Source organism: Choloepus didactylus, chromosome 7 (genome assembly GCF_015220235.1).
Source record: "Choloepus didactylus isolate mChoDid1 chromosome 7, mChoDid1.pri, whole genome shotgun sequence".
Taxonomy (NCBI): Eukaryota; Metazoa; Chordata; class Mammalia; order Pilosa; family Megalonychidae; genus Choloepus; species Choloepus didactylus.
The window spans coordinates 39,100,298-39,345,894 of record NC_051313.1 but is presented as its reverse complement, the minus strand read 5'-3'; the positions used below and the strand labels follow the sequence as shown (position 1 = coordinate 39,345,894).

The window sequence follows — 245,597 nt, the reverse complement described above, 5'->3', positions numbered from 1 at the left end:
TTAGGTTCTTTGATAATAAGTCCCTGGCAAAGAAGCTCTTTTGTATAAATGCAAGCCAATCATGTTGTAAAAGCACAAACATAACATAAACCGTAGTTTATGAAGTAGAACTGTTTTTTTCCATTCTGTATCAAGGAGCTCCTCCTTCTGTGTATGCCTTTGTGTATGCGAGTTGGCTCAGCTATAGGTCAGCAGTGCTGACAGGAAGCAAAAGCTAGAGTCTCAACTTCACCTTTAGTATCCTTTGCTTTCTCTTGCGACCCATTCCTGAAACCCCTTCCTCCTCCCCTTTCCAGATTGCTGATACCCACTTCTCCCCATAAAAATGAGGAAGTTGCTATAAATCATTTATACTTATTGCTTGATTATACATTTAACCAAAGACCACACAGTTGTCTGAAGTAGGCATTTGCATTTTAATTTGGGTGATAACATTGAAGGGGGGGGAAGGGCTGGATTTCCTGCCGTCTGCAAGAAGATGAACAATAACTGGGGAGAAAGGCAGCTGTGAAAGGGCCACCAGGATGGATGCATCCCCCTTCCCCGCCTGCACCCTGACTGCTTTGGCTAATGGCAGTGGAGATTGTGATTCAGGAGGCAAAGCAACTTAGGGGAACTGCCATGCCTTGACTTCCTCTTCAGAAAACTTATTCCACGTAACTATCTGCATGGTAACTTCAACCAACCTTAACTTAAAGTGGGCCAGGTTTTCTGCAGTAGGGGCATTGTCTGCAGGAGGTTTTTGTTTTAATCAGTAACCCATTTGCTTGAGATTTGGTAATGCATCCCTCTGCTTCTTACGTCATTTTTATCTCTGATAATAGAGTGTCTAATGACGATTTGGAATGTATCCTCTGCACTATATAGTATTACTGAAACTTAACTAAAAGACTGTTGAAGTCTTTGTTGTAGTTGTTGAACCAGCTGAAACCCTTAATCACCATTTAAACTATCACTGGTTTTGTGAGAAATGCATTCTAATCTCCACTGTCCTTGAACTTTAGAACACAACATATATAAATTGGAGACGACGTATTAATTTCAATGGAGGTGGTAAATTATCTAAGTTTGCATGAAATATCTTTTTCCAACCTTTCACTTTCAGTCTGTGTTTGTCCTTGTGTCTAAAGTGAGTTTCTTGTAGACAGCATATAGATGGGTCCTGTTTTTTAATCCATTCTGCCAGTCTGTGTCTTTTTATTGGGGAGTTTAATCCATTTACATTTAGTGTTATTACTGTAAGGGCAGTACTTTCTACTACCATTTTGTTTTTTGGAATTTATATGTCATATCTTATTTTTTCTTCTCCTTTTACCTTTCCTGATAATCTTCATTTCTGCACTCTTCTCCAACTCTCTCTCTCTTGTCTTTTCCTATCAGCCTGTAGCACTCCCTTTAGTATTTCTTGTAGTGCCGGTCTCTTATTCACAAACTCTCTCAGTGTCTGTTTGTCTGAAAATGTTTTAATCTCTCCCTCATTTTTGAAGGAAAGCTTTGCTGGATATAGAATTCTTGGTTGGCAGTTTTTCTCTTTCAGTATCTTAAATATATCATGCCACTGTCTTCTTGCCTCCATGGTTTCTGCAGAGAAATCTGTACATAGTCTTATTGACTTTCCCTTGTACGTGATGGATTGCTTTTCTCTTGCTGCTTTCAGAATCCTCTCTTTGTCTTTGACAGTGGACAATCTGACCAGTAAGTGTCTTGGAGTAGGTCTGTTGGGATCTATTCTATTTGGGGTACGTTGTACTTCTCGAATCTCTAATTTTCTGTCTTTTATAAGAGTTGGGAAATTTTCAGTGAATATGTCTTCTATTACTCTTTCTGCCCCTTTTCCCCTCTCTTCTCCTTCTGGGATACCCATAACACGTATATTTGTGCGTTTCATGTTGTCACTCAGCTCCCTAAGACCCTGCTCATATTTTTCCATTTTTTTCACCATCTGTTCTTTTGTGTGTATGAATTCGAATGACCTGTCTTCCAGTTCACTGATCCTTTCTTCTGCCTGTTCAAATCTACTGTTGTGTCCCTCCATTGTGTTTTTCATCTCCTCCATTGTGGCCTTCATTCCCATGAGTTCTGCCATTTGTTTTTTTAAGTTTATGAATTCTTCTTTATGGTCAGCCAGTGTCTTCTTTATATCCTTCAGCTCTTTTGCTATATCTTCCTTCATTTCATCAAATTTATTTAGCATTAGTTGCCTCCACTCCTGTGTCTCAGCTGAGCTATGAGTTTGTTCCTTTGGCTGGTCCATGTTTTCGTGTTTCTTGGTATGGCTTGTTATCTTAAGTTGTCTAGGCATCTGATTCTCTTGATTAGTTTATTTTGGAGCTTGTTTTCTGTCTTTTACTTAGTGGTTTTCTTGTTGGTTGGCTTTGTTTTCTGGCCTCTGTTATTCAGTTCAACTTATTCTAGACCTCTAACTTAGGTTCTATTTAGTTGATCGGAATTTTTCCCCTCTTGTTTTTTCTGTTTCTTGCTCTGCCTCTATGTAACCTTTTTGTGAGTGGGTCTCCTCAGATATGGTCGACCCTAGTCAGATTTTCCCAGTCTAGTGAGGCCCAGGTCTCATTGGGAGGGTATGGAGTTTTCCTGAGAATGAGACCCTCCTATGAGGCCTTTAGAATTGGTGCTTTTCCTCTCCTGTCCAGCAGGTGGCGCTGGCCAGCCCGCAGCTCCCCCACCAGTGTAAGGCGGTATGGAGCCTTTTGTTCTCCTGATGACTCTGATCCTGTCAGGGGCGTGGCTGACTGAAGCTGGAATCTGAGTTCCAGCCCCTGGGGTATGAATTCCCAGAAGGAGGACTGCCAGTTGAGCTGGGCCTCCCTCCACTCTCCCAATCCTCAGAATTCCAGTTGTCTCTCAGGGGCACTATTCCCTTCTCCTCTCTCCTCTTTGGGGCCTCTCCAGGTAGATTCCTTGGTCAGCAATGTTCGCTGCGATCTCAGCTTTTCCTCCAATTCCAAACTTGTGTCCAATGTGTGACTGGTTACTGGAGACCCCGAAAACACTGTTTCATATAGTTCTTGGGTAATTGCCAGCTGCTCTAGGGGAGAGACGAAATTCTGCTCCTCACCACTCTGCCATCTTGTGTGGTAGGACAATGAGAGTCTGCGTCTGGTTTTCAGAAACTTCAAGTACAACTGTGGGTATGCATGAGTCCAAATTCTGTAGGGCAGTCAGCAAACTGTCAACTCCAAGGAAGATGTCCGATGAACTCCTCAGGAAATGGACTGGCAACTTTGACGAACTCCTCAGGAAATGAACTGGGATCTTCAACGAATGTTTTTGATGAACTCCTCAGGAAATGAACTGGCAACTTCGACGAACTCCTCAGGAAATGCTTCGCTGGGCAGCCGAAGAAGTCAAATTATCTAAGTTTTATTTAACTTTTGATTTTGGTAGATGAGGAAAGCAGGTAAATTTTTTTTAATACCAAACTTGTGGTTTTTTCTAGGATGTTAATAGCAAAATAGATAGCTTTTCTCTGTCCGTCTCTCAATTATTATTTTTTACTTCTGGAAACAGTATGTGTTATTTATTTACTGTGGATTCATCAGGATATTATGTGGTTATTGAATGCATCCTAATTATTCTTCATACCTTAAATGCTGATATTTGTTTTCTGGGTTTTGAGCATAATCCAAAGTACAGTTATTACCCTGTTCAGGAAAGGAAAACAACTTATCCCAAGCCAGTTCTGCTGCTTCTTTTAAACAACTCAGAACTCCCATGCCCATACCCTGGGCATAAGAAAGTAGGTTCCAAATACAGGGAGCAAGGACTGGTACTGGGCAGACCTCTGCTGAGCAGGGCTGGGTCCTGTATGAAAGAAGGCAGGTAAGGGGGAGATGGCAAAGCTTCCAGAACTCAGCACTTAGGTCTGTTTGCTAAGCAAAGATCAGAGCCCCTGAGTGTTAAGTACTTTACTAGATTGGGACTGATTCTTCAAGCTCACTAGAAGCCCAGTGGCAGATGTTGGCTTTGTAAGGCATACCCTCCCCACCCGACCCGAGCCCAGCACTGCAGAAAACACCAGCTGAAGACATCAAATCATTAAGAAAGAAAAGGGATCTGCAACTAGATATGGGTCGAGCTAAAGCTGAGGTTTGTGTTCAGGTAACTCACTCTATCCCTCTCTTGAACACTGCAGGTCAGCCCAGAAAGAGGTTCTGGAGGACCAGGCACAACCTATTTAACCGCTACATTTGAAATGGACTTTGGAGATTCACATTCACCAATGTGAGTGAACAGTTTATTTCCCCAATCTCTTAGCTGGTTCCCCTAGAGTCACTTCCCTGACAAAGCAAATGGCAAGATGGCCTGACTCAGCAGAGATACCACTTTAGATGACAGTACCTGTCACAGCATCTGGCTCAGCCTTGCAGAGGCAGTTCTGGAGTTCATAGCACTGGAGGAAGATCAGGAGAAGTTGTTGCTGTCCCCAATAGGCCCCATTTCCATCCATTTAGCTTGTCACATAAAGCTAGTCTGCCACAAATGTGTCTGAGGTTTCACCCCAACACCTTACTCCATTCAGGAAAATCCTAAGATTGAAAAATTGATAAACAAATAAACCTCACATAGTGGTATGGGAACTCCTCAAAAGCAAAATTTGGCCATGGAATCACAATAGGGCTCAGGGAGTATGTGGGAAGAGAGGTACAATGGGCAGTGCAGGGTTGGGAAAAGCAAGTTGCACACCCTCTCCTGATGCTTTCTGATGGCTCAGCTGAGATGTAAAGGACCCAAACTAAAGACTGAGAACGCAAAACCATGGGTGAGATGTGTTACAGAAGGCATCTTGCTGACGGAATGACTTGAAGCCCCCTGTCCTAGACAAGCATAGTCATTTCTTAATCTTCAAGGATTTGTGGGGAAGTAGAGTGAGACAGAGAACTGGGGACAGGTATATCTCTTCTAGATTTGATGCTGGCTTGTGAGGTCTTACACAGAAATGGTACTGATTGCTAGAAGCCAGCACAGGTTCACTGGGAGCTAAGAGTGTCAACTGATCCCGTTTCCTCCACTTCCCTGGCTGGTGTATCAGGGGAATAACCACCCCACATTTATCAAGCATTACTATATTTTAGGCACTGTACTAGAAGAATGATGTCATATTTGTATATGTTTTACAATTTACAAAGCATTTTCTTTAAAAAGCAAGTTTGTTTTTTTTCTGATAAGTGTTAGATGATAATCAAAGAGAAAGTTGCAAAGAGGATAAAAGTCACCTATAATCTCACCAGCCAGAGATACCATTATTAATACTTTGCTGTATTTCCTGCCTCCTTTAAAAAGACAGATTTAAAAGTAAGAGTATGATCTTATTATATTATTTGGAGTCCTGTATTTTGTAAGTAAATTTTTATTCAACTAAAACCCACATACAGAGAAATTTTCATCTGAGTAAAGTGTAATGAATTCATTACAAAGTGAACACCCTTGTGTAACCATCATTCAGATCAAGGAAGAGAATATTGCCAAGACTCCCAGAAGCCCCCTTGTCTCCCTTCAGTCATTAGCCCCTCCTCAAGGTGCTGATTAGATTGGAATCCTTTGAGTGTTTCCATTGAGATGTGAACCACCCAACTGTAGGTGATAACTCTGATGAGATATTTCCATGGATGCATGGCCCCACCCATTCAGGGTGGGCCTTTATCAGTGGAGCCATATAAATGAGCTGATGGACGGAGGGAACTCATTGCCACTGTGAGCAATGTTTTGAAGAGGAGCTACAGCCAAGAGGGACACTTTGAAGAAAGCACAGGAGCTGCAGATGAGAGACAGTTTGAAGACAGCCATTGGAAGCAGACTCTTGCCCTGGAGAAACTGAGAGGACAAATATCCCAAGTGCAACTAAGAGTGACATTTTTGAGGAACTGCAGCCTAGAGAGGAACGTCCTGGGAGAAAGCCATTTTGAAACCAGAATTTTGGAGCAGACGCCAGCCACGTGCCTTTCCAGCTAACCGAGGTTTTCCAGACACCATTGGCTATCCTCCAGTGAAGGTACCCGATTGCTGATGTGTTACCTTGGACAATTTATGGCCTTAAGACTGTAACTGTGTAACCAAATAAACCCCCTTTTATAAAAGCCCATCCATTTCTGGTGTTTTGCATTCCAGCAGCATTAGCAAACTAGAACATATCTCAATAAAATTGACTAAAAAATCAGTTATCCAAAACGAGCCGAGAGATCACTCTGGTGGGCACTCTTACGTACACTTTAGACAACCTTTTTTAGGTTCTAAAGAATTGGGGTAGCTGGTGGTGGATACCTGAAACTATTAAACTACAACCCAGAACCCATGAATCTCGAAGACAGTTGTATAAAAATGTAGCTTATGAGGGGTGACAGTGGGATTGGGAATGCCATAAGGACCAAACTCCACTTTGTCTAGTTTATGGATCGATGTGTAGAAAAGTAGGGGAAGCAAACAAACAGACAAAGGTACCTAGTGTTCTTTTTTACTTCAATTGCTCTTTTTCACTCTAATTATTATTCTTGTTATTTTTGTGTGTGTGCTAATGAAGGTGTCAGGGATTGATTTAGGTGATGAATGTACAACTATGTAATGGTACTGTAAACAATCGAAAGTACAATTTGTTTTGTATGACTGCGTGGTATGTGAATGTATCTCAATAAAATGATGATTAAAAAAAAAAAAAAGAAATGTATGAAAACTAAAAAAAAAAAAAAAAAAAAAAGAAAGTAGATTAGTGGTTGTTTAGGGCTGGTGATGGGTTGGGGTAATGGGAAATATTGGGGAATGATAGCTAAAGGATATGGAATTTATCTTTTAGAGTGATGAAAATGTTCTAAAATTGGATAGTGGTGATGATTGCACAACTCGATGATGTTACTGTGAACTGATTGTACACTTTGGAATATTGTATCTGCTGTTTTGTGTTAGGCTGAAGTTAGTAACTTTGTCATTTCTGGGTGAAAAATTATACCTCCTTGTTTCAGAGTGACTTCTTAATTGTAAAGCTGAACATTTTTCTATACATTTAGTGACCATTGCCAATAAATAAGCATGTAAGAACCCAAAAAAAAAAAAAAAAAAAAAATCAGTTAGAAAATTCCAAGGAAAATGATCACTTTTTAGTATAAAATATTATATATAGCTTTATACTATTAAATTCTAAAATTTTGTGAAAATTACCTGAAATGGACAATTTTCTAGGAAAATATCATTGGGCCAAAATTGACCCAAGAAGAAAAAAGCTTACACAAAGGACATAGAAAAAAATGGTTAAAGAATTACTTCCACAAAGGATGCCTAAAAAAAAAAATCAGTTGGTCATAAATATGAGGGTTGATTTCTGAACTGTCAATTCTATTCCATTGGTCTATGTGTGTGTCCTTGTGCCAGTACCATACTGTTTTGATTACTGTAGATTTGTAATAAGTTTTAAGACTGGGAAGTGTGAGTCCTCCAACTTCATTCTTCTCTTTCAAGATGGCTTTAGCTATGCAGGCCCTCACCTTTCCATGTAAATTTGATGATTGGCTTTTCCATTCTGCAAATAAGGCTGTTGGCACTTGGATTGGGATTGCTTTGTATCTATAAATTGCTATTGGTAGTGCTGACATCTTAATGATATTTAGTCTTCCAATCCATGAGCACAGACTATCTTTCCATTTATTAGGTCTTCTTTAATTTCTTTTAGCAAAGTTTTGCAGTTTTCTGTATACAAGTTTTTTACATCCTTGTTTAGAGGTATTCTTAGACATTTGATTCTTTTAGTTGCTATTGTGAATGGAGTTATTTTCTTGGTTTCTTCTTCTGATTGTTCATAGCTTGTGTATAGAAACACTACTGAATTTTGGGTGTTGATCCTGTACCCTGCCACTTCGCTGAATTCATTTATTAGTTCTAGGTGCTTTGTTGTGGATTTTTCAGGATTTTCTGTATATAGGTTCATATCATCTGCAAATAGGGAAAGTTTTACTTCTTCCTTCCCAATTTGGATGCCTTTTATTTCTTTTTCTTGCCTAATTGCTCTGGCAAGAACTTCCAGTACAATGTTGAATAACAGTGGTGACAGTAGTCATCCTTGTCTTGTTCCTGATTAGAGGGAAAACTTTCAGTCTTTCACCATTAAATAGGATGTTAGCTATGGACTTTTTATATATACCTTTTATCGTGTTGAGGAAGTTTCTTTATATTCCTAGTGTTTTACATAATTTTATCAAGAAAGTGTGCTGTGTTTTGTCAAATGCCTTTTCTGCATCAATTGAAATGATCATGTGGGGTTTTTTGATTACAAATTGCATTATATATTTTTTTTCCATCTTTCACTGCCAACCTACTTGTATCTTTGATTTATTTTAAGGCAAGTCTCTTTCAGACAGCACATAGCTGGGTCATACTTATTATCCATTCTGCCAATCTCTGCATTTGACTGGAGAGTTTAATTCATTTACAGTTAAAGTCACTACTGATAATACAGGTCTTTCTTCTGCCATTTTGCTATTTAGGCTTTGTAAGTGATACCTTTTTTGGTCTCTCACTTCCAAAAAAGCCAATTTTTATATTTATTTGCTTTCTAGTGTTGTACCATATGGAGCACCTTCTCATTTCTATCTGGATATATTTTTCATCTGTTTTCCTTGTATAGGGTTAAAATTTAACCTGCTAAATATATAACAATTATATTTGGTTTGACACCAACTTAACTTCAAACTGTCCACCCACCATGTTTTTTTACTTGTTACCACTTATATCTTTGTACGTTTTATGTCCCAAACCTAGATTTATCAAAACTTTCTATGCATTTGCATTTTAGCACTTGTAGGAAGTAAGCAGTGGAGTTAGAAACCAAACAATACACTACAATAATACTGGCATTTAGAATTACCCAAAAGGTTGCCTTTATCACAGGTCTTTATTTCTTTATGCTGTTTTGAACCACTGTCTAGCATCCTTTTGTTTCATTCTGAAGCACTCCCTTTAGCATTTCTTTTAGGGCAGATGTGGTGGTGATGTACTCCCTCAGCTTTTTTTTTTTTTTAATCTGAGAATATCTTAATCTCTTCCTCATTTTTGAAAGGGCCTCCCCAGATATAAAATTCATTGTTGGCAGTAGTTTTCCTTCAACACATTAAATATTTCAACCCACTGCTTTCTTGCCTCCATGGTTTCTGATAAGAAATCAGCACCTCAATCTAATTGAGACTCCCTTGTATGTAACACGTAGCTTTTCTCTTGCAGCTTTCAGAGCTCTCTCCTTGTACTTTGCATTAAATAGTGCTATCAGTATATGATGGGGTATATTTTTCTTCATATTTATCCTCTTCTCTGGGCTTCTTGAATGTGCATATTCACATCTTTTGCTAAGTTTGGGAAGTTCTATGTCATTATTTCTTTGACTCTTCCTTCTGCCACTTTCTCGTTTTCTTCTCCTTCTGGGACTCCCATAATGAGTTATTGATGCACTTGATGGTGTTCCAGAGGTGCCTTAGGCTACTTTCACTTTTAATATTTCTTTTTCTTTCTCAGCCTGACTCATTTCAAATGTTTTGTCTTCAAGTTCACTGATTCTTTCTTCTGTCACCTCCAATCTGCTCTTCAAACATTTCTGGACATTTTTCATTTCAGTTATTGTGGTCTTCAATTCCAGTAGTTCTGTTGGGTTCCTTTTAAAAATTTCCGTTCCTTTACTAAGACTCTCATATTGCTCATTCATTGTTTTCCTGATATCCTTTATTTCTCTGTATTTTCGTTCATCTCCTTGAGCATTTTTAAGGTCAATTTTTAAAAAGGATTTGTTCAGTATGTTCATATTTTTATCTTCTTCACTGGTATTTTCTGGATTTTTATCCACTTCTTTTGGATGGGCCATCATTTCCTGTTTCTTTGTCTTCTACCCTTTTGTTGCACACTGTACATTTTAATATACATTTACAATGTTAAATCTTACTGCAACATTTAATATATTTTACTAAAACATTTAAAATATTAACTCTGGGATTTACTCCCTGGGATATCTCTTTCCTGGTTTTGTAACCAGCTGGTGATAAGACAGAGATCTTCTTGAGCTTCAGCCTTCCTATCAGGAAGGTCTACCCAAGGCAAATCCACTGTGCAGGATTTTCCTTTTCATACTTGGCCTCTATCTTGTTCTGGGCTTTTGCTTGTTAGTTGTTTTAGAGTTCTGCTGTTTACAAGAGTTTGGTTGTCCCCTTTGTTTCCCAGAGGACAAACCTCCCTCTCCTGGCTATCTGGGAAGCCAGGTCCTTGTCCCAGACTGTCTGCCTCTATAGTATTTTTTTTTAATTCAGTTTTATTGAGATATATTCACATACCATACAATCATCCATGGTGTACAATCAGCGTTCACAGCACCGTCATATAGTTGCGCATTCATCACCCCAATCTATTTTTGAACATTTTCCTTACACCAGAAAGAATCAGAATAAGAATAGAAAATAAAAATAAAAAAGAACACCCCCATCCCACCCTATTTTTCATTTAGGTTTTGTCCCCATTTTTCTACTCATCCATCCATACACTGGATGAAGGGAGTGTGATACACAGGGTTTTCACAATCACACTGTCACCCCTTGTAAGCTACATTGTTATACAATCATCTTCAAGAGTCAAGGCTAGAGGCGGGGCAAGATGGCGGACTGGTGAGCTGTATGTTTTAGTTACTCCTCCAGAAAAGTAGGTAGAAAGCCAGGAACTGCGTGGACTGGACACCACAGAGCAATCTGACTTTGGGCATACTTCATACAACACTCATGAAAACGTCGAACTACTGAGATCAGCGAAATCTGTAAGTTTTTGTGGCCAGGGGACCCGCACCCCTCCCTGCCAGGCTCAGTCCCGTGGGAGGAGGGGCTGTGAGCTCCGGGAAGGGAAGGGAGAACTGCAGTGGCAGCCCTTATCGGAAACTCATTCTACTGATCCAAACTCCAACCATAGATAGACTGAGACAAGACACCAGAGAAGCTGAGAGCAGCCAGCCCAGCAGAGAGGAGATAGGCATAGAAAAAAACAACACGAAAAACTCCAAAATAAAAGCGGAGGATTTTTGGAGTTCTGGTGAACATAGAAAGAGGAAGGGCAGAGCTCAGGCCCTGAGGCTCATATGCAAATCCCGAAGAAAAGCTGATCTCTCTGCCCTGTGCACCTTTCCTTAATGGCCCTAATTGCTTTTTCTCTTAGCATTTCAATAACCCATTAGATCTCTGAAGAGGGCCCTTTTTTTTTTTTTAATCCTTTTTTCTTTTTTTAAAACAATTACTCTAAGAAGCCTGTGCCGGTCTGAATGTATTGTGTCCCCCAAATGCCATTATCTTTGTGGTCTTGTGGGACAGACGTTTTGGTGCTGGTTAGATTTGTTTGGAATGTGCCCCACCCAGCTGTGGGTGGTGACTTTGGTGGGATACTCCCATGGAGGCGTGACCCCACCCATTCAGGGTGGGCCTTGATCAGTGGAGCCATATAAAACATGCTGACTCAAAGAGACTGAACGGAGTGCAGCTGTGAGTGATGTTTTGAAGAAGAGCAAGCTTGCTAGAGAGGAATGTCCTGGGAGAAAGCCATTTTGAAACCAGAACTTTGGAGCAGACACCAACCACGTGCTTTCCCAGCTAACAGAGGTTTTCCGGACACCATTTGCCATCCTCCAGTGAAGGTACTTGATTACTGATGTGTTACCTTGGACACTTTATGGCCTTAAGACTGTAACTGTGTAGCCAAATAAACCCCCATTTTATAAAAGCCAGTCCATCTCTGGTTTTTTGCATTCTGCAGCATTAGCAAACTAGAACAAAGCCCAATACAGAAAGCTCCAAAGACTTGCAATTTGGGCAGGTCAAGACAAGAGCAGAACTAAGAGAGCTCTGAGACAAAAGGCAATAATCCAGTGGCTGAGAAAATTCACTGAACACCACAACTTCCCAAGAAAAGGGGGGTGTCTGTTCACAGCCATCATCCTGATGGACAGGAAACACTCCTGCCCATCGCCAGCCCCATAGCCCAGAGCTGCCCCAGACAACCCATGTGACGGAAGTGCTTCAAATAACAGGCACACACCACAAAACTGGGCGTGGACATTAGCCTTCCCTGCAACCTCAGCTGATTGTCCCGGAGTTGGGAAGGTGGAGCAGTGTGAATTAACAAAGCCCCATTCAGCCATCATTTCAGCAGACTGGGAGCCTCCCTACACAGCCCAGCAGCCCAGAACCGCCCTGGGGGGACGGCACTCACCTGTGACATAGCACAGTCATCCCTCAACAGAGGACCAGGGGGTGCACAGCCCGGAAGAGGGGCCCACTTGCAAGTCTCAGGAGCCATATGCCAATACCAAGGACTTGTGGGTCAGTGGCAGAGACAAACTGTGGCAGGACTGAACTGAAGGATTAGACTATTGCAGCAGCTTTAAAACTCTAGGATCACCAGGGAGATTTGATTGTTAGAGCCACCCCCCCTCCCTGACTGCCCAGAAACACGCCCCATATACAGGGCGGGCAACACCAACTACACATGCAAGCTTGTTACACCAGTTGGACCCCACAAGGCTCACTCCCCCACTCACCACAAAGGCTAAGCAGGGGACAACTGGCTTGTGGAGAACAGGTGGCTCGTGGACGCCACCTGCTGGTTAGTTAGAGAAAGTGTACTCCACGAAGCAGTAGATCTGATAAATTAGAGATAAGGACTTCAGTTGGTCTACAAATCCTAAAAGAACCCTATCAAGTTCAGCAAATGCCAAGAGGCCAAAAACAACAGAAAATTATAAAGCATATGAAAAAACCAGACGATATGGATAACCCAAGCCCAAGCACCCAAATCAAAAGATCAGAAGAGACACAGCACCTAGAGGAGCTACTCAAAGAACTAAAGATGAACAATGAGACCATAGTATGGGATACAAAGGATATCAAGAAGACCCTAGAAGAACATGAAGCAGACATTGCAAAACTAAATAAAAAAATAGATGATCTTATGGAAATTAAAGAAACTGTTGACCAAATTAAAAAGATTCTGGACACTCATAGTACAAGACTAGAGGAAGTTGAACAACGAATCAGTGACCTGGAAGATGACAGAATGGAAAATGAAAGCATAAAAGAAAGAATGGGGAAAAAAATTGAAAAAATCGAAACGGACCTCAGGGATATGATAGATAATATAAAATGTCCAAATATAAGACTCATTGGTGTTCCAGAAGGGAAAGAAAAGGGTAAAGGTCCAGGAAGAGTATTCAAAGAAATTGTTGGGGAAAACTTCCCAAATCTTCTAAACACCATAAATACAGAAATCATAAATGCTCAGCGAACTCCAAATAGAATAAATCCAAATAAACCCACTCCAAGACATGTTCTGATCACACTGTCAAACAAGGAAGAGAAGGAGCAAGTTCTGGAAGCAGCAAGAGAAAAGCAATTCACCACATGCAAAGGAAACAGCATAACACTAAGTAGTGACTACTCAGCAGCCACCATGGAGGCAAGAAGGCAGTGGCACGATATATTTAAAATTCTGAGTGAGAAAAATTTCCAACCAAGAATACTTTATCCAGCAAAGCTCTCCTTCAAATTTGAGGGAGAGCTTAAATATTTCACAGACAAACAAATGCTGAGAGAATTTGCTAACAAGAGACCTGCCCTACTGGAGATACTAAAGGGAGCCCTACCAACAGAGAAACAAAGAATGGACAGAGAGACTTGGAGAAAGGTTCACTACTAAAGAGATTCGGTATGGGTACAATAAAGGATATTAATAGAGAGAGGGGAAAAATACGACAAACATAAACCAAAGGATAAGATGGCTGATTCAAGAAATGCCTTCACAGTTATAACGTTGAATGTAAATGGATTAAACTCCCCAATTAAAAGATATAGATTCGCAGAATGGATCAAAAAAAATGAACCATCAATATGTTGCATACAAGAGACTCATCTTAGACACAGGGACACAAAGAAACTGAAAGTGAAAGGTTGGAAAAAAATATTTCATGCAAGCTACAGCCAAAAGAAAGCAGGTGTAGCAATATTAATCTCAGATAAAATAGACTTTAAATGCAGGGATGTTTTGAGAGAGAAAGAAGGCCACTACATACTAATAAAAGGGGCAATTCAACAAGAAGAAATAACAATCATAAATGTCTATGCACCCAATCAAGGTGCCACAAAATACATGAGAGAAACACTGGCAAAACTAAAGGAAGCAATTGATGTTTCCACAATAATTGTGGGAGACTTCAACACATCACTCTCTCTTATATGTAGATCAACCAGACAGAAGACCAATAAGGAAATTGAAAACCTAAACAATCTGATAAATGAATTAGATTTAACACACATATACAGGACATTACATCCCAAATCACCAGGATACACATACTTTTCTAGTGCTCACGGAACGTTCTCCAGAATAGATCATATGCTGGGACATAAAACAAGCCTCAATAAATTTAAAAAAATTGAAATTATTCAAAGCACATTCTCTGACCACAATGGAATACAATTAGAAGTCAATAACCATCAGAGACTTAGAAAATTCACAAATACCTGGAGGTTAAACAACACACTCCTAAACAATCAGTGGGTTAAAGAAGAAATAGCAAGAGAAATTGCTAAATATATAGAGATGAATGAAAATGAGGACACAACATACCAAAACCTATGGGATGCAGCAAAAGCAGTGCTAGGGGGGAAATTTATAGCACTAAACGCATATATTAAAAAGGAAGAAAGAGCCAAAATCAAAGAACTAATGGATCAACTGAAGAAACTAGAAAATGAACAGCAAACCAATCCTAAACCAAGTAGAAGAAAAGAAATAACAAGGATTAAAGCAGAAATAAATGACATAGAGAACAAGAAAACAATAGAGAGGATAAATATCACCAAAAGTTGGTTCTTTGAGAAGATCAACAAGATTGACAAGCCCCTAGCTAGACTGACAAAATCAAAAAGAGAGAAGACCCATATAAACAAAATAATGAATGAAAAAGGTGACATAACTGCAGATCCTGAAGAAATTAAAAAAATTATAAGAGGATACTATGAACAACTGTATGGAAACGAACTGGATAATGTAGAGGAAATGGACAATTTCCTGGAAACATATGAACAACCTAGACTGACCAGAGAAGAAACAGAAGACCTCGACCAACCCATCACAAGCAAAGAGATCCAATCAGTCATCAAAAATCTTCCCACAAATAAATGCCCAGGGCCAGATGGCTTCACAGGGGAATTCTACCAAACTTTCCAGAAAGAACTGACACCAATCTTACTCAAACTCTTTCAAAACATTGAAGAAAATGGAACACTACCTAACTCATTTTATGAAGCTAACATCAATCTAATACCAAAACCAGGCAAAGATGCTACAAAAAAGGAAAACTACCGGCCAATCTCCCTAATGAATATAGATGCAAAAATCCTCAACAAAATACTTGCAAATCGAATCCAAAGACACATTAAAAAAATCATACACCATGACCAAGTGGGGTTCATTCCAGGCATGCAAGGATGGTTCAACATAAGAAAATCAATCAATGTATTACAACACATTAACAAGTCAAAAGGGAAAAATCAATTGATCATCTCAATAGATGCTGAAAAAGCATTTGACAAAATCCAACATCCCTTTTTGATAAAAACACTTCAAAAGGTAGGAATTGAAGGAAACTTCCTCAACATGATAAAGAGCATATATGAAAAACCCACAGCCACCATGGTACTCAATGGTGAGAGACTGAAAGCCTTCCCTCTAAGATCAGGAACAAGACAAGGATGCCCGCTGTCACCACTGTTATTCAACATTGTGCTGGAAGTGCTAGCCAGGGCAATCCGGCAAGACAAAGAAATAAAAGGCATCCAAATTGGAAAAGAAGAAGTAAAACTGTCATTGATTGCAGATGATATGATCTTATATCTAGAAAACCCTGAGAAATCGTCAATACAGCTACTAGAGCTAATAAACAAATTTAACAATGTAGCGGGATACAAGATTAATGCACATAAGTCAGTAATGTTTCTATATGCTAGAAATGAACAAACTGAAGAGACACTCAAGAAAAAGATACCATTTTCAATAGCAACTAAAAAAATCAAGTACCTAGGAATAAACTTAACCAAAGATGTAAAAGACCTATACAAAGAAAAGTACATAACTCTAATAAAAGAAATAGAAGGGGACCTTAAAAGAGGGAAAAATATTCCATGTTCATGGATAGGAAGGCTAAATGTCATTAAGATGTCAATTCTACCCAAACTCCTCTACAGATTCAATGCAATCCCAATCAAAATTCCAACAACCTACTTTGCAGACTTGGAAAAGCTAGTTATCAAATTTATTTGGAAAGGGAAGATGCCTCGAATTGCTAAAGACACTCTAAAAAAGAAAAACGAAGTGGGAGGACTTACACTCCCTGACTTTGAAGCTTATTATAAAGCCACAGTTGCCAAAACAGCATGGTACTGGCACAAAGATAGACATATAGATCAATGGAATCGAATTGAGAATTCGGAGACAGACCCTCAGATCTATGGCCGACTGATCTTTGATAAGGCCCCCAAAGTCACTGAACTGAGTCATAATGGTCTTTTCAACAAATGGGGCTGGGAGAGTTGGATATCCATATCCAAAAGAACGAAAGAGGACCCCTACCTCACCCCCTACACAAAAATTAACTCAAAATGGACCAAAGATCTCAATATAAAAGAAAGTACCATAAAACTCCTAGAAGATAATGTAGGAAAACATCTTCAAGACCTTGTATTAGGCGGCCACTTCCTAGACTTTACACCCAAAGCACAAGCAACAAAAGAGAAAATAGATAAATGGGAACTCCTCAAGCTTAGAAGTTTCTGCACCTCAAAGGAATTTCTCAAAAAAGTAAAGAGGCAGCCAACTCAATGGGAAAAAATTTTTGGAAACCATGTATCTGACAAAAGACTGATATCTTGCATATATAAAGAAATCCTACAACTCAATGACAATAGTACAGTCGGCCCAATTATAAAATGGGCAAAAGATATGAAAAGACAGTTCTCTGAAGAGGAAATACAGATGGCCAAGAAACACATGAAAAAATGTTCAGCTTCACTAGGTATTAGGGAGATGCAAATTAAGACCACAATGAGATAGCATCTCACACCGATTAGAATGGCTGCCATGAAACAAACAGGAAACTACAAATGCTGGAGGGGATGTGGAGAAATTGGGACTCTCATTCATTGTTGGTGGGACTGTATAATGGTTCAGCCACTCTGGAAGTCAGTCTGGCAGTTCCTTAGAAAACTAGATACAGAGTTACCATTCGATCCAGCGATTGCACTTCTCGGTATATACCGGGAAGATCGGAAAGCAGTGACGCGAACAGATATCTGCACGCCAATGTTCATAGCAGCATTATTCACAATTGCCAAGAGATGGAAACAACCCAAATGTCCTTCAACAGATGAGTGGATAAATAAAATGTGGTATATACACACGATGGAATACTACACGGCAGTAAGAAGGAATGATCTTGTGAAACATATGACAACATGGATGAACCTTGAAGACATAATGCTGAGCGAAATAAGCCAGGCACAAAAAGAGAAATATTATATGCTACCACTAATGTGAACTTTGAAAAATGTAAAACAAATGGTTTATAATGTAGAATGTAGGGGAACTAGCAACAGAGAGCAATTAAGGAAGGGGGAACAATAATCCAAGAAGAACAGATAAGCTATTTAACATTCTGGGTATGCCCAGGAATGACTATGGTCTGTTAATTTCTGATGGGTATAGTAGGAACAAGTTCACAGAAATGTTGCTATATTAGGTAACTTTCTTGGGGTAAAGTAGGAACAGTTTGGAAGTTAAGTATTTATCTTAGGTTAGTTGTCTTTTTCTTGCTCCCTTGTTATGGTCTCTTTGAAATGTTCTTTTATTGTATGTTTGTTTTCTTTTTAACTTTTTTTTTCATACAGTTGATTTAAAAAAGAAAGGAAAATTAAAAAAAAAAAAAAGAAAAACAAGGAAAAAAATATGTAGTGCCCCCTTGAGGAGCCGGTGGAGAATGCAGGAGTATTGGCCTACCCCACTTCGATGGTTGCTAACATGACCACATACATAGGGGACTGGTGGTTTGATGGGTTGAGCCCTCTACCATAGGTTTTACCGTTGGGAAGATGGTTGCTGCAAAGGAGAGGCTAGGCCTCCCTATAATTGTGCCTAAGAGCCTCCTCCCGAATGCCTCTTTGTTGGTCAGATGTGGCCCTCTCTCCCTCTCGCTAAGCCAACTTGAAAGGTGAAATCACTGCACTCCCCCCTACCTGGGATCAGACACCCAGGGGAGTGAATCTCCCTGGCTACGTGGAATATGACTCCCGGAGAGGAATGTAGACCTGGCATCGTGGGACGGAGAACATCTTCTTTACCAAAAGGGGGATGTGAAAGGAAATGAAATAAGCTTCAGTGGCAGAGAGATTCCAAAAGGAGCCGAGAGGTCACTCTGGTGGGCACTCTTACGCACACTTTAGACAACCCTTTTTAGGTTCTAAAGAATTGGGGTAGCTGGTGGTGGATACCTGAAACTATCAAACTACAACCCAGAACCCATGAATCTTGAAGACAATTGTATAAAAATGTAGCTTATGAGGGGTGACAATGGGATTGGGAAAGCCATAAGAACCACACTCTACTTTGTCTAGTTTATGGATGGATGAGTTAGGTGATGAATGTACAACTATGTAATGGTACTGTGAACAATCGAATGTACGATTTGTTTTGTAAAAAAAAAAAAAAAAAAAAAAATAGCCGAATCATTTGATTACAACAGATTATCCTAGCTTGTATATAAATTTTTTTAATAAATTTAAAAATAAATAAATAAATAAATAAATGATTAAATAAATAAGAGAGTCAAGGCTAGTGGGTTGGAGTTTGATAATTAGGTATTTACTTCTAACTATTCCAATACATTAAAACCTATAAAGAATTATCTATAAAGTGTGTAAGAATGTCCACCAGAGTGACCTCTCGACTCCATTTGAAGTCCCTCAGCCTCTGAAACTTTATTTCATTTCATTTCACATCCCCCTTTTGGTCAAGAATGCTTTCTCAATCCCATGAAGCCAGGTCCAAGCTCATCCCTGGGAGTGATGTCCCACATTGCCAGGGAGATTTACACCCCTGGGAGTCAGGTCCCTCGTAGCGGGAAGGGCAGTGCGTTCACCTCCTGAGTTGGGTTAGCTGGAGAGAGAAGGCCACATCTGAGCAACAAAGAGGCACTCAGGGGGAGACCCTTAGGCACAATTATAAGCAGGTTTAGCCTCTCCTTTGCAGTAACGAGCTTCATAAGGGCAGGTCCCATGATACAGGGCTCGACACATCAAACCACCATTCCTAAATATTTGTGAGAACATCAGCAACAATCCAGGTGAGGAAGCCCAACACCTCTGCATCTTCCCCCAGCTCCTCAGGGGGGCCCTGCATATATATTTTTATTCTCTACCCAAATTATTTTGGGATGTGGGGAAAGTATTTTTTCATCCCATTCTGTCAGTAGCAGCTGGCCAGGGACTGGGGCTCCAGTGGCCTGCAGTGACAGTGGGGGATGGGTGCCAGGACCCTCCACATGGAGAGAGCAGTTCACAGTTCTTTACCACAATTTATCAGCCTCTTACTCCTGCTCTTCCCTGGATGCTGTACAGTGGCCTTCTGGCCTCTGGAGTTTCAAAGTAGTAGTTTCAGACAATTCCTGCATGTTTAATAGTTGTTTTGGTGGGAGGACTGAGTCCTGGATCTCCCTATCCACCATTTTCCCCCCTTGACTTTTGTCCCTCTTGACCTTTGTCTTAAACAATTTTATCTTCCACTTGAGTGAAGACAAAGAAGACACATTTATTAAATTCATGGCTGACATAAAGCAGTGAGAGTATTAGATGACAGTATTAGACTTTAAAAGATACAAAACATCTTGGCAGGCTAGAGAAGATGAACTGAAGCCAAAGAAGAAAATTAGTGAGATAAATGAAAAGTTCAGTACCTGAGAAGACAAATACGCACATAGCTAGGATAAAGGAGATTTGTTCTACAGTTGGGAAACAGTCCCGGGAAGTAACCCAATGTCAGTCATCTGTGTGTGCAGACTTCCAGAAAGGTCCATGGAAATCTGAACTGCCCTGACAGAAGTAGAACATTCAGGCTGATAGAAATAGTTATACATGAGATGAGAGAAAGTCAGGAAGCAGCAAAACCTGATAGAAATAAGCAGTGATGATAACAGCAGAGATAAAAGAGACCCAGTGTGGTCTAATCAGCTCAAACCACAGCTCCAGTATTGGTCCCAGTTCTGGGACCACCCTTGGAGGAACCTGAACTACCTGGAGCATGTTCAGAAGACAGTGATGCCGCTGATGAAGGGTCTCTGTCTCTTTGCCAAGGCTGCTACCACAGAATGAACTGGCTTAAACAATAGGAATTTATTGCCTCACAGTTTTGGAGGCTGGAATCCAACATCAAGCTGTCTGCAGGTGTGCTTTCTGTGAAGTCTGTTGCACTCAGGGGCTGGCCCAATCTCTGCCCCCGCCACCTGGCAATTGGTCTCTGTCTCCTCCTCCGCTTTCTTCTCCTCCTGCTCAGTCGTCTCCTTATCAGAATTCCAGTCACCGTGGGTTAGGCGTGCTCTCACCCAGTCTGACCTCTGCTTAACAAACATCTTCAAAGGTGCTTTTTACAAATGAGCTCACACCCACAGGACTGCGGGTTAGGACTTGAAAATGTCTTTTGTGGGGGACGATTCGATCCCCAACAATCTCCAAACCTTGCCAGATGAGGGAGGGATGCCTTATTGGAGGGAAAAAAAAATACATTCACTGAACAAAATTTGTCTTTATCAACTTAATCGGAGTATAATTTAAATGCATCAAGTTAAACTGCATGATTTGATGAGTTTTGACATTTGTATATACCCATGAAACCACAGCCACCATTGAGATGCAGGACATTTCCCTCTCCCCCAAAAGATTCTTCATGCCTCTTTTTTTTTTTTTTTAAATCTTCATTTTATTGAGATATATTCACATACCATGCAGTCATACAAAACAAATCGTACTTTCGATTGTTCACAGTACCATTACATAGTTGTACATTCATCGCCTAAATCAATCCCTGACACCTTCATTAGCACACACACAAAAAAAACAAGAATAATAAAGTGAAAAAGAGCAATTGAAGTAAAAAAGAACACTGGGTACCTTTGTCTGTTTGTTTGTTTCCTTCCCCTATTTTTCTAGTCATCCATCCATAAACTAGACAAAATGGAGTGTGGTCCTTATGGCTTTCCCAATCCCATTGTCACCCCTCATAAGCTACATTATTATACAATTGTCTTCGAGATTCATGGGTTCTGGGTTGTAGTTTGATAGTTTCAGGTATCCACCACCAGCTACCCCAATTCTTTAGAACCTAAAAAGGGTTGTCTAAATTGTGCGTAAGAGTGCCCACCAGAGTGACCTCTCGGCTCCTTTCAGAATCTCTCTGCCACTGAAGCTTATTTCATTTCCTTTCACATCCCCCTTTTGGTCAAGAAGATGTTCTCCGTCCCACGATGCCAGGTCTACATTCCTCCCCGGGAGTCATATTCCACGTTGCCAGGGAGATTCACTCCCCTGGGTGTCTGATCCCAGGTAGGGGGGAGTGCAGTGATTTCACATTTCAAGTTGGCTTAGTGAGAGAGAGAGAGGGCCACATCTGACCAACAAAGAGGCATTCGGGAGGAGGCTCTTAGGCACAATTATAGGGAGGCCTAGCCTCTCCTTTGCAGCAACCGTCTTCCCAAGGGTAAAACCTATGGTAGAGGGCTCAACCCATCAAACCACCAGTCCCCTATGTCTGTGGTCATGTTAGCAACCATCGAAGTGGGGTAGGCCAATACCCCTGCATTCTCCACAGGCTCCTCAAGGGGGCACTACATATTTTTTTCCTTGTTTTTTTTAACTTTTTTTTCTTTTATAAATGAACTGTATGAAAAAAAAAGTTTAAAAAAAATACAGTAAAAGAGCATTTCAAAGAGACCATAACAAGGGAGTAAGAAAAAGACAACTAGCCTAAGATAACTGCTTTACTTCCAACCTGTTCCTACTTTACCCCAAGAAAGTTACCTAATATACTTCATGCCTCTTTAAAGTCCATTTTCCCTCCACCCCACATCTCAGGCAACCGCTGATTTGATTCCTGTCACTGCAGATTAATTTATATTTTCTGGAATTATATAAAAATGGAATGGAAGAGCAGAGCTCTTTGTGACTGGCTTTTTTCACTCAGAATGAAGATTTTTATTTTATTATTTTTTTGCCACAAGCATTGTTACAGTTTACTGCACATTAGCTAAAATGTGTACATTGAGTGTTCATGATAACTGCAGTTATGACCTTGTTAGACTTTTGGCATTCTTTAAGAAAGCATATTAAGCTTTAATATGGAAATATTTAGGCTACACTTAACTGGTGCTCAAGTAATAATAAAACATTTGTTCTTCTTTGATCTCAGACATTCTCTCCTCGGGTATGGCCCATCTGCTCTACGCTTGGAGCAACCCTTGGATGTGAGGCTGGCCTTGTTATTTCACTGCTCTGGATATACTGGAATAGAAACCAACTTACATACAAGAACAGTTAGTAGGAGCAGAGGAAGAAGATATTTCTTTGTGCTTAAATGGTCAGAGTCGAGCAGTTCCATTTACAAGACTTTTTTTTTTTTATGTAGTTACAAAATGATGTGATTGTTGTTTTTGAAACTATGAAACCCCTGAGAGACTACCTTCTAGTTGAAAAAAAGTGTAATAGATTGTGGTTTCAGGTGCTATTTGCTCCTTTAAGAAATATTCTTATAGAATTCTGAAGCCATTTTTATTTTTTAACAATTTATAAACTGCTTTGTTATCCAGAAGAGGACTGGATCTAACTGTAGCATTTCATATGCTTTCTGAGAGAAATAGAGTTTCCTTGGCCACTGAAGATGTTTCTCAAATAATCAAACAACAGTTTATACATCTTAATCCTGTTCTTTTTCTTTTCTTCTTTTTTTTTTTTTTTTTTTTTTTTTTTTACACTGTGTATTTCTTTGGAGTTAAAGTGGCTATGATAGCCTCATCAAAAACAGTCTTCAGTCCTTCTGGATTAAAGCTGAGCATTCCACATAGCAACTTGCTCACTCCTATCTCTTGCTAGTCTCTGTCCTTGTTCTACACATACAGGTTTTTCTTTCCTATTTTTCAGTCTTGCTAAGGTTTGGGTGTCATCTTGGAGATCAATCTGAGTTCTTGTTAATGAAAAGGTACATTTGGTGCTTAATCCTTAAAATTCTGGTACCCACTCCTCTTTCACATTTTGAAATGAGGCTGGATTTACCACAGAGACATCAGTCACGGGGTAAGATAAAGGCCTCAGACAAGCACAGCCTTCCTGTCTGGCTGAATCACAGAGTCCCAGGAAGTACTGCTTACCCCCATGGTGATGCTAACTTTGTAGTAGTCCAAGATGTTGAGGACCTGCACCTCAGGGAAGGCATCGTTGGCATAGCTCATGACTAGGCACGTCTTGCCAACTGTCCCCACTATGCACTTGCACATTAGAATGCCAGCCCGAGAGCCATACTGCAGCCAGACGGCCTCCTGGCATGGAGTCTTGGCCTGCCCCAGGCTCAGCCCCAGGTGCCTGGGGTTCTGCCTTTGCCACTCTGAGAAGCAGCGACTTGGGGCTGGAGGGGTGGGCGCAGTGGCTGGGGCACTGCCCCTGTGTTGGTCACTGCCTGAGTCCCCTTCCCAGCTGGGCCTCCCACCAGCATGAAGATTTTGAGCTTCATGCATGTTGGTGGGTGTGTGGTCAATTTCATGTCAACTTGGCTAGATTATGGTGTCCAGTTGTTTAGTGGAGTAAGCCCTGGCCTGATTATTACTGTGAGGGTATTTAGTAGATGGATTTGCATCTACAATCAGTTGTTTGCATCTACAGCCAACAAAGGAGATTGCCCTCAGCAATGTGAGGAGTGTCTTCATCCAATCAGTGGAGGTTTTAAAAGCCAGAGCTTGAAGATATCAGAATCAGAAAGGAGAATTTCTGCCCTGCCTTCAGTTAGCCAGCTTTCTCTGGGTAAAACAGACTTGCCAGACTGCAGAACCACCTTTATAGGAGTTTGTAGTTTGCAGCCAACCCCATTGTGGCTGAGCCAGTTCTTCATAATAAATCTCATGGATATATATGTTTCTTCTCAGTTCTGTTGCTCTAAAGAATCCTGACTAATAAATATTAGCATGTATCAGTAGTACTTGTTATTGCTGAGTAGTATTCCATTGTTTGGATCTACTACTTTGTTAGTCTATTTATCTGTTGATGGACATGTGGGTTGTTTCCAGTTTGGGGCTATTATGTATGAATAAAGCTGCTATGAACACACATGTTACAAGTCTTGTATGGTTATATGTTTTTATTTCTTTTGAACAGATACCTCAGAGTGGAAGAGCTGGGCAATACCTAGTAGAACTGAATTTACAAGAGAGATAGGTTCCCAGTCCTCAGGAGGCTCACATTCTACTGGAGGGAAAGAGGCAGCAAAATGTAAATAGATAAGTTCAGAAAGTGATAAATGATGAGAGGACAATAAAACAGAGTAGATGGAGAATGACTAAAGAAAGCCTACTTCAGCCAGAATGACAAGGGAAGCGCTGCCTGGGAAAGGGACATAGCAGCTGAGCAGAGCCAAGAATGTTGGGAAGGAGGCAGCTAGTTAAGATTCGGAGGAGCACATTTCAGGAAGAGGGACTGCCAGTGCCTGGTGTTTGAGAAAGAAGGAGTTGTACCAAGAAGGACATCATAATTGTCTCCAGATTTTGAAGGAAAATTAGGTAGAAAATGGACTACACTTTTTCGATGAAACTTCAGTGACATAAATATGACCAGTGCTTGGAAGGTAGATAGAGAAATGTTTGGGTTCAAGCTAACCTGGGGAAGTAGTGAGAGTCCCATGATGTAGTCAAGAAAAGATGTTATAGAGAAGATGATGGCCGAGGGCAAGGGATTGGACCAGATGCCCTCCCAGCTGAGATTCTGTGATTCAGTGGAACATTTGGAGATAAGAAAATAACGGTTTAAGTTATTTTTGTTGTTGTCGAGGCTTTGTTTTCTTCTTTCTTTTTTGATTTCTTTTGTCTTTCTTTCTTCCCTCTCTGCTGTGACAAAGGTGCACAATGGAAAGGGGTAAGATAAAACTCCCTAAGCAGAGCTTGTCAAGCCATGGGCCCAGCTGGCTCCGGGGAAGGTGGTTTGGCGTGCTCTTCTGGACCTTGTCTGCCTTGGGATCCTCAATTTGCTCAAGAAGACAGCTGATTATTAAAGCATGTGGCTCTGCATTTACCAGCGGGAGAGATCAGCTGTTCATGAACTTGTCAGGGAGTATAATCTTTTTTCTTCATATCAGGATATAATTCACATACCATAAAATTCACTCTTTTTAAAGTGTAAAATTCATTGCATTTTAGTATATTCACAGAGATGTACAAGCATTCACCACTACCTAATTCCAGACCATTTTCACCACCTTGGAAAAAAAAAAACTGTATCCATTAGAGCCCTAGGCAACCATTAATCTACTTCCTTTGTCTCTATGAATTTGCCTACTCTGAACATTTCATATAAATGGAATTGCACCATATATGGTCTTTGTGATTGGGTTCTTTCTCTTAGCATAATGTTTTCAAGGTTCATTCAAGTGTAGCATGTATCAGTACTTCACTTCTTTTTGTTGCCAAATAATATTCCATTGTATGGATATAACACATTTTATTTCTCCCTTTATCAGTTGATGGACATTGGGGTTGTTTATACATTTGGCTGTCATGAATAATGCTGCTATAAATATTCATGTGCAAGTTTTTGTAAAGAATATGTCATCCTATTGTCTTCCGGTCACCACTGTTTCTGATGAGAAGTCAGTTGTTAATCTTATTGGGCTTCCCTTGTATGTGATGAGTTGTTCTTCTCTTGTTGCTTTCAAGATTCTCTCTTTGTCTTCATCTTTCAGAATTCTTACTGTGATGTGTTACTTGAGTTTCTGGGATGTGTAGATTATATTTTTTCAGCATATTTGCAAAGTTTTCAGCCATTATTTCTTTGAATAGTTTTTCTTCTTTCTCTTTCTTCCCTTTTTCTGCAATGCCATTTTGCATATGTTGGTGCACTTAAAGTTGTCCTACATTTCTCTGAGGCTCTGTTTATTATTATTTTTCATTCTATTTTCTCTGTGTTCCATCAATTGCATAATATATATCACTCTTTCTTCAAGTTTGGTGATTCTTTCTTTTGCCTGTTCAAATTTACTGTTGAGCCCTTCTAATGAATATTTCATTTGGTCATTATAATTTTTAATTCCAGAATTTCCATTTGTTTCTTTTCCATAGTTTCTGTCTGTTGATATCCTCTATATGGCAAGACATTAACTTTTTAAGCATAGTTTGCTTTAGTTGTTTCAACATATATATATATAATGGCACCTTTGAATTCTTTGTTAAATCTGACATCTGGTCCCTTTCAGAGGCAATTTCTATTGCCTACATTTTCCTGTGTATGGGTCACACTTTCTTGTTTCTTTGCATGCCTCATAATATGTTAGGTAATATATTTTAGCAACTCTGGATCCTGATTCCCTTCCCCCTCCCCAGGGCTGGTTTTTGTTGTTGTGAGCCTGCTTACTTTCGGGAAGCCTATTTCTCCCTCTGTGTGGAGCCTTAGGTGTTGCTCCCCAGAGGGCACTGGCTTGGGAGTGCAGTCACCCTGGGAGGATGGTGGTTTGGGCTCTTTGTCTCTTTCCCTGCTCTCTCTGTTAAACTCTCTGCCTCATTTGGTATTATATTCATCCTGCTAATTACCTGCTGATTCCTCTATTGTTTTTGACAATGCTCTGGGGCATAAATTGCTCAGTGGTCTGACCCAATAAATGTCAAGCAGGGGTAGCTTTTGAGGCCAGACTGAGTTTTGTTCTAATCCCAGGAAGGCTCTTCTTAGCTATCTCTTTCTCTGGTTCTCTCTAGTAGACTAGGTGGTCAATGTCTGGTGTAGCTTTTTGTGCCTAATTAAGGGGAGCTATTGCTTTTGAGAACACCTTTGCACGTGAACTTTCTTGAATTCTGTTTCAGTTCCTGTGAGGAGAGATTTCGAGCTCTCTTTTCTTATGGACACTCCCCATCCCACTCCGTATCTCTGAGCCAATACTCTGGGTGCTTGGGGGGTCTTGGTCTTCATTGTCAGCTTTCCTCTCCCAGTGTGGAACCTCTGCCCACAAGCAAGTTGGGGCAAGATCAACGGGGATCCCAATATTCTTGGCCTGCCACACCTGAGGCAGACCCTCTGTTTTATGGGTAGGAGCTGGATGGTGGAAGGGAGCCTTGGCCTCTTGGCCATACTCAAAGGAATTTATCCTCTTCAACTCAACCTGGGTGAAAACTGCTGGTGGCCTGCAATAATCCTCGAGGTACAGTAACACTGACTGGGAGTTGAGGGAGCGTGTGCCCTTTCTTCTTGGACACACCCCCTTAGGGTGAGTCTTCTATCAGGCTGAGCTGTGGGGAGGGAGCAGGTCATGACTCAAATGCCATATACTCTTTCTGTTCTTACGAAGGTTTAGTAGATTTTCTTGAATATTTTTTCTTTTGTTGTATGCCCTTAAGACAACTTCCAGAGACTTAAAATGTTTTTTGTTGTTCTTTTTTAAAATAGCTATCACCAGCTTTTCTTCTTTCTCTGGAGAGTGGGTTTGAGGAACTTCTCGTGTTACCATTCCTGAAGTCAGAACCAGTTTGCTTTTATCTTATGGATATTGTGAATCACATAAAATGAATTCCTCTTGGCACTGGCTGCTAGAAACCTCAGGACCAAATGTGTGCTTCCCTCAAACAAGAACAGACAGCAAAGGTTCATATTTGTGTGTGTTGGTTCTTAACTTGCCTCTGGCTTCTTATTTATTTCCATATTTTTCCTTGCTTGCTTATTTTAATTTCATTTAATCTTATTTTACTGTATGTATCTTGGAAGCCACCCTGTTTGAACACAGAGGGATTAACATAAATGAATAATTATGAGCAGACTCATATGTATGATTTGATGTCACTGAAAAGACTTCCTTGTCTGGGAAAATTTCCCCTAAGATTTGTCATACTTCTTAGACTTCCCATTAAAAAAATAAAGTAGAACATGTACAGAGTTTACAAATTCAAATGATACTGAAAAACGGCAGTTCCTTCAAAACCCCTTTCCTCTCCTGAGCCCACTCACCAGAGAAAACCACTGTCAACTCCCTTAACAATTTCTTCTGATGTTTAGCTCCATGTTTCCAGATACCATGTGTATACTTCTACATCTTGCTTTATGAATTTTAGGCATTATAAGTTGACTTTCTTTTACAATAGATGAGAATATAGCCAGGACTCCATCCCTCCACTCCCCCCTCCTTCCATTCTTCCAATAGAGTTAAATTACAGTGTTGGTTAAATCGGTACACAGGACTTGCTTTATTATGACCAGGTAAGATTTATCTGCTCCTGAGATTAGTAGTATGCATTCCCTTACTTGTAACATTTTTTGCTTTTTTCTCAGCTAACTATTGTACTTATTTTCTCCATCAGAACTGGGAAACCCTTCTGAACACTATTTTCCACATGGTCAAATACATCAGATGAATCGGTTCCCCCTCCCCTGGGCCCTGGATCATCCATCCTTTTTTAGTTCTCTGGGTTGGTTGCTCTCTAGGTGTGTTGCATTGTGCTTATCCCTTCTTTCCTTCTCTCCAGGATTGAATTCTGTTTCCTGGGTCAGGTGGCATACTTGATTTTGGTTCTTTCCCTTCCTTTGGTGGAACACATCTTATAGTAGCTTCAGAGATAAGATGCATGGGAGCCAGTTGTTGAGACCTTGTATTCCTGAGAATAGCTTCATTCTATCATTATATTTCATTGATAATTTGGGTATAGAATTGAAAGTTTAAAATATCTTCTCTGAGAATTTTGAAGATATTGCTCATTATCTTGTAGTGCTAGTATTGCTTTGGAGACATTCAATGCCCTTCTTTTTCCAAATGCCTTGGGATCTGATTTTTCCTCTCTGAGAGATTTTAGCATCATTTTATCCCCAGTGTTACGAAATTTCACAATGATGTGCTTCGGTGTGGATTTTTTCTTTTTCATTGTGCTGGGTGCTTAATGACCCTTTCAATGTGGAAACTCATGTTTTTCAGTTCTGGCAAATTTCATCGTATTATTTAGTTTATAATATTCATCCTTTTCCTTCTCCACACTCTTTTTTAGAACTCCCTTTATTCCAATGTTAGTACTCCTGGGTTGATCACCTAATTTTCTTACACTTTCTCTCCTATTTTCCACTTCTTTGACTTTTATTCTACTTCCAAAGATTATTCTCAACATCATCTTTCTATATTTCTGTGGAAATTTTTATTTCAACTATCTTGTTTTTAATTTTCAAGAGTTCTTTCTTGTTCTCCAATTTTTCCCCTTTTTTGAAAAAAATAGAATTCTGTTTGTATTTTGTGGATACACTATCTCATCTCTCTGAAATACATTTTACTGAGGATTTCTTTTCCTCCATGCATTGTGTTTTTGTTTCTTCAAGATGCCTTTTTTGTTTGTTTTGGTCTTTGTCTTTCATGTGAAATATTTTCCTCAAATGACTAGCAACCCTTGATTATGTGTTCATATTGGAATGGAGGCACTAAAAAGCTGATTAATAGCTCTATGTGCCTGGAAGGAGCTTTTCAACTTGTGGGTTTCACTGCATGGTAATTGGGTGGAGTCCCAGTTGTTTTGTTTGCCAGTTTCTGCAGGTCTTGTCTCTGAGGACATTCAGTTTTTCAGAGGAGAGTCTTCCAATATGGTGGGCATGTAAGTAGGGACTTGTTCCAGTTACTAATGTTGCATAACGTATTTCCCCAAAACCTGACTTAAAACAGAAACAACATTTACTTTGCAATTTGGGCAGGGCTTGGCATCTCTGCTCCATTCATTGTCAGCTGGGGTGCAGGAAGGCTAGAGATTAGAATCATCTGAAGACTTGCTTACTTACAAATGATCCTGGGAAGGCTCAAACAGTTGGAGGTTGGAAGAGCTGGGGCTCCTTGTGCACCTCTCTCTCTCCATGTGGCCTCTTTATGTGGTCTCTCCGTGGGGTGACTTCAGAAGAGTTGTGCTTATGTACTCGGGGCTTGCAAGGCACATGTCCCAAGATGGAGAGAGGCAGGTGGAAGCTGTATTGCCTTTTATGACCTAGACTCAGAATTCAAATAGCATCACTTCCACCATACTCTATGGATCAAGACAGTAAAAAGGGAAGAAACATAAAAAAATCTCATCTCTTGATGAAGAGTATCAACATCACATTATAAGAAGAGCATATATTGGAGCAGCCATCTTTGGAAGCTAGAATCTGCCACAAGGGTTGGGGGTGGAGTGGCAGAATGAGGTTGGGTGGAGGTAAGGGATGGGGTTGATTTCCATATACTTGGGCTGCCAGCCTTCTTAGAGCCAAGTGGGTTCTAGAGAGCTACATGTTTCTTGCCATTCACTATGCAGATTTTACTTAATCCCAATTTTAGTTATAGAACTTTCCCCATGCCTTCAGTTGTGCCAGGTGTTCCTGAGTTTGGAGATTCTCCAGAGTAACCTCTCCACAGAATAGAAACCTCCTGCTGAGGTGTGGGATGAGGAGAGGGGACTTGAGGCTCTTGAATTGCTGCTTCTACAGACTTTCAACCCACCCTCCAGTTTTCAGCCTTTTTCTCATCCCTGCCTTCTTCAGTGCTTGGAACCTCCAACTCTGAGCTTTTCTAGGACTGTGAAGCACAATGTGACTTGCTTCTAGGTATGTGTGTCCCTCTGTAGATACTTGGTATTCAGGTATCTAAGCTCTGCTAACTCTTCCATTTGTTTTCCATTTTCTAAAATTGTGTTGACATTTCTTGTTTTCTATTGTCTTCTTTCTTATTGTCTTTGTCCTTTTTGCCTTATGCCTTTTATCTTCTGTCATTGGAGTGGAGCTTGGGGAAAGAGCAGAGATAAATACATGTAAAATGGAAGTCCTTTCTAGAATCCACTGACAAAGGAATTGTTCCTTGGAGCTAAAACATTGCTGCTTCTGAGTGACCTTTTTAAAAATGAAATACTCTCAGCAGAAATAACGTAGAAAATTGTCACCAGTGTTTGCGCATTAGTGTGAATTATTTCCTCGGATGCTTTTGTTAAAGCCTAATGTGGTAGTTAAAGGAAAGGCTGCCTGGTAGAAATGGGAAATTTGAAGGGAGGAGGAAGGGAAGGGTAACGTTCATGTTTGGGCAGAGCAGGAGGGTTAGGATTGGGTGCCAAACTTAGAGTATTTATCCATTTGACATGTGGAGACCTGTGGAATAGGGGGAGGGAAGAAGGCTTAAGAAGGAAAATGAGGAAACTAAAAAGGAAGAGGGCCGTAATTCCATTTTCAGAGTTTTTGCCACATTATTACTTCTTCAGCAACCCTAAGTTAAGACATTTCCATTCCACTGATTTAATATCCTTTAGGATTTTATATCATGCCATTTCTATTTTGTCAGCTACCTACTATTCTAATAGAAGAACTTCCAGAATCTTCAAAACAAACAAATCTGAGTCCCTAATGTCTTTTACAGAGATAGAAAACTTAGAAAGCAAATATTTTCATTACAAACCGATTTATGAATATTGTAAACAAAATTCAGCTTGAGGAACCCAAAAATATTTGGTGCCTTTAGGTTTTAGATGATTCCATTTCCAAAAATATTGTTAGCATACAATCTTCCAGGAGCATGTGGTCTGTTAAAATAAGGCACACCTCTGGTTATGAAATGAGAAAAATGTGAAAGCTAATATTTGGATTTCTTGTAGAGGCAAAAACCCTCATCTAATTCTTGAGACTGTTAGCCACCTCCATCCATATTTTATTCATTTAGCAGAAACACAAAAACATGCGATTTGTGCTCCTCTTAAACATGTTTAGAGGGCCAGAAATCTTTGGGGCAGAAATGACGAATATCTTTTGAAATAGATTTTATTAATGGAACTCCAGCAACTCTTGTTATTTTCTGATTTTTGATTAGTTGGTCTGTGTGTCTTTGCATAAACTTAGATGCCTTGAAATAATATTGCATCATTCTGACAACCTGGCAAGCATGGGTTTTTCAGACCAGGAGTCGTTTATGGCCCGCCAAGGCAAGGCAATCACTGCTCTGAATCTCAAGGTTTCTTTCATGTTAGGCATAGGGATTATAAGAGACTCTTTTTACTCCTGGCTCCATGTTAGAGACTTGGAGCAGATTCCAATTTCCATTTGGAAGTCCTTTTGTTGAACATTCGGCCTTTGTGATATGTGATGGTTGGGTTAATCCTCCGTTTCTGGGGATTGCTTTATCTGTTCAGTTGGAGTGTTCCAAAGGGAACACACAATGGTTGAATGCATTTAGATGACTTAATTTAGTGAACTAGATGGAGTTTGCAGCAGTTTCAAGAGGATCCACACTAGCCTACTGAGGTGACTAAATTCTGACCAATTTTAAGTCACACAATTGTTTCCAAACCTCCTCCTTCACAAAACTGGTACTAGAACCAGTAAGAAGCAAGCTCCTCAGATGATCATCTTTATTTCATGCCAGTGAGGGCAGTAAAAAGTGGTAAGTGGCTTAAAGGAAGCAGGAGGGTGTCATCCCTGGGCCCCAGGGGCAGGGATTACTATTGGGGCATATTTGTGGGCCGTGATTATATCCGCTGTTCCTCCTCCCCTTGCAGAAAAGGCCAGCCCTGCTCTTCCTCCTCTCAGTCAACACATAGTTAAAAATAAATTTAATCAACAGAAAATATCAGATAACAGATTTCATTCATTCTTTCAGACATTATTTATTGAAAGCCTATGGTGTGCTAGGCTATAGAGGACAGAGCTGTGAACCAGACAGACATGTTCCTGCCCTGGTAGAGCTTAAGGGCTGCTACTGGGAAAAGCAAACAAAACCCCAGTGACAAAGGTAAACAAACACCAAGCATCCATCAGCAGATAAGTGAATAAACAAAATGTGGTCTGTACATACAATGGAATGCTATTCAGCTCTAAAAAGGAATAAAGCTCTGTTACATGCAACAACACAGATGAACCTTGAAGCCATCATGTTGAGTGGAATAAGCCAGACGCAAAAGGACAAATCTTGTATGACCTCACTTACATGAAATAATTAGAATATGCAAATTCACAGAGACAGAAAGAAGACTACAGGGAGTCAGGGGTAGAGGTGGTGGTGGGGACTGGGGAGTTAATGTTTAATGGGTGCAGAGTTCCTGTCTGCTGTGATGGAAAAGTTTTGGTAATGGATGACGGTGATGGTAGCACAGCGTTGTGAATGTAATTAACACCACTGAATTGTATCCTTGAAAGTGGTCAGTATGGGAAATTTTATGTCATACATGTTACCACAATAAAATTTTAAAAATTAATTAAACAACCAACATCATTACAAATCACGCTAGGGTCTAGAAAGAAACACACCACAGCCTGGGATGGAGAATATCAGAGAGCCACCTCCTTTCTATGGGATGCTCAGGGAGGCACCTCTGAGGGATGATTTGTGAGCTGAGACCTGAAAGACAAGGAGCCAGTCACTTAGGAAGCAGGGGAATCAGAGTTTTAGGCAAAAGGAATAGTGCTGGGCTATGCCAGCACCTGACAGCCTGGTGTGACCGGAGGGCTGTGAGCAAGATTTTGACACCAAGACAAGCCCACAGTTAGGAGGGACTCAGATCATGCCTCACTCTTTTAAGCAATTTTAAGTTTTCAGATTTGCTCTTAAGAGCAGTGGGGGACCACTAAAGGGTTTGAAGCAGAAGCTATGTTGGAGGGATGTGGCAGTGTAGTTACATGGATATTTTAAAACATTTTTATTCTTTTCCCATAAATACAATCTAGCATTTCCCCTTTTAATGATATAAAGATATATATATATTTCAGTGCTGTTAACTGTGTTCATAATGTTGTGCTGCCATCACCACCATCCATTACCTAAACATTTTCATCATTCTGAATAGGAAACCTATACATTTTAAGCCTTAACTTCTCTCTTCCTATCCCCACCCTGTCTTCTGGTAACCTGTATTCTAGATTCTGACCCTATGAGATTGCTTATTATTATTATAAATCTTATTATTATTATTTCAAATCATTGCAGTCATACAATAGTTGTCCTTTTGTGTCTGGCTTATTTCACTCAATGTGATGTCTTCAAGGTTCACCCATGTTTTTGCATGTATCAGGAATTCATTCCTTTTTACGGCTGAATAATATTCCATTGTATGTGTGTACCACATTTTGCTTATCCATTCATCGGTTAATGGACATTTGTGTTGTTTCTATCTTTTGGCAATCGTGAATAATGCTTCTGTGAACATTGGTGTGCAGATATCTGTGAGTATATTCCTAGAAGTGGGATTGCCAGGTTATATGGTAGCTCTTTACTCAACTTTCTGAGGAACTGCCAAACTGTCCTCCACAGTGGGTGCACCATTTTACATTTGGCATTCATTCTTTATGACCCAGTGATATCTCTTGCCTTGGTATTTGACTTTTCCTGTTAATGTACTGTCACAGCATCTGGACCATGAACTCCTGTCTCATTCATCTTTTATTCGTCTTGTTCAGCTTTGTCCCTAGCATCTAGCATGGTGCCTGGCATATTGTGGATTTCATGCTCCTCAAGACCAAGAGCTGCACAGCATGGGTCCCCTCAACACTATAAATAAGGGAAACCCACCCTTCTCATCTGCAGGGGAGAGGGGAGAGGCAAAGAGGAAAATCCTGCTCCCGATAAATGCTTCAGGCTATTGTCCACATTTCTGTCCAATAATCTCTCCATTTTTAGGACTCTTCATATTGCTTGAGTGTGGTTAATATTATTATTATATCAACCTTAGGTGCCTTCTGAATGTTCAAAGCACGATACCCTAAAATGCTAGTAGGATAGATTGAGGGTGGAGGACTATTTCTCTAACTAGGAAATTTCAAGGAAACTGAGAGAAAAAGCTCAGAGCAAGTAGATGGGGAAATGTTTGTGGGCCAGTGGCCTTTTGCCCCTTGTCACATCATCCTTGGAGCAGCCCATCTGCATTTGCCCCTTGGAGAGACTGAAGTGGTGGTGGTGGGGTGCTGGTGGAGGGCATCTGTTAGTGGGGGGAGGTGGGGCGGTTTCCTGGAGCATATGGGCTTGTACAAGCCAGTGAATGTGAGACGGAAAAACAGCCTTATTCCTGAAGCACATATCACTCTTCCAGTCTCATTTTCTCTGGACATGCTGCCTCCACTTATTAAAACCTTCTGGCCTTCTGGGCTCCTGAGTTCCTTGACCTGTGGGCTGTGGGCAGGAGACAGAAATCTCAGACTTGGCGTTGCTGGCCCACTTGGGCAGACCTGGTAGGCAGGCCACTTGCTTCCTGTTGCTTTGGCTCAAGGGAAGTTCTGGCTGCAAACCACCGTTTGTTCCCTGCTAAGAAATTGTTTTTCCAATTTAAAAAAAAAAAGAAAGAGAGAGAGGCTGCTTTAATTTGGTAATCTGGAACAGGCTCCAAAATCTAAGTGTTAAATGGGAAAACAGGGTACAGACAGTGTTTATTGTATGCTACCATCAGGCAAGGGAAGAAGGAAGAACATTTATTTGTAAATGCATGTTTGAATAAATACAGACTAGCTCCAGAACATACAACAGACTGGAACTGGTATTATGGTTGAGAACTGAGTGGCTGGGAGACAGGGCTGGGGACAGATTTACTTTTCATGTGTACCTCTTTTGCATTTCAAATTTTTTTTACCATGACATATTATAACCTACTTAAAGAAAATAATATTTTCAATAAAAACAACATAAGCAGCCCCTAAAAGTGATATTTATGAAACATCTGTGCAAACATTTATCATTTTAAGTGTTATGTATGTGTGTCAAACAAACAAAAGTAATAATAAGCAAAACCTCTATAGATACAAGAAAAAGACTGGAAAGGAATATATTGCAAGGTTAACTGTGGTTCCTGAAACTCTAGGTAGTTTATTTTGTTCTTCCCTTTCCTTGTCATTGTTTTCCAAGTTTTCTTTTATTTTCATATTTTTTATTTCATAATAGTGAAAAATTAAATGAAGAAAATAAAGTTTTTCTTTGCAGGTTGCAGCAACTGAGCTGTTCAGAAGAGGGCTAACTTGTCCACGTGGTTTTGACTCTCTTTGTGGCTAGAATGGTTGGGTTTGGAGTAGAGATGAAGTGGTGAGGCAGTAGACAGAGTCAAAAAAGAACAAAATCCAGGAAGGATTTTAGTTGCCTTCCACCTCAGGGATTTTCTCCCTCACAACCAATGTTTGTCGAGTGTGGGAGAGGAAGTGTTCCTGGTTATATACTTGTTCCTTAAATCTTTCTCTGTTTACTGTTCTCCCATGTCTTGAATCTCTTCCTCCTCTAAGTTCCTTCTAGCCTTTAGCTCATGATTTCACACCTAACTCCTATAAAATCTGGTAGTGTCCATTTTGATTTCCCCCCATATATGTTGCCTACCTCAAGGCCAGAACCTGGGCTAAAAGTCCTTAGCTTCTACCTCCTGCTCTACAGTCTCCTATTGTCAACTGCCCCCTGGATCTCTTCTCCAGGAGAGCATGCAGGTACATGAAACAGGTTTGGAGTGAACAAATGGCTCACGGGGCTGCCTACTTTGTCCTCCCCATCTTGTCACTAGCACTCTGGCCCAGTCGCCCAGCCAGGGGTCTTGGAGTTCATCTTAATCCTCTGCTCTCCCTCACAGCCTCTCTTGCCCTCTGTCCTGCCAGTTCTCTTCTCCTCTCCATACCCTCTGCCTATCATCCCTTATCTGGAGGCAATTGCCTTCTAAACAGTCTCCAGACTTTCATACAACCTATTATTTTAAAATGGAAATCTGACCAAGTAGCTCTCCTACTTAATGAGCTCTAACCACATGATAAAATCCAAGTGTTTTATTATTCAGCTGTAAGGAGGAATAAATGTTGCTACAAGCTACATGGGTGAACCTTGAAGACATCATCTTGAGTGAAATAAGCCAGACATAAAAGGACAAATATTGTGTGTTCTCACTTACATGAAATAACTAGAATATGCAAATTCATAGAGACAGAAAGAAAATTACATGTTACCAGGGGCAGGGCTGGGGGCAGGGAATGGGGAATTAATGCTTAATGGATAGAGAATTTCTGTTGGGCGTGATGGAGAAGTTTTGGTAGTAGATGGTGGTGATGGTAGCACAACATTGTGAATGTGATTAACACCACTGAATCATGTACTTGAAAGTGGTTAAAATGGGAAATGTTATGTTGTATATATATTATCACAATTAAAAAATTTTTTAAAACTCCAAATGTCATGCTTGGTAGAAAAGGTTCTTTGTAGCCTGCCTTTTAGCCCCATCTACTAACAATGTCTAAATTACCCCAGCCTTCAGCTTCTTAACGTGCTCTGAACCAAATATGTTCTTTGTAACTCTACTGTCATACATGCTATTCTTTTTACTTAGCAAACCTCTACTCACCCAGAGTGGCCTGAATTATCACCTCCTCCCTGATGCCTTCCCAACTTTCCCAGGCAGTGTTTGTCACTCTCTTCTCTGTGTGCTTTGTGTGTGCCTTAATCCCTCATCCTCGCCACTTCCCAAGAGCAGGGATTGTGTTTTATTCTTTATATCCCCAGAGCCTTCCTTGAACAAGGTCTGGCACACAGTTGGTGCTCAATACATTGAAGGAAGGAAGGAAGGAAAGGCTGGCATTTATTTTGTCCCCCACCAGCTAGTACTGGCTCTCAAATGGTATCAAATCACTGGGTGTAACAGAGGGGTGGACTAGAAGGGCCCTTAGCAAAGAAACCTTCCCTTCCAGCAGTTTCCCTGCTTCTTCTTGCCCAGGCCTTTCTCCCCTCTCTCTCAATCAGCAGGCCTGGGCTGATGGGCGGCAGTACACAAGATAAAGCACCTAAGACCTTGATTTGTGTCTACTTTCAATTTTCATCCCACTCAATTCTATTCTTTGTAAAGGTTTAATGAGTAAGCATGAATTCTCTCTTGGCATCAGGCTGCAAATGGAGCAAGAAGATTATATTCTGGTGAAGAATCATCTGAACAAACCAGGGAGAAGTTGCTTCAAAACTCTGCTAGAAGAAAAGTGCTTCTCAGGCTCTTGGAAGCGAGTTGCCCACCTGGATCCTCTGGCTTTGATCTCCAGGGCTCCATTAGGACGAGGCATTACTTTTAACCAGCTCCTTGTTTCTGTGCCAGGAATGTAGGGGAAGGACCCATGCTTAGAAACAAAAAAGAATAACAAAAACAAATTTTTCTCAGAGTCAGACATAACACAACACTAGGAGATGGGTCCTTACCCAGCAGGAACAGGTGGTAGGAGCAACCTTTGCCATCCATGATCTAGAAATAGAGGAGAGAGAAAGTACACCTCTTACCACAGTTAACCTTCCCCTAGAGCTGCAGCCCCTGCTGGCTGCAGGAGACCCAGGTCCAGGCCATCCTAAGGGCAGCCAGCGTTGCCATCACACCTCCAGGGGATGATCATCACATGGGCAGAGTGGGGTCAGGTGGGGGTGGGAGCCACTATCCGGGAAATTGGCAACTCAGCAAACTGAAGGGCTTTGTTGGGTTGGGATGAGATGCCCAGTCTATGAGTGTTCAGTCCTCCATCTCCCCAAAACACACACACACACACACACACACACACACACACACACACACACACACACTCCCTTCAAGCCTCCCTCCAATTCTATTTCACGGTTTGTGGCAGACTCAGAATTATGCTGGAGAGATGGGGTTCGGCTTAATGTAACCAGAGTGAAAGAGAAAGAACGAGAATAATATTCTTTTTTTCGGAGCCCAAGGTAAGTCTTTAGCAGCCAGCCCATGGTGACATCCAAAGAACACGCCTCCTTCAAGCCTGGCAATCACCAGAGCCACCTGACCTGTAGCCTTATCAACCTCTTCTATTTCCTTCCCAAACTTCTGAAGATCTCATCTCTGCTGACCACCTCCATTTCCTCACCACAAATTCACTCATCACTTTGCAGTGCGGCTTCCACCTCCATTCCTTTCCTGAGAAGATACCAAGACTCCTTAATCCGCCCCACCTCTAATGAGTTGCCAAGTCCCATGTGTCCACCTCCATGGGGCCGCTCTCAAAATTACCAACCCTCTTCATTCTTTCTGCCATGACAGATCACAAAAGTGGGACTGAGGGCACTGCCAGCCTGGCAACCTGGCAACCCCAACTCTCTTCCCAGCTATCACATCCTCACTCCTCTAAATTTTCTCTTTCCCCTTGTGGGGACCTCTAGTCTCACTGTCTCCCCCACTTTGTCCAAGTTTGTCAGTCCTCTCTCTCCCTTTTTATTGTAGTAACATACATAGAATTTGCCATTTAAACTATTTTTAAGTGTACATTTAGTGGCATTAATTACTTTTACAATGTTGTGCTACCATCAACACCATCCATTCCCAAAACTTTTTCATGACCTGAAAAAGAAATTCTGTACCTATTAAGCAATAACTTCACCTTCACCCTTCCCTTAGCCCCTGATAACCTCTAATCTACCTTCCGACTCTATGAATCTGCTTATTCTAGATATTTCATATAAGTGGAATCATACGCTATTTGTCCTTTTGTGTCCTTTAATGTCTTAGCATAATGTTTTCAAGTTTCATCCATTTTGCAGCATAAATCAGAACTTCATTCTTTTTCATGGCTGAATAATATTCCATTATGTGGATATACCACATTTTGTTTATCCATTCCTCTGTTGATGAACACTTGGGTTGCTTCCACTATTTAGCTAATGTGAATAATGCTGCTGTGAACATCACTGTACAAGTATCGGAGTACCTGCTTTCAGTTCTGTTGGGTATATCTCCAGGAGTGGAATTGCCATGTCATATGATAATTCTATATTTAACTTATTCAGAAACAGTCCTCTCTTAATCTCAGACTTTTCTATCCAGCCTTGACCACACAGCTGATTACCTGAATTTACCACCCCTCCCCCAACTTTCCATTGCTCACTCTACAGCCCATCTCCCTCCCTGGGGACACACAGGCTTCTGCCTTTTACTAAAGAAAACCACACCCCTGTGAGGACTAGACCACCACAGAACTTCCATCTCCAACCGCAGCTGGGCCTTGTGTGCTGTCCACAGTCTTCAGTGAATTCCTGCAAAGCTTCCCCACTGACCCTCCTTCACTCCCAGGAGTTGACTCTCTAGTTCATCAAGAAAATGGAGGCACAAAACTACAAGTCCCTGAACTCCCTGGCTCCCTCTTCGTTTTACCTCCATTTACAACCAACCTCACCTCCTCTTTCCCACCTCTGAGACTGAGCTGCCTCTTTGCTTGGGCCTGACCAACCCTCTCCTGGCCGCTATTCGCACTTTCACTGTTTCTCTTATAATTTTTAAACTTGGAGACAAATCTGTTTAAAAAAGGAAAAAAGAAAAGAGCTCTCCCCTTCAGCCATCCTGCTCTCTCCCTCAGCCTACACACATGCTCAAGCGCTCCTGTCTTAAGAACAAGCCCTCCTCTGCTCCTCTTTCCTTCTAGCAAATGCCTTTTTTCTCTCCATTTTTGTTACCAAACTGCTTGAGAAATGGTCTCTGCAGTCTTCACACCTGCCCTTTCCATTGAATCAGAGGCCGCCTGCTTCACTGGCACTGACCCTGGGCCCCTCCCTCCTCTAAACAGGGTTCGGTTTGTCCCTCGCACGGCACGCACTTGTCCGTTTGCTGCCGTCTTATCTTCTGTGCCAGCTCCACAGCAGGGTGAGGGCAGGGCTCCTGACCTTGCATGTTGCAGATACTTGATAACTTACTGTGACAATTGAGTGTACCTCCAGGCCCAGGTTAGGGGTCCGTTTTCCCCAGTGCGACTGGTTGAATGACATGGGCAATGTGGGCTGAGAGAGGACAGCCACTTTGTGGTATGAGTCAACAGAACCTATCTTCTGCTTGGCTGCTGTCAGCAAGCAGCAGCTGGTGGCAATTTGGGCAGGGGAAGGAGAAAGGGGACCCAGAGGATGGTTGTCCCAATGGTGCCAATCCCTCCATTTCCCCCTGACCTGAAGGCTTACGTAGGTACAAGACGGCATATGAAGCTGTGAATTTTACTTCTTACATGGCTTTGTAGGACTAATTGTTTCCAGCCCCTACCCTCTCCTACTTACACCTCCAAGGCCAAGTGTGATCACCTCTCCTCCCCTCCATTCCCAGGTCCTTTATTATTCCTGGGGGCAATAATAGCCACAGAATCACAAAATACAGGAGGCACTTAAGTGGAGAAGGAAACAAAGAGGTGACAGATACAAGCTCTTACTAGATTCTGTCCAACTTAGCTAAGGACACGGATTAGGCTATGTTCTATCCATTTGCATATCTCTAGTGCCAGTAAATATGTACTGAGTGAAGGAATTCACTTAACTCCTGATCAAAATCTGAAAGCACATTTATTTGTGTTGGTGGGGAAAGATGTTGTGCAAACAGTGGGTACAGAGCAGACTGTCATCTCCAAGAGGCATAAGCAACCAAGTAGATGCATGGAGATAGGGAGGTCTTTGAAGTCTGTTGTCGAAAGAATTGCAGGTGTTTTTGACAACCTGCATAAAGCTTTCATGAAGAGTTAGAATGATGATGTAAACCCTGGCACAACCTGTATTAAAAGTGAAATGTTGAATAAAGTAATAAAAATATTTATATTTGGCATGGCTAATCCTCTAACATGGTATTCAAAGAAATGAGGCAGAGGATGGTCCTCTGGGTTGGGGATAACTTTTGTTCTATTTAGCCCATTTTGCTTTAATATTATTCTCGCTACTTTATCTGGCACAGATAAAAGCACATAAGATCTTGTCACTCCACTCCTACGGTTCTCCATTGCATTCAGAAATTAAATAAAATTAAAAATTCAACCCTCATTCTCATGAGCCACATTTCAAATGCCCAAAAGCCACATGTGGCTGGTGGCTGTGTTATTGGACAGCACGATATGGAACATCGCTACCATCATGGAAAGTTCTATTGGACAACGCTGATCTCATGAGCAAGGTCATAGCTCCTACTACTTTGGTGGATTCAGTTAGCCCTGGGTGTCACTCTTCAAAGGAAGTGAAGACAAACAAACAAACAAATTCAGAGGAGGTTAGCCACAAAGCTAGAAGACGTCACTTGAGAAATAGTTAAAAGAACTAAGGCTATTTACTCTGGAGGAAAGGAAGTGGGGATGTGAGGATTATCTTCAAATATTGAAGGTCTGTCATATGGATGAGAAATTCGTATTGTTCCACATGACATAAGGGAAGAATTAAACTCGTGGGCCCATGTGTCAGAGTTAGAGGGAAAAAGGTTATTAGCTTAGTAGAAGGAAGAACTTCCCTGTTAGAGCTGTCCAGAGGTAGGATGGACTGCCTCATAAAGAAATGAGCTCCCCATCCTGGGGATAGATCAAGCAAAGTCTGAGCATGCACCTCACACATATGTATAAAAAATACAACTTATGCTGTTCCCTCTGCCTGGAAATCAGCCTCCCTTCCCCACCATTCCTGGTCAGCACAGGGCAGCTGTGCCAGTTTGAATGTATTGTGTCCCCCAAATGCCATTATCTTTGTGGTCTTGTGTAGGGCAGACGTTTTTGGTGCTGGTTGGATTTGCTTGGAATGTGCCCCACCCAGCTGTGGGAGATGATTCTGATGAGATGTTCCCATGGAGGCATGGCCCCACCCATTCAGGGTGGGCCTTGATAAGTGGGGCTATATAAATGAGCTGACTCAAGGAGAGGGAAGGGAGTGCAGCTGGGAGTGATGTTTTGAAGAGGAGCAAGCTTGCTAGAGAGGAATGTCCTGGGAGAAAGCCGTTTTGAGGCCAGAGCTTTGGAGCAGACGCCAGCTGCCTTCCTAGCTAGCAGAGGTTTTCCGGACGTCATTGGCCATCCTCTGGTGAAGGTACCTATTCTAGTTTGCTCATGCTGCAGAATGCAAAACACCAGAGATGGATTGGCTTTTATAAAACGGGGGTTTATTTCACTACACAGTTACAGTCTTAAGGCCACAAAGCGTCCAAGACAACACATCAGCAATCGGGCACCTTCACCGGAGGATGGCCAATGACGTCCAGAAAACCTCTGCTAGCTAGGAAGGCAGCTGGCGTCTGCTCCAAAGCTCCGGCCTCAAAACGGCTTTCTCCCAGGACATTCCTCTCTAGCAAGCTTGCTCCTCTTCAAAACATCACTCCCAGCTGCACTCCCTTCCCTCTCTTTGAGTCAGCTCATTTATATAGCTCCACTGATCAAGGCCCACCCTGAATGGGCGGGGCCACGCCTCCATGGGAACATCTCATCAGAATCATCTCCCACAGCTGGGTGGGGCACATTCCAAGCAAATCCAACCAGCACCAAAAACGTCTGCCCTACACAAGACCACAAAGATAATGGCATTTGGGGGACACAATACATTCAAACCGGCACAGTACCCGATTGCTCAGGTGTTACCTTGGACACTTTGTGGCCTTAAGACTGTAACTGCGTAGTGAAATAAACCCCCGTTTTATAAAAGCCTATCCATCTCTGGTGTTTTGCATTCTGCAGCATGAGCAAACTAGAACAGCAGCCCACTTCTTATCCTTCAGGGCTCAGCTGAAGTGTCAGCTCCTTCTCTGACCTTCCTCTCCAAGTACCTTCCCAGCAGGATCCTTGTCTGAAAACTTTTTGTTTGTACTACTCTATCCCTGAAAGTGCCTGACAAGTGCATGATCAATAATCAGTTGAACAGTACGTGAGGGAACTGGGCTATCACCACTTTAGGCAAGAAAGGTGGGTCTTGTTTCCTTGAAGTCTTATCTGTGCTCAGAGCTGTTTTCAATGTTTTAAACATTTTGAGTGATCTGGAAGATACTGATAACCCTAAAAAAAAAAAAAGGAAAAAAACACAAAAAGGCATTTCTGTTTGTGAGGCTAGTAGGGAGCTCAGCTTGAAATAGTTTCAGCCTTTGCTGATGCCATCCATTTCCTGACTCTGCCTGTTGCTCTCACCCTGAGCATTAACTAAGTGCATACCACTTTAGCTTATTGCTCTTTTCCGGATGTCTTGGCTTGTGCTGTCTTGGATTCTATTCTAACAAGGAAAGCCTAGATACATGTATTCATAGTTACTCTACAGACAGTAGTAGGAGTAATGAAATTTCATAATGGTCCAATTCCTAAACTTTCCATAAAGAATGGGTTGCAGAGGCCAGGATGGGGTGTGTCACAGCTTTGCCTCACCTGGAAACCATTAGCAATGAAAGACAAGGGCCTCAACAAAGGAATGAGGCAGCAGGTTTAGGGACTTCTGGGGAGCCAGAGTGGTGCCTCTGGATGTCATCAGTAAGTGTTGCTCTACAGGAGAGAAAGAAATGAGTAGGTATCAGAAAATTTTTCCTAGGAAAAAAAGAGTTAAGGCAAAAAGTAAATGTTTGACAAGCCTATGAAAACAAAACAAAAATAATAGCACAGATCAGGGATATGAGGCTTTATATATCCACTCACTCCTTTATTCTTTCCTGCATTTATTCATCCATTCAACAAACGTGCATTGAGCAGGTCCCAAAGTAAGTCCCAGGTGATGCAGGGATGAATGTGACTCGGTTCTTAACTTTGAGTAGCTCACATTACATGGCCAAATGACACGATGTTTGTAAAAGTGGCTTAGAAATGGCACAATACTACAATGTATTGGTTATTCTTCCAACACCTATTACAGTGTCTGGCCTGGAATAGGTGCTTGAAAATGGCTGTTGAATGAATGAATAAGGAGTGGGAAGTGATAGGCACTGAAGCAACAAGCTGTAACACGTGAGAACCAGAAACCATCAGGCTGAAAACTACAAGGTGGTCTGTGTGAGTCAGTAACATGCCAGACACGGCCCCTTAGTTATTTTAGAGACCAGGAACTCAATGTCCTAAACATTGTTCCCATAACCATGTCACCTTGGGTGACTTCCTCTCTCTGTGGTTGAGTGAAGAGATGCAATCGCATCACTAGAAGACCACCTTGGATACAATTTTTTCATGAGTTGGGCTCTGTCTTGAAATTTGTTAAAGTAGATGGCTGGACTTAGAACATACATTCCTGCCTCCCAGTTGTAAATCTCCAGAAATTATGTCAAGGAAGAAAACAGAAAACTGTTGAACAAATATTTCCTTTTCTGTGCAGCGGTGTGGTCATCTCCAGTGGGAAGACTGGTTAAATTATAACCTTACGCTGGTGCTTACTTTAGCTTCTGCTTCCTCCTGTTGTCTTCAGGAAGCTCCAAGGACAGTTTAGTATCTCATTTGAAGATTAATTAGCTGATCATGTTTTGGAACCTATAAGTTTTGAGAGCTTTATAATAATGGTGACAAATGAACTCCCTCAAGTTTTTATGTTATAAACTGACCATCTGTGGATATATTTATCATTAAATAGTAAGCTTTCAAAGGCTGTTTGACCATTTGTGCTCACATCACTCTTAATGTGTGCCAGATCAGGGAAGAAATTCCAAACTGAAACGTGGCTGGAAACCACAGTGCAGTGAAGTTTAACAGTCCTCCCCAAGTCCCAGAATGGGTCAAAGAGGAGACAAAATTTAATCTCACAATCTCACAAATGTTTAATGAGCACAATTATTCCTCCAAGCTATCTGATGGTATCGATATGCCCGACTATTGTGGAAGTAAAGTAGTAAGTCTAAGTTGTCCAACAAAGAGATTTCTTTGAAGTTAAATTCACTGTAACTGATAAGGGTCTATTTTTCCATTAAAATATTTTGATATATTTAATTATATGAGCAATAAATGTTTTCATGTTCCTGTACTAGAAGCAGCAACACCTAGAAAGGAATGGAGGTAGAAACTGACACTTGTGTAAGTTATAGACACAAAAAGGAAACTAAAAATTACAAAAAAAAAAACTACTTATAAGGCATGTTTCATATGTTGCCTTATATTACATTTGTATGGTATTACTTGAGGTCAGAGAACTTGAACTCCTTAACTCAGTCCTTCTCAGCATTTATTCAGTTGTTTGCTGATTGGTAATGTTCAAGTATTCCACTTAATCTATTAAGTGTGGTCTTTAGTCTTTATTGTACTCAGGAACCAAGTTTTCTTGGAATCAACCTAACATAGTACTTTGTGCATAATAGGTATTCAACGAATGTTTGTGGAATAAATGAATATATGCATTTAAATCATTGTCTCATATATTACTTGAGAGAAAAAGCCTAGAATGTTGCACTCACATAGAGTCCACAAGCCTAATCTTTAACAAACCTCAGAACATTGTTTTCTTAAGGCACTTGATTTACATGGACGGAGTACAGACTGACACCATTTCAGAGACTTTATCATGTGCTACATAAAGTGCCCCAGTGTTTGTTTGGAAGTCTGGACCATTTGGCTACTCAGAGAAAAATTTATTTTATAGCTACAGCAAATGAACTGCTAACTTTTAGGAAAGATTTGTGCCCTTTATCACAAGGAAAAAAGAACAGGCCAAGAATGTGGATCCAATTCCTCAGCAGAGAATGAGAGTATTTCACAGGCAAGGAAATTCCAGAGAGGGGGAGTATATTAGTCAGGGAAACAGAACTGACAGAAGATATCTGTACATATTATGAAATTTTTATAAGAATTGTCTCACAGGACTGTGGGGATGCACAATTCCAAAATACCATAGGGCAGGCTGCAAACTGGAAACTCCGATGGAGGTTTTCAATGAATTCCCCAGGAGATGCTGGCTGGCTGAAGTAGAGATGGAAATTCTCTCTTCTGACTGCTGAAATCATCACTCCTCCTTTTAAAGCCTTCAACTGATTGGATGAGATGTCTCTGATTGTTGAAGGCCATCTCCTCAGTTGATTGTGGATGTAATCAGCCATAGATGCAATCGACTTATGGATGATTTAAGTTGACGAAATGTCCTCTCAGTTACAATTAGGCTAGTGTGTGCTTGACCAAACAACTGGGGACCATACCCAGGCCAAGTTGGCAGATGAATCTCACAATCACTAGGAATGACTTGCCCAGGTCCCCTGAATCCTGGTTTATAGATTTTTTTTTTTTAAACCACTATTCTCCCTTAGAGCAATTGTCCTAATCTACAAATGTTGGGTCAGTCGCCTTAGTTTTGAATATTTTCCACCATATTTTTAACCATGGAAAAGAAATGCTTACCATCCTTGTGGCAGGCAGAATAAATGTTCCCCAATGATGTCCACATCCTAATCCCTAGGACCTGTGAATATATAAAAGGGACTTTGCAGATGTGATTAGGCTAAGTATTTTGGGATGAGATTTTCCTGGTTTATCCATGTGGGCCCAATGTAATTGCAAAGAGGGCCCAGGGCCCAGGGCCCTGCCCTCTCCTCCATTACTGAGATACATGCAGCTGCCTACATGACCACGCAACAGGCCCCTACCCCTAGGGGGGAAAACATTACAGCTTCCTTGTTGTAACCAAATCTTGTGAGAAACTCTGTTGTCACAAACCTTTATAATCACCCCCCCCCCCCCCACACACACACACACAGCACTCCTCTCACTCTGCAAAATCATGGAATGCTGACTTCACTCTCCCGACCCACCACCATCAGGAAAAATCATCTCCTGTTTTGTAAGTCCCTAATTAAACTCATGGCTAACTCCGTACCAGGTATGTTCTTTGGTCTTGGGGCTAATCTGGGTTGGAACATTTGGCTTGCTGGCCAGGAGACCAAGGAACCACCAGCTATAATAGGCATGATGAGTCCGGGGAGGAATCCCAGGATGGCCTGAAACGTCCATGTGGAGAGGGGTGGCAGCCCTGCTGGATGAGTGGGTGTCGCCAAGGGATTGCTGGTTCCCTTGCAGCAGACCACAGGAAGGTTAGGATTTCATGAGATAAGGGAGAGCCGTCAGGCTGCCGCGGCTGTTGCATGGACCCTATTAGGTGCTGTGTGCTCAGCCGCAGAAGAGGCTCTGACAGTCAAAGCTGAGGTTCACCGCCTAGAAGGGGAACTTAAGTTAGAAAGAGACATGTGGATGGCCTAAGCAGATTTGAAGGATGCATTAAATGAGAGGCTGCACTGTGTAGATAAGAGTTCAGAGAAATCAGCATGCCAGTATGCTATAGCGAGAGGGCACAAGCTGCCCAAAGGGCGAGTTAGGCATATCGTGACTTCTGACTGGGATCCCAAAGTGTGGAATCCCGTTGATTTTTCTTCAGATGAGGATAAGCCCCCATCTGACTGGGAACCTGAAATTGAGGAAAGTAAGCATCTTTGTCTGCTGGTCCAACAAAAGATCAAAACGGAGCAAATACAACATCCAGTGCTGGTTACAATGCAGGATTATACTGCCACTGAGTTATGGGAAATAAAGAATCGATACAGACAAAAACCTAAAGAAATTTTACCAAATTGGCTGCTGCACATATATTGAATGTTATGTTGACAGGTAACTCTCTTGCAGAATTGGAAACCACTGCTAAGACTATTTCCTCTGCTACTATTAATAAAGTACAAAGTTACCCACTCCACATACTCCTAAACAGCTCATGACTTTCCTTGGTTTGTTGGGTAATTGGATACCATTTATACCCCATTTAGTGCAGATTCTAAAACTTTTGTATGTCCTACTTAGGAAAGGGAAAACATGGGAATGGGATGCTCCACAGCAGGCTGCTTTTGAAAAAGCCAAACGGGCTACTGCACAGGCTCAGGCTTTATGGGGGGCGGGGGGAGGGGTGGACCCGGAGGTGTCTTGTGAATTAGATATGGTCAGTACCAATATTGGCTTTGGATGGGGCTTGTGGCAAAGGCAACAGGCAAAGCGATATCCCACTGGCTTTTGGTCTCAGCTCTGGAAAGAGCTGCACTGCGGTATAGCCCCTTAGAAAAACAACTGTGTGCTGCCTATAATGCCCTGCTGCAAGTTGAAAGACTAACCCAAAAATGCCCTGTGTCATTGTGCACTGCCATCCCCATACAGGGGTGGACAGAAAACACAGTGTGATGGTTAGGTTCATGTGTCAACTTGGCCGGGTGATAGTATCCAGCTATCTGGTCAAGCAAACACTGGCCTAACAATTGCTGTGAGGATGTTTGTGGCTGGTTAATAAACCAACAGGCTGGTTTATTAAATCATCAGTCAATTGACTGCAGCTGTGACTGATGACTCATCAAAGGGTGGGTCTTCCACAATGAGAGAATGCAATTGGCTGGATTTAATCCAATTAATCAGTTGAAGACTTATAAGCAAGACAGAGGATCTTCACTTTTTCTTCAGCTGCCCAGTGAAGAATTTCCTGAGGAGTTCATTGAAGTTGCCAGTTCATTTCCTGAGGAGTTCATCGAACACGTTCGTTGAAGATCCCAGTTCATTTCCTGAGGAGTTCGTCAAAGTTGCCAGTTCGTTTCCTAAGGAATTCATCAGATATCTTCATTGGCATTGACAGTTTGCTGACTGCCCTACAGAATTTGGACTCATGCATACCACAGTTGCATGAGTCACTTTTATCTTATATTCATAGATACCTCTCATTGATTGTGCTTCCCTAGAGAACCTTAACTAATACACACAGCAAATAAACTGCATTCAGGAGCACTCAGCTGAGCACTCGGATGAAATGGAAAGCCTATCTGCTGCAATGCAGTGTCTTTAACAACAGCCCCTTAAGTGCAGAAATACCTGATATTCTAGGACCAGCTTCCTATGCAGAAGAACAATGCTTGCCCCTCCCTGCTGATCCTCCTGAGGTGGCTGTTCCTGTGCCCACCGTTGACAGATATGGCAGTGTACCGGAGTCTGCCTGGTATACTGATGGATCAGCACATGGACAGCCTGTCACCTGGGCGGCAATAGCTGTAATGGACACTATACGGTGGGAAACTGGGACTATACAAAGCAGCCACTGGGCTGAATTAAGGGCTCATTGGATGGTCGTTGTTCACAAACCAGGCAATGCACTACATGTACTGACTCTACCTGGCAATATTGAAGCAGATGCTTTAGCAAAAATTTGTAGCCTGGAGCCAACATCACGCAAGGCTGCTGAAGGGCTACATACAAAAACAGGACACTGAGGAAACCAGACTCTGTGGAGGCTGGTGCAGCAATTCCAGTTGTCCATCCTGAGGCAACAGCTGAAAGACGTTGCGTATGCCTGCCCCTCCTGCTCGCTGCAACAACCACGAATGCTTCCTCACCAACTCAGTCACATCAGCCGCGAGCAGATCCCAGTCACCAGATGGCAAGTAGACTACATTGGGCCCCTTCCCTTATCTGAGGGTGCAAAATGTGCCTTTACAGCTGTAGACACGACTACTGGGCTGTTACTGGCGTTTCCAGTAGGAAATGCCAACCAGAGGGCTGCAAAACATAGGCTAAAGAAATTAAGTGCTTTCTTTGGGGTCCCCACACATGTGGACAGTGATAGAGGGACCCCTTTTACTGGACAATTAACCCAAGCCTGGGCTACTGAACATGACATCTTATGGTCATTTCATTTGCCATATAATCCCACAGTACTGGGTTAATTGAAAGAATGAATGGGCTTTTAAAGGAGGAGCTAACAGGTGACAAACAATCCCTGCAGGAGTGGACCCATCAATTATATCCAGCCCTCACCAGCCTCAATTCATGACCTTGGTGTAAGAAAGGAATAAGTTTCGTTTTCACATAGAGACAGCATGGAATAAGGGAAATGGAGGCAAAACCAGTTTAAACAAGCCCCAGACAAAGAGAAGAGAGAATCTGCCTGATGTAAAGAGATATGAGGTAGTATCAGAGGCGGGAACTCACAGCAAAAAAAAAAAAAAAAATAAATAAATAAATAAAATAAAATTTGGGGGGGATAGGCTGATCAGTTCAAAATCTCAATAATGAGCTAGTTGGCTCTCTGGGATTGGCTGTACAAAATTAAAATCTCAAAAGATGATTAGTTAGTGTTCTCGGATAGGCTGTAACCTCTGTAGTACCCAGTCAATGGGGAAACAGGGGAGGGACTTGCGAATTAGGAGTAGGAGATTTAAAGACCGCCATTCTCTTCCTCTGGCACGCCAGCCTTTCGCGTGTTTGGCTGGACGCCCCATCTTGCAAGATCGTAAATAAATTCTTTTCTCCTCCAGAACCGAGAGAGCGTTTATTCCCTTACAGGTACCGCTTTTTTTCCGACAACTTGGGGGCTCGTCCGGGATCCAAAGCTTCGGAGGGGGACCCCCGAGGTGGACAAAGGGAAGGCACGCCCCGCTGATTGAGCGGTCTCGGACTCCGCCATTGGGGGCCCATCTCTGGCAGCTAAAGGGCCCGAGACCAGAGCTTGGATCTGCCGGTTGTGGATGAGAAAAGGGGGAAAAGGCTTGCCTCTGTTTGACCAGGCAACTCCGTGCACGGACCAAGGTAAGGAAAGTAATATATTGCCTTGGTGGTCGGGAATTCCTGATGAGTCTGGAGCTGCTTGTGTGTGACTGAGACGTGCGACATACTGCACGAAGCGAGTGCGGAGTCTCAATCTGCGGTTCCCTTCTCCCGCAAGGGAAAGGGCCAGAGACAGACGAAGTGAAAGGAACTGAGAGAAAGAAGCCCAGACAAGACTCAGGATGGGAAATAGAGGCAGTTGGCTGGACCGGGAAGAAGAAAAGGGGGCACCTATAAAGTCCCTCGGGGACATCCCTCCAGATAGCCCACTAGGTAGGATGTTAAAATATTGGACTGATAGCGATCGGACCAAGGGAAGGGACAAAAAGAAAATGATTAAATATTGTTGTTACATTTGGACTGAAGAAAGAATTTCACCGCCAGATGTATTCTGGCCAAAGTATGGGACAGAGGAGGACTGGATCTGTGCCAACCTTGTAATTTATGTTAATGAGAAGAAACCCTTTTCTAAGGAGGAGTCTGATTATGCCACGTGCTGGCTAAAGAACAAAAAAACTCCCCTTTACCCTGTGAAAGATAAAAACCCAAACTTGGAAGATGAGTTGGTAGAATCTAAACCCTGGGACCCCTTATTAAGCCTTCCTCCTCCCTACTATTCCCCTCCTCCCCCAGGGCAGAGATTGTTAGAGTCTGAGGACCTAATAAGGTCCACACAGGTTCCAGGGGAATCAGGAGGCCCATCGGCGCCAACTGCCCCACCAGATATGACACATCAATGGTTGAGGAAAGAATTAACACAGTGCAAAAAGGATGTACAGAATTTTCCATTTCCAAAAACTCTTGAAGGAAAGAGAGTAAGGGAACATCACCCCGTTAAATCCCTTTACCCCTTGAGGGAGGTGCCTATGGGGCCAAAGGAAGTCGGGTATGTAAATGCCCCATTAATGAGTGCAGAAGTAAGAAATTTTAAGAAGGAGATGAAATCGCTAATAGAGGACCCAATGGGGCTGGCTGAGCAAATAGATCAGTTCCTAGGCTCTAGCCTATACACGTGGTCTGAACTTATGTCCATATTAAACATCCTCTTTACAAAAGAGGAGAGAGGAATGATAAGAGGGGCTGCTATGAAAGAATGGGAAAGGCAACACCCGCCAGGGCAAGGGGTGATGGCAGCAGAGCAAAAATTTCCAAATACTGACCCTGATTGGGATAATAATGATAAAGAGGATAGGGCACAAATGAAGGATCTCAGAGACCTCATTGTAGAGGGAATAAAATTGGCAGTACCCAAATCTCAAAATTTGGATAAGGCCTTTGAGGTAAATCAAGAGAAAGATGAGTCTCCCTCTGCTTATCTACAAAGATTGAGAGAACAAGTAAGGAAATATTCAGGTATGGATCCTGATGACCCTGTAGCCCAGGGAATGTTAAAGGTCAGCTATGTGAAGGGATCTTGGCCTGATATTCGGAAAAAGATTCAGAAAATAGATGGATGGATGAATAAGCCATTGGAGGAGTTATTAAGGGAAGCACAGAAAGTATTTGTAAGAAGGGAGGACGAAAAACAAAAGCAGCAGGCTAAAGTCATGATAGTCACTGTTGACCACTTGGTCAAGAAAAGATTAGAAACAGGAAATGGGGGATGCAGACAGAGGTGAGATAGGGGAGGGGGCTGGGCTGATTTAAAAAAAGGAGCAAGGAAAATGCAGAACTCTGCAGGGTGTTATCATTGTGAAAAGCCTGGCCATTTCAAAAGGGAGTGCCCAGACTTACAGAAGGAGGGTCGAGTTATACCACTAATGAATTTTGAAGACTAGGAGAGTCAGAGGCTCCTCATCTCAGAAGCCCACCAGGAGCCTTTAGTAAATTTAAAGGTGGGCCCATATCAAGAGGAAATTACATTCTTGGTAGACACTGGAGCAGCTTGCTCCTCTGTAAATCATCTTCCAAAGGGAGCCAGGCTCTCTGGCAGTTCCCTCACCGTCACAGGGGTAAAAGGGGAGGGATTTAAAGTTCCCATTCTTGAACCTACTAACATTTGTTGGGAAAATAATCAAATCATAGCTCCCTTGTTGCACATCCCAGAAGCTGGGAGTAATTTATTAGGAAGAGACCTAATAATATCTATGGGACTGGATTTAGAGGTAAGGAATGGACGGATTGAGGTTTTGGCCCTGCTCACTGAAGAAGATGAAAAAGACATTAAGGAGGAGGTATGGGTAAAAGAAGGAAACAGGGGAGGGTTGCAAATTCCCCCAATTAAAATCAAGTTAAAAAAGGAAGGGGAGGTCGTGTGCCAGAAACAATATCCTATTCCTCTTAAAGGAAGACAGGGACTCCAACCCATCATTGAGGGTCTCCTTCGAGATGGACTCTTGGAAACCTGTATGTCCTCTTTTAATACTCCCATTCTCCCCATTCAGAAACCAGATGGTAGCTGGAGAATGGTGCAGGATCTAAGGGCCATTAATAAAATTTTCCAGGTTCGACACCCTGTAGTTCCTAATCCCTACACTCTCCTGAGTAAAATTCCCTTCCATCATAAGTGGTTTAGTGTAGTAGATTTAAAGGATACCTTCTGGGCCTGTCCCCTTGATCCAGAAAGTAGAGACCTGTTTGCCTTTGAGTGGGAAGATCCCTTCAATGGGCGAAAGCAGCAATACAGATGGACGGTCTTACCTCAGGGTTTCACGGAGTCCCCCAATCTCTTTGGGCAAGAGTTAGAGAGGGTACTGGAAAAATTTCCAGTCCCACCTGAAATCACCCTTCTGCAATATGTAGATGATCTATTAATATCAGGTAAAGAAAGGCAAGTGGTGAGTCAAGCTACGAAAAATCTACTGAACTTTTAGGGGAACAAGGATTAAGTGTATCTAAAAGTAAACTGCAATTTGTAGCAAGGGAAGTTAAGTACCTAGGCCACCTCATAAGTGAAGGAAAAAGAAAAATCTATCCAGAAAGAATCCAGGCCATAGTAGAGTTGCCTCTTCCTCAAACAAAAAGAGAGCTAAGAAAATTCCTGGGATTGGTAGGGTACTGTAGATTGTGGATAGATTCTTTTGCATCTCGAACTAAAGGGCTATACCAAAAATTACTAGAGGAAGAGCCTGACAAGATAGAATGGGAGGAAGTGGAAATAAAGGCATTAAATGAACTCAAGCAGGCACTGGTGCAAGCTCCTGTTCTAGCACTTCCTTCCCTCGAAAAACCCTTTCACCTGTTTGTTACAGTAGATAAGGGAACAGCTTTGGGGGTCCTAACCCAAATCTGGGGAGGCCAAAGAAAGCCGGTGGCTTTCCTTTCAAAGGTTTTGGATCCAGTCTCTAGGCGGTGGCCTGGGTGTGTTCAAGCCATTGCAGCAACTGCCCTTTTAGTAGAAGAAAGCAGGAAATTAACCTTTGGAGGGGCATTAGTAGTTAGTACTCCTTATCAAGTGAGAACTATTCTGTCTCAAAGGGCAGGGAAATGGTTAATTGATTCCCGAATCTTAAAATATGAAGCAATCCTAATGGAAAAAGATGATTTGGTCTTAACAACAGATCATAGCCTAAACCCGGCCTACTTCCTCTGGAAGGGGCCTGAGCAAGTAGAGACCCCTGAGCATGACTGTTTAGACCTAATTGAATACCAAACTCGAGTCCGACCTGACCTAAGGGATCTTCCCCTGCACTCGGGGGAAAGACTGTTCATAGATGGATCCTCCAAAGTCCTAGAAGGAGAAAGGCACAATGGCTATGCAGTTGTAGATGGGATAACTTGTGAAGTAAAAGAAGCTAGCCGAGCTCTGCGGCTCTTTGCTTTAGAGAAGATGGCAGCCCAGCCGCCCAAGTCGGTGCTGTTTGTATGCTTGGGTAACATTTGTCGATCACCCATTGCAGAAGCAGTTTTCAGAAAACTTGTAACTGATCAAAATATTTCAGATAATTGGAGGATAGACAGTGCTGCAACATCCACTTATGAGATAGGAAACCCTCCTGATTATCGAGGGCAAAAATGCATGAAGAAGCATGATATTCCTATGAATCACGTGGCCCGGCAGGTTACCAAAGAAGACTTTGCCACATTTGATTATATACTGTGTATGGATGAAAGCAATCTGAGAGATCTGAATAGAAAAGGTAGTGCAGTTAAAAACCGCAAAGCGAAAATTGAACTACTTGGGAGCTATGATCCACAAAAACAACTTATTATTGAGGATCCCTATTATGGGAATGACTCCGACTTTGAGACTGTTTATCAGCAGTGTGTTAGGTGCTGCAAAGCATTTTTGGAGAAGTCACAGTAAAGCTGTATCCATTCATTGCTGAAGGCCAACAATGATTCACATCTTAAACAGTGATGTTCTAGGTTTTTCAGTCAATCAGTGTGTTAAAAGTGTAGTGCTTCATAGTTCATGGCCACAACTTTTTTTTTCAGTTGACTTACTGTTTTTTATCTTAAAAAATAATTGTAGATGGAAATCAATGTTGTGTTTGGCAGAAGAATTAATAAAAATCTTTGATTCAGACAGTTTATGGGGTACATTAGATGTTCTTAAACAAGTTGGACCACTTATCTTGCCCCAATTACAAAAACAGTGGAACAAGCAAAACAGTAGAACCACAAAATACTATGTTGTGTGTGTGTTTTATAACAATCATTTCTTTCCAGTGTTTAACCTTAAGGTACTAATCCAGTGATGGCTATCATTCTAATATGCTTAATAAGTAATCAAAACATCATTTTCAGGCCCAAGTCAATATCTGAGCCCTATGAGACTTTTAAATAATCTACCTCTTTATTAAGTAGATATGTATAACTTGATGGACAGATGTCCTCTATTCACCTATACTACCTCTCTTTTTTACCCCAGGGTGTCTTACTGAATTAGAAATCCCTAATCATAGGTCTTCATAATCTTGATTGGAAGTATTTTGACTCACACATGCCCAGAGTGCACACTTGAATGTTAGAAGGATAGGAAAGAAAAATGATTTATGGTATGGAATAAATCTTTAGCATTATTCTTAATTTTTGTTTATCTAGTTTATTTCATGAGGAAGTCTTTTTCACTCCCATTTGGACCACCTTGCCTCTGAAAATTTATATCCAGAAAGGACACTGTATGCTGTTTCATCTTATGCTCACTTGACAAATGTGTCTGTTTTATATGCACATATAACCCAAATGTCAAATATTACATATTGGGTTAGATGGGAAAAATAGTTTAAAAAGCTGGAAAAAGGGATTTCTGTTATGTTGAAGCCCTTAAATAATGTGTTAAGTGTTCTTTTATCACTGTTTCATTTATAGGAGAATATAGGTAATTTCTATGTACTTTGAGATAACTGTAATTTCAAATTCATTTGGATATATATATCAGAAGGTAATTTTCAAAATAAACTGGGGAGTATAAAAATATAGTTATAAAAAAAAAAAAAAAAAGAAGCTAGCCGATTGCCCAGTAAGTGGTCAGCTCAAACTTGTGAGTTGTATGCACTAAATCAAGCCCTCAAATTATTAGAAGGAAAGGATGGTACAATATGCACTGACTCTAAGTATGCCTTTGGGGTAGTCCACACCTTTGGAAAGATCTGGGAAGAAAGGGGATTAATCAATAGCAAAGGAAAAGAACTGGTTCATGGGGAAGTGGTGAAACAAGTATTAACCAATCTACTCTTACCTAGAGAAATATCAGTGGTGCATATAAATGGACACCAGAAGGGACCTACTTTTGAGGCAAAAGGCAATAGGTTGGCTGATGAAAAGGCTAAGGAGGCCTCTCTCTACCCCCCTTTAAAAATAATGGTCCTAATACCCTCTATCCCTAAGGAATTTGGGGTCCCTACATTTTCTGCCAAAGAAGTAAAAGAGTTGAAACAGTTAGGAGCAACCTTAAATGATCAGGGGAAATGGTTTCTCCCAGATGGCAGACAAATGTTAAATAAACAAATAATGAGGGAGATATTAGCAGTCCTACACCAGGGGAGTCATTGGGGGGTACAAGCCATGTGTGATGTAGTACTTAGACAATTTGGATGTGTAGGCCTTTATACAGTTGCTAAACAAATCTGTGAGCGGTGCATAATTTGCCAAAAAATTAATAAAAAGATTTTAAGAAAACAGGTACAAGGGGGGAAGAAAGCCGGGCCTGAGACCATTCCAGAGCAGTCAAGTTGATTATACTGAAATTCCACCAATCGGTCGTTTAAAATATATTTTGGTAATTGTCGACCACCTCACTGGATGGGTGGAAGCCTACCCTCTATCCTCAGCTACAGAATTGGGAACTTCTAAAGTTATCCTTGAACAAATCATTCCCCGTTATGAGTTAGTGGAAAATATAGACTCTGATAATGGCAGTCACTTTACCTCCTGTATATTGCAGAATGTCATGAGAAGCCTGAGTGTCACTTGGGACTTCTACACTCCCTGGCATCCACCATCCTCTGGGAGAGTGGAAAGAATGAATCAAACCATAAAGAAACATCTTTCTAAATTAGTTTTGGAAACAAAGTTACCTTGGATCGAGTGCTTACCTATAGCTCTACTAAGAATCAGGACTGCCCCTAGAAAAGAACTGGGAATTTCCCCTTATGAAATGCTTTTTGGTTTGCCTTTCCCCAGGAGGACTGGAGAGCTCCCCTCCCTAGACACAAAGGATCTTTTTCTTAAGAATTATATACTGGCCTTGTCTTCTACTTTATCATCTCTCAGGCACCGTGGACTGCTGGCTCAGACCCCGCCTCTTGAATTTGCTGCCCATCGACATCAGCCTGGCAGCTGGGTTCTGATCCAGTCGTGGAAAGAATCCAAACTTCAACCGATCTGGAAAGGACCCTATCAAGTCTTGCTGACAACTGAGACGGCAGTCCGAAAGGCAGAAAGAGGCTGGACTCATTACACATGAGTGAAGGGACCGGTGCCTGAACCAGACGATAAGTATCCAGCAACTCAACCTGAATCCTGGAAAGTGACTCCTACCTCAGATCCCCTAAGGATCACTTTAAATAGGCAACAGTTGAAGGAACATACTAGAAGGGAGGAAGGGCTGGATTAAACCCTATGTTTGCATTGTGCTCTGTGTATAGCTTAATGATGAAATTGCTTATACTGATCATAATGTTCTATATTCAAGGAGTAACAGGTTCTGCTAAGCTGGTTACAAGTGTAGTCAAATGCTTAAAGTCTCAAACTGTACAATTTAATGTTTGTCAGGTAATGAGCTGTAAAAATCTAAAACATCAGCAACAACTGAGGGAGGAATATAAGCATTTATGTAAGCAGACTGTTCAAGTAGAAAGCAAGATTGTTGAGGGGCGAACATTTGAGAGTATAACTTATGAGACACCTAACCCCTGTTATTCTTGGAACACTGCTTGGTGGACCACACAGTATGAGGGATGGGTCTTACCCAGGTTGGAGGAAAAACCATTAAGGGAAACTTGGCTGGAATTTAACTCTCCAGTTCAAATTGACCCCAAGGTCATTAGAATACTTAAGGCCAAAGACTTAAAGCAAACCACAGAAATAGAGACAGGTTATGGAAATACAAATGCCTGGGTAGAATGGGGCAAACATACCATCCAGAGTCTAAACAGAAGTGACTGTTACGCTTGTACAACCAAACAACCCACTGTTCAGATTATGCCCTTCCCCTTGGGGATGAAAAAACATGAAAGGGAGTTTAAATGTATAACACTCCTCTTTCAAAATGCTACTCCTGGTGAAAGTTGTAGTACGTTGTCCTCCCTTTTCCCTCCAATCCAGAAGGGAAGTGTCAAAGCCATACCAGCGTCTCACCTTGGTCCCGGAAACCACTCTGCCTGTCTCTCCAGATGGGAAGAAGGGCTCCAGGATCTTGGTACCATGGCTCTGTGTACACAGGTGTGGAATGTGAGCAAGGATAGTACTGGCAACTTCTCCAGCCTAACTATACCCCGAGCAGACCTCTGGTGGTACTGTGAGAAGGGCATCCTCTGGCCAACACTACCTGAAAGGTGGGGAGGAACCTGTGCTCTGGTTCAATTGGCTATCTCATTTACCCTGGCATTTGAAAGTAATAAGAAAGTACCAACCCAAGGCAAAGGAGAAAAGAAAAATGTACAAAATGTACCTAGTTCCTTCAATAAAAAAATGTTTGTAGCTAGTATAGGGGTTCCCCAGAAAGTTCCTAATGAGTTTAAAGCTAAAAATCAAGTAGCTGCAGAATTTAAATCGTCCTTATTCTGGTGGGTCACCATCAGTGAAAATGTCAATCATCAGCTAAAATTTATCAACTATACCAGGGATGTCATTAAAGAAATAGCAGAACAGTTAGATGCCACTAGCCGAATGGCATGGGAAAACAGAATGGCCCTAGACATGATGCTAGCTGAAAAAGGAGGCGTCTGTGCTATAGTTGGGGGAAATTGTCGCACATTCATCCCCAATAATACCGCACCTAATGGAACTATCACCAAAGCCCTACAAGGCTTAACAGCCTTATTTCAGAAACTAGAAAAGAATTCTAGCATTAACAACCCACTCACAGAATGGTTGGAAAATTGGTTCGAGAAATGGAAAGGAATTGCAACATCTATTTTAATTTTCCTTATCATTCCAGCCAAAATGTTTATAACAGCTGGGTGCGTCATAATCCCGTGTGCTCAAAGGCTAGTTAAAAAACCCATCAAAACCACTAGAATCAAAAATAAGAAAGATCCCTATGACGAGGAATGTGAAAAAGCCCTTAGCAAATTTGAGAATCTAAAATGTGAAAACTAAAAGTGTTTAAAAAGAAAGAGGAGGGAATCTGTAAGAAAGGAATAAGTTTCGTTTTCACATAGAGACAGCATGGAATAAGGGAAATGGAGGCAAAACCAGTTTAAACAAGCCCCAGACAAAGAGAAGAGAGAATCTGCTTGATGTAAAGAGATATGAGGTAGTATCAGAGGCGGGAACTCACAGCAAAAAATAAATAAATAAATAAAATAAAAATAAAAATAAAAATTTGGGGGGGATAGGCTGATCAGTTCAAAATCTCAATAATGAGCTAGTTGGCTCTCTGGGATTGGCTGTACAAATTAAAATCTCAAAAGATGATTAGTTAGTGTTCTCGGATAGGCTGTAACCTCTGTAGTACCCAGTCAATGGGGAAACAGGGGAGGGACTTGCGAATTAGGAGTAGGAGATTTAAAGACCGCCATTCTCTTCCTCTGGAGCGCCAGCCTTTCGCGTGTTTGGCTGGACGCCCCATCTTGCAAGATCGTAAATAAATTCTTTTCTCCTCCAGAACCGAGAGAGCGTTTATTCCCTTACAGGTACCGCTTTATTTCCGACACTTGGACAGCTGCTCCTGCTCCTGCTGAGTTGGTAACTGCGGGACCGGACCCGTGTGAGCACTGTGAATTCAGGTAAAAGGACTGGCAACGTTACAGCCACAATGAAATAATGAAAATAATTTGCTCTTGCTTGCACCACAAGCATTAGAAATTGGGGGAAATCAGGTCGATTGGCTGTGGTCCTGGCTAATGCAATCATGCTGGTTGGGAATCCTAAGCCCACGGGGTATTGGAGTCACCCAAGGTTATAATCAACCTGGGACCCCCCCCCCCCATACCTCAAGGTATTGTATGTATGACTTTGTGGACACTTGTGCCCAAGCTAACCATAGATTTAACTTGAGAAGTCTCCCTGCAATTGCAGGGGGGAAACGAGTGATATCTAAAACCCCCTCATAGCACCCCATTCCCCAGGAACTCTCCTGTCCACTAATGGAAACTTAGCTTGCATATCAGCAGGAATTACCCCTTATTGTTCCTCATGAATATATTTCATTTTGCCCCTAGCAATCTAGGGGCCACAGAGGACTGCAATTGAACCCGATGTTGGGTTTACACAAACTTGCCACCTTTAGTTCTACTGGCCTTTCTTGGGCTGCAACCCCTGTGAATTGTACCGCATGGAACACCCTGCTGGCCTGGCAGAATTCAGTGCATCAGAAAACAAGCACAGATTGTATCAATTGTCAGTAGCATCTCTTTGTGGGGTTGTTATTTCTGTATGGGGGGGGGGTCCCCTAGTGTTCTATTGTCTCTTATCCTGCAATGTGGAGTGTGGATATCAAGCCAGTATTACTTATGCTTATTCAAAAGTAAAATCTTGAATTTGGAGAGGGTGGTTGGTCTGGCTAGGATTCCAAAAGATCTGGAGAGCTAGAAGGGAGACTTTGTCACTCAGGGTGTCTAATCTGTTTGCCGCGTGGCCGCCCATCCTCAGCTGGTCCTCTCAATTCAGGCACTGCCAGACAATCCCGTCCGCCTAGCCAAAATTTTGGGGGAAATTATAGTTAAAAACAAAATCTGCTCCCAACCCAGAAAATCTGTCTAGAAATGTAGAAGAGAAAGGGGAAAACAATTTATCATTGAATAAGCATGAAAACAGAGAGCAATGCATTGCAGGCAATCCACTAAAGAGACTGCAAAGACAGAAAGAAAGCTCACTCCTTTTATGTATCTAAGTTGCCACCATTCATTGCATACATAGTCTCAACATATTTCTCCCATCTTTTGGACTTGAGGTAGGTTTACAACTTGGAGCCAGGATCCACTCAGAAGTTATGCTCCTAAATTCTCAAGACACTGAAAGATAGGGGTGATATCTTCCTTGATTATGTTTCAAAGGAATGGCTTCCTTCCTTGAAGAAACATGCTTGAGTGGTGAAATTTGCAAGGGGCTTATTTAAACTTTAAAGAAAAGATTTACACTGGTATCAAAGTGTATCTGAGAAATTAAGATTTCACAAACAATTATGATGACTGAATCATTATATAGATGCCCTTTTCTTACTTTTTAGTATATTATAGAACAGTCAAAAGGAAATACCTGAAATTACTGAAAGCCACTGAATTGCAAATTGTAAAAACCTCTTGACTGCCCCCCCACCCCCCCTTGAACTCCCATCTGGCTGTACAACTTCAGGGTCTTATAATCACAAAGAAAACCCCTAATGTTAATGAGGGAACTTGAGTCAGCCCAGAACTAACCCCTGACTACAGTGTTTATACTTATTATTATAATGACTATTTTAGCTTAGTTCTAGCTTTGCTTCATTCCTTTACATTTGTAAATTGTACTTGTTTATACTTGTTATTGTGATGGTAACAACTCCATCTCCCTTTGTTTGAATCCATAAAAACCCTCAACTCCTTAGACTCTGGGGAGACAGATTTTAGGCTGATAGGCCATCTGTTGTCCTTGCTTTGTTTAGCTGTAAACTCTCCTTTTGAAACCCCTGTGTCATAGATTGGCTGTTATGCACATTGGACATAGAACCCTGCATTTGTTCGGTATCAAAAAGGGACAGAGAAAGAACTTACAATTACAAGTTTTCCAAGGTAAATGCTGGGGAAAAAAAAAAAAAAAAGGTGGCGGAAAGATGTCTCTTCCCCATTTTGTACCAGGGAAAATTAATTCTTTTTGGATTTGTATTTATCCTTACATATGAAGCAGGAGATGTTATAGGAAGTCCTGGAGGGAGGTCATGCTCAGAATCAGGAGGCCATGCCTTGCCTGAGTATGTCCATGAATAATTTCATTTTTCCCAGCCTCAGTTTCTTCATTTGTAAGATGGGACTTTGGACTGCATCAGCATTTTTCAAACCTCAAATTGCAATCCAATAGTAAGCCATGAAATCAATTTAGAGTTTTCACCAGCAAGTTTTTTTTTTTTTTAATGAATAAAATAGATCAGGATGTGTTGTCTTTGTAAAAAATTACTTTGTTAACTTTTGTTCCAATTTGTGTCGAGTGTGTATATGTGTGTGTATTCTGGATTATGACATCAAATGTATTTTTAACTGCAAGTCACAGTAAAAAGTGTTTGGAAAACACAGAGATCTAGGATTCCTGAGATTCCTTCACCTTGAAGTTTTAGTCTTCCCTGTGTCTGCAGAAGGCTCTTCTTTGGGATTCACCTCTCTAAGCGGTTTGGGAGAACAAGTTTTCATGAGGTCACCCCACATCCTGGAGGGGTGAGGCAGTCTTTGTTTATATTGAGCCTGTGGCCTGCAGAGCCCCTCAGAAAGTGAGCTGAGGATGGCTGTAGTATCACTGAGCCATGTTGTCAAACAATGCTGATTCCATGACACAATGTGGGCTTTTACAAACACAGACACCATTTCTTGCAGGTTGTATGCCCTTTGGTTTTACTATGGTGCTTTAGAAGAAATTCTTGCATTAAGCAGATTAATAATCAATAAGATCCCTTCTTTAAAGATTACATTGTATGATTCTATGACTATAAAATTTCAAGGAATATTTATAACTGAGTGCGGTCGCAGTTGATTCGTTTGGGGGGGGGTGGCGGCCGGTTGCTAAATCCTAGGCTCCCAGGATTGCTCGGAGGGTACCGGCGGCGGGGGCTCTTTCCCGGAGGCGAGGGCGAGGCGGGGGACTTGGCCAGGTCCCCGGCGGGGTGGCGTGCAAAGTATGGAGGGTGGCGAGAAAGGAACAGGCGGGACACGGTTCTTTTAGGGTGAAGAAGCCAAGAGAGAGAGAGCTTTATTAGGGGAGAGTACAAGCTTATATCGGGCGTTTAGAGGGCGGGGTAGCTGTAGAGGTTAAAGGCTTGGATTGGTTCTGAGAGGGCGCGGAGGTTGATTGAAAAGGGGCGAGAGTTGCTCCGGTAACGGTGTCTGGCAACAATGTATGCGCACTGGTGGTGATGGGAGTTGCACTGGCAACGGGGAGTGTCCGGGCAAGATAAGGGGGTGGGGAAAAGGCGGTTCCCTCCGGCAAGCCTCCCCTAACAGTGGTATTTTGGGTGAGGAAATGGGGCCTGCCTCTGGCCTCACTTTCCCAGGCCCGGGGGGCTGCGGAGGGCGCTGTCGCCCGTGCCCACCACCCTCCCCAGGGGCTGATCAGGTCCCCCAGCCCAGGCCCGCCAAGTTGAAGCACGTAATCAGTGTCCCGCATTTCCCCCTTCTTTTCTAATTAAAGGAAGAAGCTTACCGGAGAGGCCCGCTAAGGGATGAGGGAAGGGGGAGGCCGGGGAGGGGAAAAAGGGGTTGACGGTGGCTCAGCGAGGCTGGAGCTCGGCGTTGGTGTGGCGCCCGGGCGCTCGACAGGGGCCTTGCTGCTTGCGGGATGGACGAGGGTGGGGGGTTTAAAGTTGGAGGTTCAGAGAAGCTGGAGCTAGAGGTTGGTGCGATGTTCAGGCGATCGAGAAGGGCCTCGCGGTCGGCGGGTTGACCGGTGGCGGTGAGGTCGCGGAGGGTTGGTTGTCATCTCGGAGTAGGGAGCGTCAGAGGTGGCGAGTCGCTGGTACTGGACTTGCACGAACGAGGAGAAAATAGCATCCGTTTGTTTTCTTACAAGCTGGACAATTCTGCGGATAATGCAGGGTCCTAAGGTGAGAGCTAGAATAATCATTAGTAGGGGGCCGAGGAGAGGGAGGAGGTAAGGGAGGAGGGGGGTAAAGATGTGGGACCAATAGCTGGTGGCTTCACGGTCTCTTTTGCGTTGTTCCAGTCCCTCTCGGACCTTTTTTAGGCTGTCCTCGGCGAGACCTGTGGAATTGGCATATACACAGCACTCTTCTCCTAGGGCGGCGCAAAGGCCTCCTTCTTTGAGGAGGAGAAGGTCGAGACCTCGGCGGTTTTGGAGCACTACCTCAGAGAGGGAATTGACAGAATTTTTAAGATGGGAAATAGCGTCTTGTAGGTGACGAATGTCCTCGTCAACAGCCGCCCGGAGGTGAGTTAGGGCGGAGCCTTGACTGGCTAATGCAGCGATTCCGGTGCCAGCACCTGCAAGACCTAGGAGGGAGGTAATCGTGAGGACGGTGATGGGCTCTCGCTTTTGCAGTGGGGCAGAAGCTGCAGTTGTTTCCAGGCGGAGGAAGAAGTCTTCCTCGCTATGGTATAGGACCCTAGGGATGAGGACAATTAGGAGGCAAGTTTCATTAGTTGTATTGAGGGTTTGCACGTTAAGGCAGGGGGTAAGCCCTGTAGAGGAGCAGAGCCATTGGGAGGAGTTATGAGGAATGAGAAATTTTGCAGAGCTGCTGGGAGATGAGTAGTCGGCGCAAGCTGTGAGGTTGGGAGAGTTACTTGAGCGAGGGCGGATGCACTTTCCTGTAAAGGAGACTGAATGAAAGGTTAGGGGGATGGCAGAGGTATTCCAATTGCATTCCGAGGGGCTGTCCTCTGTGTTTTCTGAAAAGGAGAGGTTGGAGGCAACTGGCTCATACAGGGGGGAGGAAGTGGAGAGGCAAAGCCAACAAGAGGAGGTAAGATTGGGGTTGGAGGAATTCATTGAGGTGAAGGCCGCTTGGATAAGGCCGAGGAGGGGAGAAGAGTAGCGAGAGGAGTAGCGAGAGGGGGGTAGAGGAGGTCGGGGTGGTGGGGTTGGCGATGCGTTGTTTGCAGCTGAGGTGCGGTTTCCAGATGTGCTGCTTGTAGTTGAGGTGCGGCTGGAGGGCTTTCGAGCGCAGGTTTCTTCGACTCTGGAGACAAAGGTGGCGAAAGGCTTACTCGGCTCCTGGAAGAGCTTGGTGAATTTATTAGGCCGACAGGCAGAGCAGTTGGCAAACGCTCGTAAGGCGATTCCCCAAAGGATAGGTCAAAAGGTGGCAGGTGCATTAATATAGGCAGATGCATTTATAAACGCTCCCGTGCCTAAATAGGCTTCGGGGTGATGATAGACTCCAGTGGCTGCGTCTTGCTCACTTTGCTTAGTTGCTTCCGCCTGGAAGTGAGCACGCCAATCAACAAACTGGCCGGGGTTAAGAATGGAATGGGCAAGCGAGGCCCAGTCTTGGGGGATGCAAAAGTCCATGCCGAAATCCTGCAGTATTTGGGAAGCGTATGGGCTACCTAACCCGTCCTCCTTGACGGCCCTGCGAAGCTGTTTGATAGTATCAGAGTCAATGGGATACCAGTCATACGGTTTCTGTGGTGTGGGGGTAAGGTTAAGAGGAAAGCAGCGAAAGGCACGAGAGAAAGGAGGACGCGCTTGCAGAGGGCTTGGCGCGGGAGTGGGGGTAGGGGGAGCGTTGCCCCAAGGGTTGCCTTGAGGTGTAGAAGGCAGCCAGGGGTTGTTAGTCGGCAGGGTGGGAGGAGCGGCGGCAGCTGCCGGTAGCGGCTCCGAGGGGGAGCTCGCCGGAGGGGGAGGCGGAAGTGGGAGGCCCCAAGCGTCGCAAGACGGCGGCGCGGTGGGAGTGGCTAAGGCATAAGATGGTGGACTAGCTCCGCCCTGTGAAAGGGCGGGGTCTAAGGCATAAGATGGCAGACTAACTCCGCCCTGTGAAAGGGCGGGGCCTAAGGTGTAAGATGGCGGACTAGCTCCGCCCTGTGAAAGGGCGGGGCCTAAGGCGTAAGATGGCGGACTAGCTCCACCCTGTGAAAGGGCGGGGTAAAGCGCATGCGGTTTCCGGCCCGGCTTAGGGCTGACGTCATCGCCGGAGCACTTCCTCCCCTCGATGGAAGAAGAAGGAGGAGGAGGAAGTTCGCCATCTTGGCGAGGCTCAGTGTTATTTTGTTTTTTGGGAGTCACTTCGAGCGCGTTGTTAATCTGCTCGACTAAGGATTCTGTGTCCGAATCGTGGCCTACATTAGTATCGCTGTCTGAATCTGTTGACTGGGTTGATAGGGCCTCCTTGGATTTAATGGGGCCTCGATCAGGGGGGAGGGAGCCTTGAAGGCAGGAGCGGACGGTTATTAAGGTGGGGAGCAAGCCGGGAGGGAAGCGCTTGCTCTCATGTTCCATGGCGTTGGTGACCCGATCAATAAGGCGATCATAAGTAACAGGGTCCCAAAGATGGCAAGTGGTGAGCCATGGGTTAAAGGGCAGCAGGAGGTCCCAGTATACTTGCAGCTGCCGGACAGACACCTTACAGCGATGTGTGTCTAGGAGACCAGCCAGAGCACGAACTTGGGGTGCTTGGCGTGCAGATAGACGATTACCCATAGCAGAGTGAGAAAAGAAAAAAGGGGGGTTGATTATTGAGTAAAGAAAATGAGGTAAACCGTGGTCGCGAGGCCGAAGGAGACGGCGAGAATAGAAGGCAGGAGCCTCTAGTAGCGAGAGCAGTTTGGGGTGGGGGGGTCGCAAAGAGGCACACTGCGCTAAACAAAGAAACAAAGACACAGAGGACCACAGCAAAGTAATGGAGGGGAAGAGGGAAAGCTACTGGAGGAAGAGTGTTAGGAGGAATGGGGGGACATAGGAAGAGAAGACGAAAGGTAGTCGGGGGTAAGAGTTAGGTTAACGCGGGAAAGGAAGAGCGGCCCGGGCGCGGAGCGGCGTGGGAGAGGCGGCTCCGGACGTGGAGCGGCAAGGGAGAGGCGGCTCCGCGGGGCGGCGAGGGAGAGGCGGCCCTTACTTTGCAGGTGAGGAGAAGGGGAGCTGGAGAGGCGTCCGGGCGAGCGGGTGGTTTTACTGGACCGCTGCGTGGAGAGGACTTTTAATTCCAGGTGCCCTACGTTGGGCGCCAGTTGCGGTCGCAGTTGATTCGTTTGGGGGGGGGGGTGGCGGCCGGTTGCTAAATCCTAGGCTCCCAGGATTGCTCGGAGGGTACCGGCGGCGGGGGCTCTTTCCCGGAGGCGAGGGCGAGGCGGGGGACTTGGCCAGGTCCCCGGCGGGGTGGCGTGCAAAGTATGGAGGGCGGCGAGAAAGGAACAGGCGGGACACGGTTCTTTTAGGGTGAAGAAGCCAAGAGAGAGAGAGCTTTATTAGGGGAGAGTACAAGCTTATATTGGGCGTTTAGAGGGCGGGGTAGCTGTAGAGGTTAAAGGCTTGGATTGGTTCTGAGAGGGCGCGGAGGTTGATTGAAAAGGGGCGAGAGTTGCTCCGGTAACGGTGTCTGGCAACAATGTATGCGCACTGGTGGTGATGGGAGTTGCACTGGCAACGGGGAGTGTCCGGGCAAGATAAGGGGGTGGGGAAAAGGCGGTTCCCTCCGGCAAGCCTCCCCTAACAGTGGTATTTTGGGTGAGGAAATGGGGCCTGCCTCTGGCCTCACTTTCCCAGGCCCGGGGGGCTGCGGAGGGCGCTGTCGCCCGTGCCCACCACCCTCCCCAGGGGCTGATCAGGTCCCCCAGCCCAGGCCCGCCAAGTTGAAGCACGTAATCAGTGTCCCGCAACTGAGGACACTCATTTCAGCAACAACAACAATTGACCAGCCCTCCCTGGTCATCTCCTCCACAGCCCTCAGGGCCCTACGCTGCTGGGCAGTTTGTGAGGGGTCGAGCTAGGACTGAACCCCAAATCTCCTTCCTCCAAATCCCTTTTCAATTCCACCCTATCACATGGAAGGGGAATTATTGTTTCTAAGTGTAAATTGTCAAATGAGTTTTTTCTTCCCATGACAGCAAATTTAATCCCATCCAGTACACCGCAATACATGTGAGCAGGGCCTGTGCTGAGGGCTGGGACTGCACTTGACGGCTCTTTGTTGAGCAGCTGAGCTTTGGGGGCACTTGGTATAGATGGGGAAAAGCTTGGGGAGCCACAGGCCACCAAAAAGACACTTTCCTCACATCTGGGATAAGGCGGGGCAATGTTACCCTGTGCAAATGAAGCTGATTCAGTATCGAATCCATAGTTCTGATTCCACAATATTTGCAAAGACAATAGGATTAAAGAATAGTTTTCCCAAATCTCTTTATTGATACTAAAATACATCCAAGATAAACTATAGAAGGATTGAGATAAGGCTGTCACACGGATGGAGTGTGAGATGGACCAATTGGGTGTAGACACCAAGGACTTGTGTATAGGTGTCCAGAACTGACCTGCAGACAGGCCCTATGAAAGCAAGTGACTGGACCAAAGCTGTGCAGATGGTGACATGGCAGAAGCTCATCTTCTGATTCCAAGTGCTCTTGCCATGCTAGCCTGTGTCTTCTGTCGTGGAACAGAGGGGCATTGGGGTAGCATAGCTTGCAGACATTTGCTCCAAAGATTTTTCAACCTTTCAATCTGACCTAGGCTCCCCTAACTAGGCTTTTGATAGTCATTTGTTTTGTCACACACACTTTTCCCCCTGGTAAAATAAGGTACTGAGTAACCCGTAAGAATATTCAAGTTATCCCAACAATCCATGAAATTACATTTAAAAACAATATCCCACTGCTCAATTAGTTTTATTGTGAGTTTGCTTTGACTGACTCATTCCCCAGGATTCCAAAGAAATAATTAGGCTCTGGAACACAAAGATCTGAAAACCAGATGCTGGGCCCACGTCACACCCTCCAGGCTGAAGGTGCCCAGACTCCAGCCTGAGAATGGCCAGCACCTACCTGGCTCGTCTCTGTCTTGTCTTGCAGAAACACATCTGCCCAGAGATGCAAGAGGTTGACGGAACATCCACAACATTAAAACTGATGCACAAACAACAACAGCAACAACAACAACTGATGCACAGTCTTTTGCTTTTAAACATTTAGACAGAAACCAAAATATTTGAGGACAGAAGTTATTGCATCAGAAGTTGTATTAGAAAATGGAAATGTCAAAGTTATTTTCAATTAGAAATGTAAAATGGCTAAATGTGTACATACAGTTAAAATTTATCCACTTCAAATGTAGAATTTGGATTTAATGTAAACTGAAAATAATAAAAAGTTTTCTTTAAGGCTTGTATCAATTATCTTAATCTAGTAGAGCTTGCTTTACTATCAAAGTTACACCAAAGTTAAATTTCCTTTTTTTTTCTTATCATTTAATTATAATTGAAGCACTGTATTTAAATTTCTCCGGATTTCTCAGAAATACCATCCACTAGAGCGGTGGGATCAGATAAATACATAAAAAATTAATTGCTTTTTACTGTGTTAGCATAACCTGTTAGAAGGGGGAAAAATCACTCACAATAGCAGTGACAACTTCAGCAGCAACAAAAATTTAAAAAATGAGATGCCTGAGACTAATTATAATGAGAAACGCATGGGACCTATATGGAGAAACATCAACAAACATCAATAAGAAAAATATCAGTGTACTGGTCAAAAATGTGGTATTGATCATGAAGAGATGCTCTACAAAAAAGGAAATCAGATAGTCCATAAATATGTTCTTTCTCACTGATAAAGATTTGAAACATAAACAATGATATTTCATTTGAAACATAAATTGGCAAAGATTTAATGGCAAGATTTAAAAAATAAACATTCAGAACCCTGGGGTATGATAATATGGGTGTTCTCATATAGTGCTGATGGAATTGTAAACTGATAAACTTACTCTAAAATATAGCAATATGTTTTGGGGTGGAGGGTTTAAGATAGCCATATGTTCTGTACCAGCTATCCCACATCTAGAATTCTCTCTTTAAAAATTATCAGAGATGAAAAGATTTATGTGTAAGGATGTCTATTTCAGTATTATGTATAATAGTATAAAATTTGAAATAATTTATATGTGTAACAATAGGGAAATGATTAAATAAGTTGTGGTACATCTCTAAAGTAGAGTGCTTTACATCACTAAATGTCATGTTTTTTAAAGAGTATTTAATAACATGGGAAATTATTTACGATATATTACGTTAAGTAAAAAATTGCAGGTTACAAAATTGAGCTTTTCTATGATTCTGATTTTGTTTTAAAAATGCATAGGAAAAAATTGACTGGAAGGAAATACAATGGCTGTGGCTTTGTGAGCAAACTTGAAAGTCCATAATATCTTGTAATTGATAGGTAACTTTGTTGATGTACAAATCTGAGTCACATGGATGCTTGAAGCTGACTGGCAGCAGAGCTGGTATTTAGTAAGTGATTCTAGCTCCTTGCTGGTGTTATTATCTCATTGGGCTTCTCTATGCTTCACTCATCATCTTGGATGCAGCAATTTTTATTAAAGGTTGAAAAGAGTAATTTAATTTTTTTGGTGCAATGATACCACATTTTATAGGAAAAATGTGCTACAAAGGTATTTACAAAATGGATTCCATAATTTGATAAATATTTTAACAAATACATTAAAGGAGGTTGAGTCGTGTGATAATAGATGTTTTAAAAATTGTTTATTTATGGTCTTTGCTATAATGAACATGTATTACTTTTGTAACTGAATAGGAAACACATATTATTTTAAAAATTTTGAAAAATTTCCATCTGAAAATATGGTACCAAATTTGATGTCCTCGAGTTCATGCTTTGTGGCTCTTTAAATTATTTTTTAATTCCACTCAATTTAGTTCAAGTATTTGTTGTGCACCTACGCTGTGCTTTGTGCTGTGTTTTAAAGATTCATGAGATAGCATTCGACCTGTCTGAAAATTCCTACTCTAGTTAAGGAGACTGAAAAGTACTCCACTGACTGTGAAAAATGCTATGAATAAAATATGGAAATCTAGAAGGATCAGAAGGATCAGTAAAGGCTTTCCAGAGGTGACTTTCAGTTTCAAGTTGATTCTTGAAGACTGAGATTTCGGTGTTCAAGAAAGAGGAAAGACAGTCATTTCAGAAGTGGGGTCTGCAGAGAGGCATGGAGATGTTTATGACCTATACCTGCAATGAGGAGCAAGCCTTAAGGCTGGAGAATAAGGTTTGAGCAGGTATAGGGTGGAAGATAGGTAGGCTGGAGCAGAGTTTATTGACAGAGACACTAGTTAGGAGGTCATTGCAATGGCCCACGAGAAATGATAAGGAAATAATACGGAACCAGCAGCTGGGGTAGAGAGTAGGGGGTCAGTAGTCAGAAGACCTTCTGGAACTAGAGTTGACTGAATTGTATTTAGGGGAAACAGGGAAGAGGTGTAACAAGGAGGAGCCCCAGGTTTTGAGCTTGCACTGTTGGGAGGATTAGGGGGAGTACTAGAGAAGAAGGAGGTTGAGGGGATTTCTGAAAGAGAGGTAAGGTAGTAAAGGTCAGAGAGTTAATTCAGTCTCATTTCTAAAATGCAGATTTCTGCAACAAATTCCTTAACGTCTATATCATATATACAAGTCAATGTTGAAGAATCTCTGTGCTTACGCCTTTAACCAAATTATTCACAATAAGGTTTCTAAGTTGTGTTTTTTTTAAAAAAAAAAAACACTTTCATTTTATCATAGCAGTTCAGTAATATTCCAGCTTCATATAGAATAATCAGCATTATAGTGAGATTCCTATTTTATGATTTGGAGAGTGGAGACATGGAAAGATTAGGCTTTAATATTTGTCCATAGCCACTAACGCAATAGCAAAGCTTCTGTCAGTCATTAGATTTAAAACATTAATGAAAATGGCAGCAAAGCAGCCTGTATCATGTATTGAATCTACTCATAGTGTTACTGGAAATCCATGTGACCACATATTTAGCACTTTAGCATTTAGTATATTCAATTTAACTTAAATATTTAATGAACACCTATGTTGGACTGGACTAGATGGAGAAAATTTCTTGGAGAATGGAAAAGGGTTAATATTTAGCCAAAAAACACAAGAATGTCCTAAACAGGAAAGGCTGACATTTCTGAATAAAGAGTCAAATAAGGATATTTTAGTTAATAAATAATACTCTTAATATAAACTACCTTATATGAATGGAAGGTACTGTTGTCATTTAAACTTAATGAACAATTATATCTTTTAATATTTTATAAATCCTTTTAATCTGATGATCTCAAAGCCCTTAATAAAAATGAACTCATTAAAGAAAATGCCATCACTCATTAAAGAATATGTTAGACGTAAACAGGTTCATCTTTTCAGATGAAGAAGCCAAGGCAAGAGGTCAGCCCAATAACACAATGTGAGTTAGTATAGACAGAAATAGAATGCAGTTTCTCTCGACACCCAAAACTCCTTCTTTCAGTAGCTTATTGATATTTAGAACTAAATACTCTTTTATAAAATATTCAAACAAGAAAATTTGATTTCAGTTTTTCTAGAATTAATTATCTTTTTTATGGAGCATAGAAACCTAAAGTAATACTTTAATTTTAATGTTTAAGGCACTTTGTAATTGACAAAGTGCTTTCATTCCACATCATATCTTCTTTCCTTTTACCAACTTAGAAATTTGAGTTGGTAGAAGGAAAGAAGGAAAATAGAGGAGATGAAAAGCAAAGCCAATCACTGGACTGGAACTTCAGTTTTTATTGGTAAAACTTCTGCATACACCCATCACTCAGTGTTCTGGAAGAATTACTTTGCTCTGGAGTAACTGAGCAAACCTTGCCAAACAGATCAAGTTAGTAATGAGGAAAGTTTGTATCAGGTTTTGGTAAGTGGTGCCTCTTCCTATTCTTAATTGTGAGTTGTACAAAGAGTGACTGGTGGAAAATTAAAATTTTCTCTTAAGGAATAGACAACAACATAGACAGGGATGTCTATGTCCTCATATTTAGATACTTTTTCATTTTAAGTTCCTGACCTGTGATTTTTATGATTAAATAAAAGTTGCAAATTTTAAAAAGATAAACATTCCCTTGAATTATTTTTATTCCAATAAAATTTTGGTGGTGGTGAATCTTTGGAAATAAACATTGACAACATCAATAATAATTATGATAATGATAATAACCACTAACAGTTAGAAAGAGTTTGCTGTGTGCCAGGCACCTTGCTAAGAAGGGCAATAGCATTTTAATCCTTTAAATCAGAGCTGCTCCTAAATCAACCCTCTTTGAGAAGTGTCAAACTTTAATCTCAAAATTGGATACACTGCATAATGTTTAGAAATAAAGTCGACACATGAATAGGAAAGAATTTTGATAATGAACTGTATATTCAAAAATAACATTACATAGTGTACAAATATATATAATAAAATGAAACTAAAAAATAAACTATCATGTTTATTACACTGTTGTGCATATATATATACATTTTTACAAGGATTGGGTTATGATATACATTTTCTTTTTAAATAAAGTTTATTTTTTAGAAGAGTTTTAGATTTACAGGAAAAATTGTGAAGATAGTACAATAGGCTCCCATAACCCCCACATCCAGGTTCTCCTATTATCAACATCTTACATTAGTTTAGTACAATTAATGAACAAATATTGATACATTATTATTAACTAAAGTCCATACTTTACACAGATTTCCAAAGTTTTTACCTAAAATCCCTTTTCTGTTCCAGGATCCCATCCAGGATACCACATTACATTTAGCTTTCCTGTCTCCTTAGGCTCCTTGTTTTTGAGGATAGTGACAGTTTTGAGGAGTATTGGACAGGTATTTTGCAGAATGTCCGTCAATTGGAATTTGTCTGATATTTTTCTCATGATTGGACTGGGTATATGGGTTTCGGGAGGAAGACCATGGAGGTAAAGTGCTATTTTCATCATGTCACGTCAGGGATACATACCATCAACATAGCTTATCACTGTTCATATTGACTTTGATCACCTGGCTGGGGAAGAGTTTGGCAGTTTTCTGCACTAGACGTTACTCTTTTTTTTCTCCCTTTTCATATTATACTCTTTGTAAGGTAGTCACTCTGTGCAGCCTAAACTTAAAGAGCAGGGAGGGCTCACTTCACCTCCTTGAAGGTGGAGTGTCTACGTAAAATATTTGGTTTCTTCTGCACAGAAGAGTTGTCTTTTCTCCCCCATTTATTTATTTATTCAACCACTTATTTATATCAGTATGGATTTAGGGACATTTATTTTATATTTTGGGTTATAATCCATTTATACTCTTTTTTTAATGTGATTTCTTTGCTCCCCAATATATGGTGCCAACTTTCTAATCAATAAATACAGATACTAAACATCATCATTTTTAGAGGTTGCATAGCATGTATTTCATCAATCCTTTACTGATGCACAATTTTGCTTCCAATTTTTTCCCTGCTTCCAACAATACTGGAATAAAATCCTTGTACATTTACTTTGTGCAACTGTATGACTATTCTTTAGTTAACTATTCTTAGCCTATCCCTGAGGCATATAATCCTTGAGCCATACTCTGCTTGCCTTAGCTTAGCTGTTTTTTCCTACATGGAATGCTTTTCTCCTACCTTTGCCCACTGAAGTCCTAAGTATGACTCAGGATTCAGTTCAAAGGTTCTTTCTAAGAAGCTCTTCTCCAGTGCTTCCAAGAGAATTTAATGGTTCCCTCCCACCTCACTGTTATATCTGAATTACAAAATATCACCTGGGTCACCTCTTATATCCCAGGATTCTGTTTTTCCTACTAGTTTCATTTGTGTAATCCCTGCATTCTCCATGAGTGGCGGGACACAAGGTAACCAGCCTTTTTTTTTTTTTACTTTGATTAAATGAAGAATTTGAGTGATTTAGAAATTAAGATCACTCAATATTGCTTAACTAGTGCACAACTTCTTTCTTTTACATACATTGAAACTCCAAGACAGAGGAGTTGAATATAGGTTTACTTTTTGCTGAAAGTGAAAATAACTGTATTGTAGCTTAAAAATCAAGTTACCTAGCTGCTAGTCAGTAACGTTTGTTAGTTGATGCCTTTGGATATTACAGTCTGTGTCTTCCAAAATGAGCATTTTCAATGTGCCAAGTATTTATAGGAAACTGTATATGAATGCAGAACTGAACTGAAGTAATTAAATAAGTCCTCTGGTCCTTCCGACTTCGTTTTTAAGTAAGCAAGTAGCATAATGTAACATATATGTTATAATTAGTAATAAGTAGTGAATACTGTAAAATAAAACAAAACAAAGACACAACGTTAGATTGGTCTTGACGCTGGGCCAGCGAGCTGAGGTTAAAAAAAAAGATCCCATACTGCTCTTCTGAAGACCAACCCTGCTCGCCCCTTGGAAGAGATGCGCCCTTCTGTTAATACTTTAAGCCTGGGTGACATACACGTTTGTAACTCCCTCTGTATAGGAGGAAGCCCCAAGTCCGCGCGCGCGCAGACACAGACTTAGGGACGCACTAGCCCTCACCTGAATCCGTGCGCCGCGGGGGCGGGGCGCAGGGAGCGCGCGGGCGCAAGGCGGGGGAGCGCTCCAACTGCCTGGGCCCCGCCTCATCTCTCCCGACGCCCAATCAGCTGAAGGATTTGGGGGCACGTCCCGCTGGCGGCCACGCCCCCAGCCTGCCGAATTGGGGGGTGGGGTGGGGTGCCTTTAAGAGCCGGCCGCACTGCTGAGGGCTCCACGGGGGTTGCGGGGCTGTGAGCTGCCGTGGTCAAGTGTTGAGCCCTGAGTCGCTCCGGTACGGCTGTCACCCTCACGTCCGCGCCCTGCGCCATCCGCCCACCCGCCGGGGGCTCCACCGCCCTCGCCTCGGCCTCACTAGCCCGCCCGCCCGGCACTCGGCAGCTATCCCGCGCGTCCACAGTGAACTTGCGTCCCCAGCGCTCCCCCAGCGCCCAAGGGGTCGTCTCGGGCCATGGTGCCCAACCAGGAGGAGCCCGCCGCCGCGCCGCGGACGAGCGAGGGGCAGCCGCTCGGCCCCGCGCCCACGGGGGCCGCTCAGCTGCCCGGCCCGGGACCCTCAGATGGCCCCGAGGCGGCCCCCGAGAAGGTGGAGGTGGAACTGGCGGGGCCGGGGGGCGCTGAGCCGCCTCAGCCCCCCGAGGGCGGCTGGGGCTGGCTGGTGATGCTGGCGGCCATGTGGTGCAACGGGTCGGTGTTCGGCATTCAGAACGCCTGTGGGGTGCTCTTCGTGTCCATGCTGGAGACCTTCGGGTCCAAAGACGATGACAAGATGGTCTTCAAGACAGGTGAGGCTCCGTGTTCGCAGCGGTCAGCGGCCCCCGAGCGCATCCCGCGTGCGGACCGTGTGTCAGCGCCTGCTGTGTGTTTCCGTGCGTGTGAGCGGTGGGTCTGTCCAGCTGGCAACCGGAGTCTGCCGCTCCCGGGGCCTCGGTGTGCTTTTCTTTGTATTGACTCCAGATGCAGGGACTGTATCTGTTTGGAATCAAGTCGCAGAACTTTGCTGAGGTCTTCTTCCTTTCCGCTTTGCAGAGTAGGCGGTGAGTCCGCAGTAGACTTGCCTCTTAATTTTTGAAAACAAACACGAACCTGCCACCCCTTAGCAACATCGCACTGTCATTTTTACCGTCTCTTTCGTGACCGTGACTGTTGAGTTGTTCATCTGCCTCCGGGTTTGCAGGGGGTTTTGCAGAGGGGTGTGCTTTGGGGGTGGGGCTGGGGTAGGGGTGGCGAGATGAAAGAGAGTTACTCCAAGGTCACGGGCAGTGAGGGAATCCTGCTACAGCTACTGTTTGTGTATTTTTGCACTCTGTGCTAAATATAGAAAGCATAGAAGGCAGTTGGATCAGGCACTGGGAAGAAGGTGAGGGATCGCCCCTTCCTGTCGTTGTGTTCTTTGATATTTATTTTATTATATGGTTAACTAAATGTAAAAGGTGCAGACTCAGCCTCACCCTCCCCGCCCCCTTCCCCCTCTCCCCGTGGAGTGTGATTACTAGATCTCTTGATTGATGAGGCAGAAAACAAATCCACACCCTCAGTATAACACTTACATACATTATTTCACTTGATCCTGCCCGGCAGGTGTTGTCAGCCCTATTTACATGAGAAAACTCCAGCTCAGTGAAACCAAGTGTCTTAGTGAGTAAGCAGAACGGAGATGGAACATACATTTTCTGACTTTGAGGACCAAATGATTTCCACTACTACATCAGACTCCTGCCATTTAGGGAACTTCATAGGATTAATAGTGTTTTTTAAACCTTAATTTCTTAATTTTTTTAGGGTGAATATTCCTTAGGTCTTTAGTGTGCATACAAGGATTATGTAGGACTGTAATAACAAATTCTAAGCCAGAGGTAGTGTTGTAGATTTTAAAACCTTATATAAATATTATTATGCTATATGTATCATTCTGCAACTTGCTTTTCTTCTACTCAACCTTGTGGTTTATCCTCATAATACATGTAGCTCGAATTCTTTCCATTTTAACTCTTCTATGCTTTTCCACTGTATGGATGTATTATAATTTATTTATGCATTCTCCTTTTAATGGGCATTTAATATGCTTTCAAACTTATTATAAACAATGCTGCAGTGGATATTCTTGTACACTGTCTTCTTGTACTGTGAATATGGTACCATATTTAACCTGGAATTGCTAATCTTTAAATAGCTATTGGAGCTGTTATGTTGGGCAGGTCAGAGGGCTAGGGAGGGAAAAGCTCAAGAAGGAGGTAGAAGTGACTGAGTTAACATTTTAAGACTAGCTTCTGTAGCATTCTTACCTGGGAAAACCCTGGAGTAATTAAGGTTGTTAATGTAGTCAAAGCAACAACAGTCTTTTGTTTACCACTGTTTTTGCAGACACAGATGGGTAGATCCATAGATATCTGTGGGGTGTTTATTTTTTTCTTCCCTCTTTCTCTCCTTTTTTCTTTTGAGAGGGAGAGAGTGGGCAACTGCGGGAGAGAGACAATAAATAGCTTTGCCAGGGATCAGAGTTTTGCAGTGGTAAAACTTCTACCCAACCCCCACCCTCAAAGTTCCTATTGGCTACAGTAGCTCAATACTGGGGAGTTGAGGGTGAGGGAAGGGAAAGGAATCTGGTTTGTCACTTGAACTCTAAAACTCCCTATTTTCAATTTCAATGAACATCTTTCTCCATGTACTCAGTTAAAGCCCTGACACCTCTTTCAGCCACTTTTGTGTAAGTGCGGGTGTTTATCGTAGAAACAGTATGTGTGGGTGTCAAGCATATACGAAGTTCTACTTCTTTTCTATGTGAGTGCCATGTTTGATTGTACCCATGCATGAGCTCAGGGGTAGGTGGGGACTGAAAAGCAGCCTGTGCTCTGGGTGCCCTTTAAGCCTTTTATCTAATTCCTCCAAAGGGGCCCTATGCACTTGTAATGTCTCTGTGTAACACAAGTTGAAATTGAACCAGTGGCTCTTACTCAGGCACTAGGTAATATAGACACAATTCATAAATTTTAAGGACCGAGGAAGAAACAGATTAAACTGCAGCTGTGAAAAAAAGAATGTTGACAAGATAGTCTTTAAGCTAATTATTGTTGAGAATTATATATAGATGCAACGGTTTCATAAAGTTTATCATCTACAGCAGATACTCAAGTATTCGAGGAAAATACCTGCTTTAAGGTTTGACTGTTCAGGCTTTTTCATTTTGTTATTCCAGTGCTGAGTCATCTGTGATCAAACATGTAATCTTGTTTTTTTTTCCTTTTTTTTTTTCCTTTGTAATTGGTGTATTAAGGAGACATTAATACATTTTAAGAATAGCTTCAATTCTGATATCCACATTTAAACATGTGAATATATGATGATTTTTAAACATACGGTTAAAGCCATTCCTCATAATTTAACAATAAATTTCAGTTACTTTGGAGCATAAATTGAATGATTTAAAATAAGAAGTAAGCCTGTAAGATACCTAAAGAACACCTTCCTATCTCATACATGCAAATTAGTTCTCTTCCATGTAAAGGCCTTTTCACTTTAATTTCCAGCTCCTGAAACCACTACTCTGGGCCAAAGAGAAGGGTAAAAAAATGTAACCAGGACTGATATATATAAAGAATATACAGTCTTCAGATAAACTCCAAAAATATTTGGAATTCATTCATTTAAGGCTTTTATTTTTCAAAGTTTCTTTCCATTTTCTATTACCTCATTCATGATTGATAATCCTGGCATTAGAGGCAAGTAATTCCATCTCCATGTTTTCATTTGCTTTTTCATAGTAAGTGATTAGCCCAAGGATGCACAGGGAGGTGGTGGTGGAATGGGAACCTGGGTTTTCAAATGGTAGTTCACATTTCTTGAGTTCTTTCCATGTGGCAGGCCCAGTGCTAAGCACTTTACATGCATTCCTACATAAACCTTACTGCAACCTCTTGTTAAGGTTTTTTGCTGTCTTTTCAGGTGTATTAAGGCAGGTTTGCAGAGTTTAAGCATTGGAGCCAGGTTTTAACACCAGGCTTATCGTCCAGAGGTTTCTAACCATTGGTCATATTGCATTGGCTAGATAACGTTGTATTAATTCAACATTCTTTATGTTGTTGATTAATTCAAGCGTCAGTGATTGGTTGAGTATTCTACCAGGCAGTAGGGTCCTGGACTTGATCTTATCTTACTGTCAATAAACAATATCCAATTATTAACATCTCATTGAAATTAGAACTTTGAAGTATAGAGATACTGTGTGGAGAAACAAGATAATTTTACATGGTATTCAAACAAAAGTCGGGGGTTTTCTTTGAAGAACCATTTATGATCCAGAGAGTATTCCTTTTAGGCTGATCCATTGCAGAACCACATTTCCAGGCAGAAGTGAAGAGAAGCCTGTCGTAGGCTCACTTTTTAAATTTCAAATGAGATACTACCCTTTAGGATATATACAATGTTGGAATTAAGTTCTTTTGAACCAAGACAAGTGATATTATCAATGTTGAAGTCTCTCCTCACTCTACTCCAACAGCTTTATGTTTATATATATATATATAATTTTAATTTTAAATTTTTTATTTTGAAATACTTTCTAACTTACAGGAAATTTACAAAAAGGATACAAACCCTGTACAGAGAACTCCAACAAATCCCTATCCCCCCAGATACCAAGATCCACCAGTTTTGCCATTTTGCCACATTTGCCTTATCATGTTATCTATCCATCCATCAATCTGTCAGTCCTTCTATCTATCCATCTGTCTCTCTATCAATCCATTTTCTGAGCACTTGAGTGTAGGTTGTATATATCATATTTCTTGAACATTAATACTGCCATGTACATTTCCTAAGTAAAAGGATATTCACTTATGAATCCACCTTAAGTGCAGTTATCAACTTCAACTTCAACAAATTTAAAATCAATATAAAGCTTACAGTCTATTCCAATTTTTTTCACATGTCCAAATAATATTCTTTTGAGCCTTTTCTCTTCCCTTGTTAAATCCTGTCCAGGATCATGTATTGCCTTTGTTATTGTCTCTTTAGTTGCTCTGTTTTTGGTTTTGTTTTTTTTTTTAATTCATTTTATTGAGATATATTCACATACCATGCAGTCATACAAAACAAAGCATACATTCAATTGTTCACAGTACCATGACATAGTTGTGCATTCATCATCAAAATCAATCCCTGACATCTTCATTACCACACACACAAAAATAACAAGAATAAAAATTAAAGTTAAAAAAAAACACTGGGTGCCTTTGTTTGTTTGTTTGTTTTCCTTCCCCCATTTTTCTACTCATCCATCCATAAACTAGACAAAGGGGAGTGTGGTCCATATGGCTTTCCCAGTCACATTGTCACCCTCATAAGCTACATTTTTATACAATCATCTTCAAGATTCATGGGTTCTGGGTTGTAGTTTGATAGTTTCAGGTATCTACCACCAGCTACCCCAATTCATTAGAACCTAAAAAGAGTTGTCTATATTGTGCCTAAGAGTGCCCACCAGAGTGACCTCTCGGCTCCTTTTGGAATCTCTCTGCCACTGAAGCTTATTTCATTTCCTTTCATTTCCCCCTTTTGATCAAGAAGATGTTCTCCATCCCATGATGCCGGGTCTACATTCCTCCCCGGGAGTCATATTCCACGTTGTCAGGGAGATTTACTCCCCTGGGTGTCTGATCCCGTGTAGGGGGGAGGGCAGTGATTTCACCTTTCAAGTTGGCTTAGCTAGAGAGAGAGGGCCACATCTGAGTTGCTCTGTTTTTAAATTTTTTATTGTGGGAAGACATATATACAGCATAAACTTTCCCATCTTAACCACTCCAAACATACCATTCAGTGGGATTAGTTACTTTCACTATGTTGTGATACCCTCACCCCCTTCCATACTAAAACTTTCCTATCTCCCCAAACAGAAACCCTACACTCATTATGCATTAATTCTCCACTCACCCTGTCCCCTGCCACTGGCAACCTGTACTCTATTCTGTCCCTATGAGCTTGCAGAGTCTCTGATATTTTCTTTGTAGTACTATGGGGCTTGAATTTAACAGCTTAAATCTGTAACAATTTTGTATCCTTTGATACTAACTTAACTTCAATAGTAAACACAAACCATGTGCCTGTATCCCTTTATATACCCACTTTTATATAGTTCTTGTCCCTAATTACATGCTTACACATTTTGAGTCTAAAACCACTGATTTATCATTAAATTTTAGGTATTTGCCTTTTAGATCTTGAAGGAAGTAAACAGTGGAGTTATAAACCAAAAATATAGTAATACTGGCATTTATATTTACCCCTATTGTTACCCTTACTGGCGTTCTTTATTTCTTCATGCTGCTTCCATCTACTGTATGTTGTCCTATGAAACTCTCTTTTAGCATCTTTTGTAGGGCTGATCTAGTGGTGACAAACTCCCTCCGCTTTGTTTATCTGGGAATGTCTTACTATCTCCCTTGTTTTTTTCCCTTCCTTTTTTCCCCTAGTTTTTATTTTTTTTATTAGAGAAGTTTTAGGTTTACAGAAAAATTATATTTCCCATCATGCATCCAATTTTCCCTATTATTAGCACTTTACATTAATGTGGTACCTTTGTTACAATTGATGAAGCAATATTATTATAATTATATTATTTACTGTAGTCCAAGTTTACATTAGAATTCATTGTGGTGTACAGTCCTATTTTTTTAAAATTTTATTTTAGTAACATATATACAACCTAAAATTTCTCCTTTAGTGCATTCAAATATATAATTTTTTGGTGTTAGTTACATTCACGATGTTTTGCTACCATCATCACCATTCATTATCAAAATTTTCTGTTGCCACAAACAGAACCTCTATACCAATTAAGAATTAACATCCCATTCTTTACCCTCTCCCCAGCTACTGGTAACCTGTATTCTAGATTCTGACTCCGTGAATTTACTTATTCTAATTATTTGATATCAGTGAGATCATACAGTAATTGTCCTTTTGTGTCTGGTTTATTTCACTCAACATGATGTCGTCAAGGTTGATTCATGTTGTTGCATATATCAGAACTTTATTTCTTTTTATGGCCCAGTAATATAACATTGTATGTATAGATCACATTTTGTTTATTCATCTGTTGATGAGCATTTGTATTGCCTCCATCTCTTGGCAATTGTATATAATGCTGTTATGAGCACAGGTGGGCAAATATTTGTTCAAATTCCTGCTTTCAGTTCTTTTGGGTATATATTATACCTAGACATGTGATTGCAAATCATGAGACAGTTTTACATTTAACATTCTGAGGAACCACCAAAGTGTTTTCCATATGTCTGTACCATTTTACATTTCTACCAACAATGTTCAAGCATTCCTATCCTCTCCAACACTTGTAATCTTCTGTTTTTGTAACAGCAACTGTTCTACTGGATGTGAAATGGTGTCTCATTGTGGTTTTGATTTGCATTACCCTAATTGTGAATCATGTTGAGCATCTTTTCATGTGCTTATTGGTCATTTGTTTATCGTCTTTGGAGAAATTTCTGTTGAAAGTCTTTTGCCTGTTTTATAATTGGGTTGTTTGTCTTCTTGTTGTTGAGTTGCTGGATTACTTTATATATTTCAGATGGTAAACTCTTGGCAGATATGTGGTTTCCAAATATTTTCCCCCATTCTGTAGTTTTTTTTTCTGTTTTTTTTGACTTTTTTTTCATCAAAAAAAAGTTTTTAGTTTTGATGAAGACTATTCTTTTGTTGCTTATACTTTTAGTGTAAAGTAAGAAACCGTTGCTTAATACAAGGTCATGACGACATTCTCTATGTTTTATTCTAGGGGTTTTATCATTTCAATTCTAATATTTAGATCTTTGATGTATTTTGAGTTAATTTTTGTATATGGTAGAAGGTAGAGGCCTACATTCATTCTTTTACATAAGGATATCCAGTTCTCCCAGCATCATTTGGTAAAGAGACTGTTCTTTCTCCTTGAGTGGACTTGGTACCCTTGTCAAAAATAATCTGCCATAGATTTGACAGTATATTTCTGAACTCTCAATTCAATTCCATTTATCTGTATGTCTGTCCTTATGGCATTACCATGCTATTTTAATTACTTATTACTTTGTAATAAGTTCTAAAATTGGGAAGTGTGAGATATCCAACATCATTCTTTTTCAAGATGGTTTTGGCTGTTTGAGGCCTCTTTCCCTTTCATATAATCTTGATGGTTGGCTTTTCCATTTCTGCAAAGAACGCTGTTGGAATTTTGATTAGGATTATGGTGAATATGTAAATTGCCTTGGGTAGAATTGACATGGTAAGGATACTTAGTCTTCCAATCCATGAACATGGAGTGCCCTTCCATTTATTTAGGTTCTTTGATTTCATTTAGCAATGTTTTGTAGTGTTCCACATACAGGCCCTTTACATCCTTGCTTAAATTTATTCCTAGATATTTGATTCTTTTAGCTGCTATTGTAAATGAATTTTTTCTTGATTTCCTCTTTAGATTGTTCATTACTAGTGAATAGAAACACCACTGATTTTTGCATGTTGACAATACCCTGCCACTTTGTTGACTTTGTTTATTAGCTCTAGTAGCTTTCTTATGGATTTTTTCAGTATTTTCTATGTATAGGATAATGTCATCAGCACACTGGGAAAATTGTACTTCTTCTTTCTAATTTGCATGGCTTTTATTTCTTTTTCTTGCCTAACTAGAACTTCCAGTACAATGTTGAATAACAGTCGTGACAGTAGGCATCCTTGTCTTGTTTCTGATCTTAGAGGGAAAACTCTCAGTCTTCTACCATTTCAATCATAGATGAATTTCCTGGTTCAGTCTTTTGGGCTGCTGCCTTGTAGCTAGGCAGCAGCATACAGGCACCCCGGTATTTGCATGGGGGTTACTCTGTTCCTTGCAGAACACTGCCAGGGATCAACAAGGGACTTCAGGTTGACTCCATTCCATGCACGTGTTGGGGTGAGGGAGGTGCAAGCAAGGGCAGCATGGGCTTCTACTGTGTTTAAAGCTGTGTTTTCTTGATTTGGCATTTCCCCAATTACTGCAATCCTTTAACTATTTTCCATAATTTTGAGGAAGATGGCTCTCCTAATTTTTGCTAGTTTTTCAAAGATTTTTTAGGGGAATGGCACCCTTGAGCATCTTGGGTCTCTCTTGTGGTCGACAAGCTGCATCTCCCTCATTTTTGTGACAGTTTGCTGCATAAAGAATTTTTGGTTGGCAGGTTTTTTTGTTTTTTTTGTTTTTTTGTTTTTGCTTTCAACCCTTTAATATGTCAGCCCATTGCCTTCCTGCCTCCATGATCTCTGATGAGAAATTGGCACTTAATCTTATTGAGACTCCCTTATACATGACATGTTGCTTCTCTCTTGTGGCTTTCAGAATTCTCTTATTTTTGACATTCGGCAGTTTCATTATAATATGCCATGGTGTGGGTCTATATGGGTTTATCCTCTATGGAAATTGTTTAGCGTATTGGATGTGTATATTAATGACTTTTGGTAAGTTGGGAAAGCTTTCAGCCATTATTTCTTTGACTATTTCTCTGCCCTTTTCTCATTTTTTTCTTTTCTTTTGGGACTCTCACAATGTGTGTATTGGCATGCTTGATAGTGTCACACAGGTTCTCAGAGTCTGTTCATCTTTTTTTCATTCTTTCTTCCTTCTGATCCTAAGACTGGGTGATTTCAATGGCTTATCTTCAAGTTCACTGATTCTTTCTTCTGCTGTCTCCAATCTGCTGTTGAACCCCTCTAGGAATTTTTAATTTCTGTTGCTGTTGTCTTCAGTTCTCTTTGGTTTCTTTTCATAATTTCCGTCTCTCTCCTCTCTCTTGACATTCTTTTTGTGTCCATTTATTGTTTTCCTGATTTCCTTTAGTTCTTTGTCCATATTTTCCTTTCATTCTTTGGGCATATTTAGGACCATTAAAAAAAAAAAGAAGCCTTGTCTGGCGTGTCCTAGGTCTGGTCCTCCCCACTGATGGTTTCTAAATTTTTAATTTTCTCCTTTGTCTGGGCCATCGTTTCTTGTTTCTTTGTGTGTTTTGTGATCTTCTTTTGAAACCTGGACATTTTGATATTTTAATTTGTTACTGCTGGAATTTAGACTTGAAACATCTCTTTCTTAAGCTTGTATCCAGGCAGTGTTATGACACAGCTATCCTTGAATACCAGGAGCTGAAAAAAAAAAAAAAAAAAAAAGAAGAAGAAGAAGAAGAAGGTAAGAAAGAAAACACCTTTCCCAGTCTTTGTATATTGACCTGTGAAGTGGTCTCCTTTAGGAGATGCATGGGGGCTTCCCTGATATTTTCTGTGCATGCATCTTGTCTTGACTAGGTCATGTGCCTGAAGCCTTAGGAATTCCTGTTTACATGGATACAAATATTCCCTCTTCCCTAGGAAACAGTTTCCTAAGGTCCTACTCACTGCACTGTAGTCCTACAGCCAGCAATGCTTTCCTCCAGGTGGCAGGACTTGACTGCGCTCCCCCAGCATTCTGTAGGAGAGTTCCATGACGTGCTTTCTACATGCAGGGCAAGTTTTGGGATGGTCAGTCTCTCAGGCCACCACCAGACAGATTGGGCCAGGCATACATGCTGCCAGTGTGTGCCCAAGGGTTACTCTGTTCCATCTGGGACCTGGACCAGGGAGCCACACATAGGGAGTCAGGCCAGCTGGTGCCGAACCAGTGAGGGGTTGAGGAGGGGCCAGCCCGGGTGCCTGGAGATCCTCATAAGGGCACTCTTAACTCCTTTTATATAACTGACCATCCACCCACAGTGTTTCAGAGAAGGGCCTGAAGAAACTCATTCACAGTGAGTGATTTTACACGTCTTAATATTAATCCTCATTTATTTAAAAAATATTTACCAAATACCCAACATCCCCTTGCTGGGCTCTGTGCCAAGCATGGGAGATGTGACTGATAAAGAGATGGTCAGCTGCTTCCAGGGAGTTTACAAGCTGCTGTGGGATACAAATAAGTAAATGGACTTCCCTGAGTGTTTGGACACAGTCTTATTATAAGGAAACTACAGCAGCTGGGGCCTATAAAAGGTGTTTGATGGATTTTTTTCTCTGTGGTTATAAATCTCAGTTTCTGAAACTAAGGCTTTGGAAAGAGGAGCTGAATGCCAAGTTTGTAGAACTAGTTGAAAATACTGAGGGTATCACACCCCCATTTGGTGCCATCGACATTGCACTCAGATATGCCTCACATATCTTGCTGTGTCAGTAAAGTGTCAGGAGCAAGCTGAGCTTAAAGTTATCTGCTTTCAGTTCACTTTTTACCTGTTCACATGTGTATGCTCCTTGCCTGGGTGGAGGGGGATCAGATGCTTTTGGGAAAACTAAGACAGATACTATAATTAATTAGAACAATGTTTTTCTTTAGAAATTGCAACTTGTTATAATTCTCCTGGATTTTGAAAGCTCAATTTTAGTTTCTCCAGCAACTGGTGAAGAATCTAGGGTTCTTTTATCTTCTTGACACAGTGCCATGGACAGTGTCTGGGATCTTGCCAGGTTATTAATTTAGTTTACTTACCTTTCTTCCTGGAGACAGAAAAATATTTTAATGGTATATTGACTTAAAAAATATCTATTTAGAATAACAGTGTCTACAGTATCAATTTTAAGGTAGCTAATGATATCTTTTGAAGAAATTGTGTCTTTGTGTCTCAGATGTTTGGTCAAGAAGAACCTTCCCCCTTTCAGTGATTCCCAAAATGTGTTCCTTAATAGCCTTTCTTGAAAGTAGAGGTCTGTGATCAAATAAGTCTGGGAAAAACTGCACATCATACTCCTCTCTTGTAGATTTAAATTGAAAATGAAGATATTAAAATTTTTGTAGTTTAAAAGAAAAGTAGGCTATCAAAAAGGTCCCAGACTTTTTCACAAAGATGACACTGACAATGAATAAGGAAGCCCCTGCCCCTCCCCAAACCGAAACCAAAGCAAAGGCTTTTTTTTTTTTTTTAATTAAATTCAGTTTTATTGAAATATATTCACATACCATATAGTCATCCATGGTGTACAGTCAGCTGTTCACAGTACCATCATATAGTCATGCTTCATTACCCTAATCAGAATCAGAATGAGAATAAAAAATAAAAGTTAAAAAGAACACCCAAATCATCTCCTCCATCCCACCCAATTTTTCATTTAGTTTTTGTCCCCATTTTTCTACTCATCCATCCATACACTAGATAAAGGGAGTGTGATCCGCAAGATTTTCACAGTGTCACCCCTTGTAAGCTACATTGTTATACAGTTGTCTTCAAGAGTCAAGGCTACTGGGTTGGAGTTGGATAGTTTCAGGTATTTACTTCTAGCTATTCCAATACGTTAAAACCTAAAAAGTGTTATCTATATAGTGCGTAAGAGTGTCCACCAGAGTGACCTCTCGACTCCATTTGAAATCTCTTAGCCACTGAAACTTTATTTAATTTCATTTTGCCTCCCCCTTTTGGTCAAGAAGATGTTCTCAATTCCATGATGCTGGGTCCAGATTCATCCCCAGGAGTCATATCCTGTGTTGCCAGGGAGATTTACTCCCCTGGGAGTCAGGTCCCACGTATGGAGGAGGGCAGTATGTCCACCTGCTGAGGTGGTTGAGAGAGAGAGAGAGAGAGAGAGAGAGAGAGAGAGAGAGAGAGAGAGAGAGAGAGAGAGAGGGAGGGAGGAAGGGCGGGCTATATCTGAGGAACAAAGAAAAGAGGTACTTGGGGAGATTCTTAGGCACAATTATAAGCAGGTTTAGCCTCTCCTTTGCAGCAACGAGCTTCATAAGGGCAAGTCCCATGATAGAGGGCTTGGTACATCAAACCACCAGTTCTCAATGTCTGTGACAACATCAGCATCAGTCCAGGTGAGAAAGTCCAGCTCTTCTGCATTTTCCCCCAGTTCCTCAGGAGGGCCCTGCAAATATATTTTTATTCTCTGCCCAAATTACTTTGGGATGTGTCACTGTTTCACTCTAACCTATACAAACCTACTATATCTCACTTCCTATTCAAAATTCCATGTAATTGTAGTGTTTGAACAAACTGTTCTATATTTTCTTTAGAAAATTTAGATCCTGAACCAAATAGATATTCTCTTCTCTCAAAGCAAAGGCTTTTAAAGCCAAGAAGGCAGTTCTGAAAGGCATCCCAGCCCCCAAAAAAGATGTGCACTTCACCCAATTTCTGGTGGCCCAGGATGCTGCCTCCCAGAAGACAGCCCAAATATCTTCAGTAGAACACCCCCAGGAGAAACAAGCTTGACCACTGTGCCATCATCAAGTTCCCCCCAACCACTGAATCAGCCTTGAAGAAGATTGAGGACACCACCACAATTGTCTTCATCGTGGATGTCAAGGCCAGCAAGCACCAGATCAAACAGGCTGTGAAGAAGCTCTATGACACTGACGTGGCCAAGGTCAACACCTTAATCAGGCCTGATGGGGAGAAGAAGGCACATGTTCGACTGGCTCCTGACTATGATACTTGGATGCTTCCAACAAAATTGGGATCATCTAAACTGAGACCAGCCGGCTAATTCTAAATGTATAAGTTTTTTTTTACCATATAAAAAAAAAGGTCCCACAAGGGATGCTCTTTTAGCTAACGTCTTTAATGCAGCCCTGACTTCACTGTATGACGGCAGATTGCTCTTTAGACAGTTATTATCATGAGGATTTTCAATAGCATTTAGGGATGAATGCATCTTTCAGCACTTTTCAATATAGTTTTGCTGGGACCTCCAACACATCAGGTCACTAGTGATTCCTGACTTTTTGTTTTGTTTTGTTGTTTTGTAAGTTTCCTCATTTACGGTTATACTGATGCCTACCCACTGCAGCTGTGTGCTACCACATGAATTTATTGTAAGTTGTTTTGCCTGGCTGTGTCTGGTCTTCTTGCTAAGGGCTTTTTTCTTTTCTTTTCTTTTTAGAGTTGTTTGTGTAACTAACCATTTCTATATCTTAGGAAAGTTTTAGTTCGGTGCTTTGTTGATCTGGCTGCAGTGTGCAAGTAATCTGGTTCATGATCTTATACATCTTACATCTAAGCAAAATATCTGATTATTATTTACACTGAAAGAGAGGTTGAAAAGAAACTAACAGAACTCACTTATGGCAGCCATTATGCCTGAATTTCTTCACTCTCCTCTCTCTTAAACCATTCAACCTTATACTTCCAGAAGACTCATCTAAACTACCTGGTAAAATAATTAATGGACCATCAAAACCATTCCAAGATTTTGGAATAATAAAGAAGTTAATATGGGTGACCATTTCATGTATCGTCTCCAGAATGTTTCTAAATTCAGAGCAATACTGAATAGTGAATGGTATATAATGAATTTTAATTAAATATAACAAGATTAGTGTTCCTATGGTGCTTTATCATGGAATTTTTATCAATAGAATTATTTGCCAAAAGAGCCAAATAAACCAAAAATGAAAGCATAACAGAATTATTTTAGTAGAGGTTTTGAGGGGGTCTTTATCCATAGATTACAGTCTTTTACAATTAATTTTACTCTGGGATCTTGATGGGGTTTGCAATTTCTTTTTATGTGGGACCTTGTTGAACCCATCTTGAACCCTTGAGGCTCTATCTTGGGCCATGTCCTTGCTTCACTTTTCCTGTTTTTCATATGCCCCATTTGGGGGTGTTATTTCTAAATCTCTGTTTTCAAGACCCATATTTACTGTTCCTGGACAGTTACAGATGCATAGGTACCTCATACACCAGCTAAAATGGACTCGTTTTTTTTTTTTTTTTCGCCATCATCTACAGTCTTCCTCCACCACCAAAAACAGCAGCTCACCTGCAAAAAAAAAAAAAAAACAGCAAAAAAAAAAAGGGGGCAAAAAAAAAAAAACAAACAGCCTCTCACCTGCAAAAAAAAAAAAAAGGAGGAACATATTCCCTCCTTCTGAATTCTTTCTCAGTGCATGATACCATTCACTATTCAGTCTTGCTCTGAAACTACAAACATTCTGGAGATGATACATGAAATGGTCACCCATATTCACTTCTTTATTATTCCAAAATCTTGGAAGTGTTTTGATGGTCCATTAATTATTTTACCAGGTAGTTTAGATGAGTTTTCTGGAAATGTGGAATTCATCTTAATTTCTAATTTCTCTTCCTTCCTTATCAGTTGTGTTTAATCACAGTCCTTTTGCATTTATCTTCCTAATGACTCATAAATCAGTTTCCTTTTATTCACTTCTGAGTCTCAGTTCAGGCCTTCATTACTTTCAGCCTCAGTTATTGCCATGACCCTTTAACAGACTCCCTGACTTCAGTTTTACATCGTTAGTCAACTTTCTAAGACATTGGACCAAATAATTTTCCTGTTTAAAAGCTGTATTAGTTAGGGTTCTCTAGAGAAACAGAATCAACAAGAGATATCTACAAATATAGGATTCTATAAAGTATCTCACATACCTGTGGGTATGCACGAATCCAAATTCCGTAGGGCAGGCAGCAAACTGGCAACTCTAATGAAGATGTTCGATGAACTCCTCAGGCAGCGAACTGGGAACTTTGATGAACTCCTCAGGAAACGCTTTGCTGGCTAGCAGAAGAAAAAGTGAAGGTCCTCTATCTGTCTCACTTAAAAGTCTTCAACTGATAAGATTAAATCTAGCTGATTGCATTCTCTCCTTGTGGAAGACATGCCCTTCGTTGATATAATCTGTCACAGCTGCAGCCAGTTGACTGATGATTTAATAAACCAGCCTTCTGGTTTATTAACCAGCCACATATGTCCTTGCAGTAACGGTTAGGTCAGTGCTTGCTTAACCAGACACCTGGGTAACATCACCTGGCCAAGTTGACACATGAACCTAACCATCACAAAAGCCATCAGGGATGCCCCTTACTTTTGTGAAAACATCAAACTCCTTATACCCATGCCTGACCCACCAACCTTGCTTGTCAACTGTCTTTCTTCTTGTTCTTTGTGTTCCAGCAAAGTTGAAGGTTTTGTACTTTCTCAAGCTTGTCTTACTGTCTTTTGCCTCCATACCTTTGTGTGTAGCTCTCCTCTCTTCAGTGTGATTATTATCCCTTTTATGATTCCAATAAAATGGTTGGCCATTTTATTCTTTATTTCACAGTCCTGGAATATAATGATGATTTTATGTAACCGCTGTCACATTTTTGATGCACTTGGAATGATTTGGGTGGTAGCTGAATTTTGGAATTTTCTTTAAAAATGAATTCAAGCCAGTTATGAATTGAGCTTTAAGTGGAAGACAGAGAAACTAATTTCAACCTATTCCAATCTAGCATTCTGTGAAAGACATTTTGAAGATGAGCCGTATTTGTTTAGGTAACAATTTGCAAAGTCATTTTATCATAAAGAAAGGGCTTTCACAAACATTACTTAATTAATTTTTAAAGTAGCCTTGTAGAGGGTCATTACTTCCTTTTATAGATAAGGAAGTTGTGTCTTACAAAGTTTAGGGCTAGGTCACATGACATTAGTTTTTACTTTGATTAAGATGAATTTAAGAGCATCTTTTTAGCTGGGTAAAAATTTGAGCTTATGTTAAAAGTTGTCCCATAAGGCTGAGTCCTGCCCCTTTTCTTCCCTTTGAAACTGTCTTCTGCATAGTTACGTATGCAAACCTCTATAGTGTTTCTGACCTCCTACTTGAGTCATCAGAAATCTTGTGAAATAGTTTTTGGAATGTAATTCCATTTAGAGTTCTCACAACCCAACCAGAAATCTGATCTCATATTCAAATTAAACAAACAAACCCTAACAAAAACAAACTAAACTCCAAAACAACTCAAACAGTAAGCTCACTACAGCTCTGAGCACCTGCCTAGCTGGGTGCCACCCACTCAGACCTTGGGTATTTTTATTGGCAGTGATTCAGAACAGGCAGCTCCAGCAAGCCCGGGGACTGCACCGACCCACCAGCCTGTCGGGCTGGAGTGATGGAGGAAGGCGATGCTTTCAGACATGCAAGGACCAAATGTGATGATCATACCTTCTTTGCTAAAGTACCTTCATTAGCAACAAAAGTAATCCCCGCTCCCCCCGCCCCGCCTTGCATATAGGAATAAAGTTAAGAACAGAAGAGCTGAGGAAATGATTTGCCTAAAGCCAAATTTCCAAGTGAGAAGTATTTTTTCATTTCACTAATTTTTAATTATGGAGACAAATATGAAGTACAGATTTGAAATAATGTGAGTTAAAGCAGTGTTTTTAACTGTCTTTTAACCTTTATTCCTTTTTGATGAACATAAAAATCTCATGGTTCTTGAAAATCTGATACACGCCTACACACCTCCAAGTGTAGTTTATCTTCCTTTTGAGTGAGAATCACTGATACTCAGAAGATAAAGCTATGCTTCTGTATTTATCTACCAGCCAAGACTTTGTCAAACTTTACTTTTTAGGAAAATAATTGGGATTCTTTTTTTGCTTTTTGTTTTTTTGTTTTTTTTTTAAATATAAAATTATAATATTGAGCATGCTTTTTTGAACTGAATATGCCCCATCTGGAACTTCTGATAGGCTCTTCTTGGTGAGAACTGTACCCCTTCCTTTTTCCAGTCCCCCCACTTGAGAATCTCTGAACTAAAGAGTATTAAATTCAGTTCAAGGCATGTTTTTCCATCATCAGATATAAATCTAAATGAAAGGTCAACGTTTAATTGATGGATAAAAGTCAGGGAAAGATGCATTGGTCTGTACTTTAGCCAGTACCCATTTTTTGCTAAAGATTATGTTGCATTAACAATCTTCTACATGTGTTTAGAAAGCCAAAATTTATTCTTGTGACCTGCTAAGACAGCATCCAAAACCCAATTCTGAGTTATGTTTTGTAAAATAGGAAACTGCTAATTAAATGGAAATATTTATTGACTTTTCTGGGTAGATAAGCATTAATGCCAAGTTAAGGGAGTTAGTTTGGTGTGTTTTTAATAGTAAAAACCTTTTCATCTTGCCTAATTACCCATTTTATTGGTTTTGACTTCATGTTGCAGTTTCAAGTGGTGCAGTCTCAAAGGATTCACATTTGTCAATGGTTGTTTAAACAAATACATTCCACAAAGTTAATTGTGCTTTTAGTGGGGCAGAAAGTTGCTGTTGTTGTCCTGTAGTAATGTAACACTCAAATTTTGACAAACACAACCCCCCAGGAAGTTACTCCTGACTCCTGGGTTTTTGGGTTTCTTACTTATTTTGGCTTATCTGCAGCTTCTGATCTTTCTGCTAGAAATATTAACTATGATGACCGTAATACTGAACTTGCCCTAAGAATGAGCTGTTTGGTAGAAATAGATGTGTAGATTTTTTTGCTGTAGGTGTTATGTTTTTGTCTCGGTCTACTTGGAGAAAAATGTTCTTCGTAGAATAGGCTAGAACTGGTAAAGGAACCTAATTTTAAATAAGACCAATTTTTTTAAACTATATTTTGTTTTTGGATGGAAGTGGAGCAATTTACTATCAAATGCATAATTGTTAACAGCTGGATCATGTTGTGCTAATACTAGAGTCCCAGCCAGATACCACATATTAAATGCTCATTGATGTTTCTTTTTTGGGGGTAAAAGGGGAGAGAAGGGTCAGATATGAGATAATAGCCTCATATGTGTGTTTTCATGCATCGTGACACAGGAAACATTAAATCCAGAATTGATAATTTCTAATTGAAAATATCTTATTTTTGTGGTTCTTAAATATTTCTGGTTCACAGGCTACTTGGATGGGGAACAAAGACAAATAGATCATTTTCATCACATTTTATTGCTCATCATCAGGAAAAAAAAAAACTCAGATCTTTGCCTGTGTAAAAAATAGTTACATTAAATGTTCATTTAAACTAAAAGATTTAAAGTAATGCCTTTAAATGACTTAAATTTTAGATACGTCTATTTAAGGACCACCGGGGAGAATATAAATCATGGCTTTATCTATAGACTTGTGCCTGTAGATGATGCCCAGTGGGAAAAAAACAGACCTGTCTCTAGAAATGCTTGAAATCTTCTATAGAAATCTGTTGGAATCTAAGTAAAATGACATTGTAATAAGTTTAGTTTTATTGGTTTGTAATTCTTTGGAGAAGAATTTAGTTTAGCTATAGTTATTTGTCTTTTTTGCATTATAAGGAGTTAGCTTTCCTGAAAGAATATACTTTTTTCAAGTACTTTTTCACAAGGAATATTGAACTGTAATCCTTGCACTTTAAATTCACAACTGATGCATGTATACATACGTTTTTACATATGTATAGATGTTTTCAGTACAGAACCTCAATCTCTTATCTGTAATCCTTGGGGCCTTACAAGTTTTGGAGTCCATACTTTTTTTGGATTTTTAAAAGTAACCTGGTATCTACAACTATGTTTTTTAACACCCTAGAGGAGTCTGAGGCAGCATTATAGTCAAATACATTGACAATTCTGCAGCAAAATGTATGGATAGCGAGAGTCATTTGGATAAAAAGAAACCATAAATTGCTTTATGTCAGGCCAGATCAGATTTTCTTTCCAAATGAGTGTTGATAGCATCTTATAAAACAACTTTGAGTTTGGGATTTCAGAACTGCAAATAAGTAACTGTAGACTTATTTAACATTCTTTTTCAGGTACATTTTTGTGTATCACATAGTGCATCTGTTGAATGTTTTTAGAAAGTATGGTATTCTACCATATTGTTCACCCTAGGTTACTAAATCAGTCCTCCTTTCCTGGTGTTTGAGTTGCAGGCAGTATTATGCAATATAAGTAGCGTATCTGTATGCTTCTCTGAACAAATTGTTTTTTCCCCCTTTTAGATTGCTTCCTTGGGGTATATGTCCAAAAGTGAGATTACTAATTCAAAGGGTATGAAGAATTTTATAACTCTTGTTACACATTGCCAGGTTGTTCTCTGGAAAACTTGAACCAGTTTATGGTGCCGCCAAAAGTATACTGGCTTCCTGAAAGCCCTAACAATGTTGGGTTTTATTTTTGTTAATATTTGCTAGTTTGATAAGTGCCAATGATTTTTTTTAAATTAGTTGTAAATTGTATTTCATTGCTTAGATTGCTGGTTGTTTTCCCAGGTTTTGAGCCCTTTGAGCAGCCAACGACTTGGCGATTATATAGAAATATCTGGAAAAATGAGGACAAATTGCAGTGAATACATCTGGGTAAACCTTCATTACCAAAAGTGGGAATAATAGGCAGGCCTGAGGTTATCCTAGGCCTTAGAGTCTCACCTGACACACCTTGGCAGGTAGGGCACACCCTTGTTCCCTCTCCTTGGCTCTCTCAGCCCAAGTGTTGATCAAGGCCTTTCTTGGGGGTGAGGTGTGGAGATGTAAATTAACCATCTGGAGACTTGTTTGTGGGGACTTGGTGGCTCTTCCAGGAGACATCTCATCCTTCAAGGGTGTGAGTCTGCAAGAGCAGCCTGTCTTGTTCTGTTTATGTGCCGTCTTCTTACCACCATTTGGGTCTTAATCTCCTCTGGACCCAGGCCAATTCTGTTGCAAAGGGCTTTAATTTATTTTTTTAGGAGGATTTAAAAATCATTTAATTAATCAGCACAAATTGTATACTAGAGTTATGCAAGAAACAGAAATGAATTTAACTTGCTCCATGTTTTGAGAGGTTATGAGGGAGACAAAATGATATGTACATAAATAAATCTAGGGGAATAAGCCTTAAATGCTGAATGCAGTCCAAATAAAAGATAGGATTTTAAAAAAAGGCAAAATGACTGAGCTGATCAGGGAAGGCTTCATGGAAGGAGCATTTGTGTTGGCCTTCAAGGATCGGTAGACTTTCCTCAGCAGAGAAGCATAGTCCAGGTGGGGGCCCAAGGCCTGGGCGAGGGCTAGGAGGCAGTTGTTACAATGAGTGTTTCTACTGTGCTTTCCTGAGTTCCTTAAGCTGTGCTATCTTGTTTTATCCAGTAATCCTGTGGGGTAACTGTTATGATCCTCAGCTTTTAGATGGGCACTGAGGTTGGTAAGTTGTGGGCTGGATTTGAACTTGCATCTCTGACTCCAGGACTCAAGTTCTTTCACTTGACTACACACTGGGAGTATTAGGTGAAGTAACTGAAGGTTAGGCTGGAAAAGAATGGTGGAGTTGGAGAATGGAATCTTCGAATGCAGAGTCAAGAAGTTTGGACATTCAGTAGACAGGCAATGGGGACCTACCATGGGGACATACTGAGGGTTTCTGAAGAGGAGGGTCAGATGACTGAGGTAGTAGTTCAGAAAGATGATTGGGTTGGAGAGGGACCAAAATAAGAGGGACAGTGTTTATGAAGTCCCTGGTTGAAAGCCAGGATGAGATTTGAGGGACAGCAGTAGAAATGAGAAGGAAGGGACAGATGTGAAGGATGTCACAGGACAGACTGAGGACTTCTGGCAAATGACTGTGTGTATGTGATGGAGAACATGGAAACAGATGTTGCCTATGTCTGGAGCCTGCTAGTGGGGCAGCTTTGTGGGTATGCACCTGTGTAGTAGCGAAGGGCCCCAAGTTTGGTGTAATGCTCTGCTTCTCTGTCTTGAAATTCTTGAAATTCTTAATAATTTTTGAACAGGGGACCCCACATTTTTATTTTGTGTTGGGCCCCACAAATTATGTAGAGTTGTGTGTAGTGCCATTGGCAGGAGTGGTGGTATACCAGAAGGAGAAGTTGACAGGGGACGCCTGACTCCACTTTTAGTGGATAACTGGAAATCCATCCTGGGGCATAAGAGTGAAACTGCAGCCAGAGGTAGAGCTTTGGGAACAAGCATAAAATCTCTAAGAGTAACATGATGTCGTAACAGAAACAGAGAAGTTCTCTTGAGCAGACCCCGGGGGCTGCCGCTAGGTAGTTCAGTTAGTTTATATTGAAATCATCATGCTTAAGTAATAGAAATGTCATTCCTTAAAAAAACAAACCAACTTACCTTTTTTTGCATTTAGTTTTCTCTAATTAAGATTTGCATCTTTCCAAAGGTCAAAACTGTGTTTTTGACGATCTCTACCTTGAGCCTTTCCAAAGGTTAATCGTAGGACCTGTTTATTTTTTTTCCCTTTAATTTCAACTACCTAAGACTCTTGGCAGTTTACTCTGTTTTTTTCATTCCTAGATGTATTAAAGCCAGATTGGAAGTCTTATTTCAAGATGTTCTAGACCAGGAAACTATGAGAATAGTTTAGCATTATGTCAACTAAGTTATGTATTTCAGATTTAAATCTAAAGTGTTGCTGGTGGTGGAAAACTTGTCAGCTACTTCATTCACATTTCACAATGAAAACATTAAACTCTTAAGTGGAGGCTGAACTCATTTAAAATATCATCTAGGAAAGCCACCAGAAAACTGGAATAAATGAAATGAAGTTCTCCGTTGAATAGGATTACGGTGAAATATTAAGCATCACTTGGGGTTTCATTTTTGTGTTTGTTTTTTTGGACATTCGCATTAGGCTTCTAAGGGTTGGCAGGGAGAGGAAGGGTCATCTCGAGGCTTCCTGGACAGTAATGGGCTCTGTCTTGATTCAAATGTTAAGTGGCTGTCTGGCCACACACATGTGTTTCCTGTCACACAGTGTAGCAGTGAACCTCAAGTAAGATACTAGAATGTAAAAGTGGTTTTAAAAGCACAGTGCACTAGGGCATGTCAGACCCCGCTGCCATGTGAGCGGGCTGGCACGGCCCCTGTCGAGTGCTGCTGCTGACTCACGTGCTGTGCTGTAATCTCAGGATCTGGTCTCAGTTCCTGTCCTGCAATTGAAGCCCAGCTGAAGGTGCTGGAAGTGCAGTGACCCTGGAGGAAAACCAGTAAAAGCAGGGGGTGGCTGAAAGGGAATTGATAGTTGTGCAAGAGGATATCTGCCTGTTTTTGTAAGTCAAGACACCCCTACCCTTCCAGTAACTGCTTTGTCTTTTAATATCATTTGGCTTCATTTACAAGTTCTGTATTAAAAGAGTAATAAGGGTTTAAAGTAATATTTTGAACATGCTGTCTACTACTGTGTTTACTGTGATGGACTGAAGTATTGGTTTGCTGATGAGAAAATTTGATTTCTAAAGAATATGGGCAGGGAAGGAAAAGGAAAGTACAACTAAAGCCCACCCCCCACCCACCCACCCCTTTTTTTTTTGGCTTTCAGAGTTTCAGAAACACAAGCCATATAATCTTTTTTTAAAATTATTTGTAATGCAATTTTATTGAAATATATTCATATACCATACAGTCATCCAGAGAGTACAGTTGTTCACAGTATTATCGTATATTTGTGTATTCATCACCACAATCAATTTTTGAACATTTCATTACTCCAAACAATAAAAATAAAAATAAGAATAAAAATAAAAGTAAAAGTAAAAACAACACCCAAAACATTCATTTACTTTTGTCCCCATTTTTCTATTCATTTGTCCATACAAATGAGGGAGTGTGAGCCATAAGGTTTTCACAATCACATGGTCACACCATATAAGCTATATAGTTATACAATCGTCTTCAAGAATTAAGAATCGTCTTCAAGAATTATTTTCCTTTGTTTTATTTTATTTATTTATTTTTTTTATTTGTTTACTTTTTATTCCCATTTTCTACTCCCATACACTGATAAAGGGAGTGTGAGCCACAAGTTTTTCACAATTACAGAGTCACATTGTGTAAGTTACATAGTTATGCAATCATCTTAAAAAATCAAGGCTACTGGGTTGCAGTTCAACAGTTTCAGGTATTTTCTTCTAGCTATTCTAATCAACTAAAAACTAAAAAGGGTTTCTATATAATACATAAGAGTTACCTCCAGAAAGACCTCTCGCCTTCATTTGAAATCTCTCAGCCACTGAAACTTTATTTTGTTTCATTTCTCTTCCCCCTGTGGTCTAAAAGGCTTTCTCAATCCTATGAAGCCTGGTCCAGGCTTTTCCCTGGGTGTCACATCCCACGTTGCCAGGGAGATTTACACCCCTGGGAGTCATGTCCCATGTAGGGGGGAGGGCAGTGAGTTTACCAGACAAGTGGGCTTAGAGAGAGAGGCCACATCTGAGCAACAAAAGAGTTCTCTGGGGGTGACTCTCAGGCACAATTATAAGTAGGCTTAGCCTCTCCTTTTGCAGTAACAAGTTTCATAAGGGCAAGCCCCAAGTTCGACGGCTCAGCCTACATGTAATCTTTTTTTTTTTTGAATTCGTTTTTATTGAGATATATTCACATACCACGCAGTCATACAAAGCGTACATTCAGTTGTTCACAGTACTATTATATAGTTGTGTGTTCATCACCAAAATTAATTTTTGAACATTTTCATTACCACACACACAAAAATAATAAGAATAAAAATTAAAGTGAAAAGGAACAATTAAAGTAAAAAAGAACACTGGGTACATTTTTTTTTTGCCCCCATTTTTCTACTCATCCATCCATACACTGGACAAAGGGGAGTGTGGTCCATATGGCTTTCCCAATCACATTATCACCCCTCATAAGCTACATTTTTATACAATTGTCTTCAAGATTCATGGGTCATATAATCTTTTAAGCCCCAGGCCAACACACCAGAAAGAAAGAGATTTGATAATCATAAAGGTCAGAAATTACCAAAAAAAAAAAAAGCAATATAAAGTTTTGGTATTTATTTATTTGGTTATTCAAAACATAGTTTTCTGCAATTTAGTTCATTTGCTGTATATTGCTATTATAATTAGTTGTGTGCACCAGGTAGCTGTTGTAACTTTGAGTAGGAAAAAAAATGTAAGCCACTTAAATCAAAAGGCAGCCTCTTTTCTCACCATAGCAGCATTATTCACAGTTGCCAAAAGATGGAAGCTACTCAAGTGTCCATCTACCAATGAATGGATAGATAAAATGTGGTATATACATGTAGTGGAATATTATTCAGTTGTGATCCATGTGGCAACATGGGTGAACCTTCAGGACATCATGTTGAATAAAATAAGCCAGACACAAAGGGACAAATGTTGTGTTATGGAACATTGGAAATAATTAGAATAAAATAAGCAAACTAGAGTCAGAATCTAGAATATAGGTTATCAGGGGACAGGATGGGGATAAGGAATGGGAAGTTAAGGTTTAAAATGTACAGGGTTCCTGTTTGGAGTGAGAATTTTTTTGATGATGGTAGCACAACATTGTGAATATAATTAACAGCACTGAAATATATATCTGAATATGATTAAAAGGGGGAATGTTAGATTGTATATATGATAACAGAATAAAAATTTAAAAAAGAATCCATAGAACTATACTACAAAACAGTGAACCCTAAGGTAAACCATGGAGTGTAATTACTAGTACAATTATAAAAATGTGCTATCATCGATTACAACAAATTTTCCATACTAATGCAAGATGTTAATAATAGGGTGGTGTATGGGAATCTGTATTTTATGCATGATTGTTTTGTAAACCCACAACTTGTCTAATAAAGAAAAAAAAAGCAGACTCTTTCTTTTTTAGAAAAAAAAAATCTGGTAAAAGATTTAATCCGATTAATCTGCCTTCTTCCTTTAATTCATCATGATGACTTCAAGTTATGGTGGCAGCTGAGACTGGGTTATGGAAAAATGGCAAGGCAATGTAATCCCCATTATTTATACTCACTTAAGAGGATAATTTAATCATTGGTCATTAATCTTTGGATAATTACTCCACTGAGCTGGAAATATCCTTAGTTTTTTGGAAAGTGAGTCAGTGAAGTTAGTAGAACTGTCAAAATTGATCAGCTTTTCTAAGTCTAATAATAAGTGAATGGAAATTACTTGTCAACCCCTCTACCCCCACGTCATAGTATGATCATTCTAAAACTCTGGAAAATGTACATGAACAATAGGAAAAATACATTAATACACTATCTTGTGGCATATTTTAAATTAAGCATTAGACAAATTTCAGAGCCCTAACCTTAAATGATGATTATTGAAGCTGCCTTAACACTTAAAGACCACAACCTGTATGTGTTTTTGATTGCTAGATTTAGGCAGGTTAAAATTGTAATTTGGTCTGAATATAGATTAAGAAGTGAGTCTTTTGGCGACAGCAATTCCATTTATTTAAGTAAATATTTTGAAGGAGTTAACTTTGAGTATTGTATTTTTTAGATGCTAGGGATGGGGGTGAGGACAAAGAAAACTATAAATTTTAATCCTAAGTTAATAAAGAAAAGAGGAAGTCCTTGCTCTGTGATTTCCATGCACATACAGTGTCTCAAAGGCAGTGCTCACTGTTTAGAGTTTGAGGACTTCACCCAGGAGGTTGCGAAAGAATCTGTACCTTTGAGAGTACTTGAGATTACTATGCAGGTGGAATCAGACACACTGCTTACATGTCACAGTCGAAACAAGCCATTTTGATATTTAAATGGTGATACCAAAATTCACTTACTTACATTGAATATTGTTGCCTTGATAAAATTTCTGGAAATGAAAAAATTCTGCCAAGTACTGTCTCCAATCAGTAAAGGAGGATTTGTGTCATTACAAGAAATAGATTTTTTTTTAAAATTCAGTTTTATTGAGATATATTCACACACCATACAATCATCCACTTGTACAATCAGCTGTCCACAGTACCATCATATAGTTGTGCGTTTATCATCCCAATGAATTTTTGAACATATTTCTTACACCAGAAAGAATAAACACAAGAAAAACAAAAGTAAAAGAGAACACCCAAATTATCCCTCCCATCCCACCCTATTTTTCATTTAGTTTTTGCCCCCATTTTTCTACTCATCCATCCATACACTGGATAAAGGGAGTGTCTCACTTGATCTTAATCACCATCTTCACTATTTCTGTCAATGCTATATAGAAATCAAGATGCTTTTACTGGGGAGGCCACAGCCTTCCTTGGTGTTCTGTCAGTACCAATCCTAACATACCTTCTCCCAAGAAATAGATACTTGTATATGAGGTTGACTCACATTAGAACTAAAATAGATATTATAGAAAACAAATGTAGGTTTAAGAGTTTTGACCAGGACACATTTTAAAAAGTCTCAAAAATTTTATTTTTAAAAGTCAGCTTTATTGAGGGATAATTTATAGTCAATACACTATACCAATTCTAATTTTACAATTTGAGTTCTGACAAATGTATACAAGCATGTAACCACCATCACAATCATGATATAGAGCATTTCCATCACCTCCCAAAGTTCCATTGTGCTCTTTTGTCATCATTCTTTCCCCACACCCTGGCCCCTGGAAACCACTGATCTGCTTTCTGTCACTATATTACCTTTTATAAAATTGTCTATAAGTGGAACCATACATGTTTTCTTTTGGGTCTGACTACTTTCACTCAGCTTGATCCTTTGAGCTTCCTTCAGGTTGTTGCATGTATCAGTAGTGCATTCCTTTTTATGGAATTCCACTACTACCATATGCCTATACCATAGTTTTTTTTATTCATTCATCTGTTAATGGACATTTGGGTTGCTTCCAGTTTGGGACTATTGTAATAAATTTGCTATGAACATTTGTGTACAAGTTTTTACATGGACAAATGTTTTCATTTCTCTTGAGTAAACTGTTAGCAGTGTGATTACCTGGTTGTATGATAAGTGCATGTTTAACTTTGTAAGAAATTGCCAAACTGTTTGTTCTTAAGTGGGTGTACCATTTTATGCTTACGAGAAGTGTATGAGAGTTTCGGTTGCTTCACATCTGCAGCAGCACTTGATATTGTCCTTTTTTGTTTTGTTTGGTTTTGGTATTGCTTTGTTGTTTGGTTTGATTTTAGCCTTTCTTATGGGTATCTAGTGGTAAGCCATTCTTATGGGTATCTATTGGTATTTTATGTTGTTAATTTGCATTTCCTAATGGAAATGATGTTGAGCACCTTTTCATGTGTTTGTCATCCATATCTTCTCTTTATTGAAATGTCTGTTAAAATCTTTTGCCTGTTTTTTAATATTGGGTTGTTTATCTTATTGAGTTATATGAATTCTGTATATATCCTTCATTTAAGTCATTTATCAGATATATATTTTGCACCTTATTTATTTATTTAATTGAAATATATTTACATACCATATAATCATCCAAAGTATAAAACAGTTGTTCACAATATCATCATATAGTTGTGCATTCATCACCACAATTTTTGAATATTTTCATTATTCCAAAAAATAAAAATAAGAATAAAAATAGAAGTAAAAACAATACCCAAAACATCCTATACCCCTCCTCCCCCATATGATTCATTTACTTTTTGTCCCCATTTTTCTACTCATTTGTCCATACACTGGGTAAAGGGAGTATGAGCCATAAAGTTTTCACAATCACTCGGTCACATCATATAAGCTATATAGTTATACACTAGCGTTCAAGAATCAAGAATACTGGATTGCAGTTCAAAAGTTTCAGATATTTCCTTCTAACTATTCTAGTAAACTAAAAACTAAAAAGGGTTATCCATATAATGCGTAAGAGTTACCTCTAGAGTTATTGTATTAGTTACCTATCACTAATGTGAACTCTGTGAAAAATGTAAAATAAATACTTTATATTGTAGAATGTAGGGGACCTAGAGATAGACAGCAACTAGTGAAGGGGGAACGATAATCTAATAAGAACAGATGAGCTATTGAGGGTAATCTCAATGTTATGGGAATGCTCAGGAATGATAATGGTTTACAGATTTTCTCCGGTGTGGTAGGAACATGTTGGAAGCAATGCAGTTATTTTAGGTTATTTGTTTTTCTTATTTCTTTGTTTATGGTTTGTTTCTTTTCTTTTTCTTTTTCTTTTTTTCCACATAAGGAAGCATTTATTTGAGGTTTATCAGGAAATCATACAAATAGAATTTGTATAAACACAAATCCACACCAAGGCATAACACAGATAGCAAAGAACAAGGTAAAAAACAAAGAAAACTAATTGGCAGCCATATACAGTTGGACAGTAGTGTCTTGTACACTAGAAAGTCTTTTACAAAATAATCATCTTAGATCAACAGAAGACCGATCTCCAACATCGTCCTGCAAGATGGGTTACTTTAACATTTCCTCCTCTTTTCTCCAAGGTCCTCTTTTAGTATGGGTGGTAATTATTTTGGTGATTGCCACCCCCTCGAGATGCCCTGCCATATGTGCTCTGTTGGCCACTGTAGTCTGCATATCCCTGTCCATATCCATAGTTTCCATAGTTATACCCAGTGTAATCATATCCGCCATAGCTACTATAGTTCTGATCACCACCATAGGCACTATTGTAATTTCCATATTCTTATCATAAGAGTTATTAAATCCTTGGTTCCAGTTTTGACCCTGACCCCGTCCTCGACCCCTTGTACCACCCCATCCAGCAGCTGCAGCTCCTCTTCTTCCTCTCTGTTGTTGCTGTGGCTGCCTATATACCTCTTTGGGTTGTGCAACTTTGATTTCACACTTCCCAGAACCAATTTGATGATATCTGCTTTCTGATAATTTCTTTACTGGCTCTTCATCTGTAAATGTGACAAAACAAAATCCTCTTCTTTCATTTGTTTTTGTATCCATGGGAAGTTCAATATTTTCGATCTCTCCAAATGCTCCAAAATATTCTTTTATTTGCTCTTCAGAAGTACCTGGGCTCAGTCCACCCACAAAAACTTTTTTAGGGGGTTCTTTCCCTTTTAAAGCCTTTGCCCTTTTGGGGTCTATCAATTTGCCATCCAGTTTGTGTTCTTTCAGTTCCAAAACCTTATCAACACTAGCAGTGTCTTTGAAAAGCACAAATCCAAGTCCTCTTGATCTTCAGTGACTAGATCTGTTTTAATTGTGCAGTCTACAGCCTCTCCAAATCAAGACAAATACTCAGTCATATCTTTCTTGCTTGTATCCCAGCTCAAGCCTCCAATAAACATTTTACCATCATCCTGCAGATTCTTGCTCACGTTAATCTGGGATCGCTCTGCAAATTCCTCTATGTCGCTGTACTTGTTCATGTCCTCCATGGTGGCAGACTTGTCAGTAGGGGGGTGCTGGCACAGAATGAGTCTGGTAGCAGTGGCAGCGGAGCGTTGTATGGAGCTGGATCTGTTAATTTTCTTGGGAGAAACATGTTGGAAGCAAAGTAGTTATTTTAGGTTATTTGTTTTTCTTAATCCTTTGTTTTGTTTTAAATGTTGTGTTATTTTTGTTGTTTGTTTTTTAATTTTTCGATAAAGTTAAAAAAAAAAGTCACCTCCAGAATGACTTTGCAACTCCATTTGAAATCTCTCAGCCACTGAAACTTTATTTTGTTTCATTTCTCTTCCCCCTTTTGGTACAGAAGGCTTTCTCAATCCCACAATGCCAGGGCTAGGCTCATCCCTGGGAGTTATTTCCCACATTGCCAGGGAGATTTATATCCCTGGGAGTCATGTCCCACATAGGGGTTAGTGCTGTGAGTTTTTCTGCTGAATTGGCTTAGAGGGGGAGACCACATCTAAGCAACAAACGAGGTTCTCTGGGAGTGACTCTTGGGCACAATTGTGAGTAGGCTTAGCCTCTCCTTTGCAGTAACAAGCTTCATAAGGGCAAGTCCCAAGATCAAGGTCTCGACCTACTAAGCTGGTGGTCCCCAATGCTTGCGAGAATATCATGAATTCCCCAGCTGAGGAAGTTTAATATTTCCACATTTTTCCCCAGTCCCTCAAGGGGGCTTTGCAAATACTTTTTATTCTCTACCCAGATTACTCTCAGTTGTATTGTGGCTTCATGCTAACCCATACAAACCAACCAGATCTCACTCCCTAGTTGAGGTTCTATGTAATTATGGTATTTGAGTAAACTGACCATACAAGTTAAATTATATAGCGTGCTACAGAAAATATAGGCTTTGTACCAAATAAACATCTCTTGGTTTGGTCCCACACAGAAGCCAAAGTTTTAAAACACAATTAATATCTTCCTCTACCCTTTAGTCTGTCTGATCTACCCCAATCTCAACCAAGTCCATTTCATTTATATCTTCAATCAAAGTCTGATCTCCTTTTCAGCCTCTTTAACAGCTGATTCATGGGGCAATGCTGATACTCACAGCTGCTGAACTCTGGCTCCATGTCCTAGGCACCACACAGACACCTGAAGCTTCAGGGACCGACCACATCACACACAAACAGCTCAGCATCTCAAAATTTAGAAATAAGTGTTACAACTCATGAATAGATGTGACTGCTGTAAGAGCTTACAATCTAGGAAATTTTACATAAGCCTTCCTCTGTTAACCTATGCCCCCAGAATCAATTATCAGAGTTTGCACATTATTATTAGTTCATATTACTGAGGCATTATAATGTTTGTCTTTTCATTTCTGGCTTTTTTCACTCAACCTACTGTCTTAACAGTCCATTCGCTTAGTTGCATACCACACAACTTCATTCCTTCTTGCCTCTCCCTCATGTAAAAACATTCTTATATTTGTATATTTGCTCACACTCATTGACTACTCTAGTCTTTATCTTCTATCTTTCCTTCTGGTGTCATACACACCCCTAACCTTCCTCTTTCAACCATATTCACAGTCATCTTTTTTTCATTGTACTTACAATATTGTGCTACCACCACAGAATATTGTGCTGTCCATTTTTGGATCTATACAATCAATCCTCTAGACCATTCTATATTCCTTCAACATCAAATGCCCAATCTTTGCCCTCTTTCTATCTCGTGGTACCTTCATTTCTACACTCTTCTCCAAACCTCTCTCTCCTATTTTTCTATTTATCTGTAGCACTCCCTTTAGTATTTCTTGTAGAGCAGGTCACCTATTCACAAAATCTCTCAGTGCCTGTTTATCTGTAAATATTTAAAACTCTTCCTCATTTTTTAAGGACAGATTTGTTCGTTATAGGATTCTTGGTTGGTAGTTTTTCTCTTTCAGTATCTTGAATATATCATACCACTGCCTTCTTGCCTCCATGGTTTGTGCTTAGTCTTACTGAGCTTCCCTTGTATGTGATGGATTGCTTTTCTCTTGCTGCTTTCAGAATTCTTTCTTTGTTTTTGATGTTTGAAAATCTAATTAGTAAGTGTCTTGGAGTAGGTCTATTTGGATCCATTCTGTTTGGGGTACACTGTGCTTCTTGGACCTGTAATTTTATGTCTTTGATATGAGTTGAGAAATTTTCATTGATTATTTCCTCTATTCATTTTGCCTCTTTTACCTTCTCTTCTCCTTCTGGGGCACCTATAACATGTATATTCTTATGCTTTGTGTGCTCATTCAGTTCCCTGAGACCCTGCTTCATATTTTTCCATTCTTTCCCTATGTGCTCCTTTGTGTGCAGGATTTCAGATGTCCTGTCCTCCAGCTCACTGATCTTTTCTTCTGCCTTTCCATGTCTGCTGTTTTATGTCTCCATTGTTTTTTCATCTGTTCTATTGTGATTTTCATTCCCATAAGTTCTGCCATTTGTTTTTTCAAGCTTACAAATTCTTCCTTATGATCACCCAGTGTCATCTTTATATCCTTCATCTCTTTCATCACATTCTCTGTCCTTGACTTGATTTAAAAGAGTTGTTTGAACATCTCTAATTAGTTGTTTCAACTCCTGAATCTCAGTTAAGGTGTTAGTTTGTTACTTTGACTGGGCCATATATTTCCTGATGTGGCTTGTAATTTTTTTGCTGTCTAGGCATCTGATTTTCTTGATTGGTTTATTCTGGAAGTTGTTTTCTTTCTTTTGCCTAAGGTTTTATTGTTGTTTGCCTTTGATGCCATCTTTTCTTTGTTTCCCTTTCTGGTTAGTTGTCAGATTGGCTCTACCCCCAAGTCTTCCTCCCCAAATCAGGTGCCCACCATGGCCTGCCATAGGGATGAGAGGTAGGCACTGGGCACCCCAGAAAGTTCACTTTGTGTGGTAATATAGATCTGTTGGCTTCCAGTGATGCTCTATTTTTCACTGGCTAGCAAGACCTGGGTTTGTTTTGGAGCCCTGCTTTAACAGTTGGGTCTTACTTATTTCTCAGCCAGAACAGGGCTGAGTTTCCATATAGGGCATGTAGAATAGCGCCTGTGCTCCTAAGAAAGGGTCTGAAGCATCTTTTAAAAAGTATTTGACTTCCCTTGAACTTTCCAGCATGTCCAGCAGATGGTGCTGTTCAGTAACTTACTCATCCTCAGAGGCTCCCAGCACAGGCTCTGCCTGACCCAGCATGGCTGAAACTGTGGGATTCCTATGCCCTCACTTTGCCAGCCAAAATCTGGCTCGATGTGGGTCTCCACCTGTGGCAGAGTATTCCCTCAACTACAAGGAAATGGCTGTAGGCTGCTGCTTCCCAGGGTGGGAGAAGGGCTTTCAGACCCAGGGCTGGAAACACAGTCTCTGTCCAGGTTTTCTCAGTTCCTCTTTCCCTCTGCCCACCAGGTCTTCAAACAGTGAGGGTATTTTTCACTGCTGTGAAAGATTTTAAGTTCTGTGTTCCTGGTGGGAGGGGTCCTGTCTGCTGATTTTGTGCCTCCGAGACTGAGGTGGGGGCGGGGAGAGGATCAGCTGGTCTTGGACAAAAGATTCGTACCTGATATTTCTTCTGTTTCTTCAATTCAGCATTTGCAGGGTCTTTTTTCAGTCTATATCCTCCTCCAGAGTTCCAAACAATTCAGAATTGTCTTTTATTTCATTGAATCTCTGGAGAGGAGTTTTCAGTAGCTGTTTACATTGCCATGTTGATACATCTTATTTTTTAAAAACAACTTTAATGAGATATAATTTATACACCATAAATTTTATCCATTTTAAATGTACCATTCAAAGACTTTAGTCAATTTACCGAGTTGTGTAACTATCACTACAATCCAGTGTTGGAACATTTTCATTCTCTAAATAAGATCCTTTGTACCCATTTACAGTTAATCCCCACACCTACCCCCAAGCTCAGATGGCCACAGATCTTCTTTCTGTCACCTTCTGTCCTTTTCTGGACATTTCTTTTAAATAGAATCATGCAACACATGATCTCTTGTGTCTGGCTTATTTCACTTAGCATAAGTTATATTTTTGGTTGGTTTGTTTTGTTTTTTTAGAAAATGTCCTACAATGTGCATTTTATTCCATATCATCATACAACATTTACATAGAGATATAACTCTTAAGAAAATGTTTTTTCCTTACCAATTGTATATAGTGCCTAAATCTTTCACTCTCACATGGAGAACTGAGGAGTGGAAATCCACATAGAATGCTATCCTACAGACTGTAATGAGCTGCAAGAATGCCAGTTTGAAAGAAATTGAAGTCTTAAAAGAGCAGTGTGGCTTACAAACCCCTGGCTTTCGTGAATTCAGGCATACAGGAAGCATATTCTCATTTCTTAGCATATTCTCAAAGTCAAGACAAAATAAACTAGTGTTGGAGAGAAATCTAAATTATACAATATTGAACAAAAGCTCACAGAGGGACCATTTGTTTAAAGTAGCACCAGTCCACACCTGATTGTGTTTCTGACATTAATCTTTCTGTTAAATATATCGTTGGCTCTTTGAGTGGAAATCTTTCTGCTTCAGGGAGGATTCTTAGACTGACTAAGCATACTGTGTTGCTAAACTCACTACAAAGTGTGGCAATGTCAACCTGGGAAATGGCACATTGAAATCATTGTTGCCCTGACCGGCTTGCCTTTTTTTGTGTATTTTCTCCACCCCCCTGACCTGTTTATGTGATGGTGGTAAAGTAAATAAAAAATACATTTAAGGGGTTCCATAGCAAGCAGGTGTTTAAAATCAAAACAGAAAACTAAATAGAAGAATGTGGTCACAGCTAAGGATGTTTTCACGTGTTGTTCATCTGACACACACTAAGGTTTTCTTCTTTGGCATGAGCCACTCTCTCTTCTATGTCATCAATGCTTTTCTCCAATTTAGTTTCTGACCTCTCCGCAAACTCAGCCTGAGTCTCTGCCTCCTTCAGCTGGTTAGAAAGGATCTTGGTCTCTTCCTCATACTTGTCTTCCTTCTGCGAGTACTTATCCTCTGCAGCCATTCATGCTTTCAAGGTCTGATCCATTATTCTTAATTGTTCTTCCAGCTGTTGAACTTGGCCTTCTGAGAGCCCAGCCTGCTCCTCTGCATGTTCCAGGTCACTCTCAGTGATGACCGGCTTACAGGCCACCTCTTCATACTTGCAGTCAGCATCTTCAGCAATGTGCTTGGCCTCTTTTAGTTGGGTCTCCTGAATATCCATTTTTTCCTCATCCTTTGGAGCTCGACTTTCAATGACTTCCATGCCTCTCTTGATCTCATCTGCTGCCTTCTCAGCCTCTTCCAGCTTCTGCAGAGCTGTTGCCAGCCCCTCCTGGGCACAATCCTACTCTTCCTCAACCAGCTGGATGTGTCTCCTCAGAGAAGCTACACTGGCTTCAGCATCAGTAGCCTTTTTCTCCACCAGCTCCACCTTCTCCTGGGCATCTTTGAGAGCCTCGAAGTATTTGTCTAGCTCATCTTCAGTGACCTTGAGTTTCCTTTGCAGTGCCACCAGTTCATCTTCCAGCTGCTTGCTCTGGTCCTCTGTCACCTTCTTATCGGCCTCTGCCTGCTCGGCCTGCTCCAAGGCATTCTCCTTGTCGAGCTTCGGCACCTCATCTTCTTGATGGTGTCCACGGTGGTGGTGTTAAGGGACCCCTAGGCTGCAGCAGGAACCCGGGGGCTGTGCAATGAGGTGAGTGTGCTGTTGGGCAGCCGAACTGGAGTGCCAGCATAAGGTTTTAAGGTTCATCTGTGTTATAGCATATATCATTATTGCATTCCTTCTTGTTGGCAATCAGTTGCCCATTGTATGGGTATACCATTTTGTTTATCCATTCACCGGTTAATGGACATTTGGTTTATTACCCCTTTTTGGCTATTATCAGTAATGCTGCAGCAAACATTCACATGCATCTCTGTGTGGACATATGTTTTCATTTCTCTTGTGCTCCCTATTTTTATTTTACTTTTATTCTATAAGCTTATCTGTTTTTTAAATTTCATAAGAGGCTCATACAGAGTTAATAACAGGTATTAGATAAATCAGGTAACCCTGGTTATCTTTCCCACATGAGGAACTGGCACTGATTCTAGACTAACCTCACGGCGCTCTCTCTCTTTTTCCTTCCCCTCACTACGGTGCTAGTTTAAGCCAGCTTTTCTGCCCAATCTCCATTTTGTCTATTCCATGTGGTCTGTTTTTTCCTTGATGCTTACATTTATTGGGAAATCCAATAACACTTTTACAAATGTGTGTAATTTTTTAAATTAAAAGAAACTAAGACTGAATGAGGAGGTGGAAAAGCGGGAACAGGAGGACTATGGAAGGACTTCCATGTTTTTGCTTAGGTGTTAGGGTGAATCGTGGTGCCGCCAATCAGGAGAGTCAAATACAGCTGAGACTTCCTATTTTTAAAAAAGACTGAAGAGGGTCCATTAAATGAGTAAGTGGTAGATCACTGATGACTTTAGCCAGCAAACTGTCATTGGCCTGGGTGTGCAGGTAGTGGAGCCTGATTACAGTGTGTGGAGCAGAGAATGGGAGTTAGAGATAAGGGTGCAGGCTGAGAAGCAGGGAAGACAGGTAGCTAGAGGAGGATTAGGGTCAAGGAGGTTAATTGCATTTTATTTGTTTAGGATAAGTGACTTAAGGAGAAGGAGCTTGCACAGAGGGAGAAGGTGAAGTTACCAAAGGGCTAATGGATGGAATAAGGTTTATGAACAGGTCAGAGGTAAGGGAATCCAGAGCACAGCTGGCGGTGAGAGGTTTGCCAGGGACGTCACCTGTTCAGGACCTGGAGAGACGGCAAGAAAGGGAGCAAATATCGGTAAGTTTGGTGAAGAGCAGTATGCTATCAGAGGTCATTTTTTTAAGCATGGTGCATGGGGTTGAGTATCAGATTTAAAGGAGTGGCAAAGGTTTGGGAGCTGATTACTGATGAGTAAAAGGACTGATAACAGTTCTGAGAACCCAACCAAGACTGGAAACCAAGAATTTGTGGTGAAACCAGTTTCCAAGATTGTGGCTTTTTCTTCCCCCAGGGCTGAGCTTCACTGCCTATGTGAGTAGGGAAGGTGAACTGTACCATTGATGGAAGGTTTAGAAGAGAATCCAAGAAAGTAATTTCATGTTCTCTGTTTTCACCTCTGCACTATAAGGATTCCTCTTTACCTTTTATACCATCATTCTGAGGTTTGGAAGTACTCATGTGTTTTAAGTTTTGAGGTTGATTAAACATTTAACAACCTAATGCAATTTTAATTTGGGCATGACTTTGTCATTTCTGCACCCTTTGTAATGCTCCTGATCTATAAACTCAGCAAAGTTCATTGTTGGATACAGTATTTGTATTTTTGAAAATGAGGCTTTGATAGCAGAATGTAGTGAGCTTAATTTTGACAAGTGCTGTGTATGGCACACATTATGGTGTTAGTTTTTAGCTATTAAGTTTCGCTTATTTGTTAGTGTCCGTCTTCCTTAATAGACATATAAGGCCCATGAGGCAGGGGCTACATTTGTTTCATTTCTAATTATATCTGTATTGCTCAACACAATGCTTGGCACATAGTGAGCATTCAGGGAAGGTCTTTTTGAACCAATGAAAGTCCTTTACTGAAAGAATTTAGTTTAATAAGTTCTTTCTGAATGCTTCATATGAAGTAGGCAAAACTTGTATTCACACATTAATACAGATTATAGGGCATAGCACATTCCAATGTCTGGTTAATTAGTTGAAATAAAAAAGGGTTTATATTTGCAATTTCACTTTGGAGGGTATTAGAGCAGAATGTGCATTAAACACATGGTTATACAGAATTGGCAGCAATAATCCTAAAGTTTGAAGGCTGCAGGTTAATTAGGATATATCAGCAGGTAACAGGAATGTTAGTTGTAGAATGCTTAAAAAAAAAAAAAAAAACCCTCAGCAGATTTTATGGTTTACAGTAATGCTTTGGAGAAAGAAAAGCCAATAAAATGATTTGGGACTGTTTGGTTCTGTTACCCTAAATAAAATAAAGTAAAATATACTAGCCTTTAAAATATTACCTTTGTAAAAGATAAAAAGATATATTTTACATATTAATAAATTAAATAATTTAGGAATTCTATTTTTTCCTTGATGCTTACATTTATTGGGAAATCCAATAACACTTTTACAAATGTGAGTAAATATGGACATATCTCTGTTAGCTGCTGGTATTAGATAAATGAAGTATACTTTTTTTTTAACTATCTCACGGTTAAATGGAGATAAAGGAGAAACATACAGATAGAATTAATTAGCAGTGTAACACATCCATATAAGAGCAATCACAATATATGTCTGATTCCAAAATGTAAGGACCGTGTGTGTGTGTGTGTGTGTGTGCGCGCTGAAAAGCCCAGTGAGGCCTTTTTTAAAAAATAAATAAAATCTGCCTCCTGTAAGGTGGTGTTTTTTTTTTTAATTAAATTAAATTCAGTTTTATTGAAATATATTCATATACCATACAATCATCCATGGTATACAATCAACTGTTCACAGTACCATCATATAGTTATGTATTCATCACCCCAGTCCTTTTCTGAACATTGTGCTTACATCAGAAAGAATCAGAATAAGAATAAAAAATAAAAGTAAAAAAGAACACCCGAATCACCCCCCCATCCCACCCTATTTTTCATTTAGTTTTTGTCCACATTTTTCTACTCATCCATCCATACACTGGATAAAGGGAGTGTGATCCACAAGGTTTTCACAATCACACTGTCACCCCTTGTAGCTACATTGTTATACAGTCGTCTTCAAGAGTCAAGGTTACTGGGTTGGAGTTTGGTAGTTTCAGGTATTTACTTCTAGCTATTCCAATACACTAAAACCTAAAAGTGTTATCTATATAATGTGTAAGAATGTCCGCCAGAGTGACCTCTTGACTCCATTTGAAACCTCTCAGCCTCTGAAACTTTATTTTGTTTCATTTTGTATCCCTGTTTTGGTCAAGAAGATATTCTCAATCTCACAATGTCCAGCAAAGTGTTTTTGAATCACATGAAAAGAGAAAAGAAAATAATAGCAGGGACTCTATCTAGCTCTATTATTATTTTTTGTGTATGCATGCCCTTTTTAACTCTTGTTGGAAATTAAGTGGTACCTGTAAGGGAATAAACGCTCACTCGGTTCTGGAGGAGAAAAGAATTTATTTATGATCTTGCAAGAATGGGCACACAGCCAGAAACGTGGTAGGTAGGCACACCAAAAAAAGAACATGGCGATAGTTATATCCTACCCCTAATACGCCTGTCCCTCCCCTGTTTCCCCATTGGCTGGATACTCCAGAGGTTACAGCCTATCCAAGAGGGCTCATCCAGTTTAAATTTCCCACTGAGAGTTCCCGCCTTTGACCATATCCCCACATTCTTTTTTTTTTTTTTTTTTTTTTTTTTTCACTATGAACAAGTGGGTTTTATTCCAGGTTTGCAATGGTGATTCAACACAAGAAAATCAATTAATGTAATACATCATATCAACAAATTGAAGGGGAAAACCACATGATCATCTTGATTGATGCAGAAAAGGCATTTGACAATTCACCATTCTTTCTTTTTTTTTTTTTTTTTTTTTTATCATCATTTTATTGAGATATATTCACATACCACGCAGTCATACAAAACAAATTGTACTTTCGATTGTTTACAGTACCATTACATAGTTGTACATTCATCACCCAAATCAATCCCTGACACCTTCATTAGCACACACACAAAAATATCAAGAATAACAACCAGAGTGAAAAAGAGCATTTGAAGCAAAAAAGAACACTGGGTACCTTTGTCTGTTTGTTTGCTTCCCCTACTTTTCTACCCATCCATCCATAAACTAGACAAAGTGGAGTTTGGTCCTTATGGCATTCCCAATCCCACTGTCACCCCTCATAAGCTACATTTTTATACAACTGTCTTCGAGATTCATGGGTTCTGGGTTGTAGTTTAATAGTTTCAGGTATCCACCCCCAGCTACCCCAATTCTTTAGAACCTAAAAAAGGTTGTCTAAAGTGTGCATAAGAGTGCCCACCAGAGTGACCTCTCGGCTCCTTTTGGAATCTCTCTGCCACTGAAGCTTATTTCATTTCCTTTCACATCCCCCTTTTGGTCAAGAAGATGTTCTCCATCCCACGATGCCGGGTCTACATTCCTCCCCGGGAGTCATATTCCACGTTTCCAGGGAGATTCACTTCCCTGGGTGTCTGATCCCACGTAGGGGGGAGGGCAGTGATTTCACCTTTCAAGTTGGCTTAGCCAGAGAGAGAGGGCCACATCTGAGCAACAAAGAGGCATTCAGGAGGAGACTCTTAGGCACAAATACAGGGAGGCCTAGCCTCTCCTTTGCAGCAACCGTCTTCCCAAGGGTAAAACTTATGGTAGAGGGCTCAACCCATCAAACCACCAGTCCCCTATGTCTGTGGTCATGTTAGCAACCATGGAGGTGGGGTAGGCGAATACCCCTGCATTCTCCACAGGCTCCTCAAGGGGGCACTACATCTTTTTTTTTTTTTTCCTTGTTTGTCTTTTTTCTTTTCTTTTTTTTTTTTTTTAACTTTCCCTTCTTTTTTAAATCAACTGTATGAAAAAAAAAGTTAAAAAGAAAACAAACATACAATAAAAGAACATTTCAAAGAGACCATAACAAGGGAGTAAGAAAAAGACAACTAACCTAAGATAACTGCTTAACTTCCAACATGTTCCTACTTTACCCCAAGAAAGTTACATACTATAGCAACATTTCAGTGAACTTGTTCCTACTACATCCATCAGAAATTAACAGACCATAGTCATTTCTGGGCATCCCCAGAACGTTAAATAGCTTATCTGTTCTTCTTGGATTATTGTTCCCCCTTCCTTAATTGCTCTCTACTGCTAGTTCCCCTACATTCTACATTATAAACCATTTGTTTTACATTTTTCAAAGTTCACATTAGTGGTAGCATATAATATTTCTCTTCTTGTGCCTGGCTTATTTCGCTCAGCATTGTGTCTTCAAGGTTCATCCATGTTGTCATATGTTTCACCAGATCGTTCCTTCTTACTGCCGCGTAGTATTCCATCGTGTGTATATACCACATTTTATTTATCCACTCATCTGTTGAAGGACATTTGGGTTGTTTCCATCTCTTGGCAATTGTGAATAATGCTGCTATGAACATTGGCATGCAGATATCTGTTCGTGTCAGTGCTTTCCGATCTTCCGGGTATATACCGAGAAGTGCAATCGCTGGATCGAATGGTAGCTCTATATCTAGTTTTCTAAGGAACTGCCAGACTGACTTCCAGAGTGGCTGAACCATTATACAGTCCCACCAACAATGAATAAGAGTTCCAATTTCTCCACATCCCCTCCAGCATTTGTAGTTTCCTGTTTGTTTAATGGCAGCCATTCTAACCGGTGTTAGATGGTATCTCATTGTGGTCTTAATTTGCATCTCTCTAATAGCTAGTGAAGCTGAACATTTTTTCATGTGTTTCTTGGCCATTTGTATTTCCTCTTCAGAGAACTGTCTTTTCATATCTTTTGCCCATTTTATAATTGGGCTGTCTGTACTGTTGTCATTGAGTTGTAGGATTTCTTTGTATATGCAAGATATCAGTCTTTTGTCAGATACATGGTTTCCAAAAATTTTTTCCCATTGAGTTGGCTGCCTCTTTACCTTTTTGAGAAATTCCTTTGAGGTGCAGAAACTTCTAAGCTTGAGGAGTTCCCATTTATCTATTTTCTCTTTTGTTGCTTGTGCTTTGGGTGTAAAGTCTAGGAAGTGGCCTCCTAATACAAGGTCTTGAAGATGTTTTCCTACATTATCTTCTAGGAGTTTTATGGTACTTTCTTTTATATTGAGATCTTTGGTCCATTTTGAGTTAATTTTTGTGTAGGGGGTGAGGTAGGGGTCCTCTTTCATTCTTTTGGATATGGATATCCAACTCTCCCAGCCCCATTTGTTGAAAAGACCATTATGGCTCAGTTCGGTGACTTTGGGGGCCTTATCAAAGATCAGTCGGCCATAGATCTGAGGGTCTATCTCTGAATTCTCAATTCGATTCCATTGATCTATACGTCTATCTTTGTGCCAGTACCATGCTGTTTTGGCAACTGTGGCTTTATAATAAGCTTCAAAGTCAGGGAGTGTAAGTCCTCCCACTTCGTTTTTCTTTTTTAGAGTGTCTTTAGCAATTCGAGGCATCTTCCCTTTCCAAATAAATTTGATAACTAGCTTTTCCAAGTCTGCAAAGTAGGTTGTTGGAATTTTGATTGGGATTGCATTCAATCTGTAGATGAGTTTGGGTAGAATTGACATCTTAATGACATTTAGCCTTCCTATCCATGAACATGGAATATTTTTCCATCTTTTAAGGTCCCCTTCTATTTCTTTTAGTAGAGTTATGTAGTTTTCTTTGTATAGGTCTTTTACATCTTTGGTTAAGTTTATTCCTAGGTACTTGATTTTTTTAGTTGCTATTGAAAATGGTATCTTTTTCTTGAGTGTCTCTTCAGTTTGTTCATTTCTAGCATATAGAAACATTACTGACTTATGTGCATTAATCTTGTATCCCACTACTTTGCTAAATTTGTTTATTAGCTCTAGTAGGTGTATCGTTGATTTCTCAGGGTTTTCTAGATATAAGATCATATCATCTGCAAACAATGACAGTTTTACTTCTTCTTTTCCAATTTGGATGCCTTTTATTTCTTTGTCTTGCCGGATTGCCCTGGCTAGCACTTCCAGCACAATGTTGAATAACAGTGGTGACAGCGGGCATCCTTGTCTTGTTCCTGATCTTAGAGGGAAGGCTTTCAGTCTCTCACCATTGAGTACTATGCTGGCTGTGGGTTTTTCATATATGCTCTTTATCATGTTGAGGAAGTTTCCTTCAATTCCTACCTTTTGAAGTGTTTTTATCAAAAACGGATGTTGGATTTTGTCAAATGCTTTTTCAGCATCTATTGAGATGATCAATTGATTTTTCCCTTTCGAGTTTTTAATGTGTTGTAATACATTGATTGTTTTTCTTATGTTGAACCATCCTTGCATGCCTGGAATGAACCCCACTTGGTCATGGTGTATGATTTTTTTAATGTGTCTTTGGATTCGATTTGCAAGTATTTTGTTGAGGATTTTTGCATCTATATTCATTAGGGAGATTGGCCGGTAGTTTTCCTTTTTTGTAGCATCTTTGCCTGGTTTTGGTATTAGATTGATGTTAGCTTCATAAAATGAGTTAGGTAGTGTTCCATTTTTTTCAATGTTTTGAAAGAGTTTGAGTAAGATTGGTGTCAGTTCTTTCTGGAAAGTTTGGTAGAATTCCCCTGTGAAGCCATCTGGCCCTGGGCATTTATTTGTGGGAAGATTTTTGATGACTGATTGGATCTCTTTGCTTGTGATGGGTTGGTTGAGGTCTTCTATTTCTTCTCTGGTCAGTCTAGGTTGTTCATATGTTTCCAGGAAATTGTCCATTTCTTCTACATTATCCAGTTTGTTGCCATACAGTTGTTCATAATATCCTCTTATAATTTTTTTAATTTCTTCAGGATCTGCAGTTATGTCACCTTTTTCATTCATTATTTTGTTTATATGGGTCTTCTCTCTTTTTGATTTTGTCAGTCTAGCTAGGGGCTTGTCAATCTTGTTGATCTTCTCAAAGAACCAACTTTTGGTGATATTTATCCTCTCTATTGTTTTTTTGTTCTCTATGTCATTTATTTCTGCTTTAATCCTTGTTATTTCTTTTCTTGTACTTGGTTTAGGATTGGTTTGCTGTTCATTTTCTAGCTTCTTCAGTTGATCCATTAGTTCTTTGATTTTGGCTCTTTCTTCCTTTTTAATATATGCGTTTAGTGCTATAAATTTCCCCCTTAGCACTGCTTTTGCTGCATCCCATAGGTTTTGGTATGTTGTGTTCTCATTTTCATTCGTCTCTATATATTTAGCAATTTCTCTTGCTATTTCTTCTTTAACCCACTGATTGTTTAGGAGTGTGTTGTTTAACCTCCAGGTATTTGTGAATTTTCTAAGTCTCTGATGGTTATTGACTTCTAATTGTATTCCATTGTGGTCAGAGAATGTGCTTTGAATAATTTCAATCTTTTTAAATTTATTGAGGCTTGTTTTATGTCCCAGCATATGATCTATTCTGGAGAAAGTTCCATGAGCACTAGAAAAGTATGTGTAACCTGGTGATTTGGGATGTAATGTCCTGTAGATGTCTGTTAAATCTAATTCATTTATCAGATTGTTTAGGTTTTCAATTTCCTTATTGGTCTTCTGTCTGGTTGATCTATCTATAGGAGAGAGTGATGTGTTGAAGTCTCCCACAATTATTGTGGAAACATCAATTGCTTCCTTTAGTTTTGCCAGTGTTTCTCTCATGTATTTTGTGGCACCTTGATTGGGTGCATAGACATTTACGATTGTTATTTCTTCTGGCTGAATTGCCCCTTTTATTAGTATGTAGTGGCCTTCTTTGTCTCTCAAAACATCCCTGCATTTGAAGTCTATTTTATCTGAGATTAATATTGCTACACCTGCTTTCTTTTGGCTGTAGCTTGCATGAAATATTTTTTTCCATCCTTTCACTTTCAGTTTCTTTGTGTCCCTGTGTCTAAGATGAGTCTCTTGTATGCAACATATTGATGGTTCATTTTTTTTGATCCATTCTGCGAATCTATATCTTTTAATTGGGGAGTTTAATCCATTTACATTCAACGTTAAAACCGTGAAGGCATTTCTTGAATCGGCCATCTTATCCTTTGGTTTATGTTTGCCATATTTTTCCCTCTCTCTATTAATATCCTTTATTGTACCCATACCGAATCTCTTTAGTACTGAACCTTTCTCCAAGTCTCTCTGTCCTGTCTTTGTTTCTCTGTCTGTAGGGCTCCCTTTAGTATCTCCAGTAGGGCAGGTCTCTTGTTAGCAAATTCTCTCAGTATTTCTTTGTCTGTGAAAAATTTAAGCTCTCCCTCAAATTTGAAGGAGAGCTTTGCTGGATAAAGTATTCTTGGCTGGAAATTTTTCTCACTCAGAATTTTAAATATATCGTGCCACTGCCTTCTTGCCTCCATGGTGGCTGCTGAGTAGTCACTACTTAGTCTCATGCTGTTTCCTTTGTATGTGGTGAATTGCTTTTCTCTTGCTGCTTTCAGAACTTGCTCCTTCTCTTCTATGTTTGACCGTGTGATCAGTATATGTCTCGGAGTGGGTTTTTTTGGATTTATTCTATTTGGAGTTCGCTGAGCATTTATGATTTGTGTATTTATGTTGTTTAGAAGATTTGGGAAGTTTTCCCCAACAATTTCTTTGAATACTCTTCCTAGACCTTTACCCTTTTCTTCCCCTTCTGGGACACCAATGAGTCTTATATTTGGACATTTCATATTATCTATCATATCCCTGAGGTCCATTTTGAGTTTTTCAATTTTTTTCCCCATTCTTTCTTTTATGCTTTCATTTTCCATTCTGTCATCTTCCAGGTCACTGATTCGTTGTTCAACTTCCTCTAGTCTTGTACTATGAGTGTCCAGAATCTTTTTAATTTGGTCAACAGTTTCTTTAATTTCCATAAGATCATCCATTTTTTTATTTAGTCTTGCAATGTCTTCTTTATGCTCTTCTAGGGTCTTCTTGATTTCCTTCATATCCCGTACTATGGTCTCATTGTTCACCTTTAGTTCTTTGAGTAGCTGCTCTAGGTGCTGTGTCTCTTCTGGTCTTTTGATTTGGGTGCTTGGGCTTGGGTTATCCATATCGTCTGGTTTTTTCATATGCTTTATAATTTTCTGTTGTTTTTGGCCTCGTGGCATTTGCTGAACTTGATAGGGTTCTTTTAGGGTTTGTAGACCTATTGAAGTCCTTATCTCTAATTTATCAGATCTACAGCTTCGTGGAGTACACTTTCTCTAACTAACCAGCAGGTGGCGTCCACGAGCCACCTGTTCTCCACAAGCCAGTTCTCCCCTGCTTAGCCTTTTTGGTGAGTGGGGGAGTGAGTCTTGTGGGGCCCAATTGGTGTACCAAGCTTGCGTGTGTAGTTGGTGTTGCCTGCCCTGTATGTGGGGCGTGTTTCTGGGCAGTCGGGGAGGGGGGGTGGCCCTAACAATCAAATCTCCCTGATGATCCTAGAGTTTTAAAGCTGCTGCAATAGTCTAATCCTTCAGTTCAGTCCTGCCACAGTTTGTCTCTGCCACTGACCCACAAGTCTTTGGTATTGGCGTATGGCTCCTGAGACTTGCAAGTGGGCCCCTCTTCCAGGCCGTGCACCCCGGGTCCTCTGTTGAGGGATGACTGTGCTATGTCACAGGTGAGTGCCGTCCCCCCAGGGCAGTTCTGGGCTGCTGGGCTGTGTAGGGAGGCTCCCAGTCTGCTCAAATGATGGCTGAATGGGGCTTTGTTAATTCACACTGCTCCACCTTCCCAGCTCTGGGACATTCAGCTGAGGTTGCAGGGAAGGCTAATGTCCACGCCCAGTTTTGTGATGTGTGTCTGTTATTTGAAGCACTTCCGTCACACTGGGTTGTCTGGGGCAGCTCTGGGCTATGGGGCTGGCGATGGGCAGGAGTGTTTCCTGTCCACCAGGATGGTGGCTGTGAGCGGACACCCTCCTTTTCTTGGGAAGTTGTGTTGTTTAGTGAATTTTCTCAGCCACTGGATTATTGCCTTTTGTCTCAGAGCTCTCTTAGTTCTGCTCTTGACTTGACGTGCCCAAATTGCAATTCTTTGAAGCTTTCTGTATTGGGCTTCTTAGAGTAATTGTTTTAGAAAAAGAAAAAAGGATTTAAAAAAAAAACAAAAAACAAAAAAAAACGGCCCTCCTCAGAGATCTAATGGGTTATTGAAATGCTAATAGACAAAGCAACCAGGGCCATTAAGGAAAGGTCCACAGGGCAGAGAGATCAGCTTTGCTTCGGGATTTGCATATGCGCCTCAAGGCCTGAGCTCCGCCCTTCCCCTTTCTGTGTTCACCAGAACTCCAAAAATCCTCTGCTTTTATTTTGGAGTTTTTCGTGTTGTTTTTTTTCTATGCCTGTCTCCTCTCTGCTGGGCTGGCTGCTCTCAGAGTCTCTGGTGTCTGGTCTCAGTCTATCTATGGTTGGAGTTTGAATCAGTAGAATGAGTTTCCGATAAGAGCAGCCACTGCAGTTCTCCCTTCTCCTTCCCGGAGCTGACAGCCCCTCCTCCCCTGGGACTGAGCCTGGCAGGGAGGGGCGCGGGTCCCCTGGCTGCAAAAACTTACAGATTTCGCTGATCTCAGCAGTTCCACGTTTTCATGAGTGTTGTATGAAGTATGCCCAAAGACAGATTGCTCTGTGGTGTCCAGTCCACGCAGTTCCTGGCTTTTTACCTACTTTCCTGGAGGAGTAACTAAAACTTACAGCTCACCAGTCTGCCATCTTGCCCCGCCTCCCCCCACATTCTTTTACATTCTAGTAACCCTGGTTATCTTTCCTGTTGGGGACGCTTGCACCTTCAGTGATGCCGGAAGCACAACATGGCCGCTAGAGCTAAGAATAACCTTGAATAGCGTCAGCCTTCTTTAGGGAAGTAGTAGTTCGCGCCAAGAGTTCGCGCCTAAACAAGTAGCCGCCCATCTACCATCCACCCCAGCAACAGCTACCACCAATCCCAGACCGCCACCTGTCCCTATTAGCCACCCCCTCTCCCTCCAGGGCATATATACCCTGCTTTTTCAATAAAGCTTTGCAGCTTGATCAGAAACCTGTCTTGCTGTCATTCCTCGTGTCTCTTGTCCCATACCATTCCTCCCTCACAGGTATCAGAGTCTCCGTTGATCGTCCCGCGGGCCGGGACAACTGGCGCCCAACGTGGGGCTCGAGCTTTGCGAGGGACAGAACACCGCACTCAAGGAGAGAGCTCTCACACTCACCGCACCCGGGATCGCCACGAAGGAACTCGCTCGCGAGACAGATCCGTTCAGCAGTTGATCAGTTTCGGCGAAGGAAGGAAAAAAGAAAAGAAAAGAAGGAAAACAACAAAAGGTAAGCCCCCACCCCCACCATGGGACAAGCAACTTCCCAACACGAATTAACAATCGCTCAAGGCACAAGGAACTAGAGTTAAAAAAAAAAAGATCTCACAAGAACCTCTAAACGAGGACCCAAACAAAAGTAGACCAAACACCCCTATCAGTCAGGTTTGTCCGTTAGCCAATCAGTGTAAAGTTGAAACAAAGGCTGAAAACTTACTTTCTGTGGAGGATAATTCCCTTCCTCCCTTTCGGCCACCTCCTTATGCGCCTGGCTTTTCAGAGCCATGTTCTCAACCACGTCCTCAGTTTTGTCCAGTAGCATCCCTGCCTCAGTTCCACGCTTTGGGGGGGGGCCGCGGAGGATCTCCGGCTGCACGCCGATAGTTTTGGGGGGGCCCTTGGTCGGGGGCGCCTGCGAGCTGCCAGTTTGCTTGCTGACCTCCGGTCGGCGACTCAGGGTGTTGCAGCCCTTGCGCTCCCAGAGGGTGCCCCCTCTTCGCGTCCCCATTGCACTCACCACACCTGCGCTTTTCCGGTCGCACGTGGTCGAGCCCAGCCCCCATCCGCTGGGTCTCAGGGTGGCGCTGCTGGGTCCCAAAATGAGGGCGAGTCCCAAAATGGCGACTCTAGCAGTGAAAGCGGGGAAGATGATGGGTCGGAGACCCGTAACTCTAGCGGGGAGGGGCAGGAGGAAGCTAGTACCACCTCCATAGCTAAATATAAAAAACTCAGTTTAAAACATTTAGAGAAATTAAAGAAGGCTGTGAATGATTATGGCGCTACCGCCCCCTTCACGCTCGCCTTATTGGAAAGCCTCAGTGAAAAGGAACTTATTCCTAACAATTGGTCACACCTAGCTAAAGCTGCCCTGTCCGGCGGCGATTTCCTATTATGGAAGTCAGACTATGAAGAGCATTGCAAAAAATATGCCATACGCAATGCTCGAAAAACTACTTCTAAAACCTGGACATTAAACAAATTTTTAGGTCAAAGCCCCTATCATCAAAATAATAAGCAAGCTCAATTCCCTCCAGGTCTTCTTGCACAAGTACAAACGGCCGCGCTTAGGGCATGGAAAAAACTTCCGCAAAAGGGCGCCGCCACTTCCTCTCTTGCCAAATTATGGCAGGGGCCCAATGAACCATATAGTGATTTCCTCAGCTGCTTACAAAACACGGCTGAACGCCTATTTGGGGCTAGCGAAAATGAAAGCGATTTTATTAAACACCTGGCCTATGAAAACGCTAACGCTGCCTGTCAAGCAGCAATTCGCCCTTTCCGCAATACCGATCTTAATAATTACATAAAACTCTGTTCTAGCATTGGATCCACTCAAACTTTAGGGATAGCTATCGGTGCCGCCCTTCAAAACCTTACAATGCAACCAGAATCTCCAACATGTTACAACTGTAAGCAACCCGGCCACTTTTCAAAAAATTGTCCCGTGCCACGAACCAACCCCCCTTTGCCCGCTATCAACAGACCCCTGTTACCACCATCTATTTGTCCCCGCTGTAAAAAAGGATTCCATTAGGCTTCTGAATGTCATTCTCGAGCAGACATTAACGGCCAACCCCTAAAACCCAAGCCCAAGGGAGCTCCTCCTGGGGATTCAGCGCAATCCTCCCTTACATCCTCCCTATATTAGGCCCCTTAATAACCATACTCCTTATAGTTTCCTTTGCACCCTGGGCAATCAAAAAGGTTATTCAACTAGTCAAAGACCAAATTGATTCTGCGCTAGGCAGGCCTATTCAAGTGCATTATCATCGGCTTCACCTCGCTGACCAAGGTGTGGATTCAAACCAGGATGTTGCCTCCCCAACTGGGTAAGCAACCCCCTCCTATGGGAGCAGCATATCACTCGAAAGTATGCTTCTAGCTTATGCTATGATTGGTACCGCTGGGTGCGAGGCAAAGCACTGCAAAGGAGGGCCAAAATACAGTCAAAGGCCGTTTTCGAGCTCCTTGAGAAGTACGCCTCACTTGCATAGGGGTTGCTCTGCACAACATCCCCCTTCCCAGAAAAACAGAGCCACAAGCAGCTTGGGAAGTGAGGCCTCTACTTCCCCCAGCAGGTTAATGCCAATGAAATGCTTGATCGGCATTTCTCTCTCCATCCTTTTGTAAAACAAAGGGAGGAGATGTTGGGGACGCTTGCACCTTCAGCGATGCCGGAAGCACAACATGGCCGCTAGAGCTAAGAATAACCTTGAATAGCGTCAGCCTTCTTTACGGAAGCAGTAGTTCGCACCAAGAGTTCGCGCCTAAACAAGTAGCCGCCCATCTACCATCCACCCCAGCAACAGCTACCACCAATCCCAGACCCCCAGCAACAGCTACCGCCAATCCCAGACCGCCACCTGTCCCTATTAGCCACCCCCTCTCCCTCCAGGGCATATATACCCTGCCTTTTCAATAAAGCTTTGCAGCTTGATCAGGATACTTGTCTTGCTGTCATTCTTCGTGTCTCTTGTCCCATACCATTCCTCCCTCACAGGACTTGGAGCTTCCGTTGATCGTCCCGCAGGCTGGGACACTTTCCCACATAAGGAACTGGCGCTGATTCTAGACTTACCTCATGGCGCTCTCTCTCTTTTTCCTTCCCCTCACAATGGGGCTAGTTTAAGCCAGCTCTTCCGCCCAATCTCCATTTTCTCTATTCCACGTAGTCTTTATGTGAAAGCTAAACTTAACCCTTTCTTACACTCTCAATAAGCTAAAACTGGAGTTTGGCTTTAGGAACCAGCAATGAAAATTTTCTTATGTACCATGAGCAAAATCCAGTACTGTGTAGTAACTGTAGCTTTCACTGTGTGATACACCCACACGTGTGTGTGTAGGAGAGCAGACAGACAGATGTAGGTCTTTGAAATCGGCCCAGTGTGCTTAACACCCAATCTGTGACACCAGGGTTTCAAAGGGAGAGTTTATTGCTACATGAAGCAAGGTGAACAGATGACTATCAGCCTAAAATCTGCCTTCTCCCAGTCTAAGGAGTTTAGGGTTTTTATGGATTCAAATCAGGGAAGGTAGAGTTATTAATATTACAATAACAAATACAAACAATTACAGTTTACAAAATGTAAAGGAGTGGAGCAAAGCTAAAGTAACCATTACAATAATAAGTATAAATAACTATTGTACCATGTAAAGGGGTGGAACCAAGTTAGAATAACCATTACAATAACAGGTATAAACAACTGTAGTACACTGTAAAGGGGTGGAACTAGCTAGAACTAAGCTACAATAACCATTACAATAACAAGTCTAACACTGTTTAGGGGTTAGTTCTGGGCTGACTCAGGTTCTTCATTAATAAACATTAGAGGGTTATCTTTGTGATCATAAGACTCAAAGTTGTAAAACAGGATCAGAGGATAGATACAAGGGGGCCAGTCATTAGGTTTTTACAGTGCCATTCAGTGGATTTCAGTAATTTTGGGTATTTCCTTTTAGCTACTCTACAGTATACTAGAAAGGAAGGGAAAGGCATCTATATAATGATTCAGTTATCTGAATTATTTGTTAATTCTTAATTTCTCAGTTACAGATTTCCTTGACTAAAGTCATAGTGACAAAGAGGATAAGTGAGGAGGGAGAGAGGGAAGTGAGAGATGAGGTGAGGACCGGGAGGAGCAGGTTGGAGGAAATGGGGAAGGAGGCTGCAGTCTTGTGTAAATGCCACTTCTCTGGCTCTTCAGCATGGCTTCCCTTGTGTTGATGCTAGTGTTCTGCTGACCTGAGCCAGTCAGAGGAGTCAGCTGTGAAAAGGCAGGGACTGGGCTCTCTGTGCCTTCTTGGCTGCTGTGAGCAGGTTGCATCTGGGGCTGGGCTCTAGAGTAGCGACAGCACAGATGCCCGAGAAACCCAGTTCCTCCTGCCACCATTTTTGCTCCTGAGTCATCAAGTTCACTTATTCAGATGTCTGCCATCCCTAACTACTTAAAATCAAGTAAGCAGGGAATATTTTCTTCTGTTTCTCATCTCTCCTTTTTTTCTTATTTTCACTGTGTTTGTTACCCCCTTTTCTTTCTTTTAGTCAAGTACATTTTGAAGACCAACAAAGTTACCATTTTGAGCAAGCATAGGACTTTCTCCTTACCTAAATGTTTCCTAACCTGGTCTTGTGTCACTATAAATTGAGAGATTTAAAGCTGTTGCATACATGTAGTGACATGGACAAATCTCAAAACATAATACTGAATGAAAATCTGAAGTTGCAGAATGTCTAATATGATGCCATTTATACTTCATTTAAAAAAAATGTTGAACAGTACTACCATAGTTTATAGAACCTAAGACACTATTGCTCGTAAGATGCATCATGATTTTCTGGACACCGAGAAAGGTGATATAATGCTTTTTTATAGATTTCAAGATAAATTCCAGTTGTGGAGATGTTATGATTGAAAAAAATGTGCATCTTAGAATCAAAGAAGTAGTTACATATATTTTATAGAAACATTTATGTAATAAAAATATAAAAACATAGAAATGATAAGCAGCCAATTCAGGATGTGAATATATCTCAATAAAACTGAATTGAAAAAAGAAAAAGACCTGACTCCCTAAAAAATACGCACAAAATTTTTTACAAATGGCGGGGAAAGAAATCCACTCAAAATTCTACCATTTTTCTATTTTTTTCAATTTTCCATAATCCCTCCATCTTTGTTTATATGAATGTACATTTTTTAGAGCCATACAGTCATTTGGTGTATCCTGCTCTTGTCTCATCATCAAGCATCTTCTATGTTGCTACATGGAACCATTATTATTTATAGTTGTAACAAAATCCATAACGTAGGATCATCATCATTTATTTAGTCATTTCTATATTTGGGGACATTTAAATTCACTCCAAAGTGTTATTATTTGCAATAATGATATAGTGAACATCTTCACATATATAGATTTTTCTTTCTTATGAGTCGTTAGGCAAGATCCTAGTTAGTGAGATTCTGAATCAAAGTGGTCTGACTTTATATTTGACATTTTTTGATACATGTTGTCAAATTTTTATTTTTTTAACCTAATAGTAAGGACTATTAACCAGGTTTAAGTTTTATATTGAAATCAAACCCTTCAAGGACATGACGATTTCTTTTCTCTTTACTTTTTGTTTTAAATTTTTGCTTCAACACTGGTTTACGGCAACCATAAAAAGAAAAAAACATCAAGTTCCGTAGTTAACTCACAGTCGAAGCTTGTGAATCTTACTATCATAGGTAGAACTGGAGCTGGTGATGAATGAGGAGAGAACAGAGAGAGACAGACTCAGTAATTTCAGGTCTTTAAAGGCCTTGCTGACCAATTAATCCAACTCTTTTACTTTATAGGTAAGGAAACAAGTTGCAGGGAGTCAGCAATAAACCTGTATCTTACGACTCCAAATCTAGTGCTTTTTCTGTTGTACTGCAAAGAAGAGAGAAAGAAGGAGCAATGCCAAATTATTGACATTTGCGGGTCTAAATTTGGATAATGAGATGATTTATGTCACTTGAACCACGTTTGCACTAAAGTGTTCCAATATGTCTTCACATGTGTCTTTTCCTGCGACTTTCAGCAAAGCAGGTTTGGAGGAAAAAAGAGAATTAGAAAGAACTACAGTTGGTTCCCTAGTGAATAACTTAGAGTAAAACCTGCTTCTCCATTCCTATTACACATTCACCATTGCTCGCGTCTACTTACTTCACTGCTATAGTTCAGATTCTCTCCACACCTGGCATTATTTGTCTGAACTTAATACAATCTTCCTAAGACAAAACAAAACAAAATGTATAAGGACATCTCAGCACGTGGCTGTGTTCAAAGGCCTTGTTCTCTCACACTCCTCTCTCTCTCCTGCCCCAGTGCCCCAATATCAGTCTGAACCCATTTAAGTGCCTCCAATTGGTCAGAGTACCTTGGGGATTCTCTTAACATAAATTTAAAAATTATATTTACCATTTAAATGACCAGATTATGAAATCAGATAGAAAGGTCAATTTTTATCAGTCAATGCTATGTAATTTGTTCTTCCAAACACAGGAAGTCTTTGTTGTTCTGCATCATGACTGAAAGGACTATGGGTCCCAAAGTGCCCCCTTGCTGGGTCCCTGCTGAGCTTCACCCTGGCAAACTCGGGCCATTAAGCCAACCTTGGGCTCCTGTCCAAGGGGATGAGCCAGTCAGTACAACAGACTGAATGCTGTAAAGTCTCAAGAGGATACTACACAATTGGGCTCCATAGGCCTCCAATGACTGTAAACGAGGGTGATTATCATCACACCTGCTCCAATGTAACAAAAAACCCCTGCTGTGGCTCCAGGGTGCCCAAAGAGCTATTGAGTCTGCTGTCAGGACAGATGGAAGCCATCAACAGGAACCCTGAGATACAGCAGGTGTCTGAGTTCACAGTGCTGTGTAACCCTCTGAGTACTTGGCATGATTTGGATGTATTCAAAGGAAATATCCATGTTTATTCTTTCCGAAACTCAAAGGGAAAAAGCCATCTGCTATGTACTTTAATCAAAAGCTGCAGTGACTGGCAGGAAGAATTTAGGGCTGGGGTAGGGTGCGGTGTAAGGCAGGGTGAGTAAGGGGGCTGAAGATGAGGGGCAGGCTTCCTGGCTTCTGCAGCTAATTCAGCTGAATTCAGAGTCACTTTGGGAACATCTTCAGTTAACACACAACTAACTTCATGCCAGTCATTCACATTAAAATGAAAACTTAAAAGAAATGTATGCCATCACTACAGTGCTTTGAATTTGGTTTTGGAGTTTGAATTGTGACATCATTCCCTATTCTGAATTCAATTTGCTTAACCTGAGAGGCAGATTTCCTCGCTTTCTAGATTAGCCCTACGGCATTGGCAGGTTTTCTCTGCAATTTTGACACAACCAGTCTTTACAGTGACTCGATCCAGCATCCCTGGAGAGGGACACTTATGGTGATGAACCAGATGACCAGGAACATCTCCATCCGCCTCTTCCTGGTGGCATGGTGGCATCAGGTCTTATGTGTGGCCCTTCGTGAGTCCAGTGAAACCCTACTCATGGAGTCTAAAAGGGCCCTCCACTACATTTTGCCTTATGAAAAATAGGAAAGTATTGAGAAACCCCAAAATACATATCAGGAGAGTTACACAAGCCTGTAGAGATAGATGTCTTTCAGATGCCAAGGATACAGGGCACTCTGCCTAGAGCCAGTACCTCAAAACTAGTGGAAGGAAACGGAAACCGAGGCCACTGCTCCCAAACTCAGTGACCTGGTGGCTTCTACGGTCCCTAAGTGGGCAAGAAAAAGGTGAACCTTTTAAATTTTTGTTTTTTAAGCATTTTATATTGTTGCTTGGGGTTTGTTGATATCATGAAAGAGGTTTAGAGAATTCCAAGAGTTTGGTTAATAGGAAATACAAATGGAAATGGAACTCAATTCTCCACAGACCGAACCTAGACAGGTGTTACAACTTACTGAATTTGCACCACTTTTATAGCAGTGAAGACACCTGTGGCTTAAATTTCTTAAAACTGTTTTTCCATCCTAGTTACTTTTTCCATGCTCTTCCTCAAACAAGCTGACCCACGGAAGAACTCTTTCCCCCTCCTTACTTCAAATGTTTGCCATTTTCCTTTTGCTCTTGTCTTCCTTTGATTTTCTCACCAAATTGAGACTTTGGGAGGAAATATGCAGCAGCACATGAGGAAATATAGTCCTTTTAAAAACAATCTTAATTTAAAAAAAAATCAAATTTCCTCAACAATTATAAGATGCAGTGATATCTCTTTTCTTCCCCGGAATGGACTTGGCAGTATCACTAGGCTAGACTTTTCTGGGACTGAAATGACATGCAAGGACAGCGTGACCCGGTTTAAGTCAGCGCCGCAGAAGTGCTGAGCCAATCTCCGGCCGGCCTGCTCGAGTCAGCGCTCGTCCTTGAGGTTATCACTGCCCAAGAACTCTGTGGCTTCAAGCTCCACGCTGGACAGACACCACCTCCTCAGCGCCTTATGGCAGTCCTAATCCAGGGTGGTGGCGGAGACTGGTTAGGGGTACTTGGGGTAGACGAGGAAGCATGTGGGTTTGCGTGGGGCTCAAGGCGCACTTCGGCCTTGTAGTTGCGCCGCATGCAGTTGGGGTTGAGGGTGACCTTCTGGCTGCAGGAGGCCACTGCCAGGTCCGGGGACAGGTTGACGCCGTCGATGAAGTGCTGCTCTGAGTCGTACTTGACCGAGGAAGTGTACCTTACTTCCATCGCTAGTCAGGGGTCAAACTCAACTCCTTCACCAAAGGACAGGGGCATAGTCGTGGCAAGCAGCCGGAGGCAGGGCTGGGGAGAGATGCTGGTTTCGGGGCCGCCGGGGTCGCCGCCACGTCGGGCTCCAGCGCTCTGAGTGCTGGCGCTCGCTCCTCGCCGCTGCCACTCCTGGCCGAATCTGGGCTGCCCAGGATGCCGTCGCCCTTCTTTTTGTGTCCACAAGTTCGGACACAACCTGCAGGCTCTGCCGGCCCACCACGGATGTGCGCGTGGCAGCGCCGGGGTACTCGGTGGCCGGTGGGGAGCGACGGGCGCAAAGGGCGCAGACGCAGGCTCTTTAGACCCGCCTGCAGGGTCTGAAGAGCTCGTCAGTTCTCTTTAAGCCTCTGGAGCAGAAATCGGCAAATATTTTCCTGAAGGTCCATATAGTAAATATTTTAGTGCGGGCCATACGGTCTCTGTTGCAATTATTCAGCTCTGCTGCTGTAAAATAGACAATTGTCAGTGAATGGATGTGTTTGCGTTTGGGAAAACTATGGAACACTTACATTTGAATTTTTTATAATTTTCATGTGTTTTAAAATAGCCTTTGGATTCCCACTCCCAACCATTTAAAAATGTAAAAACCATTTTTAGCTCACAGGCTGTACAAAAAGTGGCAGTAGGCCAGATTAGGCCAGGCAGCCATAGTTTGCTGACCCCTGCTCTATAACTGCTCTGTCCAGTAAAATATAATGCAAGCCATGTATGAATCAAGATCTTCTAGTAGCCATGTTTGAAAAGTTAACAGAAACAGGTGAAATTAATTTTATTTATTTTTATTTTTAATTCATTTTTATTGAGATATGTTTACATACCATAAAGTCATACAATGCATACATTCAGTTGATAACAGTACCATTATATAGTTGTGCATTCATCACCAAAATTGATTTTTGAACATTTTCATTACCACACACACAAAAATAATAATAAAAATTAAAGTGAAAAAGAACAATTAAAGTAAAAAGAACACTGGGTACCTTTTTTTTTTTGCCCCCATTTTTCTACTCATCCATCCATAGACTGGGCAAAGGGGAGTGTGATCCATATGGCTTTGCCAATCACATTGTCACCCCTCATAAGCTACATTTTTATACAATCGTCTTCAAGATTCAAGGGTTCTGAGTTGTAGTTTGATAGTTTCAGGTGTTTACTGCTAGCTATTCCAATTCATCAGAACCTAAAAAGGGTTATCTATATTGTGCATAAGAGTGCCCACCAGAGTGACCTCTTGGCTCCTTTTGAATTCTCTTAGCCACTGAAACTTATTTCATTTCCTTTCACATCCTTCTTTTGGTCAAGATGATGTTCTCCATCCCACAATGCTGGGTCTAGATTCCTCCCTGGGTGTCAGATCCCACGTAGGGGGGAGGAAATTAATTTTTTTTTTTAATCAATAACTCTTTTTATTTTATACCAAGAGGACATGAATACTTTTTAAAAAAAAATTGTAATTAAGATTTGCTTTTTGAAAACCTTGAAATTTTTATGATTTGCTTTATTGTTTCAATAGCTTAAAATAGCATTACATTGTTATGCCAATATCTTTGTCATCCACTTTTTTTTTTTTTAAGTTCAGTTTTACTGAAATATATTCACATACCATACAATCATCCATGGTATACAATCAACTGTTCGCAGTATGATCATATAGTTATGCGTTCATCACCACAATCTATTTCTGAATATTTTCCTTACATGAGAAAGAATCAGAATAAGAATAAAAAATAAAAGTGAAAAAAGAATACCCGAACCATCCCCCCCATCCCACCCTATTTGTCATTTAGTTTTTATCCCAATTTTTCTACTCATTCATCCATACACCAGATAAAGGGGGTGTGATCCACAAGGTTTTCACAATCACACTGTCACCCTTTGTAATCTACATTATTATATTATCGTCTTCAGGAGTCCAGACTGCTGGGTTGGAGTTTGGTAGTTTCAGGTATTTACTTCTATTCCAGTACATTAAAACCTAAGAGGTGTTATCTATATAGTGCCTAAGAATGTCCACCAGAGTGACCTCTCCACTCCATTTGAAATCTCTCAGCCACTGAAACTATTTCGTCTCATTTTGCATCCCCCTTTTGGGAGGAAATTAATTTTAATACCATATTTTATTTAACCCACTATATCTCAATCTTAGCATTTCAACATGTAATCACACACACACACACAGAATTCCTAATGAGATATTTTGAAATCATTAAAAGTCTTTGACATTTACAGCATGTCTCAATTCAGATGCTTGATACTTGTATCTAGATTTCATAAATTTATAGTTGAAAAACCTAGAATCACATACACAAATTGTTCCAAACATACTTAAAGTTGTCCACTAACTGACTTGCTTAAATTTATTTTCCAGGTGCTCAGTAATCATCTGTGGCTGGTGGCTAATCTGTTTTGTAGCACAGCTCTATAACATTCTATTATATGGATGTCCCATAATTTATTTAATCAGTCCCTATTGATGGACACATAGGGTGGTTTCCAACCCTTTGCTTTACAGACATTGTTGTAATATTCTAATATGTTGATCAATTTGTAGGTACATTCTTAAAAGTGAAAGTTCTGGGTCAAAGGGTATGAATATTTTGTTCACACTTGTAAAAACTTTTAAATTTAGAAATAAAATTTCAAAAATGAGTATAAAGAATACACATAAACCATTTGCCACCTCTTGTTAATATTTTACCATTTATAATTTGTACTTTCACATATACACACACATGTTCATAGATATGCACACATATATATTTTCTACATGAAAAAATATATTAAAGATATATGAAAAAAATTTTCTGAACCATTTAAGAATAAGTTATATACATTATGGTCCCTTTTTCCTAAATACTCAATTGAGTATTACCTGAAAATAAGGATTTTTTTAATACAACCACAGTAAGTTATCAACTTCAATAAATTGAATATGGATTCAATACATTTATCTAATATACCCTCTATTTTCCAATTTCATCATTTGAACCCTTTATGTTAGCTGTATTTCTAATTTTGATAAAAATTGCCTTACTATCTCCATAGACGTTTTACCACCTTACATTCCCAAGAGTAATGCATGAAAATGCATGATTCGACACCAACAACACAGTGTGTGAATGCTTTTTGACAGTCTGTTAGAGAGAATAGTATTTCATTATAGCTTACATTTCTCTTATTATGGATAAGGGTGAGGATATGCTTGCATGTATAAAGAATTGCTTATTTGTATTTCTTTTTTGTGAACTGTCGGAATACCTTGTTTTTCTACTAGGAAGTTGGCCTATTTAATTGATTCATAAAGTACCTCATTTATTAAGAAACTCAGCTCTTTGCCGTTTATATGAGTTGCAGATATTTTTCCTAGTTTGTCATTTGCTTTTTGACCTTGTCTCTGGTGGTGGTGTTCATTTGCATTTGGGGCATTTTGAAACCATGATATATTGGTAGGACGATTTGTGAATATTTTGTATTTTATTTAGATTTCATAAACAAATCCACAGACGTGCTTAGGGTATCAGTAAAGCAATGTAAGCACAAAAGAGGTAAGTTTTCACCTCTTCGTACAAAAGGGGTAAGTAAACCAAATGAAACAAGACATTTATTTTGGACTTAAATACTTGCTACCAGTCCCACTGTTCCATGGCTCACACAAAAAAAGAACAGTTATGGCAATGGGAAGTTTGGAACCTGAATGACAATGGACGAGAGCCCTGTAACATAACTAGTTTGGTAGCCATGGTACTGGTAGGATTTCTTGTCTTCATTTTTATGACTTTGAATGTCTTCCTTCAAGTATCTTATGTATTCAAACTCATGATTTCTATGATAAAAGAATTTCTTTTGAACATGATTATGTGCAGTTTTTAACTATGAAGTTGGTTTAAACCATTATAGAAATTAATTTAAAATGTTTAATAGAAATGTAAAAAATGTGGTTGTGACCGTATTGCTTGCATCCATTTCTACAAAAACCGATTTGAACGTCTTCACATTGCAGAATGACACAGTTCGTACAAAAATGGGCCCCCAAACCACAGGGCCTTGTTATAGTTAATAAATGGCAGTTTTACCTTCTTGTTACTTACTGTTTTAGAGACTTAATTTAGTTTATGGAGTAGTTTAGATTTCAATAACTCTGTAATGCTTTACAGTTTCAAAATATGCCTCTCTATAGTAAGAAGAGTTTCTACATGACATTAATTTCATACCTCAAGTGGAAGTAAAGTAAAATGCCAGTTGAAATCTGTTATTGTGTCCCAATCTAGAATTACTTTTAAAACAAACAGACATAGAGAATTTGGGTTTGTATTTTATAGTATTAGATTTATCAGACATAAAATCATTCTTTAAAATTGCTATAAACATTTCTAAACACTGACAAATTCTGTAAGTTATCTTATCATGAACTGGTAAGAAATAATTCATAGACCAGCTCCCCTCATGAGCCATTTTTTGAGTTGCATTGGTCTGTTTGACCTATGCTTCATGTAAGAAGCAATTGATTGTGTTATATATTCTAAAACCACCTGGCAATAAACATTCCAAATATACTTTGTATAAATAGATAAATAAATAAAACAGAAATATTTGACAATAACACTTTATATATTTTTTTCCATTAGGGAAATAAATTTCCTACTTGCCTCATATTCACACATGGACATTTTTTTTTTTTTCTATCCATCTATAATTTTTTTTTTTAATTCAGTTTTATTGAAATATATTCACAAACCATACAGTCATCCATGGTATACAATCAACTGTTCACAGTATGATCATATAGTTATGCGTTCATCACCACAATCTATTTCTGAACATTTTCCTTACATCAGAAAGAATCAGAATAAGAATAAAAAATAAAAGTGAAAAGAGAATACCCAAACCATCCCCCCATCCCACCCTATTTGTCATTTAGTTTTTACTCCCATTTTTCTACTGATTTTTTTTCAATTTTTTAACTTTGTTTATCAAAAAATTAAAAACAAACAGGCAAACAACAACCAAAAAAACCCCACAACATTTCAAACAAAGCAATGGATTAAGGAAAACAAATAACCTAAAATAACTACTTTGCTTCCAATACACACATGGACATTTAAAAAAGTATCTCCCACAAAATAAACTCTACTTTGGAGTGGTTCCATTTACACCAAAAGTGCTGAAGAATAAAAATAACTCTGACACCTTAAGATAGATATCTTCAAATCAGTTCTTAAAAAAAAAAAAAAAAAATTACATTAATGCCTTTGCAGTTATTAAGTCAACCCTAATAGTTTTTCAAATAATAATAATCAGCACTTTGACATGATGCTCATCCCCCTTTTAAAAGGCTACCAAATAATCCCCAGTACCCATTGGCATTTGGTGTCAGCATCTTGAAATTCTTAGTAATTTTATCTTTGATCTTTTGTAAGTGTAGTCTGATATGACAGTGGAGCCTGTGTTAGGGCTTGGAGCCTTGGCTACTGCATGGTCTCACCTTCCCACCTCCCCAGGATAGTTCTCAGTAGCCCGTTCCCTGTCCTCTGGCACTCCAGACCTTTCCCTTTTCCTTGCTTCTGCCCCTTCTCCACTGCTGCTTTCCAGTTGGAATGGCAACTGGGTCACTCAGGTGTTGGGGAGAGGCTGTGTTCTGCTGTTGCTCTCCTCCTCCAGCTGGTGCACAAGTCCTGCTGTGTCATGGGGAGTGATGGTGCCCATCCCCATCCCAGGCTGGCAGAACCCTGGCCCATTGGTAGGCAACTGACCAGTGGCTGTGTCTCTGTGGGGCAGTCTCTAGCTCATCTCGTCTCCAGTACCTAGCGTGTCCTTGCACAGAGGTTTAAAGACCCCTGGATATCACTCATTCACCATGGGTTGGGGCTGTGGCCCATAGATGGTGGGCCTGTGGGCAGGGGAGATGGCTGGCTCAACTTCCCCACAGCCTTGGTCTGGTAGATGGCTGGAGGGGGAAACCTGGCAGCAATCAGGCCTGACAATACACTTGGTGGTGGTAGTGGGGCCCAGGCCCATGTGAGGGTCTGCACCTGCCCCAGGAATATTCTTCTGCTCCAAGGAGTACTCTTTGTGCTGTTTCCATACCTGGGAACACCCTGTCTCCTTCTTTCCAACCTTCCTGAGTCTGGCTTGAATTTGTTTTTTCTGCCTGGCTTGAGGCACTCTCTGAGGACCAGCTTTGAAATACAAATTGTATTAATTTTAGTGGTTCTGTGTACAGTTAAATGCTCTTATGTTTGCTTTTAAAACTGGAATTGCACAGCATAAAGATGAATGGTAAAATTCATGCTAATAATTTAACATTTTACTTTTCTTTACCGTGACTCTGAACAGTGTTAGTGGCTTCGGAACTGATCTATTTCATATAGAAGGATGAGCTCTCTTCATAAGTTGGATCATATAAATGTGCATAAAATCTGACGTGTTAAAGTAGACCCATGTATCTCAGTCAGGAGAGTAATCCAACTGAATCCAGTATATTCCTACTTATATATAAGTCTGTATTGCCAGAGGGAGCCCATGGGTTTTTTGATCACGGCTTGCCCTTATTCTTGTTTGTGAGTTCCCCAGTCTTGATAGAGATGACCTTCATTCGTTCATTCATTTGCTCATTCATTCCCCTCACTCATAGCCTCCTGTGTCTTGCTCTTGTGTGCCCTGAGTATTGATTCTAGTTTGCTTCTTGGCATTCCTTGGAAACCCACTTTAGCTTCATAAACAAAGAGGATATGCTTTGTGATTTTTCTTTTCACTTTTTATTTTGAAAAGCTTCCAAACTAACAAGACAGTTACAAAAATAATCCAGATCTCATAGAGAGAACTCCAACATATGCCTATCCCCACAGATAGCCAGATCTACCAATTTTAATATTTTCCCCATTTGCTGTATTCTTCTATCCATTCATTTGTTCATCCACCTGTTGTTTCACCTATCTGTGTGTCTATCAATCCATTTTCTGACCACTTAAATGTAAGTTGTACACATCACTCTCCTTGAACGTGTAATACTGCCATGTACCTTTCCTAAGAATGGGGATATTCACTTAGGTATCCACTTTTAGTACAGTTATTAAGTTCAAGAAATTTAACATTGATAATAGAGTTTGCAGTCCACATTCCAGTTTTATATATCACAATAATGTCCCTACAGCCTTTTCTCCTCCCATGCTGGATCCCATCCAGCATCATGTATTGCATTTAATTGTCATTGTCTCTGTAGTTGCTTTTTCTTTTTTCTTTTCTTTTCTTTTCTTTTCTTTTTTGTTGTGGGAACATATATAGAGCATAAACTTTTCCCATCTCAACCACTCCCAAGCATAATATTCAATAGGCTTAATCACCTTCACAATATTGTGGTATCCTCACCACCTTCCATTACTAAAACGTTTCTCTCTCTAAACAGAAACACTACACCCATTTTACATTAACTCCCCTTTCCCCCTGACCCCCCATCAATAGCAACATGTACTCTAATTTCTGTCTTTATGAACTTGTATGTTCTCTGATATTTTCTTTGTACTTACCATGGGGCTTAAATTTAAGATCCTAAATCTGTAAAAATCTTGTTAGCTTTCATACCAACTTAACTCCAATAGTATACACAAATTATGTTCCTGTACTCCTCTGTCCCCTCACCTTTATGTAGTTCTTGTCACAAATTACATGTTTACACATTATGAATCTACAACCACTGATTGATCAGTATATTTTACGCTTTGCCTTTTAGATTCTGTAGGAAGTAAAATGTGGAGCTACAAACCAAAAATACAATAGTACTGGCATTTATATTTAACTGTGTTGTTACCCTCACTGGAGATCTTTATTTTTTCACGTGGATTTAAACTATTGTTAGTGTCCTTTCCCTTCAACCTGCAGAACTTTCTTTAGCATCTCTTATAGGGCCATTCTAGTGGTGAAGAACTCCCTCAGCTTTTATTTATCTGGGAATGTCTTAATCTCTTCCTCATTTTTGAAAGACAGTTTTTCTGGATGTAGAATTCTTGGTTGGCAGTTTTTTTGCTTTCAGCCCTTTAAATATGCCATTCCACTGCCTTTTTGCCTCCATGGTTTCTGATGAGAAAATCAGTACCTAATCCTATTGAGGCTCCTCAGTACATGAATTGCTTCTTTCTTGTGACTTTCAGAATTCTCTCTTTATCTTTGGCATTTGATAGTTTCATTTTAATATGCTGTGGCATGGGTCTATTTGGGTTTATCCTGTGTGGAGTCCATTGAGCATATTGGATGTGCATATTCATGTCTTTTGTTAAATTGGGGAGGCTTTCAGCCATTATTTCTGTGAATATTCTCTATGTCCCTTTCTCTATTTCTTCTGCTTTGGGGACTCCCACAGTTCATACATTGGTATGCTTGATGGTGTCCCATGGGTTCCTCAGGCTCTGCTCAATTTTCTTCATTCTTTTTTCTTTCTGCTCCTCAGACTGGATGATTACAATGGTTTTATCTTCAGGTTCATTGATTCTTTCTTTTGCCAGCTCCAATCTACTGTTGAACCCTTCTCAGGAATTTTTAATTTCTATTACTCTGGTCTTCAGCTGTTTCGTCCCCTTTCATATCGTGTTCCTGATTTCCTTCAGCTCATTGTTCATGTTTTCCTTCAGCTCTTTAAGCATATTTAGGACTACATTTTTAAAGTCTTATTATGTCCCAGGTCTGGTCCTCCTCACTGATGGTTTCTGATGCTGTAATCCTCTCCTTTGCCTGGGCCATTGCTTCCTGTTTCTTTGTGTGTTTTGTAAAGTTTTGTTGCAGTCTTGGCATTTTGCTGTTTTAATGTGTTATCACTGAAATTTAGACTCTGGGGTGTCTGTCCTTGCTTTCAGCTAGTGTTATAACAGAGCGTTGCCTGAATGTGAGGCGCTAACAATAACAACAAAAAAGAACGAAAAAAAAGACAAACCTTTCGCAGTATTGGCACATTGGCCTGTGTGAATCCTTTCCTTCATGGCTTATCCATACAGTGAGTTTAGAGAATAGCTCCAGGCCAAAGCAGAGGGGCAGCCCTGATGCTTTCTGGGCATACATCTTATCTTAGCTTTGGTATACATGTAGTCCTAGGAATTCCTATGTTTACTGATACAAACATGTTCCCTCTTCCTTAGGAAACAGTTTCCTTGCAGTCCCAGGCACTGCACTGTATATCCGAGAGCCAGAAATCCCTTACTGCAGGCAGCACATCTTGGCTGCTCTCCCACAGCATTCTGTAGGAGAGTTCTATAGCTGCCTTCTACATGCAGGGCAAGTTCTGGGGTGACAAGTCCCTCAGGTCTCCACAAGACGGACTGGCCAGATATGCATGCTCCTAGTACTTGCAAGAGGGTTACTTTGTTCCCTCTGGAACTAGGACCAGGGATCCACACTGGGAGCTAGGGCCAGCTGTGTGCTGAGCTGGGGAGGGGTGGAGGGAGGGGCCAGCCAGGATACCAGGAGATCTTACTGCTTTAAAGTAGCCGTTTTCTTGATTCAGTGCTTACCCTGTTACTGCAGTCCTTTAACTGTTCTCTGTGGTTTCTCTGGTGCTTTGATAAAGATGTTTCTGCCAGTTCTTCCTGGTTGTTCAGAGCTTCTGTGGGGTGATGGAGCCCTGAAGCTTTTCACTTGGACATCTTGATTGGGGCAGGACTCTGCTTTGGGATTTTAAAGATGGATACCAATGTGCCAGTGATCAGAAAGGAGTTCAGATTCTGGCTGGACTAGGTCACTGATTTTCCAGACAAGAGGACCTTCAGTGCTTGTTGGACTGCCTACCCACTGATCAGAACTCTTTTCTCTGTAGTGGGCTGACTACAGAAGAGTCCTGGCCTTTTATAACACTGTGCTTTTTAAAGTTTCCAGGGTCAGAGCTGAGCCCCTTCAGGAGCAGCTCTTTCATCCAGACTTAGCACCTGGTTTAGATAAAGGTTCTTGTTACCACATTGTTATCAAGTTCTTATCAAGCTCAGCACAGCTCCTGCTTCCTGTTTCCCCAGAGGGAGCTGGTGGGCTCTGTTTTAGGTTGTTTTGCATGGTTGGCAGGTTACCCGTCTCCTGGGAGCAGGGATCAGTCCTGGGAGAGGGTTGCCAAGATAATCACTAGACACCTTCTGATTTCTGCTGTTGGTGTTTTATTTGCTACCAATACTTCGTCACTACTGAGAATCAATCCATTTGGAAAATAAACATTGCTTCACATGTTCACAGTGTAATATTTTTACACTTGCCTTTCACTCACATGTTGCATATTAACTTTCCTTCTGAAAGGATCAGCGTGATCTTGGAGTCCAGCGTGGTCTGGATCTTATTACTCCCCACAAATGTTTTTATCATCAGGTGCTTCTTCGGATTCTGGCTCATTCCTCCCACCTGTCACCATCATATCGGGTTGATCTCTCTGCCTGGTGCCACTATAACTCTACTTTTTGAAGTTTTATTTCTTCTCCTCACTTACTCTTGCCTTCCTTGTCAAACACAATTCTTTCATGGGCAACTATGCCTGATAATCCCAATTTAAATGCCATAGACTAAGCTGTTTTCCTACTTGCAGGGATGTCTCTTCAGATTACTACAGGGTAAAAGAATCCTTTCCCTTTCAGCCCCTTACTGTTTACTGGATCAATTATTTATTTACTTGTGTAATTCATGTTCATGCTCAGGTACACACTCTATACTGTGGCTCCCTCTGGAAAAGGGTCTGTGTCTGGTACCGGCCTCTTCCTTAGCAGCATCTAATTAGGACTAAATCAGGGGGAGACCTCCCACTGAGACCCTCTGCTACCTCAGTTATTTGGTTCACTGCTTGATCCCTAGAGCCAGGAGGAGAGAGTAATCTTTGACTGTTGTATTCCAATAGACTAATTACCAGTAACAGTTCCTAAATATTCTCATCTATGTTCTGGGGACAATATGAGACTGAATTTCCTTGACAAAGATGGTTCTCCTGGGGAACTATTTGTTTTGAGTGTTTGTCCTCCTTCATACTAATCTGTGTGTTAGTTGCTCAAAGGGTTTTTCTAACCTAAATGCCTTCCTGAAAGAGGTGCTGATATCCATAAGAAAAAGAGTGGTAGAAAAAAAGGTAACCATCAGGGAGACACTGGCTTAAATTCCTGCTTAAAAAAATCTCCTAGAAGTCCCAGAGTTGGGGGTCAGTACTGGATCAGAAAGAGCAGAAAACCAGCCAGTCAGATGTGGGAAAGGGGCCATGGGTCCTAGTGCACTATCCCAGGGGCTGTTGAGAGGCCACACGAAGAGCAAACCAAACCCTGAGGTCTTAGAGAAGGTTTCTGAGTCAGGAAGATACTGTTATGAGATGTAGGATGGAGGGGTTCTTGATCAGCAGTGGGCTTTTTAGTTGCCAAGAAGTAAGCCTTGGGGGATGGGGTTGGCCATAGAAATACAGAGGACCCTACACTTTAAACTCCTGTGAATTTAGGACCTTTTATCTGCTTATTCAGAATCAAATTATTTGGGGTGGTTTGTGGCCGAGAATTAGAATTAAAAGTTCATTTCCCCAATAGAGTGCTATTCTTTAAAATTTTGTTCTGACTTTGATTATTGAGTGGGAATGGGTGAGAGTAATATTTTTTTTTATAAACGCAGTTTTATTGAAATATATTCACACACCATATAATCCATCCGAAGCATACAATCAGTCACTCACATTATCATCATATAGTTGTGCATTCATCACCACAGTCAATTTTTGGAACATTTTCATTACTCCAAAAAAAAATAAAATAAATTAAAAACAATAAAAAAGAAAAAGGACACCCAAAACATCCCATACCTCTTATCCTCCCCTATTATTTATATATATTTTTTGTGTTTATTTTATTACTCATGTACCCATAACTGGATCCAGGGAGTGTCAGTCACAAGGTTTTCACAATCACACAGTCACACAATAAAAAGCTATGTAGTTATACAATCATCATCAAGAATCAAGGCTACTGGATTTCAGTTCAACATTTTCAGGTATTTCCTTCTAGCTATTCTAATATATAGAAACTTAAAGGAATACCTATATAATGCAAAAAATAACCTCCAGAATGACCTCTCTACTCTATTTGAAATCTCTTAGCTACTGGAACATTTTTTTTTTTTTTTTTCTTTTTTCCCATTTCTTTTCACATTTTTGGTCAAGAAGGCATTGTCAATCCCACACTGCCAGGGCCAGGCTCATCCCTGGGAGTCATGTCTCACGTTGCCAGGGAGACTTACACCCCTGGGAGTCATGTCCCATGTAGAGGGGAAGATGGTGAGTTAATTTGCAGAGTTGGCTGAGAGAGAGAGGCCACATCTGAGCAACAAAAGAGGTTCTCTGGGGGTGATTCTTAGGCATAGTTATAATTAGGCTTATCTTTGCCATTGGAGAGAGTAGTTTCATAAGGGCAAGCCTCTAGATTGAGGGTTTGGCTTATTAAATTCGGATCCCCTATTGCTTAACCGAGTATCAGTAATTCCACAGGTGGGGAAGTTTAATAGTTCCACATTTCTCTCCAGCCTCTCAGGGGACTTTGCAAATACTTTTTTTATTTTCTGCCCAAAATATACTGGGATGTATTGGGGTATTACATTACTCTCTATAGAATAACAAGATTTCACTCCCTATTCTAGGTTCCATGTAATTATGTTGTTTAAATAAACTGACCAGACAAGTTAAATTAGATAGTGTGCTACAGAACATATACATTTTTTAAAATGAAATAATCCTCTCTTTCTTTGGTCTCACACAGAAGTTGAAGTTTTAAAATATAGTCAATATCATCCTTTACCCTGTATTCTAATTCATCTTAGTCCTAACCAAGTCCACTTCATTTATATCTCTAACTGTAGTCTCATCTCTTTTTCAGCTTCTTTAACAGTTGCTGTTTGGAGTAATGCTGACTTTCAGAGCTGCAGTACGTTAACGCTGAGTCTCAGGTGTCACACAGATACCCAGATATCCAGGGAACTACCAGGTTGTACCCAAAGAGCTTGACATCTCAGAATATAGAAATAACAGTTAAAACTCAGGAATAGATAGACTGCTGTAAGAGTTTACAATCTAGGAACCTTTACAGTAAGCCTTATTGAACATTCTTTACTCCTTAATTGTCAATTGCCCAATCTCTGCCCCCGATCTATCCCCTGATGCTATGCTCTCAAATTTAATTTGCAGTGTTTGCTCATTATAGTTACTTTATATTAGTGAAGACTTACAATATTTGTCCTTTCATTTCTGGCTTATTACACTCAACATAATGTCCTCCAGGTTCATTCATCTAGTTGCAAGAGTAATAATTTTTAGTGTTATCTTTATCTGATGTAAAAAAATATATATCTGAAAACATCAATAGAAAATGTTCTTTATAGATTTTCTATAGGAAAGACAAATGTTTATAAACTCTGCTTATCAACTATTTGTTCTTCCTACCTCTGCAATTTCATCCATTAATAACTGTCAGAGTTCAAGTTCAGTTCATTGCACAGCCTTTGGAAATTTTCCTCACTGTTAATTAAGTAAGACTTTGAATCATAAGTGCTGATGACTAAATAGCACAATCTTTGAGGATAGTTATAGTTTAACCATAGTAGTGTTGTAACTCAGGTAAAATATGAATAGAAAAGTATTTTCTTAAAATAAATAATGTTAATTTATTAACAGTTTATTTTTACACTGAATTATTCTTTATTTTTGTTTCTGAATTCCTCAGTTAAATCTAAACAGATCATGAAATCTGCAGAGACTTATTTTAATCCAAGGATCTTTTTCCTTCTATAACTAACCACACTTAGGCTCACATTATCAACTTTAAAAGCAGTATTATCATTAAATTAGATATAATTGATTAGTTCATCTCCAGGGCTAATGGGAGAAGTTTGTGGTAAATCTGGGTAGAAGTGAAGTCTGCATTGGTAAATGTACATGGGCCCAGGGTAGTTATCATTCACCTCCTGTAAAGTTTCTGGAAAAGGATGATCTGGAAAAGCAGGACACATTTTCAGAAAGATGTTATGATTAAGACTCATTGAAAACTCCATCTGACTTGATGAGTCCACCAAAAAATCTATTCTATCCATGTCTCATCAAATGCCATCGTAATCCTTTCCCTTCTATTAGGTTTTTTCTAGACAGTCTGGATAATGGAGTAATTTCTTATTTATTTCTGTGGTTAAATACATATGTCATACAACTCCCTTCATTTCTCATGGTATGTCACATTTGTTTCCTTGAATATCAATAAGAAGTTATATTTATATGGTATATTTGCTATTAATATTGCTGTCATTTGCCATACAAAAATGTAAAGTCTGTTTACTGCTTTACACTTTCTGGTGTATTTTTACATAGATAACACCCTTAATCCTAATGTGGTCAACAGATATGGAAACTGAGGCTCAGATTGACTAGAACAAACAGCAGGTGCCTGAAAGACCTCGGATGTAACCGTCATCTTTGGACTCCAACCTCCATATTTCTTCAATTTCTCTCACAGAATGTTTCTATATACTGATTTATAATATAAAGTCTTAGAGAAGACAGGCGTGGCAGTTAGTAATTTGAATCAGCAGTGGCTTTGTTCAAACCTAGGCACATGCATATTTTATGGTATATGTTCATATGTATGTAATATTTGTCATAAATGTCAGAACTGTGAGCACTATCACTTTACTTTTAGATTTATAGTTGAGAACCTCTTACTATTTTAATGGGAATTATCTTAAAGTCCACGAAGAAGAGAGAGTAAGATTTTGAAGGCTGTTCAAAACAATGTTCCAGATAGGGTACTATCTCTGTTTTTTTCCATGTGATGAATGAGCCACTAGCAGGCTGACCTCTGGTTGTGAAGGTGAAGCTGACTTAATCAGGAGTAGTTTCTTGGTATTTACGGGTCCTCTTTTTGATGCTAATCCTTTGGTTAGTTTCTTCCTGTGCTTCATGTTTATGCAGTTGCATCCGATAGATAGGTGGACAGAACATGCATCTACTTATTTTGAAGTTAAGTCCGGGAGTGTCAGATTCATGCTGCTACTGACAGTTGTGCCAGAGATGAAGTCTGAGATTAAAGAATTTTATTGCTTACCACATTTCTTTTTTGACCTAGTTAGGTTCATGTTAGACAGTCCATGACGATTTTAGGGTGTTGTAATACATCTGCATAGCACTTTGTACATTTCAATCTGTTTTTACATCTTTGCATTCACAGGAAGCTTAAGTCAAGTGAGAAGACATAGTTATTCCCGTATTACAGATGAAGAAATCTGAGTTGGAGGTAGTACAGCACTGTGGTTATATAAGTTCTCAAATCAGACAAAATACTGGCTCTACCAATTCCTAGCTGAGTGACCTTGCAAGCAACTTAACCTCTCTAAGCCTTGGTTTTCTTTTTTCTTTCTTTCATTCAACAAATATTGAGTGCCTATAATGTGTCCTACACTCCATTATGCTCCAGGGATATGCAAATAAACAAAGCAAACAACAAGAAAATATTTATTCTTTCTTGAAGCTCACACACTAGTGAGAGAGAGTACCGACAAGATTCAGGGAAGCTATATGAAATATAGATGATAATTCCAGGTAATGATGAATGCTAGGAAGAAAATAAAGGTCAAATAGTGGCATAGTGACATTGGTGGAAACTGAAGTTGCTTTGGATGCTTTTCAAGAAAGTTCTCTGAGAATGTGGCATTAGAACCGAGTCCAGGAGGATATGAAGGAGCAAGGGCAGGGAAATATAGGCTGAGGGAACCCCAAAGGCAAAGATCTTAAAGCAGGAAAAGGCTTGACACGTCAAATAAAATCTCTAGGGCTGTAGGGCTGGAGAGTGAGGGAATCAGGTAGGTAGGCCAAGTCAAGGCAGGATCAGGAAAAAATAAGAAAACAGGCTAATAGCGACTCAGGATAAGTGAACGGTGTCAAGATTTCCAAACCTTTAATCTGGTATAGAACAGAAAGTTTTGTGTGGTGATTAATAGTTGATGCTAAATAAGCTCAGGAGGGGTGCTAGGACAACAGAGAGTGAAAATTCATCATCCCATTCTAAAAAGACCTCTAGAAGAGGTTTAGGTAGTTAAAATTATTGAGTGATCAGTACAAGCTAGGGGTAGTGTTTGTGGGAAAATTAGAGTACTTTGAGTCTTTCTTGAGAAATTTATAACTGCATGGAAAAAAACAGAATACACTGCTTGAGACGGAATCAAGGACTGATAGAAAACAATGTAATTAAGTGCAGGTTAACATGAGACAAATTATATCTCAAATGCAGAGAAGAAATTCAGAAACAAGTGAGATTACTCAAGAAAAGAGAGACTGAATTTATTTGGAGTTTTCAAGAAAATCTTAGAGGAAAGATTAGCTTGTGGGATGCTTAAAAATGTGAAAAAGCAAGGTATTATGGATGGAGGGAAGGGAGTATGCAAGGTGTGAAAATGATTATTGTTTTGGTTATCTATTGCTCAAAATGTAGTGGTTTAAAAAAATAGCGTAGTCTGTCATGGTTCTTTTTATTGACTGGGTTCTGCCGGGTGGTTTTTGCTTAGGGTCTCATGCAGTGGCTGACCCTCTACTGGGCTGCTCATCCAAAGTGGCGGTTGATACTGGCTGTTGGCCTTAGAGCTCTCAACTAGAGTGCCTTCAGGTGGTCTCTCCATGTGTCTTGGGCTTCTCATAGCAACACTTAGTTTGCAAGAGGGAATGTCTCACAAATGAGCACCTCTTTCAAGACTTCCAATATTCTCATCCCACTATGGCACCAGGCTCAGACTGGAGGCCCAAAATCTTGTCATTTAAATCAGGTCCAGGTACAAATGTGTTGTGGTTTCTCTGGTCCAGCACCCGCAAATGGTGCTCCTATGAATCTGATGACCTGCCCCCAGATATCCTGTAGAGGTCGGCTTCTGGTCTAGTCATAGAAATCTGTTAGTGCATCACCTGCCCTCTACATTTTTAGTCTCACTTCACCTTCCCATCAGATCCCCCATCAGAAGGTTCTCCTACTCTTCAAGCCTTGGGTTTCTAGAATGTAAACGAGGGACCTTGAAGGGTGGTTGGGGAATTCAAATAAGATAATGGGTAGAATGTGTTTAGAACAGTGGAAGGCATATGGTAATATAATAAGCACTCAATAAATATTAGTATTATCATCTTCAGAGGTTATTACTCAATTATTTAATGCAACAAAATTGAGAGCTCCCTCTACCTGCTGGTCTCTATGCAAGGCATCAGGGGCATACTGGTGAACAAGACAGATACGGTTCTTTCTCTAATGGAGTTTACATTTTAGTGGTAGAAATGATGAGTCAGTAAGAATTTTATATAGTGACAAGGACCTTGAAGAAAGTAAAATGAGACGGTGCTAGGAGAGGGACATGGTTAGTTGAGAAGTTCTGCTGGTTGGAAGAAGTGGCATTTGATCTGAGATCCGAGTGACCATAGCCATGTGAAGATCTGGGGGAAGAGCCTTCCAGAAGGAAGAACCGGGGGCACAGAGGCTGAGAGGCAGGATCCAGGGCGGCACGTTTGAAGAAAATAAGGTTGTCATCCAGTGTGGAGAGATGGAGGGGCAGTGTTGTAGAGCCTATGAGCTGTGGTAAAGAGCTTGGGTTGGTTTAAAGTGTGGGGTTTTGAGCAGGGGAGTGATGTGTCCTGTTTTGGACAGGCTTTAAACCCGGCACCATGTAGGAAACAAAGATAGAGAAGATTAAAGAATATAGAAGAAATGTTTCTTTTCCTCCAGTAGTTTAGCATCTTCTGTGTCATACAATCAGCACACGGCAGATCTACAGTTAGAATTAGTCCCTCTGAGTCACTGCAGGGTGTTCCTCCTGGTATACTCGGCTGCCTCCTAATCTGATAATGGCAGCTATTTATCCTCTACCGTCAAAAAGTCATCTCCGAAGTGACATTATAGTCCTTGTTATCTGTTGATGAATATCTGTTTGCTCTAATGGTCTAAAGGGGGATGGGGGTGGAGACAGAGGGGGGGAAAAGGGTAAAGAGGCTGTTTCTGAACCCTGGATACAAAATAGGGATTAGGAAGGAGGGAAAATGAAGGAAAAGCAAGACACTGTTAGGGATGCTCTTTAAACTGTGGCCCTTAATGTGGCATGGGTGAAGCAGCGTGGGCTGGGCCATGCGTTTCTGTGGTTCGCCACCCTGAATCCAAGCAGTGCAACCACAGATGCTGTCACCTTTCCTCTGTAGCCTGAGTCTGTTTGTTAGTAGCTGTTTTTCATCTCTACGTGGACTGAAAGGGACAGTGATGCCCTTGTACTTTCTTCTCAAAATAAGGTTCCAGGCTCTTGGAAGTTTGTTTCTTTAAATCATTTTGTCAGTTTATTGATAATAATTGATCTATTACCATTACAATAAATAATTATATGTAGTTATTATAGTAGCTAACATTTACTGAGTGCTTTTACCTGCATTATTTCACCAATCCTCATAACCCTCCATGGTAGCACTATCCTGTCCATTTTACTGCTGTCCATTTTACTGATGAGGAAAATGAGGCACAGAAAGGTCAATTAATTTGCTTGCAGTCACACAGCAGGTCTTTGAAGTCAGGATTCAAACCTAGGCTTAATTTTAGACTAGAGACTATGGTCTTAATTGCTTCTTCATACTTCTATATGTTTAATAGTTAGTTACTTAGTGGTCTGCTAAGGAGGAATGGGTGGTGCTCTTCTTTCTGAGAAGGGAGACTAGAAGACACTGGTTGGTTTTAAGAAGGATAGAAGGTAATTCCATAGCATCATACTGTAAGCCTTTCTATTCTGAAGAGTTCCACCTGTTTACCACCGAAAGTGAAATGTGTTAAAGAAGGCTATTTCTTTGAGGAGAGAACTAATACTTCTGTTTCTTCAAAAGAGGTTGCGTTGTCCCTTTAGAGAAGGGGACTTACCAGTGACAGATTGTGTTTAGTACCTCTTCAGTGTTTTTATATTGCACAAACAATATTAAAATAAGAATAAAAATTTGTAAGTCAAGAAAAGCTTTTGCCCCAACAAATTGTTTTTATTTTCCACATTTGCTTCCAGTTCTTGTGTTACTGTGTATATAATTTGTATGTAGTTATAATTATAGCATATCTACTCATTTTTCATTTAATGTTATATTTTAATGGGTTTTAGAGTTAAGCAGTAACTCCCTCCAATGAAAAGAAAAAAATTGGAATATGAGCAGGGTACAAGGCCTCAGTGGTTGGTTGGAGTGATGCCTACCAGCCAGCTTCCGTCAGTTTGGGAGCTGGCCTTGGAAGGAGCAGCTGTGTGTTTGGACCTTGGAAAGTCTTCATCTTTCCGGGCAGTCTGTCAGTCTTCCAAGAAAGCCAGGGGGTGGTGGAAATGGAAAAATACAGTGTTTTGGAACTGATGTGAAACTAACAAGCTGGTTGAGTTGAGTGTTAGAAAAGAGGAAATATAATCCCTTCCTGACATGGTACGTTGAGTGAAAGTGCATCATGGTTTATCAGAATGATCAATATTTTGCTCTTTTCAGTAGTTTTTATTTATTAGTTACTTGTTGGTTTTTTTTTTTTTTTTTTTCAAATTGATGTAATTATTTAATGACATGGGAAAATACACATTAAGAAATATGTTGGTTATTACAAAGTAATGGGTAGAGGGTAACTTCAGGTTAAAAAAAAGGTTGAAAGTATCAGTATGCCTAGAAAAAACTGTACAGTTAAATACCCAAATATCAACAGTATTCAGTTCTGTTCAATGATTAAATATTTGCCCTTTTGCTTTTGTATCTTCTTTGAAACATGATTATTTCTGAAATAAACAAACAAAACAAGCCACTGGAGGGAAAGTTATTAAAAGCCAGGACCTGGGAGCCCAGCAGCCCGTGTCTGATCCCCAGGAAGACAGGGCCAGGCCCGGCACCCGTGGTCAAGCCCAGATGCGGCACACTGCTCTCTTCTCTTCCTGTTGGAATGCTATGTGTAAGACTGTGTGCCCTACACCTGTCGCTCTCAGTGTACTTGTTTCATAGGACTCTATGAACGTAACCTGGCATAATAGCAAAATGACGCTAGCAACTTTTGGTTTTGAACTGCTACAAAATAGAACTACCACAGGACATAAAACTCACCAGAAATCAAGTACTCTTACAACAGAAAATCCACCTGACTAAACCACTGACTTTGCTGGTTTTTGCTGACCTTCCTTCATTTTTAACATTCATTGCCAATCTATTTTTGTTTCATGGATTCTGGAAAGAGGTAATTTTTCTCACAAAGACACTACCATGAATGTTTGCAGAGCAATGACTATTTCATGGCTTTGCTACGAGTCTACTGATACGCAATCTTGCTGTTTAAATACTCCACAAAGTCAAAAGTACCATAATCCAAACTAGCTTGAAATTAACAAATTTGAATGTTAATTTCAAATTACTGTTTTTTAAAAAAGGGTCTTGGCAAAGTTACCAAATATAGAACAATACAATACACCTATATTGGTATAAAAGAGGCTCAAAAGGCCATATTTTCTCCCCCGTTGTAAAGACTGCAAGGAGTGCTTTATTCAAATAGCAGCCAGTATATAAAAATGGATACCACCTTTAACCTAAAGTGTTTCCAAGTTATTTCCCAAAGCTCTCTGCCTTTTTATACTGCAGCATTTCCAGAAAGGATCAAGAACTGCTGTGAAAGTCCAAAGAAACAACCAAAACCAAAAAATAAACCAAGACTATCTTCTGCATTACCACCACCTCCCCAGTACACCCTCTCTCACCTACCTTTTCCAGTGAGTTAGTATAGACATCTTTGCATAAAAATTTTTAGGCACCAGGAAAGAAAGGTACAGAAAAAATTCTATTAACAACAATGATGTGAAATTTGGGGAAAAAAAGATTTTAAATTAAAATACTGTATCATTACAACAAAGACTAAAATTTCCCTTGCTTTGCCCTTGGGAAATCAAGAAAAACTGAACTGTTTTCTGCCCAAAAAAAAAGAGATTTGCTGGAAATAAAGAGTGCTCAGTACTTGCAACTGAAGTTAATTAATACTCATATTAGATCAGTACACATCATGGAAGTAAGTTCATTTGCTAGAGCAAGGGAAAATACTCCATTTAAGGACAAAGTTATTCAGGATGAAAGGAAGGTGTGTCTTCAGTGAGAGAACTGCCTTCTGTCAGATGATTTCTTGCTAATGTTTTTGAAGATTTTGGACTTCTCAATTTTCTTGGCTTTCTGGTAGCCGAATCCGCCACCTCCTCCTCTCTTTTTCCGTTTGTCGTCGTTGCTGTTCACATTCAGATCAACAAAAGGAGGCACCTTGAAACCGAAAGACAGAGCAACCTGAGGCAAATTTAAGTTATTGACGTTATAGATTTGTTTCAGAGAATGGGAATCATATGCTCGAATGTATGACTTATATGCTTCCTGGGCTGACTTATGAAGGAAGTAGTTCTTTTCAATCAATTTCTCAAGCTGAGAGTGGATGTCAGAAATTTTGGACCAAGAAAACTCAAACTCACTTAATGGAACCTTGGACTGCTTCAAATAACGAAGGAAACCCAATTCCTCTGGGCGCAAAATGAGCAAGGCATGTCCTCTTCCATTTAGGCCTCTGGCCGTTCTACCCACACGATGAATATATTCCTTAGGGTCATCTGGAGGGTCATACTGAACAATCCAGTCAACTTCAGGAATATCCAGCCCTCGAGCTGCCACATCTGTACACAACAGTGTCCCTGAATCTGCATTGCAAAACTGGAAGAAGGTGGTCGTCCGCTTATTTTGCTTCTGCTTTCCATGAATGGCCAAGACAGGCAAATCGATGTAGTTCAGCAACTCGTAGTGGTATTTCACAGACTTACAGGATGAAAAGAATACCATCATTTTCTTCTTTCGGTTCTTCTTAAGGAATGTAAAGAGCAGAAGGAATCTCTTTTCAGAGGGACAAACAACATATCCCTGCTCAAGCCCATCCACTGTTGCATTAGTTTTATCATCATCAACACCAACATACAATGGCTCCTTTTTCAAAGAAATTCTTGCCAGGTCTTCAACTTTTCGAGTTTGTGTGGCAGAAAAGAGCATGGTCTGTCTGCGTACTGGCAGAAGTTTAATAATTTGCTTTAATTCCTCTTCAAACCCAACATCCAAGATACGATCAGCCTCATCAATAACAAGACACTGTAGGTTTTTATACATAAACCCTGGGGTATTCTGCATATGGTCCAGGAGTCGACCTGGCGTGGCCACGATGATGTTGATCCCATTAACAAGTTTCTGTGCTTCAGCGGATCTGTTACTGCCCCCCATTATCAACCCATATGTGTGGACGTGGTGGGTCATTAGCTCCTTAAGCACACCAAACGTCTGCATGGCCAGCTCCCTAGTAGGTGAGAGAATAAGGACTCCTGTTCCATTCCTGGGCATGAATTTTAACTTAACAATGAGTTCAACAGCAGGGATGAGAAATGCCAGGGTTTTGCCACTGCCTGTCTTCGCAGCTGCTAGAAGATCTCTGCCTTCCAGAAGTGGTCTGACACTTATGTTGAATTTCAGTCATGTTCGTAAAGCCCATTTCTTTTATCGCCCTTAGAGTGTTTTCATTGACGAGGTTAGTTAGGGATGCAAATGAAGTATCCTCAAAAGCTCCTGTCAGTCCCAGGGGCAACGTGGGCACTTCATTGTTATTGTCATCATCATCTGGCTGCTTCACGTTATTTTCTGTTTCTTCAGGAGCTCCAGCACCTTCTTCTTCAGACTCCGCTTTATCTTCGGTTTTTGCTTTTTTTGCATCAGGCCCAGCATTTTCTACAATTTTTCTCTTCTTCTTTTTCTTTTTTGATTCTGAATTGGGTGACTGTGTTGCTGCTTCACCATTGGTTAATACAGTAGACTTCTTTGGGGATTTTTTAACTTTAATGTTTTTTACAGTTTCATTAGCCATGTCTCCATTTTGGGCTTCTGACAAGCCCACATTCATAGACTGTTTTAGGGACTTTTTAACTTTTCCAGCTTCCACAATTTCTTCAGACACATCTCCATTTTGGGTCTCTGATAGGCTCACATCTGAGGCCCCCTGTAGCTTTAGGTTTCGCTGCCGCAACTTTAGGTTCCGTTTGTCGATCTTTCTGCGCAGAAGTTTCATCGGTAGGTGAGACATGATGTCGCTGGGGGGCCTTCACCGCAGCGGTGCAGCAGGATTCCGGCACATTCCACTTGTTGGTTTTTAAAACCAGTTTTATCAGAGTGAAAGAACAAAAGTATTTGACAAATTCTATTTTAGTGATAAGCTGTTATTTTCTATTCTATACTTAAGTCAAAGAAGTTTTCAAGTTTCAAATTTGTAAAAATATAGACTAGCATGTTATATTCAAAGGCCTTCATGATCTAATGCCAGCCACCCTTAGGATGGAATCCCATATTCAGGATTTTACTGAGAGGTTCCCCCACCAACTTGCTGTTTTTCTCTTGAGCCTCTAGATGCAGAAGCAACAGGAAAAAGGAGTAATCCTGTTAAACTTGCTGTATGGAGAAGGTCTGAGACAATTGATATAGGTCAGGGGTCCTTTTTTCTCCTCCATAAAATAAGTAAAATTCAAAGTATTTTTTATTTTGGCTTTGGCTCATTGGATTCTATATGATTGAGGTCATCTTATACAGCAAATCCTTGGGAAAAGAATTTACGTAAACTAGAATTCCAAAATCAGGTTTTATATTAAGTTCAGGCCATCACACTTCTTTAAATTAAGGAAGCCTACTGGAATATTTAATTACAAAACATAGTCGTTATATCAAAACGTGTTTGAATTCTCTAAAACTTTTTTTTTCTATTTTTAGCATAACAAAAATGAGAGACAAATGTAAGCCTTGTGGCATATATAGGTCAAGGGGAATGTGTTCCAAATGAAATGCCACCACAGTGAGATTTCCAGAGAGAAGGTTTTACTGTTAAGTTCACTTATATGCTATCTTCTCTGCTACAGGACTTGTTTTTTTGTCTTCTAGAGACAGTCTTCAGTAAACCTGTTTGCTGACACGTTGCTACTTCCTTTGTGTTTACAAAGCAAGTGCTTAGAGGCCTCTCTCCCCAAGCTGTTCCTTTTTTGGGGAGCCCTGATTGAGTAACATGTTGTTCTCTCCACACTGGACATCCTGTTTTGGTGCATAGAGCTACCTTGTGGCTTGGTAGGCACTACCTCTGCCTTCAGGAGGCAGCAGCGCTAGCCAGTCAGAAAGGCCACTGGCTGTTGGCCCTGATGCTGCTTACTAGATACTCCTGTTCCTGCAGGTGCAGAGCCATGTGGGTGGGTCATATCTCAATTGAAACAACCTAATTAAAAGGTCCAATCTGCAATAGGTCTGTACCCACGGGAATGGATTAAAAGAACATGGCCTTTTTTGGGATACATAACAGCTTCAAACTACCACACCATCCTATTATTAACATCTTGTATTAGTGTTGTATGTTTTCTATAATTTGTACTATTGTACATTCTTACATTTGTGCTATTAACTACAGTCATTGTCCACAACTCAGTTCACTGTGTTCTACAGTCCTATGTTTTATCCGCTAAATTTCCTTCTTGTAATGTATATGACCCAAAACTTCCCTGTTCAACCACATTCACATATATAATTCAGTGCTGTTAATTACATTCACAATGTTGTGCTACCATCACCACCATCCATTTCCAAAACTTTGCAATCCACCTAAATAGAAAATCTATACAAATTAAGCTTTAACTCCCCATTTGCTACACCAACCCAGCCCCTGGTAACCTGTTTTCTAGATCCTAACTCTATAAGTTTGCTTGTTATAATTAGTTCATATAAGTGAGATTATACAATATTTGTTCTTTCATGTCTGCCTCATTTCACTTAACTTAATGTCCTCAAGGCCTATGCATGTTGTCACATGTATCAGGACTTCATTCCTTCTTACTGCTACATAATATTCCATTGTATGTATGTACCACATTTTGTTTATCCACTTATCTGTTGATGCACTCTTGTATTGTTTCCATCTTTTGGCAATTGTGAATAATACTGCTATGAACATCAGTGTTCAAATGTCTGTTGGTGTCCCTGCTTTCAGATCTCCTGGGTATGTACTGAGTAGCGGAATTGCAGGGTTGCAGGGCAACTCAAAATTTAGTTTTCTGAGGAACTGCCGAACTGTCTTCCACAGAGGCTGTACCATTTTACATTCCCACCAATAATGAATAAGTGCTCCTATTTCTCCACATTCTCTCCAACATTGGTAGTTTCCTGTTTGTTTAAGAGTGGCCATTCTTATAGGTGTGAGATGATATCTCATTGTGGTTTTGATTTGCATTTCCCTAATAGCTAATGCAGATGAACACCTTTTAATGTGCTTTTTAGCCATTTGTATTTCCTCTCTGGAAAAATATTCATATCTTTTGCCCATTTTATATAATTGAGTTGTTTATCCTTTTATTGTTGAGTTGTAGGATTTCTTTATATATACAGGATATCAAACCCTTATCAGTTATATGGTTACCTAATATTCTCTCCCACTGAGTTGGCTGCCTCTTCACTTTTTGACAGTCCTTTGAAGCATAGAAGTGTTCAATCTTGAGGAGTTCCCATTTATCCATTTTTTCTTTTATTACTTGCACTTTGGGTGTAAGGTCTAAGAAGCTACCTCCTATCACTAGGATTTTTCCCTATATTTTCTTCTAGGAGTTTTATGATACTGGCTCTTAAATTTAGGTCTTTTATCCATTTTGAGTTGATTTTTATATAGGATGTGAGGTAGGGGTCCTTTTTCATTCTTTTGGATATGATATCCAGTTCTCCCAGCTCCAATTATTGAAGAGACTATGCTGTCCCAGTTCAGTGGATTTGGGAGTCTTGTAAAAAATCAATTGACCCTGAGGGTCGATTTCTGAACTCTCAATTTGATTCTGTTGATTAATATGCCTCTCTTTTTTGCCAATACCATGCTGTTTGACCACTGTGGCTTGATAATATGCTTTAAAAGTCAAGAAGTGTAAGTCCTCTCACTTCGTTTTTTTTTTTTTTTTAGTTATGTAAAAATGTTTTAATGGTATCTAAAGTCAATAAATTACACTCTCACGTATTTTTTTCTTTGCTTACGTATGCAAAGGCTATAAAATTGAGTCTGTAACAAAACTCACAACTTTTTATTTACAGACAAGTGCACATGAAGTATCTTCTTTGACTGGATGTACACAATTGTTGTCCTTGGAAGGAAAAGAATCCGAACTTAAATTTTGAAAGTATTTTCAGACCCAGTGAAGAACTACCTCCCTCTTCTGTTCTCCATCACCTCCTTTCTACGTCCCCTACACACACAAACCTTGTCTTATTATTTTGCCAATCACATTTGGCTTTTTCTTTTAAGCCTAGAACAATAATATACAGTTTATTGTCATTTTATTTATCATTGTTTTGAATGATTTCACTTATTTTAAAAATAAGTCCAAATCTCAAAAGATAAAGTTTGCCACAGTTGTGGAGATATATCTATCTATCTATCTATCTATCTATCTATCTATATATGTATATATATATTCGTTTTATTGAGATATATATTCACATACCATGCAGTCATACAAAACAAAGCGTACATTCAGTTGTTCACAGTATCACCACATAGTTGTGCATGGATATATATTTTTTAAAGCCCAAAAAGTCAAAGTATTTTATAGAATCAGTGGATTCAGGATAAAGTTTCCTAAGATGACATTTTGGGGGGGTGGCTATACTATTATCTGCATGTTTCAATTTATGGTAAAATAGTTGGGAGGTTTTTGATGACTGATTCAGTCTTTTAACCTGTAATTGGTTTGCTGAGATCTTCTATTTCTTCTCAAGTCAGTGTAGGTTGTTTGTGTGTTTCTAGGAATCTGTCCCTTTCATCTTGGTTGTCTAATTTGTTAGACATATAGTTGTTCATGGTATCCTCTTATGATCCTTTTTACTTCTGTGGGATGAGTAGTAATGTCCCCCCTCTCATTTCCGATATTGCATCTTCTCTCTTTCTTTTCTTTGTCAGTCTAGCTAAGAGTTTGTCAATTTTATTGATCCTCTCCAAGAACCAATTTCTGGTTTTGTTAATTTTATTTTTTTCCCCTTATTTCATTTATTTCTGCTCTAATCTTTGTTATTTCTTTCCTTCTGCTTGCTTTGGAATTAGTTTGCTGTTTTTTTCCTAGTTCCTCCAGGTTTGTAGTTAGGTCTTTGATTTTAGCTCCTTCTTCCTTTTTAATATAGGCATTTAGGACTATAGATTTCCCTCTCAGCTCTCTCTTCATTGTATCTTATAAGTTCTGATATACTGTGTTCTGTTTTCATTCATCTTGAGATATTTACTGATTTCTCTTGCACTTTCTTCTTTAACCCACCAATTGTTTAAGAGTATGTTGTTTAGCCTCCATATATTGGTGAATTTTCTAGTCTCCACTTGTTACTGATTTCCAGCCTTATTCCATTAAGGTCAGAGATAGTGTTTTGTATAGCTTCAGTCTTTTAAAATTTATTGAGACCTGTTTTGTGACCCAACATGTGGTCTATTCTGGGGAATGATCCATGGGCACTTGAGAAGAATGTATATTCTGCTGTTTTGGGGTACAGTGTTCTGTCAGGTCTAGTTCATTTATCATATTATTCAAGTTCTCTGATTCTTTATTGATCCTCTGTCTGGATGTTTTATCTATTGATGAAAGTGGTATATTGAAGTCTCCAATTATTATTGTAATGATATCTACTTCTCCCTTCAGTTTTGGCAGTGTTTGCTTCATGTATTTTGTGCACCCTGGTTAGGTGCATAAATATTCATGATTGTTATTTCTTCTTGGTGTATTGCTCCTTTTTTAAATAGTGTCCTTCTTTGTCTCTTGTAGTAGTTTTGCATTTGAAGTCTATTTTGTCCAATATTAGTAGTGGAGTATCTTTCCCCAACCTTTTTCTTTCAACCTATTTGTGTCCTTGGGTCTAAGGAGAGTCTCTTGTAGACAGCATATAGATGGGTCATACTTCTTCTTTTTTATCTATTCCGCCAATCTGTCTTTTGATTGGTGGGTTTAATCCATTAAATAGTATAGTATAGTAATTCAGTGGTATTACTATAAAGGCATTACTCACTTCAGTGATTTTATCTTTTGGTTTTTATGTCCTCTGTGTATGTGTGTGTGTGTGTGTGTGTGTGTGTCTTTACCCTTTTAGTTACCCTTACTGATAATCTGCATTTCTACCCTCTCTTCCAAGCCTCCCTCTCCTTTCTTTTCCTTTCAGTCTGCAGAACTCCCTTTAGTATTTATTGTAGGGCAAGTGTCTTTTTGATGAACTCTCTCAGTTTCTGCTTATCTATGAATATTTTAAACTCATGCATAAAATACATTAATTTTTTTTATTTAATAAAATTTTATAAAGTAGTTTCATGAAGTCAAGCTGTTATGTCATTCAGTGTCTATCAATTCCCAACATAAAGAATCAGCATCACATTTCACTCATGTTGGGCCCACCAACATGTATGTATTTAAGAGTAATGTGATTTGTTTAATATTGCAGAAATGTTTTTCTCCATGCGCAGTGGCTGTGAGTACCATGCTAATTAGTGGTGATAGTGGTGATTCTATTACCTGAATCATAAATTGGAATGGGAAGAAAGGCAAGAAAATTAACATTCAGCAATACTGAGGAAAGAAAGCTTGTGCAAGAATCTATTGCATCCTTTATCTCTAATAGGAAGGGTTTGGTAAGTTAATATATTTTTCTTTTACCTAAGTGCTTCTGCTGCGAAGATCTTCCACATATACCAAAGTGGTGTCAGTCTCTGCATTTCGCAGTGGCACAGCCACAACTTCAGGGCATTTAGCTGCAATCCCCTTTTGTTTTGTGAACATGGGTCAACAGACGCAGATATGTGCTTCTCTGCAACCTGAAACAAGAGCAAATGTTTGGGGTTCTAACCTCGCTATGCCAGTGCTGAGCATCCATATGTTCTTTAGTAAGATCTGTGTGGGGTGTATATGTGTGATATGTAGGACCCTCTCAAGTGTGGGGCAGTAAAGGAGTGCCCATCACATCACTCCCATCCTCAGGCCTTACTTGACCACCAAGCTATCTCTTCACTACTACACATCCAATAGATGTCTGCCATTTACACCAGATTTTCAGATTAAACAGATGGAAGAGATAATTTTGTTTTGACCAAATTAAATCTTGCCTTTTGTGCTATGGTAAGAAGAAAAAGATTTCTGGAACAAACTTAGTAGAACAGAGCAAAGGATGAAAGGCCTTGGTATCCTTTCTTTCTTTTAAGCTCTTTCTTTTCTAGTCTTTCATCATCTCATCCTGCCTTATTAAACTTTTAAATAAGAGATCATCCAGGTCCCATGTCCACTGTCAAGGAAGAATGCGGAAGAGAGGCTTGGTGTGCAACCTAGCCTATATTTACAGTTAATAGCGTATCTTGGCAGTTTAAATGTTCTTATCTGTTAATTTCCTGCTATTCAGTTGTCCCTGGCAGAATTACTTGTAGCTAGGAACACTGTTCTCAACGCATCTTTGTTGGTACTTAGCACAGGAGGTGTTATCTATTTGAGAGGCTAATAATTATGGGCAGCAAGGCATTTTATTCACGGAAATAGAAACCCCCTGTTACGTAGGAACTTGTGTATCTGGGTGGTTACTATGTTAAAATATTAAGACTTGTTTGTGAATGTCAATTTGGGAAGAGGTGGTACTCCAGAGTGTCTCTGAAGGTGTGCTGTAATTCTCCAGAAATTGGACTGTTCCTGGTGGGTAGAGCACAGTGGTTGAGAGCACGGGCTGCAGACGTCGGGGTTCCCTTCCTCCACTTAGTGTGTTTGTGGCATTGGGCAAGTTGTTCGATCCTCTGCCTGTTTTTTTTCATTTGTCCGACAGTAACGAGCATACTTATTTCACTCAGGGTTGTTGTGAGGATTAAAGAGATAATGCATACAAAGCACTTAATGCTTAGCATATAGTAAGCACTTAATGTTACTCAGCACAGAACTCTGTAGAAAATCAATATCAAGTTCTGTGTTTGGCTACAACATAGTGGGGTGATGGTTTGCGATTACCTGGAAATTTTACTTTGGAGTTTGTCGTAGATCTACCTAAATTACTTATCTGAGGATAAACCCCTTTGATGGGAATACAGTTCTTTATTTCTTCTTGAAGGGAATAGGCGTATCAGTTGTCTAGAAAGAGTTCTATGATCCGCTATTACTCTGGGCTCGGTAAGGTATAACATTCCTTTTCTACTTTTAAAAATAACACACGTTGCTATGAAGTATTAAATATCAAGATAAAACGTAATAATTTCAGATCACTTTTAAATTCTCAGAAATCTCAAATAGGGCTTTTTTGAAGTACTTCTCCTCTACTTATGCTGGCCTGATATTCACTTTCCTTGGTAGTATTGATCTTGCTTGGCAAAGCAGCAGTTATTACCTTAACCTTCCATTTCCTACATGCCTCAGATATTCTCATTGCTAAAGTAAGTATGGATGTCTTTATGCCTTAAGGAGTTAGATGTTACAAACTAAATAGTTAGATGTTACAAAACTAGTTATAAATGTAAGTTATCTCTATTTTCTCTTTTTTTTATCTTTTAATTTTTTCTCCCTAGTCAGGAGAGGCTGTGTTCTAACTTGGCTTAAGGTATCTCTGTCTTTGATACCTGACCCACAGATTCAATCTATTCTAGGAATTCTGATCAGAGCTCTCAAATTTTGAGCCAGGTCACACCTCCGTCACAACTCTCCTGTTCCCAGTTGCGTTCTGAACCTAGGCTGTTTGCTGGTTAATGTTATTTCATCATAAAGACATCATATGATTTTTAAGGGCTGGACTTGGTCATATGTTCTAATTAATTCCAACAAAGTTGGTGCTATGTCTATCAAAGTAATACATGTATATAGTTTAAAAGATCAGATTTCTGTAAGGTTTATTTAAAAAGTAACTTTTCTCTTTTCCCACTTCTACTCACCTGGGAACCCTGCTCCAAAGGCAACTGCTTTCAATTCTTTTAGCTGTTTCTTATGGTTATCTTCATATTTCTAAACACTATGCTTATAGCTATATTTTAAATTTTCAAATTTAGATATTATCTATAGTTTTCCTCCTATGGAGAGAAGGAGCTTTCTTATATTTCTTCTCGCTATTTTTGGTTAAATCAGTTCAAAGGCAGTATAGCATTGTGGCTAAGAATGTGTAGGCTCTGGGCTTGAATTCCAGCCTCACCACTCGTGATATTTGTGTGAACTTGAGCAAGTTTTTTAACTTCTGTGCCTCTGTTTCTTCAAGAATAACCTACCTCATAGGATTGTTGTGGATGGTAGATGATGTACCGTGTATGAAACATCTAGAGTATATGGCACATAGTGAGTTTTAAATTCCAGCTATCGTTACTATCAGCAGCAGCAGCACTGTCCATGGCCATGTGATACCTCCCTCTGTATTCGAAGGATGTGTATGGCATGGCAGGGCAGATGGCAGTTCCAGGTGAGCTAGTCAGCTGGACACCCCTCCTGCAGACTTTGCCCTGTAATCGTATGTCATGGATGATCAAAGAATTCTGTCTTCCTGAGGACAGACCACTAAAGAAGAGAGTTTAAGAAGAGGGTAAACTTGGCAGGTGAAATCACTGCCCTCCTCCACTATGTGGGATCTGACATCTCGGGGAGTGAATCTCTCTGGCAACGTGGAATATGACTCCCGGGGAGGAATGTAGACCCGGCATCGTGGGACGGAGAACATCTTCTTGACCAAAAGGGGGATGTGAAAGGAAATGAAATAAGCTTCAGTGGTAGAGAGATTCCAGAAGGAGCTGAGAGGCCACTCTGGTGGGCACTCTTAGGCACAATATAGACAACCCTTTTTAGGTTTTAATGAATTGGGGTAGCTGGCAGTAGCTACCTGAAACTATCAAACTACAACCCAGAACCCATGAATCTTGAAGACGATTGTATAAAAATGTAGCTTATGAGGGGTGACAGTGGGATTGGGAAAGCCATAAGGACCACAGTCCCCTTTGTCTAGTTTATGGATGGATGAGTAGAAAAATGGGGGAAGGAAACAAACAAACAAACAAAGGCACCCAGTGTTCTTTTTTACTTTAATTGCTCTTTTTCACTTTAATTATTATTCTTGTTATTTTTGTGTGTGTGGTAATGAAAGGTGTCAGAGATTGATTTGGTTGGTGATGAATGCACAACTATGTAATGGTACTGTGAACAATTGAATGTTCAATTTGTTTTGTATGACTGTGTATACGGTATATGAATATATCTCAATAAAATGAATATTAAAAAAAAAAAAGAAGAGGCTAACCAAGCATGTTCAGTTCCTTCTTCCAAGGCACCAATCTGAGGGACCCTCTTCCCCAGGATTAGTCACTGAGGAGGTAGAGGCAGGCGCTGAGTTGACTCTACTGGGAAGTCCTGAAGAGACAGAGGCCAGGTAATGAGGGAGATTTCCTGTGGCAAGTTTCTACCTGTACAACAGTAGTACCCTGATTTTTAAAATTTGTCCTGTGGGTGTATATTTGTAATCTCCACAGCATAACTACTTACTCACTCTGTTGCTCTTTGAAATTTGTGACACCCAATCTTGCAATTGCAAGGGTAGACTTTCAGAAACATTATTACATGTGTGTTAAAAGTCTCTGTTGGATTTTGACCAGTTGCATCCATCAGGTGGTCACTAGTAGCATCCAAAACCAGTATTGGCTGAGGTAGTTTCAGGCTTATGTATCTTTCACAAACAACACTTTGTTCAAAATAAAGAAATTGAAGAAAGTGCCCTATGATATGAGAAACTTTTGAAAGAGCATTGAATATAAAGTCACTACTTCTTCTCTGTGGCATAATTTTAGGGAAAGAAACCTTGCTTATATTCAGGCATACTGAGAAAGTTTCTGCTGTTTTCAAACAAAGTCGCCATCTTTTCCTTTCCCCACTCTCCAAACTCTGTTCAGTTTCTTTAGTCTTAGACTCTGCCTCTGTACCCCATCACTTTGTAACACCATCAGATCTCTTAGGAGTCAACCTTATTATCGAGGTGATGATGGTCACACAATATTATGAATGTAATTAATACTATTGAATTGTATACTTGAAAGTGGTTAAAATGGGAAATTTTATGTTATATGTATGTTACCAGAATAAAAATTATGAGGAAAAAAAGAGTCAACCTTATTGTCATCCTTCATCCTTTTACATCTAATGAATCACAAGTTCTGTTGATTCCATCACTCTCATCTCTCCAGTCTGTCCCCTTGGATACCCCACTACTTCTGAGTTCAGACCCTTTTCATTTCTCACTTGCAGCAGCCTTTCAACTGCCTCCCTTCCAATCTTACCCATGAATAATCTACTCTCCATACTGTTGCCAGAGTGAAGTTTCTAAAATGTCATTTGATCATGTAATTCCTAAGTTGAAACCTAATGATACTTCCTAACAGCTAAAGGATAAAGTCTAGATTTCTTGTCACGATAGACAAGGATTTGCTATGATTCTCACTGCATCCTTAGGGACCCACTCGTAGGTATTAATTCTGAACATGCTCTGCTGCTTATGTGGAATGTTCTTCCCTCGGATTGCACAGTCCCTTTCTTGATTAAGGCCTGTTCATCCTTCAAGATAGTTTGGGTGTCACCCTGAAGAGTGTCTGACTACCCCTTCCTTCACACAACTGGATTGGGTCTCTCTCCTAAGTGGTACCATAATACGTAGTACACCATTTGGTCATTTGTTACATTGTGCACTGCTCTAAGGTCCTTGTCTGTCTGTCTTAAATATGAGCTTCTTGAGGTTAGGTACTCAAGAATGCCAGTGCCCAGCAGAGTCTATGACTCAGTAAATGTTCATTGCATGAATAAATCTGTATATTCATTGCATGAATAAATCTGGATTCCCATTCCCATTTGCCAATTTAATTTATCAGACTTTAAATGTAAAATGCTCTATTTTTTTCCTATTAAATTTGATTTTATTGGTTTCAGTCTCGTCTTTATATGGATTTTGAGTCCTCGTTCTGTCAACCATTTTTCTTAGCACTGTGTCTCCCACTAGAATGAAACCTCCCTGAGGACAGAGATTTGTGTCTGTTTTGTTCACCGAAATCTCGTCAGCACCTAGGACAGAGCTTCTATTTACATTATAAGCACTCAATAAATGTTTAACAATTGCATGTGTCCTACAGATTTGATAGGTGGAACTTCAATTTCCTTTCATGTCTTGTTCCATAGCCCTACTCTGTTTCTTATGGGAGATAACTATTTAAACATTCCTTAATTGCTACACGGGACTCAGTTCTGTGACCCTTACAGCAGAACAAGATTACACTGAGAAATTCAAGGAAAATCTTAATGAATCAAAGCTATTTCACTGTGGAAGTAAAGTAATAGAGAAACAATTGATACCATGCTGTAAGTAGTTTTAGTTTTATGTGCAACAACTCTTTTCTGATTCTCAGAGAGCATACTGCTGGATTGAGGGAGAAACTTAATGTGGACAAAGGCAGTTTTCTTTGAGAAAGGTGGAAAGGTCTGTTTACATCTCCAGCAGTAACTTCCCTTTTAAGGATTGAGTATTCTCATTTGTGGTGGTTTAGTACTGTACGTACTCCCAGAAAATCACATTCTTAAAGCTAATCCGTTCCTGTGGATGAGAATCCATTGTGAGTTGAATCTTTTGATGAGACTATTTCAGTTGAGGTGTGACCCACATCATTCAGGATGGGTCTTAATCCTTTTACTAGAATCCTTTATAAATAGAATGAATACAGAGCAGAAAGAGTGAAACACGGAAGAAAGAAGCTAAAAGCAACAAAACCTGGAAGAGATGGGAGAGACCAGCAGATGCTGCCATGTGCCTTGCCATTGGACATTCTCACAACCTCAAGCTGTAAGCTAATAAATTCCCACTGTGTAAACCAACCTATTTCAAGGTATCTGCTTTGAGCAGCCTAGGAAACTAAAACACCACTCGTTCCTTTATTTCATAAGAAGTATCTACTTCCAGTGGCTAAGAGATTTCAAATAGAGTCTGAGAGATCATTCTGGAGGTTATTTTTATGCATTATATAGATATTCCTTTTTAGTTTCTAGTGAATCAGAATAGGTAGAAGGACGTATCTGAAACTGTTGAACGGTAATCCAGTAGACTGCATTCTTGATGATTGTACAACTAGATAGCTTTTATCGTGTGACCATGTGATTTTGAAAACCTTGTGACTGACATTCCCTTTATCCAGTGTATGGGTAGATGAGCAATAAAATAAAGACAATAAATAAATAAATAATGGGGGGGAATAAGAGGTATGGGATGTTTTGGGTGTTCTTTTTAATTTTTTTCTTGGAATAATGAAAATGTTCTAAAATTCATTGTGGTGATGAATGCACAACTATTTGATGATGCTGTGAGCCACTGATTATATACTTTGGATGGATTATATGGTGTGTGATTATATCTCAATAAAATTGCAGTTTTAAATATATACTGTGATATGAAGAATGGAAGATGGAAAAAGCATATAAAAGGCATGGCCTTAGCATTTAAGAAATTTAGACTTGGAGAGATGAGCTATATTACATTTAGAGACAGTACATGGGGTAAATAACCTTGAGACGGTGACAAACAAATAGCACTGACAGTAAGGGCTGGAGAAACTCAAAGAAGGGAGAAAGAGCACTGAGGCAAATATGGTAGAAGAGCATGGTTCTGGTATATTCCATAGAAAGGCATTTTAATTAGTTTTGTGCATATTTACTCTATGAGTGTCATTTGTTCTGGTTTGCTAATGCTGCTGGAAGCAAAATACCAGAAAAGGATTGACTTTTATAAAGGGGGTTTAAGACCAAGTTAAAGTCTTAAAGCCATAAAGTGTCCAGGGTGAGACATCAACAAAGGGTACCTTCACTGGAGAAAGGCCATTGATTGGCATTCAGAAAACGTCTGTTAACTGGGAAGGCATGTGGTTGCTCCCAGGTTGCGTTTCAAAATGGCATTCTCCAAAGTGTTGCTCTTGGGGCATTTTGTCCTTTCTTAACTGCAGCTGCTATCCAAAAATGTCACTCTCAGTTGCTCTAGCAGTGAGCTCCTTCTGTCTGAGCTTTTTGTAGGGCTCCAGTAAACTAATCAAGGCCCACACTGAATGGGCAGGGCCACACCTCCATGGAAATCTAATCAGAGTTATCACCTACAGTTGGGTGGGTCACATCTCCATAGAAACAACCTAATCCAAAGATTCCAACTTAATCAACACTAATACGTCTGCCCCTACAAGATTGCATTAAAGAATATGGCTTTTTCTGCAGGGCATAATATATACAAAACGGCACAGCATTCTTAGAGGGGGTGAGTTTCCAGTTTAGGGGCACTAATAAGAAGTTATAAAAACAGCATGGTTTACAAGGAATGATGGAAAGGATAGAGCAAGCGTTGGGCCAGACAGCCTGAGATATAAGTTTAGAGGCTACCTCTTAACTCGATAGCTGGATGCCCTTAGGCAAATCACATAATCTCTCTGAGCTTTGGCTACCTCACCTGTAACATGAAGATATCACCGAACTCCTGGGATTGCTTCAAAGATTGAACAAAGTGATATATGCAAAGTGTCCCATACTTCATCTACCACCTGGTAGGTGCTCAATAAATATTAGTTTCCTTTTCTCCTTACTAAGACATAATGCTTGCTCTGAATGTGTTTTCAGTGTTCCTGCTGACCATTATTGGTTATGATTTTAACTCTTGGTCTAGCCACCACCCATGTTGTTCTTGCAGTTAAGAAGGGAGGCAAAGGTCCACCATAGGGCAGAGGAAAGCACAGAAATGGGTGTAGAGAAAAGGGATGTTTGCAGGGGGTCTAGCCAGGATTTTTTTTTTTTTTTGATTGCCCAGAATTTAAAATTATGTCATGGGTTCTTATGAGAAAATGATAATATTCAAGTGAAGAACAGTTGTTTGCTCTCTAGTTTGGAGAGTATTTATCAATATTGTAAATAAGAATTTAGTCAAAAAAATTTCTTCTTACTAGGTTTCCAATTATTGACCATTAATTTTTCTAGTAATATATGTACAACCTAAAATTGCCTCTTTTAATCAAATTCAGATATATGATTCAGTGCTATTAATTATATTCCTAATGTTGTGGTACCATCATCACCAGCCATTACCAAAACTTTTCCATCACCCCGAAAAGAAATTCCTTACCAATTAAGCATTAACTCCCCATTCCTTACCTACAACCCAGCCCCTTGTAACCTGAATTCTACTTTCTGACTCTGAATTTGCTTATTCTAATTATTTCATATCAGTAAGATCATATAATATTTAACCTTTTGTATTTAGCTTATTTCATTAAACATGGTGTCTTCAAGGTTCATCCATGTTATCTCATGTATCAGAACTTCATTTCTTTCTATGGCTGAATAATCTGCCGCATTTTGTTTATCCATTCATCTGTTGATGGACACTTGGGTTGCTTCCATCTTTTGACAATTGTGAATAATGCCACTATGAACATCAGTGTGCAAATATCATTTTGAGGCCCTATGTTCAATTCTTTGGGTGTATACCTAGAAGTGGGATTACTGGGTCATATGGTGTTTCTGTACTTCATTCTCTGAGGAACTGCCAAACTGTCTTCCACAGTGACTGCACTATTCTATATTTCCACCAGCAATGAATGAGTGTTCCAATTTCTCCAAATCCTCTCCAACATTTATTTTCCTTTGTTTTATTTTATTTATTTATTTTTTTTATTTGTTTACTTTTTATTCCCATTTTCTACTCCCATACACTGATAAAGGGAGTGTGAGCCACAAGTTTTTCACAATTACAGAGTCACATTGTGTAAGTTACATAGTTATGCAATCATCTTAAAAAATCAAGGCTACTGGGTTGCAGTTCAACAATTTCAGGTATTTCCTTCTAGCTATTCCAATACACTAAAAATTAAAAAGGGATATTTTTATAGCACATAAGGATAACCTCCAGGATGACCTCTTGACTCTGTTTGAACTCTCTCAGCCACTGAAACTTTATCTTGTTTCATTTCTTTTCCCCCTTTCGGTCAAGAATTATTTTTCAATACCATGATAATGGGTCCAGGTTCATCCCAGGGAGTCATGTACCATGTTGCCAGGGAGATTTACACCCTTGGGAGTCATGTCCCATGTAGTGGGGAGGGCAGCGAGTTCACCTGCCAGTTGGCTTAGAGAAAGAGGCCACATCTGAGCAACAAAAGAGTTTCTCTGGGGGTGACTCTTAGGCACAATTATAAGTAGGCTTAGCCTCTCCTTTGCAGGAACAAGCTTCATAAGGCAAGTCCCAAGACTGAGGGCTCAGCCTTCTAAACTGTTAGTACTCAAAGCTTGTGAGAATATCGGTAATTCCCCAGGTGGGGAAGTTTAATATTTCCACATTTTCCACCAGTCCCTCAGAGGGGCTATGCAGATACATTTTTATTCTCAGCCCATACTTTGGGATATATGGAAGTTTCACACTAACGTGTACAAACCAAATAGATTTTACTCCCTATTCAAAGTACCACGTATTTACGGTGTTTAAGTAAACTAACCATAAAAGTTATCTGGCGTGCAACAGAAAATATGGATTTTGCACCAAATAAACATACCTTCCTTTGGTCTCACACAAAATTCAAAGTTTTAAAACACAGTCAATATCATCCTTTACCCTTTAGTCTGACTTTCCTTAGTCCTGTAGCTTCTCTTATGCATTGACTGATGAACTTCTCAGTGGCCTTATCAATGAGCACGCAGCAGGCACAGTTCCTGTGGCAAATAGGCTGCATGTAACCACAGCCCTTCTTGGCATGGCCATTTTTCCTTCTTTTCTTTGGCATCTTGGAAGCGAGCACCTGAGAGAACTTTGTTTTTAATAGTAGCCATTCTAGTGGGTGTGAAATGGTATCTCACTGTGGTTTTGATTTGCATTTCTCTAATAGCTAATAAAACTTTTGGGCCATTTGTATAGCCTTTTTGGAGAAGTATCTATTTAAGTCTCTTGCCCATTTTTAAATTGGGTTGTTTATCTTTTTATTGTCAAATTGTAGGATTTCATTATATTCTGGATATTAAACACTTATTGGTTATGTGGTTTCCAAATATTTCCTCCCATTGACTAGGTTGTCTTTTCACTTTTGTGACAAAGTCCTTTGATACACAAGTTTTTAATTTTGATGAGATTCCATTTATCTTTTTTTCTTGTTGCTTGTGCTTTGGGTGTAAAGTCTAAGAAACCATTGCTTACCACAAGATCTTGAAGATGCTTCTATACATTTTCTTCTAAGATTGTTATAGTTCTGGTTCTTATATTTAGGTCTGGTTGCTTTTGAGTTAAATTTTGTCTGTGGTGTGAGATAGGGGTCTTCCTTCATTCGTTTGGATATGAATATCCAGTTCTCCCATCACCATTCGTTGAAGAGACTGTTCTGACACAGTTGAGTGGACTTGGCAGCCTTGTCAAAAATCTGTTGACCACAGATGCAAGGATCTATTTCTGAACTCTCAGTTTGATTCCGTTGGTCTGTATATCTATCCTTGTGCTAGTACCATGCTGCTTTTTTGTTGTTGTTGTTGTTGTTTTATTTTGAAATAAATTCAAAGTTATATGAACAGTTGCAAAAACAATACTAGCCCCATACACAGAATTCCTTCATAACCTGACCCCCCTACCCCGATAGCTCAGTCCACCAACTTTAACATGTTGTCACATTGCTATTTCTTTCCCTCCCTCCCTCCCTCCCTATTTATCATCCATCATCTATTGCTCTGTCTTCTGAATATATGAGAGTTAGCTGCACACATCCTTGAGCATATGCTATAATTCACGTATACACTTCCCATGAACAAGAACATTCTTTTATGCAATCCCATTAAGCGCAGCTAAGAAGTACAATGGATTCAACAATGATACAAAGCTTACATTCTATATTTCCTTTTCCTTATGTCTCAACTGTGTCCCTTTGAGCCACCTGTCCTCTATCCTCCAGTCCCATCCAAGTTCATCCTTAGCATTCAATTGTCATCTAGTTAGACTGTCTTTTTTTTTTTTTTTCAGTTGTGGAAACATATATATAGCCTAAATCTTCCCATTCCAACCTCTCCCTAGCCTTTCATTAGTGGGATTAATCACGTTTAGAATGTTGTAATGCTTTTTCCCACCATCCATTACTAGAAATTTCCCTTCACCTCAAACAGCAACCCTACACTCATTTCTTAACTCCGCATTGCCCCTTCCCCCATTTCTCTTAACCCATACTCTACTTTTCATCTCCATGGTTATATTCTCTGATAATTTCTTTGTGTTTACTGTGGGGCTTAAAATTAACCTCTTAAATCCATATCAATCTTGTTTTTCTTTGATACCACCTTCACTTCAATAGGACACATAAACTATGTTCCTATACTCCTTTATTCCCCCACCTTTATATAGTTGTCTAAAATTACATATTTTACTTTGAGTTCAAAACCACTGATTTGTCCTTAGAGTTTGTGTATTTTATATGATGTAGGAAGTAACTAGTGGAATTACAGTTCAAAAATTATTGACTTCTATTTGTATTCCATTGTGGTTGGAGAATGTGCTTTGAGTATATTCAATTTTTTTTTTTTTAATTTCTTGAGGCTTGTTTTATGTCCCAGCTTATGGTCCCTTCTGTGATCACTAGAGAAAAGTGAGTGTCCTGGTGATTTGGGATGTAAGGTACTATATATGTCTGTTAAAATTCTCTATATCTCTTTCTCCTTTCCCTCTCTCCGCCAGCAGGGCTCCCCTCAGAATCTGAAGTAGGGCAGTTCTTTCATTGGCAAAGTCTCTCAGCATTTGTTTGTCTGTGAAAAATTTAAGCTCTCCCTCAAATTTGAAGGAGAGCTTTGCTGGATAAAGTATTCTTGGCTGGAAATTTTTCTCTCTCAGAATTTTAAATATGTCATGCCACTGCCTTCTCGCCTCCATGATGGCCACTGAGTAGTCACTACTTAGTCTTATATTGTTTCCTTTGTATGTGGTGAATTGCTTTTCTCTTGCTGCTTTCGGAACTTGCTCCTTCTCTTCAGTATTTGACAGTCTGATCAGAATATGTCTCAGATTGGGTTTATTTGTATTTATTCTATTTGGAGTTCACTGGGCATTTATGCTTTGTGTATTCATATTGTGTAGGTTTGGGAAGTTTTCCCCAACAGTTTCTTTGAATACTCTTTGTAGACCTTTATCCTTCTCTTCCCCTTCTGGGACACCAATGAGTCTTAAGTTTGGATGTTTTATTTTATCTATTATATCCCTGAGATCCATTTTGATTTTTTTGATTTTTTTCTCCAGTCTTTCTTTTGTTCTTTCCTTTTCTGTTCTGTGGGCTTCTAGGACACTGAGATGTTGTTCGGCTTCCTCTAGTCTTGTATTGTGAATATCCAGTGTCTTTTTAATTTGGCCAACAGTTTCTTTTATTTCCATAGGATCTTCTATTTTTTTATTTACTCTTGCAATGTCTTCTTTATGCCCTTCTAGGGTCTTCTTTATGTCACTTATATCCTGGGCCATGGTCCTCTTGATGTCCTTTAAATCCTTTGCCATGTTTTCGTTCCTCGATTGTAGTTCTTTGATTAATTTTGCGAGGTATAGTGTATCTTCCGATATTCTGATTTGTGTGTTTGGAGTTGGATTCTCTATATTTTCTGGTTTTATCATATGCATTAAGATTTTCTGTTGTTTTTGGCCTCTTGGCATTTGTTTTGCTTGATAGGGTTCTTTCAAGTTGTAAAGAAAAAGGGATATCGATCTAATTTTTCAGGAACACAGTTTGGTGACGTTCACTTTCTCTAGCTAACCAGCAGATGGCGTCTGTGAATCACCTATATCCCTCAAGTCAGTTCTCAACCTTGTTTCCGCGTTGTGTGGGGAAATGATTCTTGTGGGGTTCAGTTGGAGAACTCAGTTTGGGTGTGTTGCTGGAGCTGTCCGCCCTGAATGTGGGGCGTGTGTACGGGTGGCCAGGGAGGAAGGGCAGTTCTAATGTTCAAATCCCCCAGGATCCTGGAGATTCAAGGCTGCCGCAAGAGTCTAAGCCTTCATTTCAGTTCAGCCCCAGCCTCTCTCTTTCGCTGATCCATAAACCACCGGACTTGGCATGGTGTCCCTGGGTGTTCCGAGCAGGTCCCCCCTCCTAGCCGCGCTCTTCCAGGAGCTCAGCCGAGGGAATGCTGTGCTACATCACCAGTGCGCGCCGTCCCACAAGGGAAGCCCCAGGCCGCCGGGCCGTGCGGCGGCGCACTCCCCGCCCAAAGCAAAAATGGCCAAATGGGGCATCTCAGCCCCCTCCTCCTCGCACAGTTCCTCCTTCCCAGCTCTGTGACAACTGGCGGGGCTCTGGGCTGTGGGCATGGCCCCAGGCAGGAGTTTATCCAGCCCTCCAGGGGGCCAGCTGCGAGCCGTGGGGTTTCTTTCTGCTTCCGGCTCTCCCCTCCATTCCCCCAAACCCAAGGGTATCTACTGTGGGCTATCTTCCTGGCCAGACACCAAGAGGCTGGCCAGCCCCCTCTTGCTGTGTTTTACTGTGTGGTTCCCACAATTGCTGCTGGAGCCGCTCCTTTTTTTTTAAAAAAGAGCCATTTGGTCTCCAAACACTGAACCCTGGCTTCCCCAGCCTGCTGCACGGCTGCGGGTCTTCCAGCCAGCTTACTCACTCGTTTCAGAATGTCGACTCCTGGTTTCACCAAGTATACAGCCCCTCTGGAGCTAGGAGCCCTCGTCCAGCTGGTGCATTGCTGTAACCAGTATTCTAGGTCACTTTCCGGTTTTTAGCTAGTGTTTTTCATGGAGGTGTTTTTTTCTCCCTGTCTCATCTGGCCACCATCTTAGTTTCTCCAAGTACCATGCTGTTTTGACTTCTGTAGCTTTGTAATATGTTTTAAAGTCAGGAAGTGTGAGTCCTCCAGCTTTGTTCTTCTTTTTCAAGATGATTTTAGCTATTTGGGGCCCCTACCCTTCCAGATAAATTTGATAATTGGCTTTTCTGTTTGCAAAGTAGGCTGTTAGAACTGTGATTGAGATTGCATTGAATCTGTAAATCACGTTGTCAGTTGACATCCTGACAACATTTACTCTTCCAATCCATGAGTGTGGAATGTCCTTCCATTTATTTAGATCTTTGGTTTGTTTCAGCAAAATTTTGTAGTTTTCTGTGTACAAGTCTTTTGCATCCTTGATTAACTTAATTTCTAGATTTTTGATTCTTTTAGTTTCTATTGTAAATGGACTTTTTTTTGTTGTTTTTTTTTTTCTTTCTCATTTTCTTGCTCATTACTAGTGCATAGAAACACTTCTGATTTTTGTGGGTTGATCTTGTACCTTGCCACTTTACTAAATTCATTTATGAGCTCCAGCTTTGTTGTAGATTTTTTCAGAGCTTTCTCTTATTTCTTAGGAACTCTAATCTCCTTTTCCCATCTTTAAAATGAAGATAACTTAGGGTTGCCTGAGGATTTAATGACAATTCTGTGCCACGTCTTTTATTTGTATTAGGAGACACTCTAGAAATGTTAGTTCTCTCCATCTGTTCCCACCACACCCTGATTGGTAATTTAACAGTTTTCCTGGCAGAGCAAACAGTCTTTTGCAATTGTTATTGGGTACAGTGTTCTACAAATGTCAGTTAGATTAAGATAGTTGATAGTGTTGTGCAGACTTCTATATCCTTACTAGTTTTTTGCTCAGAGCTATGCTAAAATATTCAACCATGATTGTGGATTGTCTATTTCTCTCTTTAATTCTGAGTTATTGTTTCATGTTTTTGTGTTTTTTTTTTATTTTTACAAAATCCATTTATTGTTGAAATCTATCATATAAATTCATTTCTTTTTTATTAACATTATTGAGGTATAATTGACATAAAATAACTGCATGTTTAAAGTATATGATTTGATGCCTTTTAACATACATATACACCAATGAAAACATTACTGTAGTCAGGATATGAGCATATCCACCTTCCTGACCAAGTTTCCTTTATCCCCTTTATAATCCTTCCCTCTAACCCCCACCCCCAGCCAACCAGTGTTTTTTGTGCTATTTGTCACTTTAGATTGATTTGCAGTTTAAGAATTTTCTGTAAATGGAATCATGCTGTATGTATTCTTTGTTCTGGCTTCTTCTACTGAGCATAATTATTTTGAAATTCATTCACATTGCATGGATATTCATTCCCATTTATTGCTTAGTAGTGTTCCTTTATGGATATACCATAATTTATTTATTCTGTTATTTCTGGAAACTTGGGTTCTTTCCAGTTTTTGACTATTAAAAATAAAGCAACTATAAACATTTGTCTTTGTGTGGACATATGCTTTCATTTCTCTTAGGTAAATACTTAGGAGTAAAATGTCTGGGTTGTATGGTTAGGTGTATGCTTAACTTTTTAAGAAATGGCTAAACTGCTTTCCAAAATGGTTGTACTGTTTTATATTCCCATTATCAGTATATGAGAGGTCCAGCTGCTTCACTTCCTCACCAACACTTGGTATGATTAGTCCTTTTAGTCTTAGACATACTTATCACTGTGTAGTTTTGCACTGTTTTAGTTTGCATTTCACTCATGACTAATAATGTTGAGCATCTTTCCATGTGCATGTTTGTCATTTGTGTATCTTTTTTACTTAGGTTATTGTTCAGATTTTTTGCCTGTCTTTTTTATTAGGTTGTTTGCTTTTTATTGAGGTTTTTTTTTTAAAAAAAAACAGTATTTTGTTTTTTAAATATTATTAAAAATAAAATAACATAATTTTATTATGATATTTCACAGTCCTGGAGGTTGGCTGGGCTCAGCTAGACGATTCTCTCTTAGGGTCTGTCATATAGTTGTAGTCAGATGATGGCTGGGGCTGATGGGCATTTTAAAAAATTTTTTAATTTTTAATTTTTTGCTTAAAACATCACAAAATTATTATTAACAATTCTAGAGATCAGAAAGCCTGGAGTGGTCTCACCAGGTTAAAATCAAAGTGTCGGCAGGGCTGTGCTCATTTCTGGAGACTCCTAGGGAGAACCCATTTCCCGTTCACTCGGGTTTTTTCACAATTCAGTTCCTAAGGGCTAGGGGACCACAATCTGGATCTTTTTTGCTGGCTGTGAGCTAAGCGCTTCATTGCCTGACTTGTGGTTTCCTTCCTCCCATTTCAAAGCCAGCACACTGAGTCCTTCACAAGTCACGTCTCCTGCCTTAACTCTTCCCCTTTTTAAATAAAATTTTTTAATTATTTTTTTTAATTAGAGAAGTTGTAGGTTTATAGAAAAATCATGTAAAAAGTGCAGCATTCCCATAAACACCCCTCCCCCATTATTAATACCTTGCATTAGTGTGGTACATTTGTTATAGTTCATGAAAGAACGTTTTCATAATTGTACTATTAACTATAGTCCATTGTTTACAGTAGGATTCAACATGCTGTACAGTCCTATGTTTTATCTTTTAATTTTTATTCTAGTAACATATATACAACCTAAACTTCCCCCTTTAAACACATTCACATATATAATTCAGGGCTGTTGATTACACTCACGATGTTGTGCTACCATTACCACCATCTATTTCTAAAACTTTACAATCAAACCTAAATAGAAAATTTGTACAAATTAAACTTTAACTCCCCATTCCCTACCCCAATCCAGCCCCTGGTAACCTATATTCAAGATTCTAACTCTATTAATTGTTTTCTTATTCTAAATATTTCATATCAGTTAGATCACACATACTTGTCCTTTTGTGTCTGCCTTATTTCACTCAACGTACTATTTTCAAGGTTCATCCATCTTGTCACATGAACCAGAGCTTCATTCCTCTTTAATGCTAAATAGTATTCCATCATATGTGTATACCATATTTTGTTTATCCTATGGTTTCTTTCTCCTTAGGATATCCTCCCGCTCCGCCCTGCCATGACCCAGATCAGAAAGGGGTCAGTTCAGAAAGGGGTCAGTTCAGAAAGGGGTCAGTCCAGAAAGGTCTGATTGCATTTAGGTGGTCCAGCAAAGAGAGACTAGATTGAGCGTGTGCACTTCTTGCTAGCAAGTCTGCTGCGGTCTCTTCTCTTTTTCTCAGCGCCCTAGGGGACCTTTCTTATGTGACCCTCCTCAGCCATTCGTGTTGTGCCCTGGGTCTCTGCAGACTCAGGTCCCTGCGCTGGGATATGCCTGGTGTCCCGACTCCCTGCTGTGAGTGGCTCCATAGTCTGCATCCGTGGCAGAAGGGACCCGGCTGTGCTGCCCCGGTGCGACCCCCAGGCTGTGTGGGGACCAAGCAAGGGGGAGGGGTCTGGACTGGCAATTCTGGGATGGAAATCTCCTACCTGATCTTGGAGATTATTTTTTCTTTTTCTGCAATTTAGCATTTGTGGAGTCCTTTTCCAATCTCTGTCATCCTCCAGAGATCCAAGCAAGTGAGATTTGTCCTTTTATTAGTTGATTCTGATGGAAGAGTTTTCCAAGGGATGTCTCATGTCACCATGTTGATGGCGTCCCCCTTCCCCTTATGTTTTATGAGATGCCAACTGTTTATGGTATCACTGTTCCTCTGGATGTGATGTTTCATTTTTCTGTGGCTGCTTTCAGATGTTTCTCTTTAACTTTGGCATTCAGCAATGTGACTACAATACGCTTGGAAATGGTTTTCTTAATGTTTATTGTGCTTTTGAGGTTCTTTAAGCTTCTTGGACCTGTAACCTAATGATTTTCACAGAATTCATGATTTTTTTTGGCAATTATGTCTTCATATATCTTTTCCTGCTCATTTTACTTTCTCTCATCTTTTGGGATTTCAGTTATATGTATGTTGCACTTCTTGAATTTGTGCCACAGTTTTCTTTCTTTTTATAAAATGCAATTTTATTGAGACATGATCACATAACATACAGTCATTCAAAGTGTACAATCAGTTGTTCACAGTATCATCATGAAGTTGTGCTTTCATTACCACAAACTTTGAACATTTTCATTACTCCAAAGAATAAAATAAAAATTAAAAAAAATCTGAAACATTCCATTCCCCTCCTCCCCCCATTATTCATTTACTATTTTTTTAGTAATATTTATTCACACACCATACAATCATCCAAAATATACAGTTGACCACATTACCATCATATAGTTGTTCATTGATCACCCTGATCTATTTTTTTTACATTTTTCTTGTACCAGAAAAAGTGATAAGAATAAAAAAATAATAGTGAAAAAAGAACACCCAAATCATCTCTTCCCCTTCCTGCCCTATTTTTCCTTTAGTTTTTTTGCCCCCATTTTTCTACTCATCCATCCATACACTAGATAAAAGGAGTGCGATCCACAAGGTTTTCACAGTCACCCTGTCACCCCTTGTAAGCTACATTGTCATACAAACATCTTCGAGAATCTAGGCCACTGGGTTGGGGTTTGATAGTTTCAGGTATTTACTTCTAGCCACTCCAATACATCAAAACCTAAAAAATGTTATTTATGTAGTGCATAAGAATGCCCACCAGAGTGACCTCTCGACTCCATTTAAATTCTCTCAGCCACTGAAGCTTTATTTCGTTTCATTTTGCATCCCCCTTTTGGTCAAGAAGATGTTCTCAATCCCATGATGCCAGGTCCAGATTCATCCCCGGGAATCATATCCTTCATTGCCAGGGAGATTTACACCCCTGGGAGTTAGGTCCCACGTAAGGGGGAGGGCAATGAGATCACCTGCCAGGGTGGCTTAGCTAGAGAGAGAGGGCCACATCTGAGCAACAAAGAGGCATTCAGGGGGAGAATCTTAGGCACAATTATAAGCAGGCCTAGCTTCTCCTTTGCAGTAACAGTCTTCCTAAAGGCAAGTCCCGTGATAGAGGGTTTGTGTGCCACAGTTTTCTAAGACTGTTTGTTTTTGTTCAACATTATTTTTCTCTCTTTTCTTTGGATTGGGTAATTTCTATAAACCTATCTTCGACTTCCCAGATTGTTTCTTTTTCTTTTTTTTTTTTTTTTTCATGGTACCACCATCTTTATTTTATTTTTTTTACAATTTCAGACATTTTCATTATTGTAAAATGTAACATACATACAGAAAGGTGTCATCTCTTGATGTACAGCTCAACAAGCAGTCATATACGTCATTTCAAAACTTGTTAAGGGTTACAGTTCCACAGCTTCAGTTCTTTCCTTATTAGGCAACATAAGGAATATACAGAAAGGTGAAGAACTTCAAGGCACAATTCAATGAACAGCTGTAGAGCAAATTCCAAGGGATGCTATAGGCTACAGTTCCACCATGTCTTTACCTCCTTCCAGCCATTCCAACACTGCAGCACCCAAATATATCTATATAATTATATAAAGTTTCAGTATTCATAGACCTTTGTTCAATCTTATCTTGCTTGTTGCTACTCCTTCCTCTCCTTTCTCTCACTTAATATCTATCTTCATCTTCAGGGGTGTCTAAGCAGTGAGCACCCTAAATTGTTCAAAGGGTGTGTCGACAGTGTGGGGAAGAGGGCTGCATCTGATAGTTGGTCTTAAAGAGCCTGTTGCCTCTGGGTTTTAGGACTGTCTTAGGACTTGTTTGGTATAAGGCACCACCATCTTCAACACGTGGCCCTCAGTGTAGCTATGGAGCATGAAGAGAGAGTATGTGGAAGGCGCAGCATTCAACTCTCTGGGTCTGGTCGTGATACACATATCTTCTGCCCATATTCTACTGCTGAGAACTAATTATCTGCCCCACCTAAACACAAGGACTCTGGAAAATTAGTGAAAACTATACCATAGGCGTGGGATAGGGAGTCTGGAGGAAGAGTGGTGAAATGGGGGAGTGCCCAAGGGCTGGCTCTGGGGTACCAGGGCACAGTGTAACAGCAGTGAGTTGCACCCACACCAACAAAACAGAAACACTTCAATTCTCCTCAAGAAATTCTGTTCACTCTCAGGTGTTCTTCAGTGTCCCTTATGTGACTTGATTAGACATGGATTTGAATCTGTATTACCTGGAATTCAGCAAAATCCAATGAATTGTCAAACAAAATTAAGTTTTAAAATCAACAAGTTGGCTCGTTCTAAGTGTTCTTTGAGTGTGAGGACTTAATTTTACTCATTTTCATGTGACTAGAAGCTAAGATGACACTCAACTTATGTTGAACAAGTTAATTAATGAACAATGTTGCTAAAATATTTAAATCCCAATTTTTGAAAATGTGTATCCATCTTAGACTGTCCCTCTGGTACTTCTGTCCTAACTCCCCTCTCAGTTCCAGCTTTAACCACAGGCATTTGGTAGGACTGTGATGAGTGTCATGTTAAATCCCTCATCCTACAAATGACTCTTTCCCACCATGAACAACACTTTTCAACCAGATGAAAGGGGATTTATGTATTGATTATTGGCCCATTGAAGGCTTTCTTGACCTTACAATGAACTAAACCACCTGCTTAGTTTGCCAGGCTGCTTCAACTATGCAGACTAGTTGGCTTAAACAGGAATTTATTGTCTCATGGTTTTGGAGGATAGAAGTCTAAAATCAAGGTATCAGCAGATCATGCTTTCTCTGAAGTCTAGGCTGCTCTGGTGGTGGCTTTTTTTTTTTTAATGCATTTTTTTATTGTGAACTTTAGTATATATACATAACAGTGATAACTTTCAAAGTATGATTTAACAAGTTGTTAGAGAGCAAATTTCAAAGAATGTCCTGGGTCACAGTTCCACAACTTCAGATATTTCCATTATTGTAAAATATAGCATATATACAGAAAGGTGTTAACTTTCGATGTACATCTCAACAAGCAGTTATATAGATAATTTCAAAAATTGTTAGGGGTTACAGTTCCACAGTTTCAGTTCTTTCCTTATTATGCAATATAGGATATATACAGAAAGGTGAAGACCTTCAAATCACAATTCAATGAGTAGCTATAGAGCAAATTTCGAAGGATATTATAGAGTACAGTTCCACTATGTTATTTACCTCCTTCCAGCTATTCCAACACCCCAGCATCTAAATATATATAGATAGTTAGATAGATATTTATATAAAGTTTCATTGTTCATCAACCTTTGTTAAATCTTATCTTGTTTGTTGCTACGTCTTCCTCTCACTTAATCTCTTTCTCAATCTTCAGGGGTGTCTAGGCAGTGAGTGCTCTGGCTTGTTCATATTGAAAGGGGGTGTTGACAGTATGCGGAAGGGGGCTGCATCTGATTGTTGTTCTTAAAGAGGCTGCTGCCTCTGGGTTTTAGGACTTGTCTGGTATAGGAACACTCTGGTGGATTTAAGTTTCTGAGAGATAAAACTTAGTGAGTGAATGTTTTATACAATCTCAGGCTTGATTACAGTCCATCACGCAATCTCTGCCTCTGTCATATGACCATCTCTCTCCTGGTCTATCTCCTACTTCTGTGTCCAAATCTCCTCTGCTTATATGGACACCAGTCATATTGGAAGAATGCCCACCTTGATTCTGTTTGCCCCTACCTTAACTAATAACATCTTCCTTTGAAGGAAGGATGTTCCTTTGAACATCTTCCCATTTACAAATGGGTTCACATCTACAGAACCAGGGATTAGGACTTAAACGTGTCTTTTGGGGGACACGATTCAATCCATACACCCCCCCAATATGAATAATTATGTAAGCTATGAGCACAGACAACTGGCTCAACTTGTTCCCAATTGTGACAACTTGGGCTTTTAAAAATGCATGTGCTTAGTGCTGTGCCATGCATTTCAGATTTCATTATCTTATTTTATTTAATAACCCCAAGAATAAGTAATTTTACAGATGAGGAAACTGAGGCACATAAATGTTAAGTAACTTGCCCAAAATTATAAGCTAAGAAATGGAAGAACTGGAAGTTTAACCCTGTGGTGATAATGTATGATTTTACAAGACCAAAAAGAACAGGGTGAAATTCAAGTTTAGTTGGGCCAAGCATCAATTAGGATTCCAACTTGAAAGGGGTGGGTCAGGATCTGGCATTTAGCTTTCTGAGACAATTAACTTTTATCAAGTAAAAGTACATTTTCAACCAGTAAGCCCCTAGAGGCCGTCTGAAGGGATTGTGCTAAGGTGAATCCAGTTCTAGAGAAGGAACCAGCAACATGCAGGGCTTCCAGGGCTGTGCTCCACCTTCATCCTCAAAGAACTTGAGTATGGCACCGAGGAGGGGCCATAATTTAAGCCTAGTGCAGCCTGATGCCTTCACACCAGCAAGTTCAGCTTATCCTCAGGATAAAAGGCCTGTATACACTTCTAGACCTCCTCTCTGGCTGGGAAGAAGCTTCCTAGCAACCTTCCGGGTTGGGATCTCCTTGACACCCATATACAGCAGGACTGACAGAAACCAGTTTCTTCCACTTTAGCATCCAGGTAATTGGTGCTTCTCCAGAAACATGCCAAAGCCTTCAGTCTCTGAGCCTGAGGCTTACGGTGGTCAAGCAGCCCACGGCATGGACGACGCCCAGGAGGCAGGATGGAGCCTCAATTTTTCTTTTATGGTTCATGCATTTTGCGCCGTGAGAAATTCTCCATAGACAGTTCCCAACATGGCAGCGTCTTGTTCAAGGCCAGCAGGAGAGTGAGCCCCAGATTGTTTCTTATCTTTCATCTCCAATCTGATAGTGAGCCCGCTGAATGAATTTTTAGGTTATGGTCGTTTTCATCTCTAGAACCTCCTGCTGGATTTTTTGCTTATGGTTTCCATTTCTCTGTTGATATTTCCTATCTGTTCCATTCAGTAAGATCATTTTTTTACCTTTAATTCTTAAAAAAAGATTTTCTTTTAGTTTTTCTAACGTATCTATAAAATACATTTTGAAGTCTGCTCAATTCAAGATCTGGGCCCATTCAGAGCCAATTTCTGTTGACTGCTTCCTTTCTATGCCCAGTAATTTTTGATTGAGACCTGGATATTGTAGATAATATTTTGAAACAACCCTGACTCCAATGTGTTCTTCCAAGAATTATTAAGTTATTGTTCCTAGTACGCAGCTAATTGCCTGGACTCAAATTGCAAATTTTGTCTCCACTATAGTGTACAGCAGCTGATATCACTGCTCAGTTCTTATAGCTTTCCAGCACCTGTTTTTTCTTTTCTTTTCTTTTTTTTTAAACTTGGCCCCTTGCCAGTCTCCTGAGCACCTGCATAGTTTGATGATTCTCAAGATAGCCTACAACTTTGCAATGCGTACAAATTCCAGTTGCAGCTTTTCAAGAGTAAATTCTCCTCCAGCTTGTCTGGTTTGGGACATTTTCTAGTGTGTTTAAATATTTTTCTTTTTTTGTCTTTATTTTATAATTGTTATCTGCCCTAAGGTTTACATGACTACTTTACTCTGATGCCATTAACAGAAGTTGATTAACAAATACTTTATAAACTACTCCTAAGTGAAACATAACTATCAAATAACCTAAAGTGGGGCAATAAAATGGTCAAGGCAAGTCCAGTCTGCTCATTTCTCAATTGTTGTATAGTTGCCAAACAGCTCCATGCCTCAGGAGTTAATGGGGCTTTGTAAATAGTGTTTTGCATTTTAATCTGTTTTATATACTATTGTTTCATTTCATTTAAGGCTATAAGACTTACTGTTGAGGTATTGTATCACAAAGATATCTTGAAAGAGGCCAAGATCAAGTGGAAATAAGGGTTGGAGATAGCAAAAAGGGCAAAAGAGTATTTATCAACTTTGAATAAACTACAGTGAATCTTTTCTTTGGGTGTTTTGCCTTCACAATCATTTATATCTTCTTTTTTTTTCCTTTATTAGAGAAGCTTGAGTTTACAGAACAATCTGTGTCCTCTTAATTACAAAACCCTTGATTTACTCAGTATGCAGGAAAATTTTTTTAAAATATTAGATCTAACCACTTCCTTTGAGTTGTTTGCATTGTCTTTTAGCCATAAACTGAGAGCAGGATATTTGTTCTCAGTGTGGCTTAGGAAATAGGAGGTGAGTTGATTCTAAGAGGGTAAGAATGGGGAACTTGGAAGGCTTTCTGGTATATTCTAAGAAAGGTTACCCAGCACGGCTTTCTTTGATGTGCATTTCTGTACAATATTAAACAGACACATACTCAAATAACAGTATATAATAGTCATATTCTAAAGCCTTTCCTTATTGTATATTTTTTTGTATCTGTGTCTCTTAAGATATTAACATATTTACCTTGTTTTCTGGTTAGGCCTCTATTTACATCTTCCTTACTAGACTGAAAATTTTTGGGAAGTAGAAAAATCTTTTAGTTGTTCTTTGTTCTTAACAGCCTAGCATAGAACCTTGAACATAATAAGCACTTTTAATAGGAAGTGAGAGAATGTTCTTATTCCATATTATAGTATAAAATAATTTGAATAGCTCCTCTTCCATGGAAGAAAGATTTGTTTCTGAAACAGTGTTAAGAAACTGTCTGTAGATATTTGGTCGAATTACATAGAGGCACGAGGGCTAGTTTGCGTTTTTTAAATAGAAATTTTACCATACTGGTTGTAGTGAGTATGTACTTTGTTTTCTTAATTATTAAATGAATTTAATGAGAGTTTTGGAGATTAAATGAAACAATCTTCTGAACATATTAGTTGCACACAGCAAACTCTATTAAGTCATTATTTCAGACATGGAAGTTGTGAAAGAGAACAGCAGTCTGTTTTCCTTTTATAGTGTATATCATGACCTATAACTCCTTGAATTCTTTGAAATACCATGTTAAGACTTTACAAAGACTAGAAATTTTATGAATTAAGAGTGGCAAGTAATTAATCTTTCAAAAATTAATTCTTCTTGACTTTGATCAGAAAATACCTAATATAGCAAGACAGATCTAATAATTGCAAAGTCTTATTGTAACAGAATATTCAATTGGAATTTCAGCTGAGGCATGGAGGTACAATAGTGTGAAATTCAAAAGTGAGATATTTCAAGTGGCTTTTCAAATTAGGTACTGAAGAACCATTTAGAACAGGCTCTAAAGCCCACAAGAAGGAAGCTTATGGGTCAAGAAAGAGCATTTTATGAGAAAATTATGCTGTGGCTTCCCTAGCCCCAAGGGAGAAATAGGGGTACGTGCCACCTCACTTGATGTCTAGTGAGGGGGACTTCAGAGGGAACACTTAGAGAATTTAAAGGTTTCTTCCAGTCAAGGGGCACAGAGGACTGGGGTCTGAATTGCCAAGAAACCCAAGGAAAACACTGGCTGGCCAACTGCTCCCATGGTAGGAGCTACAGAGAAGGGGCTGTATCAGAGCTTGCTTGTACCTCATCCTTTCTCGAGGCAAAGGATCTGTGTTTCCTGCAGATTAGAGGTGGGTGGACCTAACAGAGGAGCCTGGAGATGTTTGACTCCAAGAGGCTCCAAGAGTTGGTCATTCCAGTGACAGCCAGAAAGCCAGGAGGAGATGCAGTTGTGGTTAGTGGAGCTATAGCCAGAAGGTACTGTGAGGTGAGACTGAAAATCCCACAAAAGTGCATCTGGAAAAAAAAAGTCTGTTTTTGTCATTGGCCGGGTTCTTTGAGAGGATTACCCGAGTTAGAACCTCCTTGCCTTCCTTCCCCTATCCTCCTTGCCCCCATGCCCACCCTGGAGAGAAGACTGTAGCTATGGAGGGAGAGAGACGGTCATGGAAAAAAGAAAAGTCCAGTCCACTCCCTTCCCAGCTTTGGTTGGGGAGTAGATTTAATTACTGGGTGAAGATTGGTTTGTGACCTAAAGGCCTTTCTCTTACCTAACATTGGCCAGAAGAATTGTGTAGGCATGCTGGCAGGCATGGGAAAATGCTTCTCCATTGAATAAATTTTAAGAGGACAGTGAGAGACAAAAATAAAGTTGCATTTGATTATATCCTGTAATTAGTGCTTATTCAATGGACAGAAAAATCTTTAATTTTTTTCCCATTTGGTGTAACAGTTCCTTGATTTATGTGAGCATTACATGCAATAAAATACAGTCCATCCTTCTTAATCCCAGATGCTATATTTGCAAATTTGCCTGTTGCTAAAATTCATTAATCGGTAAGTCAAGTAATCCCCAAACCGATACAGTGCTTTCGTGGCCATTTGCAGACATGCACAGAGCCCCCCAAAATTTGAGTCACCCGATGTGCATGTCCCCCCAAGGGTGGACAGGTCTCTGCCTTTTTGTTTCAGCTTTTGTTTAGTGCCACATTTTCCACAGTTGGTGGAAAATCACATTTGGTGATTTTGCTGCTTAAAATGACCCCCAGGCATAGAACTGACGTGCTCTCTAGTGTTCCTAAGCAGAAGGTGGCTGTGATATGCCGGGTTGGGGAGAATCACGTGGGTGAGTGAACTTCTTTCAGGTATAACTTACAGTGCTCTTGGCATGAGTTCGATGCTAATGAATCGACATCTTATTTAATGAGTTCCAATTACCTGCTCCCCCCACCCAGTACAATTTATAATTATATTGTGGTGTTCAGAAACTTTGTTTAAACGTTGCTCTGAAATGTTCTGAAGGTAATGATACTGTTTCCAGGTGGGGTTAAAATGTGGCAGTTCCTAAAACACTGGTGAAACACGGACCTTCCTAGGGAATCCTTGTTTGCTCATTTAAGGAGGAAGTGAAAGCTATAAGATGTCTGTAAACAAAAACACACATAAAATAGGTTATGTATTGATTGGCTGAAAAATGTTGTGTCCAAAGGCTCACAGGAACTTAACCCTGTATTTCCCCCTAGTGCAATTGTGCAGTAATCACTAATTTAGTATTCACTGATTCACAGGGTTCGCAGTGACTTTATAGAACATTACCGAGAATAATGAGAATCAACTGTATATATTCTTGAATTTCTAGATGTGGTTTAATATTTCATGTCAGCGCTTTACTTAATTGTATAAGTGCCTCTATCCAGAAATGGATGTTTTTCTTCTATTCTGCATAGTTTTGTGTGTATATTCTGTGTGCTTTTATTATTTTCAGGGGAGAGTAGTGGTGAGTGTTAAATTCTTCTGGAGTGTTCGCAAAAGCTTTCTTGAGTAGACAGTGTCTTCAAAAAAGAGTAGTTACATTTCAGAGGCAGAAGTCCCAAACCCAGGCATTGGCAAGACCTTTTCTCCCTGACTTGGGTTCTGGCTTGCTGCAGCCCTTGGGTTCCTGGGCTTGCGTCTCTGCTTCCTGTCACATGGTGTTCTCTCCCTCTCGCCTGTCTGGTTTTTATAGCAGATTGTTTCTTAAACATAATAGAAGACCAAACTTTTTTGAATGGGATTAAATTATTACAAATCAGTGAAATTTTTATATAAAATAGTAGACTGAAAAATACTTACCTCTCTTCTGGCAAAATGGCTCAGCACATTTGGGGTTTGGGCTTTGCTAATTTGATTCTCCAATCAGCCTCTTTCCACCATCCACCCCTAAAATACCTCCATCATCTAAGTCAAGCTGGCATTGTTTGAAGGCTTTTCACTGTGTGTTGTTCTAAGACTATAGTCATGCTTACTTCAGGTAAGGGAAGAATGGCAGTAGAAACGTGGCTGATTGAAAAACATATAATTTATAAAATATTTGAAATGTTAAAGACAAAGAATTAAATGCTAGGAGTATGGTAACACTTCATTTGGATCCAGTAAGTAAGAGTTGATCATTTGCATGTTCCTTTGCTAAGCAAACAGTTATATTCTAGCAGTCTGCGGAGCTGGGTAGGAGCGCTATAGATCATCTACTTCATGTTATAAGACAGACAAATTTATTGTTTTTAAACTCTAAATTATTAAATGCTTCTCTCCCAGATGCTGGTTTTGGTACATTTTCTCTAATCCTTAATAATCCTGGAAAGATATGTGTTTGATCCACTTTTGAGATAAGAAAACAGTCTCAGAGGTGAAGTGACTTGCCTAGGACATATTGTAGCTGTGGAGCTAAGGGATTTGGAACCAGGTCTGCTTGTTCTACAGCCATGTTCAATTAGACCCCATTATTCTATTTTATTTTATTTTATTGGAGGAAATTAGAGACTTGATATCCTGTGAGGTCATTCATTTCCTTGGCACAAACTATGATTATTTATATTCAGTATTTGTTTCTTTCTTGGCAGGGGGATTGGTCCTTCCAGAATCATAATAGGAAGTTACAACTTCTAATTCTGCAGTTTTTTATTGTGAAAAATAACATATTGTCAGAAAAGATGAATAAAACATATGTATGGTTCTATAAGTAATTATAAAGTGAACACCTGATAACTCTGATCCAGGTCAACAAATAGTCTACTAAATGCATGGCTATTTCCTTAGCTACACAAATAAATCCAGACCCTATGCAAATTACCAATTCTTAGTGGCTGGATCCCAAGGATTGTAGTTCCATTCATCCCTGTAAGAGTTAACCACTCTGACTTCCATGATCATTTCTTTGCAGTTTCTATTCTTAAACATATCTCTTTATTATTATTTTTTTTTTTTTAGTGAATGTTTTTCATAGATTAGAAGTTATGTAAAACCAATGATTTCAGGGTATAGATTAATAGTGATAGGATCAAGAATTCAATTAAATACATAATTGCTATGCTAATTACAATTAGTACTGTCCAATACTTTGAGCTGTGATTCAGATTTCTTACTAATTTATTTCAACTTGCCCCCTGTTTATCAGTTTGGATAATGCTTTTTCTGCATTAACATTTTTTTTAAATGTGCATTATATTAGATGGAATAAATAAATACAAATATGTCCTTTTTTTCTTTCTCTCTTGCAGCATGGGTAGGTTCTCTTTCCATGGGGATGATTTTCTTCTGCTGTCCAATAGTCAGTGTCTTCACAGACATATTTGGTTGTCGGAAGACAGCCGTCGTGGGGGCCGCTGTTGGGTTCATTGGACTCATGTCCAGCTCTTTTGTAAGGTAAGGACTTGGTTTCTTTGCATTGCTTTTTAAGATGTTAGACACCTTAAAATAGTTATTTTCAAAGACTTTGTTGTTTACAAGGAAACACCTTCCCCCCACACCTTGCTCCACTCTAGTGAGCTTCATTTCCTATTTTCCTTCACCTAATTTAGAAATTTTATTTGGGTTTCTAAATGACTATTTCTTGGTAGAAATTAGATATCCATCATTAAATTACCTTTATGATTTTTTTTCTTCTAAAGTTGTTTTTTAAAGGAAAAAAAATAGTTTTGTTTAGGTAATTCTGTGAGATCATTTACTTTTAGTCCTTTTTTTGTGGTAATACGACATAGTGTGATTATTGCCTCATGAGATATCTTTGTTGATCTGGAGGCCTCCAGGTACCCACTGTCAGTTGAATGTGTTACCACTCGAAAGTAGAGAGAAGACTAAGAGGTAGAAAACCTGTATAACTTATTGGATTTGGTAGGCATAACACACTTACAGAAACCCACTTACAGCAAGCAGTGCTTTTCAAACTTTTTTGACCACTGAGAAATAAAAATTACAAAATATATTTTACTTTGTGATCCAGAATACACACACACACACACACACACACACACACACTCCTCCTAATGGAAACAAAATTTCTTGAAACCAAATTTGCCTTACTACATGTAATGTTCACCTATTTCTATTCAATTCCTATTCATTTAACCCCCTGGCCAAAAGCTACCAAATTAATTTTATAACTGACAGTACTAGATAATTTCAGACCAATATATAGCAATATATAGCAGCAAGGTGAAATGTGGCATATTCCAAGTGTGGTTTGCTGGGTCCACCACTTTTCTCCTAGTTCCAGGTCTGCCTCTTAGTAAAGCCTTCTCCAGCAATCTCAGGTAAGGTAACATCTGTGTCCCTTCTCTGAATCCTTTTTGCTCACAAGGTCAGTATCCCATAGCCTTACTGATTTATGTTGCACTTATTCAGTTGTCAAACTTTCAGCAGCTTTAACCGTCTATTTACTGAGGTGAAAATTTAAAAGTGAAAAAGGCTCAGTGATGAAAATACCATCACAAAGCTCATGCGTTTTACTCAGTAGGAGGAGATATGAAGCTAATATCTCCCAGTGGTAGGTATTTAAAATTGTATGCAAAAGAATGTTTCTGATTTGATGTACCTGTCTGTCTGTTTTTTAACTGACAGTCTTATAATATTGTGGTTTAACTGTATAATAATTGATGTTCATGATGATACTGTATTGTCAAATACTATTTTTTAGTACTATTGAGGAAGGCACAAAAATGTATCATAGATCTTAGATTTTCCCCTCAAAATTGTTTAAGAAAAGAAGTTAGTATTTTAAGAGTTAAATTGCAATTATCTGGAAGATTACTTACTTGGAAAAGCTGATGCAGAATGAGTGAAGTATTATTTTGTATCTTGTTTTGTATTCTTACTATTTGGGGTGGATGTCTTATTTTACTAGGCAGAGGGCAGAATCACATTTTAAATACTTTAGCTGTGGGCCAGTGGAGAGGGAAGATTGCCAATATGCCTTAAGTTTATCAGATTCTAGAGTTCCTTGTTAATACCTTGGCAAGTAGCTAGAGTAGCATTATTCTCCAAAATTTAATTAATTATTAACTAACTTTATCTTTGTTTCTAATAAATAGCCTTTGAATTAGACTTTTCAGAAGGAAAAAAAAAAAGCTTTAACTAGTTTTCTTTTACTCCTTACCTTAATTGTTTCAAAGAACGTAATAATAGGATCGTTTACCCTCAAAAGAGATTGTAAATATTTAGGTTAAACTATAAAATTCATAATGTTTTATTATTCTTTTGAGGCATGCAAAGTAGGATCACTGGTGGACACACTTAATTTAGTCTTTCTGCAATCAGAATATGATTTCTTGGTATCTTGCACAACACCAAAAGTCACACAATACAGGGTGAGGGTTGGTCTGCAGCCATTAGGCCAGCAAAAATGAGGCACAACTGCTGCTCTGTGCAAATGCTCCCTAAATAACCTTGGGGAGAAAATATCAAATGCAGCTATTCCTTTTAATAGATTGCATAGTATGTGCTTGGGAAAAAATCCAGTAAAATAATGACTTTTAATAATTAAACTCTCACTTTTTAAAAGTTTTATTGGAACTAGACTTTTTTTTAGTTTGAATCACTGTCAGTTTTAAGGGGAAGAAAAGGAGGAACAAAACCACTGTCATTTTTCACATACATGAAGCATTTTTATTATCCATTCAGAGTAAATTAAAATATTTTTAGTGCTACATTCTTGGTTTATTAAGTTTTCCCCTTTGTTTTTGTTTAATATTTGTTTGTAGAAAATATGTTGATTAACACCCACTTTTAGTACAGGATTTTATTCTACCTTGCACAGTGGTAAAAATAACGAAAGTTGCTTTCCCTCTTTTTCATCCTGATACAGTTCCATCGAGCCTCTGTACCTCACCTATGGAATCATATTTGCCTGCGGCTGCTCCTTTGCTTACCAGCCTTCACTGGTCATCTTGGGACACTATTTCAAGAAGCGCCTTGGCCTGGTGAACGGCATTGTCACCGCAGGCAGCAGCGTCTTCACCATTTTGCTGCCTTTCCTGTTAAGGGTTCTGATTGACAGCGTGGGTCTCTTTGACACGCTGAGAGTCCTCTGCATATTCATGTTTGTCCTCTTTCTGGCTGGCTTTACTTACCGACCTCTTGCTCCCAGTGCCCGTGATAAAGAGAGTGGAACCAAAGGAGACAGCGGAAGCTCCTTCTTTTCCAGGAGAAAGTTCAGTCTTCCAAGAAGAGTTTTCAATTTTGCCCTCTTCAAGGTGACAGCTTACGCAGTGTGGGCAATCGGAATACCACTTGCACTTTTCGGATACTTTGTGCCTTATGTTCATTTGGTGAGTGTGCTCCTTTGACTTCTCTAGTAATGGGTATTATTTTATATGGGAAAACTTTTGGGTAGAGCAAGACAGATCAGGTTGAAGTTGGCCTCACACATTATTCTGTAATTTAGAGACTGTTGAAACTAACGGTCTCTCAAGTTAAGGTCAACGTATCTATCAGACCATTAAATAGAGGATCTGTTTCATGGTGTGTTTTGGTATTTTAAAAATCCCTAAGCCCAAACAAAAAAAACAACTTAAAAAAAAAAATAAGTAAAGGAAGGCTAAAAGCTTAGAACAAATGATATCAACGCAAAAAACTTCCCTTCAAGTGACTTCCTGATCTTAATGAAGGATGAAATGGGGCAATGATTTTGCTATTATCAATAAATTATGTTTCAACAGAAGGGTGCAGAAATTAGGTAACTAGCTAAAAAGCAATGGTCTTTACTCAAAGAAGCTTTACATTTACTTGTGGGACACTTCAGGAAAAACAGAAATTCTGTTCAGAAGAGTATTTGAAAAATGTTAAAGCAGGTTCCAAATTGGGGTTGGAAGGAGAGGAGAGCTAGGATTCCATAGGATATTAGGATTTCAAGTGATAAAGCAGTTTAGATTGTCTACTTTATGTCAAAGGCAAATTTCAGCTTCTTTATACTGTAACAAGAATAAGCAGTGTCTAAAGTCTTTGTCCCTGGCAAAACTTGCTCAAAAATGCTTATTATGTTCCCTCATTATTATTTCTTTTTTGCTGCTATGGCAGAAAATTTATTTAGAGTTTAATATAGTTGATAAATGATAAACAAATAGTACTAGCATAACTTTTCTGTGTGTGTGTGTGTGTGCACGCACAAGCACTCAGAGTTTTTCTGGCTTACAGTCTACTTGTGCAGTTTTTATTTAGTTAAAAGTTTTGGTAAAAGTTGGTATCATCAGTTCAAAGAATGACTGGGTTCAAGAGGTAGCTACCAGATTCTATCCTCAAGCCTTCAGGGGTTCCTACTCTTCCTTAGTTCGGGAAGGAATTAAAACATGGAAACAGGAAGAAAGATGATAGGCATGTCCTGGATCTAGGAATCACTGATTTCTCAATTCTCCTATCCTCTCCTTGCCAGAGCAGTTGAGGCAGCAACTGGGATGACCAATGGGGAGACAAGGGAAAAGGAGTAGATTTTAGTACTCTTAGCCATTTGTCATTTTCTGGAGACTGAAGTACTAGGTAAAATCAACCAGCATGGAACCACTGTCACAAATGTGGTCTGTGGCCACATCCTGATCTGATAGCCATTTCATAGTTTTAGGAAGGTATATTTGAACCATCTGAAGCCATTTTTTGTTGTCATATAGATCCACTGTGGAAGGATCTACGTTACTATCCTACCTCTTCCATAGCTTAAGTAGTCAAGAAGACATTTATTCTGTCCTTTCTTAAAAATAAGTAGAAATTATTATTTTTTTAATCCTCTTTGGTAATATATGGTGAACACACCCAGAGAAATCAGTGTCTTAGCTTTGCTAATATCAGATATTTAGTAAAAGACAAGTGGTAGCTGACTGTCTAGTTATTTCTGTTACATATTTATAACTTGTAAATTAATTTCACATTTATACTTGACCTTCACAACAAAGCTGTGTAGTAGACAAAATAAGTAATATCAGCTTCCATTTTACAGACTGGAAAACAGATCCATCATCAACAGAGATGTTGAGTGATTTCCCAGAAATCACATGTCAATAAATAGCAGAGAAAGGTTCCATTATGCTTCCCTGTTAGCAAAACTAATACTGTCATACTTGGTAGCACATTGGGCTTCTTCCTCGGGTATACCACCAAACACATACATCTTATTGGGGGTGGGTGGGGTGGGTGGTGGAGATTCCCAAGGGAATTTCATAAATATATTATTGGTCTTTTTCTTAAGGTAGATAAAATTTCACAGTGGGTGATGAGCTAGACAGTGTTGTAAATACTGTGAATAGAAGGCTGTAAATCAAATATTACAGAGAACAATAAGATCTTTATTAACTCTGGTAACAAAACATGCCTTTTTTTTTCTCTTCACCATCCTTCCAGGCATGTTTTCTTACAACATGTGTTGACAGTTTTCATTTGGGGTTTTCTCTTTGTTACACTTTTAAGGGACTGAAAGCCATGTTGGAGTGGATACACAAGACAGTTAAATGCATACAGACTTGTTTAAATGTTGTCTTTGGTGGGTGTACTGAGTCTGTCACTTTGTTGTAATTTAAAGTTTGGGTTATGGATACTGAACAAGGCTTCATAGAATGGGATACCATTTCCTTCTTAGAGAGGAAAAGATGATGTTTAATTCATAGTAGATCTTTTATTGGATGTTGAAGGGGATATATGTGTAAGGCATTAAGTCCTAAAAGAGCATTAAATGTAAAAATGTAATAATAAATACCATTATAGTTTACAAAGCACTTTTACACAATACTTGTGATGTATCGTCCTCATTTCATGGAAGAGAAGACTAAGTCACAGAAACGGTGACTTAATGATAATTGCTAGTGTAGTTCTTTTATGCAAGAAAAAATATTGTATAGAAGTTAAAGGTGAAGGCTCTACAGTGAGGCCGATCTGGGTTTAAATCCTGGTTTTGTCCCTTACTAGTTGCATAACCTTGGAAAACCACTCTTAAGTATCAATTTTCTAGTCTGCAAAATAGGAATAAATGCAATTTTGCAGTTGTTGTGAAGACTAGAGAAAAGATATGTAAAACATTTAGACCTGCTGTTCCAACTCAGCTCTTGAAAGGCTTGGGTCAGCACAGCCCTAAGACCAAAGAACACGCCAGGCAGAGTCAGACATGGGTTTAATTAGAACTTAAAAACAGGAGAGGGTCCGCAGTGGTGGCTGTCTGAGAAAATGAAATTAAGGCTCCACAAGGGCGGGGAATGCAGGAGCATCTTATAAGGGTTTAGGACAAAGACAATCCATAGAGTAGGAGAACAGAGTTTCAGTAGAGTCTCATGACACAGGGTTCTGGAAGTTTGTTATCAACAGTGATCAGGGAGGGGAGTTTTAATGCTTTGTTTACAATACCATCTGTATTAGTTAGGGTTCTCTAGGGAAACAGAACCAACAGGAGATATCTGTAAATATGAGATTTTATAAAAGTGTCTCACACAACTGTGGGGATGCACAAGTCCAAATTCCATAGGGCAGGAAGCATAAGTCCACATTCCATACGGCATGCAGTGAGCTGGCAACTCCGATGAAGGTCCTCAGCAAACTCCCCAGGAGAGGCTGGCTGGCTGAAGGAAGTGAAAGTTCTTTTTTCTCCCTCAGAAGTCTTCAACTGATTGGATTAAATCCAGTTGATTGGATTCTCTCACTGCTGAAGATATTCCCTTAGTTGATGGTAGATGTAATCAGCCACAGATGCAATCAATTGATTGATGATGATGAAATATCCTTGCAGTAATGGTTAGGCCAGTGCGTGCTTGACCAGACCAGACAACTGGGCACCATCACCTGGCCAAGTTGACACATGAACCCAACCATCACACCATCTGTATATTTTTTCTCCCCTGAGGAGGTCTGATAACCTTTAACTTCCGTCCCAGTCAAGTAGGCAGCTATATGCAATAACTTACTGTCGATATGGAGGGGCAGCCCAGGCCCTGAGTGTCCACACCAGGTCTGGCTTGAAAATGAGTTGTTATAACTTAAGATGATGCAATTGCTGTTTAAGTAGTTATAAGGGGGAGCTATAGAAGATTCTACAAAGGAAGATCATATCCATTTGGGAAGGTGGTTAGGACAAGCTTCGTAGCTTCATAGCATTGGAGCTGGGAATTGAGCATGAGGTGGTTTTGTGTGTGTGTGTGTGTGTGTGTGTTTATTAGAGAAGTTGTGGGTTTATGCAGCACAATCATGCATAAAATACAGAATTCCCATATCTCACCTCCCCCCAACACCTTGTAATGGTGTAGAACGTTTGTTAAAAGGATGTTAGCACATGTTTATAATTTGTACTATTAACTAAAGTCCATAGTTTAACTTAGGGTTCACTGTTTGTTTAGTATAGATTCATGAATTTTGTGAGCTTTTGTTTTAAAAATGGATCTTTAATCAACTAGAGAACTAATTTATCAATCTAATTCTTCTTTGAGGTTCAGAAGTACAATGCAATACTTTCGTGGTTATGTTAAAAATTCTAAAATTTATTATTTTATTATTATTATTATTTTTGTTTTCTGGGTTGAGGGTTTTGGTTCTTCCTTATCTAGTTTTTCTCCACTTGGTCTCCAGGAGCATAACTTTTCCTCCTACCTCCCTGTTCCTTCTTTTTTGTCTCTGACCTCTGAATATCAGTGTCCTTGATCTTTTTCTCTATTCAGTCTCTAGGTTCAAACATCATTTTTCTGCTAATGACTCCAAATTTATACGTCTAGCCCGGACCTCTTTTCCTGAATTCTCCACCAGATTCGTATATCCAACTGCTTATTCAATATCTCCACTTGGATGACAACTAAATGTTTCAGATTTAATGTCCAACCCTGAAGTTCTGATCTTACTCCTCTAAACCTGCTGTGCCTCTGTATAGAGTCTGTCAAATAATTTCTACCAGCGTCCCACACCAAGTGCAAATATTGTGGTAACTCAATCAGTTCAATTTAGATTCTGCTCAGAGGTTGAGCAAACCCCACAGGCTAAGGTAACCCTGTGCAAGACCTGCCCTACAGGCACCCATTCAGTGGCCCAGGTCACCAGCATTTCTGACCAACTGGCTATAAATTCAGGGTTCCCACCACTCTTTGGGGTTGATAATTCACTAGAATGACTCAGAAGACTCATTGAAAGCCCTATACTTGCAATTATAGCTTATTACGTTAAAAGGATACAAATAAGAAGCCAAAAGAAGAGACACTAAGGGTGAGGTCTGGGAGGGTCTCAAACACATGCTCCATGTGTTCTCCACTTGGAGTCAGAATGCATCTTGACCTTCCCAGCATGGCACCAACATATTTTCTCAATCATGGAAGCTTATCAGGGTTTCCAGTGTCCTAAACTTACATAGGGTCTCATTAATAAGTAGGCGTGATTGATAAAATCAATGTCCACATGACTGAACTCAAGCTGCCTCTCCCCTCCTCACCTCCCAGAGGTCCAGGAGGTGGTGCTGATCTGAGGAGGCTCAAAGCTCCAACTCTGTAATCACCTAGCTGGTGTTTCTGGCCAGCTCCCACCCTAGGGCTGCAGTATGCCTGGCCCCACCCTGCAACTATCAGGTGTGGTCCAGGGCCCAACTCGAAAAACAAAAGATACCCCTGCACTGGAAATTCCAAAGATTCAGAGATTGCTTCCCCAGGAACTGAGGACAAAATCTAGCCAAGTTAGTTCTGCATTATACTACACTCTGCCATCCTCATTTTGGGAGATGGCAGTTCCATCCTTTAAGACTTGGAGTCATCCTGGGCTCCTATTTCTTGCACTCTGCACTCCTGATCTAGTCAGGAATTCTTGTTGCTTCTCCCTTGAAAATACATCCAGGATCTGACCACTTCCCACCATCCCACCACTAACCTCTTAGACCAGGCACCGTCACCCCCAGCCTGGATCACTGCAGTAGCTTCACAACTGGTCTTCCTTCCTTCCTCCCTGCTCCCTACAGTCTGTTCTCAACACAGAAGCCACATTTCACAACATAAATCACTCTGCTCAGAACCGTTCAATGGTTCCCCATTTCTCTAAGAGTAAAAACAAATCTCCTTACTGTGGCCTACAAGCCCCACCCCCCCACCCCGGCCCGTCCCTCTTGCCTCTGTGCTCTCATCTCCTACCACCGTCCGCCTCCTTTGCTCTGCTCCTGCCACACTGGCCTCTTGGCTATTTACCTCCTTGACGAGACCGACCCTGACCACTTGGCTAAAAGGACAACCTCTCCCCCACCCCACACAGCATTCCCAACACCCCACCTCACACTGCTTGTTTTCCCTTTTGACAGCATTTCATACCTGGCACACTACATAAATGACCTATTTCTTATGATTATTGTTTATTATCTGTATATATGCCCCTGCTAGAATGTAAGCTCCACGAGGAGCTACGGACGACAATGATGGGACACCTTTTCTTGGTGCCATGCAATCCTCCATCCTGAATATGAGGAGAAGAAATTTGGTTTCAAAGGGTTTCATGTCGTTCCACTGCTGCTCACCTCGGAAATCAGCTGTTTAGCACATGTGTTCTTTTGAGTCTAACACACACCGTATTTGGATTAAATTTAGTTCTCTGTTTTGTTCTCTGATGGACTCCAAGCATCTAACACGGTGCTTGGCACACAGTGGCTGCTCACATACTTGTCGAGTGACTAAATCTATTGTGGATAAGTCTAAAATGACACTATACAAAGAGCATTCATCATTTTATCACCATTTAAATTTTTAAAATTCTCTTCTTTTGATGCCATAGTGTTTTTTCATGTTTTGTATTTATAGGACATGATATTCATATTCACTAAAACTCTTAAAAAAGAAGCTCAAACTCAGCAAACCTCGGAGTAATTGTGTAACTATTAATGCCGTCTGTTGATAGTGGGGAGAGTTAACAGGTTTTACTTGGACTCACAGCTTTATTCACATATATTTAAATTAAAAGTTGGTAAATTAAAGTAATTTCTGTGTCTTTTGTCACTATTATAAGTATATGGAAGGAGGGGATAGGAATTCTTGGTGGCCATCCCCATTAACAAGGAAAGACAGACAGTCCCTGCCCCCTCCCACCAAGGCCCTTGATTTTTATTAAATGTGTAAAATGTAGTCCTCATTTTATAAGCTCAACAGACTAATATGTGAGGTTATATAATTGGCATGTTTGTAAACTATATCCACCCCAAAACTCACTGCGGACACAATCTGTATTACAGTCAACATCTGTGTATTTACCTGATACCTAGTGCAAAGTAAATATGAAATCTGAAAATCAGGTCGTGTGTGCCAGAGCAGGCTGTGGTAGCCCTAGCCTGGGCACCCCAAGTTGCATGGCTTCGGCAGAGCACTGAGCCCATGCTCACAGGGCATGCCAGATGACTGACGAATGCCACCTATGGACGACAATGATGGGTCATCTTTCCTTGGTGCCATGCAATCCTCCATCCTGAATATGTGGAGAAGAAATTTGGTTTCAAAGGGTTTCACGTCTTTCCACTGCTGCTCACCTCAGAAATCAGCCATTTAGCACGTGTGTTCTTTTGAGTCTAACACACACCATATTTGGAGTAAGTTTTAGTTTTTAAGCTTTAGACCCACGTAGGAAAAGATGATTGACCTGTGTCTTGAAATCTGTAATATAAGTGCTTAACAGCCTCTTTTCCAAAACCTCTGTGATAAAGTCTGTATGTTGTTGTGATAGCAGATAACAATTGACTGTCTCAGGAGAAACTCTCACCTGGTAAAAAGGGTCATTTCCTGATCCTGTGACTACAGACACCATCGTTGCCTGCTGACAGAGCAATTAAGTGGACTCCAAGTCCAGTCGTAATGGGAACAAATAAGTTGTGTTTTTAAGCTGGAAATGAAATGATGAGGCCAACAAGCCAATACATGAGGCATGCACGGTAAGAGAGATTTTATAGCTTTGAGTAATGCCATATATAGCTGTTGCACCTCTCTGGACGGCTTCTCCGTTCACGCTGCGATAGGAGCAGGGACCCTGCTCCAAGCCAGAGCTCAGGGCACTGCGTCCTGGATATGGGTGCAGCACGTGTGCTTTCGTCTTTCTGGCTTCATCTTTCTAGCTGCTGCAGAGGGAGATCCAGGTAACATTTCTCAACAATCTATCATGTGTTCAGCATTTTCACAAAATCTCACACAGCCATCACAAAAGATGTGTATTTAATGTAATACATAACTACATATTTGCAGCTACGCAAAAAACTCTACAAAGCCACACTTGTTCGAGGTCACTCAGTGAGTTTCGTTCAGAGCCAGGGTTTGGACTCAGGTCTCAGACCCAGTCCCATGCTCTTTTTTATGAAGGAGTCCACTGTTTTTTCATCAGGTCACCCCTCAGAGAGGGGGCACTGCCTATATCCAGACACACTGGGGCTGGACCGAGTTTTCCTTTTCCTTGTAAGTTTCTCTTCTCTTCTCTCAAAAACCAAGAACAGAGGCAGCATTGAACTGCCCGAGCCTCAGAGTGTGCTGGGCAGCCACAGAGAGGACCCGGGAGGAAATAGGCTTTTGTTCTGATGTAGCATGAATGAGAAGAGATCGTGTGACCTTATGTCCAGCCCCTTCTCTCCTTCTTTGATCTCTAGTACATTGTGAATATGGGGAAACTGAGGCAGTGCAAAGTTGCTTTTCACAACCTGTGAAAAGCAGACATGGACCATACATAACTTAATGTTCAATTTTTTTTTCTGCAACAAACATTAAGCATAGCAGAGGAACAAAAATGGGCAAATGGACAAATTTACAGCAAGATCTGTTCTACGTTCCATTATGGGGAAAATGGAATAAAGTAAGGTGGTTGAAGTTTGGAGGCATATGTAAACTCTGAAGAGGGCTACTTATAGATCAGTCTCCTGGGACGGCACTGAGGAGTTAGTGTGTCGGAAAGCTGCTGCTTCTCTCTTGCTTGTTCATGTGTAAATTTCACCAGGTGTATTGTTTTCTTCTTAAATATCTATGGTTTTATTTGATAAACTATAGTATAATTTTGAATAATATCTCAAAATTCAACTGTAATATGGATACTTGCTTATCCTTGGATTACTATCAAATTAATGTTAGTCCAAGTTTGAGGAATCTAAACTAGCTGATGAGGTAAGGACCCTTTCACGAGTTTTATATCAACTCGAAAATAAACTGTTAAGTTATAGGATATATAGGAATAGAATTCTTAAGTTGAAGACTCTTCCCTTCATGCGGCTTTACTTGGATACAGGCTTTTGCCTCACATCAACCCCGTGGCTCTGGGGGGTGGAGAGCATCTTCTGATTCATCGAGAGCATATTTCTGCAGGTTTAACCTTATCTCCAAGTTCTGGGGCACCTTTTTGGAGAAACCTTTGTAGACACTAACTCCTAGGATTACAAAGCTCAGGGTGACACAGGCCTTCTTATTCATGCTGTAGGAAAGAGTCTGCACCCAAAGAAAGTTCACGGGCTGTGCATCCCTGGTGTGTTCGCCCCCAGATGCCCATGCTGCTGCCCGTCTTCCCCTTTGCTCTCCCCCTTTCTATCCAAATTGTGTCCATCTAACCCAATCCTCAAAACCACACAAGTGTTTGCTTAACCACAAGTTTCTTTTAGATAAGTGTGACACTTACTATTTGCTCACATTTTCTTTTTTGAAGAGATCTAGTTTTCAAGAAGCTCCCACAAACATCTCTCAATGGAGCTCAGGACCACCCTATGAGGTCAGCATCATCAGCGCTTCCGTTTGGCAGAAGTGGAACCAGATTTGAGATGATGGGACAAAATTTGCAAGGCAGGTGCATGGTGCAGCTGGGTTTTTAAAATAAAACAAAACATTTAGATGCCTGCCAAAAAAAAAAAAAAGTATGATAGGAGTTTAGGAGCTGATAAGGATTGTATAGGTCATTTAATTGTACTGTATTTTTTTAATAGGTAAAGGAACTAAGGTACAGAAAGGTTAAGTTGCTTGCCAAAAGTCACATTATAAAAGTGGCAGAGCCAGATGTAACCCCTAAGAATATCCATGGAAAACATATGGAAGCTTATCATATCCTAAATGTGTATGTAGTAAGCACAGAACCTTTAGAGAAATGAAGTTATTTTCTTAACCTAGTCAACTCAGAGTGTTAATTTCCAATCAGGAGGTTGCTTTGGCATGTTGATACAGTCCAGTTCTTCAAAGTTGCCTGGCAGTTGTATGGGGTTTATTGTCTTTCTTTCATGGATATATTTGGAGCTCAGGATCTCTTGTTAGGTGGCAGATACTCCCTGAGAATGAAGGGCTCACAGTGATATCCTTGTATCTCTTCTGATATTTTGATTTGGGTCTTTGGAATTGGGTTCTCCATATTGTCTGGTTTTATCATATGCATTAAGATTTTCTGTTGTTTTTGGCCTCTTGGCATTTGGTTTGCTTGATAGGATTCTTTGTAAAAAAATACACCAATCTAATTTTTCAGAAACACAAGTTGGTGGCGTACACTTTCTCTAACTAACCAGCAGGTGGCATCTGCGAGTCACCTGTACCCCTCAAGTCAGTTCTCCTCAACCTTGCCCCCGCGGTGTGTGGGGAAATGATTCTTGTGGGGTTCAGTTGGTGAACTTAGTTTGGGTGTGTTGCTGGAGCCATCCGCCCTGAATGTGGGGCATGTGTCCGGGTGGCCAGGGAGGAAGGGCAGCTTTAATATTCAAAGCCCCCAGGTTCCCGGAGATTCAAGGCCACCACAAGAGTCTAAGCCTTCATTTCAGTTCAGCCCCAGACCCTCTCTCTCGCTGTCCCACAAACCACCGGACTTGGCGTAGTGTCCCTGGGTTTTCCAGCGGGCCCACCTTCTCAGCTGTAATCTTCCAGGACCTCTGCTGAGGGAATGCTGTGCTATGTCACCAGTGTGCGCCGTCCCTCAAGGGAAGCCCCGGGCCGTGCAGGGGCCCTCTCAGCCTGATGCAAAGATGGCCGAACGGGGCATCTCAACCCCTCCTCCTCGCACAGTTCCTCCTTCCCAGCTCCAGGACAACCGGCGGGGCTCTGGGCTGTGGGCACAGCCCCGGGCAGGAGTTTATCCAGCCCTCCAGGGGGCCAGCTGCAAGCCGTGGGGTTTCTTTCTGCTTCCAGCTCTCCCCTCCGTTCCCCCAGCCCCAAGGGTATCTGCAGCGGACTATCCTCCAGGCCAGACACCGAGCTGGCTCAGCCCTCTCCTGCTGTGTTTTACTGCGTGGTTCCCACTGTCACAACTGCAGCCGCTCCTGGGTTTTTCCCTTTTATTTTTTTTTTTCGTAAAAGAACCAGTCGGTCTCCAAACGCCAACCCCTGGCTTCCCCACACCGCAGTGCGGCTGTGGGTGTTCCAGCCAGCTTACTCGCTCGTTTCAGAATGCAGACTTCCGGTTTCAGCAAGTAGATGGCCCCTGTGGTACTAGCAGACCTCGTCCAGCTGGCGCATCGCTGAAACCGGTATTCTGGGTCAGTTTCTGGTTTTTATCTAGTATTTTTCACGGAGGTGTTTTTTTGCCCTGTCTCACGTAGCTGCCGTCTTAGGTTCTCCTCGATATCCTTGTAAACTGAAGGTAATTGGGCTGCCGGAGCTGACTTCTCCTGATAGCTGTGCTTATCTCTGTTCCCTGGAAGGTTCTTACAGGAGCAAAGCCTTGCTGCCCACTATCTGTCCCCAGCCTATGGATGATGGCTGCTGAGCTTTGTAAATGCTTCTAAATTGATTTAAAATGGAGTTGATTGATTTAAAACTCCTAAGAGTTGCCCTGCCTCAGTCTTCTTAGCACTCCAACTAGACTAACGTGTTGGAGTAAACAATTTTTAATTTTATTTTTCTCCCAGAGGCTTAAACACTAGGGGCTAAAGAGTTCATTTCCTTACTTCCATCCTTCCCTCCATTCTTCCTTCCTTCCACATTAGCCATGCAGAATGTTTGGTTCTTTGCAAAATAAGAAGGAATCATATTGCCTTTTCAGCAAGATTTTCTACTTTAGCTAATATTTGCTTTTCTATTTTTCATTAAAAAACAGGCTTATAAAATTTCTTTGACACAAGGATAGTTTTTTCTAGAGTGTATTAATCTAAATTTCAGATTTTCCCACTGAGTTCACTGTTTGCTGATTATACACACCCCCACAACTCCCACATATATTTGTTGCATTTTGTTGTTGTTGTTTTGTGATCTGGAAAGGTTTCATTCATTCATTCCCTTCCTAACCAACTTTCTAAAAAGAATTGAAGCTACTTGACATACTCGTTTCCTGAGTCAACTCTCACAGCAGCCTGGTATGAGGAAAGCAGACTAATGCTGCTTCTCCCACTAAGAGAGGAGGACTTCTAAGCTCCAGAGGCTTTATCTCGTTGCTCAGAACTGCACAGTAAATGGCAGGTGTGGCAATAGAATAGAATTAGAATGAGCTATTCCATTCTGTCACTATTTTGTGTGTTGTGTGACTTCCTCTGAAAATTAAAACTCGAACCAATTCAAGCAGTCATTCATCTGACAAATACTGAACACCCCGTTGTGTGCTATGAGTGCTTTAGGTGGGAGGAGGCAGTGGTGAACAAAGATGATGTCTCTGCTCTCTCAGAGCTCAGTAAACAAGCCAACACATCAATAAACAAGGTAGTTTTAAAATAGTATTGCTTTCTTTGAAAAAAATAAAATGTGATGGACAGTGATGGTGGGAGCAACTTTAGTTTGGTGGTCAGGGACAGCCTCTTTGAGGAGGTGGCGATAAGCACATTCTGTGGGTAAGTGGCAGAATTAAGCACTTGGAAGATACAAGATTAAACTGGCCTCCTGCTGCCCTTAGGAAGCCTGAGAGCATAGAATTTCTCCAATCTCTAGCTCTAAGGTCACAGAATAGTTGATGAATTCTACCCAATTTATTTTTGTCTCATGTATTATACTAAAAATCTGCATGTTGGAAATTAAAAATTCTTGCATACTTTGCTCTAGGATCCATGCATTGTTTTTTCTTCATTTACTTTATTAACCACTCATCTCTTCTAATAATATACTACCATTACTCAGTCCTGGTGTGGCTATTAAGTAGTTCATTGGATATCTTCTCTCCTCCTAATTATCCCCACTTTTTTCAGATTTTTCAGTGGTGTCTATGCTTTCTTGCTTTTCTAACCTTGCATTTATTTCCCTTCAGATCTCAACATCTGCTGCAATTTGACTACTCAGGTTAGTGAAAATTTGCCCATTTATCAGTTTTGTGCCTTAGGCAGTATTCACCAGCATTCTCCTACTTGAATGAGGATGTTTACCTCTTGGACAGCTTGTGATTCATTAACAGTGAAGTTAAATATTTACAGAACATGCATCAAAACAGGCTAGTATTCTTTTAAAAGAGTATTTTTCTTTTCAAAATGTAGTATACTAGTATAGGAACTTGATAGGAAGAGAGAACATAATTCATGAGAGATCTAGACAATTGATCACTTACAAATAAGCTAAAACAGCTGCTGCTTTTTGTAAGTCAGAATAAGTTTCTTATGTGTTCTAAATTATAGTTAGCCAAAAATTTATATAATTTATAATTCAACAGTAGTTTTTAGAAATATTATGGTTTATTGAGACATGAAAATGATCCCTAAAAGGTAGGCCCCAAACTTCTAAAAGATGTAAAATGTCGGGGAGGAGGAAATCCACAAACATTTAAAAATATCTAATTGTAACTTAAATTTTATTTTAATTGAAAAGCAGGAGGCATGTTATTTTGTTAGGCTCTGATGCTGTATAACATATTCAATGTAAGTATGGGAAAGGCTGGTGAAAACTGTGGATTTATCTACACAATACTCTGGGGTGTTTTGTATGGGAAGCACTTCACACTGCAGGAAATGATAAAGAAGACACAGCTAAGGTAGCCGGACACAAAAGTGTCCCTCCCTTGCTCTGTCCCAGGCACCCAGCATGGGCCTGGCACTCAATAAATCATTTTTGACCAATTTTAGGTTTAGTTTACAGGCTGGCTGAGTGGCTGAAGTACAAGATATACTTATTCCCCTACACACGAGTACTTTTCATTCGAGTAGCAGTTTATATTCTCCAAGTTCTTTCTTTCTATGGTCTTCAATTTATAACCACTGAAGGTGGAAATGGTTTTATCACCATCTTCCTGGCAAAGCACTTCGGGGGTTGAGAGACTGCCAAACTAGTTTCTTTGTGGAGTAACTCGGAGCTATGGAACTGGGTGGCAAATCTCCCCCAGGCTGAGGCAAAATGATTCCACCCTTTGCTTTGCACCTGCTCCTAGCTTCTTCCAGAAAATTGGGGTACCTGCCGAGGGTGATTACAGCCCAGCAAGTAGACCAACAGATGCCTGTACGTATCTGAGAATTTTGAATACTGTCATCTATTGATTGTTGAATTTCTGAAACATGATGATGCTCTGAAGTTGGGAAAACAAAAGTCCTCAAGGTCAATCAACTGTCCTTGTCTCGGGTTGTTACAGTCTCTACTTATGTGAACACATGGCTTTCTTTCACATGCTTCTCACTCCTCAGGAACCACCTCAGGACTTGTCACAAGTCCCCTGGTTCTTTCCAGCCTTCCCCCCATTGCTGATCTGAGGGAAGTTTCAGCTCCCTGTTGGTGCCTTGAGCATCAGCTGCTTTTCTCTGCCAGGTGTCTCCTCCTTGCTCCGTCCCTGCAGCCCTCACGGCTGCTCTGAATCCTGAAGTTGGAATTGTTCAGAATGTGCTGCCCCATTTCCAAGCTCTGCAGCATGTGCCCCTTCACAGCAACCCTGTGTCGTACCTAGAACAGTGTGACAGATCCAGTGCCTCCTTCTCTCTCCCGAAACAAAATTTCTAGATAACAAAACCTATCTAAACACATAACTTAATTTTAAAAACTCAGTAACATCTCAATTCTAATGTAATAAAAGAAGTCATTTTTAATTAAAATATTATGAATTTTAAAAGGTACTGCTTGGGCACAACCGTACCAGAAATATAAAAATAACCCCCACAAATTTCCAAAATACCCCCAACAGGGCGGTACTTCTCCAAGTGGGAACTAATAGTATTTGTTTGAGCGCAGGAAACTGATTCCTAAGAACTTACAATCAAGAAGGAGCAGACCTCGGATATGTGACCCTAGTGAAGTTTCTTTTCCATTGCCCCTAAGCCTTGTGACTCGCAGGGCAGAGACCTTCTCCCTCCACCTGCTGCCTGTCTTAATCCCCACCACTCAGGCCTTCCACTTCCTTACTGTCTGTCCTCCTACAGGGGTATGGGCCTTTTCTCCCTGAACATTTAAAAATCCCAAGACAAAAGTGAAGATGTTTAAAGTAATGTCAATCACACTTTGCCTGCAGAACTCCGAAATAAGAAAAATTGGAGTTGACAATCTCAGAAGTATGTAGAAATGGCAGCAGTGGAAGGAAAATTGATCTAGGCTTATTCCTAAGAGTTTGTCATCTTCATTTAGATAAAACATCTGAATTTATAGGGAGAGAACCAACAATTAAATTGCTAATGCTTAGAATTATAGGACCGGCTCAGTGAACACCGTGTGCAGGAAGAAAGACCGGAGGCGAGAGGAGGGTTGAGGGTCCAGCCAAGTACCCCTAGCCTGAAGGATCCCATGAGGAGAGATTAGAAGACAGCATTTTCCAGGAAAGATCAGTCTTTCTTCACTTTGGAAGAAAGGGTAAAATCACGCTGTTGAATAAGAAGTAATGTCCTAATTTCTCTGTTTCTCTCAAAAATCAGATAAACCTTAAACTAAATAAATTAAAATTTCAATAAGCCAACAATCTGCACATCTTTCATTTTTCAAGAAAGATTTAGGACCAATTTTGATCATTTACAAAAGATCTGCTTATTGACATTATTGCCAAGGTCATTGTTAAATAAAGTTATCCAGTTACCCCAAATCCTAATGATTTAAATAATACTTGATGAAATTGTCCCTCCTCTATTTTAAGACGAAATCTACCTAAAACTTTTCCAAAATGTAAATTTATTTGAACTAGTCTTTTGTTGGGTGCATTTGTTCATTTCAAACCACTTTTCTAAATTCATGCAATTCAGCTGTTGATTAAAGACTCCATAACCCACACCTATCTTGTCTATTTGCTTGCATATTTAGGCCATAGGTGACCACCATCAGTTCAGTCCAGGAGTATGTTTAAGAGAGCTTTTAAATTTGCATGAACAAATGCAAAACATGGAAATACCTAATGCCTCCAGAGCATTAATCTCAAGCAGTCCACATCTGCAGAGCCTTCGGGGCCACTGTGTATCTTCAAAGTGCGCTACTGCAGTTTTAGAGTTAGTGGGATGTGCAGCAGCCTGTGGGCCACCGAGAGAGGCAGGCTAACTCCTTCCCTGACGTCTGCAGAGTCCAGAGTCTTCTTCCAAACTAGCAAGGGGCCGAGGTCCTGGGCCAGTGGTGACTATGGTGTGCCGTACAGAGACTCCCAGATAAAAGCTACTCGGAATCAAATTTGGATTTAGGTGGAATGAATAAAAATTTAAATACATCAAGAGATTATAAACACCTTTCATTGCTGGGGAATGTTAAGCTGAAAAACAGGTTCTGAAGAGTTTATTGAGCTAAGTGGCAGTGGGAGCAGAACTAAAAGAAAGTAGCAGGGAACAGTTCATATACCTGCTTAGAACAAAGAAAGGGTATGGGGGGAACGGGGATGGGGAGCAAGAGGGACGTGAGCTGTGAGTTGTCTGGGGCAGGGTGTCCTTGGGTACCAGAAATCTGCAAAAGCTGCCCAGACAGAATGCTTGTGTAGGAATGGGCCTTTTTGGTAAAGGTAAGTGGACTTGCTGGTGTCAGCATGACTTGTTTATCACAGTTCTACTTTTCCGTGGAGGCAGGGGTCTTAATTAGCACCACAAGTGATCTTTGGTAGGTCAGCCCACCTCAATCGCTTTTGGTTTCTTCTTTGTAGTTTCCTGAGTAAAAGAGTTTAAATATTAAGGAAAGCTATCTACCATTCCAACTTCACAGGAAGGAATAGAACTGTTTTTGATAATTTGCAAATTACCTGGCATCTAGAAGTTATTGTCAGGGTCACTAAATAATTTCAAGTTACCTAAAAATCCTAGTGATTTATTTTCAATTTTAAGGTGCAGTTCACCTTAACCTTCTAAAATTCAGGATTATTTGAGCTGGCATGTAAATCCACTTTGTTTTAGTTGATAATTGCTCTAGAACGTCTTACTAAATCTTGATCTAGTCTAAATAATGCTTTGTTGTAGGAAGGACTGTTTGCTTTTTTTGTTCATTAATTTTTTTTTTTTAAATGGAAAATAATAGGCTTTAAATAATTTTTTGAGTTAGAAAATGTTTTCAGAATTAGACCAAGATTTTTTTGGACCTATCAGCTAGCTTTCTTCTTCTGAATCTTCTTTTTCTATCCCATGGTGGCTGTCAAATAATCTTCACTCTGGAAACCCTTCTCTCTTTTTTTCTCAGTGCTGACTTTTTTTGTGTTCTAACAGTGCCAGTGTGATTACTGACACCATGGAAACCCGTCTTAATTAAATGGAAAGACTGGCTGTTTAAAAAAACAAACACAGCAACTACCTGTGCCTCCTGGAGTCCTGCAGGCCAAAGGTCTGCTCTCCGTTTGGTCAGCTGTTGAGCAGGTGCCTGCATCATGAGTTTAGGCACAACAGGAACCTCTTGCTAGAAAACCAGTGTTGGGCTGTTTAAAGTTCTTGGTCCTGAAAAATACTGGCAGGTGATTTCAGGCTGATCCACAAGGAAAAGCACCTCTTCGGGCTTTTTTATTCTCAAGGCTACAGTCAATTAAATTTAACAAGCTCAAGCTTCATTTTGAAGTTGATCTAATCAACGGATATCTATGTTAATAACCATAAAGCCCTATTCCAATGCTATTTGGTGCAAAGGGTTTAATGTTATGCGTCCAAATCTATGGGCTTAGTTTTCTTCTACCTGTAATCATCTCACTTGGTTTACTGGTGTACAGCCTTATGCAAAACGTTCTAAGGGAACATCTGCTTGTCTTAATTTACACCCCTTCTTTTAGCAAAAATAGAGAAAACAAAATTGTTTAAAAAAAAAAGAAAAAGAAAAAGAAAAAGCAAACCAAGTCCTCCCACTCCATTCAGAAGATTTCTGCTCATCCTACTTTGAAGCCAAAGGGTAGTGTAAAATTTTGATTTGCAACAAACCCTGAAATTATCTATTAACCACTCTACAGGCTTTCTACTCCCTTTCAAACCTACATCTGCTTTTTAAAGGAACCAGGCTCTTTTCTTTGAGTTTAACTTTTACAAAATGCATTTAAGCAGAATGGTGTTTTAGAGTTATGGAATAGCTCTTCAAATATTGGGGTGAACATAGTCTTAGAAATTAAACTGCAAACGAACAAGAAGAAACAAGCTGAAGCTGCTATTTCTGGAGTGAATAGCAAGCGAGTTAAAGACCTCTGAACTGGGTATTGCTATTGGAAAGTGGGAAGCTACAGAAATCAGTTTGAATTCTAAAACCAGCAAAAATATTATTGCCTTGTTTTTGGATGTACCATATAAACTTAAAGTTTGTTCTCCAGAGACAAAATGATCTCCCTTTTCACTTGGGTGAGTAGTAACTGGAGGGGGATCAGGGACTCCGAATCATCACCAAGAAAAGACCGGAATCTTTTTATCTCCCAGAAAGCACAGTACCTACAACAGCAGCAGATGATAAATATTCTTGCTTTTTCCCTGGCAGTTTTGCAAAGGCAGTCGTAGTTCTTTAGTCCCATGGTCTGCCCATTCTGAGGCCTGCTTTTGCCCTGCCTCCTGGCCTCGTTCGTTCATACGTGGTAGTTCATTGGTCAACTGTCAATTCCAGTCCTCTTTCAGAAATAACGTTCTCTTTAAGGGTTGCCTGTAGTTCCCCCTCCTCTTTACTTTTCCCCAAAGATGCATAGTTTAACTCATATGCACCAAAGTTTTAGCATATTATTTATGTAATAAATTGCAGAAAACATTACATAAAGATGTTAATCTAAAGGCACTTTTCCCCTTAACAAATGGGATGGGACGGGGGTGCGAGGGGGCATAGAGCAGATAATGACTGCCAGGGCCTGACAACTCAATCTTGGAAAACAATACAGTAGGTAATTATTGGCCCTTTTTGACCAATGACATCTTTGCTTTGCAGGTGTGTACCACCACTGGGTTTCAAGGTCTTCTGTAAATAAAGTCATTTGGGGTTCCCTTCTGTTCTTACATTGCAAAGCCATGAGATGAAGAGACCCTTGAGTTTGTAATGCACTTAGGTCTGTTTTATTGGAACTGGTTTTGTACCATGGCTGCCCATTTAACTTCCTTCATGGTTGACTCTCTGAGAGCCAGAGGACTCAGCCCAACTTCTTAATGGAGGAACACCATCTGAAGTCTTCAGATACCTGCCTCTGTAGCTCCCGGTAGGGGAGAAGTGGAGAAGAGACAAGCCAGGGTCAAGGCCAGTCCAGCAAATGATCCCTTTCTCAGGCTGAGGTCCCTCCCTCAAAACAGCCTCTGCCTCTGGGCTCCAGTGAGGGGAGAGGAGTCTGCCTTCAGCTGGTTGCTCAGAACATGTTATCTTCCAATTAGGGAGGCTGCGCCACCTTCCCTTGAAGTGGGAATGGTTGGGAGGAAGGGGAAAAAATTTTTTTTTTCTTTTTTTTTTTCCTTTAACATCCATGAATGTATACGTGGTCATTTGGGATATGAGTTTTTGGTTACCTTGGAATAGCAAATAGGATTTCACCCAATTCAAAAATGGCTTCTGTGGCTGGTGTTCTTGAATGGTGGCAAAATGTTTCTGGAGGAGGCAATATTAAAAGCTGTCCTTCAGCAAGGATTTTATTAATCCCCTAGAGCCGTGCAGCCCTGGATTAAACAAATGTTTGAGGACATACATTCCTGCCCGCAAGGCACACATTCAAATAAAGTCTACTTTTAAGCAATTGCTCTGCAAAATACTGTCACCCCCTGTGTAGATGGTAGCCTCTAGTGTAAACTTTTCATTGGTTTAAGTAAGTTCGGTCAAATATGAAAACATCTCTTTCGCATCCTTATCCATGCAACTGTTTATCAGAAATATCAGTTTTGCCCAGTATTTTATGCTTTCCCCTAAACCAAAGGGCATGCCAGGCTCCAGAGGATGCGCGGCACGCAGGGATTTGTAAAACTGCAGCCCTGGCAGCAACCCTGGGAGGCCCCACATCCCATAGCCCCAGACTTTGCTCCTCACCCCTCAACTCTCTCCCTCACTGGTCAAAGAAACTTTTTTAGTTTGCAGATATCGACCAGGAGTGGGGGAAGGTATTAGATGCTAAAGTTCTTACTTTATGTAAACAGCAACTACAATAATAACAAAATTTGGTGAAATAATGCCCCTTATCATCAAAGAATTAAGATTCCGCTTAAGCATAATTTGAATTTATCAAAGTAATTTTCGTCCTCTTTCAAAAAACCCAGTTGAATATAACAAACATTTCATCTTTTCATTTTAAGGATTACAAAGTAGAACAGGCAAAAGGAAGAAAACAAAAAACCCACTAATAAAGGACACTGGCAATTTGGCAGGTGTTCTTAGTTCCATCAGATGAATGACTGATAATTTCCGTCTTTTGTGAGTGCTTCGCAAAATGGATTAATACATCGGATAGAGTCTGAATTCAAATTCCAAATAAAGCCAGTGAATATATTTAGTAATTGTATTGCACCTGCCTTAGTTATTCATTTTCTCCACCTCTTTCTACTTTGTCTAATCCAGTTAATGGGGAGAGATGGGAGGCTGGAGGAGAAAGCCCGATTGAGGTTGTCTTCATCAATAGCTGTCTTTGCAGCCACAAGTGGATTTCTTAGGTCGATGCTGTTCAGTACAAGTAATTACATAAGTAATTAAAATTTTTCTAGTAGCCATATTTTAAAAAGTGAAAATAAGCAGATGAAGTTAGTTTTAATATTTAGTTTAACCTATTATGGCCAAAATATTAACATTTCAACATGGGATCAATATAAAATACTGAGACATTTTGCATTCTTTTTAAAATTAAAAAAAAATTTTCCACTCTCTTCTAAATCTGCTTTATGCTTACAGCCCATCTCAGTATCTCCATTCAGACTCACCCCATTTTTCTTGCTTAGTAGCCCTCGCGTGGCCATGGCGTTGGACGGCGCTAGGTTAGCTGGTGGGAGCGAGGAGGTGGCAGCCGGCAGGAAGTCTTTCTGTACCAGACCAGGAGCTGAGCCTTTCCCTGAAGGCTGTGGGAGCCATGAAAGGCTCTTTTCTTTGGTATGCGGTTTGAAATTTTTTGTTCTTGTTGTTCCGTGAAAGGATTTTAAACAGAGATGGGAGTTCTGGTTATGAACTTAACCATGTGGCCTTGGGGAGTTTAGAGAAGATTTAGGAGAGGGGACAAGAAGCAAGAAGCATGTGGTAGTGGTGCCAGAGAGGGGTGTTAACAACCCAAACCAACCCTGTGGGGGACTGGGGACCAAAAGAAATAGGTCTGAGAGAGATTTAGGAGGCAGAATCACCAGGATTTAGCGGTGACTATTGGATGAGAAGACAGGGAGACAGAATAATCTAGAGTATTTTTCAGATTCCTGCCTGGGGCAATTGGGCCTATAGTAAAATTCTTAACTGAACTGGGGGAGGGCAGGTGTGGGAGGGAGGTGAGTTGGGCATGGTCTGTTGACTTTGAGATGCCTTTGGAATAGGTAGGTATGTCTGTGTTGACATGGAAGAGGTTGCTCAGAGAAGGCGTAGAGTGAGAAGCTAAAAGGTTTGGTAGGAACACTCAGTATTTAAGGTGCCAAATGAAACTGTAGGCAGTAAAAGGGAGATGTAAGGCTAGGGTGATGAAAAGGTGGGACTTAAGCAGGATCTTAAAAAATAGGTAGGAGGGAGGTGGGGCAAGATGGCGGACTGGTGAGCTGTATGTTTTAGTTACTCCTCCAGGAAAGTAGGTAGAAAGCCAGGAACTGCGTGGACTGGACACCACAGAGCAATCTGACTTTGGGCATACTTCATACAACACTCATGAAAACGTCGAACTGCTGAGATCAGCGAAATCTGTAAGTTTTTGCGGCCAGGGGACCCGCACCCCTCCCTGCCAGGCTCAGTCCCGTGGGAGGAGGGGCTGTCAGCTCTGGGAAGGGGAAGGGAGAACTGCAGTGGCAGCCCTTATTGGAAACTCATTCTACTGATCCAAACTCCAACCATAGGTAGACTGAGACCAGACACCAGAGAATCTGAAAGCAGCCAGCCCAGCAGAGAGGAGACAGGCATAGAAAAAAACAGCATGAAAAACTCCAAAATAACAGCGGAGGATTTTTGGAGTTCTGGTGAACATAGAAAGGGGAAGGGCAGAGCTCAGGCCCTGAGGCTCATCTGCAAATCCTGAAGAAAAGCTGATCTCTCTGCCCTGTGGACCTTTGCTTAATGGCCCTAATTGCTTTGTCTCTTAGCATTTCAATAACCCATTAGATCTCTGAGGAGGGCCCTTTTTTTTTTTTTTAATCCTTTTTTCTTTTTCTAAAACAATTACTCTAAGAAGCCCAATACAGAAAGCCTCAAAGACTTGCAATTTGGGCAGGTCAAGACAAGAGCAGAACTAAGAGAGCTCTGAGACAAAAGGCAATAATCCAGTGGCTGAGAAAATTCACTAAACACCACAACTTCCCAAGAAAACAGGGATGTCCACTCGCAGCCATCATCCTGGTGGACAGGAAACACTCCTGCCCATCGCCAGCCCCATAGCCCAGAGCTGCCCCAGACAACCCAGTGTGACGGAAGTGCTTCAAATAACAGGCACACACCACAAAACTGAGCGTGGACATTAGCCTTCCCTGCAACCTCAGCTGATTGTCCCAGAGCTGGGAAGGTGGAGCAGTGTGAATTAACAAAGCCCCATTCAGCCATCATTTCAGCAGACTGGGAGCCTCCCTACACAGCTCAGCAGCCCAGAACTGCCCTGGGGGGACGGCACTCACCTGTGACATAGCACAGTCATCCCTCAACAGAGGACAAGGGGGTGCACGGCCTGGAAGAGGGGCCCACTTGCAAGTCTCAGGAGCCATACGCCAATACCAAGGACTTGTGGGTCAGTGGCAGAGACAAACTGTGGCAGGACTGAACTGAAGGATTAGACTATTGCAGCAGCTTTAAAACTCCAGGATCACCAAGGAGATTTGATTGTTAGAGCCACCTCCCCTCCCTGACCGCCCAGAAACACGCCCTATATACAGGGCGGACAACACCAACTACACACGCAAGCTTGGTACACCAATTGGACCCCACAAGACTCACTCCCCCACTCACCACAAAGGCAAAGCAGGGGAGAACTGGCTTGTGGAGAACAGGTGGCATGTGGACGCCACCTGCTGGTTAGTTAGAGAAAGTGTACTCCACGAAGCTGTAGATCTGAGAAATTAGAGTAAGGACTTCAATTGGTCTACAAATCCTAAAAGAACCCTATCAAGTTCAGCAAATGCCAAGAGGCCAAAAGCAACAGAAAATTCTAAAGCATATGAAAAAACCAGACGATATGGATAACCCAAGCCCAAGCACCCAAATCAAAACATCAGAAGAGACACAGCACCTAGAGCAGCTACCCAAAGAACTAAAGATGAACAATGAGACCATAGTACGGGATACAAAGGATATCAGGAAGACCCTAGAAGAGCATAAAGAAGACATTGCAAGACTAAATAAAAAAATGGATGATCTTACGGAAATAAAAGAAACTGTTGACCAAATTAAAAAGATTCTGGACACTCATAGTACAAGACTAGAGGAAGTTGAACAACGAATCAGTGACCTGGAAGATGACAGAATGGAAAATGAAAGCATAAAAGAAAGAATGGGGAAAAAAATTGAAAAAATCGAAACGGACCTCAGGGATATGATAGATAATATAAAACGTCCGAATATAAGACTCTTTGGTGTTCCAGAAGGGGAAGAAAAGGGTAAAGGTCTAAGAAGAGTATTCAAAGAAATTGTTGGGGAAAACTTCCCAAATCTTCTAAACAACATAAATACACAAATCATAAATGCCCAGCGAACTCCAAATAGAATAAATCCAAATAAACCCACTCCAAGACATATTCTGATCACACTGTCAAACATGGAAGAGAAGGAGCAAGTTCCGAAAGCAGCAAGAGAAAAGCATACAAAGGAAACAGCATAAGACTAGGTAGTGACTACTCAGCAGCCACCATGGAGGCGAGAAGGCAGTGGCACGATATATTTAAAATTCTGAGTGAGAAAAATTTCCAACCAAGAATACTTTATCCAGCAAAGCTCTCCTTCAAATTTGAGGGAGAGCTTAAATTTTTCACAGACAAACAAATGCTGAGAGAATTTGCTAACAAGAGACCTGCCCTACTGGAGATACTCAAGGGAGCCCTACAGACAGAGAAACAAAGAAAGGACAGAGAGACTTGGAGAAAGGTTCAGTACTAAAGAGATTCGGTATGGGTACATTAAAGGATGTTAATAGAGAGAGGGGAAAAATATATATGACAAACATAAACCAAAGGATAAGATGGTTGATTCAAGAAATGCCTTCACGGTTATAACGTTGAATGTAAATGGATTAAACTCCCCAATTAAAAGATATAGATTCACAGAATGGATCAAAAAAAATGAACCATCAATATGTTGCATACGAGAGACTCATCTTAGACACAGGGACACCAAGCAATTGAAAGTGAAAGGATGGAAAAAAATATTTCATGCAAGCTACAGCCAAAAGAAAGCAGGTGTAGCAATATTAATCTCAGATAAAATAGACTTTAAATGCAGGGATGTTTTGAGAGACAAAGAAGGCCACTACATACTAATAAAAGGGGCAATTCAGCCAGAAGAAATAACAATCGTAAATGTCTATGCACCCAATCAAGGTGCCACAAAATACATGAGAGAAACACTGGCAAAACTAAAGGAAGCAATTGATGTTTCCACAATAATTGTGGGAGACTTCAGCACATCACTCTCTCCTATAGATAGATCAACCAGACAGAAGACCAATAAGGAAATTGAAAATCTAAACAATCTGATAAATGACTTAGATTTAACAGACATATAGAGAACATTACATCCCAAATCAACAGGATACACATACTTTTCTGGTGCTCACGGAACTTTCTCCAGAATAAATCATATGCTGGGACATAAAACAAGCCTCAATAAATTTAAAAAGATTGAAATTATTCAAAGCACATTCTCTGACCACAATGGAATACGATTAGAAGTCAATAACCATCAGAGACTTAGAAAACTCACAAATACCTGGAGGTTAAGCAACACACTCCTAAAGAATCAGTGGGTTAAAGAAGAAATAGCAAGAGAAATTGCTAAATATATAGAGACGAATGAAAATGAGAACACAACATACCAAAACCTATGGGATGCAGCAAAAGCAGTGCTAGGGGAGAAATTTATAGCACTAAACACATATATTAAAAAGGAAGAAAGATCCAAAATCAAAGAACTAATGGATAAACTGAAGAAGCTAGAAAATGAACAGCAAACCAATCCTAAACCAAATAGAAGAAAAGAAATAACAAGGATTAAAGCAGAAATAAATGACATAGAGAACAAAAAAACAATAGAGAGGATAAATATCACCAAAAGTTGGTTCTTTGAGAAGATCAACAAGATTGACAAGCCCCTAGCTAGACTGACAAAATCAAAAAGAGAGAAGACCCATATAAACAAAATAATGCATGAAAAAGGTGACATAACTGCAGATCCTGAAGAAATTAGAAAAATTTTAAGAGGATATTATGAACAACTGTATGGCAACAAACTGGATAATGTAGAGGAAATGGACAATTTCCTGGAAACATACGCACAACCTAGACTGACCAGAGAAGAAATAGAAGACCTCAACCAACCCATCACAAGCAAAGAGATCCAATCAGTCATCAAAAATCTTCCCACAAATAAATGCCCAGGGCCAGATGGCTTCACAGGGGAATTCTACCAAACTTTCCTGAAAGAACTGACGCCAATCTTACTCAAACTCTTTCAAAACATTGAAGAAAATGGAACACTACCTAACTCATTTTATGAAGCTAACATCAATCTAATACCAAAACCAGGCAAAGATGCTACAAAAAAGGAAAACCACCAGCCAATCTCCCTAATGAATATAGATGCAAAAATCCTCTACAAAATACTTGCAAATCGAATCCAAAGACACATTAAAAAAAATCATTCACCATGACCAAGTGGGGTTCATTCCAGGCATGCAAGGATGGTTCAACATAAGAAAATCAATCAATGTATTACAACACATTAAAAATTGGAAAGGGAGAAATCAAATGATCATCTCAATACATGCTGAAAAAGCATTTGACAAAATCCAACATCCCTTTTTGATAAAAACACTTCAAAAGGTAGGAATTGAAGGAAACTTCCTCAATATGATAAAGAGCATATATGAAAAACCCACAGCCAGCATAGTACTCAATGGTGAGAGACTGAAAGCCTTCCCTCTAAGATCAGGAACAAGACAAGGATGCCCACTGTCACCACTGTTATTCAGCATTGTGCTGGAAGTGCTAGCCAGGGCAATCTGGCAAGACAAAGAAATAAAAGGCATCCAAATTGGAAAAGAAGAAGTAAAACTGTCATTGTTTGCAAATGATGTGATCTTATATCTGGAAAACCCTGAGAAATCGACGATACAGCTACTAGAGCTAATAAACAAATTTAGCGAAGTAGCGGGATACAAGATTAATGCACATAAGTCAGTAATGTTTCTGTATGCTAGAAATCAACAAAGTGAAGAGACACTCAAGAAAAAGATACCATTTTCAATAGCAACTAAAAAAATCAAGTACCTAGGAATAAACTTAACCAAAGATATAAAAGACCTATACAAAGAAAACTACATAACTCTACTAAAAGAAATAGAAGGGGACCTTAAAAGATGGAAAAATATTCCATGTTCATGGATAGGAAGGCTAAATGTCATTAAGATGTCAATTCTACCCAAACTCATCTACAGATTCAATGCAATCCCAATCAAAATTCCAACAACCTACTTTGAGACTTGGAAAAGCTAGTTATCAAATTTATTTGGAAAGGGAAGATGCCTCGAATTGCTAAAGACACTCTAAGAAAGAAAAACAAAGTGGGAAGACTTACACTCCCTGACTTTGAAGCTTATTATAAAGCCACAGTTGCCAAAACAGCATGGTACTGGCACAAAGATAGACATATAGATCAGTGGAATCGAATTGAGAATTCAGAGATAGACCCCCAGATCTATGGCCAACTGATCTTTGATAAGGCCCCCAAAATCACTGAACTGAGTCGTAATGGTTTTTTCAACAAATGGGGCTGGGAGAGTTGGATACCCATATCCAAAAGAACGAAAGAGGACCCCTACCTCACACCCTACACAAAAATTAACTCAAAATGGACCAAAGATCTCAATATAAAAGAAAGTACCATAAAACTCCTAGAAGATAATATAGGAAAACATCTTCAAGACCTTGTATTAGGCGGCCACTTCCTAGACTTTACACCCAAAGCACAAGCAACAAAAGAAAAAATAGATAAATGGGAACTCCTCAAGCTTAGAAGTTTCTGCACCTCAAAAGAATTTCTCAAAAAGGTAAAGAGGCAGCCAACTCAATGGGAAAAAATTTTTGGAAACCATGTATCTGACAAAATACTGATATCTTGCATATATAAAGAAATCCTACAACTCAATGACAATAGTACAGACAGCCCAATTATAAAATGGGCAAAAGATATGAAAAGACAGTTCTCTGAAGAGGAAATACAAATGGCCAAGAAACACATGAAAAAATGTTCAGCTTCACTAGCTATTAGAGAGATGCAAATTAAGACCACAATGAAATACCATCTCACACCGATTAGAATGGCTGCCATTAAACAAACAGGAAACTACAAATGCTGGAGGGGATGTGGAGAAGTTGGAACTCTTATTCACTGTTGGTGGGACTGTATAATGGTTCAGCCACTCTGGAAGTCAGTCTGGCAGTTTCTTAGAAAACTAGATATAGAGTTACCATTCGATCCAGCGATTACACTTCTCGGTTTATACCCGGAAGATCGGAAAGCAGTGACACGAACAGATATCTGCATGCCAATGTTCATAGCAGCATTATTCACAATTGCCAAGAGATGGAAACAACCCAAATGTCCTTCAACAGATGAGTGGATAAATAAAATGTGGTATATATACACACGATGGAATACTACATGGCAGTAAGAAGGAACGATCTCGTGAAACATATGACAACATGGATGAACCTTGAAGACATAATGTTGAGCGAAATAAGCCAGGCAGAAAAAGAGAAATATTATATGCTACCACTAATGTGAACTTTGAAAAATGTGAAACAAATGGTTTATAATGTAGAATATAGGGGAACTAGCAATAGAGAGCAATTAAGGAAGGGGGAACAATAATCCAAGAAGAACAGATAAGCTATTTAACGTCCTGGGGATGCCCAGGAATGACTATGGTGTGTTAATTTCTGATGGATATAGTAGGAACAAGTTCACAGAAATGTTGCTATATTAGGTAACTTTCTTGGGGTAAAGTAGGAACATGTTGGAAGTAAAGCAGTTATCTTAGGTTAGTTGTCTTTTTCTTACTCCCTTGTTATGGTCTCTTTGAAATGTTCTTTTATTGTATTTTTTTTTTTAATTTTTTTTTCATGCAGTTGATTAAAAAAAAAAAAAGTTAAAAAAAAAAAAAACAAGGAAAAAAAAATATGTAGAGCCCCCTTGAGGAGCCTGTGGAGAATGCAGGGGTATTGGCCTACCCCACCTCAATAGTTGCTAACATGACCACAAACATAGGGGACTGGTGGTTTGATGGGTTGAGCCCTCTACCATAGGATTTACCCTTGGGAAGACGGTTGCTGCAAAGGAGAGGCTAGGCCTCCGTATAATTGTGCCTAAGATCCTCCTCCTGAATGCCTCTGTTGCTCAGATATGGCCCTCTCTCTAGCTAAGCCAACTTGAAACGTGAAATCACTGCCCTCCCTGCTACGTGGGATCAGACACCCAGGGGAGTGAATCTCCCTGGCAATGTGGAATATGACTCCCGGGGAGGAATGTAGACCTGGCATCATGGAACGGAGAACATCTTCTTGACCAAAAGGGGGATGTGAAAGGAAATAAAATAAGCTTCAGTGGCAGAGAGATTCCAAAAGGAGCCGAGAGGTCACTCTGGTGGGCACTCTTACGCACAATTTAGACAACCCTTTTTAGGTTCTAAAGAATTGGGGTAGCTGGTGGTGGATACCTGAAACTATCAAACTACAACCGAGAACCCATGAATCTCGAAGACAGTTGTATAAAAATGTAGCTTATGAGGGGTGACAATGGGATTGGGAAAGCCATAAGGAGCACACTCCACTTTGCCTAGTTTATGGATGGATGAGTAGAAAAATAGGGGAAGGAAACAAACAGACAAAGGTACCCAGTGTTCTTTTTTACTTCAATTGCTCTTTTTCACTCTAATTATTATTCTTGTTATTTTTGTGTGTGTGCTAATGAAGGTGTCAGGGATTGATTTAGGTGATGAATGTACAACTATGTAATGGTCCTGTAAACAATCGAAAGTACGATTTGTTTTGTATGACTGCGTGGTATGTGAATATATCTCAATAAAATGATGATTAAAAAAAAAAAAGACTTCATCACACTGAAAGGTCATATGACTTTCTATAATTAATGCTAAAAATTTATTTAATTTAACATTCTTTTCCTGGTTTTGAATTGAGAAGAAGTATGTTCCTCTCAAATCAATGGCCATCACCATACTAAAAAAGAAAAAGGAGGCATGGTTATTAAAGACAGGATCAAGACAAGGCCAACTTTCAAATGAGACTGGAAATTTAAAACAATGCAATAAGATATGAAAAACTGAGAAGGGTAAGTATTACAAAGGGCTAGATGGAATTATTATTTGAACAGCTATTACCTGGAAATCCAAGGTCAAGTGAAGAGCTATTAGAATCAGTGATATGGTTTATGGTGATTTGGAGCTATATGTACCCCAGAAAAAAAGAGGCTCTTAAAGTTAATCCATCTCTATGGGTGTGGAACCACTGTAGGCAGAACGTTTTGATACGGCTACTTCAATTAAGGTGTGACCCACTTCAGTCAGATGGGTCTTAATTGTCTTACTATTGTCCCTTATGAGAGAATATAAATTCGGACAAAGAGAAAAAGCCAAGGAAGGAAGAAGGTGAAAGCAACTAAACCTAGAAGAGGAGAGAGAGTCCAGTAGATGTTGCCATGTGCCTTGCCATGTGGCAGGGGAACCAAGGACTACCAAGCAGCAGGTCTTCAGGAAGAAAGCATTGCCTTGATGATGCCCTGATTTGGACATTTTCAAGGCCTCAAACTGTAAGCTTGTAAGCTGGTAAATTCTCCTTGTTTAAGCCAAAAAAAAAAAAAAAAAAAGGAATAGGTAGGATTTAGAAGTCCAAGAAGGTAGAAGAGGCAGCAGGAATGTAGAGAAGTGAGACTGTCAGACGTGTTCAAGTGACACAGTGAATAAACCAGTGCAGATGGGCCAGGTGGGATTAGGGCTGGGACCAAAGCTGGCCTAATGCAGTTTGTAACCACATTTTATTTGGCTTGCATAAGGGTCAGCTCACGCGGTGTTCTAAATTTATGTTAGGTGCCAACATCTCCACACGAAAGTCCAGATATCTGCCTTCTCTTTAGAATAAAAGGGGACCAGGGTGGGGATAAATTTGGCAACATTGGGAGCTCTATATGGCAATAATTAGCTGAAGCTGAGTAGTAACTGCTCCTTTTTGTGCACACTTTCCCTCTCTAGCAAGTCTACTCCTTAATATTATTTGCCTGAGTTCTGTAGATATTTGAGTTTTCGAGCTCTGAGTCAGGGATCAGTAGGTAATAAAGACACAAAAATAAATTGGTGACAGATTATCGCATCTTTGAATACCATGCTAGGAAGTGGCCAGCTGTTGAATAAGGGACTGATGAGATCAAAGCCATATTTTAGGAGGATTGTTCTGGATCTCTGTGAGAATATACAAGTTAGGGAGACTACTTACCAGTTTTGAAAGGGAGGAGAGAGATAAGATGACACTTGGGTTAGCCAAGTGGCCTTTAAAATAGGAATGGGAAATGTTACATTGTAGATATGTTACCACAATAAATTTTTTTTTTTTTTTAAAAGGAAGAACAAAATGGAAGTCTCTTAAGGAGATGTTAGCTAGAAATGCCATTACTGCCACAGGGAACCATCTAGGCCATGGAGCTTGCTAGGAAATTTGCTTGCAGACTTCCAGAATTCAGGGCCATGTTTGTGCAGGGAACAATGAGTCCAACTGAAACAACTGTGTTATGATATCTTGGTGATTTCAGAGAAAGCAGTGGGAGTATGGGCATCCTTATTCTTCTTGTGAGCACAGATCGTTGAGAAGATGGAAATGCTAGGTAAGGGGCAGAGGTGGGGGCAATCTCTGAAACTCAGGGGCCCTGGGAGCCAGGCTGGCATTGGACAGTAGTTGCAAACACCTACCTGGTCACATGGCTTTTTAAAAGCATGGTCAGGGGCATCATGGAAAGGTCAACAAAACAGTCTTGCTGGCTGTTACAGCTCACAGGTTGTTGGTCTGTAGTAACCATTCCAGGTAGACTGTAAATTAAGGGAAAAGGTCTTTTTAAAAAACAAAAAGGCTTAAATTAATATCAATTATCAATATCAATTAATATTAATATCAATTAATAATAAATTCTTCACTGTGTGCCAGGGACTGTTCTAAGCTCTTTACACAGATGTTGAAGTCTGACACCCCTTTGAAGTAGGTAATATTGCTGTCCCCATTTTGCAGACAAAGAAACTGAGGCCCAAGAGGTTAAGAATTTGCCTAAGGAACAAGGCTGCTGAGGGTGGAACCAGGACTTGTACCTGAGCAGCCTGAGCTTCCCGAAGCTTCTGTCTTAACCACTGTGTTACACCGTATCTTCATCTGTAAAGAAACTGTGTCTTTATCTATATTAATGCCACACAAATAGGCAAATCCACAGGTAGAGAACCTTATGGTTTTATCCTGGAAGCACCAGGATAGTCTGTTTCAAGGGTGTCAGTTTGGTTCAGGGCCTCTCAGAAGAGACAAAACTCCAGAATCGACCCTTAAGACCTGCCTCTCCGGGAGTTGGAAGATATGCATGACTTTGGTTTGGAGTTGGGAGAACAAGGTCGTGTGGTGTGTTCAAAGTCTCTTTTCTTTCTCTAGTTGTTGGTTCAGTGTTAGTTTGCAACTTGTGTGCTGGTAACTCTTTATTACAAAACAAAACTCTTATTTCTTATACAAGCTAAATCACGTCAGATGTTCTTCATATCAGTTCTCATGAAAAATAACCACAGAACCAATTTTATTAGTATTTTGACTCTGGAGTGGGGTGAGAGTCCATCGCATTGTAGAAACAAAGACATTTGTACAGAGCCTCAAACCTTGGTAAGTTTTCCCTATGATAGTTAATGTGGTTTCTTTCTCTTTTGGTCTGTAGATGAAACATGTGAATGAAAGATTTCAAAACGAAAAAAATAAGGAGGTGGTTTTGATGTGCATTGGCATCACTTCGGGAGCTGGACGCCTGCTCTTTGGCCGAATTGCAGATTATGTGCCTGGTGTGAAGAAGGTTTACCTACAGGTACTTTCTTAGGACTTGTTCCCCGGCAAAATTATACTTCTAGTTCATCGGATGTACATAGTTGCTTAAGTCTTCTGTAAAAATGGGAAATATTATCTGGAGCATGATTTCTTCTACAGGCAGTTTTTCAAGGGCAAAATCAGTTTTGAGTTTTGTGTTTTAAACATGCAAAACTGACGATCACACAGTAGTCTTCTTTGTTTTGTCATGGAATGCCCCCAACCAAAATGTTTTTTGCTCATTGCTTTTTTCTAAGGAAATGTTTTATTTTGGGCCTGGTTCTCATGGTCATGTGAAAATCCTGTGCCTTGCAATATCTTGTGAAATCCGAGTGTGTGGGTGTGTCTTTTGAGCTTCTTTATTGCAAATTGCTTCCTGGGTATTGCAGGGTGTACCCTAAACAAATGCTTATTCCAAGATCATTACTGACATTCATTCAGCAAATATTTAGGTGACTCCTTCATGCAAGACACTGTGCTAAGTGCTGCAGATTTAAATGGAACATGGTCTGGGCCCTGGGTTATAGCTCATGGTCTCACGGGGAGACAGTTGCAGCTCAGTGGGGTGATGGGCATGCTAGATGGGTGCCATGGAGATGGAGGCGCATCTGAACCCTAGGCATGGTCTGCACAGGCCTCGCGGGCAGGCTGAATGGTAAGAGGCGAGTAGTAGTAAGGAGATAAGGAAGACAGAGGAGGGCAAGCCATGCAGAGGAGGCCACGTGGGCAACGATGTGGCGGTTTGACCCAGCATGTATGTCTGGGACTGTAAGTGATGTTTGAATGGAATAAAGGGAAACAGTATATGGGTTGGCTTGAGGGATAAGCAGGAGCCAGGTTGTGAAGGACTTTTGTGAGCACCAAAGAGGATGAACTGTATCTTGAAACCTAACCAGGAGCCATTCAAGGATTTTAAACAAGGAAGTGATGTGGGCTGAATTGTGTTTTATAAAGATCAACTGTGGGGGGTGGAATGGAGTGGAAGAAGGGGCAAGAGTAGAGGCAGACCATCATAGAAGGCCACAGGTTGTATGATTCCATTTATATGAAATGCCCAGAATAGACGAATATATAGAGGCAGAAAGTAGATTCATAGTTGTCAGGGGCTGGGAGAAGGGAGGACTGGAGAGGGACTGCAACTGGGTACAGGGTTTCTTTTTGGAATAATGAAAATGTTTAAAAACTAGTGGTGATGGTGGTGACTATGCTAAAACTCACTGAATTGTATACTTTAAATGGATAAGTTTTATGGTATATGAATTATACCTCAATAAATCTGTTATTTAAAAATGAGTGTGGAGGCAGAGGGACTAGTTGGAGACTGCTGAAGTTGTCTACACAGGAAGAACCAAGGATGAGATCTCATCTCATCTTTATCCCGATGCTTTGAGGAAGTTACTGTCATGAATTCCATTTATATATGTGACCCTGAGGAGCAGAGAGGTCACGTCTTTCTGTGCTTGTGTTTAGGTCCAGGCTGGCAGCTGCAGGAAGGAGTCTGGTCACACAGCTGGAAGGTGGTGTAGACTGCGGGCAGAGCGCCCTTTTTAAAAATGAACTGTTTTGTGATCACTCCCCCCTTCATCAACACTTGGCTGTGGATTCCCTTGCTCCTCTAATCTCCTGTTCTCAAGTGACAAGGGAGCCCTCCAGTGGACAATCATTGCATTACAGGCTTTCTGTTTCCCTTCATTCAGGAACTTCTGAGCATTGCTGTGTCCTAAGCACCAGCCTAAATCCTGGTGAGATGCTACAAACAAGGCAGACCTGGTCCCTGAATTCTTGAAACCAAGACTCAAGGCGGGGAAAAGCTAAGCATGTTTGGGAACTTAGGAAGGCAGGGAATGTGGCCTGGGAAGAGGGTGGAGAGCTAGGGAGGGGCCAGAATAAGCTGGGCCTTGGGAGCCAAGAAGGAGTGCAGTGGGTCTTTGTTGCAGAGTGACATGGTCTAACTTTACCTTGTAAGGTCACCGTGGATGCTCTGCGTGTGGAGGATGGATTACCGGGGGGGAAGGAAGACCGATTAGGAGATCCACACCATGGTCCAGGGCGGAGATGCCGGTGGCCGGGATGTGTTCCTAGGGTGGATGAAGTTGTAGTGGTACATTGTATACATTACCTTTTCATTCCACAACAACTTTTGAAAGTCTTTCTCCCTACAGTTGTGGTAATCAGGTCATGTGCAACTTTTCCAGGGCACATGTTAATGAAGTACTTCAAGTAATTTGCCAGAGAAAGTAGAGGCTCCCCTAACCTGTCCCGTGTTTGGTCTGTGGTTATACAGTGGGGAGTTAAAAGTCAGGTGTGGGTCAGATGCTTCTTTTTGGTTGAGAGCTTAGCTACCACCTGGCTTCTTTTAGTCCTTGTTTTAAGTTTTTGCATCCAAATGTGGGGTAGTGTTTGTAGCACCCAGTAGCAAGTGCCAGTTGAGGGGACTGCATTTCAGAGGGGCTGGTGAGGGGGAACAGGAGGCCTTCCATGAGCCAGGCGGCCCAGGCTTGTGAACACAGCAACTCAGGAGACAACACACACACCAACCCATGCCAGGTGTGGGGCTCGCTCTGCTGTCACTCCCACTGATTCTGCTTTTTCCTGGCTTCCCGGCTCCCAGCTTTCCAAACATTCAAATGGGGTTTGATTCTTGGCTCTTTCTTTTCTGCCTGAACTGACTGCAGCTCCGCCTGTTTGTTCCTTCCTCTTCCTCCCCACCTCCTTCTCTATCTGCCCTCTGGCCCAGCTCCCAGGGGTGGGGGTGCTCCTGCTCCTTACGTTGGTGGTGTGTTTTCTCAGATAACCCAGCTCCCTGCCTTTGTCTGTTACAGCCCAAGCTCGTGGGGCTGTGACAGCTGCCTTCCCTCCCTGTCCCTGTGAGCCCAGCTCTGGAGGTGCGTGGCAGCCGGGCCCAGAACTGGCACGCATCACAGCCCTGCCCCATGCCTGCCATCTGGTCATAGTTGCTGCAGATTTGGGGGGCCGCCAAGCGCAGAGCACAGGCCTGGGAGTGAGACTCGGGTTTGCTAGCTCTGCCACCGGCTTGTCACCGCCTGGCCACAGATCATGGTGACGACACATGCAAGGCCCCTGGTGCAGAGCGGGTGACGAACCAACCCTTGCTTTTAGTGTCTTGTAATATCCTGTTAGTAGTGAAGGTGAATCTTGATTTGGAACACATCTCAAGGGATCTCCGTTGCCCTGAATTCAAGGTTTTTGCAGATTATTAAGAGTTCAGGAGTTTATATTTCATGCTTTTGCTTAAGAGTTCTGAATTTTAATCTGCCATCCAGATCCTGGATTCCAAATTTTTAGCCTAACAATTCTAAGTGTTGAGTGCAATCCATCGCTCCTGCCAGAGGAGAGGACTGAACTGCATTATGTAGAATAATAATGGGAAAAGAAAATCCTTGCAATGGTGCCAGGAGTGTGGACTTTTTTGCGAGAAGAAAGCCCATGCTCTGGTTTCTTCTTACCATCTCTCTTAGCCTTCCAGGCCTGTCTTTTTAGTCACCTCTAAATTATTACAGATTTACTTGCGTCTTTAAAATGTAACAGTTTCAGAAGGGCAAGAGTGTTTCAAAGGCTTGAAAGTTATAACTTTATAATGAAAGAATTGGAAACTTTGGGTTTAGATCATTTTTCCGTTGCGTTTTCTTTCTCTGTGACATGGACTATTGAAGTGTGGACATCTCGTCCAATCTATGTAAAGCAGACAAACCCAAACAACATACGGATGTGCACACAGAAAAGTTCTGGAAGGATGCCAACCAAATTAAGTGGTTATTCCTGGGAGGAGAGTGGGCATGGATTGAGGGGGAAAGGAGGTCGAAGGAAGACTTTTGTGTATTACTGCATCAATTTCTCTAAGGTTGGAGTTGTTTAAAAAACACATTCATGCCTCTCTGTCTTCTCTGCATGGGAGCAGCTCTCCTGTGCAGCCTCTCGCCCCCTGAAAATGTACACCTGCACCAAGTTCGTCTCCTCCCCCTCCGTGGCCACCTCTCTGTGAACCGACCATTGTCTGTAGTGTTGCAGCAGTGACCTGAAGCAGACGCATCCCCTGACCTCACTTATCCCCTGTCGCAGCCTCCAAACCAGCACCATCCCAAGGGACGTAGTGGACACAGCAGCAAAGTTCGTTGGGGCCGGGGCCGCCACCGTGGGAAGGCTGGCTCTGGGGCTGGGCTTGGGACTGTGGTTGGGAGCCTCATCATTGGTCATGCCAGGGGCCCTTCTCTGAAGCAACAGCTCTTTTCCTGTGCTTTCTGGGCTTTGCCCTCTCGGAGGCCATGGGGCTCCTTGGCCTGACGGTGGCCTTTCTCGTCCTCTTGGCCATGTGAAGGAGCCGTCTCCGCCTCCCATAATTCTTTCTCCCACGTCTCGTCTGTCCCCTGTGCTCCCTTTCCTATAGCTCCCAGGCAGCCTGGGGAAAGTCGTTGGCTCAGGGTTGACAGAGGGAAGATAAATAGTCTATTAATAAGGTGTGGGTTTTTTTTTTAAATAAAAAAGAATATATTCATGAGTTACTTTTGTCATTTAGAAAAATTAATGACTCTCATATCCACCTTCCTGTGTGAGTATCTTCTAGTTCAGGTGGAGTAAACTGATCAGTGTTGCCCCTCCCCCTTTTCTTTTCATTCCATTTGCCTCAACATCCCTTCCGGGCATTTTATATTTTCCTAAAGATACTTTGGGATGAGGGTACATGCTTTACCAAATGTAAGCTATTTCCAAAATAGTATCTGAATAGTTAACAATTCCCCACCTTGTTTTCACTGATATATGCCAGTTGTCAGGCCTGAATAAGGAATCAGAGGCCCCTCTGGCTCTGGCCTTGGCAGGGGGTGTGAATATGTCCAGTGCTGTTTCCTCCACCAGCTGTGGAAGAGAGTTAACAGGCTCCCGCGAAGCCCTTCCGAAGTGTCGTGGCCTGAGTGTGCCCCGAGAAGCCAGCCTCCGGCCACCTGGCCTGAACACGTCCCCGAGTCTGTGACGGGACTCAGAACTCAGCTGCCGACTGCTTTCTGCCCTTGGAGCCGAGCCTGAGGCCCTGAAAGCCGGAGAACTTTATACTGAAACTTTATACTGAAAAAATGTTTAGGAGTGACCCTAGAATTTAACTGTGGCCAATTTTGTGTCTGTCTGTGCAAACGCCTGCTGCTCGTTCTTTGCCAGGTGCAGCTCATTTTTCCTCTTGAGCTATACTTAGATTTCTAAGCAAAAGTTAAACTGACATTTCTCCAGGAAAGTTCTTTGTAGTAGAAATGGGGGAGGTAATAACAAAAAAAAAATTTTTGTTCCTAGGTACATAAACTTCCTCAAGGGGTATCATCCTTCTTGAGCTTGTGATATTATGACAGAAAATATTTCCGTGGACAGTTCTAAGAAAACAAAAGCAGTAGAGCTATCTAAACCATCACTGCCTTGTTAAGTGTCAGTGCCAGAGCCTGGAGGAAAATTAGGAGCCTCTGAATCCCTTATTCAAATCTAACCAGAGTTGCTGTGTTTGAGAAAACAAACATGATTGTATATAATAATACTAAATTTGTTCATTTTCAAACTGAGCCTCAGTATCTACCTGTGCCAGTTTGAATGTATTATGTCCCCCAAAACGCCATTATCTTTGATGTAATGTTGTGTGGGCAGATGTATCAGTGTTGATTAGATTGTAATTCTTTGAGTGTTTCCATGGAGATGCACCCCACCCAGCTGTGGGTGATGACTTTGGTTGAATAATTTCCATGAAGGTGTTGCCCCACCCATTCAGAGTGGGTCTGAATTAAACTACTGGAGCACTATATAAGCTCAGACAGAAGGAGCAAGCTGCTACAGCTAAGAGGGACACTTTGAAGAAAGCACAGGAGCTGCAGAAGAGAGACAGTTTGAAGACAACCATTGAAAGCAGACTTTGGCTCCGGAGAAGCTAAGAGAGGACAGATGCCCCAAGAGCAACTGAGAGTGACATTTTGAAGAGGAGCTGCAGCCTAGAGAGGAACATCCTGGGAGAAGGCCATTTTGAAACCACAACTCCAGAGCAGACACCAGCCACCTGCCTTCCTAGCTAACAGAGGTTTTCCAGATGCCATTGGCCATCCTCCAGTGAAGGTACCCAGTTGTTGATGTGTTACCCTGGACACTTTATGGCCTTAAGACTGTAACTGTGTAACCAAATAAACCCCCTTTTATAAAAGCCAATCCATTCCTGGTGTTTTGCATTCCGGCAGCACTAGCAAACTAGAACACTACCGATCAACATTTGTCTTGGGAAGTGATGAGGAAGCACTGAACCTCCTATATGAAGTTTATAGGCTTTGGCACGTGCTCCTTGTTTCTCAGGTGTCCCTGCAGGGAAGGAACAGGTGTGTTCTCACCAGCTGAGCCTGCTCATCTCCTCAGGTAGCTACATTTTGGGTGATATCTACTGGGAAAGAGAATTATTTCTCTCTACTGTTGCTATAAATAAGGTAGTAGCAGCTAGTTATTTTCTGAGAAATGATAAAGAATACATGTATAAATTTCTATAAATTCAAACAAATTTTATTTTCAGATAAAAACAAAATGAATAAATCTTTGCCAAATAATTGAAAAAGAATGAGAATATAAATTAATACAATTCTAATTGAGAAAGGGGAACTTGCAGGTAGGTAAAGTATTAGGAAATAAAATATATACATTATATATATAGTCATAAATGTAAAACTCTTTTAAGTGAATGATTTCTTACAACATTGACTGAAGACAAAAATTTGAGGGAGACAAAAAATGGATAGAGAAATGAGGAAAATCGCTTACCAAAAGTAAAGTACCTTGTCTCGCGTTATGTGAGTTGTTCCAAGAAAGCATTCGTTCACTGAGCCAAATTTACTCTGTACTAAGTGCTGTGCTAGGCTTTCAAAATTCACTAAGGGTAAAATTCCACAGAGTTGGTTTTTCTTAAGTTGGAAGAAATTTGTACTGAACAAAATAGGAAAAGAATATGAAGCACATTAAAAGAACAAAAAAAAGCTATTTCTGAAACTAGCCTCGTATACTTGGAAATTTTTGGCCTGTGAGCCTTACCAATCGAATACCTTGAATCTTCATTTTTATTCTAGATTCTCTGGAATTTGTAATTATAGATATATTTCTAAGATTTAAGTGACTTTCCATGTTATCCCCCTTTATGTTTGTAGGTAAACTAAAAATGTATCTCTAAGAAAATTACAGTTGGTCTGGTTAGTTTTTCTGGAAATAACTCCTTAAAACCTCATCTACTTGTTCATTTCCAGCTGCTTTGTACATTTTGATTTATATTTGGATCTCTTTTTATCTTAATAGATGGAGGGAATAAAGTTTCAGGGGGTCTTTTTACTTGCCCAGGGCCACAGAAGAGCTAGAACCTGTGTCTAACCCTCTGATCCCTAATTCTTTCCGCTCAACCACACTGCAAGCTCCAATAATTACCCCCTGCCAAGAAACGTGCTTGTACTTTCATGGAAGTTGGGTTGGAGAAAAAGATGTTCAGCTAGAAAATAGGAAATCAGGAGAATGGGGAGATTTTGTTCTTTAGAAATGCTAGCATAAAATACCTGGCTTACTTTTCAAATAGCCAACTCAGAGTCTTAAAATAGTCATATTTATACTGTAAGGCTATAGTCTATTAATGAAGATGAAAAATTTATTCAGCTATTATGGCATATTGGTGTCAAGAGGCAACCTAACCTGGGGCTTGAAAGGTTTTTCAAAGCACGTTTCCTGCTGTGGTGTCAGGTAGGCCACCTGTGTTCAAGTTACCTGGGGAGCTTGTGGAAATGCCCGTTCCTGGGCCCCACCCTGCCCCAGTCTGCTTCTCCAGGAGCTTAGGTCATCCTGATGCTCGTGAAGGCTGCGAGTGGCTGTCCTGAGGCACACTGCCAAGTTTGGTATTCCAAGGGGGTGTCTAGTGGGTCCTAGGAAAAACAAGACAGATGAGGAGGGTTATCAGGATGGCTGCCTTATCGGGTCTCTTCCTTCTTAGGAGCCCACTGTCCTTGCCCTGGGCACCCCCTAGGAATAGTTCCAAACACTTCATGTAATCACTCTCTTCAAGTAAAATGCAGATAACGTTAGTACCCACCTGTTACAGTTTGCTAAAGCTGCCATTATGCAAAATACCAGAAATGGATTGGCTTTTATAAAGGGGATTTATTAGGTTACAAAGTTATAGTTTTAAGGCTATAAAAGTCTCCAAACTAAGGCATCATCAACAGTATATCTTTACTGAAGAAAAGTTGATGGCATCCCGAACACCTGTGTCAGCTGGGAAGGCAGGTAGCTGGTGTCTGCTGTTCCTTTGCTCCCAGGTTGCATTGCTTTCAGTTTCTGATTCCAGTGGCTTTATCCTTAAGCATCTTTGGGTTCTCACTTAGCTTCTCTGGGGCACTCTGGACTTCATCTCTTATGTTAGCATCTCCAAACATCTGGGTCTGTGTCGGCTCTGAGATCTCTTAAGGACTCCAGTAAACTAATTACGACCCACCTTGAATGGGTGAAGTCACATCTCCATGGAAATAATCTAATCAAAAGGTCCCACCCACAATTGGGTGGGTTACATCTCCATGGAAACAACCTAATCAAAAGATCCCACCCACAATAAGTCTGCACCCACAAGAATGGATTAAAAGAACATAGTTTTTCCTGTGATATACAACAGTTTCATACTGGCACATTCCCACCTCATAAAGTTATAAAGCCTCTCTCAAGTGCTTAGAACATGCCTGGCACTTAGTAAAGACTAAATAAATAATAATTGCTACTATATGCAATATAATGTGCTATTATTTTGAAAACCCAATGCTTTTTAAAAAAACTTTATTATGATAAAATATATATAACATAAAATTAGCCATTTTAACCATTTTTAAGTGTACAACTCAGTGGCATTAATTACAGTCACTGTTTTGTGCAACCATCACCCACTATCTATTTCCAAAACTTTTTCGTCACCCCAAAGAGAACTCTATACCCACTAAGCAGCAATTCACCATTCCCCTTTTCCCTAGCCCTGGTAACCTGTAATCTACTTTCTGTCTCTATGAATTTGCCTATTCTAGATAGCTCGTATAACTGGAATCATACAATATTTGTCCTTTTGTGTCTGGCTTCTTTTACTCAGTGTTATGTTTTCAAGGTGTTTTCATTTGTGTTGTAGCATGTACCAGAAATTCATTCCTTTTTATGGTTGAATAATATTCCATTGGAAAACCTTGCTTTTAAAAACATTTATTTCTTCTGCCAACTAGCAATGTGTCCAGATTTAATTAGTTCTTTGCCTTAAAAAAAGCTATTTTTTTTGTACCCTTCTTTTTTGTACCCACCATACTTTGAATATACAACTATGACAGCATCTAGAACTCTTCATTTACACTTATTTCTTTACATATTCCTCTCCCCACCACTTAGTGGCAGGAACCAGGTCTTATTCATTGTTGAACTCTTTAGCACATAGCTCAGTGTTTGAGGCAATGAAAAAGTTTTGGTAAATGGATGGTGGTGAAGACAGCAAAACGTTGTAAATATAATTAATGCCACTGAAATGTACAAAATGGTAAATTTTATGTTATATGTATGTTACCACAATAATTTTATATGCAATTTATTAAAAAAAATCAAATGTTTGATGAATGAATTTGAGCTAGAGTCCAAAGAAATATTTATTGAGCACCAACTAGGTGCAAGATCCTCAAGCCTCACACTATCTCATCCAAAGATGAGTTGGTACAGACTCTGCCCTCAAAGAATTTACAGGCTAGAAGGGAAGAAAAGTAGAGAAATAGTTACTTTCTTCCTTGTGCCTCAGTGGAAACATTGAGAAATGCCAGGAGAACTGCTGGGGAGAAGATTATGGCAATTGGTTATGTCTGTAAAACCAAGGCAAACACTAAACCATCATCTACTTTGAAGTCCTCGTCATGTTGAGCAGTAGTTGTGACCTTCACTTTACGAGAGCAGAGTTGACCTTGCGGTGTCTGTCCCAGGTGCTCTCCTTCCTCTTCATCAGTCTGATGTCCATGATGATCCCCCTGTGCAGTGTCTTTGGAGCCCTCATCGCCGTCTGTCTCATCATGGGTCTCTTCGATGGATGCTTCATTTCCATCATGGCCCCCATTGCCTTTGAGTTAGTGGGTCCCCAGGACGTCTCCCAAGCCATTGGATTTCTGCTCGGGTTCATGTCTATCCCCATGACCGTGGGCCCACCTGTTGCAGGTAAGTGCCACAGTTCTCCAGTGAATATATTCATTCAAAGTATTTTCCACTTGAGTTTCTGAGTCTCACTTACATGCAAATCATATCGTAATTTATTGATCACTGGGTCTTTTGCTTTTGTGTGTGCCTTATCTATAACATGTTTAATAAGACCAGCTGTAGATGGCAAAAAAGTTTGCTGGAAAGTTCCTTTTATCCTTACCAGCATCTAAAGCAACAGAACAAGTAACAGTAAGCTTCTGAGCTTTAAATTGTCACAATTCCTATATTTCACTCAGTATGTACTTTGGGGAGATGGGAAAATGGTTTCTTTTTTAAAAGATGAAGATTCTGAAAGTTTCTAAATAGGTATGCTTTGTGTAAGCGATTATATCCCCCTGAGAAATAGTTGGTGAAAAAACATTTAGTTGGATCTATATATGTTGTACCTTAGATTTCTTCTAAATGATAGTATAAAAGATATGTATTACTTGGGTGCCACTGTGAATTAGAATCATAATAAGGTTCAGTAAAACTTAAATGTATGTACTGTCACCTGGATCTAGTGTATGAGGGACTCAGTGAAAGTTCAAATCCATTCATTCCCATGTCCAGGACCACACTTATCTAGCAACTTCTCAGACTGGGAACCTAGTCACGAATCAGGCAAGCAGTCACCACTGAGCCCACCATATACATTCCATTGAGTTTGTTCTACAAGTGACAGGCCCCCTATAGAAGAACCTTCCGTTCCTTTCCCTCTCCCCTGGGCAATATGCCATTCACTCTTATTTTTATGAACTCTACAAGCTTATAGGTTTCCAAATCTGCAGCAGATTATAAACAGCATTTTAGGAGGAATGGTGTTTGCTCTCAGAAGTGACTAATAGTAGACCAAGAATAAGGGAGCTTACAGGAAACTTCCAAAGCAACTGGCGGCAGAAAGCTGCCAGCTCGCCAGGAGGGCATCACAATATTACAGCAAAATATAATAATTACTATTCACAAGTGTGAAAGGCTCAGTTGCATATGGAATATTCTGATTACATATATACTTATATATAGAATATATATGGAATATTCTGCCATTCTGTTAGGTGACAAAGGTATCTCATAGTGGTCTTAATTTTCATTCTCCTGTTGACTCCTGATGTTAAGCAACTTTTTATGTGCTTAATATATTTTTGAAACATCTCTCAGTTTTGAAGGGTCTCCAAGTCTTTTCCCCATTTAAAAAATTGTGTTTGCCTTTTAATTTGTTACTTATTGAGTTCCTTATGTCTTCTGGGGATGCACTAGATTTTGAGGGAGAAAATTATTTTTTCATGGAATGATGTAGTGCCCTGTTAAAAATAAGAGCAAAATGGCATCACTGAAAACTTAGAGCAAGCAGAGAATACAGAAAGGCCACACCTTAGTTGGAAGGCTAAGTTAGTTCCAGTGTAAACACTCTCATACTAGACCAACACCTAAAAGCTTATAAACAAAGGATCATACTGCTCCGTATTTAATTCAACTGCCTGTCAAGATAAAATTTAACACCCTTAAAAAGTAAAATGCAACACTAAGACACTAGAAAACATAAGATTCATGCTATCATCAAATCAGAGATTACTGTGTGATGAACAAGAAAGTATAACCCATGAGCAGCATAAAAATCAATGGAAACAGACCCAGAAATTAAAGCTATAATATAAACTGCCCAAGAGGACTTTAAAATTGCTACCATAAATATAAATAGGCTGAAGGATTTTTTAAAAAATAATAATCGTAATGAGAAAAGATCAGTGAATTTGAAGATATTAACATAAAAACTTTCCAAACCAAAGCATAGAAAGAAATAAAAGACTGAAATAAAAATAAATTAAGCATCAATGATATATGGCTTATTATTGGGTACTCTAATTTAAGTGTAATATGATTACTAGAAAAAGAGGAGGATAAAGTTGAAAAATAAATGCTGAAATAAAAACCAAATGTTTTCTAAATTTAATAAAAACTATAAACTCACAGATTTAGGTTGCTCAAAAGATCCTAAACAAGATAAACACAAATAAAACCACATCCCGGAAAGTCATAATAAAACCTATGAAATATAATGTTACACTATTAGAATACAGGCAAATCTCAATAAATTTTAAAATATTGAAATCATACAAAGTAACTTCTCTGACCAAAATAGAATAAAGCTAGAAATGAACAATAGAAGGAAAACTGGAAAGTTCATAAAGATGTGGAAATTAAAGAGTACACTCTTTAGCAACCAGTGGTTTAAAGAAGAAATCACAAGGAGAATTATCGAGTACTTCGAAATGAATGAAAATGAAAACACAACATATCAAAACGTGTGGGATGCAGTGAAGGCAGTGCTCAGGTGGTAATTTATAGCTATGAATGCCTATATTAAAAAAGAAGATCCTAAATGAATAACCTTACTTCACATCTTAAGAAACTAAAAAAAGAAGAGCACAGTAAACCCAAAATTAGCAGAAGTAAGGAAATAATGAAGATTAGAGTGGACATAAATGAAATTAATAATAGAAAAACAGTTGAGAGAATCAACAAAAATAAATGTTGGTTCTTAGGAAAAAATCAATAAAATTGAGAAACATTTAGCTGGACTAACAATGAAAAAGGAGAAAAGATGTGGTCTTGGTTTTGCTTGAGCTGCTGTGACATATACCATGCAGTAGAAAAAATGGGAATTTATTGGCTCATGATTTTGTAGCTAGGAGAGGTCCAAAATTGAGCCACCAGCAAGGTGACGCTTTCTCCAAGAAGACTCTGCCCTTCTGGTGCTGGCTCCCAGTGATCCTTGTACTCAATTGGCTTTACAAAAAAAAAAAAAAAAAAAATTGGGAAGTCATGTATTTTAGATATATCATATATTTTCAATTTCTATCCACAATGAATATATACTTTTTTTTTTTTTTATGTATTGGACTGAACTGGACCAATACTCAGATATTTATTTAGCAAAGTCAGATATTCAGCGCAATATGTTGCCTGGGCAATTCAGATAACTGAGGTTGTACAGTATTATAAAAGTTTAAAAACATTAAGATGACTTTAGAAACCCTAAGTACTGGATTTTGTTAGAGAAATTTGAAACAAGGGGTACTGAAATAGTTTTCAGAAGCAGAGCCCAAGGATCTATTAACATACCACATGTACGTTTCATAAACAACAACAGCAACAAATAGACCCAAGAATGGTGTGCAGTGTAGACATTTGAGTTGTGTGTGAGACAGAAGTTGCAGCTTGATGGTCTGTTCACCTTCAGCAGAAGCAAGAACCTTTATACCCTGTGTCAGAATACCCCAAATGGCTTCTGAGGGGTTTTGGGGGAAACCTAAGCATTTGTCTTGCAAATACTTCTTCCCAGTAATTTCACGGTATGGAAACCCAGAGGCCCGGAACCTGTGACGAGAGTAAAGGTGTGAGATATTTCCTTCTGCATATCAGAAAAGGTTTCTATTTTAGACCCCTTTCCTAAGAAATGTCTGCTATTCTGAGAAGCTGTTTGAACGTTTATTCAGCCAGGACTGGGCCTTCAGTGAAAACCGATCTGAAAACCCCTACAAGCCACACTTCTCTCTGGGTGACCGCTTTTTTCCTTTCCAGGGTTCCTTCGGGAGAAGCTGGGCTCCTACGACGTGGCCTTCTTCCTTGCTGGAATCCCTCCACTTATTGGAGGTGCCATTCTTTGTTTTATCCCATGGATCCATAGTAAGAAGCAAGGAGAGACCAATAAAACTACTGGAGGAGAAAAGAGGGAAAAAATGTTGGAGAACCAGAACTCTCTGCTATCAAGCTCCTCTGGAATCTTCAAGAAAGAATCTGACTCTATTATTTAATGTCTTACATACCTCCACCAGACTGGACTTGCTTTCAAAAGTTAAAGCAAGTTTTCCTTTACTATGAATGGCAAATTTCTTATTTTTTTAAGATCACATCCAAAGGAATAGCACAATAATTGGGAAATGGGACCCTTATTACTACAAGAACCGTTTTCTGCCACTACATACATACCTGCTTGGTATTTTCATGAGTCTGAGGACAGTGATTCTGGTACATGAAAACGTGTCTGAAAGTCAAATTATATTTAATTGTGAGAGAGAATTTGAAGCTTTCTCATTAAAAAGCAGCGTTGGAAACTGAATGCTATTTAGCTTTTACAAATATTTTTAAATACCTCAAGCTACACTGAAAGGGTTCCAGTTTGATTAGGACTGGAAATACTGTTTGTTGTCTCACATGGAGTCTTTAGTTCTGGTTTCTGGTGCCTCTGTTCTTGGAAACTTTTTACAAATTCAAGCCTGGATCTACCTAAACCTCGTGTTAAAGTTGCTTGCCTACTGTAAAGAAGCTATGAAATTATTAAGAGATCCTGACTTGCTCCAGTGTGAAATCTTGTTCTGGTGTCAGTGGACCTTTCGTAGAGCAGATGCTAACAATGTATTCAGAATCAATATGTGAGAGGAAAAGAACCCTGCTCGTAAAGCAGAGCAGTTCAGAAATCAGGCATTTCTTCCATTTACATTTGCTTCCTTTGGATTTTCAGTGTGTTTTACTTAAGTAAGCTAGAAACACCCCCGAATTTCTGAATTTGTTTAATTGTAGAAATAAAGTAAAATAGAATGAGTGAAAGGCATTCTGGCAATTTTAACTTAGAATTTTTTTACCTTCTGGATTTGTTAGCTCTAGGACCTGATATTTAAAAAAAAAAAAAAAAAAAAAAGCATTATTGGGTATGTTATCAAATTGCAGATATAGGCACAAATAAGGGGAAAAAAAACACAATTTTATGCCTGTGATAGAAACAATTGCTTCAATTGGTTTATGAAATTAATGGGTCTTAAAAGGCTAAGAGCACTTATAAAAAAAAATAATTTCTATACTTCCAAAACTTTCTGGCAAAAATTTGCATTCGTATTTATTTATTTATCATAGTGTGCTTACCATTAATGTTCCAGTTATTATTTCTGTTTATACACAGAAAGCTATTAGAGTTCCGAGGACCTAAAATTAAACTAAAGTCACTCCATGACCCATATTCATTTACAAAAACAGGAACACTTTCCTCATCCCTTGAATTGTATTTTATTTTTAAAATTTTTATTTATGTCTTTAAAAATTAGGAATATGCATGGTATATTTGAATCTAACTGTAGATGTACATTAATCTTCCTTGAATGTAGCTGTTCACCTGGTATGACTACTGTCTTTTTCTAAAGCACCTTCAGGATCCATCTGTTTCTAAATTCTCTGTAAGAAGAGAAACTTGATCTAATAGATCACTATTTTTCAGTTCCAATCCATTCCTTGCCTCTGGCTGAGGATGGAGTTACCTGGAGAGCATATGGATATGTAGTTGTTGATTTTGAGGGTGGAAGGTAGGGGGACAGAGGGAAGTGAGGCTGTTCATTGAAAGTTGGAAAATCCAATGACTTTTCTTTTCAGTATCAGCTTTCTCATCTGCCACATTAAAAGTTCAAAGTATAAATGCTAAATCTGGAATTTATTTTTAATATGATTTTAAATAATTTTTATAGTGATGACATTTAGCAACTTACTATGCCATATACATTGTTGTAGTTTAACTACTTCCCATATTTCCATATTTCAAATTCAGGGGCTTAGGTTAGTTAATTTGTCTATGGAAGGCTCTATTGCAGAAAAAAAATCCATGTTTTGACCATGCTGTCCTTTCATGTTCTCATTTTTAAGCTTTTAGAAAATTATTTAGAAATGATAATGTAATACATTATCAAGTTCTTCATTTATTCATGCTTTGTTACATAAGACATTACTTCCTCATTATTATTGGTGCTTTTGAGAAGCTCAGCAATAACACATCACACAACCAAGATTCATCATCACGCCTGCCATTTATAAAATGTTTACTTATGTATAGTTTCAGCAAAGACTCCTACACATAAACTATAAAAATACTGATTTTATGGAATGAGTAATTTCAAAATGGAAGATTTAGTCCTAAAGACCTCTACAATTTTTTGCCTTTCAAAATTTGTCTGGTTTTAGAGAAAGAAAAAAAAACCTGAAACCCAGCGTCTTAATCTTGCTTTGTTAGTTTCCATATTAAAACAGCAAAGTGACTTAAGTATTTATAATGAAAATTAGTTCTCAGCATAATGTGTTTGCATGTAATATTACACGTTTGTAGTTGTCAGTGTAATGGAATGGACCCATAACACTGAGGAAGCACCACAAAAATGGACTCTTTTAAGGAGAGTAGTCTGCTGTAATAATTTTTTTTTAAGTATAATGATAAGCTTCTAAAGTCCATAAAAAGCTTACTTAGCAATATGTTGTTTGGTAGGAAAAGTTCTAAAAGTTTAAAATATAAAAACCAAGAAAATGAAAAATACTAACATTCATAAAGGTTTGTGTTTCTTTTGTACCAAAAATTAGTACTTCAATTTTTCTGTCAAAGTGAATCCTGTCTTATTTCTGAACAGAGTATTTCTGCTGTAACAAAGTGACCTGATGGGTCAAAGGTTAAGAAGGTTCTGGCATTTGCTGCAACAACCCTGTAAGAAGGAGAGCATCTATTCTCCAAGACATTGTAGATCAGCTGCTATTGTGATAGATGCCCGGGAATCTTCCAGAAATGTTTTGAATTTTATTGCAGTGGATATTGTTGGGGCCCATCCGTTTCGGTAATGATACACCACCCAGACTTCCCGGACTTCAAAATTTGTAAATCCCTTTGATCACAGTTGTAGAGCCCACTCCATTCCTTCTTCAAGACTTGCAGTTCCACTTCCCCAACAGTGCTTGCATGAAGCTTCAAATTCTGTTGATAAATAGAACAGGACTACACATTTCGTAATCCATCTATTGTCAGTTAAACATGTTTGCAGATGATTCCATGGGACCTGTCCAACTGTGGAAAAACTGATGCTGTCAGCTTCAACTTCCCACACTTTTAAAGTAAATGTACAGTTAGTTGTAAAGCAAACATACATTTTACCTTTGGTGGTTTTAATGCTTCTTAACTGCACTTAAGAATATTTTCATCTATACCGATATTATTTGTAAACTGTCCTATGTCCCAATGACTTTTGATGTTAAATCAATAGAAAACTGAATAGACAATGAGGTCCTAGACTGGGGGTGGACAACCAGCATGTGGGTGGTGCAATCACCCCTTTCCTAAGTACCGTTCTTCTTATTCTTCTCAGATCACCTTTATCCTCATCGCTACTTTGTCTCATTTTCCCTTTACTTCTCCCTTTCCTTCAGAAAGCTGCTGAAGAGTCTATTAACACCTTTGCATGGTTTCACTGGTTGCTTAGCTGGTTAGGGTTCCTATAGTTTCAGTGAATGGATCCCCACCTAATTTCATGCAACCTGGAGAAGAACTGCTCCCAGGCTTCAGTGTTAATGGTCTAAACTGAAATTTTTTAAAATACATGATTAAAATATTTGAGGGAAGTAGTAAGTTTCATGTAAATGGCATCTTTTGTGCTAATATTTAAAACTTTAATTTTTACTTGAAATTTTAAGGTAGAACCTTTGAGAGAAAAAATTGCCAAATTCTTAGCATAGATATTTCCGGAGAGCATACTTTTTTACTTTAATTTTGATATTCCATGAAAGGTTTGCTAAATCTGTGTCCTGGGAGCACATCATGGAGGGTGACTCGAATGTGGAGGGCCTCGTGGGTGCAGTTCCTAAGAAGCCTGCCTTAGCGTGGACGAAAGGTGATGAAGGGTTTTGGACTCAGCTCCCAGACTCCAGAACTGTAAGGAGAAATACATAAGCTAATTAGCTCCAAAATTTAAATATATACACAATTTAAACATGCATTTAAAAATCTTTAGGAAATTTCTAACACTGAAAGAGACTTCCTTGCTGCCAGTATAAACATTAATGAACAATTTTTGTATGAGAATATAAATTGTTGCTTTTTCCAATGTGTTGTCCTAAAAGGAGGAGGAAGTGAAATTTTATTACTTTCTTTTTACGTCCATATCCGTTTTTAATTTGAAAGGCAAATGGTGTCCTGGCTAATAGAAAAATGTGCCATCCATAAGAGTTTAATCAACTCTTAAAAACACAAACCTTAATAAAGTTGAATTAAAAAAAAAAAAGAAAAAAACAAAGTTTTGCCTTGTTATTAAAACTAGAACAATTTATTACTTATAATGATGGTACAGATGTGGAAATGTAGAATAAGTACACACCCATCAAAGGAAGACTTGCTGCTTTATTGACTTAATAATAATTCGTTCTACTCATATGATACTCGCCAATTTTTGTCGATGGTTTGGTATAAGAGAGAGAAAAGACTGGTTGGTGCTGAGTTTGAAAATGGTTCCAGGAGCAGAGAATAACAAGGGGGGAGGGCAACAGACAGTTCTGGGCTCACTGTAATTTTATAACCACTGCTCACTGAGATAGAAACCATGTTTATCATTTTATTTGTTGGCAGAGACTAATGTTTTGTGCTATAAATACACTATGGAGTGATAGGCTACAATTCTCAAGAATAAAGGGCCACATGGCCATAGCTGAATGTGAAAACTGCATGCAACTTAGAACCGCAGTTATTGAGCAACCATAAATGTAGACTTTATCAACTGACTCCTGAGAAAATAAAGACCTATGAAAAACTTCAATGTCACATCTTTAATTACTCAGAGAAACTTTGAAACTTGGGATATAGTGCTTTACTTAGCTTGTCTTTTATATATATATATAATTAGCAATTTTTAAATAGTGAACATGAATTATTTTGACTTTTATACATTCAAGGAAATCTCTTAAAATTCAAAATACCATCTTAAATGGGTGCCATCTTGCTTTCTACAAAAAACCCCCCAAGGTACTAATTTCTTGACAAATTATTATAAAACAATATAGAAGCCTACCTCATTTCTGAAACAAAATTTCAATATTTTTATTAGTAGGAAAGGCATTGGGAATGAAATGTAACTTTCCTAGGTACTTGATGATGACTGTCCACCTACCTCAGCTTTTGGTGCCCTCTGAAAGCCTGATTGATAAATCCCTACATCAGCAGAGGAGAGCTAATGGTGGTGATGGGGTTAAAAGGCAAGGGAGAACAACTTGTTAAGGTGGTCAACATATCAGTAAAATTTTTAAGTGCTTCATTCTGATAAACAGATATGAAAGGATCAAAAGAATAACAAGTAATATGGCCTTTGGATAAACGGATATAAAGGAATCAAAGGAATAACAACTAATGTGGCCTTTGTATAATCTGAAAAAGAAAAGAATGAAGAAATGTATAAACTTTATAAAATAATGAACACTTCCTAAAATAGTTCATTAGTGGCTTTTGGCATTACACTGGCAGCTCAACAATGAGGTCTCGTTTTTATTCCTATGTTTTTCCTTTGGCAGGAGGATTGGTGATCTCTGATCATGTAGTTGTGCCTTAGCTTTACAACTTGTACCTTAAACTACTGCAAGGGGCACCCCATTCTCAGTGGAACAGGGACCGTGGCAATGAATTTTTATCTCCCTGCAGTTTTTGAAAATGCTGTCATTGAGTGTGGTGATAGTGTAGGGGTTAACCCACAAATTCCCAGTCTAAAGATGTTTCTTTGCCTTTCAATATGAATGCTGTAAGAAGAGTATTTTGGAATTCAATGTCACTAGAATATCACTTGTGTTAGTGACAGGAACTATTGGTGTAAAATGAAATTTAGAATCAAATTACATCTATGATACCATTTTGGAGTCTCTGATCTATGCCTTTTATTCTTTACCAGATAATATTTTTCACAAGCAGTGTAAGTTTGTTACTAGAAGAGTAAATTTGTTGAAATTTAAATGTGCA

The 245,597-nt window shown here is 40.1% G+C and overlaps 2 protein-coding genes and 6 pseudogenes across 3 annotated transcripts; 3 read left to right on the top strand and 5 right to left on the bottom strand.

Moving 5' to 3' along the window:
• Positions 1-22,993: 22,993 nt before the first annotated feature.
• On the bottom strand, positions 22,994-41,007 carry LOC119540536 (annotated as a pseudogene).
• A 14,266-nt stretch (positions 41,008-55,273) lies between these two features.
• LOC119539693 (low molecular weight phosphotyrosine protein phosphatase) lies at positions 55,274-55,997 on the top strand. The gene has a single exon (XM_037843399.1). The coding sequence runs from the start codon at positions 55,294-55,296 to the stop codon at positions 55,768-55,770; it is 477 nt and encodes a 158-aa protein (XP_037699327.1). The 5' UTR covers positions 55,274-55,293; the 3' UTR covers positions 55,771-55,997.
• Positions 55,998-76,759: 20,762 nt separating this feature from the next.
• On the top strand, positions 76,760-243,890 carry SLC16A10 (solute carrier family 16 member 10). Of its 2 annotated transcripts, XM_037842583.1 has the most exons (6): positions 76,760-77,093; positions 190,197-190,341; positions 192,779-193,241; positions 225,423-225,566; positions 235,555-235,783; positions 239,387-243,890. In XM_037842583.1, the coding sequence occupies exons 1-6, from the start codon at positions 76,760-76,762 to the stop codon at positions 239,617-239,619; spliced, it is 1,548 nt and encodes a 515-aa protein (XP_037698511.1). In that variant the 3' UTR covers positions 239,620-243,890. The 2 variants fall into 2 exon arrangements, with proteins under 2 accessions (XP_037698511.1, XP_037698512.1); XM_037842584.1 differs by lacking the exon at positions 225,423-225,566.
• Positions 105,316-106,234, bottom strand: LOC119539237 (annotated as a pseudogene).
• Positions 111,017-126,803, bottom strand: LOC119539591 (annotated as a pseudogene).
• On the bottom strand, positions 131,993-142,857 carry LOC119539589 (annotated as a pseudogene).
• LOC119539235 lies at positions 152,894-155,615 on the bottom strand (annotated as a pseudogene).
• LOC119539588 lies at positions 226,187-229,899 on the top strand (annotated as a pseudogene).
• Positions 243,891-245,597: the final 1,707 nt, after the last annotated feature.

Excerpts from the sequence above, each read along its gene's own strand:
- LOC119539693 (XM_037843399.1), top strand. The coding sequence starts at position 55,294 with ATGGCAGCCCAGCCGCCCAAGTCGGTGCTGTTTGTATGCTTGGGTAAC.
- SLC16A10 (XM_037842583.1), top strand. The coding sequence starts at position 76,760 with ATGGTGCCCAACCAGGAGGAGCCCGCCGCCGCGCCGCGGACGAGCGAG. Across the intron at positions 190,342-192,778 it reads ATGTCCAGCTCTTTTGTAAG|TTCCATCGAGCCTCTGTACC; the intron begins GTAAGGACTTGG and ends ATCCTGATACAG. Across the intron at positions 225,567-235,554 it reads TGAAGAAGGTTTACCTACAG|GTGCTCTCCTTCCTCTTCAT; the intron begins GTACTTTCTTAG and ends TGTCTGTCCCAG.